Source organism: Panthera tigris, chromosome C2, assembly GCF_018350195.1.
Source record: "Panthera tigris isolate Pti1 chromosome C2, P.tigris_Pti1_mat1.1, whole genome shotgun sequence".
Taxonomy (NCBI): Eukaryota; Metazoa; Chordata; class Mammalia; order Carnivora; family Felidae; genus Panthera; species Panthera tigris.
The window spans coordinates 113,215,044-113,503,401 of NC_056668.1; the positions used below are offsets into that span (position 1 = coordinate 113,215,044).

The 288,358-nt window shown below is 37.7% G+C and overlaps 4 protein-coding genes, 2 long non-coding RNA genes and 2 pseudogenes across 13 annotated transcripts; 4 read left to right on the plus strand and 4 right to left on the minus strand.

Moving 5' to 3' along the window:
* Window positions 1-24,548: 24,548 nt before the first annotated feature.
* On the minus strand, window positions 24,549-25,988 carry LOC122230582. Its single transcript, XR_006207574.1, has 2 exons — window positions 25,499-25,988; window positions 24,549-24,806 (listed from the first exon to the last, which is right to left on the minus strand). It is a non-coding gene; the product is annotated as an uncharacterized LOC122230582 (long non-coding RNA).
* Window positions 25,989-26,367: 379 nt separating this feature from the next.
* On the plus strand, window positions 26,368-44,515 carry PFN2 (profilin 2). 5 transcript variants are annotated; one of them, XR_006222196.1, is made up of 8 exons: window positions 26,373-26,588; window positions 28,766-28,958; window positions 31,061-32,897; window positions 33,971-34,012; window positions 36,255-36,433; window positions 38,267-38,405; window positions 39,847-39,983; window positions 44,404-44,515. XR_006222196.1 is itself a non-coding variant. In XM_042999145.1 (4 exons), exons 1-3 carry the CDS (start codon window positions 26,457-26,459, stop codon window positions 33,997-33,999), a joined length of 354 nt encoding a protein of 117 aa, XP_042855079.1. In that variant the 5' UTR covers window positions 26,369-26,456; the 3' UTR covers window positions 34,000-34,012; window positions 36,255-36,342. The 5 variants fall into 5 exon arrangements, 4 of the variants coding, with proteins under 4 accessions (XP_042855080.1, XP_042855079.1, XP_042855078.1 ...); XM_042999145.1 differs by lacking the exons at window positions 31,061-32,897; window positions 38,267-38,405; window positions 39,847-39,983; window positions 44,404-44,515 and having other exon boundaries at window positions 26,369-26,588; window positions 36,255-36,342; XM_042999144.1 differs by lacking the exons at window positions 31,061-32,897; window positions 36,255-36,433; window positions 38,267-38,405; window positions 39,847-39,983; window positions 44,404-44,515 and adding an exon at window positions 30,738-30,849 and having other exon boundaries at window positions 26,369-26,588; window positions 33,971-33,988.
* On the minus strand, window positions 35,156-198,405 carry RNF13 (ring finger protein 13). Of its 4 annotated transcripts, none has more exons than XM_007086312.3 (10): window positions 198,255-198,405; window positions 171,651-171,780; window positions 158,630-158,710; window positions 130,568-130,693; window positions 102,958-103,045; window positions 96,049-96,139; window positions 85,814-85,919; window positions 76,671-76,764; window positions 36,869-36,949; window positions 35,157-36,578 (listed from the first exon to the last, which is right to left on the minus strand). In XM_007086312.3, the coding sequence occupies exons 2-10, from the start codon at window positions 171,762-171,764 to the stop codon at window positions 36,214-36,216; spliced, it is 1,146 nt and encodes a 381-aa protein (XP_007086374.1). In that variant the 5' UTR covers window positions 171,765-171,780; window positions 198,255-198,405; the 3' UTR covers window positions 35,157-36,213. The 4 variants fall into 4 exon arrangements, with proteins under 4 accessions (XP_042855076.1, XP_007086374.1, XP_007086372.1 ...); XM_007086310.3 differs by lacking the exon at window positions 198,255-198,405 and adding an exon at window positions 197,631-197,786; XM_042999141.1 differs by lacking the exon at window positions 198,255-198,405 and adding an exon at window positions 177,466-177,514.
* Window positions 125,479-128,157, plus strand: LOC122242044 (annotated as a pseudogene).
* On the minus strand, window positions 175,332-177,444 carry LOC102966944 (annotated as a pseudogene).
* Window positions 198,406-218,217: 19,812 nt separating the features above from the next.
* ANKUB1 (ankyrin repeat and ubiquitin domain containing 1) lies at window positions 218,218-245,992 on the plus strand. Its single transcript, XM_015539335.2, has 6 exons — window positions 218,218-218,466; window positions 220,558-220,701; window positions 228,811-229,027; window positions 237,639-237,753; window positions 241,336-242,274; window positions 245,863-245,992. Exons 1-6 carry the CDS (start codon window positions 218,377-218,379, stop codon window positions 245,990-245,992), a joined length of 1,635 nt encoding a protein of 544 aa, XP_015394821.2. The 5' UTR covers window positions 218,218-218,376.
* Window positions 227,816-253,155, minus strand: LOC107180018. Its single transcript, XR_001510773.2, has 3 exons — window positions 252,914-253,155; window positions 252,626-252,748; window positions 227,816-227,968 (listed from the first exon to the last, which is right to left on the minus strand). It is a non-coding gene; the product is annotated as an uncharacterized LOC107180018 (long non-coding RNA).
* Window positions 253,156-253,210: 55 nt separating this feature from the next.
* COMMD2 (COMM domain containing 2) lies at window positions 253,211-260,812 on the plus strand. The gene is made up of 5 exons (XM_007086313.3): window positions 253,211-253,358; window positions 253,455-253,532; window positions 254,215-254,297; window positions 255,088-255,261; window positions 260,385-260,812. Exons 1-5 carry the CDS (start codon window positions 253,292-253,294, stop codon window positions 260,580-260,582), a joined length of 600 nt encoding a protein of 199 aa, XP_007086375.1. The 5' UTR covers window positions 253,211-253,291; the 3' UTR covers window positions 260,583-260,812.
* Window positions 260,813-288,358: the final 27,546 nt, after the last annotated feature.

Sequence of the window (288,358 nt, forward strand, 5' to 3'; positions counted from 1 at the left end):
GATTAACCTCATTGTTGACAGTGCTATGGTACACAAACAGGAAGATGTCCTAAATATGGAACATTTGTATCTAAATATCTTGTCTGACCCCTTATGTTCTTTTCTACCATGTTCATCAAAATATACTATCATATGTCGTAATCAGCCCAGTTTTGGAAAGAAAGCTTTTTAAAATCTATTTATTTTATTTATTTATTTAAGTTTATTTATTTATTTTGAGAGAGAGAGTGAGCAGGGGAGGGGCAGAAGGAGAGAAAGATAGAATTCCAAGTAGACTCTGCTCAGCACGGAGCCCAACAAAACCTCAGTCCCACCACAGGGTTCGATCCCACCGTGAGATCATGACCTGAACCAATATCAAGGTCAGATGCTTGAGGTGCCTGGGTGGCTAAGTCAGGTAAGCCTCTGACTCTTGATTTCGGCTCAGGTCATGATCTCATGGTTGCGAGATCAAGCCTCATGTAGGGCTCTGCCCTCATGTCAGGCTCTGTGCCGAGAACAAGGCACCTGCTTGGGGTTCTCTGTCTCCCTCTTTCTCTGCACTTCCCCCATTCACACACTCTCTCAATATAAATAAGTAAACATTAAGCAACAACTCCTTTTTTTTCCCTAGTTGAAATCTTAATTTTAAAATATTTAATATTTAACATATTTTACACAATCTGTTGATTGCTGAATAGGGCACTTCGAGGGCAAACTCAGTATCCAGACTTTAGTATTGTATAACATAAGCAAAATTTGTTTTTTCCTTAAAAGACAATTTGAATTGAAAAAATAACTTGCTACTTTAATATCAGAAATTGACTCAGAGATATGGTTTCTCTGATTTTTGTTTAATGAAATCCTTTCCAGTATTAATATTGCTAATCCCTCTGTCAACAACTTATTTGAATAATGCCTCATTTATATATTTATTTTTGCATTTTATTTTATTTCATTGTATTATTTTTTTGAGAGAGAGTGTACAAGCAGAGGAGAGGGGCAGAGGGAGAGAGAGAGAATATCTTAAGCATGGGGCTCAATCCTACCACCCTGAGATCATGACCTGAACTGAAATCAACAGTCAGATGCTCGACCGACTGAGCCACCCAGGTGCCCCTGGATAATGTCTTAATAAGCTGCAATTTGGAGTTCTGGTCCTGGTAATGGCAGACAAGCTTATATCAGACTAATCTTCCTAAGGATAACAATGGTAAACTTTAGACAAAATATAAAGAACTATCATGAGGCACCAAGAGTCCAAACTGAAGAAAATAAGGAAGGAGGAGACCCATATTTATACAGCTTTGCCCCTGAAAGCACACCCTAGTACAAACTATGCAAAGTGGCTAGAATTCAAATGGAAATCTGCAATTTTGTTGGTTTGAAATGTCAAAGAATGGAATTCAAAGCTCCTAAAACATGTAGAAATAAAAGGAGGAAATCTCTGAAAGAGAGACAAAGAGGGGGAGCCCTAAATCTGTATATAAGCTCCCCTCACATCCTTTGCTGATTTCTGACCTGTGCATGCATGGGAGAGACTTCAAGGAGCCCAGTGGAAAGTAACAGCTAGATGGCCATAAAGATAAGTAGATATTTCAGTTGCTGCATAGCATGGGGAGGCTAAATTTAAAGTTTGGATCTGCAGAATTAAAAGGGCTTGGTAAATACCTCAAACCTTCAATTGAAATTCCTATGAATTTTACAGGAAAAATTACTATGCCTCAGGACTGGGTATTTGCCCTAGGAGTAAAGGCAAAACTGAAACAAAGCAAAACTGAAACAGACCTGCCCTCACAAAGTATAAAACCAAAGTCTACAGAAATTCAGGGTGATGAGTCCATAATTAATTAAACTGATGACTAGAACAAAAATCAACACTGTTCAGGGGCATCTGAGTAGTTCAGTCAAGTGTCCAACTTGATTTAGGCTCAGGTCACGATCTTAACATTTCATGAGATCAAGCCCCACATCAGGCTGACAGCATGGAGCCTGCTTGGGATTCTCTCTCCATCTCTCTGCCTCTCCCCTACTCATGCACACTCTCTCTGTCTCTCTCTCTGTCTCTCTCTCTGTCTCTCTCTCTCTCTCAAATAAATAAATAAATAAATAAACAATTAAAAAATCAATACTGGGGGCGCCTGGGTGGCTCAGTCGGTTAAGCGGCCGACTTAGGCTCAGGTCATGATCTCACGGTCCGTGAGTTTGAGCCCTGCGTCGGGCTCTGTGCTGACAGCTCAGAGCCTGGAGCCTGTTTCGGATTCTGTGTCTCCCTGTTTCTGACCCTCCCCCATTCATGCTCTGTCTCTCTCTGTCTCAAAAATAAATAAACGTTAAAAAAAAAAATTAAAAAAAAATCAATACTGTTCAGGGGAAGATAATACAATCCAGGGTCTCTACAACATGTAAATTATAATGTCCAATATATAATTTTAAAAAATACTAGATAGGTTGTATCATCCTGAGTCTAATCAGAAAACAGAAACCACACAGAGTAATTTATTTTTTTTATTTATTTTTATTTAAAAAAAATTTTTTTTTAACGTTTATTTATTTTTGAGACAGAGAGAGACAGAGCATGAACAGGGGAGGGGCAGAGAGAGAGGGAGACACAGAACTGGAAGCAGGCTCCAGGCTCTGAGCCATCAGCCCAGAGCCCGACGCGGGGCTCGAACTCACGGTCCGGTCCGTGAGATCATGACCTGAGCTGAAGTCGGACTCTCAACCGACTGAGCCACCCAGGCGCCCCACCACACAGAGTAATTTAAACAAGAGAAGTTTAATATAAAGAATTATTAAATTATGATAAAAGTGATTATTGAAAGATGTAAAGAGAACTCAAAGTTAAAAAAATTAAAAACATCAACATATACAGAGAACTCAAAATGGCACTCTGGGGCTGAGGGAGAGTAGTCAAGGAAGAACAAACTTGGAAGGGGCTTCCTTCTCAAGACTAGGGTTCAGACCTCATTGGAGAAGGTGTGGATATAATGCAGTGGGTGACAGAGAAGTTCACTGGTCACTCAATCTAGAGCTGGTCCACATCAGCAGGCAATAGGAAACAGCCTCCCAGTACCTAGGCAAGCGATACTGGCCAGTGTGTCCAGAGGGAGTCAGGGTGTTAGGAGCCTGCTTGCTGGTGGAGTGGTGCAGCCTGGGGTGGGTAATGTGCATGTCTGGGGGACCCTAGGAAACAATTCTCTGGGGTGCAGGCAAGGCAAGGCAGAGTTAGAGCACCACTGCCACTGCAAGGTCTGAGGCAGGAGGGCAACAGGAACCAGTTCTCTGGGATGTAGGCAAAATGAGGCTGGTAGGCAGTTGCACAAAGGAAATTTGAGTACCCAGTATAAGGCCTGAAATGTGCTATTGTCCACATCAGATGGCCACTGCGTGGTGGTCATTAGGCCTGGGAAAGGACTGCCAGGTCACCAAAAGACTATGTGCTCTGGGCACAGACTCAGAGCAGTGCACCACTGAATGTTCCCGCCCACACACATACTGATGAACTCTGCAACAGAAGCAAGTGAAAATAATGCAGCATGTCAGAACCAGGAAGAGAAGTGTCCTTCCTCCAGCAGTGTTCCTCCAGGCTTCTCCACTAAGCTCCAATAAAGTAATAACAGGCACAATGCAAAGAAATAAGAAAATGTGATCTAAAACTAAAAGGAGAAGTGATCAGTAGAAATCAACTCTGGAATTAAATATTGGAATTAGCAGACAAAGACTCTGCTTCAGCTATTATAAATATGTTCAAGGACTCAAAGGAAAAGGTGTCATAATGATTGAATAGATGGGAAATACCAGCAAAGAAATTGACACAATAAATAAAGAACCAAATGAGAATTCTAGATCTGGAAATGAAATCAGAAATGAAGAAAATACTTAATAGCATTTTGGAAGTAATAGAAAAAAGGGTCAATAAACTTGAAGACAGATTAATAGAAAAAATCAAATCTGAAGAACAGAAAGAAAAAAAAAGATAGAAAAAAACAAAAAGAGTTTCAGTGACCTATAGAGCAATATCAAGGGATCTAATATATGTGGGATTGGAGAATCAGAAGGAGACCAGATAGAAAATGCGACAGAAAAATATGTATATATTTAAAGAAATAATGGTGAAAAATGTCAACTTGGAGATCTAAGAATCTCCGCAAACTTGAAGCAGACAGATACAAGGGAAACTTCATCTAGTAACATCATAATCACACTGCTGAAAACTAAGGATAAAGAGAACATCTTGAAATCAGCAACCGAAAGAAGACATATTACATATAGGAGAAAAACAACACAAATGACAGCTTACTTCTGATCAGGAAAAATAATGGAGGCCAGAAGACAATGGAATAACATCTTTAAAGTGCTAGAAGAAAATAAAAACTGTCAACCCAGACACTTTTAGATTAACAAAAGCTGAGAGAATTTGTCATTAACAGCCTCATTCTATGAGAAATACAAAAGGAAGTTTTTCCGGCTGATGTGAGGCAGCATCAAATAGGAGTTTGAATCTATGGGAAGGAAGGGCAAACGCTGGAAATAGTCAATATTTGGATAGCTGTAAAAGACTACTTATTCTTCCCTTAATTTATTTAAATGACAACTGATTGTGTAAAACAAAAATGTATAACATTGTATTGTGAGGTTATAATCTACGTAAATGTAAAATATGTAATAATATTAGCACAAGGGTTGGAGTGGCATAAATGGAATGTTACTGTTACAAACCCTAATATTTTGAGGGAAGCGTTACAGTATTAACTCTAAATAGATTGTGATAAATTAAGATGCAGATTGTAATCCTTAGAGCAACCAATAAAAAGCTACCAAAGAGATATGTCTTTTTTATTGAAATATAATTAACATACTGTTATATTAGTTTGAGGTATACAACATAACGATTCAACAGTTCTGTGCATTGCTCAGTGTTCCTTGTAAATGTAGTCACCATCTGTCACCAAACAATGTTACAATCTTACAGTTGTGCAATTACAGTCGTACTGACCACATTCCCTATGCTGTGTTTTTCATCTTTGTGACTTATTTATTTTGTAACTGCAAGTTTGTGCCTTTTAATCCCCTTTGTCTATTTCACCCATCCCCCCACAACCTCCCCTCTGGCAAACACCAATTTGTTCTCTGCATTTGTCTTTTTTTGTTTGTTTTCTCTTTGTTTGTTCATTAATTTTGTTTCTTAAATTCCATATATGAATAAAATCATATGGTATTTGTCTTTCTCTGCCTGACTTAATTTCACCTAGCATTATACCCTCTAGCTCCATCCATGTTATTGCAAATGGCCAGATCTCATTCATTTATTTTTATTTTTATTTTTTATTTTAGAGAGGGAGAGAGAGAGAGAGAGAGAGCACACAATTAGGGGAGAGGGGCAGAGGGAAAGAGAGAGAGAATATTAACATGCTGAGTGTGGAGCCTGCTGCAAGGCTCAATCCCACAATCCTGGGATCCTGAGCCAAAATCAAGAATCAACAGACTGAGGGCCACCCAGGAGCCCCAGATCTCATTTTTCATGGCTGAGTAATATTCCATTATATTTATGTGTGTGTGTATGTATGTATATGTATATACATATATATATATACACACATATATACATATACATATATATATAGTACACCTTTATCCATTCATCTATTGACAAAGACATACATCTTAAAAGTAGAGAAATCTAAATGGAATACTCAACTATATTTGATTAACTTGTATGAAGAGGGAAAAGGAGAAACAGATGATGGGACAAATAGAAAACAAATAGCAAAATGTAGACCTAAATCCAACCATATCAATAAGTACATTGATTGTAGATGGGTTATATGCTCCAATCAAAAGGCATGGAACTATTGGGCTAGATTTTTTTTTAAAAGCAAGACCCAACTATATGAGAGAGAAGTTAACATCCAATTAATCACTGAATAGATATTTCCTAATTTGTACATCATAAAATTGGAAATATCCCTGGTTTTAACTAAATATGTTTAAGACACTTGGTAGTTTGATTAAATTATTACAGTTTGCTGTAAGAATCACAATCCACTGAACAGATGGAATTTAGGGATATCATGAGACAATTTTGTTTCTGCTGCTGCCAATGGATTATTTGTTCATGTAACTTTCTGCTCCCTCTATAACTGTATGCATTAGTATGTCATATTTAAACTTCAGATATGATCTAATATCTAGAACCACATTTTAGGCAGGTAAAATCATTCTAACAGTCTTTAAGGAAGACAGAAATGATCCGTTGTTTTATGAGATCATATTGACTCAATGAGAATCAAATGTTCAATAGCAGCACTTCTTGCCAATTTAGAGAGACAATGGAGAGTGGTCAGAGACTGGGGGTCACAGGGAGTCCACAGACTTTGCTTTGACCTCTGTCTCCTCCTCTTATAAGTAGCTAATTTTTGGGTTGGTCACCTGTTTCCTCCTCTGAAACAGGAGGATGAGGAGGAGCTAGACTGCTTAGGTTCTAATCAAACCACCTCCTTCTAACTAATTTGGGACAAGTTACTTAGCTTTTTTTTATGTTCACTTCCTCATCTGTGCAATGAATATAATAATAGCACCAACCTTATACAGTGTATGAGGATTGAGTGAGTGAATATTTGTAGAGCACTTAGAACAAATCCTGACACGTAGCATTGTATAACTGTTCGCTAAAGAAAATATCTTCTTCATTGAGTTCTGATAACAATTAAGATGAGTTAAATAAATCACCACTATGTCTGACAAATAGTAAGTACTCAGTCAACAATAATTGTCATTACTGGAGGTGCTATGGGTGATCATTGCTAAATATTAGGAAATTGTCTTACTAGTACACTTCCTATAAGGCAGTGGAGAGAAGTCCTTGCTAATTAATAATGAGTTGGTGATCTTTAGGCATTTTTTAATAGGCTATACAATCAAGTATCAAAGTGGTGGTAAGAAAAAAATTGCATGCAAAGAGACCCCCTAAGAAATTAAATAAAAATTGGAGGGGTGATAATGCTGATAAAGTTGTAACGGTCAATACTGTTCAATGCTGGTGAAAATGTTAGTGGAAAACTAAAGCTTTAGGAATTGCTGCCTTTGGAGTGGGTATAATTAGGGGAGGAGGAAATCAAGCTTTCAAAGATCCTGTTCTACAGACTGGCAGCATTAGCATCCTCTGAGAGCTTGTTAGAAATGCAGAATCTTGGGCCCTACCAGAATCAGAATTAACAAGATCCCCAGTTGATTCTCATGCAAATTAAAATTTGAGAAGCATTGTTGTAGCATATTTTCACTTTCCATGTTTTTCTCTGGTGTTTAATACACCTTATTAATAATATTGAGATTTGGGTAATATTATGTCTCTTTAGAGTGATACATCTATCTCTGAAGATGCGACTTTAAAATTTGGCTATTTGCATAATTTTATTATATCCTCAGAATAAATTTTTTCTAATCAAAAGCCACTTCTAGTTTTATAATGCAAATCAATGTGAAAGGAGCCACCAAGCAGGTTTTAAGAGTACATGTCACTGGCATTTCTCAATTTTATTGCATGAGGGATGCATATATTTTAAAAATCATCCCTGAATCACTAGAGTTCAGAGTTTCATCACTTTTCACAGTTCACCTTTGCTTGCCTGAAGACGAGAAATGGAAGATAAAACAGATCCCTGATTTGTGCTTTTTCTGTTGTCATAAAGTCACAATTCACTGACTTTTAAAATAGAATGTTTCAAGACCAAATATTTTATTTGGATGTATCTGAACAGCTAAAATATTTCTATTGAAACTCTCTGTGAGAAAACATTCTAGATATGAAACATCTGTTTTTGATCATTTCTGTTAAAGACTGTATTTGCACAGGTCAGAGAGGCCCTTGGTGATATTGTGTTATTCTAAGTACAGTATTTCCATGATGTAGTATTCTTCAAGGGTTGGGTAGCAGTAGTCACCCCATAACATGGTTCAAACATTCCCAACATACTTGGGAATATGTATGTCTGCATCTATATAAAACTAGCTTTCTCATTTCCTCCTTGCTACTTGGGGATAGAGGGTAAGGAGTGTGTGTGTGGAGTTTGAACACAGCTATGGAAACACAATGGAGGCTCAATATCAGGGGCAAAGTGCCTGGGAAGAGTCAATGGCGACAGGAGTATCGGCCTCAGTATTTCTCAGGTTGGGGTCATTACCACCAGTGCCCCTTTCATATGATCCCCTGGCCCAGAGTGAATATGACAGGGGGACCTGCCATTGATTTTAGTGTGGGGCTGGGGACCATCATTCATCACCTTTTGCAGAGTGAGGGATCTGAGAGTTATACCCTCTAGTCTAACTTTCCTTGTGCAGGCTACTGGAGCTTGAGACCTCGTGATCAAACCTTTAGGCTTTCAACCTCGGCTACATGGCTACACTATGAGAATCACCCGGGGTGAGGGGAGCTTTAAAAGTTACTGAAGCCCAAGTCTTACCCTCAGACATTCTGATTTCATTGTTCTAGGGTATGCCCTGGGCATTGAGATGTTTTATTTTATTTTTATTTATTTTTTAATGTCTTTATTTATTTGAGAGAGAGAGAGAGAGAGAGAGAGAGAGAGAGAGAGAGAGAGACTGAGCGACAGCAGGGGAGGGGCAGAGAGAGAGGGAGACACAGAATCCAAAGCAGGCTCCAGGCTCTGAGCTGTCAGCACAGAGCCCAATGCAGGGCTCGAACTAGTGAACCAGGAGATCATGACCTGAGCCAAAGTTGGATGCTTAATGACTGAGCCACCCTGGTGCCCCAGCATTGAGATATTTTAAAGCACCCTGGTGACCAATGTGTAGTGAGCAGGTTTCTGTACCACAACCTTAGGGCTCACTGTTCTCTCACCTTCCTCAAGACCCTCCCACCTGCCCAATTTCAGCTCCTCTATTCAGTTCCTTCTCTCTCTCTCCTTAGAATTGCTACTCAGCAGCTTTCCAAGGCTGGGTCCTTCTGCCTGCAGTGAATGACTCCCCAGATTCTTGGGTCTTAGAAATTGTTATTGACTGAATTATGTTCCTCCTAAATCCATATGTTAAAATACCTCAGATTGTGACTGTATTTGGAGACATGGCCTTTAAAGAGATAATTAACGTAAGATGAGTTCATATGGGTGAACTCTGACCCAGTGTGGTGAGTTTATAAGAGGAGATTAGGCCATAGGCGTATACAGAAAACCACATGAAGACAGAGAGAAGAGTGCCCACTACAAGCCAAGGAGGGAGCCTTCTGAAGAAATCAACACTGTGGACATCGTGATCTCAGACTTCTAGACTCCAGAACTGTAAGGAAGCAAACTTCTGTTGTTTAAGTCACCCAGTCTGTCTACTTATTATGGCAGCCCGAGCTTACGAAGACAGGAATCTTCCTGGAATACAGGATGCTTTGTGAGTCATGGTCCTTCTGTCTCAAGAGGCTGACTCTGCTGGGCATGTGGATTAGTCTTTAATATATGAGAGGGTTTTATGCAAAGACAGGAACACCCACAATGATATGAACTTTACTTAATGTTCAACGGATTGAGCATTTATGCATTAATAGAAAATTTGATTGAATTCCCTTAACTTTAACTGAAATTGCAAATCCAATATGATTGATTCTTTTGACTATTTCAATACCTTAGATAGCAGACAACATACACAAATATAACAAGACTTATTATATCTAACTTTAAACTATTCTATATATCAAATGCCATATGTTGAGTTTATTTCTTCATTAAAGTTGCTTTATACATTCCTAGCATTATGGATGATCTTATTTTGGCATCTTCCTAATGTTCAATAATATTAGTTTGATATGTTCTAGGTCACAATTCTCAGACCCCAAAACTCACTGAGGTTCTGGATTTTTTTTTTTTTTTTACCATTTCTTGGAGCACAAAATTCAGTTTTTCCCCAACTAATTAAAATCCAACCATTAATTACAATACTGAGCCCCTTTTTCTTACTGCAAAATTTAGTTGTTAAGTTACTTAGGCTTTTTTTTTTTTTAATGTTTTATTTTGAGACAGAGAGAGACAGAGTATGAGCAGGGGAGGGGCAGAGAGAGAGGGAGACACAGAATCTGAAGCAGGTTCCAGGCTTTGAGCTATCAGCACAGAGCCTGACGTGGGGCTCAAACCCATGAGCTGTGAGATCATGGCCTGAGCTGAAGTCGGACACTTAACCGACTGAGCCACCCAGGCACCCCAGATTACTTGGACTTTTTAAGTCCACTCTCTTTTCTAGATTTAAGTTTGTCACCAAGACTTGGTGTTTGCCTCTGAAAATAATGTATTTTAAGTCTTGGCCAAGACTATATAATGCAATGCCCTATATTGGGATAGACTGATCTGCTCTATTTAGGGTTATAAACAACATCTGTGTCTTTACTGTTGTTTTTATTATCATTAGTGGAACCAACAGGATTTCATTCCCTAGGAGTTGAGTCTATGTTCTCAGCAACCCTCTGCAGGATATTTAGGAAACTTATTACCTTGGAATATACTGCAAACCCCCTTTATATTTGTCTTTTGTGACTGACCCTGTTTAACTGCTGGGCCCTTTGTCCATCTAATTATTCTACCCATTCTATTAACTCATTAATTAGCAGCTCATACTCCTCCAAGGACCCCACTTGTTTCAATTGACCTTAATAATTGTACTTTGATGCTGAAATCATCACATCAGGACCAATGCCTGAGCTTGGGTCACATGAAAAGTATCTTCTAACTAGTTAACCTTGGAAACTGCCTTGTTCAAAGGCTTTAACCATCTAGGCCTTCCCATCCTCACTTCAATGTGGGGAGCAGGGAGAAGGGCAGTCTCATCACACATGCTTGGGATCTTTTGTGATCAGCAGATAAACAGAAAGAGACAACATGATTCTCTTCCCCCCTTAGCTGATTTAGGATCACTCTGCAGAGTCTAAAAGCAAATACAGGTAGTTAGGACTTTATGAGATCAGACCTGAGCTGAGCTGCTATAGGGGCTCACATAACAAAGCATGGCCCAGAGTTGAGAGAAGCCTCCCCTTGCCTATGGTAATGATGAGGATGATGACAGCAGTATTGATTTATTGTCTATTATTTACTTGTGCCAGACCCTGGGATCTTATGTGTGTGTGTGTGTGTGTGTGTGTGTGTGTGTGTGTGTGTGTATACACCATACTCTATCTTAATAGTCCTCAAAACAATCTTTTGAGCTAGGTGTTATTTATCTGTATAGTATAAATAAGGACACTGCAGCTTAGTGAGATTAGGTAAATATCCATCAATTAGTATGGCAGGAATTTTATCTAATTGCTAAAGTTATTTTTTTTAATTTAAACTTCATCATTAAAGTAAAATATACAGACTGAAAAGTGTTATAAGTGTACAGATTGATGAATTATTGCAAAGTGAATAACCCATTATAAGTAACCACTGTGGATGAAGGAAATACAATGATCCCAGTATCCCAGAATATCCCCTCTGGATCTCCAGCCCTCCTCCCCAAAGCTTGACCACTACATTGAATTCTAATACCATAGATTAATTTTTGTCTATTTTTTCAACTTTATATAATCACATCATATGGTATATATTCTTTTGTGCCTAGCTTCTTTTATTAAACATTATCTTGTGAGATTTTAGCCCTAATGTTGTATGCAGCGATATTTCATTTATTAAGGTTACTGAATAGTATTCCATTGTTTAAATATAACTATTTATTATACTATTGATAAGCATTTAAACTATTATAACAATGCTACTGTGGAGACTCTTATAAAGGTCTTTTGGTGCAAAATATGTGAACATGCTTTTGTTGGATCTATACCTATGGGTGGAATGGATACATTCTAGGGTATGGGCATGTTCAGCTTTAGGACATTTCATATGCATCACATCATATATATGATATAAACATAAGTTATGGATGATATTAACTTTGACCAGCTTTTAAGGTCCTGTCTTGCCAGTTTTCCCTACTGTGAAGTTACTGTTTTTCCCTTTCCACTCTATTCAGTAAAAGCAAGTCACGAAGTTTAGCCTCTACTCAAGGGGAGAGAATTAAGCTCCACCTCCTAGAGGAAGAAATATGAAAGACTTTGCAGTCTTATGTTAAAACCACAAGAATTAATAAGTTAACAAATATTGGAGGAAAAATAAATATTTGGGGGAAGATACTTTGAGGCTAGGCAAATACCTTGTTTCTTCTAAAGTTTCATCCACTATTACTAGTATTCACCAGATCTTGCTTACAGTAGTTATTATTGTGGTTCAATTTTCTATTGCCCTCATTCCTTCTACATTTAGTACTTGAAATTTTTCTATAAGGAAAATCTGTCCCTCCTTACTTATTTATAGCAGTAGGGAGGCAAGAAAGTTTTATTTTAAGGGTTATAATACAACACTGTTATTATTTAATTTTTTGGGCTCAGATTGTTCCATTGGAACCTCTTTCAAAGGGTTCTTGTACTTTTAACATACCCTGTCCTTTTTTTCTTCTTTTTTTTAGCACCTTCTTCTTAAACAGCTTTATTGAGGGTATAATTTATATGCCATCAAATTTACCTGTTTTAAGATTATTTACATGTTTAATTCTAGGAAATTTCATGCCCATCACATCATATCAGAGTATACGTGATATCAATACAATTTTTAGTGTATTTACAGAATTGTGCAACAATTAGGACAATGTAACCTTTGAATATTTCCATCACCCCAAAATGAAAGCTCATGTGCATTTGCAGTCATTCCCCACCACTCTCAGCCTAGGCAATCACTAACCCACTTTTTGTCTCTATAGCCTTGTCTTTCCTGGGTACTTCCTTACTTTTTGGCACTGTAAGATGCTCCAGGCTCATATTGTATTTTCCCTGCTCTACCCCTGGAGCCAACCATTTCAAGGAGCACTGGTTCTTTTGTTGTTGTTTGTTTGTTGGAGAAAGGTACTTAGATGCCAAGATCTGGGTGCTAGGTGTACTTGTAGCTGCCTCAGTGTCACTGCTTCCAGCTTCACTCAGTGGAAAATGGTGGAAATATGTGTGTGAATACTAACTCATGTATACACACATACCTGTATTTACTTATAACTGTATACATGTTAATATAAATATAAGTTAATGTAGTACCTGAACTCTAATCCAGTACCATCGGGTCCATTCTAGCCTTTCCCCCTTGCTTATTTGTAATATCTTTCTTTGACAGTGAGAAACCTGGCTCTCATTATCCACAATACATTTTATTACTTATTCAATTTTTATGTATGTGTGTACTGGGTTGATTGGTGTCCTCATAAAGACATGTCCACTTTCTAACCATTGAAGCTATGAATGTAACCTTATCTGAAAAAAGGGTCTTTGCAGATGTAGTTAAGGATCTCAAGTTTTTTACCCTGGATTGTCTGGGTGGGCCTTACATCCAATGACAAGTGTCCTTATGAGAGACACATAGAGGAAAGGCACAAAGAGGAGAAAGCCATGTGAAGACAGACGCAGAGATTAGAGTGATGTAGCCATAAGCCAAGGAACATCTGTAGTCACCAGAAACTTAAAGAGGCAAGGAAGCATTCTCCTGTAAAGACTTCAGTGAGACCATGGCCCTAAGGATACCTTGATTTTGAACTTCAGGTTTCCAGAACAATGAGAGAATAAATTTCTTTCTTTTCTTTTGTTTTTGGTTTTTTTTTTTTTTTTTTTTTTTTTGGTCTAGCTTCTTCTACTCAGCATAATGATTTTGAGATTCATTGTTGGATATATAAAAAAAATGTGTTCTCTTTTATTGCTGAATACTATTCCATTATATGGATATACCACAATTTGCTAAGCCATATGCCACTGGTGGACATTCAGGGTTTTTTTTTTTTTAGTTTTAGCTATTACAAATAAAGCTGCTAAGAACATTTTAATGCAAATCTTTGTGTAGACATTTTTTAATTCTCTTGGATAAATACCTAGGAGTAGACTAGCTGGGTCATGTGGTAGGTACATGTTTAACTTTTTAAGAAACTGGGGTGCCTGGGTGGCTCAGTCAGTTAAGCATTGGACTTCGGCTCAGGTCATGATCTCTGAGCCCCACCTCAGTCTCTCAGCTGTCAGTACAGAGCCTACTTCAGATCATCTGTCACCATCTCTCTGTGCCCTTCTCCCGTTCATTCTCTCTCTTTCTCAAAAATAAACATTTAATAAACACATACATACATACATACAATTTTAAGAAACTGCCAACTTGTTTTCCAAAGTGGTTATACTACTTTGTATGTTCATTATCAGTGTATGTGAGTTCCATTTATAAAGAACAGAAGCTTAAAACTTTGATCAAGTCCAAATTATTGTTTTTTTTCTTTTATGGCTCATGCCTTTTGTTTTCTGAGAATTCTTTGCCTCATTCAAGGTCACAAAGATTTTTTCTCTTTTTTTTTTTTTTCTGTAAGTTTTATACTTTTAACTCTTACGTTCATATTTAGGATCCATTTCAAGTTCATTTTTGCAGTGAGTGAGATGTAAGGGTAGAGGTTCATTTTTGCATTTAGATGTTTAATTGTTCCAGAAATATTTGTTGAAAAGACTATCTCCCCCACCCTGCTCCCTGCTCACTTAATCACCTTGACAACTATGTTGAAAAATCGATTGACCATATTTGGTTGGAGCCTTTATTCTGTTCTATTGACCTTTATGTATATCCTTGTGCCAATATCACATACACTGTAGTCTTCATCACCAATAGTAAATATCCTCCAGTTTTGTTCTTCAAGATTATCTTGATTATTCTTAGTCTTTTGCATTTCCATATAAATCTTAGAATCGGTTTATCAATTCTCTCCCTATCCTCACATATACACACTTACCCCTACTTATTAGGTTAAAAAAAATTTTTTTTTCTTTTGAAGAATGACAGATATACAGAAGTGTACCAATCATAGGTATACTTTGATGAATTTTCAGAGTTAACATACCAGATCAAGAAACAAGAACAAAACAGCACTCTGGGGCACTCTTCAAATTATCTACCCCAAAAGGAAATACTTTGGTGTCTTTTGCTTAACTTTTTGTTTAAGAGGTTCATCCATATTGTTGAAAATAGCTATAATTTTGTTCATTCTCATTGCTGTGTAATATTCCACTATGTGAACATAGCATAATTTGTTCATCCATTCCACTGGTAGGTATTTGGGTAGTTTCCAGTTGGGAGCTATTATTATTGTGCTGTGAACATTCTTGTAGTCTTTTGAGGGGAGACATGTAAGCATTTTCACCTGGATATATACCTAGGAGTGGAATTGTGGGGTCTCAAGGTTTGTAGTTCAGTTTCAGTAGACACTGCAAATGGCGCCAAGAGGTGATTGTACTATTTTACACTCCTAATTGCAATGTTTGTATGGTTCTTACAATCCTTGGTATTTTCTTTCATTTTTTGGCACTCTGGTGGGCATGCAGTGGTGTTACATTGTGGGTTTTTTTTTTTTTTAATAAAGGTAAAATACACAGAACATAAAATTTGCCATCTTAACCTTGTTTCAGTGTACAGGTCAGTGGTATTAAGTATGTTCACAGTATTGTGCTATCATCACCAACATCCATCCATAAAACTCTTAAAATTTTACAAAACTGAAACTCTGAAACCCATGAAACAGTAACTCCCCATTTCCCCTCCTCCATCCCCAGTCAACCATTATCCTGCTTTTTGTCTCTATGAATCTGACTACTCTAGGCACCTCATCTAAGTGGAATCATACATTATTTGTCCTTTAGTAACTGGCTTCTTTCACTTAGTGTAATATCTTCAAGGTTCTTCATTTTGCAAGATATGTTGGCATTTCCTTCCTTTTTAAGGCTGAGTAATATTCCATTGTATGTATATATCACAGTTTGTTTATACATTCATTCATCAGGGGACACTTGAGTTACTTCCACATTTTGATTATTGGGAATGCTGCTGCTATGCAAATGGGTGTACAAATATCAGTTTCAAGTTCATGGTTGTACAAATATCAGCTTTTAATTTGTTGTGGTATATATCCAGAAGTGAAATTCCTGAATCACATGATGATTATATATATTTTTTTCAGCTTGTTTATTTTGAGAGAGAGAGCCCATTAGCATGAGTGGGGGAGGGGCAGAGAGAGAGAATATGCGCTAACAGCATGGAGCCCAACTCGGGGCTCAGTCTCACAAACCATGAGATCATGACCTGAGTCAAAATCAAGAGTCTGATGTTCCACTGACAGAGGCACCCAGGCACCGCTCTATTTTTAATTTTTTGGGGAACTACCACACTGCTTTCTCTAATGGGTGCACCATTTTACCTTCCCACCAACAGTGCACAGGGGTTCCAATTTCTCCACCTTGTCACCAATGCTTCTTTTCTGTTTTTGTTTTGTTTTGTTTTGTTTTATAATAGTCATCCTAATAGGTGTAAAAAGGTGCATTGTGGTTTTATTTGCCTTTTCCTGGTACTAATGAAGTTAAACACCTTCTTCTGCCATTATTTGGCCTTGGAAACCTCTTTTATAAAATGAATATTCAAGTCTTTGCTCATTTTTCTTACAGGTTGTCACTCTTATTCTTATCGGCTTATAATTCATATATTCTGAATGAATACTTTGATAGATATATGCTTTGCAAATACCTTATTCTCTTGGCTACTATTTCTAGTAGGAGGGGAAATCTATAGCTTATGTTTTGTCCATGTATTTGAAAATCAAACCTCGGTCCTCCCCATTTTTTAAGATTTAATAGTAATTGAACCTATTCTATGAAACACCCTTTTTTTACTTTCTTATAACTCTAACCTCCACTAATTTTTTCCATCTCTGCCCTTGTAGAGTGCTTACTGTCTAATTTTGTGATCTAACGGTATGTAATTCTACTCTTACTTGTCTCTTACATGTTCTCCATCCAGTCCATATTGCTAACTTCTTCCTTGCCTAGACTTTAAAAGAGAGGGCAGGAACCTTCTTTTATACTCTTAGCATGTACTGATATGTACAACTATAGCAAGAGCTCAGTACTTGTTACATGATTTGAAAAAGATTAATATTACAAGGAATATCTAGTAATCATTAAGAAGAATTGCTAGCAAATAAATTGTTGAAATTAAATACAATTGTGTTAAAGAGATCTTAAAAACAGAGCCACAGAAGTGTTCACTAAATGAGTCTGTCTCTACAACATAAAGGAATAAATAGTATTGGGAGTGTTCCTCTTTAACTGCCCTAGATGTTATTTGGAATTCCAATCATTAACAGCTCTGAATACTACCTTCATTATCAGTCTTGTTTATTTTTTCACCTCTAAAATCACTCATTTTTCACCTAGAGTTGGCATAATTATCCTATTCTCCATTTTTTTAATGCTTTTGTTCTGCTGTTGGTCTCTTGATGAAAGTTCACCCATTCATATCATGAGTCTGGGTAAGCCTGAACTGATAATGCAGGTGGTCCCAGAAACAGTTTTCCCTAAAAGTGGAATCTGAGCTTTATTAGAGGAAACAACAACAAAAAAATTTTTAAGCCTCATTTTAATATATTTTTGGAAGACTACTTTAATTAAATTTCATGCTTGCCTTCTGGGACGGAGATCAAGAAAAATTAGATGTGTTATCTCTTTAGGGGTGTTCTGATGGAATGCCTGCATTTCTCTCATATAGGAGATAACAAGACAACCAGTGTTTTTACAGGCTTTGGGCCCTTTCCCTTGGAATTCTACAACAAACCTCTCAAATTCAAGTGTAACTTTCTTGGAATGAAATGCTCCAATATGATGCCAGAATCCTCTTTCTGCATCTGGTAAATCAGAGAAAATGAGTCAAAACTCATAGGGAATTCTCTATCAGCTACTGACACATTTAGGAAGGTATATGAAATTCTTAAAACCCCAAGGCACTATTTAATGTATTACTACAACAAAACCAGTGGGGCAATTTTCTGTGATATGGCCAATTCAGTCATTATTACGATAGGGATGCAATAAATATAAAACATTTCCCCACATGTTTAACTCATTATGGAAAAACAACACTGGATAAGTCAGAATGCTTGGGGACCTGAGATGGAGTACAATAATAGATGGTTCTAGTTAGTACAGGCTTGGGTTGCACTTAACAGAAGCTGATTATAATAGCTTAACCAAATAAGGAGGTTGTTTCTCCACTGTAATAGGAGTCTGGGGTAGGCAGTACAAGGCTGTTGAAGCCACTTGAGAAACCAGGTCCCTTCTCCCCACCTGCTGTACCATCCCTAGCACAGTCACAAATGGCTGTTTGTCTCCACAGTCTGGATGAAGGGGAGGACAGGTTAAGGGCAGAAAGTTGTGTGTATGTGTGTGTGTTATTTTATATGTATGTGTATATATGTATAAAATTATATATATGATAAAATATGGGGAAATATATATATATATATCTCATTGCAATATATATATATATCTCAGAGAAAAAAGTAGCTTTCCATGAAATAACTTCTGTTTTAGCTCATTGGCCAGTGAGTTAGATGATCATCCTAGCTGGAAGGGCATTTTGGAGTTTTTTAAGTTAGATTTGTTACACCCACCCCCAAGCGAATTTATGATTCTATTAGCAAGGAAGAACAGTAAATAGTGGGTAGGCAAACTGGCAGTGTCTAGCACATGGATTAATTGAGCTAAGTGCCATCCTTTATATTTTAAATGTTGCTGTTAGACATTTTTCCAAAATGTATTTATCCATTTCTTTTGAAAGTTCTCCAACACACACAGATCATAACTAAAAATTTTTTAATTGTTTCTCACCTTACTTGATTTTTCCAATAAGAAAGGACAATTCATGATACACCCACTTGATGGACTACTGCAGAGTCAATACAAACAAATGTATGGCAAAAGATTTGCACAAATGCTACACACAAAAAAAAGTGTCCAAATGAGTAACAAACATGAAAAACATGCTCACCTTTGTCATGGGGAATATGCAAATTAAAGCCATAATAAATTACTGTAGTCACAAACCCAGCAAAATGTTTATACTTAGAAAGGCCAAAGGGAGCAACTGAAACCCTCATACACTGCTGGTGCCAGGATAAAATGGTATCTCTTTGGAATGTTATTTGTTAGTATCTACTAAACCCAAACCTATAAACTAGCAATCCCCTTCCTAAGTATATGCTTATCTCTGCTCACTGAAACACATGCACAAACATGTTTATATTCATAATAGCAAAATCCTAGAAACTAACAAAATATGCACCAAGAGTAGAATGGATTAATAAATCATGGTAGAGTCACATGATGGAATACTATACAGCAATGAGAACGAGCAAACTACAATTACAGGCAGGCAACACTATGGATGATTTGGACAAACATGTTCAAGCAAAACAAGCCAGACAAAGCCATGGGAAAGGACCTACTGCGTGAGTCCACTTACATAAAGTTCAAAAATAGCCAAAATTGTCCTATGACTTCTAAGAAGTCAGAAAAGTAGTTAAAATTCTGACAGGAGAGTAGTGACTTAAAACAGGCAAGAAGAGGACCTGTGGGATACTGATCCTATTTCTTGATCTGGATGCTGGTTAACTGGGCAAGTTTACTTTGTGAAAATTCACCAAGGTATATATGATTAGTTAACTTTTCTGTGTGTGTAGTATACTGCAGTAAAAAGAAGAGAAAGTCACAATCGTATACTGCTGTTACAGTGAAAGTACCCCATCTTTTGTCAGAGGGCAATTGTATCTAACCATGCTTTAGATTCCAGGTCATTTTTTAAAAACTGTTTCAAAGCCTTGAGGTATTATTTATCTTCCTTCTCTCATATCTGTAACATCTCCTTCTCTACTAGTGCCATCCCATTAGCATTTTATCATGTTTCAGACTCTCCAATTAAAACAATAACAACCACCACCCTCTCCTCTACCCATATGTTTCCTTTGGCTAATTCTTTATTTTCTTTCACTACCAAAATTCTTGACTGAAGAAGGTCTCAGCTCTCTTGCCTTCCATTTTTTCCTTTACTCATTGCAATTTGGTTCGCTTCCCTATAATTCACCTAAATCTATATTTGTCCATTTCTAAAACAGCCTCTCTGTTGCTAATTCAATGAACACCTTTCAATCCTATTCACCTTTTTAGTATTATTTGCTATTCTGCAACCATTCCTACCATTTGGGAAAGGTCTCTTCCTTGGGCATTTACGACCTAGCTGGCTCCTGATTCCCCACCCAACTTTTCTAGCCACTAATTCTGTTTTCATTATAAAACAGAAAAATGAAAACAGAAAAATGTTTCATTCATTTTTGAAGTGTTACCCTAAATTCAGAACTACAGAGCTGTACATGTAACTGCCATGCAACATTGTCACTTAGATGTCTCACAAGTACTGAAAAGTCAACTAAGCTTAACATTTTTCTCCCGTTGTTCATCTTGCTAATGTTACTTGTCTCAGTAAACAGCACCAACCAGTACCCAAGCCTGATACTCATAGTTATTGAATAAAACACAGAAGATGCAAAATTGTGGTTACGACTTCTGCTTCTGGTATGGTGAATTAGATATCATAGGGGAAATCCTCCTGCAAAACAACTCGATGCTGTATCAAAAACATTTTTTGATGTTTTTGGTAGGCTCTCAGAAATTAGAAATCTCTTCAGAGACCCCTCTTCCCACCAAATAAAGAGAAATAAATCTTGCGCAGAAACTAGAGCAAGGGTCTACATGCACACTAGAGAGATGGGGTTGATCTGAGTGCAAATGCCCACAGCAGCTGTGTGTGAGGTGAATCAGATACTCCTGCATTTAGGGGACACCATAGAAAGGGTTAAAGTGGCCCCAGGTTGCTACAACTCCTGAGCACATGGCAGCAGATGCAAATCCTCTTTGAAAGAAAGTGTCCTCAATTTAAGCCATCAGAATTCCCACATGTTAAGATCAAGGAAATATGAATTCACAACCTCTAAAATCACCAAAGGTACAGGAGGCAAACCACCACAGGTGAGAGAGAAAAAAACATACAACTTATTTAGATATTGGGGTTGTTAGATACAGAGAGTATAAAATAACTAGGTAAGAGATGTTTAAAGAAATAAAGTGTGGAACCACAAAGATAGGCAAGCAATTAGAGACCACCAGGAATGAGAAAGATCTGGGTAACAATAAAATGGAACTTCTAAAAATGGCAAATAGATTTTTAGAAACAAAAACCTCAACGTGTAGGGGTTTAACAACAAATGAAACAGAGCTGAAGTGTGAACTGGAGCATGTGGCTGAAGAAATTACCCAGAATGCAGCACAGAGAGAAGATGGAAGAGATGAAAGAAGCTAAGAGATACAGAGAACAGCAGAGGAACAGGAAACACTCTGAACCCAAAAATGAGAGAGAACTGAGGAAAAGGAATAATTGAAGAGATAATGATTGAGAATTTTCCGGAAGGGATCATGGACATAAGTCTATCTTACCAACCAGAGTAAAAGAAACTCAGATATAGATACATCATAGTGAAACTGAAGAACAGCAAAAAGATTCCAAAAGTAGCCAGAGAAAGAACAGATCATTCATAAAAGTACAACCAGCAATGGTGAAAGCCAGAATGAATGCCAGGTTTTGAAAGTGTCAGTCTTGCATTGTAAATCCAATCTATTTTTTAAGAATGAAAGTGATATAAAGGCATTTGGGGATAAACAAAAAGAATTTACCAAGAAACTTCCATTAAAAGAACTTCTAAAGATTTACTTCAGGAAGAAGGGTAATAGAATGATGGTCTGAGACATAAGAAGGAATGGTAAGTTAGATAGCAAATGTATATGTATATAGTTGACCTTGAACAACACAGGGGTTAGGGGCACATACCCCTCATGCAGTAAAAAATCCATATATAACTTTTGACTCCCCCAAAACTTAACTACTAATAGACTACTGTTGACTGGAATCGTTACTGATTCAAATCATAAGGAAGAGAGTACTGTACTATAAAAAAAACCCATGTATAAGGAGGCCCATGCAGTTCAAACCCACGTGTTCAAGGCTCAACTGTGAATACGTATGAATAAACAAACATCTGTGTAAAATAACAGCCTGAAAAGGAGTGACCAGATTTAAAGCATTCTAAGGCCCTTAGGTTGCCTGGAGGGAGGGTTTAAGATATTATTTAACTTAAAACTTTGTTCTATTAAATATGCATGGTAACACTAGAAGAATTTTGAGGGTAACAGTAGAAGAATAGAAATTGAACATATAAATTGAATGAAAAATTAAAATATTGCCTATTAGACAAAAAGCCAAAATCCATCTATGTAAAGTTTACAATAGACATCTAAAATTTAAGGACAGGGAAGGGGGGTGGTGGGGTGTGGGTTGAATAGGGAATGGGAGGTTGGGGGGGTGAGGAAAAGAAAGGGGAGGGGACAGGGAAGGGGGAGGGAGAGAGAAAAGACCAGATAAACATTAATAAAAAGAGAGCAGGAATAGTTACCTTAATATTTGACAAAATAAAAAATTAAGACAAAAAGCATTATTGGTGATAAAGAGGGCCACTACTTAATGCAATGGTTAAATGTATCAGAATGAAAATATAACAATTTTAAGTTGTATGTATCCAATTAAATAACCTCAAGCTATTAAAAGCAAAAATTCATAGAATTTCAAGATAAAATGAAATCTAGAATTGTAGGTACTCTGTGTTCTTTACTATAAAAATCATAAATAGAACAATGAGTGAATATATTCAAAAGAAAACATGTATTACTTGTGGGATTAAGGGTGGTTTTTCTCCATTTTCTAAGTTTTGTTAATTGTTTTATAATTATTTTTACAACTAAAACACTTTTTTCAAAAACTAAATATGGATGTGAAAATTTTAGCTAATTGAGGGCTTGGGGTAGGCTTATATAATTATGGTTTTACTATATTTGGGGGGAATTATATAGTTTTAGCCTACACCAATGTTTAACAGGTTAAATACCTTTTAACACAACTTAACTCCTTGTTTGTGCTTTTGGGAAAATGTCAAATAATTTACTCATGGACTTAAAAATCTCAGACACTCCTTGACTGATACATCAAGGGATCTGATTTATTACATAGTTCCTGTTTTCCTAAATAAGAATTTAAACATTTTGGAAAGAATGCATAACTCACTCTTAATTTAAATATGCTACCACTGTTTGTTAATTCTGGATATCTGTATCAACAAGAGCTAAGATTTTTCTCTGCTTCTGCCCAGACATTGCTATTATCACTGTTACCATGAAAAAAAAAAAGTAGAGAATGATACAAATTGTTAATTCATTTTTTGTTTTTCAGATTGATACTCCTTTGGACTTAACATATTGCCATTCCTAAAACTCAGTGTTCTTCCTATACTTTTATCTTTTGATATAACGTTGTGGTAAGCAACTTATATGAAATTGTAACAGATCGTGGTGTACAAATAGAAAATAAGGCAACATGCTAGGAAGCTGGTTCTAAAGAAAATAGGTACAAAATTATTTTATTATAGTATAGATCTTCCTCAATTTACAGTGGGATTATATCCGGATAAACTCATGGCAAACTGGAAATATCTTAAATCAGCAATGCATTTAATATACCTAATATACGTATGATCTTACACATGTCATAGCTTAACCTAGCGACCTTAAATGTGCTCAGAACATTTACATTAAGCAACAGTTGGGCAAAATCATCTAACACACAGTCTATTTTATAATGAAGTATTGAATACTTCCTGTAATTTATTGAATACTGAAAGTGAAAAACAGAATGGTTCTAAGTGTATCAGTTGTTTTCTCTTGTGATCACGTGGCTGACTGGGAGCTGACTGTTGACTGACTGTCCCAGCATCACAAGTATCACACTGTATACTGCTAACCTGGGGAAAGACCAAAATTCAAACTCTGAAGTACAGTTTCTGCTAAATGCCTATGGATTACCTGCCACGATACAGTTGAAAACATTAAGTTGAGCCATAATAAGGACTGTCTGTACTCAAAACAGATAGTAATACTCTCTTTGAACATATTATTTAAAAACCTAAACTGTAAAACCTCAGTCTATTACATAAAATAAGTTTTTCATAGATTTTACTGTATGCAGTTCTGGGAAAGTAATAGCACTATGTTGAAAAAGTAAAACAGTAATTTTAAGGTGTAGTAAATTTTTTAAAATATGGAAAAATAATAGAAATTCTAAATTCTTTTTTTAAAGTTTATTCATTTTGAGACAGAGTGTGCGTGCTTGGGTGAGGGATAGAGAGCAGGAGAGAGAATCCCAAGCAGGCCCTGCACTATCAGTGCAGAGCCCGAAGTGGGGCTCAAACCCCCTAACTGTGAGATCATGACCTGAGCTGAAACCAAGAGTTGGATGCTTAATCAACTAAGACCACCCAGGCACCCCAGAAATTCTAAATTCTTATGAATGTTTTACCCAATAGATGTGTTTGAAAATCTTTTTAGAATCTTTTGAGATTTGAATATCCAGAAAATTCAGTTGGTCTAATCCCTTTCCTGTTTAAAGACAAGAATAAAAGAATAAAAATGGAATGTAGTTATTTCTAACCCCTTGCTATAATATTCTAGAAATGATATCTCAGAGAAAAGCTTCAGAGTAGAATAAATAACTCAATTTCAATATACTTCAAGTTATTTTATTTTCTCACCTTTACTGTTTAAATTTATTGAATTATAACATGCATACTAAGAGCACAAATCACAACTGTACAGCTTGATGAATTCTCACAAAGTGACCATATCAGTGCTATCAGCAGACTGTATCATTAACTTCTGAGGTGATAAATGGCTAAGATTGAAGTATTAAAACCATCAATAACCACCACAAAGAGGCAAAGTAGTAGAGCAGGAAGTATAACTAAATCAGGTGGGAGCACACCTGCAAAAATAAAACAATTTGGCACACATTTTAGACCACATAGGTATTCTGTATCATCAGAACATGAGAAGATACAATGGTCTCAAACTGATACGTTCCTGACGTGGGGATTCTCCTACTGTGCTTCTCAACCCCCATCCCCCACCCCTTCCCTTGCGGCCGGGGATTTCAACAGTAAAAATACAAAACTTCAGAATCAATTAGATTGCTTAGCAACACTTTTGTCTTCTTTCATGAGCTACAGCTGTGTCACAAATCGTGCCCTTATGCGTTAACCTTAAATTTGAAAATCAACTTTTCAACGTCTTAAATGAGCTTTCTTCTTTGCCTCGATTGGCAGATCGTTTTTGTTCACCTGAAATTAAAATTATTGTAAGACGTCTCCTAATTCCTCGTTCAGTCAAAGCACCCAGAGGTTACTAAAGAGATGAGGGAATCACTGGGACTCTACCTTGTACACACAACCTATTCTTAGATCTGGGTGCTGCAATTATTTTACCCTTGGATAGCAAAAATATTACCATATTCATCCAGGGAACCCTTTCTTAGAGTTTTTAAATTCTATTTTCAGCGATTTCTTTGACCCACCAATAACTTTCCCAGTTAACCAATAGTTTACATAGGTCGCTACTTGTTCGGAATTTACGAGCAATTTACCCACACGTGATTAGCAGCCTTAAGGGGGTTCTTACTGTCAAAGAATCCACAGGATGTGAGGCACTGGTACCCCCAAAGCGGCGACAATGAAAGACTGGCAAAGCTCAGAAATGTTCGTGAAAGCCACAAACGGCAGCTCAGATTTCAGGTTGCCGGGGCGCGCCCGCGCGGCTGCCAGTATGGCCAAAGGGCAGGGGGCTCCAGGGAAGAGGATCCTATAGAGGACGCCCGAGACGAGCGTGGGCGACCTTGCCACTGCCACCCCCAACACGAAGAGGAGTAAACACTCCACATCCCATCACCAGGGCAACTCCGCAATCCAACACCGAGCTCAAAATTCCGCACCCCCAGCCACCGGACGCAGAAGACAGGCGCATCGTGGCCCAGCAGCGGGAACTGGAGGCGTCCCAGACGCCCCTGTCCCTGAGGTGCCGAACGCGACGGAGGAGCCGCCCTCTCCGCGGGCCTACGGCATCACCGCCAGCGACCCCACAGCATCCCGACCTCACCGCCGCACGTGGCGGCCGTGATTGTCCCGGAGCGGTATCCCTCCGCGCCCCCGCCTCAGCCTCCCCCTCCCTTCCCGGGACCCTTCGAGTCGGGGCGCCGCGGAAGGATCGCACGCACGAGCGCGCGCACGCCCGCCCCGCCGTGGCCGCGGAGGACTGAAAGGTGCCGCGGTGAGGAGCAGCGGCCGCGGACACCGTCGTCGCCTGCACTGCCGCTCCGCAGCCTCCCGCCGCTGGTTAGTCAGCCCCGCGGCTGCGGGCGGGCGGGCAGGCAGGCCGGGCGCGCTCCGCGGCTTGTCCCTCACCGTCGTCCCCGCGTCCTCCCTCCGCAGCTCCTCGGGGAGGGGGGCGGTCGGTGCCTGCGCAGAGCCGCCTCCTCCCCGCCCCCGCCCCGCCTCCCCCCGCGCCGCCGCCGCCGCCCGCTGCCGCCGCCGCTGCGCCTGCTGCTCCTCGCCGTCCCCGCTGCAGTGCGAAGGGCTCGAAGATGGCCGGTTGGCAGAGCTACGTGGATAACCTGATGTGCGATGGCTGCTGCCAGGAGGCCGCCATTGTCGGCTACTGCGACGCCAAATACGTCTGGGCAGCCACGGCCGGGGGCGTCTTCCAGAGCATTACGGTGAGGACCGGTGGCGGTCCGGGTTCCCGTTCCCATTCCCGGACCCGAGCGGGGCCGGCCGGCTGTGGGGCCACGGACGGCCGCGCCGGCAGGTGTGGTGGGCGTCCGGCGCCGAGGATGCGGCTGCCGGGCGGGCCGGGAGGCCGAGGCCCGGGGACGCCCCCTCTCCCGGGGCTGCGCTGACCGGCGGGGGCGGCGGCCTGGCTTCCCGGCTCCCGGGCTCCCTGACTGCTTAGGCGCCCCCTGCGTTCCCAGTGCCTGTCCGTGAAGCTGGGGGAGGGGGCGCGCACCGGTTGGGGCGGGGGGGGGGCGGCTTTTTTCTCCTCGTGCGGCTCTCTTTGGTCCCTTGCAAGCCCTGAGGTTTGCTTTGCACGTTCCGGGGTGGAAGCGGGGGCTGGAGGTGCGGGGCCGGAGCGCGCGGGGCCCGGGCGGGGGTTCTCCGGACAGCGCGCCGCCCGCGCCGCGGGCTGTGGGAGGCGGCGGCTGCCCGGCCCTCGGGATCCTCGCAGCGACTTTGCGTAGGTTTGCCGGTGTCCAGGCCTCTGGGGCTTGAGAGAAATGTACGCCGACAACGTAGGTGGATTCGTGAATCTCGACTTCAGCTCTGGTTCCATAGGATTTTTTTTTTTTTTTTTTTAATTCTCCAAGATGGCGAACTGCCATTGATTTCTCTCCTCCTCCTATGGAGATTCATTGATACACCGTTATCCCCAATTACGCAACATAGCTCTAAAAAAGGGGGGGGGGTGCCTTTATGGGGCTTTCAATAATCTGTGAAGGCCGAGGGCACACTTCACTTCTCCAAGTCCCTCCCTCTTTAGTGAAGGTAGTAAAGGAACTAATGCAGATTATGCTTCACAGTGCCTGGTTTTCTTGTGACTTGATGGCTTTGACTTGGTTGCCACATGTTTGGGAAATGTTACTAAACCTCCAGTGCTGCTTTAGTGTTTTGCCTCTTTCCGCACAAGGGTCTTTTTAAAATTGTGACGGTTGTGACAAATACAGGGGTATTCCCTTAATTTCTTAGCTCCACGCTCCCCTCCCCTCAAACGCCAGAATTCAGGCTCCCTATTATGGGTGCTGCTAATTATTCTGTACTACTTAACATGGTTCAAGATCTGGGTAGAACTCCGTCCTTGATGCTAATACTTTAAGGTCTCCTATAACCGCAGCGGACCACAGTTCTCATGGAGAATTGCCATCTGTCTGGTGATCAACTTTTTTTCTGCAGTCCTCTTGTCTTTGTGTGTGAGTTCCCGCTGCCTGGCTGGGAAGATTGCGGGAGTGTGCTTGGAAATGGCTGGGGCCTGCTATGACTCTGCAGTTCTGATGGGGGCGACGCCTTCCTTCTTATTCATGGAATGTTAGCATGCACGTTTTCTCCTTTCCGGTTCTGGTGGCTACCTCAGTTTCTTTCCCAGTCTCCCTCCATTTTCTCTCTCTTTTTAAAAACCATTACCTACTGCAGTGCTACCAGCAAAATCCTCTTTGCATTTGCCCAGCAAGAAAACTGATTACTGAGGTGGGAGGGGAAGGGAAGTTGCAGAGGAAAAGGAGAGTGGTTAGAAAAATAAAGAGGGAAATATGAATTTGTCAATGCGCTGAGGTCCAAGGTTTGAAGTTCATACTATGGGGGGGGGGGCGGGGAGCGGGGGATATTTCAAGTTATTTAAAGCAGAGTAGGAAGCTCTGTTATGCATGGGCATTTTTTCAAGAGGCTTCCAAGCAACTTTTAAGTTTGATGCAGCATAACTGTAATGTGACTGAATATGATTGACAAGCAGTTGTTAAAAGTTTATAGGTGAATTTTTACCATTACATAAGCATTTTAGGTACCATCTGACTTTGAAACAGTTTGTAAATCTCAAGTTTACAGTTTATCTGGTGTCAGCTGCCAGTTACATAGATTCTCTTTGCATCGACTGGTCTTTAGTTGGTACGCTGTTAACTGTGAAATTTAAGTGTTACAAAACATGTAGTCCTATAGGATTAAGTAATTCTTTAGAAAAAACAAACTTGATTTTACATTAGTGAGATGTGAATGTCTTGTAGTATAGTAGTAGTACAATCTTGGCAAAGTTCTTCCACCAAATGGAGGCCTGAAAGGAATTGATTACAATTTCATGTTTTTTTTCTTTTCTTTTTTTTTTTTTCTTTTTTCCCATTGGCGGGGGCAGCCAGTAGAAATAGATATGATTGTAGGAAAAGACCGGGAAGGTTTCTTTACCAACGGTTTGACTCTTGGCGCAAAGAAGTGCTCAGTGATCAGAGATAGCCTATACGTCGATGGTGACTGCACAATGGACATCCGGACAAAGAGTCAAGGTGGGGAGCCAACATACAACGTTGCTGTCGGCAGAGCTGGTAGAGGTAAGCACAGTACTCTTTTGGTTAAAATTTGCACGCTACAACTTATTAAGCAGTTTCCTTAACATTTTGAATAAAAGTGTTAGTCCATAATGGCTATTAAGGTGGTTTTTGTGAACTGCCCAGCACTGAAGGGAGGCACTCCCTTGCTTTTAGACTTACCTACTCTACAGCAGCTGCATATACAGCTCAGCCTCTGAGATCCTGACTTCACTCTGAAATAGAATATTCACATCAACTCTTCAGTTTCAGCTTTAGTAAACTGAAAATCCAAATTTGCCTTTTAAACTGCTTTACGTGTCAAATGATAATCTTACGGCACATCCAGATTGTTAAACTGTTCATATTGTTTGGTTACTTCAGTGCTTTTTAGTCTTTCACCTTTGCATCTCTTTCTTTTCTTGCATTTTAATTATTCACTGCTCAGCATAAAAAAGGAAAAATGAACATTTGCTCATGTTTCTATTTGAAACATTGCTGGGGAAGAGCAAAATAATTAGAATGAGGTTTTGTAGTAAGCTGCCTATTTACCAGAATATTTTCAGAGACAGAGCGTGTCTGTGATTTAAATTTGAAAAGTAGGAAATTATATTTCATTTATATACTTGGTCCAGAAGTTCTGGTGCTTCCTGACTGTTTTCAGCATTGCAGAAATTCTTGTTTCACTGTGTCTCACTACGTTTTTGGAAAAAACTTCCAAAATTGAGGTTTACTAGGACATGTAATTGATTTACAAATACATTTAAATGTATTAACCTGTGTAAATATTTTGTAAATTAAGAGGGCTGTGTAGCCTCAGATAGAATTGGCACAGCTGATTTTAAAACCAAATCTACCATGTGAATGAACTTGAAGCTACTCTGAGTAGCTATTATTTGCCCCAGTGGTTCTACCAACTCCTTGTGATTATCCTAAAGGTTACTCTTGTTTTCGTGTGAGTTGACACTTAAAGTATCTTTCTGTAGGAAAATTAGATAACTGAAGTAGTAGACAAATCTCTAAACATTAGTTGACTTCAGATAAATATGTTAAAAAGAAGTATTAACCATGTGACATAAAATCAGAATGAGATTTTTATACTCTACAGCACTACTGACCTCTAGTGGTAGCAAGTATAAAATCTGACTTCTGCATGTATTTTGGGGATAGACCTCTGAATTGCATCATAGAAGAACCTGTTGTTGGAAATAGTAAACCTGTTCCAGGATTTTCAACTCAAAAGCAAAGCATAATGAGCATATCAGTAAGCACAAGCCTTAAGTATTTTTTACTTGGTCTTTTCTGAATGGCTTTGAAAATGCTATTTAAAATTTGGTTTTGGTTTTCCTCTGGAAGTAATAGACACATTGAGTCTCAGTGGTAAGACTTAATGGTTTGTATTTAATGAAGCCTGTTAAAGTTGGGGAGAATTTTGTAAATAATCACCTGAGTTTTGTAAGTTTACATTTTGGGGGCTGTTCTGATAATTTGCCATACTAACTAGAAGTTTTTTGCCCTAAAATAGAATATAAATGATCACACATTTTTTTTCTTAGTGTAAAAATATTTTTATAGAGCACTGCAGCTGCACTGATTGGACTTCCAAGATGCAGTTAACAGTGTTTTTAGCGTATTACTAGTTTGAAAGTTCTCCTTTTTGGAGACCTAGATGACTTCAGTGCCTGACAGTTCACGGAAAACTAACTTAATGTTAACTTATTAATCGGGGTTCTGTCTGCTAAAACTTATGTGACTCTCTTGATTAACACTTCTTTTGAAACACTTTTCTTCTTTCTCTTTCAGTCTTGGTCTTTGTAATGGGAAAAGAAGGGGTCCATGGAGGCGGATTGAATAAGAAGGCATACTCAATGGCAAAATACTTGAGAGACTCTGGGTTCTAGCTGCTAGGCAGACTGTTAAGTATTAGGGTAAAATTGCTCTTAAACTTTCCTAGCTGTAAGCTTGAGTCTTAATTCTGGAAATTTTATTAGCAATGCAGGGTGATGGGGTATGAACCTGTGTCTCCTTTGTATCCCTCTGTTGGTGGGGAAAGGTGTCTTTCTTTCTGCCCTCCCCCCCCTTAAATAATTCTGTTCACTTTTGTTTTGTTTCCCTGTGTACTCCAGCATTGGTTATAGTCATGGGAAAGGAAGGTGTCCACGGAGGCACACTTAACAAGAAAGCATATGAACTCGCTTTATACCTGAGGAGGTCTGATGTGTAAGCAGCCTCTCCCCATCTACCTAGCAACTGTCTTCATCACCACCCCAATTATGGTCACAGTGCTACCAGACTGTAGATGGTAGCTAATTTTTCTTTACCTATTTTCTAATGTCGCGATTCCTGTTTACCCAATGGATCATTTGTATGTTAACCACTGTATGTAACCAACCCTTATCTGGCAACATAATTGCAGCACAATAATGATTTGCATGATACCTTGAAATTCGGGGGGAGGGGGCATGCCAAGTTGGGCATCACTTTGTCTTAGCAATTAATGGGATATTGATAACTAAAATAAGTTAATATTAAGCAAGGTGCCGGTTGTACAATCTCTAATTTGATCAATGTCTTTTCAGCACTTTGAGCATTTACTTAGCTCATTTAGTCTTCCTTTTGTAGCGCATGGTTGGGAGGAAAAAGTGCATGCATCTTTCCTTCACTCCTCTTTTCCCACCCTTCTCCCTTTGCACATAGGTATTTGGTTTGCTTCCATCTTTTATGCATTGCCTGGTTTATTTAACCAAGTAATATCCCTTTTGTTGATGAGCTATTGAAAGCTGCAGTAGTTTGCTTTTAGTATTGTTGTTGCACTTGAGTAGAGACAGACCTTTTGTCTACAAGCTATATGAAGAGTGCAACTGCAAAACAAGAGCAAAAGGCACTTCCTCCCACGACCTTACAGTAACCATACAGATCGAATCCCCAGGGACATTCCATCATTGCAATAGCTCAGATTTTTGTTCCTTTTTCTTTGCACACCAGCTCTATTCTTTAGTAAAATTGTAAAAGGCTGCCATTATGGACATTAGGTATCCCAACATAACCATCTGGAGTGTGTCCAGTTTGTTCTTCATAGGACCAATTTTATTTGCAGCTTGAGTTTTTATATGAAGTTGCATTATTGTGGACTTGGCTGTCTTGTGATAAATTTTTTTCATATGTGTTCTGTGCCATACTATTGTTAAAATGAACTGTTGCTATTGTGAGATGGATTTTAACTGACCTATTCAAGGTTTCTTTCGAATGGCACTACTTTAGGGACATTCTAGTATTTGCTTCTATTGTTTGGGCCTTGTGGATAATGTACAGATTTAAAAACAAATCTTGTTGCTGATTTGTCCATTTCTTTCCCTGCACTTTGTTACATCTGGGATACAGTCTAACTCATCTGATTTAATATGCATTTAAAAAAATGCCATAACTATTAAACACCTTGTTTACAGACAGATGAAATAAATTTATTCCAACCAAATATTCTAGACTCCTGTTGTTTATGTAAATTGTTGTCTTATTGTTACAGTTGATTTTTGACACATTGGAATATACAGAATAGGCCAGGCTCTGTTATAAGCATAAAGTCTTAAAATTGAGCTTATGGCCTAAGCATTCCATATCCTGTAGTATTTATTATAGATAAAATGAGTGCCTGGGAATTTCTTTTTAATGGGCTTTGATCTGTTTTTTTGTTTTGTTTTGTTTTTAAAGGCTTTTAGCCATCTTTGGGTTTGTGAGAAGAAAATTGACTTGCCTACTAGAAATTAAATATTTTTTTCTTGTTGCTGGTCTCTAGATGTGAAATCTAGTGAGCAATAAGGAGCCCAGTGCCAAGAAGGGTTTCTGCATTGTGGATTCTTCTGTGTTGAACTGTCATGTGACTTATTTAGCTTTGAAAGCTCTATTGGCATTGCTGAAGTCAAGCAGCTGGGATTCCCATAAGACAAGACCTTCCTTAGGCAGCATGTAAGATAATTGGGATATTCCTGCAGTGTCTGGCTTTGGAGTGACCTGTTAACTATGACTACGTAATGGTCATGTTTAATTTTATAGGTCATAAGGTCCCTGGGATGTATTCAAGTTTAGCAAATGTTTAATACTGGTTATGAACTGTCAAGCTCAGAGCAGGAATGCTCAAAATTTGGGGGGGGGGGTCTAAGGAAAACTGGGGAGCTGGTTGTAATGCAGATTGTGGGCTCTGGAAGTCCCTTTAGAAATAATTGCCAGGTCAGCCTGATTGATTTTAAGTGGCCTGTGTGCTACCCTTTGAGAAATGGGTTAGGTAATGGGAATTTCTGCGTTACTTAAAATACACTGTTCATAATTAAAAATTCTTTTGACAGTGTTGTCGGGCATTAGTTCTGAATTAGTATATACAGGGAAGTAAAAGTATGGAAGATAAGGAGTTTGGGGCTACTTTGGTAGTTGGGCATGTCTTGAAATTGAAAATCAAAAACTTTAATTTCTTCACCTGTTAAGATCCCAGTTATGAACACAAGATGGGTCAAAAGAAAATTGGGTGGTTGGGTTGTGATGACTTGATATTTTACAGTAATAATATACTATAAAAGTAATAACACACAGTGACCAAAACTGTGAAACCCTTAATGAACCTATAAGTAGGTTGAAGGGATGTGTGTGTTGGTGTTGGTAGGGGAGTAGAAAAAGAGAGGGCAACTGTATTGCTAAAATAGTAAATGATGAAACTAGCCATTGGTCCCTACCCACAAAAAACACTTATGAAAATGTATACATGTATCTTTATACTTCTAGGAACTTAGACTAAGAAAATGGGGCTATACAAATTTGTATACCAGAATGCCCATCACACCAAGTTACTTAAAATAACTAAACTTGGAAAACTGCAAGATTTAACTTTCAGAGTGATGGGTTGAGTAAATTATTCTATGTCCAGAGAATAAAACAGTCATTGAATAACATGAGAAAATGCTCACCGATAAATGTTCAATGAGGTAATAAACATGTTGCATACAGTGTAAACACATACAGTGTATAATGTATACATGTATTTTACATAGGTATTTCTGAAGGCAAAATATCAAGATAAATTCATCTCTGGGGTAAGTTTCCATGTAACTATACTTTCATACAATCAGAAAAGTTTTAAATTAGGGAAGTATTTTTTAATAGAAATTAGATTTAATTTTATTTAATGTCTTATTTAAAAAGCTATATAGTTCCACCAAGAAGAAATTATGAGAAATCTCAATGAATATTAAGAAAACTAGTAACAATCCTAGACAGTTGTTAATTGACACTTCATAATTTTTTTTTTTTTTTTTGACCACTAAAAGTAACAGTTGGAGATTTTAAAAAGGAGGGCAATTTTTCCTCAGAAAAACTCCCCAAGACTTAAGTTTAAAGGAACCAAGTCTTGGATCTGTAGTTTAAGGACTGAAGGGATACAACATTTAATAGTACATGTTTTAGTCACTTTTAACTTTCCCTTTTAAAAAATGGTTTTAGGTATATTTTTATTATTTACCTTAAAAATTATAAAATCTATTTTGTATTCATGTGGCAGATACTGAGTGCAGTGTTCTGTCTTCATACCCTGCCTTAGGTTCAGTGAAATTGTACAAATGACCAAACAGGTTTGGAAAGGTCAGGAGTGTGCAAGTACATCAAATTCCAAAGCTCTGCTTCACTAATAAACCGGCGATTGTGTTTCTCAGGCCTGTGTGTAAAAGGAGGTTGGGGGTGAGATGACCTGGTGTCGGTGGATACTGAATTCAGCCTTTTATTTTCCTATGTGGAAATAACTATTTTTTAAATTATTTTTTCAAAAAGAAGTTCAGAAAGTAAAATTTCCCCAGTTGTGTTACATTTCTCTTAAACTTAATTTTTTTTTCACATTAGACTCTTATACATTGTATCCTTCGTATTTTCTGATACGTTTTGTTGACTAAAAATTTTTCATGTCAATATAGCTTGATCCAGACATTTATTATTTCAAGGCTGTATAGAAGTCTACTGTAAGGATGTACCATAATTACAATAATGTACCATAATGTACACTATTATTGGAATGAATTTTGGCAGCAGTTTTAACTTTTGGGGGTGGGGGTCCCCAATTGGTTGTGAGCAGTTACCTTGTATAGAATTCTAAGGTGGTGGTTTTATCTGACCTAAATTACCTTAATTATTATGCCTTTGTAGCACTGTGCATATAAATAAGGCTAATGTGGGTAATATTACAGTAGAACAAATATTTGCCATTTCTTAAAGTGGAAAACGTGTTTATTAACATTCAAACTCCCTTCATACAAGGCCATATAAAAATTCTTAGCATTTTGATTATACATAAGTCTATATTTTCTACATAGTTACAGTGATGTATATAATTTAGCTTTTCATAATACATTATTTAAATACATCATTAGTTAAACATAAGCAATTATTTTCAAATCCAATACTTGAACAATTTCCTCTGTACATAGTTTAGCAGGGCTAATTAGCATAAGATGCTTTTTGTTAAGAGGTATGATCTGTATTAACAGAGTATTAACAGTTGCTGAAGTTTGGTATTTTTATACAGCATTTTCTTTTTTGATCATAACACAAACCCTTAAGGATACTGAAATTCAGTAAGTCAAGTCCAGAGACATGTTACTTTAACTGATGAATCAAATTCATACATAACACTATAGTATTTAAAACCTTGGCGGGGGGGAAAAAACAAACCTATGAAATCTGCACTAGTACAGACCATTCCTGTCAGGATAAGACTACTTGGGAATAGAAAGAAAAAAGACAGCACTGAGTTTCTTTGTGGCGCTGATAGAAGGAAAAATACTAAATTGTTACCCCTATGAGTGATGGTAATTTGGGAAAATACAAAAACAAATATATTCCAACTCAACAACTCTAGGTAAACTTTATGCAAATGGAAGTTGCTTATTAGCTCATGCTAGGTGGCCACAGCATTGACCTTGTGTGTAAAACACGAAACATTTGCATACTGTGATCTAGGTCTTAACCGCAAGCTATACGGAGGAATTTTTTTTTTTTTAATTGTTTTGGCTATAGTTCATTCCAAAAGAAGAGTTGATTTGATGCTTGAGTTACGGCACCAGTCTATTACTAGTTATCAGTGAAATGAAGTATACTCCTGCAGATAAATACCAGATCAAAAAAACCTTCAGTAATCTGATAGAATACTAAAAAATAAGTTATTTCTACAGGAATCTCTGAAGGGAGCAAAAAAATTTTATACCTAAATAAACATTTATTAGGAAATAACCCAATCACCCTCTGAAGGTCAAACAGTATTTGCTATGTTGTAATCTCGTTCACCATTAGGCTGCAGCTGGACTACAACACTATGTGCATTAATTTCGTTTTCTGCATCACTGCTGTCGGTATCTTCGTTGTCATCCTCTTCATAGTCTGAAGATTCTGTCATGTTCTGATGTGAGCGGGATTCCGACAAGGCCCCAAATGACTGGGTGCTGACAGATGCCAAAGGTCTAAGTAAAGGGGTACGTTCTGACACTTCATTTTCTTCTTGACTACTGTCTGTGTCAGAGTCTGAGTCGCCTTGAGAAGGAACAACTTTTTGCTTGCAGACTGGACAGGTTTTTTTGGTTTTAGTTAGCCAGGGGTCTACACACTTGCAGTGATAAGCTGTTAAAGCAAAATACACATCTTTTAGATAGTATATTGTGGTTGAGAACATTACATTTTTAATTTCTTGCCATGTTTATTCACGTTCTTCTGATCTATTAAGTATCATGTATGGACAAGAGAAGAAAAGTTTGTCAATTTTTATAAATCTACCTCCATCCTTTAATGACACCACTAATTACTAAAAGACCTGGCCTATAGTGTACCAATAACTCTTTTGTCTCCTCCTCTAATACTGAGCCTAAATACAAATTACGTGTAAATTCAAAGCAGTATGTAATTATTCATACCATGGGAACAAGGAAGGATTCTGAGCTTGTCGCCATCTTCATATTCATCCAAACAAATGGCACATACATCATATTCATCTCCTATGACAGACAGTAGTAAATAAAATTAATGAAAAGAGGTAGAGAACTTTCAAATTCTTAAAGTGAGGTCTTCCTCAGTTATTTTAAATGTCTTTTGATTGACCTTTTGATCTGTAAATGATACCTTTGTCTTGTTTCCTGTCAGATCAGGGAGCTGCTTTAAGTTCAGGAACCTGAAGTTTTAATTTAAATAATTAACCTTTTACCTAAAATAAGAAATTAAAAATGGATGTCAAGTTTGTTTACCTTAACTTTGCAAAAGATTATTTTTAAAAGAATCATCATTGTAATAGTGTTTCACAGGACTATACAAATGCGAGTTTTGAAATACACAAAGACAACAAAATTTTACTCTTTAGATTTCTTAAAGTCTGGGTAATTTTTAAAGTAAAAATGGAAACAGAACATACTCAAGTGTTTTTTTTAATATGTCAGTGGAAAAACATTTGGAATGAGACACTAAGCTTCAAATCTCCTTTCCAAGATTTACTGGCTTTGTGATGCTTGGTAGGTTAGTCTTTGATATCCAGTTCTTTTATCTGTAAAGAGATTCTGTCTACCTTGCAGGTTTGGGAGTGAGCAAAAGGCCAGGCACATAGGTATTCACTAAATGGTGTTTATTAATACTGCTGCCCTTTTAATTTCTTATTTGAAGTTACTACCTTTAGAAATCACGAAGGTTTATTAATAGCTCTTTTTGGAATTCATGTGTACTTGATTTTAAAGAAATTAGCAGTCTTACATACAGCAGCTTTTAAAGTTGAGTCGGTAGTGGCAGTGACCCGTGACTGTTTTCAATTCGGTGTTTTCCATTAAGTGTATACGATAGGTACAAACTTAAAAATCCCAGGGAACAAAAGATAGATTCATCTGCCTTCACCTTGGAAGGCAGATCAGAAATAAAGCCATTGTCTGGATAGTTTGGATGAACATGACCCATAAAGGGAATGATAGTTCGATCAATCCCTTTAACATCCTTTAGTCATTTAAAATTGTACATTCAGGAGGAGTCCTAAAAAGAAAGCTTTAATAACACTTATTGTTTTTTGTTCAGTGTTTTGAACTTGGTTACCACAGAATCAAGTATCAAATGCATTTTATAACAAATACAAGCTTCTGTGTTAAAACTTTGTGGAATTCGGTGAGACGGATTATATGTATCTCAAACTATTAAAACTATTAAACTCAAAGATCAAACTATTAAAAGAGTAAAGGACTCCACTATATCTGTAATTATACATTTGATCCATTTACATGGAGGATGGTTTTAATCAATTCAGTCATCACTGATTTCTCATATCAAACTTTAAATTTTAGTGCCCATCAAACGGTTCTAGTTACCATTAGAGGAGGTAATCTGGTGGATAAAGGCCTCAGTCTTCTTCAGAGGGACGATTCTGAAGCACATGGCTCCTCAGAGGGACTCTGGGGGATGGAGACCCTGCCGTCCACAGAGGTAACTAGCTCAGTAAGACCCACTTCATTTATCATTCCCTCACTCTTCCCCACTCCCTCACTCTTGCTTCCTGAGGTTATTTCCCCAAGAAATCCCCTGCATCTTACTCCTTGTCTCAGGTTTTGCTCTCAGGAAAATTCACACCATTACAACAGTTTTAAACATTGGATTTTTAGTAACAATTTTATGTATATTCTGTCTTCGTGTATCTAATATCCTATTACTTTTTGCTGAAGATTTAATAAATTCCTGTTGGATCTTCAGCAAAAAGTAATAGGATATTCTACTTGTACTTTATTATATGTGAGTCCTCAGATACTTCTTTTTTAAAAATAAAGACAACAAGGGCAAAAGTTGTGTAACACATGGCCTAAAATCTAAAGGAAACTCTGCTATCTAGAAAAGTATCATTGGAAACATCTATTACAGAAGCTAAACTACAGGGTTAAAAATATCAGAGGTTAAGTTCTAATACTACTAAATTTATTTATAAGGCCATCATTGGAAGAATTATTTGTGCCAAACCTACTGATTTTGTAGAATTGTACTGACATTTAATTGACCATCTCCTTGCTATTATAAACTAAGGAATAACTTCCTATAGCCATTTTCAGCCAATACCTCTTATAAATGACTTTTAAGATGTGATTTGTGTTATTTAATTCACTGTGTTATGGAGATGGAACCAATGATTTAGTATTTATTCTGAAGTGAAACACCTCACAATTTGTTTCCTTATAAAATGCCACACATTTTTCAGAAAATGATACAGTTACTATAACTGAACAGGAATGGACTGGTCCAGAGCTGTGCCCCAAGGCTCTAAGCCTCATTTTCTTAAGATAGGGAGGTTATCCTGCATTAGCCAGGTGGGCCCAGCGTAATTACAGAGGTCCATAAAAGTGCAAGAGGGAGGCAGAAAAGTTCACAGTCAGGAGGATGTGACTGGATGAATGGTCAGGGAGATGCTATGTTACTGGCTTTGGAAGATGGAGGGGGAGATTAAGTCACTAAGTTTATGGTACTTTGTTACCAGAGCAATAGGAAATTCATACAGGCAGTGTTGGAGTTAGCCCTAAATATATGGACTTGATACTTCAGAGTCACTTAGCTTTCCTATCAGTCCTCTGAATCGTTCCAGGAGATGGATTTATAAGAAGATGGTGGGTCAAGACTCAACAGTATAGTTTGTGATGGTGCACCAGACTGGTGCACCCAGTGCTCTGTAGAGAACTAACCCCCCTGGCCTTGGACTTGGGATGAAATGGTAAAGCACACGTGAGAATGCTGGGGGTTTTCATCGTAAAAATTTTATTTATTAGCTCTGTAACCTAGTGCAAGATACATCTCCATGTTTCAGTATTCTCAAAACAAAAATATTAACATACCTGTGTCTTAGGATTGTGGATTAAAAGAACTAACACAAGAATATTTTACATAGTGTTTGGTACAAATCGCCCCCTGATAAAACTGGCTGGATAGGAATACTACTCATGACCTGGTGTACTGGGAGGAGGCTGATCTCTAATAGCACCGTGTGCTTCTGTCACACCAGATGAGCTGTGTGCCTGAAGAGAGGTAAGAGCAGTGGTCATTGAATCTGTTGTATTACATAGGGTAATTATGTAATTTAATGAAATATTCAGCAGTTCTTGAACTGTGAGTATAAAAGACTGGTTTTATTTGACAAGCTAGGGTGACTATTAAGAACCCTTATAATAAAAGCTGTTGCTCCCCCACCCCTCGCCAGCCAAAATGAGATTATATGAAGTATGGGTGAGAAATGTAAGAGATTGGACAAATTTATGTATTGATAAAAAGAATGAAAGCAGAATCCAATTTTGCCCCATTTTAAAATGTCTGAAGCTAAAAATGGTAGGAAATGCATCATGTACCATGACAACCTAGAAATCCAGTCAGTGGACTCCTACTCATGACTGTGGCCCAACAGCAGATAACTGTTCAGTGGCTTTATCTGTAACTTAAAGTTAAATTTGAGGCATTTATTTGTATGGTTTGTAACTTTAGCAGGTTTTTAAAAAAATAACCAATTTGTCCTCGGTACTAGTAGCATAAAAGGGTTTTACAAGTGGTCATAAATGTTTGTTTTGTTACTGTTTGCACCATGCTATAAAATTTTGCTTAGTGTAAACCACTGGTTTTTAACTGGAGAGGATTCTTCCCCCCAGGGACATCTGGTGACATCTGTAGACATTTATGGTTTTCACAACAGGGAGATGGTGCTGCTGGCATCTAGCAGGCCAGGGATGCTGCTTAAACATCCCACAGTGCTCTGGACAGCCCCTCACAGAAAGGCTTATCCCATATAAATGCCAGTAGCACAGAAGTTGAGAAACCCTGATAGAAAGCCTCTCCAGGTTTTGTCAAATGACAGCAACTTTGCTAATTCGTTAGTGGGTAGATGTTAAGTTATAGGAGGGATGAGATTCATGTCTGTTATTTGAAACAGTATGGAAACCTTTCTGTCTAGAATGTTTCTGGCATTATTACTACTTGAATAATGTTTTAGAAAAATTGCATGAATGCTCTTTTAAAGTCCCATCAGTCTGGAAATGTTCTATAAATAGACAGAACTTTGCTTTTTCTCCTGTAAATCTGTTCTTCCTTGTTTCTCTCCAAAACCTTGGATCATCAAATACAGCAAAGGCAATGACCCATCAGAATAGGAATCGCGTAGACTTAAAGCAGCCATTGCAGTGGCATGAACTGCTGATCAGGCCTGGCGTGCCCTGAATGTCTCTTTTCCTTAGAGCCTATATTCAATCTGTCACTAAGTCCTGTAAATTTTTATCTGTAAAACATGTCCTGAATCTGTCCCCTTCTCCATTTCCACAATTACTCTGGGCCAATAGCTTGGATTACTAGAAGAGCCTCTAGTCTACCTCCTGTTCTGCCGCCTGTGGTTTTTCTCCGGCGCAGCCAGCGTGATTTATTTTATTTTTTAACACATCATGTCAGTTTCATTTAGATGGTTCCCCATCTCTCTCTCCCATCTCCTCTCACACCAGCCTTACCACCCCTTCACACATGCTTCAACCACACTGGCCTTTCATTCGTGAACAAACTAACACAAAAGTTAAGTGGTGACCTGCATTTAGCCATGTTGTGACAGAAACACTTGGACATAACATTAGATCTAGAAAGAGGAATCCCCGTTTCTAGAGATGACTAAAAAATGAGCTAGTTTGAGATTAGCTATGGCACATACAGATTGATGCAAAACTTAATTGTTCAGTTTAATAACAAAATAGACCAAGGCTTAAGTCAACTAGAATATGTTTCTTTCCTTAAGTAAACAATACAAGAGTGAACATTTAGGGCTAAACACATAGAGGTTTCATGAGAGATAATAACAACATTTTAAATAACTTGCCCAGGGAAGATGTACCATTGGGTTCATGAGGTTCAAAGCAAAAATTACTGTTGTGGTAGAGAAAATACCTTGCCACTTATTCCTTACTTTACCAGTAAAGAAAAAAATGAACACTCTTTCTAGCAAGTAAACTGAATTTTATCTTCTGTTCTCTTCTCCTCCATACCAGTTCCCAAGAATTCTGAACAAAAGAACAGGACAGAATATTTTTAAACCCAGATTTGCTTGAGAATTCTTCCTGATTATTTTTAAGCCCTGGACAAAGGAACTAATATTTTTAAGGTTACAGTAAAGGCAGTTAAATGTAGTCATAAAAATTAAGCATGTCTCAGTTGATAGGTTAAAGAAACAAAAAACTATAAAACTGAGTATTGCTCCACTTTTACACATTCTGCTTTAAAATGCCGTATTGCTTTTTTCCAGTCCCTGAAATAATATCCTTTGCTTTTTACACCTATCTTGGAAGATCTCAATGATGAAGCTATAAGGCACAAGTGTCTGGTAACTTAAGGTTTATGTCTTGGGGATCAGGCTCCTTCACATACTGACTGCAGGGGAGACAGCTCGCATGGAGACTGCCTCAAATGTTTAGTAGAAGGATTAAGTGAAAACATAAGGATTTTTCATCTGCTCTGAAACATGGTGTGTAGTAACCAGTCTTTTGGTTATAGACTTGGGAGAAATGCATTAACCGAATGGGCCAGGAAACCACAATTTCAATTGAAGAGCTATTTTTGAGGGCAATAATGAGTAGTAAAGAGCCAAAAGGAAGTTGGCTGCTTCAGAAGCAAGAAAACAACTAAAACACTATTATGTGTGTTAGAAATGGCTAACTTGATATTTAAATCACTTAAGTGTTAATCAGCACAAACACTTCTGAAAGAGCTGCCAAGTGAAGGTCAATGAGAAAGCAAGGTGATCACATCCCCAAAGTATGGTCAACTATGAGAGTACTGACTAACCTCACAGATATCGCTCGTGCCACGGCCTCAAGTGTGGTTTCTGTGGGTGGGATTCCAGAATATGCCTATGGAAAACTGGCAAATGCCAAATTTGTTTTGTTTGGCAGATATTTCCAAAATATTATAAATTCCCCTACAGTTAGCATTTCTACTACATTCTAAGCCTACAAGAATTCTCAAGACTTGCATGGTTTGGTGCTGTGACTCACTAGAGTGGTGAGTACCCATAGAAGTGTTCTATGTGTTTTCAGTCATCTATAGTTGTATTTACAACTGTGAGAAAATGGCAACGATTGGGATTTTTTTTTCTTTCTAACATCTATGTGTACTGTGTCAAAACCATTAGCATATGCTAGAACATGCATGACAAATAGTCCTTTTTTTTTTTTTTCCTTTAAATGTCAAGTCTCGTGGTAACCAAAACATTTTAAAGCAAAAATACAACCAGCTCAAACTTAGGGCTACTTTCGGAAAGAAACTTCACGTGTAATATTTACAAAGTTACATATTTTTAAGCTGCTTCATGATTTTGGCAATCTGTTTTTTTTTTTTTTTTCATCATAAAGGAAATGTTTAATCACTGAATTTTTATAACACTAATATTTATGATTTTTATTTAAGGTTTTGTGTTTATAATAATTGCCACCAAGTGCTGTGTGCCAGGCACTATGTTATAAGCATTTAACATACTGATTTCCATATTGATTTAAATCTTCTCCCGCCCCGCCCCCCCCTTATGAAATATAGGTACTGTCAGTCACATTTACACATGAAGGAGTACACGGAGAGGTTAAGAAACTTGCACAAGGTCACACAGCCAATAAATGGTGATCCAGAATGCCAGCACAGGTCTGTGCTAAAGTCTAAAGTCAGACTAAAGTCCATCCATGGTCTTAACCATTAGGCCTGTATTGTCTTCTAGCACACCTGCTTAGAATTTCACATTTAAATAATCCCCTTTGATTCACAATGTAAAAAGAGCAAGCGTTTAAGAAATACTCTTATCCTGTCACTTAATTAGAATTAAAAATGTTTCCAATTCATAAGCCAGAGCACTTTTTTCCTTCATATTGGCCCATATGGAAAAGGAGCAAAGATAGTTTATTTCTGTCTCCATGGCTTCATATTTTTACAAACCTTTCTAGGATGCTACAAAAGAGCAGCTATATTCTAAAAGTTTAATTGAAGAACACACATTCTTTATGTGTTCTGATGATGAAATGTGATTGTGCACAGTAAGAAAACAAATGACTCCACTGAAGGAAAGAGCAGGACACTGGCAACTTCGTTTCTGGAAATGTGTTCATGAATTACTTCACTAATTAAGGATAAGAATAAAAAGTGCCTTAGAGGCCATAAATCCATATAACAAGTTTAAAATTCAAATTTAAGCATTGGGCAAATTCCATTTTGAGAGTGATTTTTTTTTTCTTTTTTAAATGTTTGTTTATTTTGAGGGAGGGGGGAGAGACAGAGGGAGAGGGAGAATCCCAAGCAGGCTCCCCAGTGCAGGGTTTGAGCTCACAAACCTTGAGATAAAACTGACTGAGCTACTCAGGTGCCCCCAAGTGATTTTCTTTTTAAACCTAAGTTTCCCTGTCTTCCCTATCTTACTTGGTTTTAACTTGATTGCATTATGCAGGTAAACTGGAGTTATACCCAAGATCTTTCTGGATACAGGAGCAAGTATATTAAAAGATTTGTCATTATCTTGAAGTTAAAAGGCAAAATTAAAGGGACTTGATAATGATAAATATTGTGCCAGACCTCAAGTACTTACATTAAGTAGTAAAGGTATTGTTATTCTTTTTTCATTACTCCTTTTCAGGCCCCTAGAAGATCAAGATTTGCAACACCCTTCCAGAGCCAACATCAACAAACTCAAATTATGTATATCCCTAAGTAGTTGCGTGTTCTAATCCAGTAGTTATTTTTCTTTTCCCTCATATAAAAGAAATTAAACAAAAAACTTGAGCAGCTTCAGGCACCCTTGGACTTAAAGTGGAGGATGCACTGGGCCTACATTACTTTTACATATAGCAGAATTACTTCTAGATACTTTTTTTTTTTTTTAACGTTTTTTCATTTTTGAGAGATGGAGAGGGACAGAGCATGAATGGGGGAGGTTCAGAAAGAGAGGGAGACAGAATCTTAAGCAGGCTCCAGGCTGTCAGCACAGAGCCTGATGCAGGGCTCGAACCCACAGACCGTGAGATCATGACCTGAGCTGAAGTTGGATGCTTAACCGACTGAGCCACCCAGGCACCCCACCTCTAGATACTTTTGCCTATCAAACTAGATTGGTCTAATATTTAATTACAACCCTCAGTGCAGCAAAAGTGACTTAAAAAAATCATACATTAAATGTCCTTCTAAAAAGTGCATACAGTTATAAGAACAGAAATATAAATAGGTAATTTACCTGGTTATTGTAGAATATGATAAAGTGAGTATTCTCATATACTGCTGGTAGACCTGAAACTTTGGGAAATTAGTTTCACCTCAAAAAAAAAAATTCTTTCTCTTTGACATAGTAAATTAGGAAGGAGGTTAAGTGCAGCTGGGGTGGGGAGAGGATAAGAAAAGAGGAATGGGAAGGATTAAAGTCAGGAGACAACTTATTTTATTTTGAAATGGTAGTAACTGGAGAGTAAAGATAGGGTAGGTAGTCTTTACAAGTACAGTGTCAGAAGTCAAGAATTTGCATTGCAGCCCTGATATATAATGTTTACCTGGCTTTGCACCCTCAGGTATTAAAAGTAATCTGTCTGAGTCTCATTTTCCTTATAAATGGTCATGACAGTACTTTCCTTAGTTGGTTGTTCCGAGAACTAAATGATGCAGAGTACATGATTTGCTTGCTTTTATATAATAGGTGTGATACATGCTCGCAAGATCTAAAATATAAAATTACCAGATTTTTATTGGGTGCAATGCCCATCCCAAGTTAGTTTAATTCCAGTTAACTCACTTGGTATAAAGTACACTGACTTTTTCAGTTAGAGGTTAATGGACTGAAGGTGTAGTTCTAGTAATCAGAGCTACGGGCCAATGATAAAGATCAAGAGTACTATGATACAAACCAACCTACAGGCTCTCAATCCCCTTCAGTCCACCTCAAAGCTACAATGCAGACCTTGAGATCTCTATTCCTGGACATGAAATAATAAAATAGTTCACCTTCAGGTAACTCAAGAATGCACTGATTTCTCAGAAGCCATAGGCATGACAGTAACTCCTACCCAACTTGGAACCTCATTATTTTACTGCTTTGTGGCCATTATGTAAGTAAGTACTCCGTTAGAGGAACAGAGAAATATTTTCTTTTCTGATTTGGTTTTTAAGAGTAAATTCAGAACAGTTTTCCCCTGAAACAGTTCAACACAGAATATTAACTAGCATTAGTTATAGGTTCTTAGCTTTGTGAAGAGATGGACTGTCTTTTACTCACCATTATATCCCCAGTGTTCATATAGTGCTTATTACAGACTGGGCTCCCAATAAATACATGTTAAATAACAAATACCACAAAGCCTTTGTTCATTTCATGATGGCTGGTTAAACGGGCAGCATCTGCCTCTCACCTGGTACATCCCATATGAACTCTCCCTGCTTCACTATCAATCCCTAGTCTGTTCTCCATTCACCAGCATAAAGGATCCTTTGCCACAGTACTTTGAGCAGGTCATTCTAATGCTCAAAGCCCACCCAAGTTACAGCATCACATGATACAAGTCCTTGTCCTGGCACGATCTAGCTCCCCGTCTATCTCTGACTTCCTCTCTAATCACTCTCCCTCCACCCCACTACCATACTGGCCACAAGCTCTTTACTGGTCCCTGAATATGTCACACTGTTGTCTCAAGACCTATGTAGTTCTCTTCCTCTGGCTGCAGTGTTCTCCCTTTCCCTTCACCCCTGTTTATTCTCTGTTCAAAGTGTCCTCAGAGAAGTCTTCCCTGTCTTTTCTAAAATAGTATCCCATCTCCTCTCCCATCACTCATTTGTTTTTCTTTATTGCACTTACTGCTATATGACTTTATTTTTTATTTGTTCATTTGCCCCCACTAAGCTCCACAAAGGCTGGATTTTTTTTTTCTTTTTTATTTATTGCAGCTTCCTTAGCACCTAGAAGAGTGCCTGGCACAGAGTAAAAGTACTCAGTAAATATTTATTGAAGGAATATATGAATAACTACCCAAGTTATTCCCAGGAAATCCTGATTTCTGCCTCTAATTTGCTCATCAGAAGACCTAATCACATAAATCTAAGTACAAAAGGCTAAATATTTTTATATAATGTACATAAATTCTGTAGATCCTGACTGATGGAGTAAAGCTGGCCTCAGATTTTACTATCCAGGTCCAATGTTGAATATGCCAGCCGGCTCTAAAGACAACAAAAGTACTATAAAGATTATAATGTTTTGCACAGTGGCAATATCTGATCTTGTGGCTACTGATCATCAGATGATATACAAGAAGGAAGAGCTCACTGTACTAGGAGATACAGGAGAAGGGTTCTTAGAGAGGGACTAGGGTCAGGCCTTCAAGATAATCTGGATTTAGAAAAACTAAGGAGGAAGATACTAATGGGAGAATAACGGTTGAAAAGTGTTTGCAAAGAAGAAATAAACATAGCAGAATCGGTTATGCAAGGTTAGAGATAAAGAGCAGTGGAAAATAAGGTTGGATGAGTGTGTTGGAGACAAATTATGAAAAGCTGTGAATACTAACAGGACTCTGAAATGACTTCTTAGGCCATAGAGATCAGTTGAAAGCTTTCAAGCAGAGGAATGATTGATGTATGAAATAGCATCTTAACAACTGTTGACCAGTGTGCTGAAGGGACCCAGGCCTGGGATACAGAGCTCAGTGAGCCTAAAGACAGTAAGACTGACTGGATTGGCACTCCCAAGGTTCAATTAACAAACTGATGAAGGGCTTGCATGATACAGTGGTAACAAGAATGGATAGAGATGCTCTGATCCAATAATCATTTTGAAAGAACAACTCATTGAATCTGGGGACTAGGCGTAGGTAATAAAAGAGAGGGGGTAAATCAAAGATGATGTATGTAATTTTAAATGATGGCTGTTTGCTTAACTTTTAAGTGTTTTATTTGGCATTAGGATACAACAGGAGCAGGAGAGGGAATGGAAGCAAATTAACAGGCTGGCAATTTCTTTTTTAAATCAAGAATGGGGCACCTGGGTGGCTCAGTCAGTTAAGCGTCCGACTTCTGCTCAGGTCATGATCTCACAGTCTGTGAGTTCAAGCCCCGCGTTGGGCTCTGTGCTGACAGCTCAGAGCCTGGAGCCTGCTTCGGATTCTGTGTCTCCCTCTCTCTCTGACCCTCCCCCGTTCATGCTCTGTCTCTGTCTCAAAAATAAATGTTTAAAAAAAATTTTTTTTAATAAACCAAGAATGGGTAAGTTAATTCTAAATAATAAAGAGATGGTTAGTGTTTTGTGATTATATTTTATCCTGAAATAATGTGCAACTGTTACTAAAGATTAATTATAGCCTGAACAACATGTGCAGCTTATTTAGACCACAGTGTGTCAGAATGCACTCTCTCTGCAAAGGTAGAGTATCTAGACTTTCTCACTGGATCACACATTTTATTGTAATATAAGAAATGTTGTATTGTGATGGGAAATCTTACTTTCCACGGAAATATATATAAATTACATTTGCCCTACATTAGAAATTCTTTGAAAATGGGAATCACATTTCTGATCCGTAAGTTTTTTAAAATGTCCATTATAATAACAGACATACATGGACATTTACATGGCAAACATAGAATAAGTGCCTGCTTGACACCATGAATTATATTAAAGCAGAGGTTAAAGGAAGAATAGGGACTTAGCGGTAAACAAAGCAGGGATGTATGGGTGGCACAGGAAGTAGCCCATGTGGCTAGAATGTAAGATGCAAAGAGAATGGGATGAGGTGAGGGGTAAAAGCCAGGCTCAGACATAAGACCCTTAGGCTTAAAGTAGAAGTTTGACTTTATTCTTACATATAAATGATTCTCAGAATAAACCATGGAGGTTTTCTTGCTGTATATCATTATGGACAGGGAATTCTGATCTCCCAACACCAAACACAGTAGCTGGTCAAATATATGCTGACTAATGCAGAAGGGAAAACAGTTTGGGACATAATTAAGTGTGAAGATTGTATAGGTTATCTAGGCAGAGATGTCTATTAGCTAACTGGAGACACGGGACTGGCCTGGAGTTTAGAAGAAAGGTCTGGGTAGGACATAAAAGCATGGATGTCATCTGAAACAGCTCACTAGGAAGAGGCAAGAACTAAGGAGAAGATAATCTGATATAAAGCCCACAGATCTGTGCCTAGCACACAAAACTCTCAAATGTTTGCTGTTAAGCAGTGAACCAAAAGATAAATGGCAGCAAAGGAGCCTCCTGTTTTACAGAAGAACGACACTAAAAGTACTGATGACTGACCAGAAGCAGTGCTACCAAATGCCTACTCAACCCACGACATGCCAGGACCGAGAAACAGACATATAAGAGAAGTTACTGATGGCAGTGAATTGCACATGTAAAGTCTATGGCAGCATAAAGCAGACAAAGGTTGAGAATCTCTGGACCACAGCATACATTTTTTACCCCTGGAGGGCAGAAACTGTAACCTAACTTTGTGAAAGTTTCTTCCTGATTGTGGCCAACATGGAACCAGTTAAACGTGTGTTTAATTACTAAAATGAGTCACACAAGATGACCAGCCTGTGAAAGTTTGCTGACATAATACTATTGGATGGAGAAAAACATCTTTAAAAAAAATTCATAAAAATAGGTCATGGATTAAGAGGCCAAATGGAGCAATATACATGCAAACATTTCCCATAACAGAGTACTCAACAAATGTGCTTTGTATGGTTAGAAAACAATTCTGAGTACTTGAGAGGAATAACCATCTAATAAGACCTAAAGCAGACACTGTCACATAACAACTTCACATTTCTTTTTCTTCAGAAGTTAAGACATCCTGAATATAGTTAACAAGAGCCTAGACTTGCTTAGTTCTGGTCTACAATAATCTGTACTTGAAAAGTCATGATTTTGTCATTTGTACTTGAAAAGTCATGATTTTCTTCTATCTTAGAGGTACTTAGTGCAGGTATTATCAGAGGTAGGTTAAGTGGTTAGCTCGAGGTCACACATCTAGTCATAAAACCAAGTCTTTTGATTCCAAATCTTGTATTTCCACCATACCATTTTGCTGACTTCCTAAAAATTAACTGCTGACTTGCACACCGCTATGGGATTCATAAGAACTACTCCCACCCCTCCAGTTATTATGGCTGTGATACAAATTGCCAAAGTTTATCTGTGGTAGAAGAAAACCCAGGAACCAGCTATAGGAAAGGAAATAACTTGTGACTTCAGCGGAACTTGGGGGCCTCTATAATTCCTAAAATGGAACAATTCCTGCAGAAAGAAGAGGTAATATAATGAACATTGTTCACTGATTTCTACTGGATTTCTACTAGACCCAGTAAGAATATGTAATTCCTTTTTTTTTTTTTTAATGAGAGAAGTTTTCAAACATGCACAAGATTAAAAGACGACTACATATTACCATCACTGAGTTTCAGCAATTCTCAATATACTATTTTTGCTAGATCCACCTTCTACTTTTTTCCTTAAGATTTTGTTTTTGCTTTTTTGTTTTTTTTTTTTTTAGAGAAAGAGAAAGCATGAGTGGGATAGAGGGGCAAAAGGAGAGAATCCTAAGCAGGCTCCACGCTCAGCGCAGAGCCTGATGAAGGGCTCAATCCCATGACCCTAGGATCATAACCTGAGCTGAAATCAAGAGTTGGACGCTCAGCCATCTGAGCCACCCAGCCCTTAAGTATGTTAAAGCAAACATTGAGACATAACATTTTAGCAACACATACTTTAGTATGTGTCTCTAAACGATAAGGACATTAAAAAAACCACAGTACTATTATCACATCTAAAAAAATGAACAGTATTTTCTTAATATCATCCAGTACCCAAGGCATATTCAGTTTCCTCAGTTGCCTCAAAACAGATAATTTTTTACAGATATTTACTCAAACTAGGATCCAAGCAGCATCCAAACATTGCACCTGGTTGGTAACTTGTCTCTTTTAATCTAAAAATACCGTGCCCCCATTGTGTATCTTATTTGTTAAATAAACTCGGTCCTTTGTCCCATAAATGTGTCTGCATTCTGGATTTGGGTGACTGCATGGATGGTTGGTTTTCAAGATGGTTCTAGTGCTACATCAATCATTCTATGTTCAGACCAGAAATTCTACTGGCTCAGTTGGCACCTTTATGCACAGTATGCTTTTAAGAAAAAAGCAGTACTACCTTAAGGCACTTTATTACTCTCTGCCAAAAAATAATTGTTAAAAATAATAAAAATCTGATGGCAAAGAATGAACAATAACCTCCTAGAGCTGTGCATTGTACAACCTGTGCAATTTTATGTTGCAGCCTGGATTTAGAATTCTTGGTAAGATAATTTACCACAAGAAAAAGTGGGTGGGATTTCTTTTTGACAAACTGGCTTACTTCAGTAAGTACTTACTGACTTAAACTTGAAAGGCATAGGGGCACCTGGGTGGCTCAGTTGGTTCAGTGTCCAACTCTTGATTTTTGCTCAGGTCATGATCTTGCAGTTCATGAGTTCAAGCCCTGTGCTGGGTTCTGTGCTAACAGCATGGAGCCTGCTTGGGATTCTCTGTCTCCCTCTCTGCCCCTCCACCACTCATGCTCAAAAATAAACATTTACAAAACAAAAAACTCAGTTTTCAACATTATCATTAGCCTTTGAAAGTGCAGAACCTGACGGTCTTTTCACACTCTCGACTGTGTAGCCCCAAGCATCTGAACCAAGAAATAAAAATCAAGTTTAAGGTTTTTGGCAAACTTTAATTTTATGTGGTTTCCAATTCTATGTTGATATGGAAACCATTTTTTTTATCTTAACCTTTTCATTCATAATTATGGCAAAGAAGTATGACTTTTTCACAGACAATAACAACTATTAAAATGTGTTTAGTCTGCTACTTCTAAGAGGAAATTAATCCGTTTACTCATTGGTTCTAAATTTCTCCTAATTTGGCTTAAAACAGGATAATCACAGGTATGTTAAGAACAAAGTTTTACACTCTCCAAATGTGGCTGTGCAAATTAGAAACTATTTAGTGTCTGGATACAATAGAGGACACATTAGCAAAGGTTTGGAACTCTGGCAGCTGCTGGTAACTATTTTTAGGGCTAGTGTAACTGAATTTAAATGGCTTGTGATTTAACTATAATTTGGGGCAAATATTTAGGTTCCTACTAAGTAAGCCTTGCTAGGTATGAATGTTTCATAGAAATTGAAAATAATACAACACACAAATATCTTCAAGGTGTAGGCTAATTTTAAAATGAAAGGCCTGTCTAATTTTATGTATTGGGAAGTTACAAAAAGACAAATTAAATCAAAATGTTTTCTAAACTCTCTATTCGGTAAGGAAAACCAGTGTGAGATATTAATTTTATAAGAAACTTGAAATATGACAGTTCCTTGTTGATTTATGTTTACCATTGCATCCTTAATGTTTAGGTACAACAGTGTGCCTAGATAGAGCACAGCTAGGGCCTAGTATATATTTACTGAATGCATGAATAGATATTTAAATTCAGAATTAACTATAGAAGTTACGTAAGAGGAGTATTTTTTAAAAGCATTTTTCAAAAGTAATCTATAAATCAGTAGTAATATTAACAAATAGGGGCACTGGGGTGGCTCAGTTAGTTGAGTGACTCTTGATTTCAGCTCAGGTCATGATCTCACAGTATGTAGTATCAAGCCCCATGTGAGCGTGGAGCCTAGTTGGGATTCTCTCTCCTCTTTCTCTACCCCTCCCCCTGCTCATGTGATCTCTCTCTCTCAAAATAAATATTAGAAATAACAAATAGCTTTCTTGGTACTAGAGCACAAAATGAAGATTGGTAGATGTGATCAGACCTAAAACTTTATAAGGATACCGGACTGACCTGGAAATGTGTAAAATGACAGCAATTCTCATAGAACTCTTGTAGGATGGTAAACTGGTATAAACCCCTTGGAGTGTGGCACACTCATTAAATTTGATGACATATTTTGTGACTTGGCAGTTTCACTTCTAGGTAAATCAATGATCCAGAGAGACATAGAACCAAGGTGTGAATTTTCCACTCTGTGGGAACCCATATCAGGACAGAAGAACATAAATTGTAATTGATTAATTGCTGGAGGCTCAGTATGGACAAGTTTGAGAGTTGGAAACTCGGTGGGGGGGGGGGTTCTGGTCCAGCATAGAAGGAGCATAGAAGTCATCATTGTTCTAACAAAAAACTGAGCAAACTGAAAAAATCATTCCTTAGATCAGAGAAATGAACTCATAGGGCAAACTACTGCACCCAAAATTGGAGTTATAGACAGGTAGATACAGAGATCACAACTAATCAGAGCAGAAACTTCCTGAGCAGAGGCTTCCATGGGAAATACTACTGGGGTAGGGAAACCTAAACTGTAATTAATGAGTTGCCAGAGGCTCAGCCTGTACAAGCCGAAGAGTTAAGGATCCAGGGGAACTGGAACATTTTTGTTTTACCTTGTGGAGCTCTACCAGGTTCTCAGAGCAAATACTGGAGAATAATCCCCTTGGACTTCTGACAGGGGAGGGGGAAAAGTAGCCATTCGGAAATACGCCAGAGCATGCTGTTCTTAACAAATCTGCACCCAAGAAAAACTATTTAACCAGACCATAAACTACTGTGGTTTTCATCAGAGTCTAACATGTTAGAAGGCAAATACCCAATTCCAACCTCTATAGCCATCAGGTCCCACCAAAGGCTGGGAAAAAACTGAGAAGCATTTGTGAAGTTCATAGCCGAAAGCCACAAGCTTTCTAAAAGACTGAGACAATCAAAGTACTAAAGAACACTTCTCATCCCCCCACACCTTATGACTACACCACCAATGACCTATTTCTGTAGTTCCTTTAACTCAGAACATCATGTTGAGCTTTCAACAAAAAATTACAAGGGACGCTAAATGGCAAAAAACCAGTTTGAAGAGACAGAACCAAACTCAGGTATGACAAGGATGTTGGAACTATCAGACCATGAATTTAAGACAACTAACATGCTAAGGGCTCTAATAAATAAAGCAGGCAACAAGAAAGAACAGATGGATAATGTAAGCAGAAAAATGAGAAGTCTAAGAATTTTTTTAAAATGCTAGTGATCAAAAAACACTAACAGAAGAATAACTCTGATGGGCTCATCAACAGACTGGACAAAGTTGAAGACAGACTCTGTGAACGATGCATCAATAGAAACCTCCAAAATTGAAAAGCAAAGGAAAAAAAAAACCAGAACAAAATACCCAAGAACTGTAGGATAACTAAAAGAAAAAAGAAAAGTGTACCATATACACAATGAGAATATCAGAAGTGAGAAAAGCACAGAAACAGTATTTGAAGCAATGACTGAAAATTCTCCCTTATGTTAACATAAGCTCCAAAAAGGTAAAAGGGGGGGGGGGGGGAGCAGGAAGATCAGAGAACATGGAGCAGAATAAATTCTGAAAATACACTACACCTAGACAGGCATATCATATGCAAATTGCAGAAAAATCAAAGATACAAAAAAAGATTTTGAAAGAAGCCAGAGGGGGAAAAACACTTTACCTATATGGGCACAAAGATAAGAATTACATCTGATTCTCCTTGGAAACCATGTGAACAAAAAGAGTGAAGTGAATGTTTAAAGTCTTTTAGAAAAAAACCCCTACCAACCTAGAACTCTGTACCCTACAAAATTACCCTTCAAAAGCAAAGGAAAAGAATGATGTCAGCAAGATGACAGAAAAGAAAGCCCTAGATCTGCCTTTGGCCATGGAGACACAGACTTAATAACAGACCAAATGTTCCTGTAAGGAATCTAAAAAACAAAAGGTTTCTGTACCCCAGGCATGGGTGAAGCCAACAGCATCAAAAAGCCCAGTAGAAAATGCATGACACTATCCACTCTGTCATACCAAAGCCCCTCTTTCTTGACACATCATGTTTGGGAGGAAACCCCCAATTCCTGTTTTCTACCTGGGGAGGTAGAATGTATGTCCAAAGTCAGGATTTTAGAGGGACTGCCCAAGGAGAGTTTGTCTTGATGGGTCCACGTACTAACAGTCCCCAGGTTGGGGATCTCTGGGAAAAAAAATCCAATAGGCCCTAGAGTCTGCAGTACTACAGGCACACACTAGGTAGAGCTCCTACTATACCACAAGAAGCTGCAATATTGTAGATGTACAACAGGGGGAGAGCCTGAGTAGAAACCGGCAAACCTCTCCAAACAGGAGATAATGTGCACAAGCCCAGAGAGGGTGCATACCCAGAAAGGGCTTGAGAGGCCTCCATATCTCTAGTCAGGGAGAAAGTCCTCTCTGTTAGAAACCAGACTGCAAAATCTGGGAGAGTTGGTTGATTATTCAAATGCCCAAATCCCAATAACAAATAAGATACACAAAGAAGCAAGGAAAGATAACACATTTAAAAGAACAAATTATATCTCCAGAAACCAAACTTAAAGAAAGAAATCTAAAAATTGCCAAAGAATTAAAAAGTATTGTTAAAAGGACCTTAAATGAATTAAAAAGAAGAAAGACAACAAAATAAGGAAATTGATACATGAGAAAAATAATATCCACAAAGCGAAACTATGAAAAACCAAATTCTGGAACTGAAGAATACAAAAACTGATTTGAAAATTTCATAGAGGGTTTCAGCAGGAGACTTGAGCAAGCAGAAGAATCTGTGAACTTGAAGATGGGCCTTTTGAAATTTCCAAGGTAGAGAACAAAAATAAAAAAGCAATGAAGAAAAATGAAGACAGCCTAAGGAACATCTGGGACATCATCAAACTGAGAAACCTATCCATTACTGGTATCCTAGAAGGAAGAAAAGAAAGGAGCAGAGAACCTACCTGAAGAACTGGCCAAAATATCCCAAATTTGGGGAGAGAAATAAACTTACAAATTCAATAATCTCAAATAGTTCCAACAAGGAGAAGTTCAGAGAGATGTACTCCAAAACACATCATAATCAAACTATCAAAAATCACAGATAAAGAATTTTGAAGGTAGCAAGAAATGTGACTTGTCACAAAGGAACTCCTTTTAAATTATCAGATTTCTCAGAAGAAACCTTGCAGGCTAGAAGGGAGTGGGATAATATATTTGAAGTACTGAATGAAAATAAATGCCAACAAAGAATACTATAGCTAGCAAAAAAGAACTTCTTCCAAAAACAATGGAGAAACTAAGACTTTGCCTGATTAAAAAAAAAAAGAAGAAAGAAAAACAAAACAGGAAACTCATCACCACTAGACCTTCCCTATAAGACATTCTGGAAAAAGTCCTATAAAATGAAATGAGAGGACAACACAAAGCAACACAAAACCAAATGAAACTATAAAATTCCCTGGTATAAGTAATGACAGATAAATATAGAATACTATAGTAGTGCAATTGCAGTGAGCAAATCACAAAAATTTAGAGAATACGTTTTTTAAAAGCATAAAAAGTAATTATAAATCAATGTTAATGGATATATGTAATATAAAAATAATCTGTATAATTAACAAAATGGGAGAAGGCAGATTTGGAGTAGTTTTTATACATAACTGAAGTCACCAGTTTACAACAGACTGTATAACTTTTAAGATGTTTTGTGTAATTGCAATGATAATCACAAATGAAATATAATCGATAGAATATACACAAAGGGAAATGAGAAAGAAATCAGAACATGTCATTATACACATAAAAAGCCAACAAAATATAAATGAAGACAGCAAGAGGGAAAGAGACCAAAAAAGCTACAAGACAGACTGGAAATAAATAAAATGGCAATAGTAAGTCCTTCCCCATCAGTAAATACTTTAAATGTAAATTGCTTAAATAACACCAATTAAAGACATAGTTCAACTGAATGGATTTTTTAAAAATCCAAGGGGTGCCTGGGTGTTTTAGTTGGTTGAGCATCCAATTCTTTATTTGGGCTCAGGTCATGATACCAGGGTCACGGGATCAAGCTCCATGTCAGGCTCCATGCTGTGCATGAAGCCTATTTAAGATTCTCTCTCTCCCTCTCCCTCCTCTCCCTCTCCCTCCTCTCCCTCTCCCTCTCCCCTGCTTGCACACACTCAAATAAATAAATAAAAGATCCAACTATTTGCTGTCTACAAGAGAATAATTTTATATCTAAGGACACATGGTAGAAGTGAAAAGGTCGAAAAAGATATTCTATGCCAATGAGAGCCTCAAGAGAGAAGTGGCTACACTTAAATCTAAGAAAACAGAATTTAAGATAAAAACTGTCATAAGAGCCAAAGACATTATATAATAATAGAGGGTCAATTCACTAGGAAAACATAGTAGTTACAAACATATATGCAACCTAACATTAGAGTACCAAATATATGAAGCAAACACTGACTAAAGGAAGAAAGAAAAAGCAAGACAATAGTAGTAAGAAACTTCAATAACCTGACTTTCAGGTATGGACAGAACCATCACACAAGTTCAATAAGGAAACAGAGTATGTGAACAACACTATAGGCCAATTATACCAAACAGTTGTAGTACAGAACACTCCAACCAGTAACAGTGGAATATACATTCTCCTCAAGAGCAACTGGAACATTCTCCAAGGTAGACAACATGTTGGGCCACAAAATAAATGTTAACAAATTTCAGAAGATTGAAATCAATAGAGTATCTTCTCCAACACAAGGGAATGAAACTAGAAATCAAGAGAAAGAAAACAGGAAAATCCACAAATAGGTAGAAACTCAGCAATGTGCCCTTAAATAACTAATGAGTCCAAGAATAAATCACAAAGAAAATTTAGAAAATATCTACAGACAAATGGAAATGAAGACACAGCATACCAAAACTTATGGGATACAGCAAAAGCTGTACTAAGGAAAGTTTATAGCAGTAAACACTTATATTTAAAGAAGGAAGTTCTTAAATCAACAAACTAACATAACATCTCAAGGAACTAGAAAAGGAAGAATAAACTCAAAGTTAGCAGAGGGAAGGAAATAATGAGGATTAGAGCAGAAATAATGAAATAGAGAATAAAAAATGGGGAAAAATCAGCAAAAGAGTTGGTTTACTGAAAAGAGTAACACAATGGACAAACCATCAGTTAGAATAAGAAAGGGAGAAGATTCATGGCTAAAATTATAAATGAAATATGAGACATTACAACTGAAGTCCCCAAAATTAAAAGGATTAAAAGAGACTATTAGGAATAATTATAGGCCAGCAAAGTGGATAACCAAGAAAATATGGATAAACTCCTAGAATTGTACAACCTATCAAGAGTGAATCATGAAGAAATAAAAAAAAAATCTTAACAGACCAATAACTAGTGAAGAAATTAAAGCAGTATTCCAAAATCTCCCAACAAAGAACAGCCCAAAACTATATGCCTGTTAAATTCTACCAGACATTTAAAGAACACCAATCCTCAAACTCTTCCAAAGAATCAAAGAGGAGGAACTATTCCCAAACTCATTGTATGAGGCCAGCATTACCCTAGAACCAAAACCAAAGACATAAAATCACAAACCAAATTCTTGAAGAATATTGATGCAAAATCTCTAAAGAAAATATTCTCAAACCAAATTCAACAGAACATTAAAAGGACCATACACTACAACTGAGTGAAATTAATACATGGAAAGCAAGGATGGTTCAACATATGAAAAATCAATATAATACACCATACTAACAAATGAAGGAGAGAAAACATGATCATCTCAATGCAGACAGGAAATTTGAGAAAGTTCAATACACTTCCATGATTTAAAAACAAAAACACAACAGGGGCGCCTGGGTGGCTAAGTCAGTTAAGCGTCCGACTTTGGCTCAAGTCATGATCTCACAGTCTGTGAGTTCGAGCCCCGCATCAGACTGTGCTGACAGCTCAGATCCTGGAGTCTGGTTCAGATTCTGTGTCTCCTCCTCTCTCTGCCCCTCCCCCACTTTACAAATAAACATTTAAAAAATAAACATAAACATCAAAAGATTAAAAAACAAAACAAAATACAAATGGGAATAGGATGAAATTACCTCAACATAATAAATTAAGCCATATATTAAAGACTCACAGCTAACATCATGTGCAGTGGGGAAAGACTGAAACTTTCCCTCTTAAGATCAAGAATATGTCAGGGATGCCCACTCCTCCCTCCCAAGAGGAATTACACAAGAAAAATGAAGAAAAGGAATACAAATCTGAAAGGAGAAAAAAAAATTGTTGGCAGATGACTTGATCTTACATGTGGAGAGCCGTAAGTATTTCCAAGAAAAATTGTTAGAATAAGTAAATATGTTCAGCAAAGTTACAGGATACAAAATGAAAAGTCAGTTGCATTCCTATACACTAATGATCAATCTAAAATGGAAACTAAGAAAATCCCATTTATTAAAGCATAAAAAATATACTTAGGAATAGGTTTAGCCAACTAGGTTAAAGATTTGTACACTGAAAACTACAAAACACTTCCAAAAGAAATCAAAGAAGTTACAAATGAATGGGAAGATACCTTGTGCTCATGGATTGGAAGACTTAATATTCTTAAAATATTTACACTACCTAAAGTGATCTATAGATTCAATGCAATGTCCTTCAAAATCCCAATGACATTTTTTGCAGATATAAGGCAAAAAAAGTCCTGAAATTCAAATGGAATCCCAAAGGACACCAAAGAGCTAAAACAACTTGAAAAAGAACAACAAAGTCGAAGGCCTCAGATTCTCTGATTTCAAAACTTAGTACAAAGCCACAGTAATTTTAAGTAATTAAGACAGTGTAGTACTGGGACAAAGACAGATACATAAGCCAAAAGAAAAAAGTAGAGCACCCAGAAATAAGCCCTTGCATGTATGGTCACATGATTTTTGGCTAGGGTGCCAAGTCTATACAATGAGGAAAGGATAGTTTCTTCAAAAAAAGGTGATGGGAAAACTAAATTTCCACATCTCAAAAGAGTGAAGTTGGACCTATATACAAAAATGAACACAAAATGGATGAGATACCTAAAAGTAAGACCTAAGCTCTTAGAAGAAAACATAGGGAAAAAGCTTTAGGACACCAGATTTGGCTGTGATTTCTTGGATTTGACCCCAAAAGCACAGGCAATGAAAGAATAGACAAATTGAAAAAAAAAAAAAAATTACATCAAATTAAATAACTTGTGTGTCAAAAGAAACACTCAACAAAGTAAAAAGGCAACATACAGAATGGAAGAAAGTAATTGCAAATCCTATATCTGAAAAATTAGTATCCAAAAATATATATATGGAGCTTCTACAAATAACCCAATGAAAACTTGGGTAAAGGACTTGAATAGACATGTCTCCAAAGATGATATAAAAATGGCTAATCAACACATAAAAAGATACTCAGTATAACTAATCATTAGGGAAATGCAAGTCAAAACCACAAGATAGCCCCTTCACACCAATCAGGATGGCTATTATCAAAAGAACAGAAAATAAATGTTAGCAAGAATGTGGAAAAGTTGGAACCCTTATGTATGTATGGTTGGTGGAAATGTAAAATGGCACAGTAATTATAGAAAACAGTACCTAAATTTTACCTAAAAAAAAAAAAAAAAGAATAGAATTATTACATCATCTGGCAATCCCAACTCTGGATATATACCCAAAAGAATTCAGAATAAGGTCTCAAGTTATTTGCACATCCATGTTCACAACTGCATTATTCACAATCACCAAGAGGTGAAAGCAACCCAAATGTCCATCAACAGACACAAGAATAAAGAAAACTTTAGGTATATGCATACCGTGGAATACTATGCAGGCTTTAAAAAAAAGGGAATTCTGTCATGTGCTATAACATGGATAAACCTAGAGGACACATTAAGCAAAATAGGTAAGTTAACAGAAGGACAAAAAATTACATGATTTTACTCATAATGCAGTACCTACAGTATTCAAAACCATACAAATAGAAGGGAGAAAAGTGATTACCAAAAACTGGGAGGACTGGAAAGGTGAAATAAGTGCTTAATGAATATAGTTTCAGTGTTACAAGATTAAAAAGTTCTAGAAAACTAGGGGTGACTGGGTGACTCAGTCAGTTAAGCATCTGACTCTTGATTTCAGCTCAGATCATGATCTCATGGTTCGTGAGTTTGAGGCCTGTGTCGGGCTCTGTGCTGACAGCATGGATCCTGTTTGGGATTCATTCTCTCTCTCTCTCTCTCTCTCTCTCTCTCTCTCTCTCTCTCTAAAACAAAAAAAGTTCTAGAAATCTACAATACAACAATATAATATGTTTAACACTGCTGAACCGTGTGTTTAAAAATGATTATGAGCATGAATTTAACGTTAGGTGTTTTTTACCAAAATTAAGAAAAAAAAAGATTTAAACACACACACAAAAGTGAAGGTAAAATACTTTCTCAGAAAAACAAAACGAAGGAACATGTTGCAAGAGAAGTTAAAGTAAGTTCTACAGAGAGAAGAAAAAGGATATAGGTCAGAAATGCAAATATACATAAAGAGAGGGGGAGTACTAGAGAAGGAATAAATTAAGGTAAAATACTTTCATTTTTATGATTCTTAATATAACAGATAACAGTTCCTTCAAAATAATAGTAGCGACAATGTATTCAGTTATGTATGCTTATCTAAATGTTTATATATGTTTATGTATATATGAAATGAACAAAAGCAATGATACACAAGCCATGGAAGGCGGGGTGAAGAAATTAGGAATATTTTGTTAGAAAGTATTTCACTACCAGTATATTGTTACTTGAAAGTTAGTTGTAAATGTATAGTGCAACTGTGGGGAAATCACTAGAATAAAGAAATATAATTAATATACTAAGGTAGGAGAAAAAGTAGAATCATATTAAATGCTCAACTGAAACCACTAAAGGCAGAAAAAGAATGGAAGACAAAAATAGGAACAAAGAATGAAGGCAACAATAACAAAAAGTACACTTACAAAATGGTAGATGTTAATACAACTAAATCAACAATCACTTTAAATGTCAATGGTCTAAATACATCAACTAAAATATTTTCAGAGTAGATCAAAACACAGGGGAGAGCCAACTATATGTTATCTATAAGAGACCCATTTTAAATAAAGGCACAGATTAAAAATAAAGGATGGGGAAAGGGATACCACGCCACTTTAGGTGAATGTTTGTGTCCCTCTAAAATTCTTATGTTGAAGCCTAATACCCAATGTGAGGAAATTTGGAACTTTGGGATGTGATTAAGTCATAAGGGTGGAGCCCTCACAAATGGTATTAGTGACCTTATAAAAGAGACCCGAGAGGCTCCCTTGCTATGTGATATAAATGTTTGTTGTTTACCCACTCTGTGGTATTTTTTGTCACAGTAGCCTGAACAGACTAAGATACATGCTAATAACACTAATAAAAGACAGCAGAGTAACTATATTAATTTCAGATACAGCAGGCTTCAGAGCAAGGAAAGTTATCAAAGATAAAAAGGGGCATTATATGATGATAAGGGGCTCAATACTCCAAGAAGACATAACAATTCTTAATGTGTATGTGCCTAAAACCAGAGCACAAAATACCTAAAGGCAAACACCGATATAAATGCAAGAAGAAATAGATAAATCCACTATTATAGTTGGAGACTTCAACACCTCTCTATTAGCAATGGATAGATCCAGCAAGCAGAAAATTGGTAAGGATATAGTTGAACTCTAAAGCATCATCAATCAACTGGATATAACTGACATATAGAATATTTCATCCAATTAGAAACAGACTATACATTCTTTTCAAGCTCACATGGGACATTCACCAAGACAGACCATATTCTGAGCCATGAAATGCACCTAAAGAAATTTAAAAGAAATCAGACAATGTCTGCTCTCAAACCACAATTTAATTAAACTAGAAATCAGTATCAGAAAGAGGGTTGGAAAACCCCAAAATACCTGGAGAATACAACTCACTTCTAAACAACACATGCATCAAAGGAGAAACTTCAAGAGAAATTTTTAAATATTTCTAACTAAATGAAAATGATAAATACAACATCAAAATTTGTGGAATGCAGTGACGGCAATTCTTAGAGTGACTTATAGCACTGTGTGTGTGTGTGTGTGTGTGTGTGTGTGTGTGTGTAGGAAAAGAAAGATCTAAAATCAGTAAGCTAAGCTTTCACCTTAGGAAACTAGAACAAGAAGAGCAAATTAAGTCCAAAGAAAGCACAAGAAAAGGAATAAAAGCCCTATTTTATTTTATTGTAGAAATCAATGAAATTGCAAATAGGAAATCAACGGAGAAAATCAATAAAACAGAAAGCTAGTTCTTTCAAAATATCAGTAAGCCTCTAGCCAAGCTTATTAAAAAAAAAGAGAGAGAGAAAAACACAAATTACTAATATCAGAGATGAAAAAGGTGTCATCACTATGGATTCAATGTATAATAAAAGGCTAATGCAGGAATAATGTGAACATTATCTGTGCCCACAAATTTGATGGCAATAAAATGGACCAATTCCTTGAAAGATAAAACCTAACAAAACTCGCATAAGGAGAAATAGATGGTCTGAATAGGCTTATATCTGTTTAAAAAAAAAATGAACCAATAACTAATAACACACCAAAACAGAAAACATTAGACCCAGATGGTTGCATGGGTGAATTCTACCAAACATTTAAAGAAGAGATACCAATTTTTTACAATCTTACAGAAAACAGAAGCAGAGGGAATACTTCCTAAGTCATTCTATGAAGCCAGCATTGCCCTAATACAAAAACCAAAGACATTACAAGAAAGGAAAACTACTAACATCTCTCATGAACAAAGGCGATAAATTCTCAACAAAATGTTAGTAAATTGAATCCAACAGTGTATTAAAAAAAATATACACCATGACCAAAGTGGGATTCCCAACTGGACCACAGATTCAATGCAATCCCCAATCCCAGCATTTTTTTCCTTCTTGGGTATTGACAAACTGATACAGAAGTTTATATGGAAAGGCATAAGGCGAGAAGAGCCAAACCAATAGTCCAGAAGAAAGTTGAACAACTGATACTACTATAAGGCTACAATAATCAATACAGTATGGAATTGGTGCAAGAATATAGATAAATGGGACAGACTACACAATTCAGAAACAGACAAATATAGTCAACTACTCTGACAACAGTGCAAGGGAGAAAGGACAGTCTTTTTAACAAATGGTGCCAAAACAACTGGACATATCAAAAAAATGAATGCTGATGAAAGAGAACCTTCTCAACATGATAAATGGCATTTTTGAAAATCACACAGCTAACACCATTCTCAATAGTGAAAGGTCAAATCTTCCTTCTCAGAAGAGGAACAGACAAGGATGCATATTTTCACCACTGCTATTCAACATTATCATAGAGCATTACTACAAGAAGGCAAAGGAACCCACACTGAAAACTGTCTATTTACAGAAGACATAGTCCTATATATAGAAAATCCCAAAGAATCCATAAGAAAACTACTAGAGCTATAAATTCAGCAAAGTTGGAGGTTACAAGATTATATAAAAATCAGTTGGGTTTCTATACACCAGCAGTGAACAATCCAAAAAGGAAATTAAGAAATCAATTCCATTTGCAACAGCAGCTGAAAGAATAAAATACCTAGGAAAAAAATTAACAAATAAAGTGGAACACTTGTACACTAAGAATTATAAGATAGTGGTGAAAGAAATTAAAGACAACCTAAATAAAATGGAAAGATGTTCCATGTTCATCAATTGGAAGGCTTAATATTAAGATGGCAATAATACACTAAATAATTTATAAATTCAACACAATCCTTATCAAAATTCCAATATCCTTTTTTGTAGATATGGAAAATGTGGTCCTCCAAATGTAATTGCAAGGGATCCTGAATATCTAAAACACTCTAAAAAAGTTGGAGAAGTCACACTTCCCAGTTCAAAATACACTGCAAATCTAAAGTAATCAAAACAGTGCAGTATGGCTTAAGGACAGACATACAGAACAATGAAAGAGACTTGAGTGTCTAGAAATAAACCCATACATGTATGGCCAAGATTTTTGACAAGGGTGAAAGACCATTCAATGAGGAAAAATGAATCTCCTCAACAAATGGTTCAAACTATTGCCTTTTAATGCTCTATGTATGTGTATGTATATACACATATATATGTAAATAAACTTGGAGCCTCACATTATATATAAAAAGTAACTTAAAACTGATCAAAGACCTAGTGTGAGCTAAAATCATAAAACTCTTAGAACATGCAAGAAAATCTTCATACCATGGATTTGGCTGTGTATTTTTAATTATGACAATAAAAGCATGAACAAAAAAAGAATAGAGACATTGGGACATCATAATTAAAAACTTTGTGTTTCAAAGGACATTGACAAGGACATGGAGAAATAAGAACCTTCTGCACGGATGCTCAGGATGTAAAGTGGTGCAGTGGCTGTAGAAGACAGTATGGGTGGTTCCTCAGAAAGTTAAACAGTGATTACCAAATGACGTGGCAATACCACACTTAAGTATGTACTCAAGAGAACTGAATTCAAGAACTCAAACATATACTTTTACAACAGTTTTTCATTGCAGCATTATTCATAAGAGCCAAAAGGTGGAAGCAACCCATGTATCCACTAGCAGATGACTAGATAAACAAAACATGGTAGAAACACACAATAAAATATTCCTCAGCCACTAAAAGGAATGAGGTTCTGGAACCTGGGAGGAAGATCACAGAACAGGAGGACCCTAAGCTCACCTCATCCCATGGATACAACTAGATAACATGTACATCAGTGTAAATAACCCAGAAAAGGACCCAAAGACTGACAGAACAGACTCTCCACAAGTCAATGTAGAGACAAGGCCACTCTGCAGAGAGCAAGAAGGGTTGAGACAGTGTCAAGAGCTCATTGGGATTGTCTAGGGGAGGGAGGGAAACCACAGGTACAGAAGGGGAGAGGACCAGACCCTCACACCAATCACTTGTGGCATGGGGAAACCTGCATGAAAACCAAAGGGGCATCATTTTATGACTTCTTACAACCAGCTGGGCTTAACATCAGGAACTTTAAAAATCAGCAGGCTCAGCTCTGGGAGACCCAGGTGGGTGAGAGGAAACAGAATCCCCACCCTTAAAGAGACAGCACAACGAAGAGCCCCACGGAGATACAGCATAGAAGCATTAGTTTGGCGGGGGGGTGGGGGGGGGGAAGCTTGGGGTATACAGGAAGGGGATATGGTTAATAATCTCAGAATGTGTGTTGGAGGCAAAACTTCTCCAGGAACAAAGGAGCTGGCAGGCCCCATTTTCTTCCCCCACCCCCCAGCCTAGACACGTGGACACACCTGCAGGAACCAGCAAAGCAGCAACATTTCCTACCTAATTTGCTAACAGTGTGTCCCACACTTGCATTCTCCTACAGACCTGCCTCCTCCAATATGCCCTTGCCTGGAGCCCATCCATAGTAGTGCTGCAAGCCTAGCCCAACAGGGTCCAGCACCCCTCCAAAGTGACTCCTGCCCTAGGGAGAAGGAAAGATAACCATACACACCATTCCAACTGCACCCCAGCAGTGGGCTGAGGGCTGGTATCTGGTCTGACTGCAGGGCCCTCCCACCAATAAAAGCTTCTCAAGGGACAATACAGGGAAAGTGCCCTGCAGTTATATGCTATTACATCTCTAGAAAATGCCTGGTCTGACTCAACTCAAGCCCAAGGTGGCCTCAGACAGTCCCACTAACAACATAGGGACCAAACCATGCCCACAATGGGCAAAGAGAGCCATTGCAGATGTTGGGCCTGAAAGTAAAAGCAACTCAGCCACAATAGTAGGGCAAACACAACACACATAGGAGACACCCCTGAAGCACCAAGTTCTGATGAACAGGGGACACTGCACTGCAGGACATTACAGGACCTCTTCTTCATACAGCCACTACTTTCAAGAGCAGGAGACAGCTGACTTTCCTCACACATAGGAACAGACACAGTTAAACAAAGTGAAGACGCATAGGAATGTGTCTCAAATGAAAGAACAGGACAAAGTCATAGCAAGAGACCTAACCAAAACAGATAACTAATATGCCTGATAAAGAACTTAAAGTAATGGTCATAATGATACTCACTGGACTTGAGAAAAAAGTGAAGGACCTCAGTGAGATGCTTAACAAAGATACAGAAAAAATTTAAAAAGAACCAACCAAAGATGAAGAATTCAATAACTGAAATTAAAAATATACTACAAGGAATAAACAGTAGACTAGAGGAAGCAGAAGAATGGATCGGTGACCTGGAGGACAGAGTAATGGAAAGTGATCAGGCTGAAGAGGAGAGACACAAAATAATAACAAAAACTGAAAACAGACTTAGCAAACTCAGTGACACCATCAAGTGTAATAACATCTGCATTATAGGGATCCTACAGGAAAAAAGAAAAGGGGGAAGAAAACCTATTTGAAGAAATAATAGCTGAAAACTTCCCCAATATGGGGAAGGAAACAGAAATCCAGATCCAAGAATCAAAGAACCCCCCCTATAAAATCAACCTAAGGTGGTCCACACCAAGACACATAGTAATTAAAAAATGGCAGGAGCACCTGAGTGGCTTATATAGTTATATAGTTGGTTAAGTGTCCAACTTTAGCTCAGGTCATGATCTTCTGGTTTGTGAGTTCGAGCCCCGTGTCAGGCTCTGTGCTGACAGCTCGGAGCCTGGAGCCTGCTTCAGATTCTGTGTCTCCCTCTCTTTCTGCCCCTCCCCTGCTCACACACTGTCTCTCTCTCAAAAATAAATAAACATTAAAAAAAAATGGCAAAAAGTAGTGATAAAGAGAATTTTAAAAGCAGCAAGAGAAAACAATTACATATAAGGGAAACTCAATAAGCCTATCAACTGATATTTCAGCAGAAACTTTGTAGGCCAGAAGGGAGTGGCATGATATATTCAGAGTGCTGGGGGGGGGGGGGGGGGAAACAACAAACAAACAAACAAACAAAAAACCCTGCAGCCAAGAATACTCTATACAGCAAAGCTGTATATACTCTATATAGCAAAGCTATTATTCAGAATAGGAGAGATAAAGAGTTTCTCAGATAAACAGAAGTTAAAGGAATTCATCACCACTAAACTAGCCCTACAAGAAAAGTTAAAGGGGACTCTTTGAATGGAAAGGAAAGACCATAAGGAGGAGTAAAAAAAGTAGGAAACATAAAAGCAATAAAATTAAGTATATCTATAAAATTAGTCAAGAGATTCATAAAATAAAAGGATATAAAGTTTGACACACATAACTAAAAGGTGAAAGGAGGAGTAAAGAATGGGCTCAAATTTAAGCAACCATCAACTTAATATAGACTGCTATATGCAAAAGATGTTATATACAAACCTAATGGGAATGACAAATCAAAACCAGGAACAGATATGCAAAAAATAAAGGAATCCAAGTATATAACTAAAGAAGACCAGCAAACCATGAGAGAAGAGAACAAGGAACAGAGAAGAACTATAAAAACAACCACAAAACGGTTAACTAAATGGCAATATGTACATACCTATCAATAATTACTTTGAATGTAAATAGACTAAATGCTCCAATCAAAAGACACAGGGTGACGGAATGGATAAAAAGCAAGACCCTGGGAATGCAAGCTGTTGCGGCCACTCTGGAAAACAGTATGGAGGTTTCTCAAAAAACTAAAACTAGAACTACCCTACGACCCAGCAACTGCACTACTAGGCATTTATCCACAGGATACAGGTGTACTGTTTTGAAGGGACACATGCACCCCCATGTTTATAGCAGCACTATCAACAATAGCCAAAGTATGGAAAGAGCCCAAATGTCCATCAATGGATGAATGGAGAAAGAAGATGTGGTATGTGTGTGTGTGTGTGCGTGTGTGCGTGTGTGTGTGTATATATATATATATTCTATATATATAGAATATATATATATATATATAGAATATATATATATATTCTATATATACGCACACATGCACACACACACACACACAATGGAATATTACTTGGCAATCAAAAAGAATGAAATCTTGCCATTTGCAAGTACGTGGATGGAACTGGAGGGTATTATGCTAACCGAAATTAGAGAAAGACAAAATCGTATGACTTCACTCATATGAGGACTTTAAGAGACAAAACAGATGAACATAAGGGAAGGGAAGCAAAAATAATATAAAAACAGGGAGGGGGACAAAACAGAAGAGACTCATAAATATGGAAAACAAACTGAGGGTTACGGGAGGGGTTGTGGGAGGGGGGATGGGGTAAATGGGTAAAGGGCACTAAGGAATCTACTCCTGAAATCATTGTTGCACTGCATGCTAACTAATTTGGATGTAAATTTTAAAAAATAAAAAATAAAATTAAAAAAATAATAAATCTTAAAAAAAAAACCAAACAAGACCCATCCACATGTTGCACACAAGAGACTTCAGACCTAAAGACACATGCAACTTGAAAGTGAAAGGATGGAAAAGCATTTAAAATGCAAATGGAAGTGAAAAAAAAGCCAAGGTAGACAAAATAAATTTTAAAACAAAGACTGTAATAAGAGACAAAGTCACTGTATATAAAGAGTACAATCCGACAAGAAGATACAACAATTGTAAATAGTTATGCATCCAACATGGAAGCACCCAAATACATAAAGCAGCCAGTAACAAACATGAAGGAACTAATCAATTGTAATACCATAATAGTAGGTGACTTTACACCTCACTTACATGAATGAATAGATCATCCAAACAGAAAATAAATAAGGAAACAGTGGCTCTGAATGATATATTGGACCAGATGTATCTAACAGGTATATTCAGAATATTCCATCCTAAAACATCAGAATACACATTCTTTTCAAGTGCATATGGAAAATTATCCAGAAGAGATCACATATTAGGCCAAAAACCAAATTTCAACAAATTAAAAAAGACAGAAGTCATACCTTGCATCTTTTCTGACCACAGCAGTGTAAAACTATAAAGTAACCACAAGAAAATAATCTGGAAAGAGCACCAATACATGGAAGATAAATAACATTTAACTAAACAATGGATGGGTCAACCAAGAATCAAAGAGGAAATTAAAAAAAAAAAATACAAAGCAACAAATGAAAATGAAAACACAGTGTTCCAAAATCTTTGGGATACAGCAAAGCTTTTATAAGAGTTAAGTTTATAGCAATATAGGCCTAACTCAAGAAGCATGCAAACATCTCAAATAACCTAACCTTACACCTAAAGGAGCTAGAAAAAGAACAAAGGAAAGAAATAATAAAGATTAGAGCAGAAATAAACTAGAAACTAAAAAAACCAATAGAACAGATCAATGAAACCAGGAGCTGGTTCTTCGAAAAGATTAACAAAATTGATACCCGTTTAGCCAGACTCATGAGAGAGAGATAACTGAAACAAAATCAGAAATGATAGAGGAGAAATAACAACTGATACTACAGAAATCCAAAGGATTATGAGAGAATATTATGAAAAACTGCCTGAAAATTGGACAACCTGGAAGAAATGGATAAATTCCTAGACATACAACCTTCCAAAACTGAATTAGGAAGAAATAGAAAATTTGAACAGAGTGATTGCGAGCAATGCAATTGAATCACTCATCAAAAAACTCCCAACAAGCAAAAGTCCAGGACCAGATGGCTTCACAAGTAAATACTATCAAACATTTTACAGGAGAGTTAATACCTATTCTTCTCAAACTATTCTAAAAAATAGAAGAGGAAGAAAGGCTTCCAAATTCATTCTATGAGGCCAGCATTACCCTGATACCAAAACCAGATTAAGACACCACAAAATAGAAAGCTACAGGCCAGTATTTCTGATGCACATAGATGTAAAAATCCTCAACAAAAATATTAGCAAACCAAATCCAACTATACACTTAAAAAAAAATCACCAAGATCAAGTGGGATTTACTCCTGGGATGTGAGGCTGGTTTAATATTCACAAACCAATCAACTTGATATATAACATCAATAAAAGGATAAAAACCATAAAATCATTTCAGTAGGTACAGAAAAAACATTTGGCAAAATACAACATTCATTCATGATAAAAACCCTCAATAAAGTAGGTTTAAAGGGAACATACATCAACATAATAAAGGCCATATATGAAGAACCAACAGCTAACATCATACTCAGTCAAGAACAGAACAAGGATGTCCATTCTCACCACTTTTATATAACATAGTACTAGAAGTCCTAGCCATAGCAATCAGACAACAAAAAGAACTAAAAGGCATCCAAATTGGTAAAGAAGAAGTAAAATTTTCACTATTTGCAGATGACAAGATCCTATTATACAGAAAGCCTTGAGGACGCCACCAAAATCTAGAATTGATAAATGAATTCAGTAAGTTTGCAATGTACAAAATCACTATACAGAAATCTGTTGCATTTCTATACACTAATAATGAAGCAGCAGAAAGAGAAATTAAAAATATAATCCCTTTTACAATTGCACCAAAAATAAAATACCTGGGAATAAACTTAACCAAGGAGGCGAAAGACTATACTCTGAAAACTATAAAAAGCTTATGAAAGAAATAGACGATGGCACAAAGCAATGGAAAGATATTCTATGCTTATGGATTGGAAGAACAAATATCGCTAAAATGTCCATACTACCCAAAGCAATCTACAGATTTAATGCAATCCCTATCAAAATACCAACAGCACTTTTCATAGAACTTGAACAATCCTAAAATTGGTATGGAACCATAAAAGACCCCAAATAGCCAAGCAGTCTTGTAAAAGAAGAACAAACATGGAGATATCACAATCCCAAATTTCAAGATATAATGCAAAGCTGTAGTAATCAAAACAGTGCAGTACTGGCACAGAAATAGACACACAGATCAACAGACTGGAATAGAAAGAAACCCAGAAATAAAACCATGGTTATATGGTCAATTAATCTTTGACAAAGAAAGCAAAACTATGCAATGAGAAAAAGACAGTCTCTTCAACAAATTATGCTGGAAAAACTGGACAGCTATATGCAAAAGAATGAAAGTGGACCACTTTCTTACACCATATACAAAAATAAACTCAAAATGGATTAAGGACCTAAATGTAAGACCTGAAACCATAAAAATCCCAGAAGAGAGCACAGACAGTAATTTCTCTGACATCGGCTATAGAAACGTTTTTCTAGATAGGTCTCCCGAGGCAAGGGAAACAAAAGCAAAAATAAACTGTTGGGACTACATCAAAATAAAAAAGCTTCTGCACAACAGCAAAGGAAACAACAAAACTAAAAGGCAACCTAGTGAATGGAAGAAAATATTTGCAAATTAACCCTGATAAAGGGTTAATACCCAAAATATATAAAGAACTTATAAAACTCAATTCCTGCTAAAACAAACAACAACAACAACAAATCCTCAACGTCCAAAAAAACAAGTACTCCAGTTAAAAATGGGCAGGGGCACCTGAGTGGCTCAGTTAAGCATCCGACTTTGGGTCAGGTCATGATCTCTCAGTCCATGAGTACGAGCCCCACATCAGGGTCTGTGCTGACAGCTCAAAGCCTGGAGCTGCTTTGGATTCTGTTTCCTTTTCCCTCTGCCCCTCCCCAACTCGTGCTTGCTCTCTCTCTTTCTCTCTCTCTCAAAAGTAAACAAACATTTAAAAAAAATGTTTAAAAATGGGCAGGAGACATGAACAGGCATTTTTCTAAAAAAGACACACAGATGGCCAACAGACACATGAACAGATGCTCATCATCACTCAACATTAGAGAAATGCAAATCAAAACAAGGAGATAACACGTCACACCTGTCAGAATAGCTAAAATCAAAAACACAAGAAACAACAGGTGTTGATGAGGATGTGGAGAAAAAGGAACACTCTTACACTGTTGGTGGGAATGTAAACTGGTGCAGTCACTCTGGACAATAGTGCGGACGTTCCTCAAAAAGTTAAAAATAGAACTATGACATGATCCAGCAATGACACTACTGGGTATTTCTCCAAAGAGTACAAAAACACTAATTCAAAGGGATACATGCACCCTGTGTTTACAGCAGCATTATTTACAATAGCCAAGATATGGAAGCAGCTCATGTATCAACTGATGAATGGATAAAGAAGAGGTGGCATGTACATACAATTGAACACTATTCAACCATAAAAGAGAATGAAACCTTGCCATTTGCAATGACATGGATGGAGTATAATGCTAAGCAATATAAGTTAGCCAGAAAGATGAATACCATGTGATCGGCCAGAGAAAAACAAATAACATATAAATACCATATGATTTCACACGTGTGGAATTTATGAAACAAACAGAGAGAGAGAGAGGCAGAGAGAGAGAGAGGCAGAGAGAGAGAGAGAGGCAGAGAGAGAGAGAGAGAGAGAGAGAGAGAGGCAGGGAGAGAGAGAGGCAGAAAGACAAACCAAGCAACAGACTCTTAACCATAGAGAACAGACTGATGGTTACCAGAGGAGGGGATGAGGTGATGGGGATTAAGAAGAAGTGCACTTGTTGTGATGAGCACCAAGTGATTAAAATAAAAACTTAAAAAAAATGCAATTCAAAAACAGGAAAAATTCAATCATAGTGTTTTGGAATGAATACATAGGTGGTAAAACTTAATACAAAGACAACGAAATGATTATCATAATGGATGATCTTCCAATGAGAAGGAAAGGATTATAATCTAGAAGGGTACACAGTCGTTTCTGAGGTGCTAATTATGTTCTATTTCTTGCGTGTTATACTTCACACTAAAAAAAAAAAAAAATACAAAAAACAGGATGGTAAGGATAAACACCACTCCAGGGGTGCCTGGGTGGTTCTGTTGGTTAAGAGTCCGACTCTTGATTTTGGCTCAGGTCATGGTTTCATGAGTTCGAGCCCCATGTGGAGCTCTGTGCTGACAGTGCAGAGCCTGCTTGAGATTCTCCCCATCTCTTGGCCCTTCCACCACTTGCACTCTCTCTCTCAAAATAAATAAATGAGAAAAACACCATTATGTTGACTGGTTCATAAGAATAAACCTTAAAGGGAGGTTCAGGCTGCCAGGCAATCATAGTTCACTGCCCTGGTCCATCTGCCCACTTACTCTCCCAGAATACTTTATACCTTTCTGCTTTAAACCTCCAGTATCTCCTCTCCCATCATCATCTACAGTCGATGACTGAAAATGGAAGAAAACTTCCAGACTTACCACCATACATACCCATGTCCCAGGATTTTGCACCCACATATTTCTACCTTCCCTTAGCTCAACTCTCCATGTTACCATGTAAGGCCAGTCCACCTACTTGTGCACCAGAGCCCATTCCTCCTTGCCTTCTCAAAGACGGTATTACAGCAGTTCTCCCATCTGTCACCTGTTATCATCAGTTTCGTTCAGCAAATGTGCTGTTTCTTAACCCGACTTCTCCACCAGCTAGCTGCTACCCCATTTCCTTGCTTCTGTTTGTAGTTAAATTTCTTGAAAAAATTGTCTGTAGTTACTGTCTCTGATCCTTTTCCTTCCATTCTCTCCTAAACCCATCACAAACGGTTTTTTGGCCTGTCAAAACTGCTCACCAAAGATAATCAATAATTTCTAAAGGTCAGGGGCACCTGGGTGGCTCAGTCGGTTAAGCGTCCGACTTCGGCTCAGGTCATGATCTCGCCGTCCGTGAGTTCGAGCCCCACGTCGGGCTCTGTGCTGACAGCTCAGAGCCTGGAGCCTGTTTCGGATTCTGTGTCTCCCTCTCTCTCTGACCCTCCCCCGTTCACGCTCTGTCTCTCTCTGTCTCAAAAATAAATAAACGTTAAAAAAAAAATTTTTTTTAATAAAAAAAATAATAATAATAATTTCTAAAGGTCAGCTGTCGGCTCTCATCTTACCTATCAGGAGTATTTGGCACAGGGTATCACTCCTTGCTCTTTGATAGACTTCATCTATTCATCTTCAACATGTATTCATCAGATGTATTCATCAGAAACATCTCTTCAGTTTCCAGTAAACCACTCTCTTCTGATGTCCCCCTGACATAACTGTTCACTCCTGTTCTGTCTCTACTGCCTATTCCTCTTCTTTCTTACTTAATGTTGGAATGCCCTAGTATGTCTTTGCTATTCTTCTGTCCACCTATACTTATTCTCTTAGTACTGTCACCCAGACTCATGATTTAAATACATCTTTATACAATACTTACAGTTCAGATCCCTCTCAAACTCCAGACTCATTTATAACATCTACTAGACATCCGAAATGCCAAATATCCAAAACGAATTTCCTCAATTTTCACTCAGAACTTGCTCCACCATTCATTAACCATCCTTATTTCTGTTTAAGGCAATGCCATTCTTCCTGTTGCTGACACCAAAAATCTGGCATCATCCATGGTTTTTCTCCCCACATCTAGTCTACTAATAAATCCAGTGTATTCCATCTTCCAGGTATATCCAGAATTTAAGATTTCTTCACCTCTTCCACTGCTACCACTTAATCCAACCCACATTCATATCTCACTTGGATTACTGTAATGGCCTTTTATCTGGTCTCTCTGCATATAACCCTTATCCCTCTATACCCTGTTCTTAACATAGCAGTAGAAAGACCCTTTTAATATTTAACTGACATATTACCTTTCCTCTGCTTAAAATCCTATACTCCTCTTATTCTGATGAAAAACAAACTATGCATGCCCAGGACAGTATCAACTTTTTAAACTTTTTTTCTGGGTTTAGGAAACACACGAATAAGCACAAAATGGACCTTAAAAAAAGTGATCCCCAAAGCCAGTCCTCAAACTACTTCTGGCCTATGAATAACTTCTACTTTAATCCACACTGAATGATGACAGTGCAGTACATTTTTATAAATGTCTCTATTTATTCCTCTTAACATGTGGTTTTTCCTTTTTTAATTAAATTTTATATTTTTCATAAAATAATGGTTATTATAAATGGAAGGTTTTAAAAACACTTTATTACTTGGAAGATAAAATTTTGGCAGAACTAAATTTTAATGCCTTCACCGTTTCTCCTCTCTATGCATTTTGTCTGCTGAATTAAAAAACAGAACACTCTTACTGGTATATAGAATTGAAGAGTCTGGGGACTACTAGCCAAAAGGATTTAACAAGCATGTACCTGCACTAAAAGCTCACTAAAGCATAAGCAGTAGAAATTACATTGGCTAGATTATTAGACACACACCCCTCCCCAGCTCTGTCAGTACTGGTTGTGTGGCATTAAAGTTTTTTGCCTCTCTGACCCTCTGTTTCCTCAACCATAATGCCCATTAAAGTACCCAGTTCACAGGAATATGAAAATCAAATCAAACAATATATTTAAAATACATTGCATATAATAGCTACATGTGTGTTTAGTTAATGCAAATGTGTTTAGTTAATGCAATGTTAATACAGTGGGTGGTATATGGTAGGAGAGAGAGTGGACCCAGTGTCAAGGAGAGTAGACCATCCTAATGCACAGAAGTATTTTATCCACTTAGGTTCAGAACTGCCAGCACATGATGACAAGAAGAAGCATTCTGGTCAAGTTTCACTACTGTTTATAAATTCTCTGCAGACCGTTTGCCCCCGTCTTGCCTTCACCAGAGTACCCCACAGCAAAAGACCACCTCCCACATCCGCTCACTGTTACCGGAGTATTAGGCACAGGGTATGGCAAAGACACAGAAGGTAGTTCTAGAGTAAGGTCAGAATGTATTCTTAAATAACTAACGGTGATTATTTAGAAAATAAAAATATCCACTTACCTTTCTTGAATTTATGCACGGGGAGTTTCTTAAGTTGATCTTTACGAAGTCTGTTTCTTCTAGCTCTATGTCTATCCTGGACAAATTTTGTGATCTAAAAATAAAAGAAAAAAAAAGAAATCAGATATTAAACATGTAAATAGAAAATGGCTATTAAAATAATAGACATGTTTTAAGTGTCTGGATAGCTCCTGCAAATCAAATTCAGTTTACTTACACCCTAATCGTATTATTATTAATTGAAGCACTAATTAAAGCACTAATTACACAGGTGATTAGTTACCCCAAAAATTATGCTTTGAATTTTTATTCATTGACCCAAATTATCTTTACTTACTTTAACAGAAACATTATAAATAACATAAAACTAGTTTTGTTTTGTTTTGCAAATAGAAATGGTAGACCATAGGTTACAAAGATTCCACTGGACCAAGAAGAAGGCAGAGTTGAAATTCCTGTTAATTATAAACTAATAAAATTTTCAAACATACATTTATTAGTCACCACACTCTCAGTTGTAGCCGCAAACTGAATAGAAGTACTACATAACACCTGTAGTCTGAATATTCAGAAGTATTCAGATAAAATCTATAAGACACTTCAACTGTAAGTTACTACGCTTGCAAAAATGAAAAGTAGTCCACAGGGGCAGAGCCAAATGCCAAAATTACATCCATGAAAAGAAAATTTTGACCAATTTGGCTATATCAATGTGAAGGACTTCTGTCCTCGGAAGACACTATTAAAAAATAAAAGACAAGACACAGACTGAGAGAAAATAGTTGCAAATTGCATATCTGATAAGGAATTGTATCCAGAATTTATAAAGAACTCAAAACACAATAACAACAAAAAAAATAAGCAACCCAATAGACAAAATAAAGGGCAAAATATTTGAATAAACACTTCACCACAGAAGATACAACCATGGTAAATAAGCACTGGAAGAGATACTCAATTCAACATAATTAGTTCAAATCACAAATACCACTATATAGAATAGAATGGCTAAAATTAACAAGACTGACTCTATCGAGTGTTGGCAAGGAGGTGGAGTTACTGGCACTGTGATACACTACTGGTACAACCACTCTGGATGCTGATGATTTCTTATAAATTTAAACACACAATTACCCTATACTCAATCACCCCACTCATACTTACAGAAATAAAAGTACACATCTGTATAACAACTTGTACACAAATGTCCATGTCAGCTTTATTTGTAATATCCAAAACCCAGAAATGACCCAAATGCCTATCGATGGGTAAATGGATTAAAAAAACAAAAACAAAACCTGTGATATATTCATATACAACTGGGTAAAAAAAAAAAAAAAGAAAAGAAAAAATAAATATACTCAAAAACTATATAAACCTCAAAATAATTGTTCTGAGAGAAAGAAGGCAGACACAAAAGAGGACATAATATACAATTCCATGTGTAGAAAACTGAAGAAAATACAAACTAATCTATAGTGACCAAAAGCAGACCTGTAGTTGTCTAGGGATCGGGCGAGGAGGGGGAGGGGAGGAGGATGAGGACATGACCAGTGAGAGGCAGGGATTATCAAGGAGCATGAGGAAGTTTTTTGAGCTGACCGATATTTCAACATCTTGATTGTGGTAGTGGTTTTTCAGGGGTGTGTGTGTGTGTGTGGGGTGTGTGTATGTGTGAAAACTTACCAAACTGTACAATTTAAATATGTGCAGTTTGTCATGTGTTAATTATACCTCAATAAATGCTTTTTAAAAATTGAATAGTAACCACTAGAAGAACACTATAATCTAAGCTTTTAATCCAGTAGGAGAAAGTGGAGTCACCCAAATCTTCAAAGAAGAAGAAAAAAACTAAAAGTAAACAATAAAAATTATTCCAAATGTATGTGTAATTGCAAAAATGTAAGTGGATTAAATTCACCAGGTTTTTTTTTTTTTCTGAAGAGTGTATCATATTGGATAAGGAAAAAATTCCACTATATGCTATTTACAAGACACAAGATTAAAATTAATGACACATTAATAAAAATATAAAGGTAAAAAATAAAGGAATAAAGATATGCCATGAAAATATTAAGCAAAAGAAAAGCTGATGTATCAAGTAAAATTGAATTTAAGACAAAAATCATTAGGAGGTAACATGACAATAAAAAAAAACAAAAAACACTTCATCTAAAAAGGACAAAATTATAGGAAAAATACCCAAATTCCAAGTTCAGTAATTTATAGCTAAAGCAGAGAAAAAAATTTAAAGACTACAGACCTATGCTGCCAGATACAGTAGCCACTAGGTACATGTAGCTACTGAACACTCAATATATGGCTAGTCTCATTTGAGATTTGCTGTAAAATTATAAAATATACACCAGATTGTAAATACTGAGAACAAAAAGAATGTAAAATATATTTCATAATTACTTATATTAATTGAATACTGAAATACATTTTAGATTTAGTATTTAATCTCACCTTTTTCTTTTTATCTTTTTTTTTTTCTCTAAGTTTACTGATTTATTTTGAGAGAGAGAAAGTACACGAGCGGGTGAGGGGCAGAGAGAGAGAAAGGGGGAGAAAGAATCCCAGGCAGGCTCCACACTCAGCACAGAACCCGCCCACACGGGGCTTTATCTCATGACTATGAGATCATGACCTGAGTAGATATCGAGAGTTGGACCCTCAGTCGACTGAGCAACCCACGTGCCCCTCTTTTTATCTTTTCATTTGACTACCAGAAAATTTTAAATTACAATAAATTTGGCTTCACAGTATTGTTCTATTGCTTAGCACTGTTTTAGAAAACAGAAAAGTACCAAACAAACATAGAGAATTGTGATGACTGCACAAATTCTATGAATATACTAAAAACCACTGAATTAGACACTTTAGGTGGGTCAATTTTATGTTATGTGAATTCTATGTCAAAATGGTTTTTAAAATAAATAACTACACAAAACAAATGCGAAAACTCAAACTAATGTACATATATAGAACTTTGAACTCCACAATTCTTTTCACATACATGGGGAGTGTTCACAAAATATGGCCACAAAGCAGGTCTTTGGAAATAACCAAAGAATCTATAACATACAATGTCTTCTGACCACAATAAAATTGAATTAGAAATCAAAGGTAAAAAAAAAAAAAGATACTGAAAAATATATATGCTCTTTGGAAATTTAAAACTTTATTAAAATAGTTTATAAGTCTCAGAAGAAATCATAATGGACATTTGAGTTCTGAGGGGGCCTTAAAATTATCATGCCCCTTTGCCACCTGGATTCTAAATAACTTGAGAAATAAGATCATGAACTGGCAAATAGATGCAGGTGGAGTACCTAATGCAGTGGAGAAAGAATTAGAACTTTTTACTGAACCACAGAATGAGACTGCCTTACCCAGCCAGGTACAGACAAAACTCCTTTGGAATGGAACAGGCCTTCCCTTCACTCACCCCCAGAATTGCAGAACTAGTCCTGGAGAAGCTGGAAATAGGTTAATCCCAAGAGAAAGGTGGAGCTGAGCGACGCATGCGCTAGGTTTATTCTTCCCAAATACACCACACACATAAGATACTTCATCTCCCCTAAGACCAAATGAGTGAGAGGGTAAGGAAGGGCTAGGAGTTAGAGTAACTTGAGTTCTCCCTTCACATGAATGGAAATATCAAGAGTGCTAAAGAAATATTCTATATAACAACAAAAAATATTTTTAAATGTAAGCCAAATTAAAATAATAATATTCCTTATCAAATGCTAGGAATTGAAGCTAACATCATTGTTAAACAGCAATTTATAATCTAAATGCATTTAAATCTAAATCTGGAAAGAAAAAAATTAATAAGCATTCAGCTGAACAAGCTAGAAAAAGAAAAGCAATATATCCAAACAAAACAGAAGAAAAATGATGCCAAGAGCAGAAATTCATGAGAGACATAAAAAAGTGAAGACTTTAGAATATAATTTGCAGTGGAATCGAAGCTGCTTTACATCAGAGATTTTTACCAATTTTAAGTACAGTGATGGATCTTCAGATCATAGAGCAGTGCCTAATTCATCTTAGATGTGAAATGAATATTTGTTTAGTGACAGGAAAAAGAAAATCCTCAAGGTCTACTTCTTTGAAAGACAAAACAGATAAATTAATAACACTGTGAAAAGGCATGGGCAGATATGAATAAAGAGAACTCATTTCAGGGCGCCTGGGTGGCTCAGTCGGTTGAGCGGCTGACTTCGGCTCAGGTCATGATCTCACGGTCCGTGAGTTCAAGCCCCACGTCAGGCTCTGTGCTGACAGCTCAGAGCCTGGAGCCTGTTTCAGATTCTGTGTCTCCCTCTCTCTGACCCTCCCCCGTTCATGCTCTGTCTCTCTCTGTCTCAAAAATAAATAAACGTTAAAAAAAATTAAAAAAAAAAAAAGAGAACTCATTTCACATACAGTAGAAATTCTTTAAAAAGAAAGAAAGAAAGAAGAAAGAAAGAAAGAAAGAAAGAAAGAAAGAAAGAAAGAAAGAAAGAAAGAAAGAAAGAGAGAAAGAAATGCTCTTTAAATTGTTATGTGAAGGGTGCCTGAGTGGCTCAGTCAGCTAAGCGTCTGACTTCAGCTCAGGTCATGATCTCATGGTTCGAGCCCCACATTGGGCTCTGCACTGTCAGTGCTTGGGATTCTCTCTCTCCCTCTTTCTCTCTGCCCATCCCCTCACTTGCTCTCTCTCTCTCTCTCTCTCTCTCTCTCTCAAAATAAATAAACTTAAAAAATAGTTATGTGAATATATAAATATTAATCACCTGATCCCACTATACTTGAAAACAGATAAAATAGACAATTTCTTAGAAATATAATTTCGTATGAAAAAGTAGACAACCATCTGAATGTCCAGGTAACTATGAACACAGTCAGCAGGTCTAGATGATTTTGTAAACAACCTTCACCAAAAAGTAATACATAACCCCAACTTTATCAAAAACTATTTTAGAAAACAGAAAATAAGGGTAATTAGTTTTATGGGGCTAGTTTGATCTAGTCTAGTTATTTATTTGTAACTGATTAGTGGACCCATGCAGTTCAAACCCATGTTACTCAAGGGTCAACTATATGGTAAAATACACGTAACGCTAGATTTACTCTCTGAACCATTTTTAAGTGTGTAGCTGGGTGGCACTAGCTACATTCACATTACTGTGCTACCATCACCACCATCCATCCATAAAACTCTTTTCACCTTGCAAAACTGAAACTCTGTGTCCATTAAACAATAATTCCCCACCTTCCCCCTCTCCACAGGTCCTGGCAACTACCATTCTACTTTGTGTCTCTGAATCTGACTACTCTAGGTATCATATATAAATAGAATCATACACTATTTGTACTTTTGTAACTGTTTCATTTAGCAAGTCTTATTTCATTTAGCATGTCTTTATTTCATTTAGCTTATTTCATTTCATTTATTTCATTTAGCATGTCTTTTTTCAATTTTTTTTTAATGTTTATTTTTGAGAGAGACAGAGAGAGACAGAGACAGAGACAGAGAGTGAGCAGGCGGAGGGGCAGAGAGAGAGGGAGACACAGAATCTGAAGCAGGCTTGAGACTCCGAGCTATCAGCACAGAGCCCGACGCGGGGCTCGAACTCACGGAGCGTGAGATCATGACCTGAGCCGAAGTGGGACGCTTGACTGACTGAGACACCCAGGTACCCCTCATTTAGCATGTCTTTAAGGTTCACCCATACTGTACCTGTGCCAGAACTGCCTTCCTTTCTAAGGCTAACATTCCATTGTATGTCTATACCACATTTTGTTCCTCTATTCATCCATCGATGGACAATTTGGTTGCTTCCACCTTTCAGTATTGCAAATAATGCAGCTATGAACGTAAGTGCACAAATATCTGTACAACTGTTTTCAATTCTTTTGGGTATATACCCAAAGTGGAATTGCTGGATATGATAACTCATTGTTTAATTTTTTGAGGAATTGCCATACTGTTTTCTATAGTGGCTGTTCCATGTGCTTATGGGATTGTCTGGTTTTGATGTTAACATTATTCTAGCTCCATAATTCCAAAGCTTTCCCTTACCTGGACATTCAGAATGCTAATATTTTATTTAGGATTTTTTTGCATCTATGTACAAATGTAGAACTGATCCATATTAGAAATCTGAATAATCCAACATGAAAGACAAAACTTACACATCACAATCAAATAAAGTGTATTCGAAATACAAGATTTTTATAATGTACAAAATAAATTAATGTAATCCACCATAAAAACAGACTAAAAGAGAAAAAAACCCAACGATCATTACAAGAGATAAAAGACATAATTCTGCGCCCATTCATCATTAAATAAGAAAAAAGAAAAGTTTGATTTCTTTATTTCTAAGCCTTATATGGCTTTTTTCACTTGATTTATCAGAAAATTCAGCATAATGTTAAATAAGAGGTGCAACAACAGGCATCCTTTTTTGTTGTTTCTGACTTTCAAGGGATGTCTTTTTTTTAACATTTATTTTTGAGAGAGAAAGAGAGAGACAGAGCACAAGAAGGGAGAGACACCCTTTGAGAGAGAGAGAGGGAGACACAGAATCCAAAGCAGGCTCCAGGCTCCGACACGTCAGCACAGAGCCCGACAGAGGGCTCGAACCCACGAACTGTGAGATCATGACCTGAGCCGAAGTCGGATGCCCAGAAACCCCTCAAGGGAAATCTTCTAATAAATTAACCATTTAATGATGTTCATTTTTCAATTTTTAGTTAGTAATCTTTATCAGCTTAAGAGTATTTACATCTACTGCTACTCTGCCTACATTTTTTGTATGTTGTTCTTTCTATTATTCCTTGCTCTACACTGAAAGCCCAAGAGAAAGAACAAATTCAAATTACCATAGAATTCAGCAAGTTTGTAGATACAAGATTGATATATAAAAACAATGTCCAGTGTCCAACTTCCGGTTTCTAAATACAACTCTTCAATAAAAGAAACCAGGGCTCCTTGGAGAAACATCTAATTCTAGGGCCGGGGCAAAAAAAATGTAAGAAGAGCCTGAAGCTTCTTATAGTACCAGATACAAAAGAAGTGCTTAGAAAAACAAAAAGATGGATCAAATCAAAGGGACACATGACCTAGTCTGACAGAGCTCCTCATGGCCAAAGCTCAAAATTTAAACAACATAAATAATGTGGTATTGGATTCTAACCCAAAGAATAAAATAAATATATAGGAGTATGTAACCAATATAAATAAATGATTGAAAAAATAAATAAATGCCAAGAAGAGACAAATCTTTCTTACAAAAGAATTCCAAGAAATATACGTGGCAGATACTCTCTCCTACTCCTCACTTCAGATCTTAATGCCTGCCCCTCCCCACCTATAGGATGGGTTATACTCAGTGCCTCACTTCCAAAGTAAGAACAGAATAGAAGAAGAGAAAAATATTAACTGTGCAGTGGAGAAATCTGGCTTAATCAAGGGATGAATGTTAATACCATTAGTTACGTTATGCAGATATCATGTACCCCCTGGCAGTTCACCTCTGTTTTTAAAAACCTACTCCCCACTCCTCAAAAAACCCATAACCCAGTCTAATCATAAGAAAAACTGCTATCAGATGAGGGACATTCTACAGGATACCTGGCCAACACTCCCCAAGACTAAGGTTATTAGAAACACGGAGAGACTAACTGAGAGACTGTCACAGAACAGAGGAGGCTGGGAAGACATGCTAACTGTGTGGTGCCCTGTTTTGGATCCTGGAACAGAAAGTGAGCATTAGCGGAAAAAACAGCGAAATCTATACAAAGTCTAGAGTTTAGTTACTAGTAAGGTACCAACGTCACTTTCTTAGTGACAAATGGACCACAGTAACGTAAAATGTTAACAATGGGAGAAACTAGAAGAGGAATGTACAAGAATATTCTTCTTTGCGATTTTTGTGTAAATCTTAACATTCCAAAATTAAAAGTTTATTTTAAAAGAATCAATAATATTCTTATATCCTAATAATAACGATTTAGAAAATGCAATTTCAAAAGTCAAACAAAAGACATGCAAAATGTTTACAGAAAAAAATGATTAAACTGATGGATATAAAAGTTCTAAACAAATGAGAAATACCACAGCATCACAGAAAGACTGAACATTTCAAAGATGGCATTTAATCTCTAAGTTAAACTATAATGTCCATATAAATAATAAACTCATTGGACATTAATATAAATATTATTTATAAAAAAATTAAAAAGTGAGTATACTGGGGTTATTTTATGCCATTGCAATTCTCTTTAGTATCTATCTTAATACAGTGGTTTTATCTGCTTCTGCCTTCAATTTGTTTTGATATCACAAACCACGTAGTTTCTAGAAACTTCCACCTTAAACCGTGAAGGAATGAGAGTGACAAAGGCAAATAATATCTTAATATTATCATGAAAATAATTTTGACCTCACAGCCCCATTAAGAGTCCTGGGAGCATACTTTGGTAACCACTGTTTTGGAGAAGTAATGTGTCACTGCCCTTACCCTCAAGCCCTCATACCATTCTTTATTTACATTTTAATATGAAAAATTTCAAAAATGGAGAAGAGTTGAAAGAATTTTATAATACCCATATATCCATTACCTAGATTCTATAACTAACTTTGAACTGCACTTTTTATCACCTATCTATCCAACCATCTATGTACCCATCAATACACCTCTTTTTCTAGTTTTTTTTTTTACAGTGTACTTCAAAGTAAGTTGCAGACAATCAGTATATGTCCCCCAAAATACTTTAGCATATAAATCATTACTCAGAGTTTAGTATTTTTTTCCCCTTAGGTAAAATTTATATACAATGAAATGCACAAAATTTAAGTGATATGTATGCAACCTAAACCTCTCTCAAGATACAGAACATGACTTACCCTGAAAAGTTCCCTCATACCCTTGTCAGTAAATCCCTCACCCTTCTCTAGCCCCCCAGAAGCAATCACTCCTCTGATTTTCCCTGCCCCCAGATTATCTTCACCTTTTCCAGACCCAATCATATAAATGGATTCATACAATAGGTACTCGTTTATGGAAGGCTCCTCTCACTCAATACAATGTTTTTAGAATCATCCCTACTATGTTTAAAAATATATTTAACATTGATTTACCTACCATGAAAATGACGATCAAGATGAGACAGATCCCCACTATGATAAGGAAGGGGATTAGATAGTATTCCAGAGGAAGACTAAATTCTGGAACTAAGACAATGTGGCCCCTACAAGAAAACAAAAAGTAATAATTGAGAAATATTAAGGAGTGCCAAGTTATAATGTTCATTAAAAACAAAGAAAAACATTTTAAAAGGCAATGAGACATTACGATTCAGTCCACTAGACACATTTTCTAAAATATGATTTCTAATAATTTAAGAGATACTTTCTCCATCTTTCAGTTTATTTTCATATTTGCCAAAATAACTTGCCTGTATAATTAAAGAAGCTTTTAGACTGGGTAGAGGAAATGAGCCAATCAATACTTACTGTGTTCATCCCGGAAACATGTTATTTACTGAATTTAGTAACCTGGACAAAATTCTGCATGTTTTACATGCAACATCAGATTAAAGCAATGGTAGTACCTTGGGTGGTATGTCAACAAAAACCTCCACCCCAACCAAATTACTACTCAGCAGTCCCTCCTATGGTAAAACCCTGAAGCCACTATTAATAAAAATATACTCCCTCTTCCCTCATATATGCTTTCCACGAACTTCTTATACCAAGTACAATGGACACAGCCCCTGTACTCTATGTTCCTCTATGGGATGTGGTATAAAACACTGGCAAAGGAATTTACAGGAGCTGTACCTTCCTCTCTATTCTCCACCTTCTCCATTGCTTGACTGGAAAAAGCTACAAAAATACGTATGTTGTGGGTGGAGGGATGGAGAATGCTACATGCCTTACTCCCTTTTGTCATTAACCATGTTACTACTTTCTGTGGTATTACTATTCCAAAAGTTGACAGGGACTCATAGAATGAAACTATGATCAGAATAGAAATAGTATTTTTGTTGTGTGAGCAAATCTGACACGGCTGCAAAATTTTGCGCTGTAAAATACCTTCAGTCTAGGGAAGGGCCTATATAACGGTCAGTAATAGGACTGACTTCCCCGTTGTATTCCTGTGCTGCCAGTATGGTGCCAGTAACACTACATGGTAATCCGCTGCTGGATGATGTTTCAGGCAGTGAAGCCTGGCACTTCATAACACAAGGGTCCAATGCCACACAAAAAATCTCAATAAAAGGGAAATAAAACCAGGCCAAGTCCTCCCTTCACAGATGTTTAGGACACCATGGCACTTAAGAAAAAAAAACAAAAACATGAGATCAAATTATGTCTATCCCCAAGCAATTTTTAAGTTTTAAGGCTATTGTTATATTCAAGCTTCACCAAATACAAAAACAAAAAGGGTAACACAAGAAATTTGCCCCCAATAATTGAAATATCTTCTGAAAATATTTACAGATTGCTAAGAATACTAGAATAAAAATAGCTTTTTATTTCAACTACTTTCCAGCAGAATCGGGGATGACAAGAGATTCACGTGCATTTTTGTAGCTTTACATAAAATACTAAAATGATCTATCAGTATAAAAAGAGCAAAGCAGCAGACCTGGGCCGCTATATTTGGTACCATCTCTTCCAGCATGGAGCCAGCTCTGCAAATAACGTCTCTATGCTCCCACAAACCTTCTGAAACTGTGTGAGCTAAGGCTGAGATGCAGTAACAGGGGTGCCATAAGATGTTGATCTGCAATCTCCCTACCCTGCCCCTACCAACTTGCTATAAATTAACACTGTTAGGGATTAGAAGCCATACCTAAATTCATACCCATTCATGCTGCATACCTAAATTCAACCCATTATAGCATCTAAATATCTCAGCAATAGCAAACTTTACATCTTGTACATTGTTTTTTCTTCTTCTCCTGTTACGTTAACAACTTCTTATCTCATAGACTTTATTGAAAACTTCCTATATATGTGTAACCATACAAATGGAATCAATCCCAGAATTTTCTAGTAAGCACCGTGTTAGGATTCACAGACCTGGGTTCTAAATCCAGTGTTCTTCTATATGCCCTATTAATGCTTGCCTGCTATACCTCGAACCATTTTAGTTTACTGTCAAGATGTATTAGAATTTTTAAAGGGTCTACAAATGATGGAAGGTTTTAAGCATCTTAAAGCAAGATGCTAAATGAATGTTCAAGACGCTGCTTTTTCTTTTTTTTTTTTTTTTTTAATTTTTTAAATGTTTTATTTATTTTTGAGAAAGAGACAGAGTGCAAGCAAGGGAAGGGCGGAGAGAGGGGTAGACACAGAATCTGAAGCAGGCTCCAGGCTCTGAGCTGTCAGCACAGGGCCCGATGCAGGGCTTGAACCCACGAAAAGTGAGATCACGACCTGAGCTGAAGTTGGATGCTTAACTGACTGAGCCATCCAGGTGCCCCAAGACACTGCTTTTTCTTAACCAAATTGCTGATGGTGGAGGGTGGTAACAGTGATGGTACAGGGCAGGGAACTCCAACAATCAGTCCTCTAGCTCTATTTCTATTTCTTCTGTCTAGGCTCTCACAGCTGAGTCTGCAGACTCATCCCTCACGTTCTAATCCCAGATGAATTTGTATTTGAAGGAGATACTTAAACAGCGTTAATAAGTATTTTTACGCTGCCTCTACATCCACCCCTAAATATAGTACACTCTATGAGCTCTGCAGCTAAGATTTAATCATCAAAGCAGAGTCCTAAGCAACCCAGGAAATCATGTCTTATTCTCTTTTGCATGAATTCCCAGGCTAATTTCAAACCAGGTGTCTAGGCCTAAACTTTGTAACAATAATACTGCAACTTCCCAATCCCTCTGGGAAATTAAAATGTGATGATGGCTGCACAAGTGTAATATACTAAAATCAATGAATTGTATACTTTATTTTTTTTTTTAATTATTTTTTTTTTTTAATGTTTATTTACTTTTGAGACAGAGAGAGACAGAGCATGAACGGGGGAGGGTCACAGAGAGAAGGAGACACAGAATCTGAAACAGGCTCCAGGCTCTGAGCTGTCAGCACAGAGCCCGACGCGGGGCTCGAACCCACGAACCGTGAGATCATGACCTGAGCCGAAGTCGGACGCTTAACCGACTGAGCCACCCAGGCGCCCCATGAATTGTATACTTTAAAATTGGCGAATTTTATAGTGTATAAAATATGACTCAGTAAAGCCATACGGATTTTTGTTTGAAAGAACAAATAAGCAAGAATTGCTATAAAAAACGTGAAAGAGGGGGGTGGGAGTGGGGAAGGGCTAGCCTTTCAGATACCAATTATTATAAACCCTATAACAAAAAACAGAGTGGTACTGGTGGGCCAAAGATAAAGAATAGAAAATTCAGTTATGTATGGAAATACAGCAACATTTCAAATGGGGTGAGGGGACACACATTTTCAGGAGTAGTGCTGGAGTAACTGGTTATTTGACAAAAGATATAATTGGTTCCATTCCTCAAGGTTTATATAGGATAAATTACAAATAAGCCAGAGATTTAATGTTAAAAGAGGAATCATGAAGTATAAATGTGGGTCAATTCTTCTATGACCCAGAAGCAGGGGACATTTTCCTAAGACCAGCAGCCCATTGGAAAAGATTAATATATCTGATTGCATTTAAAAAACAGCATCATAAATGAAATTAAAATTTCAAAGTATTAAAAAACACTTGTAATATATCACAAACAAATGGTTAACATACCTAATAAATAAAGAGCTTCTAAAAACAGAAAAGAAAATTGCCAGCAAGCTACTAGGAAAAATGAGCTAAACAGTTCATAGAAAATGACATGCCAACAGGCCTTATGCCTAAGAAAACATGCTCAGTTTGCTCATGGAAAGAAAATACATACTAAATCTACAACAGGAAACCATTTTTTACCTAACTAGTAAAAATGGAAAAATCTGACAACATTCTTTGTTGGTGAGGCTGTGGGGAAAGAGATATCATATATTGCTGGTACAACCTGGAGCGTGGAGCCTGCTTGGGATATTCATTCATTCCTTCATTCTCTCTCTCTCTCTCTCTCTCTCTCTCTCTCTGCCCCTCTTATGCTCATATTCTCTCTCAAAATAAATAAATAACATTTTAAAAATAAACAAATAAAATTGTTACTTTCAAAGGTAAGGATGGGAACAAGATGGACAGGGTGGATGACACTTTAGAAGCTGACCTTCTCTGAATACACATTGTGTTTTGTTGATTTTGACTTTAAGTTTATACATAATTATAAAAATCACAATGGGAGTAAAAAGCAGTCCCTAAAATCTAAAAGCAACATGAATCAAATAGACCTGTGTTTCCAGTTGATATCATCAAGCACACAGAATTATTTCACAGATTTTAAAACATGGTAATTTGATTTTAGATCCTTATTATGATAGAACTTAAAGAACTTAAACAAAGGCGATAGTGTTGGTATTGTTCTGAGTCTGTGTGTGTGTATTGTGCAATTAAAAAAGAAAATAATTATTTGGTATCTCTGAGCACAGAAAAATAAAATATAGATGTAAGATCAGCAAAATACAGTAAAAACGTACTGTCCTGAACTTAAGTTGGAAACAACAATATGTGCTCATGATTTATTGTATCTTTAAAAACATATTATTCTACCTGAAAGCTGTACCCTGTAAAACAAAAGCCAAAACCAAAAAATAAAAAGCAAAAAGCATATATATTTCTTAGCTGTGTCCACTAAAAAGCCCTAGAAATAATGACAAACCAAGGAGCAATGATCACCCCTCAGTCTCTAAATACCGTATTCAATTAAAAGGAACCAGAGCTTCTTGAAAAAATGACTGGTTCCAAGTCAGGGGGAGGAAAAGAACGAGATGGGCCTGGAACAATTGTTGTGCAGAAAACAGGAAGCAATCCAAAGCCCCAGATTTACATCCAAAGAAATTAGGATTAAACTTCAAGAAGTTTGAAATGGGAAAATGTGAATGAATGTCAATAAAGATCATAACTGCAATGCACTGAAGCATACTAAATGAGTTTTAACTCATGAGTTCATTATGATACTTTGAAGATATATATAAAATCATCTTTGGAAGATGATAGTGAACCAAATCATTTGAAAAATAGTAAATGAAGGGCAAGAACTGTTTATCCTAGATTTCTTTCTCTTTTTTAAAAAAAAATTTATTTTTAAATGTTTATTTATTTTGAGAGACAGAGAGAGCATGCATGTACGCAGGGGAGGGGCACAGAGAGAGGGAGAGGGAGAGAGAGAATCCCAAGCAGGCTCTGCACTGTCAGCGGGGCTGGATCCCACAAACTGTGAGATCACGACCTGAGCAAAAATCAAGAGTCAAGACGCTTAACCGAGTGAGCCAGCCAGGCACCTTTATCCTATAGCTTTCTTAAACAGACTATGTATCAGGGTAATCAAATAATTGATAAGGTGCATGCTCTCTTCATACAAGTATTTTAGCCAATAAATTAAAAGAAAATTAAGACATAAGAGCCACTGCAATGTATGGACATTATTTGGATTCTGCCTCAAACAAATACTGAAGAAGAAGAAAGAAGAAAGAAGAAAGAAGAAAGAAGAAGAAAGAAGAAAGAAGAAAGAAGAAGAAGAAGAAGAAGAAGAAGAAGAAGAAGAAGAAGAAAATAATCTGACAGTTGGGAAAATTTGAAGACTAAAATATGTGTTGATATTAATGTTTACCTTTTTTCAAAAAAACAATAGAATAATGATAATATATTTTTCTTTCTTTCTTTCTTGAGAGGTGGGGGGACAGCATGTGAGTGGGGGAGAGGAACAGAAGGGGGGGAGAGGGGGAGAGGGGGAGAGGGGGAGAGGGGGAGAGGGGGAGAGGGGGAGAGGGGGAGAGGGGGAGAGGGGGAGAGGGGGAGAGGGGGAGAGGGAGAGTGAGAGAGAGAGAGAGAGAGAGAGAATATCTTAATCAGGCTCTATGCCCAGCACAGAGCCAGACGCAGGGGCTCAATCCCACAACCCTGGGATCATGATCTGAGCTAAAATCAAGAGCTGAATGCTCAACTGAGTGAGCCACTCAGGTGCCCTGATATTTTTATATGTAAAAATATCTTCTAGTGATATATTCTGAGATGTTTACAGTTGAGATGACGAGATGTCTGGAACTTGCTTCAAAAGAATCATGGTGTGGGGAAAAAGATTGAAGGGGTGGGGTTGGAGGGTGGATAGTCAAAAAAAATTGACCACAGGTTGACAACTTTGAAACTGAACAATCAGATTCATTATACTCATCTCTCCACTTTTAAATACTCTTGGAAGTTTTCATAATAAAAAACAGAATAAATAACAAGTGTTGGCAAGGATATGGAGAAAGGGGAACTCCCATGCACTGCTGGTGGGAATGTAAATTGGTACAATGACTGTGGAAAACAGTGTGGAGTTTCCTTGAGAAATTAAAACTAGAGGGATGCCTGGGTGGCTCAGTCGGTTAAGCATCCGACTTCAGCTCAGGTCATGATCTCGCAGTCAGTGAGTTCGGGTCCCGCATCAGGCTCTGTGCTGACAGCTCGGAACCTGGAGCCTGCTTCAGATTCTGTGTCTCCCTCTCTCTGCTCTTCCCCCACTCACGCTCTGTCTCTCTCTCTCAAAGATGAATTTATGTTAAAAAAAAAAAATGAAAAATAGAAATGCCATATGATCCAGTGATCCACTACTGGATATTTACCCAAAGAAAACAAAAATACTAATTCAAAAAGAAACATGCACCCCTATGCTTATTGCAGCATTATTTATAATCCCTAAGATATGGAAGCAGCCCAAGTGTCCATCAATAGGTGAATGGATAAAAAATATGTGGTATGTATGTGTGTATGTGTACATACACAGAAACACACAAACATACACACACACACAATGGAATGTTACTCAACTATTAAAAAAGAATAAAATCTTGCCATGTAACAACATGGATGGACCTACAGGGTATTATGCTAAGTGAAGTCAGACAAAGAAAGACAAATACCAAAATGTTTCACTTATATGTGGAATCTAAAAAGCAAAACAAGCAAAAACACAGATTCTTAAATACAGAAACGTGGTTGCCAGAGGGGAGGTACGGAGGGGGATGGGTGAAAGAGGCAAAGGGGATTAAGACGACAAACTCCTGGTTATAAAACAAGTCATAGAGATAAAAAAGTACAGCACAGGGAATATGGTCAATAATACTGTAAGAGCACTGGACAGTCACAAATGGGGACTACACTTATCGTGGTGAGCAGTGAGCAATGAACGGAATTATTGAATCACTATGTTGTACCCCTGAAACTATTATAACGTTATGTATGTTACACAACATACAACAGTATGTCAACTATGCTTCAATAATAATTCTCTTAAAGTAGAATAAATTAATGGGTGGGTGGGTAGGCAGGTAGGCGAGCAGGCAGACTGACAGGCCAGCTCACAGATGGATAAGGGAGATGTGTACGTACTTGTTTACAGTCCCTTCTGCACAATTCTGAAACCTAAAAAGTTTTAAAAAATCATGTTGCCTGGGGGTGTCTGAGTGGCCCAGTTAGTTAAGTGTCCAACTCTCTCTGCCCCTCCCTTGCTCATGTTCTTTCTCTCTCAAGATAAATAAATACTTAAAAAAAATCATGTTGGCAATTCATCTGACAGTCAACATGAGCTGATAAAATACTCATGCATTCATTGCAGATGTATGTATATAATTTGTTTGATTATGGGAGGCTGCCTCAAACTCTATTTGGAACGGTACTTAACTTCTAAAAATCCCCCACAAGACATCTGTCCCACAAGTTAAGTTAAGGGATTCTGTGGGCTTATGATACCATGGAAGGGTCTAAATATTATGTAAATAAAGCATGCTATAAAATACTATGTAGGGGCACCTGGGTGGCTCAGTCGGTTGAGTGTCTGACTTTAGCTCAGGTCATGATCTCACAGCTTGTGGGTTCGAGCCCCACGTCGGGCTCTGTGCTGACAGCTCGGAGCCTGGAGCCTGCTTCAGATTCTGTGCCTCCCTCTCGCTCTGCCCCAACCCACTCGCATTCTGTCTCTGTCTCTCTCAAAAGAAAAAAAAAAAATTTTTTTTTTAAATTTAAAAAACAAAATACTATGTATTGTACATTCTATTTTATAAGCACATCATCATGTAACAATGTGAGTATTCAAATACGGGAAAAGTTTAACATTTTTTAAACAGTAGCTGCTGTTGTTAGAGAATAGCTTCATCGGGACTTTCATTTTGATGCTTTATATTTCTGAATTTTTCCATGCTTTACTAGCATGTATATATTACTTTTTAATTTAAAAAGTCATGATTTTATAACTAAAACTAAAAAAGACTTTATGGTACATATTAAAGTATACAGAATTTTTCTAAAAGAGGGAACAATATTGAGGTAAAAGTATTAGTTCTCCCCTCTACTAACTTAACAAACACAGCTGACAAAATAGCATCTTGCATAATTTGTTTTTAAAAGTTACTTATTTTGGGAGAGAGTGAGTGGGGGAAGGGCAAAGAGAAAGGGAGAAAGAGAGAATCCCAAATAGGCTCTGCACTGACAGTGCAGAACTTGACCTGCAGGACTTGAACTCACGAACCATGAGGTCATGACCTGAAACAAAGTCGGACGCTTGCCAGACCAAGCCATCCAGGCACGCCTTGTATAACTATTTTTAACACAACATCCAAAATTATGTTCCTGACCTTAAAATAGATGTTCTGAGACTGTAATATGTGAACAATATTTTAAATATCAAAACTGCATGGGGAAAATGCCAAAAACAGCAATAGAAAAACTTTCCCTCTTCTTTTTATGTATTTTCTAACTCAAATGTTGGTGGATTTTCCCACCTAAATAATCAGGATTGGATTTTATTTTGCCAGTTTTCTCTTTTGGAAAATGTAGAGAATAAGAGATAATAACAACCTCTAGAGGGTTGCTGTAAAGATTAAATGGATAACAAATGTAAAAGTCTTGCTTTCACGAGTGCTGGCACTTGCTAAGTACTCAATAAACATTACTGCTTTTATTACTAATATTGTTATTATTGTTCTTCGTCAAAAGCCTATTCCTGCCTATTGTATGTTCCACAGAAGCAGCTCTGAAGTGCTAACTGCAATGCTTTCTATATTAGATGAAATACCTGTGCCTTAGTTTCAAAAGGTTGTGTTACTGGGAATGCAAGCTGATGCAGCCACTCTCAGAAACAGTATGGAGGTTCCTCAAAAAATTAAAAATAGAACCACCCTACAACCCAGCAATTGCACTACTAGGCATTTATCCAAGGGATACAGGTGTGTGGTTTCGAAGGGACACGTGCACCCCAGTGTTTATACCAGCACTATCCACAATAGCCAAAGTATGGAAAGAGCCCAATGTCCATCGACAGATGAATGGAGAAAGAAGATGTGGTATATATATATACAAAGGAATATTTCTCAGCGATCAAAAAGAATGAAATCTTGCCATTTGCAATTACGTGGATGGAACTGGAGGGTATTATGCTAAGTGAAATTAGTCAGTCCGAGAAAGACAAAAATCATATGATTTCACTCATATGAGGACTTTAAGAGACAAAACAGATGAACATAAGGGAAGCAAAAATAATATAAAAACAGAGAGGGGGACAAAACAGAAGAGACTCATAAATATGGAGAATAAGCTGAGGGTTACGGGAGGGGCTGTGGGAGGGGGAATGGGCTAAATGGGTAAAGGGCATTAAGGAATCTACTCCTGAAATCATTGTTGCACTGTATGCTAACTAATTTGGATGTAAATTTAAAAAAATAAAAAATTAAATTAAAAAAGAATTTGGGAAGTAAAAAAAAAGGTTGTGTTACCCTCATAATGGGATTTGTGGTAGAAATTCCATACAGAAGGTTTTATTCCAAATGAAACCTTTTAAACTTGAAAACAAACTTTATGCCTTTATAAAAACCAAGTCAATAACACACTGTTTTGGACTGTGTTTATAAAATAACAAATCTCTTTTTAATAAACTACAAATGTCTAATGATAAATATAAATCACATTGTTTCTAAATACCAATGGTTTGATTAAATGATAAAAGGGAAAGTTTTATCTTTTTAGCAACATGAGTACCTTAGGCTCTCTAGAGTGAGCATATTTTCAATATGTAATAATGCACAGAGAAATTATTATACTAAAGTCTTATAATCATTATGACTTAAGAGAGAACTTAATTTAGCACAATAGAGTTCATTTTAAAACACAACCTTGGTTATAACTAACATAGTTCTACCCTAATATAAAGGAGAATTTTAAGCTACATGATTATTTTTCATATCCATTACTTACCCTTTTTCATATGTGAATTCATCTTTCAGGGAATTAGCTGATGACTCCCCAATAAAGACAGATGGAATGTCAATTTTCTTTAGCACATCAACTGTATAAAATAATAATAAAATTATTCTTAAAAGCCCATACTCAGTGTACAATCAACTTTACTGTCTTCATAATAGCAGCAAACATAACTGGAAACAATTACAATAAATTCAAACTGGTCGATATTCCTGATTGCAGATTTATACCATCATCAATCTCAGTGGTTGAGAAATACTATTACATTTGCAATAACAAAAGCTAACATTCTGCATACATACATTACCTACTACCTCAATAGTCCCATGAAGATTGGGATAATCATTTTTAATATTTCCTTTCAATTTATTCCTCTTTAGACACAATTAACTCTTACAAAAGGAAGAAAATATTTTAAGTTTTCTTTCCACAAATAATTCCTAAATGAAAAAGTAAAAAAGCTTTTTTTACATACCCATTCCCAGGAGAGGTATAGGCCAAAAAATGTAAGAAAAGACCACTTTACATAAGTCTCAAAAATGACACCACACATCTATGACTTTCCAGAGTGAAGGGCTGACAGGAGTTGAGAAAGGGCATAAAATAGGAAAGCTGGGTAAATTTCTACTTCCTCCTAAGCCTGGAGTTCACTGGAAAGCTTTGTTTTGTTTGGTGTGTTAACAAACTGGACTCATACCTATATTGCAAAACCAAAATCAAATGCCAACGGAAGAGAAGTTTGAAAAATTACCCATTACTCAGGAAGATCCTCTTAAAGTTACAACAGAAAAAGCAGTCTTATTTTTAGCTGTGAGTTAATTTAACAAATCTGGCTTTAGAGAAAGTCCATTTGTTTCCATTACATTTTCACAATAACTTTGTTCTACATTTCCTTTAAAAAAACACACACACATTTGTTATTTATTTTTAAAAAGGGGGGGGGTGGGGAGGACACCAGAAGAAAACCAAAACCAACTATAATCCTTCCCACCTAAAGACAAAGGTTCTATTTGAAGTGATAAAGTTCTATAAGTTTCAACAAGTACATTTTTCACTCCTAGATTATTGTTTTATGCAAATATAGTCATTCGCTCCACACATTCCCATCATTCCCATTCTCTCTCTCTCTCTCTCTCTCTCTCTCTCACACATACACATACCCATATAAGCCCCAGGAGGGTAGGAACCTAAATGGTTGATAAAGGAATATTTAATCACTATTTTTATATCAGTGGGATCAATAAAAATTTTATTTTTTTGTATCAATGGGATCATATAATAATGGAAAAAAGTATAAGCTTTTTTTCACTCAATGATACACCTCAGATATCCTGTCATGTCAATAATTATTAGAAGTGATATAACTTCTTTGAGTTATCATATCTAAAGAGATGTAAAAAGTTCCTCCTTTTAGTCAGAAGAAGAGGGGAATGTATGCAAATATGAATAGCCATCTTGGAGACTTTGCAACATTATTTATCTACAGAAAACAAAACCGTAACATGTTCTAGTTCACAAAATACTTTTAAAAACACTAAATTTTAATTCTAATCCACAAAACAATACTGAAGTATACATTGCAGATAGTATTATCATGGTATCATAGACAAATGATAATTTAAATGGCCAGCCCCAACCTCTCCAGATTCATATATCCAACTGCCTGTTCAATATCTCCACTTGATTAGCTAATAGGTGTTTCAAACAATGTTTCTCGAACAGAACTCTCAAAGTCTCTTTCCTTTCAATCAGCTCTACTCCTACCTAGTCCTTTTCATCTGGGTAAACAACATTTGGTATTCACCTAGTTTCTCAGGCTGAGCATCTTGGAATCATTCTTGACTCCTCCCTTTCCCTATTCCTTCTATCAAATCCTATCAACTTCAAAATATATCCATAATTCTATCACCTCTTATCAGTCACTTCTAATACTCCAGATCACCATCACCTCTGGCAACATTCTGACTGGTCTCTTCCTAGGCACTCCTGCCCACCTTTCACCTTCAATCTGTTCTCCAAAGAGATCCAAAGTGATCCTTTTAAAATAAAAGATCAGGGGCTGAATGGCTCAGTGTCCGACTTAGGCTTACCTCATGATCTCAGGGCTGGTAGCTGGTGAGCCTGCATCAGGCTCTGTGCGGACAACTCAGTCTGGAGTCTGCTTCAGATTCGTCTGTCTTTCTGTGCCCCTCCCCTGCTCACGCACTGTCTGTCTCTGTCTCTGTCTCTCTCCCCCGTCTCTCTCTCTCTAATACAAGTAAACACACACACACACACACATAAATAATTTTTTAAATGCTTTATAAAGTAAAAGATCACTTCAAACCTCTGTTTACACAGAACAAATTCCGAAGTTCTATAAATACCCCCTTCTCTAACCTCATCCTCTGCCATTCTCTCTGCCTTGTTCACTCTACTCCAGCCAAGGTGGCTTTCTGCCACATCTTGAAAACACCAAAGATGCTTTATCTTTAAGCTTTGCATTTTCTTGCTGTTCCCTTTCCTTGGAACACTACTCCAGAAATCTGCATGGCTCAGCCTCTCACTGTAGACCTAATGCAAATGTCAAAGCCTCATAAAAGCCTTGTCCGACCACCCTATCTAAAACGGCCACTCTCTAGTCCTTGCCGTGCTACATCCCTTCAGCCTGACAGGATTTTCTTTAAAGCACTTATCACTACTTGACATGCAGCATATCTCTGATTTTGTGTTCATTTCCTCTCTCCCACCCTAGAATGTAATAACAGCAGTAATGATAACGGCTGAATAACCACTAAAGGTTTATTATTTTGCTGCTATTATATAATTTATAATGAATATACAATAATATAATTATTAGGTAATAGCTAAGTAACCACTACATGATTGCTAAAAAGCAGGAGTCTTCTAGATGGTTTATACATCTGAATTCATTCAATCTTCAACAACAACCCAATGAGTGAAGTACTGTTATCATTCCCATTTTACAGATCAAAGAAGTGAGGGACAGAGATGTAAAGTAACATACGCAAGATTGCATAGCTAGAAGGTAGTCCAGCTGCAGTTCAAACCCTGGCAGGCAGTACCCAGAAGCCACACTGTTAAATGCTGCATTCTGCTACATCAATGAAACATATGAGAGCAGAGCCTTAAACTGTATTATTCCCTGCTGTAGTCACAGTGCCTAAAACAATACCTGAGGAGTACACTGTCAAAAACTACTTGTTGAAGGAAGACAGCAAGGAAAAGAGGAGAAGAAACAAACTCGGACATATTGATAACTTGCCCTGGTAATATAATTAGGAATTTGCATAGCCAAGACTCAAACTTGAGGCTCTGCCTCCTAACCTAGGCTCTTGCAACTCTGCCATGGCATGGGTTTTCTCATATGCCTGCTTTTATATGATCTTCACTACCTTGTCAGGTCAAATAAGAATTAAAATTATTCACACTTTTACAGAGGAAAGTAAAGGGTTTAAAAGGTTAAGGTAACTTTCCCAAAGGCACAGGCTAGTTCACATATCAACTAACCTAGAAGAATAAATCCCGCTTCTGTGATTGGGTGTTTTCCCCATCACATTCTGTCTCCTCTTAACAGTGACAAACGTATTGGCTCCACTGAGCGAACCCATCCTATGTTCTAGCTGAAATAAAAACAAATTCTTTGTGTGAAATGTCTGTAGCAAGGGGCTTTTAAAACTTCCTTTTGTTTTTAGATACTAGAATGTCTGCTCTTAGGAGAACATGTGCAATATTCTTTGTGGCTACAGACTAAGCCTTTAAAAGGGGGGACAGATACATATCCTCTTTTTTTGGGTAACATTTATTTATTTTTGAGAGACAGAGCACAAGTTGGGGAGGGGCAGAGAGAGAGAGGGAGACACGGAATCCGAAGCAGGCTCCAGGCTCTGAACTGTCAGTCAGCACAGAACCCGATGTGGGGCTCAAACCCATGAACCACAAGATCGTGACCTGAGCCCAAGCTGGATGCTTAACCAACTGAGCCACCCAGGCGCCCTGATACATGTCCCTTTTAATGAAGCCATGCTTTCCTTTCCTCTACTAAGTAATAGCAAAGATGAAAGTGGTAAAGGTCTTTTTTACAACATTTGTTTTTGGATATATGCAATGTCCAAAACACACATTCCCAAGGATGGAGCAAAATAAATTCAAGCAATAAAGTCAAGAACCAAAATTCTGACCAATCTTTGATATATAATAGCTCAGGTGGAACATTTCCATGGCAACAGCAAGATTACTTGGTTATGTGCTACTTTTAACATTTAGCACATTTTTCCTTAGGAACTGGCATGATTACCACAAAAAAGTTTACGGTAGTACAAAGGGAAAAACAGGTGTTATCAGTTAAGCATCCAACTTTGGCTCAGGTCATGATCTCACAGTTCCTGAGTTGGAGCCCCACGACGGCCTCTGTGCTGACAGCTCAGAGCCTAGAGCCTGTTTTGGATTCTGTGTCTCCCTCTCTCTCTTTCTCTGCCCCTCCCTGTCTCACAATGTCTCTTTCTCAAAAATAAATAAATATTTTTACAAAAATTAATAAAAAAAAAAAAAAGAAAACCTGTAAAAAGACTAAATAGTTTACAAATATTAATCTGTTTAACCCAAACAAGACCTTAAGCAGGTCTTCAGGACTCATAAACACTAGGCTCAGGACTTTAGCAAAACACACAAAGAGTAAGTCCCTTGCTCAAAGCTATATAGCTAATACAAATGGAAGCTTCATGATGTGAATTTAAATTCATACCTATTTCTGGAGTATTTATGCTTTACATTTTGCTAGCAAAATATACAGGTAACAAAAGCTACTGACCTGGTTTTTGTTTTTTGTTTTGTTTTGTTTTAAGGAGAAGAACGTTGTGTCAAATCTGCAGTGCCAACAGTTTATTTGGTAAGTAAAATACCTTCATCAATTCCTTTAATTCTCAAGCAGTGACTATCAAATGTTTTGTGAAATGCTAGAATCTCTTAAGAGTTCTTCATGCATCATAATGATTTAATCAGCTAGGATATTAAATAATAATTTTAAATATATATAGAAATTAATGAAGGAAATTATTACCAAGTTTTACTTTTTTTCCTAATGTTTACTTATTTTTGAGACAGAGATTGACAGAGCATTAGTAGTAGAGGCACAGGGAGAGAGGTAGACACAGAATCCGAAGTAGGCTCCAGGCTCTGAGCTATCAGCACAGAGCCCAACACAAGGCTCAAACTCATGAACCATGAGATCATGACCTGAGCCGAAGTTGGGCGCTCAAATGACTGAGCTACCCACATGCCCCACCAAGTTTTACTTTCTAGAAATTGTAGCTTTTGCCTCAGATTACCAGGGGTAAGAAGGAAGAGGGTTCTACTCAAACAATAACAACAAATACTATCTTAAGCTATAAAAATATTTTTTTAGTCAAGGACTCCAAAAATAGATTCCTATTAAGGATCTAATTATTTAAAGTCTTAAAGATATTCCAACGTAGGATATCAGTCCATAGCTTTATGTCTGCTCTTTGCTCCAAGCTCTTTCTTGCATATGAGACTCAATGGCATTTAGTAGCCAGAGGTATTATGGTTATGTGCTAGAAGAAAAACAAAAATAAAATACTTAATCATGAATGTTGGCGGTGTGTTTTGGGTTTTGAACCCAATTTCCAATGTGTATGTGGGGGCTCTTCCCCACACCATCAAACAACTCAACTCAATTCTGACATTATCTACCTGGAGATAGCATCTGATTCCACAGGTTAAAGATTTAGTCTCACAAAAAGCCCCCACCCATTCAGACACCAGTTGTAAGTCCAGATTATCATCTGTGCTTTTGATCTACCGATTAGAGGTTCCAGTGACAACCCCTTCCTTGGGTCTAATGAATTTGTTAGAGTGCCTCATGGAGCCCAGAGAAATTATCTACTTACTAGATAGCAGTTTATTATGAAAGAATGTAATTCAGGAAGAGCCACATGGAAGAAATGCATAGGGCAAGGTATGTGGGAAGGGTACACTCTTCCAGGCATGGAACTCTCCCCAAATCTCCACATGTTTACCAACCTAGATGCTCTCTGAACCCTGTCGTTTTGGGTTTTATGGAGGCTTCATTACACAGACATGACTGATTAAACCATTGGCCACTGGAGATCTATTCAACCTCCAGTCCCTTGCCTCTCCCCAGAGATCAGAGAGATGGGACTGAGAGCTCCAATTCTCTTATCAAATGGTTGGTTTTCCAGCCTACCAGGCACCCTCCTTAGGTGGAGTCCAAAAGTCATATCATTAACATAACAAAAGATACCTTTATCACTCTCACCAAATTAAGTGAAAGCATACAGCTTAAAAATCTCAGATTAAAGCCAGTTATTTGGTTAAAATTGGCTCATTTTCCCTACAAGATAATATTTAGTCGAGAATAAGAGAAAACATTCCTATTTTGAATAAAAAGCTATAGGCATGTCACTGTATATTAAGAAACTAATAACCAACTTATTGTAAGTTGTGTAAGAAAGCCCAGGTATGTAGCTTTGAAATTTTACAAGAATGTAGCAGCTACTTAGTATATCCACTTAATATTGTGAATCTCTAAATAAATCACAAAAATCCTTCTATGGAAGCCTTAACTCAGCATGTTTATCTCTATTTAAAGCTTTGGTTTTCCTTTGGTTTTTGCCAAAATATCAACACATCTTCTACAATGAAACACAAAGGTAAAAGAAAATGAAACAACTATTTGGAAAAGAACAAGTCAAGTTCACTTCAATATGAATAAAACTGTCCCAACAGGGTTAAGATGAGAGTTACTTTTCTGATAGAAAAGAAATTTGCTTTTTGAACAGAAAATGTGAAGAAAAAAATCTTAAGTTTTAGTTTCAAAAGATCTGTCAAACAGGAGAGAAGAAAAGTGATACCTGTACTTACTGTCGTTGGATCCCATGCTAATGAGGTCATCAGAGTCAACATTGTGAACTATGGCTGCTTTGTATCCTGCTCTCTGTGCATTTAAAACCTGCAGGTCAGAAAAACAATCATGATAGGAGGAAGAGAGTGCATTGTCATACAGTCACTCAACTTCAACATAAATTAGCAAGTCTGTACTATGTGTCTAGGACTAGATTATGTATCTATCTATGTAAGAATGGATCTCAAATATGTTCTTGAAATAGAACATGTTTTACAATTGATTATCAATGACTTTAGACATCTTCTTGACTTCGTTAATGGCACTAAATGAATGAGAAACAAATAAAAAACAGAGATACAAGCTCAAATACTAGAAAGATCCAAAGCAATAAACCTGTCTAGTGCTAATACGTAGAGACTTGCTATGCTCAGGCTCCAGAGTCATCAGCCCTTGAGCATTGAAATCGACCTCTGCTGCTTACTAGTGGGATAAACTTGGACAAATTATTTTTCCTCATGTGGATTAATCAGAATAATTTTATCCTACCACTGAAAAAAAAAAAAACAAAACAACCAATCTTCAGGAGATAAGATTGCCTTGAGGAATCAATATTTTATTCATCTTTACAGCCTCTATAGCACCTGCAAAATAGCCTCACAGAATAGGCACTCACTAAACATTACTTGAATGAGTAAATGTATAAAATATACGCTCTAATTAATAGCCCACATTTTAACATTACAAACACAAGAGAGGAAATTAGGCAGAGCTCTTTTTTTTAAGCTTATTTATTTTGAGGGGGGGGGGAGAATGCGCATTCGTGAGCAGACGAAGAGCGGAGAGGCAGAGAGAGAATCCCAAGCAGACACCATGCTGTCAGCACAGAGCCTAAAGCAGGGTTCGATCCCAAGAACTATGAGATCATGACCTGACCTAACTCAAGAGTCTGAGCCATCTTAGTACCCCAAGCAGAGACAGTTTAAGAAACTAATTAAAATAGCATAAACAGTTCACCAACACAGGTAGTACTGCTCTAACGTTAGGAATACAGCAAGAAAATTAACCAGCCGACAAAACTGTTACAAGGAATGTTCTGTAGTCCTGCAAGAAAATGTCAATAATAAGAAAGGTTTTTTTTGTTTGTTTGTGTCCATTTTTAAGCAGATTTTGTTACCCAATTAAAATTGAGAAAATGCTAGCTTTAAAGCTTCTTCCCCATAGATACTGCCGCTGTTTCAAGGGGAAAGAAAAATACTCTTAGGAAAGATTATTAGTTTCTAAATCTTATTTCTTATTTACTACTTATATATTAATCTATTCATTATATTACCATAGCAGGCAAGACTTCATGTAGATTTCACTTAAACAAAAGTAGAGTTGGCTGGGGTTGCTATTAGTTTATTTGATGCTTCAATGGCCATTTTAACTGTTCCCCAAAAGCTAGCCAAGTAACTGAGGAGAAATGTTTCTTGCACACATCCAAGAACAACTGTTCCCAGAGATACAATTTAAGAAATATAAAATTCATATCAAAAGCTGTTCTTTTCTAATAAAAAAACAAGTTTGGCTTTCTTTTTAAAGCCAATTAATGCACACAGTCATTGAAATTGCATGTATTAGCTTGTTTCTCTGCAAAATATATATTTGTGAGCAAAGATACAACATGATAGGACACGCAGAAAAGAGGTCTCAGGAGCCATAATAAAGAGTAAAAAAGGGGGCGCCTGGGTGGCTCAGTCGGTTGAGCATCTGACTTTGGTTCAGGTTATGGTCTTCCTGTTCATGCATGGGTTTGAGCCCTGCATTGGGTTCTGCACTGGCAGCGGGGAGCCTCCTTGGGATTCTCTCTCTCTCCCTCTCTCTCTGCTCCTCCCTCCTCAATAAATAAATAAACATTTAAAAAAAAAAAAAAAGCTTCTCTGTTAAAAAAAAAAAAGAGTAAAAGAAGTTCAACTCAGTAAGTATTTGAGTTCACATAATAAAACTACATAAGGTACTGTGCGACACAATGCAGAACTCAAAAGGTGAATCAGAAACCATCACTATCCTCAAAGAGATCTCAATACTCACGGATATCCAAACAGGTCAAGTATTTTCTTGCCTCTCTATCTGCTCACACTATTATCTCTGCTAGGAATAAGGTTTTGTCTTCTGAATCAGGCCTTAAAATTCCATGATTTCCATGAAGCCTGCCTGTTCAATGCCCTATTCTGCATGTTTTTTTTCAAGCACCCACATAATTCCTCCCCGCTTAGAGTATTTATATAAATTTTTTTACATTTTTCTTAAAGATCTTATATAGTGCCTTACATTATATTTACATATACATGTACTATCCCATTTTGAAAAAAACCCTTCATGGGGTCCTTAAATTTCCGTGTGAACTTTTGCGGTTAGAAGGGACAAAGCAATCATCAATTTTACAAAAGGTTTTCTGACCCTCAAATTGTTAAGAACCACCAAAATAAATTATTGGATTTACAACAATCTGCTATATGTATAACTAAATCTAGTCATTAGGTTCTTAAAATTGCATGGAGCAAATGAGGAGAAATGTTTCTTTCACACATTCAAAATGCAATTGTTTCCATAAATACAGTATTATATCAATATCAAAAGCTGTTCTCTGCTAACAAAATAATAAAATTCCTGAAACAGAAAACTTAGAAAACCACTAAAATGCGGAGGAATTTTGAACGTACAAGTGTGAATTCCAAAAAATAGAAACATGTTTCCCCAAGGCTTTTGTTATTGTTTTTATTTATCTCTAAAATAAAGTATTAAAATTAAATCAAGAAACATATTACATATGGAACCACAGACTTATGAATACAAACAAGGAAAATACATCCATGTTTATGAACCTCAAAACTCATGCGTCAGTCAAATTACATTACATTTTTAACTAAGCAGCAGCTGGTATTTTTAAGAACACAAGGCAAAAATAAAACCTAAATCATTTAGTAAACATGTGCAAAGTTTCACATTCATAAAATGCAACCTCAAACACATGGTGTCAGATGGAGGCAAAGGACTCAAAGATTCATGAATAAAAAGCATGCACGGTGAACAAACCTAAATTCCAAGAGACATCAAAACTGAGAATTTCAGTCAAAAGCCTTCTGAATTGTATTGCCAATCTGCCTTTTTAAGAAGACTGATTGATCAGAGCTGTTAAGCTGAAATTGTGGTGAATACTGTAAATATTTTACATCCAATCAACAAACTAGCTGCAACTAAATTATGATGGCCAGGTGGCACCTACCGAAGAGTTTTGAAGAAATATGGGACTGCTGACTTGTTATTATAAGTAGCCAGTATGTCAGAAGATAGCAGACTGCCAATGGAAGAGCCTTCAATAAGACAGGTTCTAAAAAAGGAACCCTGGAGGGGCACCTGGGTGGCTCGGTTGGTTAAGCGTCCATCTTTTGATTTCAGTTCAGGTTACGGTCTCACAGCTCATGAGAGTGAGCTGCATGTCAGGCTCTGCACTGACAGCGTGGAACCTGCTAGGGATTCTCTCTCTCCCTCCCTCTCTGCCCCCCAACCCCACTCTCAAAATAAATAAATAAGAGGAACCCTGGAAATGACACAATAGTCCATCTTATTTCCAGACTGGACAAATTCGTAATACTGACACTAATAAAATAAGCCTTGTAAGAAGAATTGATTGAGCTGTCAAGATCATAGGTAGAGATCTTTTATGGGACACAAAGGCATGAGAAGTTGGGGGAAACTGTTGATGGAATACACATAACAGGCTGCAGACTAAAAGCTATAATCAATAAAGGAAACCTCTATATGCTAGTGCTTTATATATACTATCTCTAATACCTAACACAACTCTACATAGTATTTTGGAAATGAGGAAAAATAGGTAAATGAAACTGCCCTAAGATCACACTTAGGCAGAGCTGAGATGTGAATATACTTTTTTCTGATTACACAGAGAAGCATGGGATTTCCAATGACTTGGGAGGAGAAACAGAACAATTAATCTCACTTAACATTTTACAAGTGTCTGGGAAGAGGAAGTAAACTAAGAAAGCATCAAAACTCAGACACCATGATTGTAAAATCTTGTGGGCCAAATAAAAAAAGTGCTAAAATATTGTAATAGAGTTTGTGGAAACAGAGGGGGAAAAAGGTGTAGGCTGAAACACCTATGGCAGATTTTATGGGACTGTATGACACTTTAATAAAGAGAGAAGATTTGAGCTAACAGTAGAAAAGAGTTGGGGGAAATTTCTCATATGAAAGAAAAGAAAAATAACAGAAGTCAGGATCTAGCAAAGCCTATTAAAAACAAAACAAAATAAAACAAAGAGTTGACATTACTAAACAAAGAAGAATGTCACTGAAAGGAAGAGCAGCAGAGGAATTAAAATTATAAACTCTTGGAACGAGATTACCAGGCTTCAAATTCTGACTCTGTCATATGCGAGCTGTACAAACTTAGACAACCAAGCACTTAAAATAGTGCTTAAACAGCACCTGGCACATATTAAATAAGTGCTAGCTATGATTATTGTCATTACTATTGATTTTTACTGTTGCTCTAGGAGACTCAGAGGTGAGAAGAGAGAAAAAAAGGGGACAGATTGTGTAGTACCTTAAAGACCATTCAGAAAAACAGATAAGGGGTCTACTCTGTCAAGCGTTTACATAAGGCAAGTGAATAAGGGGTTGACATGGCTAAGGCAGTATTTTAGAACAATTTGGTATACTGAGATTGATCCGGAAAGGAAAAACTGAAGACTCAGGGCTGCTGTGACAAGGCAGAATAATAGAATGATGGAAATGATATGAAAGAAAATAGAATGATGGCAATGATATGAATGAATGCTATCTTTTATTCCTCTTCATAACCTAATTTTTGAACCTAGGAAACTTGGGGGACGCACTTAACCAAAAATAGGAAAGCTGATAAGTGCAGGTTGTTTTCATAAGGACAAAGAAAGGAATGACTCTGAGCACACTAAATCTGAGAGGTAGCAAGGTTTCTATATATAGAATTTTTTCTAGGTAGATAAAACAGATTAAGATGAGATAAAAATTTAAAGATTTTCAACATTAATTCACTCATTCATTCAACAAATATTTGAAATAAATCTACCCACCTGGTGTTAAAAATAAATAATTACCCTATCAAAATAACACCAGCATTCTTCACAAAGCTAGAACAAATAAGCCTAAAATTTGCATGGAACCAGATAAGACCCCGAATAGCCAGAGCAATCTTGAAAAAGAAACCCAAAGCAGGAGGCATCACAATCCCGGACTTCAAGCTGTAATCATCAAGACAGTATGGTATTGACATAATAACAGACACTCAGATCAATGGAACAGATTAGAGAACCCAGAAATGGACCCACAAACCTATGGCCAACTAATCTTTGACAAAGTAGGAAGGACTATCCAATGGAATAAAGACAGTCTCTTCAGCAAGTGGTGATGGGAAAACTGGACAGCGATATGCAGAAGAATGAACCTGGACCACTTTCTTAACCGTACACAAAAATAAACTCAAAATGGACGAAAGACCTAAATGTAAGACAGGAAGCCACCAAAATCCTCAAGGAGAAAGCAGGCAAAAACTTCTTTGATCTTGGCCACAGCAACTTCTTACTCAACACGTCTCCAGAGGCAAGGGAAACAAAAGCAAAAATGAACTACTGGGACCTCATCAAAATAAAAAGCTTCTGCACAGCGAAGGAAACAATCAGCAAAACTAAAAGGCAACCAGCAGAATGGGAGAAGATATTTGCAAATGACATATCAGATAAAGGGTTAGCATACAAAATCTATAAAGAACTTACCAAACTCAACACCCAAAAAACAAATAATCCAGTGAAGAAATGGGCAAAAGACATGAAAAGACACTTCTCCCAAGAAGACATCCAGATGGCCGACACATGAAAAAATGCTCCACATCACTCATCATCAGGGAAATACAAATCAAAACCACAATGAGATACCACCTCACACCTGTCAGAATGGCTAACATTAACAACTCAGGCAACAACAGATGTTGGCAAGGATGCAGAGAAAGAGGATCTCTTCTGCCCTGCTGGTGGGAATGAAAACTGGGGCAGCCACTCTGGAAAACAGTATGGATGTTCCTCAAAAAATTAAAACTAGAACTACCCTACGACCCAGAAATTTCACTACTGGGTATTCATCCAAGGGATACAGGTATGCTGTTTCGAAGGGACACGTGCACCCCAATGTTTATAGCAGCACTATCAACAATAGCCAAAGTATAGGAAGAGCCCAAATGTCCATGGATGGATGAATGGATAAAGAACATGTGGTACATATATACAATGGAGTATTACTTGGCAATCAAAAAGAATGAAATCTTGGCGTTTGGAACTACGCGGATGGAACTGGAGGGTATTATGCTAAGTGAAATTAGTCAGTCAGAGAAAGACAAATATCATATGACTTCATTCATATGAGATAAAACAGATGAACATAAGGGAAGGGAAGCAAAAATAATATAAAAACAGGAAGGGGGAAAAAACATGAGACTCTTAAATATGGAGAAAAAAACAGAGGGTTACTGGAGAGGTTGTGGGAGGGGGGATGGGCTAAATGGGTAGCGGGCATTAGGGAATCTACTCCTGAAATCATTGTTGCACTATATGCTAACTAATTTGGATGTAAATTAAAACAGTAAAATTAAAAAAAAAATAAATAAATAAATAAACTTGTAATAAAACGTAACCCATTCACAGTTTTACATTTCCTACGGTCTTCAAACCCCTTTAACATCTATACGTGAACTAAGTGTACTTTGTTTTTCCTCTTAGAGGAGACACTACAAAGAAGCAGACCTGTGTATATCTCTAAGCTATATACCTGCAAGAATTGTAAAAATTCAACAGAGCTGACTTTCCTTCATGGGAAAGGACCTTGAAAAGAACTCAATTATTGTATCAGACAGCAGTCCAGATGGTCATGTAAAATAAGAGACACTTGTAACAACAGTATTTTTTTTTATCTGAAATGCATTTCAAATAAAAGACTCAAGTCTTTATCTGAATTATAGTATTCTTTTTGCATGAAGAATAATTTGTAACACTTGAACAACAGGGAAAAGGTGAGCTCAAAACCAAGATTACTTCAGAAAGACAGGTAATATTCCATGAATACCATACACTTATTGTAGCTGCCCAGTGTTTCTGAGAACATCTGCCTTCAAGTGATGGACAAAAGATATTTGATTCAAAATGGTAGTCAATTTTAAATATATTCTCTAATTTTTATGATAATACAACCTTAAGTTTAGTTGATTATTTCAACATTTTATTCTAAATGTAAAAAGGTGATTTATTTTAACTAGGAAGCTGAAAGAATGTACTGAAATATGTCAGAGTGAGTAATTCATTCAGAATAAAAATATGATTTAGAGGGAAATTTCCAGGATGTTACAATTTTATTTACTAAAACAAGCAAAGTGATAATAGAAATTTTAAAATATGCAATAAATATAGGGAAAACTCTACTCCCCTGGCTTCGGTATAAATATAAAAAATATATCTATCTCGAGATGCATTGTAAGTGCTTGACTACTAGGAAGAGAACGCCTAAATTTTCTTGAACTCCCATTTAATCATATGATACCTTCAGTGACTTTAAAGCATCTTTTATTTTCCTTTGGCTCTCAATCTACTTTCCTGCCCAAGAATGAACTTGAGTTCACATTTTAAATAGATACTTTAAAACATTTCTACATTAATAGTGTTGTCTACAAAAAACATAATTAACATCATATTTTCTGGTGAAACACTAAATGTCTTCTGAGTAACAGCAACAAGGGAAAGATATTCACTCACACCACATCTATTCAGCATTGTACTGAAAGTCTGGCCAATGAAATAAGGAAGGTGGAGGGCACAGGGCAGTGGGGGTGGGGAAGAGAGAAGACAAGTGATTACAAAGATCACAAAGGAAGGTGCTCTTAATTTGCAAATTGATATAATCAACCTGATGAATTAATAAAAGGCTACAAGAGGAAACAACTGAGTTTAGAATTCTATATCCAGCTTAAACTCTTCCTTCAAAAATAAAGATGAAATTAAGATATTTCCAGATCAACAAAAACTGAGAGAATTTGTGTCAGTAGACCTACAAGAAATATTTTTAAAACTCCTTCAGGCTGAGATGAATGAAGAGTAGTCAATAATTTGAATCTACAGGGGCACCTGGGTGGCTCAGTCGGTTAAGCATCTGACTTTGGCTCAGGTCATGATCTCACAGCTTGTGAGTTTGAGCCCCGCATCAGGCTCTGTGCTGACAGCTCAGAGCCTAGAGCCTGCTTTGGATTCTGTGTCTCCCTCTCTCTCTGTCCCTCCCCTGCTCGCATGCTCTCTCTCTCTCTCTCTCAAAAATAAATAAATATTAAAAAAAAATTTTTTTAATTAAAAAAATAATTTGAATCTACACAAAATAAACAGCATCAGTAAATGTAACTATGTAGGTAATATGAAAGCAGTGTAAAGACATTTTTATTTGTAACTCTTTTCTTCTCCTATTTGTTTTAGAAGACAGCTGCTAAAAAAATAATGTCTTAATGGACTTATATAAAGATACAATTTATATGACAATAATAGTACAATAGCATGATAGAGGAGGTAGGGAATAAAGGTATATTGGACCAAAATTTTTATATACTATTTAAACTGACTTAGTATTAATCTGAACTACATTGTTTTAATTTAAAATGTTAACTGCAATACCAGGACAATCACTATGAAAATAATTTAAACATATATAGAAGAAACAATAAGGAACTTAATAAGGCATGCTAGAAAATCCCATTTAACACAAAAGAAGGCAGGTATTGAAAAAATAAAAAAGACATGAGTGAGAGAAAACAAATTATGTGGCAGAGGTAAAGCCTATTTTATAAGTAGTTACATTAAAGGTAAACAGACTGAATATTCCAATAAAACACCAGAGAATGACAGAATGGATTAAAAAACATGTTCCATCTATGTGCTTTCTATAAGAGAATCAAACTTTAAACAATTCAAGGACACATATAGGTTGAAAATGAAAGGAAAAAAAAAGATGTATCTTGCAAACAGTACAAAACTTAAAGATAAAAATTCTTATTAAGACAAAGACATTTTATAATGTTTTCCATCAGGAAGATACAGGCACTATAAAAGTATATACACTTAAATACAGAGTTCCAAAATATACGAAGCAGAAACAGAGAAAAGTGAAGGGAGAAACACACTATCTTCTAATGGATAGAAGAACTAGTCAGAAGATAACAAAGAAATGGAAGACTTGAACAAAACTATAAACCAGCTACACCTTACAGACCTCTATAAAACATTCTACTCAACAATAAACATTCTTCTCAAGTGCATATTCTCCAGGGTAGACCCGATGTTAGGCCATTAAATAATCTTCAATAACTTTAAAAGTACTAAAATCATACAAAGTTCTCCAAACACAATGAAGTTAGAAATCAATATTAGACGGAAATTTGAGAAATTCACAGATATGTCAAAATTAGACAACACAGACTGAATAACCCATGAGTCAAAAAAGAAATCACCAGGGAAATTGTAAAATACTTTGAGATGATGAAAACAAAACATATCAAAACTTATGCAATGCAGCTAACACTGTGCATTTGACAAAATCAACACACTTTCATGATAAAAACCCTCAATAAATATCAAAACAGTATGGTACTGGCACAAAAATAGACACATAGATCAATGGAAAAAAAATAGAAAGCCCAGAAATAAACCCCACACTTAGACGGCCAATTAATCTACAACAAAGGAGGCAAGAATATACAATGGGAAAAAGATGGTCTCTTTAACAAATGGTGTTGGGAAAATGGTCAACTACATGCAAAAGAATGAATATGGACTACTTCTTATACCATCCACAAAAATAAACTCAAAATGGATTAAAAATCTAAATGTGAGACCTGAAACCACAGAACTCCTAGAAACAAACAGAGGCAGTCATCTCTGACATTGGCCTTAGTGACATTTTCCTAGATATGTCTCCTCAGACAAGGGAAACAAAAAAGCAAAAATAAACTACTGGGACTACACCAAAATAAAAAGCTTTTGCAGAGTAAAACAAATCATTAACAAAACAAAAAGGCAACCTACTGAGTGGGAGAAGATATTTGGAAATGATTTATCTGGTAAGAGGTTAATATCCAAAATATACAAAGTATACAACTCAACACCAAAATATCTGTTGATGAGGATGTGGAGAAAAAGGAACCTCAGGTTACCGCTGGTGGGAATATAAATTAGTGCAGCCACTGTGGAAAGCAGTATAGAGGTTCCTCAAAAATTAAAAATAGAAATACCCCATAACCCAGTAATTCTACTACTGGTATTTACCTAAACAAAACAAAAACACTAATTCAAAAAGATATATGCACCCCCATGTTTACTGCTGCATTATTTACAATACCCAAGACACAGAAGCAACTTAAGCGTCCACTGATAGAAGAATGGATAAAGAAAATGTGGTGGATGTGCGCGCGTGCACACACACACACGCACACACACACACACACACACACAATGTAGGATTACTCAGTCATAAAAAAGAATGAGATCTTGCCATCTGCGGGACAATATGGATGGACCTAGAGGTATTATGCTAAGGGAAATAAGTCAGACAAAGGCAAATACCAAAAGATTTCATTTATGTGTGAAATCTAAAAACCAAAACAAAGCAGAAACGGCGCAAGTACAGACAGGAAACTGGGGTTGCCAGAGGGGAAGAGGATGAGGGCAAAAAGGGGTGAAGGGGAGTGGCAGGTACCAGCTTCCAGTTACGGAAAAAAAAAAGTCACAGGGATGAAAAGTAGAGCATAGGGAATACAGTCGATGGTACTGTAATACCGTTGTATGGTGACAGACGGTAGCTATGCTTGTGGTGAGTATAGTGTAACACATAGAGTTGTTAAATCACCATGTTGTACACCTGAAACTAATGTAACATTATGTGTTAACTACACTTCAATTAAAGAAAATGGAAGAAAAAGGATAATCTTCAACAAATGGTGCTGGAACAATTAAATATCCATACGCAAAAAAATGAAATAAAAAATAATTTTGACGTATCCCTTGTACCAAATTCAAATGACAACTAAAAATGAACCACTTAGACCTAAATTTAAAACATTAAAACTACAAAATTCCTAGAAGACAATATAAGGGGAAACCTTTGTGACCTTAGGAAGGCAATTTTTTTTTATATATATAACACCAAAAGTACATTCACAAAAAGATAATTAGGTTTCATCAATATTAAGAATTGCTTCTCTTCAAAAGGCATGTCAGGAAAAAAACAAGCCATAGGCTAGAAGGAAATGTTTGTACTATGCATATCTGATAAAAACAAAAAACTTGATTAACTTTTTAGAATTCATTTTGATGATTATTCTAGTAATGACAGCAAAAGACTAAAGAGACTCTCTACCAAGAAGGCACACTGGTGGCAAATACACATGTGAAAAGTGCTCAGAAAAAAACTGATGAATGCATGAATGAATGAATGAATGAATGAGTGAATGATAGGGTCTGGCTTTCCTGAAGGCATCTGCTACTTGATTAACTGTTTAGGATTCATTTTGATGATTACTCTAGTGATGAGAGCAAGTGAAAGAATTCTAGTGCAAACATACATACTAAAGCAAGATAAAAATAAGTTGTAAATATCTCTATCTTCGGACCCTTCTAGTAGGACAAATCACTTTTAAAGTGTTGGCTACATTAGGATAAACACAGTAAAGTAGGGCTGCTTCTTATGTTATTTCTTAATAAAAGATGATGGTATCGTGCCAAGTTCATCTGAGTCAAACAATTTGGGGGGGAACCAATTTTATTTGGTCCGTGTCCTCAGCTTTCTAAAGATCTGCCCTGATGCAGGGGTGGATTTTAGACCATTCAGTTAAGACTGCAAAAATGACAAATTCCATAAAAAGCTCTTATCTCAATTAGGCCTTTGATAGGTACTCAGGGAGTTCAAGATAATACTACTAGACAAAGAGAGTGCAGATGGACATCCATCAATGACTAACAAGAACATGTGTCTCCACCTCACCACCTTGGCTATAGTAAGAGTTCCTGCTTTGTTTCAAGGCTAACAATTTATTTCCTCAGCTCTCCTCATTTGCAGAAAGTATCTAAGAATTAAAAGTTGCTATTATCTTCTTTTCATAAAGACTTTATTAGATGATCTTTGGAGGCCTCCGAGATTTTATGCTTCTCCCTTCATCTCTATTATTTCATACGTTAAATTTTGATTTGCAACCCATCTTAGGGCAGAATAAAAATCTTCACTAGTCTCATTCAGACATTTTTTTCCTCTACTTGTTTTTTACTTTCTCCTGAAGTAGAGTAGAGGCTACTGACCTGTTCCTCAGCCAGTTCCAAAGTATATCAGTTTGTTTTAAACTGTTTAGGGAATTTAAACGGTGGTCAGACCCTTTGTATTTACTCATATGCTCTCAGTACTATCATGAGAGCCTACTAAATAAAGTTCCAGGAGATGATCTGGCTACTGAATACAGCTTAGACTACGAGATGATAAAATTACATATACTCAGCGGAAGTTCATTCAGCAAGTGCCACAGCTAGGTAGTACTTGCTAGAGAGTTTGGAGGTGGGGTCCTTACCACTGCTGCTCTTGGGAGAGCAGGTTAAGTCCAAAGTTGCATGGTAAAAGAGGCCACCCTCCAAAGATGGGGTCCTTAATGACTACTAGGTATCGAAGTTCAATAATTTAGTGACTTTGGTTCACTAGGAAGGATATAAGTTGTTGCACCACGAATTCTAGCTATTGGTGCACTGCCTATCAAAGCTGTGGACCTTAAAGTAAAGAGCAGGTGTGCACAAATTCCACTGGAAGCATCACCACACTTCATTCAGTTTCACTACAGGGAGGATGATCAGGTTAGGACATATGAATTAAAGGACATATCTTTTTAAGTACAATAAATGGAGACAAACGTAAAGGAGCTAAATTTGGCTTCTGTTATTGGTAATAAGAAATAAGTTTCTTGGCCACACACATGCTAGCTAACCTTATCTCATGCTCTCACATATAGAAGTTTCCTGGAAGTGAAATCCTAGTTCCCTGATTTGCAGCGAGTAGAATTCAGCAGGCCCCACGGGCACTAGTTCAGGTAGGATTTCTTCACTGCTGGTACGATGTTCAGCTCCCCTATCAGAAATGTGGAGATAATGCTAGAATCTATGAAACACCAATTCCTACTGTAGCCATTATGCTTAATATATGATAGCTGGAATTAAGTCTCCTGATTTTTTTGTAAACACTTCAGTGCCGGCATGGGGGCAGGCCTTGAAAAAGTAATGATCTCATCTTTTCATGATATTGTTCATATAAATGATACCACTGAATTTTTAAAAAATTGACATAGAAGAACTTCCCCATCCTGATAAAGAACTTCTTGGTAAAAACTTTAATTATCAGAAAACTAAACCTGGTATCATCTAGAAAAACAGAGATCTGATAAAATAAACTGACATTTAGGGTATTTTGAATGTAAGATTGTATGTTCCTTAAGGAAAGGAACTACCTTATTTGTATATATTTCAAGCCTAGAAGAAGCCCTCTCACATAAACATTTGTTTAATCAAACTAAATCACAACCAAGGTAAAGGTCTATCCAGCCCTACCCAGCAAGACATACGCCACAAAAATAAAAGTTCCTTATCTCTGTGCTTAAACTTAGTTCCCCTGGAAATATATGCCAAAAATTTTACTTCAGTCATCATGGATAAAAATGTTCCTAAAATATTTTGCATTTTCCCAACTTTCTCAGTAAAAGGTACCCGATATGATTTGACCTTTTCCAGTGACCTGGGGATCATTATGAAATATGCTTTCTCAAACCCCAGCTGGTTTTTCTCCTTAATGTTAAGTGTCATATGTCACTTCCTCTCTCTCTCTAGTCATTAGTAGTAGGCTACTAGTAGTCATTCCAGCCTTTCCCCACCCTTAATTCTTTTCGGTGGTACAGAAACAAAAAGGTAACCCTGATAAGTATTCAATTCTTTAAAAAAAAAAAAAAAATCAAGTACATACAAGTTCCAAGAAAAATTGTCAAGAAAAGCATGTGGTTTTAATGCTGAAACGTTGTGACATTTATTATGGTGATGCAAAGACATGCTTCCTCTCTTATTTCAGGTTATATTTTAAGAGTGTTGACCTTTTGACAAATGGTAAATGTTTAGGCTTGGAGATAAGTTGAATTTATTTGTTTCGTTAGAAAATATTTTTGGTAGGGCTGGTAAAATCTGTGTCCGCATGCAAAGCCATACTTGTTTCAAGAATAGCAGAAAACAGAAGCTAGAATCCTTGGGAACTTTAAAAATTAAAGATTTTATGTTACATTCCAGTAGCAGCATTTTATTTTAAACAAAATTTTTAATGTTTTTTTAAATTTTTTAACATAATTTACTTTATTTTTTAATTTTTTTTTTTAACATTTACCTATTTTTGAGAGACAGAGAGACACAGAGCATGAACAGGGGAGGCGCAGAGAGAGAGGGAGACACAGAAACTGAAGCAGGCTCCAGGCTCTGCTGATAGCACAGAGCCCAACGCGGGGCTTGAACCCCTTGAACTGTGAGATCATGACCTGAGCTGAAGTCGGACACTTAACTGACTGAGCCACGCCGGTGCCTCTTTAACATAATTTATTGTCAAGTTAGCTAACTACAGTGTATACAGTGGGCTCTTTGATTCAGGAGTAGATTCCGGTAATTCATCACTTACATACAACACCCAGTGCTGATCCCAATAAGCGCCCTCCTCAATGCCCATCTCCCATTTTCCCTTGCCTTCCACTCCCCATCAACCTTCCGGTTGTTTTCTGTATTTAAGAGTCTCTTATGTTTTTGCCTCCCTCTCTGTAACTATTTTTTTCTCCTTCCCTTCCCCCATGGTCTTCTGTTAAGTTTCTCAAATTCCATATGTGAGTGAAAACATGTATCAGTCTTTCTCTGACTGACTTATTTCACTTAGCGTAATACCCTCAAGTTCTATCCATGTTGCTGCAAATGGTAGGCTTTCATTCTTTTTTCATTGCTTAATAGTATTCCAGCGTGTGTGTGTGTGTACACACCACATCTTCTTTATCCATTCATCATTCGATGGACATTTGGTCTCTTTCCATAATTTGGCTGTTATTAGCACTGCTATAAACATTGGGGTACCTGTGCCCCTATGAATCAGCACTCCTGTAACCTCTGGATAAATTCCTAACAGTGCTATTGTTGGGTCGTAGGGTAATTCTATTTTTTTTCTTAAATGTTTATTTATTTTTGAGAGAGAGAGAGAGAGGGAGAAGGAGAGAGAGAGAGAGAGAGAGAGAGAGAGAGAGAGAGAGGCAGGCAGGCAGTGCGAGCGGGGAAGGGACAGAAAGAGAGGGAAACACAGAATCCGAAGCAGGCTCCAGACTCTGAGCTGTCAGCACAGAGCCTGATGTGGGGCTTGAACCCATGAACCGTGAGATCATGACCTGAGCTGAAATTGGACACTTAACCGACAGCCACCCAGGCACCCCTAGGGTAATTCTATTTTTATTTTTATTTTTATTTATTTTTTTTTTTAATTTTTTTTTTCAACGTTTTTTACTTATTTTTGGGACAGAGAGAGACAGAGCATGAACGGGGGAGGGGCAGAGAGAGAGGGAGACACAGAATCGGAAACAGGCTCCAGGCTCCGAGCCATCAGCCCAGAGCCTGACGCGGGGCTCGAACTCACAGACCGCGAGATTGTGACCTGGCTGAAGTCGGACGCTTAACCGACTGCGCCACCCAGGCGCCCCTGGGTAATTCTATTTTTAATTTTGAGGAACCTCCACACTGTTTTCCAGAGTGGCTGTACCAGTTTGCATTCCCACCAACAGTACAAGAGGGTTCCTCTTTGTCCACATCCTTGCCAACATCTGTTGCTTCCTGAGTTGTTAATTTTAGCCCCACTGGCAGCATTTTAAAGTCAATCTTTGTTTTGGTACATGCAAAAGCAATTTTTCAATATTGAGGGGAGTAAAAATTGTGGGTAGTAAAATAATTTAGCAGACTTAGGTGAACTTTTTTTTTTAATAAAAAGAAATTTCATATACCAGAGTATTATAGGCAGTATAGGTGAATACTATTTCATCAAACTTTACTATAGAATATGTGTTGTTTACATATCAGGGCATAAGCAAAAATAAATTTCTTATTGTGGATTTGGCTGTAATTTCTTACAGTCAAAAAAGTTTGAAACTGGGGTGCCTGGGTGGCCCAGTTGGTTAAATGATAAGACTCCTGATTTCAGCTCAGGTCATGATCTCATGGTCCTGAGATCCAGGCCCCACCTGCATAGGGGCTCTGTGCTGAGTGTGATACATGCTTAAGATTCTCTCACCCTCTCCCTCTGCCCCTCCCCAACTCCCTTCATATGCATGTACTCCCTCTCTCAAAAAAAAAGTTTGAAACCTACTTATTATAATGAGTTCTTCATGTTCTGTACAATATCTGCAACAGAAAAGAAATGTGTGCTTTTCATTACAATATTATTCTGCAACACACCATCACCAAATGAAAGTCATTAGCTCATAGGTCTCTAAATTGTACTGCTTCCAATGAAGTTTTAATATTGTATCTGGGAAATGATTAGTACAATAAATTAAAACTAAAAAGAATCCTTTTTTTCTTAGAGACATTAAGAAAACCCAAAATAAACCATTATGTGCAGCTATTTCTAATGTTGCTACTAATTTAAAGATGTTTTTTCAAAAAAAAACTTCTAGGGAGGTGCCTGGGTGGCTCAGTCAGTTAAGCATCCAACTCTTGATTTGGGCTCAGGTCATGATCTCACAATCGGTGAGATCGAGCCCTGCACTGGGCTCTGCACTGTCAGTGGAAGCCTACTTGGGATCCTCTCTCCTTCCCTCTCTCTCTGCCCCTCCCCTGCTCTCTCTCACTCTCTCAAAATAAATAAATAAAATTAAAAAAAAAACTTCTGGGGTGCCTGGGTGGCTTAGTTGGTTGAGTGTCCAACTCTTGATTTCAGCTCAAGTTGTGATCTCGAGGTCCATGGGTTTGAGCCCCACATGGGGCTCTGCAGTGGCAGTGTGGAGCCTGCTTGGGAGTCTCTCTCTCTGCCTCTACCCCACTCATGGGCATGTGCTCTCTCTCAAAATAAGTGAATATTTTAAAAATATAATAAAAATAAAATTAAAAATTAAAGATGTTACTTTGTAACAAACTTTACCAGTTAAAATTAACTACATCATTTAAAAGTTGCCTAATAAGTTTGTAGAAGTGCAATTTAATAGAGGTATCCCATAAGTTTATGGATAACTATTCTCTAGTTACATATGCATATTAAAATGCATGTTAAAATGAAAAATCTGATCATAATTCATATTTTTTGGATACTGCTGGGATTCATATTCTAATCAAATCTTAATTATTTCTCATCCTAACGAGAAGCTCCCATTCAACCCACCCACCACTGTAAATAAAGCTTGTTGAAAGAACTTTTTGTTTTATAAAAAAAACAACTCTCTGAACTTGCTATCAGCCAACTAGGAATTCCCAAGTAGTGACAGACTTGTACTACAATTGAAATGGAACTGAGGGAACAGTTTTACAGTGAGCATTTTGGTGCTTAGCGCCACCCAGTGGCAGACCTCTGAGTATATGCCCTCCTTTACTGCTTGCTCATTTTGGTGTTCCAGGTATTGTAACAAAAAGCTCAGTACACAGAACTGCATAAAACACAGGCTCTCCTCCCAAGAAGCTGAAGTGAGAAAGTATCCAGGGTTTCTTTAGGCTAGAATCAAGCTAGGGAGAAATAATAATATATAGAAGAAAAAAAAAAAAAAGAATCTACAGTAAAGAAAAAAGAAACACACAGTACTTTGGGGGTTTGGTCTGGCCTTAGCAAAGAACTGTTTTCATCACAAGCTTTTTCAAATACAAGACAGAAAATGAGCAGCTTTAACAAGCAATCACTTTGTGGTACACTTAACATCACTTTATTAAAACATTTGAAATTACTATAAAAAATATTCCAAACAGGAAGCTCCCTCATGAAGATCAGATATCAATATGAGTTTAATATGATCGGGAGATGAAATAAAACCTAAAAAACAAAAAATTTACCATGGAGCCTTTAATGAAGTTTGATTAATTAGCACCAGTAAGTAACATTTCTCTCTCAAACTTGAGTAGGGAGTACTCAGATATTCATTATCATAGCACACTATGTATGCATACATACGTTATGAATTCTTTTTCTATGTATGCTAGTTTCAGAACACAAGAAGGTAAAAAGTCAAAACAAAAAAAGAAAACAATTTCTAACACACATCCTCGGTGGTTCTGGAACCTGGCCTCTTCTGACCATGCTGGCTAGACCCAGGGTGTTGGCAATTCTAGCGTAATCTGAAACAATTCGAGCTTCACTTTATGATCCAACCTCCATTTTCCTCTAAGGAAAATGTAGAAAATGCAGAAAATGTAGTCTAACTCTGCTTCCAAGTGCCAACTGAAAAAATTCTCTGGAAAACTCGTTTTCTTTTCTTTTAGAATTGCCAACACAAAGCAACAATAACTCAACCATCAGCCTGGTACAAACTACTCTTTCTCTCAACTTAGATGTCTAACACAGGAGAAAAAATTCTTTTCTCTAAAAGGAAAAGAGATGAGGTAAAGAAATTAATGGGAGACATAGAGAATAGAGATAGTTCTCAAAACTCGACCATGACCTTCCTTTTTCATCTAAAGAAGTAAGAAGAAATTAAGAAGCAGAATCTCCTTCTCAAATGATCAAAGCAGTGCAGATGAGAATGGAGCAGCGCAAGTGGCTCCAGATGAGAATGTAAAAACTTAATTCTACCTATAGAATAAAAATGCCTAGAGATGTTACAACAGGGAACGATCAACAGTTGAAATAAGATCCAGAACCGTAGCAAGCAATCCCGCCAAGATCAAATCCCATTCCAACCCCATTTTTTCCCACACGTTATTTTAGGATCACTACACCGTCATGTTGGGAAAAGCTACTCCACAGAAGGCGGTACTAGGGCTCTGATGATGTTTCACTCTCATTAAGAGTTCATGGATATAATCCATCTTGCTCTCTTCCTCTAGATACCAGCTTTCCTCCCTATCTAGACAGACTTGTGTGTCTGAATAATCTGATTATCTTGACTTTGAAGCAAAAGAATGTGTGGGGAAGAGATTTGTAAATAAAGTAATGGGCATTACATGTTTCATTAGGTTAGGGTAAAGTAAATATAATTTGCTATTTTTCAGTTTTCTTTCACTGAATATTACTTCCCTGGTAAAAGAAGAATATTTTATTGTTTTAATATTGTGTAAATGTTATAAAGGAAATATAAATGTATATAAAGGAAACTATTAAAATGCAGATATTTTTTATCAATTAAAGGGTAGAGGAAACAAATGAATAATTTAATGAACACACAAAGCTGTTTGAACCATATATAGGTAAAAATGTTTCCATACCCCAAATATCCTTGAAAACATTCCTTTTGTAGAGTATGTTAAACATGATTCTGAAGTACATTAATAACAAATGCTATAAGTGACTTTGTAGGAAAATAGAAAAGAGTAGGAAAAAATTAAATAATAATATGAAGCAACATTGAGATAATTTTGTTTAATTTCCACTCAAGGTCATATCTACTTGCTTGGTACTACAGAAATAAAAGTGAAATTGTGGGGATGCCTGGGTGGCTCAGCCGGTTAAGCATCCGACTTTGGCTCAGGACATGATCTGCCGGTTTGTGAGTTGGAGCCCCGTGTCAGGCTCTGTGCTGACAGCTCGGAGCCTGGAGCCTGCTTCTGATTCTGTCTCCCTCTCTCACTGCCCCTCCCTCACCTGCGCTCTGTCTCTGTCTCTCAGAAATGAATAAACGTTAAAATATTTTTTTTCTTTTAAGTGAAATTGTGGGAATCCCATGTAATATATCAGCCTGGAGTCCTGAAAAAGGTAACGAAAGGTAAACCTAGAAAGGAAGACTAGGGGATTATTTTATAACAAAATTTCATCCAAAAAATGGTATGTCTGTTATTATAAGATCATCCAAGTAACCTAAAAATGTTAGTGGTAATTTTTTTTTTAATTTTTCAGAAAACATGGGGATCTCGAGAAAAATGTTTATGGGATAAATGAGTATCTAGATTTAGAAATACTTCCAAGAACATTAAGTGAAGTGAACATGGACCCAATAGAAGGTTCCAATAATACTGTTTATTCTTTAATCCATTTAAAGTATAAGCCCTTAAAGTGTTCTAAATTAGTTCATTCAGCAAATACTTACTGAGCATCCACCAAGTGCCATGCAATGTATTAGACACTAAAACTACAGAACCTAAAACATTATCTTTTCCCTCACAAAGATTAAATCTATAAAAGAAACAGTGATTAAATGGGATTAAGTAATATATTGAAGAAGAAGTGATCTATTCAACCTTAGAGAAAATTGGGAAAGGTTTCAGATTACTTCATATCTTAGAGCTAAAATAAAGTCAGGCTGTCCAGACAGACAAGCAGAGACAAGGACACGGTCAAAACCAGACAGAAAGGGAGAGACTGCTCAACACATATACGGACTTGTGAACTATTGAAGAGTAAGGTAATAGAGCAGGCAAAGTACAGATGTGACTTGAGAGATAGGCAGGAGTCAGGTGAAGGGGGTTTGCATGACACCTAAGTTTTATACAAGTCACATTCCAACAGAAGATGAGTACCAACGTATTCCTTATCATCTACAACCCTAACGCAACTTGATCCATGTCAGGAAAAAAAAACAAAAAAACAAAACATAGAGGGAGTAACAAAGTTCTTTCAGTTTCATGAAAACTGGCCTATATGGCTTTGTAGCTACATTGTTCAAAAATAATCATTAGAGCATAAAATGGTAATAAAATTCAGAAGTACATGCATTGCACCATATCTGTTTACCAAGCTTGTCTAGAGTTCAATTAAAATAACTATTTGATAGACCTACCCTATGACCCAGCAATAGCACTGCTAGGAATTTACCCAAGGGATACAGGAGTACTGATGCATAGGGGCACTTGTACCCCAATGTTTATAGCAGCACTCTCAACAATAGCCAAATTATGAAAGAGCCTAAATGCCCATCAACTGATGAATGGATAAAGAAATTGTGGTTTATATACACAATGGAATACTACGTGGAAATGAGAAAGAATGAAATATGGCCCTTTGTAGCAATGTGGATGGAACTGGAGAGTGTGATGCTAAGTGAAATAAGCCATACAGAGAAAGACAGATACCATATGGTTTCACTCTTATGTGGATCCTGAGAAACTTAACAGAAACCCATGGGGGAGGGGTAGGAAAAAAAAAAAAAGAGGTTAGAGTGGGAGAGAGCCAAAGCATAAGAGACTCTTAAAAACTGAGGACAAACTGAGGGTTGATGAGGGGTGGGAGGGAGGAGAGGGTAGGTGATGGGCATTGAAGGGAGCATCTTTTGGGATGAGCACTGGGTGTTGTATGGAAACTAATTGACAATAAATTTCATATAATAAAAAAAATTAAATAAAATAACTATTTGAAGAAATTGCTGACTTAGTATTAACACCATATGATGAAAATATCTAGGACCTCCAGGACAATGAACAGACTTCTGATAACTAATCTTTATTTGGCTATAAACACAGAAATTTGTGTCATTCTGAAAATTTCTGTTTTATGTGATTATTTTAATGTTCTTGAAATAACCAGATATTTTTACAAATTAAAAAAAAAGTCATATTTTCTTTTTTTTTTTTTTAAGTCATATTTTCCACTGGGATGCCAATTCAAGTCTTCTGAGAACTCTCTGCCTCAGGACGTTACAAAGTCATTTTTCTAATTAAACGATTTAATAACACCTTAATTTATTTACCAGAGCCATCAATGTTTTTTAACTTCAAATACTCACCAAAAAACTAGCATTTCCAAACAATTACATTTTGTCACAGTAAAGAACAGCATTGTACAAAGATAAACAAAATAACATTGTTTTGCTTTTCCTCTAAAGAGCTGTATCTTTCAGAGCATACAGTTTTTGTCAGTGTGAGTAAAAGTGATTGTTTTCAGAATAAGCAGCTGGCGGGTAATCAACCGTTCTTACTAGCACTCTGGATATTTCACATATCCAAATACTAATTCTGAGTACAGGTTTTGCTGCATTTCTTTAGAGCAAGACAAATTTAAAGGCTCAGATGTGCTTCTCTCAACAGAAGACAAAAAATTAAAACAGTGCTCTCTTTAATTTAGAATGTGGCAAACAATGTAATTTGCTACCTTCCAAAAATTGTTAACTACATTTCTGCATTCTTATCGGCTATCTCTGAGTCACAAAGCACTTGGGATCGTTTGTATAGAAAAAAACCTGCCTTTTTTTTTTTTAATTGTAGTTTTGTTTTTTTAATTGTAATTTTTTTTAATGTTTAATTCACTTTATCATTGACTTCTAAGGAAGAAGTAAATCTAGGTTTCTTATAGTACAATACTCATCTTCAAAAAAAAATCTAAAGAATTCCAAAACGTAAACCCTAGTGTACCCACACTACCAAGATTACCACCACCACAATTACTAAAAGATCTTGATGAAATTTTACTTCTTCTTTCACTTCTGCTATCTACAATAGAAAGGGTTCCTCCGAGGAACCCTTTGTAAGATATAGCTCATTCTCATTTGTCTGTGATAATTTGGGTATCGTTTCTGATAAGTGGCGTGACAAAAAATATAACCTTGTAGCTACTATCAATTCCAGCATTCTGTATGGGGCTGAATTAAGCACTTCCAGTACTTGGTTCCAGAATGCTACATCAGGAATAAGGAGGTGAGTTATTTTTCTATTTTCTTAAGTCAATGTATTCATACAAAATTGTGGATATATATGAATGAACCCTGATTTTATACAAAGAGCTATTTATTTTCAATTCAGAAAAGTACTAGAACATACATTCTAAGTGATTAGGCTCTATAACATACGTAATAAAAAACTATATATAACCATCAATTGGGAAGCCTAGAAAATACAGGCAAAGATTTTTGATCAGAAGATTATAGCTAATAGAGCTAATAGCCTATCAACCAATGACCACCCTTAGAAAGGAAATGCTCTTTGGGATGACATTCCAGTTATTTTTCCAGTACGTGTGATGGCTTTATCCTTATCTATCTAACACTACCTTGACAGGTGATACATATTTCTTATGAAACTTATATTTTATACATTAGTCATATGGCATGACTAAACTGTCCTTTATAAACCATATTAGAAGTTTCACAATCAACTGTCACTGAGTTACTGCATCACAGTGTAACTTATCAGCTAATAATTTAGTTTCTGAAAGGTCAGTGTGATGTTTAGTTTTATGTGTCAACTAGATGGGGCTAAGACTTGCCAGAGAGCTGGTAAAACAGTATTTTGGAGTATGTCTGTGCAGGGGTTTCTGAAAGAGATTAGCGTTTGATTCAGCAGACTAAGTAAACAAAGATCCACCACTCTTATCAACGTGTGTGGGCATTATCCAATTTGTTGAGTGCCCAAACAGATGAAAAGGTAAAGGGAAGGCAAATCCTCTCTCTTCCTGATATCCACCTTCTCCAGCCCTCAGACATCAGAGCTCTTGGTTCTTGGACCTTTTGATTCCAGGACTTTACACCATTGGCTCCCTTGGTTCTGAGGCCTTGGGACTCACACTGAATTATACCACTGGTTGTCCTAGTTCTCCAGCTTGCAAACAGCAAGCTGTGAAAAACTTCGAGGCCTAATACAGTTAGCATCTTTGACATCTTTATCCTTATTCTGTTTTACACCAATGGTAAAAAGTGTAAAACATCAACAGCTAATTCCTGTCGCTTATTTACTCTGTGCAAGGCACTAACTGATAAGCATTTCACATTGATTATTCATTTGATCTTCATAACAATCCTAGGATGTAGGGAACATTATAATTCCTATTTTACAGATAAAGGAATTGAGGCACACAGAAGTAAAACAGCTTGCCCAAGATCACACCACTAATGAGCAATAAAAAATAGCATCCAGGTCAGATGGGCTGGAGACGCTTCTGGAAGTAATAGCACAATGGCTGCCCAAGAAGAATTCCAAGTCCAGTCCAAACTTGAATTGGCTGGCGATGGTGGCAAAGGAAAAATGATGTTCGTGAAACATCATCTGATGGGCGAATGTCAGCAGTACATAGCCACCTTGGGTGTTGAGGTCCATCCCCTCGCGTTCCATACCAACAGAGGACCTATTAAGTTCAAGGTATGGGATATGGCTAGTCAGGAGAAATTTGGTAGGCTGAGAGATGGCTATTACATCCAACCTCGGTGTGCCATCACAATGTCTGATGTAACATCAAGGGTTACTTACAAGAATGTGCCTAACTGGCATAGAGGTCTGGTATGAGTATGTGAAAACATCCCCATTGTGCTATGTGGCAACAAAGTGGACATTATGGACAGGAAAGTTAAGGCAAAATCTATTGTCTTCCACTGAAAGAAGAACCTTCAGCACTGTGACATTTCTGCCAAAAGGTAACTACAACTTTGAAAAGCCCTTCCTCTGGGTTTCTAGAAAACTAATCAGAGACCCTAACTTGGAGTTTGTCAAGCTTCTCTCCCAGGTGAGGATGATGACATATGAGAAAGTGCAGCTGGACCCCAGCATCGGAAGTCTGGTTTCATAGGCACCTGCCCTGTGACGTCAGTGGTGCAGGGTGTTGCCACTTTATTGTACAGCTGAGCAGAACATACGCTTCATCTCTGGGATGCTGAAGGAAATGAATGGGCTTCGGAGTGAATGTGGCAGTTTAAAAAACACCTTCATATTTTGAACCTGCATATTTATCTGTTTTGGAATGCAGTTGTTTCCTGAATTTCAAATAAAAGACTGCTGTAGTCACATCACAGTATCCAGTGGTGAAATCTCATTTGTCACTGTCATTCCCATTCGTTTTTGTTTAAAATCAGAATAAAGTTATTTCAAATGAGAAAAAAAAAAGGGGGGGGGTGTATTCAAATGTATGCAGTCTGTTTCCAGACTTTAATTAAAATCAATGTGTCTATCCTGTAAACTGAGGTCTCATATTTTTGTTGTTGTTGTTAAGTTTATTTATTTATTTGGGGAGGGAGAGAGAGACAGAAAAAGAGAGGGAGAGAGAGAATCCCAAGCTGGTTCCACACTGTGAGCACAGAGCCCAATGTGGGGCTCGGATTCACGAATCTTGAGATCACAACCTGAGCCAAAGTCAGACACACTTAACTGACTGAGTCACCCGGGCACCCCCGAGGCCTCATATTTTTCATAACTAAGACAAGACAGAAACCATTAGGAACAACATGAATAAGGAGTCATTAGCTTTAAATGGCTATAATAAATACTCTGTTGTTTATTTGTGAAGAAAAGATAACAGAGTTAAAAAAAAAAAAACTTGTACAATAAACTAGGACCTTATTCATTAAAACTATGTCTACATGGTGAGGTATAATGAAAAAAATTTTAACATTTTTCTAAGATGAGAATCAATTTAAACATTTTTACATGTATGTGTTTTTAAAAAATGCATTATACACCTAAGCAGAAGTCTTACCACTACACTACACAGTTTAGCAAAACTTTATTGCTCATCTACTATGCACTCCGATACAAATTAGGTAACTATACGTGAACTCTAAACACGGTAAGCTCATATAAATGAAATATATATAATAAAAAATAGTAATGTGAATAAAGAGTAAGGGAGCTATTTACAAAGTGGAAGAGTGGCACATTGGGCTGGAATGATTCATTCTGCCAGAGAGGGCACAAAGAAAAGTAAGCCTTCCAGAAAAGATAACATCCTCAGCTAGCACTTAAACGTCATCTTGGCCAGAGATCTTGAACAGAGAAAATAGTATGTATAAATAGGCACAAAGGTGTAGTTAGCATTGTATGACAAGTCAAGAGACTTCAAGGAGGTGGTATGGTTGCAGAATAAAATTCAAGGCAGGAACCAGGAAGAGAGGAGCTGAAATCCAGCTAATCCTAAAACTCCATTAGAAGCATTCAGACTCATGATGAGGATCCGCTAAAGGGGCAAGAGGACTAATAACTCTACCACATATGCATCCCTGAGTTGTGTTTGTACCATCAAAAATAAACATTCAATGACAGTATTTTCCTAAATTTTGCAGTGAACCACTTCCCATCCCGAACTAAAAAAGTTCTTAAAAAAAAAAAAAAAAGTATTATAGTTTCTAGTTAATAAAGATTGGACTGAACCAAAAATTACATAGCATAATAATGCAATAAACCTTAGAATCAGCAAATTTTGGTTTACTTTTAATTTACTGGCAAGAAATTAATGAAATATTACAATAATATTTCCTTTTTGTTGGAACAATCTGCAATTATTACGATTTAGTTCTGGGTCAAATCTTAAAATGGCTTAAATTCAAACTACTATTAAAAAAAAGATATAACTCTGAAGAGCAAGAAATCATTTGACTTCAACTCTGATTTATTTCCCATCTAAAGGCAATTAAGAGTTTCGGTTTGGAACCGATATACAATAGTAACAACACCTATCATTTCCAATGTGCTCTACATTTCCAAACCCTTCTGGAGTTATTATTTTATTCCTTTAAGAAGTTTACTATAGAGGTGTCATTTCTTTCATGAAATGCAAGAAGCAGAGACAAAATTCAGGCACATCAGGAGTCTGTTCCCGCTGAATAAATCATCTAACATCAAGCTATGTCAAATTCATGAAGTAATATCCCATGTCTATTCTCTAAGATACACGCAAGAAACTACATGACACTCAGGTCTGAGGTAGATCAGTAAAAGTAACATCAAGGCTTATTTTATACAGGCCTCAGTGTGGCTCTTTTGCCAAGGCCATCCCAAACCAGATTTGTAAAGACGGTATTAAAAGCATTAAAAAACCACACCTTTAGAGCAGCACTGACGATAGTGAGGGATGTCCTATGGCAAACTTTGTTTTACTTATCTGACTTAACCCGCTCCAGGGAGACAAACTGCGTACAGGTGACGGAACCAGCTTGTTACAGAAGAGAAATCCCGATGTCAACATAAATATAAATATACATGTAATATTGATAATGGAAGAGTAAAGGCATAAAACTGAAGGTTAACGTTTCCATTCCTAGATTAGATCAAGCAAGATTCCACTATTAAACCACAGTTCAAGATTCCCAACTTCTACCTGCAAACTCTTAGAACCAATAACAATCACTTTTATCCTAGTCAATTTTGTTTACAACCTTATTAAAACTGTGAATCGTGAAACCGACGCTGTCTCCCTCTCTGTACTGAATGTTAAAAGCTTAAAGGTCAATTCTGTAGCAGATGAATGAGACTTAACCTGCTCCTCTCTTGCTTGCCTTCACCAACTTCACCTTCATTTTGCTTTTGTCCTCACTTTTTTTAAGCTGGATGACTTGTGTCAACTCTCTTAAAGCCTTTCTGAAACAAGGGAGAATTTAAGGTAGATAAACTAAAAAAACAGTAACAAAAAAATGAAAAAAGCAAACATTACCTTTACATCAAAATTACAATCAAGTCTTCTAATTAACACGATGAAAGTGCCAGATGAATTATCTTTTAATGGTGGAGGCACTATGGGTTCACAGGCATTCTCTGGTTTTGAATTAATCAAAAAACCCTGTAAAAGAATTGGCAAGAAATTTTTTCTTTGTTAAACTCAAGAATTCAATACAACTTACTTCTACAAATATCTTTTAAATATGTTTCATGTATTTTGCATTATGCTAGATGAGTTATCTGGGAGCTGTGACAATTCCTACCCTCCAAATATTCACAATCCAAGCACTTCTAAAGTAGTATTTGATTTCATAAGCATTTAGTTTTTTAAAGTAAGTTCCATTTCTACTACTAAAGTTCTCTTTTTGATCACACATAAGCCCATCACCCCAAAGACAACCACTGTTATCATGTTGGTGTATTTTCCAATGATGACTGACATTTCTAAACCAAGTAAATACTTTTTTAAAATTAACTTTTACACTTCTTTCATGTTATCAAGCAATGAAAATGCACAGCATTTCTGGCAATTTTGTTCTATAGAAATACTAGCCTGAGTATATAAAGGTGTATGTAGAAAGATGCTCCATGCTATGCCGTGTTTAATAGTAAAAGCTGGAAATCATGCACGTCAATAAGGTAGCCATTTAAAAACATATATACAATAGAAAAATAATGCAGCCATTAAAAAGAATGAGGTAAATCTATGCACACTAAATTGAGAAGGTATCCACAAGATAACTATTAATTTAAAAAGAAAACAGCAAGTTGCTTTCCCAGAAATACAGGATGGTTTGACATCAGAAAATAACATGAAATGTTACATTAACAGATTAGAACATAAACATCAAATGGCTATCTCAACGGAGGTAATAACTGAATAAACACATAAACAGATAACAGAATTCAATGAATTTATAAAAAAGTAAGCAATTAAAGCTATGACACAGTTTCTTTAACAATAGTCCATATGGTATGTGAAGGGCTCACACCAACCACCTATTCCACAGGACATGGCAATTTCTCCGGCCGAAAGTTGCGTGGACTGGCTTGTAAAGGGGAATGTTTTTGCAAATGTTTCAGGAATAAAATGCAGCATACCTTCATTTATTCATAAAATAGTTTGCCTTCTGGATTCCATAGAGCACTTGGTTTTTACTTTGCAGGGAAATAGAACTGCAGTTATCCTTCTAGCAATGAGTATTTGCTTCAATCATGTTAAATTTACACCCTGCTGCTTTTCTGTGCCTGTCTGCACAAACAGTAACTTCTTGCTTTAATGAAAAATCACATAATGCAATTCTTTTCAAGACACTTAGAATAGCAATTAAACTCAACCCATGTAGTACGAGCAAGGCATATAACTCAACTAAAGTGAAGACAGTATGAACAGTTAAGGCCAAATTTCCTGTGTCTGGTGATGTCAATTCCATCATGATTGCCACCTAGTGGACAGCAATTGAAAGACACATTCCAATTTCAGAGATGTTGAAACATGGGGTTAATAAAATAAATGCATCTTAGAATCAATGGATTTATGGTATGTACAGATACACAAAAAAAAGATCTACAAGTGAAACTAGAAAAGGGTTTTTGTTTTTTATAACTTCTATATTGTTATATCTGTTATGGCAAATGTATTATTTTTAAACATAAGAAAATTTATAAAAATCAAATAAACATAAGCCAAAAGCCCAAAAAACAATCTAGTTGCATTAACAGAAAATTGAGTAAAGCCTTAAAAAATAGGTTTTTTCTTAAATTATTAAACATTATCTTTCCTGTGGACTATGCTAAAAGAATAACTTGCTATTAATTCCTATTCTTCCCTGAGATATGAGTCACTTAAAACTAAGCGCAAACTTAGTTTGTATCATCCACAAAGTATACAAGGTAGTATAATGGGCTTTGTCAATTGATTTGGCACAACTCTCTAGGCTCTTGAATAAGAATATCAAACAAGGTGCTGCTTTAAGCCAGGTCCACATGCCTAGTGTCACCTCCCTGGGCCAATCTTTTCTTATTAAAAAGATGCTTGCGGGGTACCTAGGTGGTTCAGACCATTAAGCATCCAAGTTCAGCTCAGGTCATGATCTCACAGTTCATGGGTTCAAGCCCTGCATCAGGCTCTGTGCTGACAGCTCATAGCCTGGAGCCTTCTTCGGATTCTGTGTCTTCTCTCTGCCCCTCCCCTGCTTGTGCTCACTCTTTCTCTCTCTGTCTCAAATATAAATAAACGTTAAAATAAAAGGGGAGGGGGCGCCTGGGTGGCTCAGTCAGTTAAGCCTCCAAGTTTGGCTCAGGTCATGATCTCGCGGTCTGTGAGTTCAAGCCCTGCATCAGGCTCTGTGCTGACAGCTCAGAGCCTGAAGCCTACTTCAGAGTCTCTCTGCCCCTCCCCCACTCATGCTCTGTCACTCTCTGTCAAAAATAAACATTAAAAAAAAAAAAAATGCTTGCTCTGTAATTAAAGATCCTCCTCATTTCTACCTTCTGACAGTGGCACTTTATGCCAATATGTAGGATATTCAAGAAAACTACCAGTGCCTACAAGACTTAGGAACTAGATGTCCATCTATTCTCTCTTTGTTGTAATTGCCTGATGTTTAAACAATGCTGGACAAAAATTGTGCATGCAGACTGGCACCTCAGTATCATCAAATGTATAATGCAGTAGGCTCACTACATATAAATATGCTGATTTCTTTTGAAATCTTTTATGACTATACATAAAGCAAAGTGCACCAAATATAATTTTCCAGTTTGATGAATTTTCACTAACTGAACACACATGTATCAGGAAATAGAACTCCGAAAGTTCCCTTCATCCTCCCTGCCAGTCACTAGTCCTCAAACCCCATTCCTAATGTCACCACATAGTCTTCTAACAGCTTGATGTTTTGCCTAATTTTATACTGGAGATAAACAGAACCATACAGTATAGTAAGTGGTCCTTTAGACTTCTTTCTCTCAATGCTGTACTTGTGAGATTCATCCCTACTGCTGAGCAACCACACTGTTGAGACACTTGGCAGATCTTTCGCTGCCATTTCTATACAATGTTACATTGTGTGACGATGCCAACATCTATTCTACTGCTGATGAGCATTCGGGGAATTTCCAGTCAGGAGCTGTTACAAACATTCCACGGACACTAACACAGGTGCACATCTGTTAAGTATGTACATAAAAGTAGAACCATAGGCTATCAAGCTGGATCAGAGCGTATCAAGCTTTGGTAAATCCTGCCAAGCAGTTTTCCAAAGTAGTTTGGGTTACCACTTTTTAACTAGAATATTCAAAATCATCTAAACATAAAAATTATACCGAATGTAATTTTGCTTGAATGCTTCAGGAGGTATTTAGAACTACAGTATTTCAGGATAAAAATTATGAAAACATCACTTTTGTTGATAAATTATACTGATTAATAAAATCATAGAGAATTTGATAAAGTGGTTTTGTTTAAAAGATTGTGTCAGGCTGAAAAGAGCCTTAACTTTCCTTCCCTTCAGCTTTCACTGATGTTAAGCTACATAAATAGTAAAAATAAGAAGAGCATATGTAGTTATAATGTCAACAGAAATGTTGAAAGCAAGGCAGCAGTACATCCTTCTCTTTGCAAGAGTAAAAAATAAAAGAAGGAGAAAGTCAGAGAAGGGTGAGTTGTTTTGTTAGTATCTGAAGTTGTAAATTAATTAATTGCAGTAACAGCAAGCAGTTAACATTTGTTGAGCCTTAGCACTCAACACTGTGTCAGGCACTATGCCCTTTCAGTATTCTAAATCAGTTAATCTATGCAATGACCCAAGGAGGTAGCTACTATTATTATTATTATCCTTATTTTAAAGATGAGGAAACTAAGTCTCAAAAAGGTTAGGTAACTTGCTCAAGGTTACATAGCAGGCATGCAGTCCCAGAAAGTTCTCAACCACTAAGCTATACTCCTCCCATAAAAGGTCAAAACAAACCAGAACAAAACAGCCTCGACTAGGTGAAAAACAAAATGGGCAACAAAGAGAAGAATGAACATTTACAAAAATGAACAAGCCAAAATGTTAGTATAAAAGGCAATTAAGGCTTATTCCAAAATCTGATGTAAATACTTTAAACAGCGAAGATGTCAGGGGTGCCTAGGTGGCTCCGTTAGTTGAGCATCCGACATCGGCTCAGGTCATGATCTCACGGCTCATGGGTTCAAGCCCCACATCAGGTTCTGTGCTGACAGCCCAGAGCCTGAAACCTGCTTCAGATTCTGTGTCTCCCCCTCTCTCTGCCCTTTCCCTACTCAAGCTCTGTCTCTCTCTGTCTCTCAAAGATAAGTAAACACTGAAAAAAAATTTTTTTAAACAACGCAGATGTCAAAGGAAACTGCCATAATTTTGACATTCAAACATAGACCAGAGTTACACCAATCAGACTTTATTAGCTAATGTTTTCCTAATGTGAGTGCGAGAGATGGATTTATTCCTATCAACAACTTTCAACAATGTTAAAAATATCCACTGTTCTTTTCTCTAATTCTATATTAGATCATTCTTCCAAAATTTATCCATAATTTTCACATACAGGATACATTTAATGTTTTTGTCACAAATGGTTAGAGATTATGCTCTTCTTATACAGTAAAATATCCTTTAACCACTACTCTTATCATATTACTTTAAATTCCTTTAACACTACTCTGAATACAGTGGTCACATTTCATTGTAAATAAGAGGATGGATAAGACTGAGTCCCTACCCAAGTAATTAATATCTGGAAAGAACTAACAGATCCAATAAGAGAAAACAGAATATAAACAACATACAGTATAACTGCATAGAACAGAGAAAGCCATTCTAACTATGGGAGGAGGTAGCAGAAAAAGTGGCATTTGACTTGGTTCTTAAACTTTAAGTTGAGGTCAAACACTGAATATACCACTATATGCAGAAGGTATATAGTAGGGTCTTAGTGGAAAAACCAGTGAAATCTTAAAGAAGTCGGTACTTTATTTAATATATTGTAAAAATATTAATTTCTTAGATTTGATAAATGTACCTCAGTTATATAAAACGTTAACATTAGGGGCGCCTGGGTGGCTCAGTCGGTTGAGCGTCCGACTTCAGCTCAGGTCACGATCTCACGGTCCGTCTCCCTCTCTCTCTGCCCCTCCCCCATTCATGCTCTGTCTCTTTCTGTCTCAAAAATAAATAAACGTTAAAAAAAAATTAAAAAAAAAATAAAACGTTAACATTAAAAGAAACTGAGTAAACAGTATATGAGAACTCTCTGTACTATTTTTCTGTAATAGTTTTTCTATATAGCCTTTCTATAAGCCTAAATGTATTTTAAAAATTTGTTTTGAATAAACCAAACACATCAACAACAGTAACAACAAGAAAGTAACAATAGGAACTACCACTCTTCAGCCTGTTCTAGACAGTACACTTCCAGTGATGCACTGTAATTGACGTATTGATGTTTCTGGCAAACAAATCAGTTTTGTCAACAAATTTTTGACATATGTTGCTACTAAGCTATTTTTCTCCTCTTTTCAGCATGTTTCTTTTAAGACTCCAGGGCGAAACATTAGTATTTTAACCATTCCAAGCTTCATGCCATTTGCAAATTTGATAGCCATACCTTCCATGTCTTTCTGCACATCATTGAGGAAAGCACTGAATAAGACAGAAATTTGAGGGTTATATACTAATTAAAAGTTAATCCCTTAACTGAATTATAAGAAAAGGTTGTTTAAAAGCCTCACAAATTAAGTATTACATTTGTAGCATTTTTCAAATCAGTACCTGAATATCTTTCATCTCAAAGTTACATCTCATATACTGTTAGAATCCTCCCCAATAGCTTTTTTCGGTTATATATTTTATCAGTGAGTTAGATTTTAGAGCTTAATATCTGACTAAAAGATGTCACAAAAATAAAGTAAGCCCATAAATAACTGAAAACATGAAAAAATACTTAAAAATGCTATCAGCAAATACTATTTAGACCAACTATATAATTTTTAACACATTATTTCCGAAAAAGTTCAAAAGCATTGGTAACAAAATTTGGCTCATGTTAATATACTAGGACTGTCAAAGCTTAAAAAATAAAAAAAGTCCCAGACTACTATATATGTTTATTAATTGCACTGAGATTAAGAATAAGGAAAAAAGGCATACAGATTTATACAATGTCAATATGCAATTATAAAATCACCCATCTTGATAATGTACTCCAATAAGAATTTTTGAGTGATTTGTTTAGATTTGATAATTAGCATTCACTAACTACCTAGTAGATGCTAAGATGAACTTCCACTTCCCAGCCATGACAGAATAACAGGGGCTAGTTTTATCCTCTTGCTTTAAATAGCTAGCAAATTAAACAAAAGGTGTGAAATATCAACTTTCAAAGAATGGACCACAGCACAAGACAGCAACTGCTGAGAAGAAAGAAATAAATGCAATGAGCCCTACAAACAGCTCAACTCAGTATCTAGAGATTCTAGGCCTCAGGATAGGGCAGGGGAACCCAACAGTTGAGTAGTCTCAATGAGCTGAGGAAACAGAGCTCAGGGTTTGGAGTGGCAAAGGCAGCTAAAGTTTTGTGAAGCACCATACCGGGAATAAGGGAGCTGCAAAGACAGAGGGCTCCAGATACATGCAGAGATGTCCACTCAAGTCTGATCAGTAATCTGCATTTGTGTGGGAGGAAGCTACCAAAACTGAGAAAGAAAGGAGTAAACAGAACAATCCCTGGAGCCTACACAGAGCTGGGAAGAACTGTATTCTTATCAGCTGCAGAGGAAAATCTTCCTAATACAGATCACCAAATAGAGTCCTCAGAAGACTGTTGCCTCAGAAGTGGGCCAAATTGGCCCTAAACGTTTGAAATGAATGAAAATAAAAACACAATTTACGAAAATTTGTTGGACACAACTAACATAGTACTTAGAGGGAACTTCAAATATTTGTATTAAAAAAGAGTAAAGGTCTCAAATCAATGGCCTTAACATTCATCTAAAGAAACGAGGAGAAAGAAAAAAAAAAAAAAAAAGCAAATGAAACCCAATATAAGAGAAAGAAACAATAAATAGCCCCTTTCCTTACAATGATCCTTTGGATATGTATTACTATAGACAAGTGGACAAACTCAAAGAAGCTGAATAACTTGCCCAGTGATAGAACCATAATTTGAAGCCCAGTAATGCTGACCCCAAAGCCAATGTCCTTCCCATCTTACCACAGTATTCATCTTCACAGACAGGAGGATTAAACCAGGACTACATTCCAGTTTTCCCTATTCTCAGCCTAGCACTCTAATAATTTTGCCATTGTGCTAATATAATCATCACTTGTACAGCAAAAGTTCACAAGTGCTTATTAAAAGGATTAGCATTCTAAATCACCTTTTTTTCTTCTTCTTGTACCTTTCTATTTTCCCACCTATCCCCAAATCTTTCATTGTATTATGTAAAAATTTGATAAGTGGCTTACCAGACAACTGGTTTTTCAAGTTATTTGCTGCTGTTGAAGCTAACTATCATAACTGATGTGAAGTCCTAGAGAATAGCTTTATGCTCACAAAGGAGGATCACAAATCATAGGCATTATCATCCCTGTTTTAGAGAAGAAAAAACTTAAGCTTCAAAGAAGACAACACACCTGAGAATCAGCTGCTAACTGATGGTGCTATGAGTCAAACTGATTCAAATAATGTATCCTTTCTTCAAGAACACATTGTCTTTCAAATTTAATATAAACACAAAATGATGTCAGTAAGATTGGTGAGACTAAAGATTATTCTTTAATGCTATTTCTGGTTTTTTGTTTGGTTTTGTTTTTTAAGTAGGCTCCACACACAGCACTTGAACTAGGCTTGAACTCACAACCTTCAGATCAAGACCTGAGCTGAGAACAAGAGTCAGATACTTAATAGGCTAAGCCACCCAGGCGCCCCATTTCCATTTTTTAAATGAATTTTTTTTACTTTAATTCCTGTAAAGTTAATATACAGTGTTAGTTTCAGGTGTACGATATAGTGATTCAACAATTCTACACATTACTCAATGCTCAACGTGTTAAGTTAGTCTTCAAAACCCATCATCTATTCCACCCATCCCCCCACCCACCTCCCCTCTGGTAACCATCAGTTCGTTCTCTATAGTTAAGAGTCTGTTCCTTGGTTTGACTCTCTCTTTTTTTTTCCTTGATTGTTTTATTTCTTAAATTCCACATGAGGGAAATCAGATGGTATTTGTCTTTCTCTGACTTATTTTGCTTAGCATTATACTGTAGTGTCATCCATGTTGTTGCAAATGGCAAGATTTCAATCTTTTTATGGCTGAATAATATTCCATTGTATATACATACGACACCTTCTTTATCCATTCATCTATGGATGGACACTTCGGTTGCTGCCATAGTTTGGCTACTGTAAATAATGCTACAATAAACATAGGGGGTACATGTATCCTTTTGAATTACTATTTTTGTATTTGGGAAGTAAATTACTAGAAGTAATGTGATTACTGGATCATAGTTCTATTTTTATTACTTCTGTTATTATTATGATAATATTTGTACTAAACAAATATACTTGGAAAGAGAAAAGCTCACAACTTAGAATGAATTACAAGGTGTCAAGAAGGAAATTGGAAGCATCCAATACCAAAGATAGTTCTATTTGTATAGAATCAGTCAGTAAAATGTTTACCTTATTTCAATACATTTATCCTAACATATAATAATTATTTATTTTAAGAAAACATTTCTTGCTTTATACAAGGATTCATTTTCAGATTCCATTACAAAGCAAATTCTCTTAGCATGTGCAGTATTATTATATCATTATGCCAAAAGTTACAAGCAAAATATGCTCGGTTTGGGAGAGGAAAGATTAGGGAATAGCGGTCAGGCCAAACCTATATACTGAATAAAAAGAAAGGAAGAATCATGAGCAGTTGTGAGTTCCAGTTATGCTCCCTGTGATGCCAGGTCACTGGTGACAGTTTTACATCTCTGATCCATACAAAGTACTAAATATGAACAATACTCCTAAATGAGACATATAAAATAAGATGAGCTAGTCATCAAGGTGTGAGGGTGAGCACAAGAGGTTGGTTTATCTCCTATATACTTCCTACTGTCAGATAGCAAAGTAAATCCTGAAGTTGGGAGTTTTTAATCCTCAAGTTTTTTTTTTCCACAGAGCTCCTGAGGGCAAGTAGAAAACAGATGGCAAAAATTACCCTAAAAACAGCAAACATCAGGCTACCAGATTCATAAATATGGCTTTTCATGCTCACTGAAGAACACTGTTGAACCCCTGAGATGGCAAACTGCTCAATATATTTACAGACATTTTGGTCATTTCCTACTTCATAATCTATTCCCAACAGGTCAACCCCGAAGCATTAATTGTCGTTTTAATTCTTTATTCTACTGATACACCGGTTCACTAAACAAATTTGCTGAATCCCTACTGTAATTCAGGAACTGTCAGAGAGAAAGATTCTGCCTTCAAGAAATTTACATTGTATGCCAGACACCGTATTACAACAGAAATGCACATGATAAAGTACTTGTTGTGAATACCTCTATGGTAACATTCTCCTTCCTGGTTTTACATCGATCAGCTTTTCAATTTTTAAATGCTGAATACAGCTTTTATACCTACTCATATTGGTAAAATTGCATAAGATAAATCATATAAGTAAGTCTCAAAATAGAAAATCCTCTTAATAATCTGGGGCATCTGGGTGGCTCAGTCAGTTAAGTGACCAACTCTTGATTTTGGTTCAGGTCATGATCTCACAAATCCTGAGACTGAGTCCCACGTCAGGCTCTGTGCTGATAGCATGAAGCCTATTTGGGATTCTCTCTTCCTCTCTCTCTGCCCCTCCCCTTGTGTGTGTGTGTGTGTGTGTGCGCGCGGCCACACACACGCACACGTATGCACTTTCTCAAAATAAATAAACTAATAAATAAATAAATAAATAAATCCTCGTAATATTACCTTTCCAAAAGCAGAGGATATAGAAGAATGTTTTTACTATCAAAGAGATTATCTATTTCAAAAGACTAGGAGAATCTGTTCCTTCAAAATAGCTAGGTTAAGCCAAGAATGGTAGTTAGTAGGTTGATGAGAAATTTATGCTGAAGGAGAGCTGAGGTAAAAAAATCCAAAGTTTGTGGCATTTGAGGGGCCCCTGAGTGGCTCAGTCAGTTGAGTGTCCAACTTCAGCTCAGGTCATGATCTCACAGTTCATGGGTTCAAGCTCCACTTCAGGCGTGCTGCTGTCAGCACAGAGCCCACTTGAGATCCTCGACCTCCTCTCTCTCTGCCCTGCCCCACTCGTGCTCTCTCAAAAGTAAATAAAAACATTATCAAAAAAGAAACAGTTTGTGGCTTCTGAGCCACAGCTCACTCCCCTGCCACTAGCTCAGTGAGATGGAAGCTCCACTCTGTGGCAAAGGCCACAAGGCTCCTTCTCCCCTCAGCATCCAGTTAAGGACTATGGTACCTCAGAAGGAGGGGAAGATCACCACCATTTCTCACCTCTCCAGCTCCAAACTGCAAAGGTTAAATTCCTGGTGAATGTGGCAAAGTACACAGGGCCAAGAACACTGGGGCCCTGGTCACCTTCCTCCTAACTCACCTGCAGGACAAAGGATCCATGCTGGGAGAGGCAAATAGAGTAGACCAGAGATAACTACCCACAACCAGCACACTGCACATAAAGCAGAGTGTCAATGAAAAATGAAAACATTAGTTTTATGCTAGGCAATCATCCGGGAGATAATAAAGGAATAAGCATAGGAATAAAGCATTCGTAATAAAGGAATAAGCATAGGAAACCACAAGCATTTCCTAGAGTAGAGAAAAAACCAGTGAGACTGATGCATTTTGAATGGAGCCAATTCCCTATCAGTGGCTCAGAAAGTTTGCCCACTAAAGAGAGGCAGTCTGTAAGAAAAAAGACCTCCAAAGCTCTTCCTAAGGAAACTCACTTTATTTGAAACAGAATGTGGCAAAGTTCATTTAAAAAATAATGAAGAGGTCAAAGAAGAACTAGCAGGGGAAATTAGAAAATGTCTGGAGACAAATGTAAATGAAAACACAACATACCAAAACTTAGGTGACGTAGCAAAAGCAGTGTCAGGAAAGAAATTTATAGCTGTAATTACTTACATTGAAAAATAAGAAATATTGCAAATCAACAACCTAACTTTATACCTGAAGAAACAAGAATAAGAAGAACTAAACCCAAGGGCACCTGGGTGGCTCAGTCAGTTGAGCTCCGACTTCGGCTCAGGTCATGATCCTGCGGTTCATGAGTTCAATCCCCACATCAGGCTTACTGCTGTCAGTGCAGAGCCCACTTCAGATCCTCTCCTCCTCTCTCTGCCCCTCCCCCACATGCATGCCCTCTTTTTCTCAAAAATAAACATTAAAAAAAAAAAAAAAAGAACTAAACCCAGAGCTATCAGGAAAAGGGAAATCGTTACTAAAGCAGAATTAAAGTCAGAATTATTTAAAAAAAAAAAATAGAGAAAATCAGTGACAGCTAGAGTTGATTCTTCAAAAAGTTCAACAAAAATGACAGCTCAAGAGGACTCAAATAATGAAAATCACAAAACAAAGAACATTACTACCAGGGCACCTGGTGGGTCAATTGGTTAAAATCCCAATGATGTTTTTTGCAGAAATACAAAACTCCATCCTATAATGTATATGGAATCTCAAGAGACCTCTAATAGTCAAAACAATATTGAAAAAGAACAAACTCAGAACTCCCATACTTCCTGATTTTAAAACTTACTACAGAGCTACAGTAATCAAAACAGTCTGGGGCTGGCATAAACACAGACACATAAACACCAATGAAATAGCATAGATATCTCAGAAATAAGCCCTCACATATAAGTCAAATCACTTTGACACGAGTACCAAGACCACTGAATTGAGAAAAGATGGTTCTTTCAACAAATGGTATTAGGAAAACTGGATAGCCACATGCAAAAGAATAAAATTGTACCCTTATCTTATGCTAAGTAAAAAATTAATTCAAAATGGATCAACAACCTAAATGTAAGAGCTAATATATAAAACTCTTATATGAAAACATAAGGGAAAAACATCATGACATTGAATTTGACAATGATGTCTTGGGCATTAAAAGCACAGGCAACAAAAAATAGATGATTTGGATTTCATCAAAATGAAAAATTTTTGCATTAAAGGGCAAAAGACATGAAAGACAACCCATGGAATGAGGGACAACATTTTTCAATCATACATGTAGTAATGTATTGACATCGAGAATATATAAAGAGCTCCTAGAACTCAATAAAAACAAGTTAACCTGAATTAAAAATACAGGACTTGGACAATCATTTCTCTAAAGAAGATAAACAATGGCCAAAAAGCTCATGAAAAGATCCTCAGCATCTCTACTCATTAGGGAAATGAAAATCAAAACCATACTTCCTATCTGTTAGGATGACTGTAATCAAATAAAATAACAAATATGGACACAGATGTGAAGAAATTGGAACTTTGTGCACTGCTGTGGGAACTTAAAATGAAGGAGCATGAATTTCCCTCCTCGCATGCACGTACAGAATATATAGCTACACATGGAGCAACCCCCCCTGCAAGAAATCTAGAAATTAGCTACGTGATGCCTACACATCAAGCAACTAAGAAAATACTAACATAGGTAACAGGAAAGGCTGAGACATACTCTTGCTACAAACCCCACCCTCAGTACAGTGCCATACAATCAAGAGGGAACATCTAATTCCCAGCTTCTCTCTGAAAAGCAAAGGGTTGGGACCACACATCTAGCACTCCGGTTTTTAAGGCTGCCATCCAGGGGACTGGCCCCCAAATCACCTAGCTCTGAAAGCCAAGAGAGCTTGTGTCCATGAGTCCCACAGGCTGTAGCAAAGAAACAGTTCGTAGCGAATGCAGGTGCACCCAGCATGGCTATCATCTAGGGCTCAATACAGAGGGAGCAGGCAAAAACACCCATCTCCCAGTCTTTTCCTGGAAAAGGTTTGACTACGTAATGCACAAGCTGCTCCCTGAGGATCTAACTTCTAATCAGCACACATCTAGTTACTGACTTCAATCATCCCCAAGGCCTAAAAAGCTGGTGGGCACTTCCATTCTCCTTCTGGCTCACTCCAACATTAAAATCAAGTCTCCAGCTTCTCTCTAGAAGTGTGTCCACATGTCTAGCATCCCACCTCTTATGGCTGCCACATGAGGGACAGGCCATCAAATTGCCTAGCTTTGATAGCCAATAGGGCTTGGCATACTCAAGTCCCATAGGACCATATTAAACAAAAAAAGCAGTTTTTAACAGGTGTGGAAGCCCTCACTATCTACTACTCTCCCCAGGGCTCAGTACAAAGGATACAAGCAAAAATACCCATCCCTGTCTTTACCCAGAAGGGCTATGACTACAGACTCCACCAGCTGCTGCCTGAGGTACTGGCTTATAATCAGCCTGCATGTGGGAACTGACTGAGATCCTCCCAGAAGCCTGACTGATCTGGTGAGCACATCCCCTGCTGTCTACAGGCAGCTCACTCAAAAAAAAAAAAAAAACAAAAAAAAACAAAAAAAACAAGCTTCCAGCTTCTCCCTGAAAGGAGCTGGTCCACACATCTAGCACTCCAACTGCTACAGTTGCCACCCAAGTTGACTTCCAAATCACCTAACTCTGGGATCTGATGTGGCTTGGTATTTCATGAGTACCCCAAAACACATAAAACTATGAAATGATTCCACTTGGGAACACAAGCATTTCCAGTGACTACTCCCTCTAGCTCACCACAGAGAAAGTAACCAAAAACCCCTACCTTCTAGTTTCTCCCTGAGAGGAGCTAGACTGCATATATAATATCCTGACTTTCTAGCTGTTGCCTCAAAGTTGAGCTTCCAATTAGTATGCATTGGAGAGCCATATTAAAGTAAGGAGATGGTAGGGGCACCTGGGTGGCTCAGTTGGCTAAGTGTCTAACTCTTGATATTGGCTCAGATCATGATCTCACAGTTCATGGGATCAAGCGCTGTGTCGGCCTCTGCTCTGACAGCACAGGGCCTGCTTGGGATTCTCTCTCTCTCTCTCTCTCTCTCTCTCTGCCCCTCCCCTGCTCACACTCACACTTTCTTTCTCTCAAAATAAATAAACCTAAAAAAAATAAAAGAGATGGCACTAGGTGGTAATTCAAATCCACAAGCATAAAGAGAACCAGAATAATAAATGAGGTTAATATAACTACATTATGAATATATACTTATTCTCCTCTCTTCTCTCAGGGTTCATTAGTAAATACAAAATTATTTAAATTAATAATTAAAACAAAGTACCAGCCAACTACAAATAGAAGGATAGAGGGGAATTTTCCGACTTAATAAAGGACATCTATAAAACTACACAGCTAACATCATATTTAATGATGAAAAACTATATTCTTTGCCCCTACTGAACAAGATAAGAATGTCTGCTCTTGACACTTCTATGCAAAAAGGTACTAAATAGGATTATTTAGGAATTTCAAGGATTATTTGCCTTGTCCTATTTTAGACATTCATTGCTTTCCTGTCAAAGAAACATTTCAAATTTCAAAATAATGAAAAATGTTCTCCAATTTAAAAAATGTACTGGCAGGTCTAGCCAGGGCAATTAGGGAAAAAAAAAAAAAAAAGGAATGAAGGAAAGGAAGGAAGGAAGGAAGGAAGGAAGGAAGGAAGGAAAAGCACTCAGATTGGAAAGGAATCTGCAGAGGGCATGAGTTTATACAGTTGAACAACATGGGATTGAACTGCACAGGCCACTTACAGATGGATTTTTTTTTTTTAATATACTATGGCACTATAAATGTATTTTCCCTTCCTTCTGATTTTCCTAATAATATTTTCTTTTCTCTAACTTTGCTGTATATTTTATATATTATTTTATGTATATAAATGTAATACATATACAAAATATGTGTTGACTGTTTATATCATCAGTAAGACTTCTGGTCAACAGTATTAGTAATTAAGTTTTTGGGGAGTCAAAAGTTATACACAGTTTTTTTGACCACGTAGGGGTCAGCGCCTCTAAATCCACATTGTTTATAGACTATATATAGAAACACAATAGTCAATTGTATATAGAAAATCCTAAGGAATCCACTGAAACACAATTAGCAATAAACAAGTTCAGCAAGGCTGCAGAATACAAAATCAATGTAAAAAATCAACCATTTCTACACACTTGCAATGAGCCATCTGAAAAGCAAACTAGGAAAACAATACAATTTTTTGATACAACAGTATCAAAAACAAAATATGCAAGAATAAATTTAATGATAGTGGTATAAGACTTGTACACTAAAAGCCATAAACCTTTGTTAAAAGAAATTTAAAAAGACCTAAATAAATGGAAAGACAGTCTAATTTTATAGATAAGAAGACGTAATAGTGTTAAGATGGCAATACTCCCTAAATTAATCTACAATTTTGACTGAACCTATGTCAATATCCTAGATGGATTTTTTTTTCCCCAGACACTGACAAGGTGATCCTAAAGTTCAAATGGAAATTCGAGGTATCCAAAATAGCCAAAATAATCTTGCAGACAAAAACAAAGTTGGAAGACCCACACTTCCCAAATTTAAAACTTACTACATAGCTGTAATAATCCAGACAGTATGGTACTGGCATACAGATACACAGATCAATGGAGTAGGACATAAATTCTAGAAATAAACTTCCACATTTATGGTTGACTTTTTTTTTTTTTTTTTAAAAAACAAGGGTGCGGGGCGCCTGGATGGCTCAGTCGGTTGAGCATCCGACTTCCGCTCAGGTCATGATCTCGTGGTCCGTGAGTTTGAGCCCCGCATCGGGCTCCATGATGACAGCTAGGAGCCTGGAGCCCACTTCAAATTCTGTGTCTCCCTCTCTCTCTGCCCCTCCCCCACTCATGCTCTGTCTCTCTCTCTCTCTCTGTGTCAAAAATAAATAAAAACATTTAAAAAAATAAAAATAAAAAAATAAAAAAACAAGGGTGCCATGACAATGTAATCTAGAAAGAATAGCTTTTTCAACAACTGGTGGTGAGAAAACTGGATTATCCACATGCAAAAGAATTATGTTGAACCTCTACCTCACATTAAATAGAAAAATAAACTCAAAATAAAGACCGAAATCTAAAAACTAAGACAAAATAGTCCAGGAAGAAAACATACATAAATCTTCATGACCTTGGACTAGGTATCGATTTATTATATAAGATACCAAAAACATAAATAACAGGAGAAACCATAGATAGACTGGACTTAATCAAAATTAAAGAGGAGGCATCATCAAAAAAATGAAAAGACAAGCCAGAGAATAGGAAGAAGTACTTACAAATCATACATCTAACAAGGGACTTTTACCCAGAATACATAAAGAAATCTTACAACTCAAAAATAAAAAGGCATAGAACCCAATTTAATTTTTTTTTTTAACATTTATTCATTTTTGAGAGACAGAGTGTGATTGAGGGAGGGGCAGAGAGAGAGGGAGACACAGAATCCGAAGCAGGCTCCCAGAGCCCGATGCAGGGCTCGAACTCACACCCCGCGAGATCATGACCTGAGCCGAAGTTGGACACTTAACCGAACGAGCCAGAACCCGATTTTAAAATAAGCAAAGGATTTGAATAGACATTTCTTCAAAGGACATATATGACTGGCTAATAAGCCCATGAAAAGATGCTCAACATCACTAATGATTAGGGAAATGCAAATCACAACCACAATGATAAAGCGCTTCACACCCACTAGAAAGTCTATAAAATACAGATAGATAGATAGATAGATAGATATTAAAAACAAGTCTTGACAAGGAAATGGCGAACTTGGAAACCACACACACTACTGGGGAAGCTGAAAATGGTGAACCCACTTTGGAGCAGTCTGGCTGTTCCCTACAAGACTAAACAGAGTTACCATATGACCCAAAAATTCTACTCTTAAGTATATACTCAAGAGAAATGAAAACATAGGTAGACATTAAAACATACACTGATGTTCACAGCAGCATTATCCATAATAACCAAAAAGCAAAAATGCCCAAATGTCCACTAACTGATGAAGAGATAAACAAAATGTGGTATAACCATACATTGGAATATTAGCTGCCATCAAAAGGAACTAAGTAATGATACATGCTATGATACAGATGAACTTTGAAGACATGCTAAGTGAAAGAAGCCAGAAACAAAAGGCTACATATTATAGATCCCATTTATAAATGAAATGTCAAGAATGGGCAACTCTTTAGAGAGTTTGGAGAAAATAAATTAACAATTGCCTAGGGCTGCAACTGGAGGGGTTGAAGAGAAATAGAGAATGACTGCTAAATGGGTATGGAGTTTCTCTTGGGGGTGATGAGAATGTTCTAAAATTCATTGTAGTAATAACTGCATAACTCTGAATATACTAAAAGCCACTGAAAGATACACTTCAAATGGGTGAATTGTATGGTATGTGAATTGTATCTCAATAAACTTGTTATTAAAAAAATATGGGGCAGTGGGCTGGCTCAGTCTGAAGAGCATGACTCTTGATTGCAGGGCCATGAGTTTGAGCACCATGATGGGTGTAGGAATTACTTAAAAATAAATTAAGTAAACAAAAATGAACTATTGGGACCTCATCAAGATAAAAAGCTTCTCTACAGTGAAGGAAACAATCAGCAAAACTAAAAGGCAACCAATGGAATGTGAGAAGATACTTGCAAATGACATATCAGATAAAGGGTTAGTATCCAAAATCTACAAAGAACTTATCAAACTCAACACCCAAAAAACAAATAATCCAGTGAAGAAATGGGCAAAAGACAGGAATAGACACTTCTCAAAGGAGACATCCAGACGGCCAACCGACAGATGAAAAAATGCTCCACATCACTCATCATCAGGAAAATACAAATCAAAACCACAATGAGATACCACCTCACACCTGTCAGAATGGCTAACATTAACAACTCAGGCAACCACAGATGTTGATGAGGATTGGGAGAAAGAGGATCTCTTTTGCCTTGCTGATAGGAAGGCAAACTGGTGCATCCACTCTGGAAAACAGTATGGAGCTTCCTCAAAAAATTAAAACTAGAACTACCCTATGACCCGGCAATTGCACTACTAGGAATTTATCCAAGGGATACAAGTACACTGTTTCAAAGGGGCACATGCACCCCAATGTTTATAGCAGCACTATCAACAATAGCCAAAGTATAGGAAGAGCCCAAATGTCCATCGACGAATAAATGGATAAAGAAGATGTGGTGTATATACACATATACACACATGTGTAAACCTGTTTACACATATATGTGGTGTATATACAAGGGAGTATTACTCAGCAATCAAAAAGCATGAAATCTTGTCATTTGCAATTACGTGGATGGAACTCGAGGGTATTATGCTAACCAAAATTAGAGAAAGACAAATATCATATGACTTCACTCATATGAGTAATTTAAGATACAAAACAGATGAACATAAGGGAAAGGAAGCAAAAATAATATGAAAACAGGGAGGGGGACAAAACATAAGAGACTTTTAAATATACAGAACAGAGGGTTGCTGGAGGGGTTGTGGTTGACGGGTTGGGCTACATGAGTAAGGGGCATTAAGGAATCTACTCCTGAAATCATTGTTGCACTACATGCTAACTAACTTGAATGTAAATTTAAAAATACATTAATTAATTAAAAAAACTTTTAAAAACTGAGGACATAAAGCTAGTCAATGAACTAGATGGTTTTTAGTAGGACTTAAGGTTGTATCTTAAATATTCCTGTTTTTACTATTAGTGTTGTTTATTAAATTCTTACCAAAAAAAAATAGTATCTGTATTGCCTAATACAAGGTCATCTAGAAACACATGTTTCATGAATGCTCTTGAAGGGGATCACCTCTTTGCACAGGCTCCAGCCCACTGTGACTAGTAAGTACTATTTTTACAGACAACAAGAAAACATGTTTTTATCTTATGGAGATGCTTTTTTGTTTTTCTTTTTCTCTTTTGTTTCCTAGATCACATTGGGTAAGTGGAAATATATTCCAAATGCCTATATGATCACCTCTTGATTTTAGAATATGGACTGTTCCAACTAAATATAATTTATCTTGTTAAACATCTGTACCTTTCTTTACATGATCAAAATAAGATTTGATTGCAGACAGAATTTCACTTTTGTAGGTAAATTAACAAGTACCTTCTCCCTAAATTCACTACTTCAAACTAATCTGCAGGCATAATAGCTTACTAATGACCTTGTCATTAAAAGGGGGGGCGGGGGGGGCCTGGGGAAGGGCAATAAATCATGGTGTCTAGGACAAAGCTAGGAAATGAGATCAACAATTCCCTTTTCACTCAAATTGATGTTGAAAGAGTTAAATAAAGAGATATTGTAACAGATCTATTTATAATCCTTTGGTTTTTCTATATCAAATCTAATTCCTAAAAATAACATAACTGATAAAAATTTAAAGATTGTTGCCTTGAGTTTTACTTAACACAGAAGTAGTTGTTTGTCAGGATTTTTATTTTCTGATATCCAAGCTCTATGAAGAAAGGCCATCTGTTATGTGTTTCCCATTCAGCACACTTATAATGCTTCACTCCATAGACCATATCTTGACATTTTATTTAAAAAACAAAATGACTGTGCCCTCTGGTGGACAAGGCCTTTTAGTAAATATGTTATACACCACACCACCATTATAATCACATCATTGTCATGCTTAAGAAAAAAATCCAGTCACACATTATCACTCCACTCTAAACACCAAACCAACAGAGTAGAAAATCAAAAGCTCAGTCTGTGGTATACTTGTAGGATTTGTTACATCCAACAAGATTGTTGCTCTAAAAACAAAAGGAATTCTAAGTGGACTGAGCTTACGTTGGGAACACATATCCTCTAAAATCACCTCCTAAACTGACAAATGGTCAACACAAGCCAGTAAGGAATATTTATTCACATTTTATACTCTGTAGTACTTGACAGATCCTCTAAAAACATAAGGGCTTTAAACATGTTAATCACTTACATAACTCTTAACAAAATCTTTAACAGCAAAAGAGTTCAGAAACAAATACAGAAAGTAAATCTGTGAAAACTTAAGAGGCAGCAGAGAAATTCTTTAGTTTTGTGAACAAAAGTGAATCCTGACTAAAAAGAATTCTTTGGTAATGAAGCAAAAAACATATTGTTTTCTGTTTTTGTTTTTTGAAACAAACAGACCTTCAAGCATTCATTACTCATCACATCATTTGCCATTTGCAATTTGTCATAACTCAGTCACAGTTGAGCATAATCTGGTTAACTGAAGTTGAATACAAACTAGTTATCAATCTAATTAAGAGGGCCAGAACTCAAAATTGCTGATGGAAATGGTCAGATCCCAGCTACAGAAATTATTTCAGTATTAAGTATTCAAAGAGAATGACTGGCAAAAAGGGATAATGCAGGTAAACATAAAATAGAACAGTACAAAGTAATAAGGGTATTAGTACTAGTAATTAGTTTTTCTGTTAATTTCAAAGACAATGATTACAGATTCATTTATAAAAGAAATGAGAAATATATTGAATGTGGAAAAAATTAATTATTTCACTATGGCAAATTATCATTGAGATAAGAAGTGGAATATTACCAAATTCCCCAGAGTGGTCAGACATTCTTGTATACCAGCAGTATATAAGACTACCTGTTTCTCAAATCCTTGCTGGCCATTGATATTGTTACACTCTTTATTTTCACTAATCTCATGAGTGTGAAATGGCATCTAGTTGTAATATACACAAGGAGGGATTTTTAGAGATATAATAGCAAAAAAAAAATTGACATTTTATGTATCTACCAATAAAATAATGAAAAAATTATGGCATATTCATAAAATGAAGTATTATGCAACAGTTAAAATGAATGCAGACAGTATAATACAGATAAACTGCAAATATAGTGTTGGGTGAAAAAAAAGCAAGTTTAAAAGCCACAGCAAACAAACTTTAAAACCAGGTGCAACAATGTTTATAGATTCATATAGAAGGTGAAAAATGTTTTATAACATAAATGGGAAAGATATAAATTTCAGGATAATGATTATCTGTGAGGAGGAAGATGAGGGAATGAAATTTGGAAGGATAAAAAATGCTTTGGGCGCCTAGATGGCTCAGTCAGTTAAGCATCCGACTCAATTTTGGCTCAGGTCATATCTCATGGTTCATGAGTTTGAGCCCCACATAGGGGCTCTGTGCTGACAGTGAGGAGCCTGCTTGGGATCCTATCTCTCCCTCTCTCTCTGCCCCTCCCCCACTCGTATTCTCTCTCTCTCTCTCTCTCTCTCTCTCTCTCTCTAAGTAAATAAACATTTTTTAAAAATGTTTCAATGGCACTGGTAACATTTTATTTCTTCTTAAAAACCCAAATTACTAACATCTAGGTGGTAGGTATATAGGATGTTCTATTATTCCCCTACTCTATCCTCTGTTTGAAATATTTCATAATTTTGGGCAGCCTGGGTGGCTCAGTTGGTTAAGTACCGACTTCGGCTCAGGCGATGATCTTCCGGTTCGTGGGTTTGAGCCCCACGTCGGGCTCTGTGCTGACAGCTCAGAGCCTGGAGCCTGCTTCCCATTCTGTGTCTCCCTCTCTCTGTGTCCCTTCCCCGTTTGTGCTCTCTCTCTTCTCTCTCTCTCTCAAAAATAAATACGTTTAAAAAAATTTTTAAATAAAAGAAATATTTTATAATTTTTAATAAGTGAAAGCAACCTAAACACAATGACAGCCAATGATAGAGGATCGGTTACATTATGGTATAATTCAAGTATTGTAAAAAAAAAAAAAAAAAAAAACAAACTATGATGACATGAATGCATATATATTTACATGAAAAGATATCCATGATACTGGATATGCCATGATATTGCCAAATTTTAAGAAGACACAAAATAGCATATACAAACATATTTTTAAAATGGAGGAATAAGAGTGTCTATAGGAAATTCACACAGTTATACCCAAGTCTACCACTGCAATCTCTTTGTTGTAGAATTATATGATTTTCATATTCTTCTTTATACATGTCCTATAGTCTCTCAATTTTTATGGTGAGCATATATTGCTTATAATCAGAAAACTATTTTTTCATGGGAAGAAGAATAAAAATTTACTTTTACCATTTCAAATTGAGAACACTAGCAAGGAAATCTAGTGAAAACTACTAAGTGAACAAACAACACAGAAATCCAGTAATGAAAACAGGGAAGTTTGGGGAAATGTGCTGAGTTAGGAGACCAGACATCTTAGCCTTCTTTGACTTATAAAGTGGTAGGAAACTAAACAGGTCAGTGTGGATGGGCCCAAGGATGACAGAAGAGACTAGGGCCCAAACTGCAGAAGAAAAAGAGCCATGGTCTGATTTGGAGTATTCTACACAAGATGGGAGGAATATGTGTAAACTTTCCATGCTTTCCTTCAGGCTCGCCTCCCCTTCACTCTCTCCACGCTTCTTTTCCAAGTGATTAACTGTCATGATGAAATAATTCTTCACTATTTTCCACATCTTAATGAGATGCTCTGTTCCCTGATAAAGTTAATAAATGAATGAGCAATCATTACCTTAGAAATTAATAGGAAAAGTTTTATTTTAAAAGCTCAAAATTCACTGAAGAAGTGCTCTTTTTGTACATTTGTGCATTTGAGAAATGTCTTTAGATTTTACAATTCCTATTTTGTGTATAAACTGGTATGGTTTTACTTCTTATTTTGATGTGTCATTTCCTTATTTATCCTTTGAAAAGAGAACTCTGACCTTTGTTTCAGTCTACAAATTGAAGGTGATATTGTGACAGTTACCAAGTTCCTGGGAGCTAGGAAGCCACGTATATCCAGCCTTAGCAAGACTTCTTCATATCACAAAACTAGCCAGTGTTCTGGGAGGGAAAATAGAGTAAGTAGCTATTAAGCATCTTCCCTACAAAGAAAGCAAAGGAGGCATCACAAATAAGGCATCCGAGCAACCACATTTCCTTGCAATGTTTGCATTTTCCTTCACTAGAGAAAAAACAAAATCTCTCTTCTAATCTCAAGCCTTTGTATTAAACAAAATCATTTCTTACAAAAGAATCTCGAAGTTAACCAGTAAATTTTCAAACAGTCTAGTTTGTGGGAAATTAACTAGTGATAACATAGGGTGCCAATTTAAGAATAATTATCAGGAGAAATAAATCATATGTCATATAAGGAAAACCCTTTATTTTGTACCTTTGTTCCCAATACCGGGAATGATACAGTCAAGGACAAATTTGCATTCCAAGACCTTCATCGTCTAGGTCTTCTCCTCATAACACGAAGAACATACACTAAGTACTAGATTACAATACCGTATACAATGATCATAGTATATGTAGCCCAAAAGGTAATATGCTGAAATTAAGATTTGCCATTGATAGCTATACTCAAAAAATCAGATGCTAGGCTTACTGATTAAGGCTTCCTTAAAGATAAATCTTGTTTTGAATTTTTTAGTAATCGTCATTATCTCCTCTACTTATGAAGTCACTTCTTAAAAGTATAGCAGTAAGAAACCTAGAAAAGTTTGATCCTTCTGAGACTGGCCTTCAATATGTAACTAAATTACTCCAACTGTATTGATAATAAACTGGAGTCTAGCAAGACAGCTTGCTAGCATGACAAATCAATACATAAAACCTTGACTATTCAACAATGCTCTAATAGTTGGTTATTCATATTCAAAAGATAAAAATAGAGGCCTATCTTACAGTACACCACCAAATAATTCTGGGTAAAGACCTCATGAGCATGGAGTGGAGAGCATGGGGAAACTATAAATTTTTGGAGTAACAGAAGAAATCTAATGGGAACTATCAGTAATGAATTCTTAGTGAATGTCTAACTCTGGACAATGACCACGCCATACAGTATTCCATTGCCAGATCTCCTACAAGATATTTAGATTTAAGGGAACATATTGATGCCATATATCTTCTCCTCAGATCTGAGGCACAGCCACAGGGTCTTTAAACATTAAAAAAAAAAGTTAAAAAAATTTAAAAAGTACCTGCCAAAACAGCCAATCAAACTCTGTAACTGAAAACACAGAGCTTCCCCCAGGGAAAAATACCAAACCCTTTTTTAAAACTACAATACTAACACGCCATATTTTAATCCAAGATTCTCATTTTTACATTAAAACTCAAATTTCTTTGGATTTCTGATTTTTATATACTTGAATATTTTTTTGAATGTCAGAGGGGGATAGAAAAGCCTCTAAACACCATTTGCTTACTATTGGCATATACAGCAATGGAATGTAAACATACAATTTCAACTGACATGTGTTACATTATAAATATCTGATCTCTTATAAATAATAGAATCCAAGAATATCATAAAACCTACAGAATATAGAATATATGCCCACCAAAACTATCCCACCTAAACTCTCTGAGCAAAGTTTAAAAGTAAAATATTTCTCAGCCACATCTCTTAATAACTATATTGTGCTTTTAAATTAACTTGCTTATACTTTTAACACATTTGATTGGTTTTACAGACATTTCACTACAGCGAGCTATCCCCATTTCATCACCATCAAGTCCTCCTTGTAAACAATAATAGCCTATCATTTGTTAATTCTGATTCTGAGCAATGTCAAGCCAGCCATGCAAATATAAAAGATGTCCATAATGATCCAACAATTTGTTAGAACATTCTCTTTATTGCCACTTCCTGGGCTTGCCCTATATTGTCACAATGCAAAAAGTAGGCAGATATTTAACACTACTCTTTCTTTGACAGTGAATATACAATTTTGTCAAAGTATCTTTTAAATGTAAACTGAATTTACAATAGCAGAGTAATAGAGGAGCACCAAAAAGACTATGGTTATCAGGAGTTAATGGAACTCTTTAAACAAGCTTACTAAGAAGAAAGACTCTTCAGTGAAAGGATCGCCCGACTCCTTAGGCTGAATGAAAGAAAGGATGCCAGCTCAAAATCATTGGTAAGCAGAGAAATGCAAATTACAACAAAATAATACTTTTTGCCCATCAGATTGGAAAGGTTAAAAAGACTGGTAATATCCAGTGTGCAAAAGGGTTTAGAAAAATGGATATTCTCTGGGGCACTTGGGTGGCTCAGTTGGTTACGCATCCAACTCTTGGTTTTGGCTCAGGTCATGATCTCACGGTTTGTGAGATCAAGGCCCTTAGTCAGGCTCTGAAGCGACAGCGCAAAGCCCTGCTTGGGATTCTCTCTCTCCTCTCTCTCTGCCCCTCCTCCCCGCCTGGCCACCACCACAGGCACATTCTCTCTCTCTCTCTCAAAATAAATAAATAAACTTTTAAAAAATTGAGTATTCTCATGCAGTGTTAATAAGAATAAATTAGTACAGCCTTTTGGAAACGAAATTTATTTTATCTATGAAAATTTCAGATGAACACACCCAGGGACTCCTCAATTATACTTCTAAACCTCTATCCTAGAGAAATAATTTAATTTTGGATAAGAAACCAAAATATCTGTCCATGGGAAATGGCTAATAAATTATGGTCCTTCATATTACAGAATACCATGCAGTGCTTACTAGGAACATGCTAGATCTATAGGTAAAGCTGTGAAAAAATCTCTTAGACATCAAATGCTAAGTGTGGGGAGGTGGGGAAATCAAATTTCAGAGTTAACACTGTAGTGGAGATCTGTCATTCATAGTGCCCCAAATTTTCTGAAACCACTTTCTCCATACGATGAATTCTACCTTCCCAAAGTAGACTAAAACAACAAAAATAAAAACAATAACAAAAACTATAAACCGTATTACCCAGCATCCATCATAGCTAGTATTTCACTTAAAGTACATGGCTAGTAACTATGTGGCCTACAGGCAAATAGAACAATCAAGGTGTAAGATTTGAGAAAGAGCCTGGCAAAGGATATTTCTTTAGCTTGGGTGGCATGGCAGTGGAGGCAGGATGTTTTGAAGTAAGACCACAGAGGCATACTGATGGGAGAAAAGGTGATGTGCTTTGGGGGTCAGTGGCTGCATCAATCCTTTATCAAGCCATTTTTACAAGGAGGTTCTGTGTTTTGTTCCTGACAATTTGGAAACTGCTTCTCCAGGATATGATACTCTGGACGTCTTTAGCTAGAGTTGATTCCATTATAAAAATTAAGAAACCTTTCATATACACAAATGGTCATCACTTAAGAACTTCTTGAGTTCATAAATTTTGAACTAAAAAGCACCACATATTCAGAAAAAGATCTGAAGGTCTGTAAGATCACATAACACCCTGATGTTAACACTGAAGAGGGAAATGGGATTGATATGTATAGATGAGGAAGGGGTGATGGCAGGCTTTTCCTTTTTCCTCAATATACTTCTTTTCTGTTTAAATATTTTTACAGTAAGAAATAGTCCTACAATGCTGGGAGTTTGTTTTAATAACTTAAAATCTTCAAAAAACTAAAAACTAATATGCCCCTCCTAAAGGTGTCTGTCATCCTAAATGACAATAATAGTTTTATGGTACTTAAAAGTGGAATTTTAAGAGAGAACAACCTGAAAACATTCTGTGGTACATATATACACAATTTCATGTATTCTAACTTATATAACATAAAAGCCTCATATTATCTTGTAATGGGGAAGGACTTTCTAACCATAACCCCAAAGGTAGAAGGAAAGCATAGCAATTTTTAACTACATAAACAAAACTACTGAAACCTTAAAGTTAAAAGATGAAAGACAAACCAGAAAAAATGACCTAAAACACATATAGCAAATAATAGATTAATATTTCCAGTATATAAAGAATTCTTAGAAATCAGTAAGAATAGACATTTTGTTTGTTTGTTTTGAGAGAGAAAGAGAGAAAGGGGGAAGGGGCAGAGAGAGAAAGAGAATCCCAAGCAGGCTCCATAGTGCTGTCAGCGCCGTCTGATGCAGGGCTCAGTCTCACAACTATGAGATCATGATCTGATCCGAAATCAAGAGTCAGATGCTTAACCAGCTGAGCCATCCAGGCGCCCCAGTAAGGATAGACATTTTAGTTTAAAAATGGGCAAAGAGCATTAACAGGGAATTCACTCTCTTATTCACATGCACGCATTCACACACACACACGCGTACATACACCACACACACACACACACACACACACACACACACACACACAGGGCAAAAGACATTAATATGTTCAATCTCATTAGATTTTTTTGTCAATTAACTAAAATTTGGTAATATTTAGTATTGAAGAGGGTATGGGGATAAAACACAGTATCAAACACTATTGGTGGGATTCTAAACTGTCCCAAACTTTCAAAAGGCAATCTGGAATATACAATAAAATTTTAAATGTGTTCCATAACAAAGCAATTCTACATTTGGAAATGTATCTTATGCAAATAAATAGACAAATACAAAAAAATGAAGGCATTCACTATAGCACTGTTTATAATAGCAAAAACTGGACAACTTAAAAATCCACATGAAAAATTAAACAAATAAATGTTCAAAAATTCATAGTATTTCCTGATAATGCAAAACCTTCTAGCCACTGCAAATAAAAACATAGATCCTTCTCTAATACCATGAAATGATGTTCTAGATAGCAAATTAAGTCAAAAAGCCTGGAAACCAAGTAGCATGTTTCTATCAATGTTAAATACAGATTCATTATATAAGCAAACACTTACACAAATATATACACACACTTATATCTATAAACACACACACCCACCCACACTGGGCATATATCTTAGAAAACAGTTTAGAAATACATACCAAAATGTTAACAGTGGCTAGTTCAGAATGATTAAATTATCCAAAAAAGTGAATACTCTGAAACTTTACAATGAATATGTATGGGTTTTATGATAATAGTAAGAATATTTTCATTCTGTAAACAAATAATGAGCAACAAAAATCACCTTACTAAATACCTTGTGCTTTTACCATATATTACTATTTTCTTACCTTTAAACCTTCAGCTGGAAGTCTATAACCAAATCTTGCTGGAAGGTCATCAAATGTCTGAGATGCATTTTCAAAATTATACTAAATATAAAATTAAAAACAATCAAGTTACAACCAAGTTACACATAACACTAAAAACAAAAAGGTTATTTAAGTTGTCATTTCCACAATTTGATCCACTAACGCAGCTTAACACAATTAAATCAATTTTGTAAACATACATTCACTAAAATAGCAAGGAATATATACAATTTACTACATATACAACTGCATAAATTAGATTCTAATTTCACATAATTATTAAACAGCAGCAATTCTATAACATTAAACCACTCACTACCTCCTGAGTTTTTCCCACAATTTCCTAGCAAGGAATTTTCTTTATTTCTTTTTTTAATGTTTATTTATTTTTGACAGAGAGAGCAGGAGTGAAGGAGATGCAGAGACAGAGGAGGACAGAGGATCTGAAGCTGTCTTTCCCCTGACAGCAGAGCCCGATGTGGGGTTTGAACTCACAAACCATGAGATCATGACCTGAGCCAAAGTCAGACACTCAACTGACTGAGCTACCCAGGAGCCCCCACTCCCAGCAAGGAATTTTCTAAACAGATTATTTTCCTGCAAGAGTTCCATCTGACTTTCTCTAAAGGGTCTCATTTAATAGAAGAGATATACAGGATATCTGGCTCTAGCTTACGAAAGATGCCTTTTCCCCAGAGAAAAAAGAAGCATCAAATCATTTTTAAGAAATTATCATTTCGGAGGAGTTAGAATGGCAGAGAAGTATAGGGACCTGGATTTCCCTCATCCCTCAAACACTGCTGTTTTGAAGTCAGAACACTTGGAGCACCCACGAAATCAGCTTGCAAAGGGACACAAAAACCTCCACAGGTGGAGGGACACAGCTTAGCAGAACTGAGATGCATGTATGTGAATTGGGGGAGATAAAACGGTGGCATAGACACAGAGTGGGGGAAACCCTTCTGTGGAGAGACAAAAGGAAAGAAAAAGAGGCTGTGGAAGTCCGGTATTGGAAGTCCCTCTCCAGACCACAGATCAGGGAACAAGAAATAGGGAGAGTGCCAGTTTGCACTTCATAAACAGTCTTAGGAGCTGAAGACTGGAATTTTCAAAAGTGTGGGGCTTTCTCTGGACTGGAGCCACTGCCATATGTGGGCACCGGGGGAGGAGGGGAGCCAGCCCCAGGCATGGTAGGATCTCAGGGGGCACTGGGAGAGAACAGTCCCCTTCCTCGAGTACTGTGGGAGGAGGATATGTTGCCCCTCCAAGGACAACAACCCTGCAGGTGCCAGCCAGAGGCCCTTTGTTGACTGGGCAGAGTGGCACTACCCCAGAACCAGGTTTGCACAGAGTGGGATCCTTTAAAACATCCGGTTTTGAATCCTGGCAGAGTGCCTAGGAGACATGGGGGGACTGTGGTGCAGGGCAAGCTGACTGCTGACACTGCTCTGTGGGCACTGCCTGAACAGCGTGGTTTGAGATACCCAGTGCAGGGATGAGAGACTGGGGTGTCGCCATTTTTCTCCCCATCACCAACACAGTGGGGCCTCAGAGAACAGGACAGCCACCCCCTGTGAAGGTGGGACCGCTTACACCAAACCCCGCCCCTCCATGCCAGGCAACAGCTTATCTACTTGAGCAGGACTGACACCGAGTGAACCAGACTGCCTCTCCTCCAGATCAGCACAGCCACCAGTCCCAGGCACCAACAGACAACTGTCCTGCTGTTTTATGTGTTCTGGTCTTCTTTTTCCTCTTTTCTTTCCTTCTCTTCTTTTTTCCCTTCTTTTTCTTTCTACCCTCTTTTTTTTTCCCCCTTTGGAATCAGGCTCATAGTTTCTGATTTGATTTTTGGTCAATTCTTATTATACATATTTCTTTCTTTCATTCTTTCTTCTTTCTCTGTTCTGGTTTGTTGTTGTTGTTGTTGTTTAATCAAGCAGTTTTACTCTACTCTCTTTACACCTTTTCTGTATCTCCTTCTTTATTTTCCTCTCTCTCTGGATTAAGCCTTATAGTTAGTTTCTTTGATTCTCTGCCTGGTCTTTTTTTTTTTTTTTTTTTTTTTAACCCACCCCTTTCATTTTCCTCTTTGTTTGGGATAAGGTTCACCAACCCCCCCCCCCAACCTTTCCTTTTTTTCAAGGTTACTTCAATGAACAAATCAAAGCACACCTGGTAGAAGGTCCAAATGATCCACTACTAAGAGCAGTGGGATAGAGCAGCCAAATACACAACAACAGAGGGCTACCCGAAGTGCCAGGCCCTGGACAGGGTATGACTTCTTTTTAATATAGTAGTATTCGCAGGTGCAGGTCATACAACAAGCTATCAAAATGTAAACGACAAAATGATGAACCAGAAGAATTCTCCTCAAAAGAAATTTCAGGAAGAAATGACAGCCAGAGAATTGCTCAAAACAGATATAAACAATATATCTGAACAAGAATTTAGAATAACAGTCATAAGACTAATAGTTAGCTGGGCTTGAAAAAAGCATACAGGACAGCTTAGAATCTATTGCTGCAGAGATCAAAGACCTAATAGTCATGATGAATTAAGAAATGCTGTAAATGAGATGCAAATAAACTAGATGCAGTAACAACAAGGATGGAAGAAGCAGAGGAGAGAATAGGTGAAATAGAAGATAAAATTCTAGAAAATGATGAAGCTGAAAAAAAGAGGGAAAGGAAATTACTAGACCATGAAGGGAGAATTAGAGCTCTAAGTGATTCAATGAAACAAAGTAATATCCTCATCATAGGAGTTCCAGAAAAAGAGAGAGACAAAGGGGCAGAAGGTTTATCTGAACAAATTACAACTGAGAAATTCCCTAATCTGGGAAAGGAAACAGGCATCTAAGTCCAAGAGGCACAGAGAACTTCCTTCAAAATCAACAAAAACATGTCAAACCATGACATAGCAGAGTGAAACTGACAAAATACAAAGAGAATTCTGAAAGCAGCTAGGGACAGACAGGCCTTAACCTACAAGGTAGACACATAAGGGTAGTAGCAGAGATGTCCACTGAAACTTGGCAAGCCAGAAGGGAGTGGCAGGAAATATTCAAAGTGCTGAAGAGGAGAAATATGCAGCCAAGAATCCTTTATCCAGCAAAGCTGTCATTCAGAATAGGAGAGATAAAGCCTTTCCCAGACAAACAAAAACTGAAGGAGTTCATGACCACTGAACCAGCCCTGCAGGAAATCCTAAGGGGGACTCTGTGAGTGTAAAGCAGCAAAAACTAAAAAAGGGCCAGAGACATCACCATATGCACAAAACCTATAGATAACACAATGACACTAAATTCATATCTTTCAATAATCACTTGAATGTAGATGGAATAAATAAATGACCCAGTCAAAAGACACAGGGTTTCAGAATGGATTAAAAAAACAAAAACAAAAACAAAAAATAAGATTCATCTATATGCTGCCTACAAGACTACAAGAGACGTATTTTACACCTGAGGACACCTGCAGATTGAAAGTGAGGGGATGGAGAACCATCTATCATGCTATTGGATGGTGAAAGAAAGCCAGAGTAGCCATACTTATGTCAAACAAACTACATTTTATGACAAAGACTGTAAAAAGAGATGAAGAAGGGCATTATATCATAATTAAGGGATCTATCCATCAAGAAGAGCTAACGATTGTAAATGTTCATACCCACAATGCGAGAGCAACCAAATATATAAATCAGTTAATCACAAACATAAATAAGTATATAGATAATAATATCATTATTATAGGGGACTTTAATATTTCACTTACAATAATGGACAGATCATTTAGGCAGAAAATCAATAAGGAAACAACAGCTCTGAATGATACTTTGGACCAGATGGACTTAACAGATACATTCAGAATTCTTTATACAAAACAGAACACACATTCTTCTTGAATGCACATGGAACATTCTCCAAAAGAGACCACATACTGGGTCACAAAACAGCCCTCAACAAATAAAAAAGGACTGAGATCATACCATGCGTATTTTCAGATCACAACGCTATGAAACTTGAAATAAACCACAAGAAAAAATTTGGAAAGCTCCCATATATAGGGAGGTTAAAGAACATCCTACTAAAGAATAAATGGGTCAACCAGGAAATTAAAGAAGAAATTTAAAAATATATGGAAGCAAATGAAAATGAAAACACGACAGTCCAAATCCTTTGGGATGCAGCAAAGGCAGTCCTAAGAGGAAAATATATTGCAATTCAGGCCTATCTCAAGAAGCAAGAAAGGTCCCAAATACATAACCTAACCTCAAATCTAAAGAAACTAGAAAGCCAACAGCAAAGAAAGCCCAAAGCCAGCAGAAGAAGAGAAATAATAAAGATTAGAGCAGAAATAAACAATATAGAATCAAAAACAAACAAAAAAAAAAAAACAAAAAACAACAACAACAACCCAGGAGAACAGATCAATGAATCTAAGAGCTGGTTTTCTGAAAGAATAAACAAAATTGATAACCCCCTCGCCAGACTTCTCAAAAAGGAGACAGAGGACCAAAACAGATAAAATCATGAATGAAAAAGAAGAGATCACAACCAACACCACAGAAATACAATTATTACAGAATACTACGAAAAATTATATGCCAACAAACTGGACAATCTGGAAGAAATGGACAAATTCCTAGACACCCATACCCTACCAAAACTCAAAAGGGAATAAATAGTAAATTTGAACAAATGCATAACCAGTGAAGAAATTGAATTGCTTATCAAAAATCTCCCAACAAATAAGAGTCCTGGGCCAGATGGCTTCCCAGGGGAATTCTACCAGAAATTTAAAGCAGAGTTAATACATATTCTTCTCAAGCTTTTGCAAAAAATAGAAATGGAAGGAAAGCTTCCAGACACATTCTATGAAGCCAGCATTACCTTGATTCCCAAACCAGACAAAGACCCCACTAAAAAACAGAATTACAGGCCAATATCCCTGACAAACATAGATGCAAAAATTCTCAACAAGATACTAGCAAATCAAATTCAACAGTGTATTAAAAGAATTATTCATCACAATCAAGTGGGATTCATTCCTGGGCTGTGGGGCTGGTTCAGTACTCACATATCAATCAACATGATACATCACATTAATACAAGAAAGGACAAGAACCACATGATCCCGTCAATATATGTAGAAAAAGCATTTGACAAAATACAGCATCCTTTCTTAACAAAAACCCTCAAGAAAGTCAGGATAGAAGGAACATACCTTAACATCATAAAAGCCATATATGAAAGGCCCATAGCTAATATCATCCTCAACGGGGAAAAACTGAGAGCTACCCCCTTAGATCAAGAACACGACAGGGATGTCCACTCTCACCACTGCTGTTTAATAGTGTTGGAAGTCCCACCTCAGCAATCAGACAGTAAAATGAAATAAAAGGCATCCAAATTGGCAAAGAAGTCAAACTTTTACTCTTCGCAGATGACATGATACTCTACATGGAAAACCCAAGACTCCACCAAAAAAACTGTTAGAACTGATACATGAATTCAGCAAAGTCATAGGATATAAAATCAATATACAGAAATCGGTTGTATTTCTTTACACCAAGAATGAAACAACAGAAAAAGATATCAAGGAATCGACCCCTTTTACAGTTGTACCAAGAACCATAAAATACTTAGGAATAAACCTAATCAAAGAGGTAAAAGATCTGTAAAAGATCCACGTTTTCACTCATATGTGGAATTTGAGAAACTTAACAGAAGACCATAGGGGAAGGGAAGAAAAAGTAAGACACAAACAGAGAGGGAGGCAAACTATAAGAGACTTTTAAATACAGAGAACTAAGGATTGATGGGGGTGGGGGGTTGGGGGACTAGAAAAATGGGTTTTGGGCATTGAGGAGGGCACTTGTCGGGATGAGCACTGGGTGCTGTACGTAAGTGATGAATCATGGGAATCTACTCCTGAAGCCAAGACTACACTATATGTTAGCTAATTTGACAATAAAAAAAAATATTTGCCTACCCTTACAGGTATAGGTTCCTACACTACAATATTTATTAGTTCTCTACCACAACAGAGAAAAACAAAGCAAGGTTTCTCTATAATTGTAGAAGATAATAGTAATGATGATTGTTAAATGAGTTTGTTGTGTTATTTAAGAATGTTTAATCTGCTATAGAGAAAACCAGAGAAACAAGGAAGATAGATGAAACTAGGCAAAGATAGTAAACAAGTAACTTTTGAAACACAGGCAATGCTTACCTGATGTATTAGAAGTTAAGACAGCTTTCTGTAAACAGTAGGCCAAAAATAGAAAAAAAAAAAAAAACAGAACACATTGTTTTGAATATAGGTAAAAAAGATGGAACAAAGTGAGATTGTTATGTATAGACAGCAAAGGACAGTGCGAAAGGATCAAGCAAAACTTTATTGTGAATTTATTTATTTATTTATTTATTGAGAGAGCGTGCACACACTCGCAAGCAGGCGAGGAGGCAGAGGAGGGGGGGGAGAGGGAGAGGGAGGGAGAGAAGGAGAGGGAGGGAGGGAGAGAGAGGGAGAGAGAGGGGGAGAGAGAGAGGGAGAGAGAGGGAGAGAGAGGGGGAGAGAGGGGGAGAGAGAGGGGGAGAGAGAGAGAGAGAGAGAGAGAGAGAGAGAGAGAGAAGCAGGATCCATGCTCAGAGTGCCGAGGCCAATGCAGGGTTCGATCACACAACTCTGGGATCATAATCTGAGACGAAATCCAGAGTCAGATGCTAAACTGACTGAGCCACCTAGGCGCCCCAGATCAAGCCAACTTTAAATGTTCACAAAGCATGGATTAGGTCACAAATGCAGACTGAGAGCTTTGCTCAATCAGTCATTGGTGATCCCCATTCTAGCCTAATGTGTCGTCTGCCAGAGACATGCAGAAAAACAGTTCTGTGGGTAAGAACAAGTTATAGCTACGTTCAGATGTAAATATCTCAAGTCTCTTCAATAAAGCAAACAAATTTTGGATCTGAACACCTTCCATCTGTCAATTCCCGTTGCTCACCCTCAACTCAGGTCCTGGTGACCACACCGTCACCAGAGAAAGTTGACGTAGCATAAAGACAGACTGGGTATGCTAATAACGGTTAATACAGGATTTGAGCTGTGTGGTTCTCGCATTTCGCTTGAATCTTATCCTGAGGGTCTTAACGTACCCATCTTCTACCTGTACTTCTCGTTGTATGTTTGTAGTTAATTCAATAAAATGTGTGATTCAAACAACTGTATTTGGTCACTGAACCTATCCATTACCGCTGGGATAGTCAGCCTGGCAGTATACTTGGAAGCCAACACTGTTTCAGGGTAATTTCCTACTGTAACAAGAATTCGTATTTGCAGAGTGCTCTATGGTTCACAAAGCGCTTTACAGTCACAAAGGGCTTTTATATCCATTACCACCATGTATCTTTTAATCTCTTAAGTAAGAAACCTCTCTTCAATTGATTTAAGTGTTGAACTTGAGAAAGTCACTTAACTCTTCCAAGACCAAAGACACTACTGTAAAATAAAGAAATTGATCTACATCAATATAGATAGACCAAAGAAAAAACACAAATGTGTGCAAGTAGTACTGTTTTGAAAAATGTACTTTTAAATTCAGGAAAGGAAAATCTACAACTGCAGTAAGCTTTTTATCTTATCACTTCCTATTATTAAGGAGTTTCACTCTTTCGGCTAAAATTTCAGAAATAAAATGTCTAGCTTGAGCAACAATACTTGTAACAATGGGACTTGGAATAAGTTTGGTCACTGAGTGAGATCCGTTTTGAAATTCATTTGACTTTCCTTAACAGCAAAATAAGGATTGTCCCACACTGCCTCTTATACTCACATTGTTTAAAAAGAAAACAATATTTCTATCATGAACAAAACAAAAACATCTTTAGCACAAAAGTGCTTTACTTTAGTATTGGAGGGTGGACTGCTGCTCATGAAATTAAAAAATGCTCACTGTGGGGGTGCCTGGGTGTGGCTCAGTCAGTTAAGTGTCTGACACTTCATTTCGGCTCAGGTCATGATCTTGTGGTTCATGAGATCAAGGCCCGAGTCAGGCTCTGAGCTAACACTGCAGAGCCTGCTTCAGATTCTCTCTCTCCCTCTTTCTCTGCCCCTCCCCTCCTTGTGTGCATGCATGCACACTTGCATACTCTCTTTCTCTCTCTCTCTCCCTCTCTCTCACAATATAAATGAATAAACATTAAAAAAAAAAAAAAAAGAACGCTCACTGTTAAAATTTCTGAAGTAGAAAATAAAGTTACTCCTCTCTGGAATTCCATCTCCAGTTACTGCCATATATTAGTTTTAATCCACTTCTTTCAAAAAAATCTTTTCCTTAACCAATTCTTTCCTTCAACAGCAGGCTTAACAGATCTAATTCAATTTAAAAAGTTACAAATGTTAACAATTATTGAGCATTTAGGAGATCATGTTAAACACCTAACAGGTGTTCATTTATTTAATCCTTAAAAAATCTTTATAGGGGCGCCTGGGTGGCTTAGTCGGTTAAGCGGCCAACTTCGGCTCAGGTCATGATCTCACAGTCCGTGAGTTCAAGCCCCGCGTCGGGCTCTGTGCTGACAGCTCAGAGCCTGGGGCCCGCTTCGGATTCTGTGTCTCCCTCTCTCTCTCTGACCCTCCCTCATTCATGCTTTGTCTCTCTCTGTCTCAAAAATAAATAAACATTAAAAAAAAAAAAAAGAAAAAAAAACCTTATAAAGTAGGCCACTATTTTACCATCCTCATTTTACAGATTGGCCACAAAATGTTAACAAAAATTTGTTCTAGGGACACCTGGGTGGCTTAGTTGGTTGAGTGTCTGACTCTTGATTTGAGCTGGGGCATGATCCCAGGGTCATGGGATCAAGCATGTCACTGAGCGTGGAGCCTACTTTAGATTCTTTCTCTCTCTCCCTCTGATTCTCTCCACCGCTCATGCTTTCATTCTCTCTAAAAAAATAAAATAAAATTTAATTTAAACAAAAGAAAAGAACTTGCTCTAGTAAATCAGAAGAACCAGGATTCTCACCCAGGCAATCAGGTCCCAGAGTGCTGGCTCTTAACTCAGTGCCCCACACTGTGTCTCATACAGTCTCATTTCATAAGTAAATGGAGACTTAAGAGATATGAAGCTATTTGTCCAAGGTCATGCGACTACAGAGCGGCAGAACTGGATTTCAATTCAGTTTTCAAATCTGTTGCAGGAGCTCTTAACAACCATGCTATATAATCTGATACATTCAGACCACTAACCACTGGATGCTTCTCTCTTACTCTGCCCACTGACCCTCACAACTACCTACCAAGAAGTAAATTCTCTCTGACAAATAAATCCCTACAACAGAATCAAAAGGCAGACTGGGAGTAAACCAAAATCGGCTTGTTTGACTCTCTGAAACCACATTAAGATAGGTACTACTTTTCAGTAAGATCATGGCACAGCTCAAAGCTAACAAGTCACTTGTAGCCTATATACCTGAGAATAGTCCACATCGATCTGGTTATCTCTAAAGTGTAATGCCTCTGCCAAATCTAAAGCTCCATGTTTCTAGACACAAACCTACATAATTCATAACATCACATTTCATTTTGGGTCAAAGAAGAGAGATATGATAAAAGATGATGAAGATGAATTGCTAGCAGAAATAATAATCATTTAAAGTATCAGGGTGCCTAGGTGGCTCAGTCGATTACGTGTCTGACTCCTGATTTTGGCTCAGGTCATGATCTCACGGTTCATGAGATGGGAGTCCCACATCAGGCTCTGCCCTGTTAGTGCAGAGCCTGCTTGGGATTCTCTCTCTCTCTCTCTCTCTCTCTCTCTCTCTCCCCCTTCCCCACCCACAAGCGCACACCCACTCTCTCTCAAATAAACTTTAAAAAATCAAGTCCCAAGGAATAAATGTTATTAAAAGAAAATATGAAAAAATTAAATCTCCAAGGAAAGTTAGTAATCAGTTCAAACATTTATTGAATTCCTACTACATATTACTCTCACTCGGCACCAGAAACAAAGTATAGTAAGACACAGTTCTGCCTTCCAGGTACTCACAATCTAGGGGACTTACTGAGTAGTCAGCAACACACTATAGTAGCATCTCCATATTCTCTTAGAACTCTAACCAGCTGGAAAAATACTGTTGTCAGGGAAGTAACAAATGGTAGAATTCAACCGCCAAAAATAAAATCATCTGAATTTTATCTTTTCAAAAGGAGCATACTAATACCAGCCCAAAATGGACCAATCTGATGTCCAACTTCTTTAAATCTCCACTCAGATTTCACGATGCTCTTATTCACGTAAAAGGAAAAGCTAACATTTTCTTGCTCTTGACTCATTTCCTTTCGATGCTTGTGTTACTGATCTAGTTCCTCTGCCTTGATATTTAGTTCCTTTTTTTACTAGTTACTGCCTTCACAATCTACTCCCCTCCAGCTATTTCTGCATGGTCAGCCTTCTATCCTTTGGTGTCAGCATAATGACCAGATTTAAGTCCCATTCTGATGGTTCCTTCCCTAGATGATATCAACATACATTTCACATTTACCTGCCTGAAACACACGGAATACTGCTGGCAAGCACTAATTGTTCTTCTATACCTAATATTTTATTTTGTCTCTCCATTAACAAAAAAGCAAACACCTTGGGCCGTCTCATATACTGCTCGAGGAAGTGAGTGAAGGATGAGGAGAATGATTATATAATGAAGATAAAAAAGATAAAGCATTTACTGTGTGTCTGATACTGTTCTAAGTAGTTTACCTTATCTAATCATCATTACAACATACCAGTTTACAAATAAAGAAACAGAAGCACTTACAGTGGCTAAATAATTTGATTAAGATCACACAACTGGTTAAGTTCCCAGAGCAGTCCACTGAAGCTCCTTTAACCCATCACATAGCTAAACCATAAAATAACAATCCACTTCAGGTAAAAAGGAAAGAAGGAAGTTAAAGGAGTGGCAGATATTACAAAAAACAGAGGAAGGGGAGGGGAGAATATAAAAGAAATCAAAGGAGAAAAGCCAGACATGGAGAACTTCATTCCCTATCAGTCCATAAATCTTCTACTTCACTTCAAAAGTCATCCCAAGACTATTCCAAGGACTCTGGGGACCAAGTTAGAGGGAAATTTGCATATCAATGGACTCCTAGTCCTTCAAGGTTCCACTTCTACTCCATCTAGACTATTCCAGAAAAATCTAATCAACCAATTCCTTACTAAAGAGGGTAACAGTGAGAAATCTCATAGGGATTTGAGTTGCTATGCTTCAAAAGTTGGGATACAGAAACCAGTCTGGCTCTCCCAAATTCCACAATGATCCTCAACACTTCCACAAGTACCACAGTATACAGAAACATGGCTGAGCACCACATCAAGCTTCGGTCAGCAACAATTCTGGCCCTTCTGTTTCTAGAGTGACCTAATGTCATTAAGCAAATCACCTGCACCTAGAAATTTAAAATAATAAATCTTTAGCATAGCACCTAGAGTATAGATGTGTAGACACACATATATACATACACACACAGTTAGTTCTTTTTCTGGCTTCAAAGAAATGAGAAACAGGAAATATATACACTTCCCAGTGCAGAGGACAGTAAAACAACCTAGAAAGAAACACTAAGGTTTTGAAGAGCAATCTTCTTTTCTAAAAACTTTTCTATCTACCATCAAAGATCAGATCATTCTGCTTCCCTTCTCATTAATATTAATCTGAGGTTGAAATTTCCTATAAGCATCTTATATAATTTTTAAAAATATCAAGGGGTGCCTGGGTGGCTCAGTCAGTTAAGTGTCCGACTTTGGCTCAGGTCATGAACTCACGGTTCGTAAGTTCGAGCCCTGTGTCGGGCTCTGTGCTGACAGCTCAAAGCCTGGAGCCTGCTTCAGATTGTGTGTCCATCTCTCTCTGCCCTCCCTCGCTCACATTCTGTCTGTCTGTCTCTCTCTCTCAAAAATAAACAAAATTTAAAAAAATGCTTTTTAATATTGGGGCACCGGGGTGGCTCGGTTGGTTAAGCATCTAACTTTGGCTAAGGTCATGATTTCATGGTCCTTGAGTTCAAGCCCCGCATCAGGCTCAGTGCTGACAGCTCGGGGCCTGGAGCCTGCTTCAGATACCGTGTCTCTGTCTCTCTCTGCCCCTCCCTGACTCAGGCTCTGTCTCTCAAAAATAAATAAACATTAAAAAAAGTGATGTTATCAGGGGTGCCTGGGTGGCTCTGTCGGCTAAGCATCGGACTCTTGATTTTGGCTCAGGTCATGATCTCACAGTTTGTGAGTTTCAGCCCCATGCTGGGCTCTGCACTCACACTGTAGAGCCTGCTTGGGATTCTCTCACCCTATCTCAAAAATAAATAAATAAACATTTAATTTTTAAAAACTAAAAAATAATTTAAAAATTAAAAAAATATTGTTATCAAAGTCATTAGAGCTATACTAATTACCAAGAAAAACAGTAAGATTCTATACAAATACACAACATGTAGATTCATGTGTGCAAGAGCACTCTTGAAAATGCACATACTCTATGGGGCACCTGGGTGGCTCAGTCGGTTAAGCGTCCGACTTCAGCTCAGGTCACGATCTCGCGGTCCGTGAGTTCGAGCCCCGCCTCAGGCTCTGGGCTGATGGCTCAGAGCCTGGAGCCTGCTTCCGATTCTGTGTCTCCCTCTCTCTCTGCCCCTCCCCCATTCATGCTCTGTCTCTCTCTGTCCCAAAAATAAATAAACGTTAAAAAAAAAAAATTAAAAAAAAAAAAAAGAAAATGCACACACTCTCAAGAGCAACATTTATCAAGTACTTACTGTATGTGAGATTTTATGTTAGATACTAAGCAATAAAAACATGAGTAAAGCCCTCCACTTCCAAGTAAAAACCATGTGTACGTGCCTGTATGTTCATAGGTAAACGTCTTACCATTTAGGACTTCTTAAAAGCTCTTCTTTAAGGGATGTTTTTAAACATGAATAAATCTTACTGTACTTACTGCTAAAATGTCTGCTTCTACAGGTAGTAGGTTTAAGAATGCAAAGAGCTGGACAGTCAAAATGGTATAGACTTGTGTGGCTGACAGCATGAGCATCCCGATGGAGAGCAGCATCTTGCTGTAAAATCACCTGGAAGATAAGCAAATAAGTAACGATGAGCTCTGGTACTTGGTCCCTGAAAACAAATCACTTAATATGTTAATTCCTGATGTCCAAAAAAATCTTACAAATGTGTTAACATTAAAATTAAACATATTTCAAAAGCATAAGAATTTAGACAGATTTGGACATTTAAGTACACACCCAAAGTTAGTCAATAACCACATAACTCATGGTAACTAAGTTCTGTGTTTTAACCACTAAACAAATATCCTTCCATGGTTCTCAGTATGTAGTACGGCTTGTCTACTAATTCAGTTAGGAAGGGAACTAGATTTCAATGAATATAATGACTAAAAAACACAAAAAAATCCCTTTGCTTTACAATTTTTACAATTTTATTTTTTTAATGTCTATTAAAAAAAAATGTGCAGGAGAGGGACAGAGAAAGAAGGAGAGAGAGAGAATCCCAAGCAGGCTCCACCCTGTAAGCACAGAGCCCAACATGGGACCCAAACCCAGGAACCATGAGACTATGACTGGAGCCAAAATCAAGAGTCAGACACTCAACTGACCGAGCCACCCAGGCACACCAACAATTTTAAAAAATTTTTATAATTCTTTAAATATAACTAATAATTTCACGTGCAAATTAACTTTTTATTTATTCTTGCATATTGCACCCACTTTAGAGAATATAAGAGAAAAACCAGCCATATATTATAAATACGCTTTGCTCTGTCCCTCCTAACGATGTATGTACCTTTTTCCCTCTACATCCTAATGGCAATAGTGCAGCTACCTTTTCCAACTTCACCCAATTTTCTATGAGTCCTTAGCTATCTTGCAGCAAAAAGATACCATTAAAGGACTAAACAATAACCAAGTAATAAGAATAAAATTCTCTTGGTAGGCCTCAACGATCAGTATAACATATTTTTTTAAAGGTGAGAACAAAGTTTGCAAAGGCAAGGGCCTTTATTTTTATTTTATTTTTATTTGAGACAGAGAGAGAGAAAGAGAGAGGCAGAGAGACAGAATCTTAAGCAGGCTCCGCGCTCAGCACGGAGCCTCATGAGGGACTCAATCCCATGACCCTGAGATCATGACCTGAGCCGAAACCAAGAATCAGATGCTCAACTGACTGAGCACCCCAGAGACAAGGGCCTTAATAATGAATTATTTCAGTAAATGCCACTAACTCAAGTAATACTAATTTTGATGATGATTACTGTTGATAAGGCTCTGTATCAACAATGTGACTCTTTGACACACACTGAAAGAGAAATGCCTCTGAACAATTTTTGAACTACCTTCTTACAAAACCATTAAGATCAAAGAAGAAATGAAGTTGGAAACATGTCAAATGTATAGATCTGTTCCACAGAGACAAAGAGTGGATTAGGGATTGCCTGGGGGGCTGCAGGTAGGAGCCAAGGGAACTTGGTGGGCAGCTAGGAATGGGGAATGACTGCCCATGGGTATGGGGTTTCTTTTAGGGGTGAAGAAAATTTTCTAAAATTAGATTATGGTGATTGTTACACAACTCCATAAATATACTAAAAATCACTGTGCTGTTCACTTTATTTTGTGTGTGTGTGCTGTTCACTTTAAATGGGTAAATCTTATGGTATGTTAATTATATGTCAATAAAGCTTTTTTAAAAATGTATAGATTTGGGGGTGCTGGGGTGGCTCAGTCGGCTGAGCATCTGACTCTTGATTTTGACTCAGTTCATGATCCCAGGCTCATGGGATCGGGCCCCAAGTTGGGCTTTGTCCCTATGCTCCTCTCCCCTGCTTGTGTGTTCTCTCTCTCCCTCTCTCTCTCTGTCTCTGTCTCTGTCTCTCTCTCTCAAAAAAAAAAAAAAAAAAAGTATAGATTTGTTGCTATTAGTTTCTTAGGAAATACATGTTATAATATACCTTTGTGCAGAAAAGAGTTAACATAGCAGGCCTGAGGCTGCTATCATTAGAAAGACCTGCTTGCAGAATTGGCCCTTCTTATTTCAGGAAGGTTCCCATTATTCCCTGATAAGAACGTCTCATTGTGTCTGAACTCTGCAAATAATGTGGTTATGTTGAAAACACATTTTCTTTCCGATAATCTGAAATTTTGAATGCTAGGTAGAGGGTACTTACAAGCACAGTCCCCAACAGAAACCCTGAGCACTGAATCACTGAACAGTGCCCAATATAAACCCTGGGTACTGAGCATTTCACATGTGTTGTCATAACTTAGTGCTGAGGAATTAAGTATATCCTGCATGACTCCATTGATAAAGGACTCTTAAAAGCTTATATCTAGTTTTCTCTGGACTTTACCCCACGAAAAATATCTTTGAACATTTGGAAACTAAACAACACAATTCTAAATAATCCATGGACTAAAGAAAAAGCCTCAAGAAAAATGTAAAAAAATGCATTGAATTGAATGAAAATACAACATATTAAAGTTTGTGGGACACAGCTGAAGCAGCGCTAAGAGAAAATTTATAGCATTGAATGCATACATTCGTAAAAGAGGAAAGGATTCATTTTGATAATCTAAGCTTCCATCTCAAGAACTTCAGAGAAGAACAAAATATACTCAAAAGAAGCAAAAAGAAATAAATAATAAAGATAAATCCACACTGTAAAGGCCAACTGAAAGTAACACCGATATTCAAGTTGATGTTCAAAAGGTTAACCCTATGCTTAACACAGGTACTCAAGGACTTCAAACCAATGCTCAAGGCACAATAGCCACTGGACTGTTTCCTTCTTTTACTCTGGATATGAGACAGCAGAGACAGAGGGGAGGGGGAACATGTACGTGTGTATTTAACAATAGGCAGTGGGTTTGGTTACACTTCTTTTTGCTTTTATTACGTTTTGAAAAATAACACGTTCTGGAGTTTTTATTGTCTCTCTTTACAAAACTAGCCCTTATTGATTGTTGAAAATGTGCAAAAAATTTAAATCACTCATAATCACCAAATTAAGGAATAACTAGCATCCATATTTTGGTGTGTAACCTTCCATTCTTTTAGTGATATGTACATTCAAATATATATTTAGCAAAACTGGGAATATACTATATGTGCACATTGTTTTGTTAACTGTAATCTTTTCACTTCATATATTGTGAATATTTTCCTAATTCATTAACTGTACTTGAAAAAATTAAAAATTTCAAACCCTGTACCATAGCATCCCCTGGAGAACCAAGCAGCTAGCAGTCCAGGAAACCCTCTGGGGCTTCCACACTTTTCAAACATTTTTTCCAAGATCAAATGACTATTTAAAAAGCAGCCACACTGTATACAAATCAACATTCTCTCCCATTACTCCGTGCATCTGGGACTATAGAAATGTCACTGTTGGGGCGCCTGGGTGGCTCAGTTGGTTAAGCATCCAACTTCGGCTCCGGTCATGATCTCACGGCTCGTGAGTTCAAGCCCGGCATCAGGCTCTGTGCTGACAGCTCAGAGCCTGGAGCCTGCTTCATGTTCTGTGTCTCCCTCTCTCTTTGCCCCTCTCCCACTCATGCTGTCTCTCTCTGTCTCTCAAAAATAAAAAATAAACATTAAAAAAAAAAAAGTCCCTTTAAAAAAAAAAAAAAGAAAGAAATGTCACTGTCCCTGCCCCACATCTTCAAATTGACATTCTCAGGTCACAACAATAAGTCTTCCTACAGGGGACCATCCGGAAAAAACAAGCTATTTCCTCAGCTCATATTTCTGTCTTTTTGTAGCATTACCAGCACTCTATCCAAGAAGTATATATTGGGGAGTAGGAAGGAGACCCACCAGCTAGTACATAGTTGTTGACAGCCACAAGATTAAAGACAAGCACAGAGGGATAGGTCAATATACTGGCAAAAAAATCCTGTGACAGCTTCGGAATAACTCTTCATTTCACTCCTGGTGGAAACTCCACTGTCCAGTGCATAGCTATTGATGAGGTAGGCCAGTGAGTTACAGAGCCACAAATAAGTGATATCACCTAGGAGACAAGGAATAAGACCTGCAAAAGTCCTAGGATGCCGTCTTTGCAATAGATGGTTACTATGGAGTCACGAAGTCCATAGTACTTGGATTTTCTGCCAATGAATTGTTCCATAAATCCCAGACTAATCGTGTGGAAGGTGTGATGAGGGTAGCAGCAGAATGAGCCACCATCTTTCAAGTTGTCTCCTTGATAAATTGGTTGAAGGAGGGTGTGACTTCTTTCTGTACATTTACAGGGCCTAAATAGTCAACCTTGTCACATTCCTGGTAACGCTGCAAAATTTTACCATGGACCACACACAGTTCCAAGGACTCCTGAACAGTCTTGGAGTTAAGCCTGTGAAAAACCTACACTTCCCATGGATGTTTGCAATGTGCTGAGCATAACAAAACAGACCAGGAAGCCGACTTACTTGCCAACCAAAAATATTTCATCCTACTATTGGAGGAAGAGGCTCATATCCTACATGAGCAACTGGGACAAGATGGTGAGGCCAGAGCCCAGGAGCACCTGACTGGCCCCATCCACCATCATGGTACCTGAGGACATTTTTTTAAAATTATATTTCATACACTGGGTTTCCTGAGGACATTTCATACACTGGGTTTCCTGAGGGTACCTGAGGACATTTTTTTTTAATTGTATTTCATACACTGGGTTTCCACACATGACTTTGTTTATACAAAATGAGAACTACTGGTTTAAAACAATATATAATGACCACATGACATTCCATGTGAATGCACTATAATGGATTTAATGGAATGCACTCTAATGGATCAAACAGAATCTCTATTGTTAGAAAATTTTTTGACTACTATAAACTCTACAATAAATACTCTTGTAGTTAAACTCCATAGGCACACTCTTATTTTTTTTAGATTAAAGTCACAGAAGTGAGTAGTAGTATTCTAATTGTGGTAAGAAATAGGAGATCCAGTATTTGATAGACGTAGGTTTATGTTGAGGCACTGACACATACGAACAGTGTGATTTTGAGACAAAATGACTAAGTTGCTTCATCTGTAAAAGGAGAATTGTTTAGGACTTAAAAGGACAACTCTGTGGAATAAATACAAAAACGCACATAAGGACTTAACAGCAGTGGAATACAGGAGGAAGAGAGTTTTGGGGTGGTGCTGCCAATAGACAAAACAGGAAATACCAAAGGAGAACTACAGTTAGTGGAGGTGAGCACAACTGGGGCTGTTTTTTTTCCATTAATGTTTGTGAAATATTCTGGTGGGCATGTAAACAGAATGCTATAAATAGAAGTCAGGAGCTCTACCCAAGGCACAGAGAGATGTAGTATCATCAACAAATATGTGATAACTAAAGTGATTTTAACGCAAAAGTGAAAATCAAGAAGAGGGCTAAAGAAAACTCTAAACAGTATATAAATTTAAGGGTCAAGAGAAAGGGAAAACAAAGAAAGAGACTGATTTCACAAAAGTTAAGAAAGAAAAGAATGTTGAAATGAATGTGGGGGGAAGGAAGGCAATCAACAGAAGTAAATGTTGAAGAAGTGGCAAACAGTCTAAAATTTTCAGAGTCTGTCCAACTAAACATTTTTATTTCCCTGTAGTCCCACAAGTACCCTTGCTCTGATCAACTCACAATTTCAAAAAATGCACTCTGCTGTCACCAGCTCTATATCTTGTGATATATATATATCATCTATAACAATCATGTGTTAGCCAGAAATTAAAATATAATCATCTACCTTCAAAGGAAAATTCAGGAGAAAATGATGAATCCTATATTATATGCAAATTTTTGTTTAAATATATGCAGTTTCTGTAAAAAAAGATCCATAGTTATTAACACATTTTCAAAAAAAAAAAAAATCACACACACAAAAAAATAATCACAAAAATCTCCAAGAAATCTTCTGGAGAGAAAGGTTAATAAGTTTAAATCCTTCAATACTATCTTGTAGCACCTAAACTACTGGGTTAAGTCAAATTGTATTACTAGACAACATTACTTACTGTAAAAATGACTTCCTAACTGATGAAAAGAATGACAAGTGGAAAGACTGTTAATTATAAAAGCTTGTCACAAAAACAAAAACGTTCCCCAAGGGGTAATCTCTCTTGAAATCAAGTATGACCCTTAAAGAAACCTGGAAGCTACTCACGGACTGTTACAAAAAGGGGTTCCTTTCCTATAGGAGACTCTCCTATGCTGCTCTGATACCCACCCACATACGCTTACAATTCAGTACACTCTTGGTTGAGTATAAAAGCTGTACCTGAATGAACATAAGGCTTCTCAGTTAAGATATATCTTATGCTGATAAGCCATGTTCCCAGCCTGTATCCTTCCACAAAGCTAGTGAAACCTGGTGTCAGGTTACACCCATTTAGAGTGTTATTATCAACCAGAACCCCTGACTCATCATGCAGAGTGGGTGTTATACCTTTCTTCCCCATTACAATTCTCATCAGTCTCTGATAAATTCGAATTTATTCAATTACTGCAGCCTCTATAACAGAATTCAATAAAGTATTATTTGTTGTGACTCTTATCACTCCCAAATAGAATGTATTCTATTGAGGACATTCTTTTTTCATGATTTTATTTAAGTTCTAGTCCGTTAACATACAGGATAATATTAGTTTCAGGAGTAGAATTCAGTGATTCATCACTTACATATAACACCCAGTGCTCATCATAACAAATGCCCTCCTTAATACCCATCATCCATCTAAGCCCATCGCCCACCCACCTCCCTCCATCAACCCTCAGTTGTTCTCTATATTTAAGGATCTCTTATGGTTTGTTTCCCTCTCTCTTCCCCACTCCCATATGTTCATCTGTTTTGTTTCTTAAATTCTATATATGAGTGAAATCATATGGTATTTGTTTTTCTCAGACTTTTTTCGCTTAGCATAATATACTGTAGCTCCATCTACATTGCTGCCAATGGCAAGACTTCATTTCTTTTTGATGGCTGAGTGATATTCCATTGTATATATATATATACACCACATCTTCTTTATCCATTCATCAGTCGATGGACATTTGGGTTCTCTCCATAGTTTGGCTCTTGTTGATAATGCTGCTATAAACATTAGGGTGCATGTACCCTCTTTGAATCTTGGGTAAATGCCTAGTTCTATTTTTAACTTTTTGAGGAACCTCCATACTGTTCTCCAGAGTGTCTGCACCAGTTTGCATTCGCACGAACAGTTGCAAGAGGTTCCCCTTTCTCCAAAGAGGACGTTTCTTTAGAACGTTTTTGAAAAAGCACACAGAAAAGCCTTCTAATAAAATTGAAGCCACCAATTCAGCCCCTCTGGCCAACCTAATGGTCTAAGTTTTAGCAAGCACCTTTAACCTGACTGATTAACTAAACCTTTCTTTGTGGTTTTACAGCTCATGCATTGTTTGCTAGTAAGACTCAGAACCAAACCCTGTTGTACAACCTCCCCCCCCCCCCACCAGCCACACCTCAGTACACAACCTCTGAGCACTGCAGTGATAACATCTGAAAGCTGACACCACTGAGTCTGCACATAATTAAGAATTGCTACAGACCACTATGCTCCCCTTTTACTGATTAACTGCCCTAATGTTCCTTTAAAACTCTTTGGGCCTGGCACAAACCTTGGAGTTTGTTTTTGGACAAGAATCTACCCTCTCCCCAGGTGGCGTTCCTCCTAAATAAAGCTCATATTCCTTTCCTTTTTTTTCTTTTTCTTTTTTTTGGGCCAAGTTTTAACTTAAATTCCAGCTAATTAATATACACATTACTAATTAACATAAACATTAGTTTCAGGTGTAGAATTTAATGATTCGTCACTTATATACGATACTTGGTGTTCATCACAATCATACTACTTTCCAAACAAAAACAATCTCTTGAGTATTGGCCTTCCAAGCAATGAGCAGCTGAACTCGGGTTTTTCGGTAACAAAATCTTGCTAGTTACAAATATCTACCTCTTTTCCTCCATTCCACCTTCTCTCTCTCTCTTTACTCTCTTTCTTTCTTTCTCCATAATTAACAAAAATAGGAGTATTCACTCTAAGTATTCACTCTAAGTATTCCTAAAATCAGAAGTCTACATTTCTTCAAAGTAAGTATTTAGTAGAGAAAATGCAAAAAAATCCTTGAAAACTACCAAGCAGGTTTCTTAGAGGTATAGCCATCATCACAATCTCTGATCATATCCAACTGTGCCTACTACTTGACAGAACTTCACCCATTATTAACAGACATTTTATCTGAAATTAGCTTCCTGACTGTCTAAAGTTTTCCAACTGGCAAATTCTCATTCTACTTTCTGTTCAGTTTATGTCACCTAAAATGTATTCTTGTCAAAACTATTTTAACCCAATTCTAACAAGACTTCAGAGCTAACTTCAAGCTTACAGGAAATACATAGAACAGAAAAAAAAAAAAAAAAAAAAAAAGCTCTAAGACAAGGTGGGTGTTACTTGAGAGCACTGCACCAATTCCTGTAAAATTAAATGGAATAAACAAAATAGTGTAATGAGATGAAATGGGAAAACAGCATGAAATATGAAACATTAAATGCAAAAGCAAAAGTTTCAAGCAAACCAATGATAAAAATACAGTTAAGGAACAAGAGGGACAATGTGAATGTGCTCTAGATATTAGATACATTTTTTTTTTTAAGTAACTGTTCATTTTCTTGGGTATGACGGGAGTATTGTGGTCAAATGAGAAAGTCCTTATTTTTGGAGATGCATAGTGAAATACTTAGGAATGAAATGTCATGATACCTGCAATTTACTTTAAAATACACAAGTCAAAAAATTTAAACCAGAAGACTAATGAATGTTAAATCTAGGTGAAGATTATATTGAGATTCATTATACTATTTCTCTGTTTATTATACAAATTGTCAAACACAGAAAAGTTTTTTTAATGTACCGAATAAATCATTTTAACTCTTCAAGGATCTTCTTAGAAGGCCTTCAGCCTTATTTTTAAATGTTGATATAGTATACATAAAATTGTTTAAAATGGTAAATTTTGTTCAGTGTTAAGTTCAGTAACAGTAACTACATTTACACTGTTGTATAACCAACATCACCATTCATCTCCAGAACTTTTCATCTCCCCAAACTGAAACTCTGTAACCATTAAACATGAATTTCCCATTCCCCACTCCCAGCAACAATTTTACATTCTGCCTCTATAAATTTGACTATCCTACATACCTGATATAAGCAAAATCACTTTTTGTCCATTTTTGTCTGGCTTATTTCACTTAGCATAATGTCGTCAAGATTTATCCATGTTGTAGCATATGTCAGAATTTCCTTTTTAAAGGCTAAATAATATCCCATTATATGTATATGCCACATTTTGTGTATCCATTCATTTACTGATGACACTTTGGTTGTTTCCATCTTTTGGCTATTGTGAATAAAGCTGCTACGAACTGGGTATACAAATAACTGAGTCCCTGCTTTCACTCCTTTGGGGTATATGCCCAGAAGTGGAATTGCTGAGTCATTATGGTAATTCTGTTTAATTTTTTGAGGAACTGCTGTATCGTTTTCCACATCAGCTGCACCATTTTACATTCCTACCAGCAATGCACAGGGTTCCAATTTCTTTGCATCCTCACCAACACTTACTATTTTGTCTGTCTGACAATAGTCATCCTACTGGGTGTAAAGTGATATCTCATTTGGTTTTGATTTTTATTTCCCTAATTATTAGTCATGTTGAGCATCTTTTCATATGCTTATTAGCTATTTGTGTGTCTCCTGGAAGGAATAATTATTTAAGTCCTTTGCCCATTTTTAATCTGGGTGTGGATGTTGTTGTTGAGTTATAAAAGTTCTTTATATAGTCTGTATTTATTTCCCTTATCAGATATATGGTTGAAAACTGTTTTCTCCCATTCCATGGGTTTTCTTTTCACTCTGTACAGTGTCCTTCAGTGCACAAGTCCAACTCACCTATTTTTTCTTTTGTTGCCTGTGCTTTTAATGTTATATCCAAGATATCACTGCCAAATCCAATGTTATGAAGTTTCTCCCCTATGCTTTCATCTAAGAGTTTTACGTATTAGTTCTACATATGTTTTTGATCATTTTGAGTTGTTTTTGTATATAAGATGGGTCCAACTGCATTCTTTTGCAGGAGGATATCCAGTTTTCCCAATACTATTTGTTGAAAGGACTGTCCCCCTCCTCCACTCAAAGGTCTTGACACCCTTGTCAAAATTCACTTAACTATATATGTAAGGATTTATTTCTAGGCTATCATATTCCAGTGGTCTGTATGTTTGTCCTTATGCCAGAACCATACTGCTTTAATCACTGTAGCTTTGTAGTAGATTTTGAAATCAGAAAGTATGAGACTTCCAACTTTGTGTTTTGTCAATATTGACTAGTTGAGCTCCCTTGAGATTCCATAGGAATTTTAGGACATATTTTTTTCTACTTCAATAAAAAAAAAAAAAAAAAAAATTCATTGGTATTCTAATAGGGATTGCACTAAATCCACAGATCACTTTGAATAGTACTGACATCTTAATAATACTAAGTCTGTCAATCCATGAACATGGGATGTCTATCCATCTATTTATGTCTAATTTCTCTCAGCAATGTTTTGTAGTTTTCAACATATAAGTCTTTTGCAATCTTGGTAAGTTTATTCCTCAGTATTTTATTCTTTCTGACGCTATTGTAAATGGAATTGTTTCATTAATTTCCTTTTGTGATAGTTCACTGATTTTTGCATATTGATTATATATCCTTCAACTTTGCTGAATTTGTCAGTTCTAATAAGGTTTTTTTGTGGAACCTTTATGGTTTTATACATGTAAAATCATGTTATCTGTAAACAGAGATAATTTCACTTCTTCCTTTCTAATTTGGTTGCCTTTTATTTCTCTTTCTTGCCTGATTGCTCGGGCTAGGACTTCCAGCACTCTAATAAGGACTAGAAGTGGTAAAAGCAGGCATCCTGGTCTTATTCCTGATCTTAAAGGAAGAACTTTCATTTTCAGTCTTTTACCACTGCTTATGATATTAAGTGTGGGATCTTCATATACAACCTTTACTATGTTGAAGTAACTCCCTTCTTACTTATTCAATGCTTTTTATCATGATTTTTATCAAATGCTTTTTTCTCCATTAATTAAGACGGCCATGTGTTTTTTCTTTACACTATTAGTATGATGTATTACTGATTATTTTTCATATGCTGAACCATCCCTGAATTCTAGGAATGCACTTGATCATGGTGTTGTTGAATTTGGTTTGCTAGTACTTTATTGAGGATTTTGCATTAATACTCATAAGAAATACTGGTCTGTAGTTTTCTTATAGTATCTATCAGTGTCTGGCTTTCATATCAGAATAATGCTGGTCTTACATAATAAGCTAGGAAGTATTCCCTCCTCTTCAACTTTTTGGAAGAGCTTAAGGACTGGTATAATTCTTTTTTAAGATATTTGGTAGACTTCACCAGGGAAGCTATCTTGTCCTGAGCTTTTCTTGCTAGGGAGGTTTTTGATTATTGATTCAACCTCCTTACTAGTCATAAAATCTATACAGATATTCTATTTCTTCATGACCTAGTCTTGGTAAGTTGTCTGTTCCATTTCAACTAGGTAATCCAATTTCTTGTTCTACAATTATTCACAGTACTCTTTCATAATTCTTTTTATTTCTGTAAAATTGGCAGTAATATGTCCCTCTTTCAGGTTTGATTTTAGTGGAGCCTCCCTTTTTTTTTCTTAAAGCTATCGAAAGGTTTATTAATTCTGTTGATCTTTTCAAAGAACCAACTCTTGATTTTGTTAATTTTCCCTTGGCCTTGTTTTGGAGAACATGAGCACCCTGGCTGGCACACATAATTATCTGTATAGCTGAAGAGCACAGATGCCAGTTACTCATCTAATGCTGGTCTGGTATTTGCAAAATTTTAAACCTTCCCCAAGCATCACAGTAAATCCTAAGCTCACTTTAAATCTATGACAATACCATACAACTCATCTACACAAAAATACAGACTAAAACTTCATTTTACAAATGGGGCTGCATTTAATGAATGTTTAGGACCAATATTACTTTCAGGAAATTCCTTTCCAAACAACGTTTAATTCTGAAGATAACTCACATCCTGACATCAACTAGTTTAGTGCCAAATAACACTCATGAAACAGCTAATCAGCTCCATAGGAAAGCCTCTGAGTAAGCTCTTATTCTACTGATTCCCAAGCGACATTCCTGAGCATCACTAGCGTTCCAAAAATGGACCAAAATACTCCACTGCTAAAATAATGGTAATCTCTTCCTAGTTTGCCAAAAGATTTAAAGGATAGTAATTTCAATTTGGTTTTCTCCATAAATGTATCTTATACTACAATAAGCATCAAAAGCAAGCATTAACAGAAAATACATGTGAACAGCTAGTTAATGACTTTAGTGTAAAATTTATAATAGCCAAATCACATTTCATAAAATAGGTTTTTTAATAAATGTGCTAATGGTCATGTATGTATATTGGATACATGTGGTACTATGTTTCCTCCAAAATAGTGTTCTCAATTCATACAAAAATTGATTATATCAATAACTACATAGTGTTCCTTAAAAAGCATCATGACTTCCAAGAGTTTTAACAACTGGGAACTACTAATATACTGTAGTTAAAAAAAAACCCAAAAAACTATGCTGTATGGGAATTTAAGAAATGGTTTAGAGGTTGTCATGAGCAAAAGTGTTAGAACAAAAAACAACAAGGCTTAACTTTTTAAGCAAAAATAAGATACCTAATAGTTCTTTGCAAAAAAACCGAAGGTTGATCCAAACTGAAAGCAAGCCTCACCTAAGATTTTTAACTATTGCCATCAACCAAAGCAAAATTTTTTTAGATTCCATGAAAATGCTTTACAATTTTATTTTTCCAACAAATGAAACAAAATTAACACATTTTTAATTTCAAAAGGTTAGCAAATAAAAAAAAACATCAATTCTTTCCAAACTCAGGGCTTCATACAAACTATTCCCAATGTTTTGTATGTAATCATATCAACTTTTCTCCCCATAGAAACAATACTGTTTTTATTTTCTTTACATATTACCTGCATGTTTTAAAACTTTTGTAAAGCCTATTTATATATTGTATACCAAACAAAAATCTAGAAGAAAATGCACAGAAATCTTAACAGAAATCCATTACACTTCAAGTTTTCTAAGTGTGCGTTACTTTTACGCAAAAAAAAAAAAATTTATGAGCAAGCAATAAGGTCTTATAATTCACAAGTCTATTCACAATTTAAAGATCTGAAGTGTGCAATCAAAAGAAGTGTAAAAAAAAAAAAAAAAGGCGGATCTTGAGCTGAGAGTTAAGAAATCCAGCTGTCGTTTTCTCTCTGTAAGCACTGCATAATACTCAAAAGGTTCCATCCCACACTACAGTTCTTATAGTTAGTTGCCATAAAGGTCAAATGTAGCAGCTATTTGGGCTCTGAGGAATGTGCATCAGTTGGCAATAAGTCACGATGAACCACAGATGATATCAACTGTGATGCCATAGATTACCAGCACCCCACTTCCACTGGCAAAGAGCTCAGCACTGTGCTCACCAATACCAAAACTTCAAATTTTTAGGTCTGTCTCCTGCAACCACTCCAGGGATTAATTCTGTATTAGCAGAAATTCAATTAGGAGACAGAAACTATAAAGTAAATTAAATACAGAATGTTTAACAGAAGTAATTAGTAAACTAAGATGTAGGAAGGGATGGCAAGGAGCGAGAGAGAAGGATTCTATACTTTATATACAGTTTATAGTATGCAATTATAAGTCAATAAAGCAGTTTTTAATTTTTTTAAGAAAATTATTAAACTATGATTTTAGTTTTTCCTGATTTTGTCTTCTGTATTTGGGGCCCATGGCTGAGGCAGACCATCACCAGATGTCCTCAACCATATGTACTGCCGACAGACCACGCAGCAAGAACAGGAAAAGGAAAACACAAGTCACAGGAACTAGGAAGGAAAAAACCCTTTCTCTAGTAAATTCCCTCTAGCACCCTGTCTCCTCCAGCATCCTGTCCCCTGTAGGACCCAATAAAGCTTAATATCATGCTCTTTGTAAAGAACTGCTTAGAGTCCAGTCCTTTATCGTGGAGCAGGTGAGTTTGGAGTAGAAAGATAACAAATTGATAATTGACATGGTTATCTTTCTGTTCATGACAGTATTTAAATAAGGCAGTGCTTCTCTCATTTAACAATAGGAAAAAGAGGAAAATGAATATATGGCCATTAGCCTGTATTAAGGCACAGACTCTCTTTCCAGTTCTGAAAGAGCACCCATAGTCTCATTGAAGTAGCATTTATTTTTAAAAGCCACACAAATTTCATATTCTATTCTAGGCTATTATCCATGTATGTTTAAAATAATAAGTGTTCACAATTACACAACAATTGATTATTATGTTTATAAGTTTCTAGAAGCTGCCCATATTCCTTGGCTGGTAGGCCCCTTTATCCACCTCCAAAACCAACATTGGCAGATGATACCTTTCGCATCCCATTATTCCAAACTCCTCTTCTGCTTCCTTCTTCTAAAGACCCTGCCTGGAGAATATAGGATAATCTTCCTACCCCAAAGTTCTTACCATATCTGCAAAGTTCGTTTTATCACATGAGGTAACATATTCACAGGTCCAGGTGTTAGGATGTGGACATCTTTGGGGTCATCGTTCTACCACAGTAATTATCCCATTTCTCATCAAATTTTCAACTTATTCATGTAGATCAGTATGGGATTATACTGATTTCATTCAATGGGTTATAATCTGCCATAGTAATTATTTTTTGATGCTTAATTGTTCCCGACTTGGCTCAAACAGCTTGTGTCTTTTTTTAAATGTTTATTCATTTTTGAGAGAGAGAGACAGAGAGAGAATGAGCGAGGGAGGGGAAGGAGGGACAGAGGATCCGAAGCAAGCTCAGAGCTGACAGCAGGAAGCCTAATGTGGGGCTCGAACTCACGACTATGAGATCGTGACATAAGCTGAAGTGAGGTGCTCAACCGACTGAGCCACCCAGGCTCCCCAGGCTTGTGTCTTTTTTATATGTCTCCATCATTCTTGAGCCCCTCTTTGTTGTCTGACAAGATTTTCAAGTCTCATCTTGTAGTTTTCCTGCCTCAGCCCTAAAACTGAGCCATTTCTCCAAGGAGAATATCCTTGTTTGCAGGAATTTTACATTAAAGTATTTAGAGCATCAGGTCAACAACTTACTCCCAAATGACTGAGGAGGAAAAAAAAAAAAGGTCGCTATACTGTTCTTACAACTTTTCTGGAACTTTGTGATTACTTCAAAATAAAAAAATCATACATTATTTTATATTAATCATGCCTTCCGAAGTTCAAAATAAATTATTTGAGGTTTGTGTAAATATTAGTGCAGATGACTGAAAATTTACCAACTATAAAAAATCTGGAATTCACTAGCATAATCAGAAGATCACTTAACATTATGTTGGAAGGACACCCCAAACTTCATATTTAGGATAATCTCACATCATAAAAATTAAAATTATTTAGTATTCCACTTTCCAACTTCATATTTATCTATATGATCCTATTCATTTGGGAAAAAAGTAAAGGACTATTAAAACCAATAAATGTTACAAAAATCAGTCATGTCTCCACACAGCAGCAATGAATAATTGCAAAATGAAATTAAGAAATAATTCCATCTATAACAGGTATCCAGAAGAATAAAATACCCAGGAGTAAATTTAATCAAGGAGGTAAAAGACTTGTACACTAAAAACCATAAAACATTGCTGAACAAAATCAAAGGCCTAAATAATGGAAAGATACCCCATGTATTAGAAGACTTAATGTTGTTAAGATGGCCATACTACCAAAAGAAATCCGCAGATTCAGGGGCGCCTGGGTGGCTCAGTCAGTTAAGCATCTGACTCTTGGTTTCAGCTCAGGTCAAGATCTCAGTGTGTAGGGTTGAGTCCCGCGTCGGGCTCTGCACTGACAGTGTGCAGCCAGTTTGGGATTCTCTCTCTCCCTCTCATTCTGCCCCTCCTCCCCCTGCGCTCTCTCCCTTTCAAAATAACTAAACTTTAAAAAAAAAAAATCCACAGACTCAATACATTCCGTGTCAAAATTCCAATATCCTTTTATTCAGGAATGGAAGTCATTCCTCCAATTCTAACGGAATTACAAGTCCCCAGTAGTCAATATAATTCTGGGAAAAAGAGAACAACGCTAAAGGACTCATACTTCCTGATTTCAAAATCTTACTGTAAAGCTACAGTAACCAAAACGGTGTGGAATGGGCCTGAGGATAGACATGTCAACCAATGGAATTAAGACCCCAAAACAAACCCATACATCTATGCCCAAGTGGTTTTTGACAGAGGTGCCATGACCATTCAAAGGGAAAACAACAGTCCCTTCAACTGTACACCAAACTCAAGATATAATAGGTGAAAATTAACTCAAAATGGTTTGGTGACCCATGAAATACGAACTAAAATGATAAAGCTCTTATAAGAAAACATAGGAGCAAGTCTTCATGACCTCAGATTCAGCAATGGAATCTTTGCTAGCACATCAAAAGCCAACAGCAAGAAAAAAAATTGGGCTTCATCAAAAGTAAAAACTTTTATGCATCAAAGGACATTATCAGGAAGTGAAAAGACCACCCACAGAATGGGAGAATACTTTTAAATCATATCTTCTAGGGGTCTAGAATCCCGGATATATAAAAACATTTACAACTCAATAATAAAAAGACAAACATCCCAGTTAAAATATGGGTAAAGAACTTGAATAGACATTTCCCCAAAGATATAGAAAGGGCCAACAAGCACACGAAAAGATGTTCAACGTTATTCGCCATTAGGGAAATGCAAATCAAAACCATAGTGAGGGGCGCCTAGGTGGCTATCAGTTAAGCGTCTGACTTGGGCTCAGGTCATGATCTCACGGTTTTTGAGTTTGAGCCCCACGTCGGGCTCTATACTGACGGTTCAGAGACTGGAGCCTGCTTCAGATTCTGTGTCTCCCTCTCTCTCTGCCCCTCCCCTGCTCACAGTCTGTCTCTCAAAAATAAATAAATGTTAAAAAAAATTTTTTTTAAGCTATAGCAAGATACCACTTCATACCCACAAGGATGGCAACAATATTAATTTTTAAATGGAAAAGAACAAATGTTGTGGCAATGTAAAAACTAGAACCCTCATACATTACCAGTGAGTTGTAAAATAGTTCAGCCACTGTGACAGTTTGGTGAGTCCTCAAAAAGCTAAACATAGGACTACCATATGACCCAACAATTCCACTCCTGGCATATACCCAAAAGAAATGAAAACTGGTACTCAAAACAAATCCTTATATATGAATGTTGCCAGCAACAATACTCACAATAGCCAAAGGGTAGAAAGAACTCAAGTGTCCATCAATAGATGAATGGATAAAGTGTGGTATCTACAGGGGCACCTGGGTGATTCAGTCGGTTAAGCATCCGACTTCAGCTCAGGTCATGATCTCAGGGCTTGTGAGTTCCAGCCCCACATCAGGCCTTGTGCTCACAGCTCAGAGCCTGGGGCCTGCTTTGAATTCTGTGTCTCCGTCTGTCTCTGCCCCTTCCCTGCTCACGGTCTGTGTCTGTCTCTCTCCCTCAGAAGTAAATGATTTAAAAAAAAAATTTTTTTTTAAAAGTGTGGTATATACATACAATTACTTAGCTGTAAAAAGGAAAGAAGTAGCGACACCCACACCAGTGTTGCTGTAACAAGGCAGAACCTTGAAAACAGTATGCTAAGTGAAAGGCCCAGACACAAAGGTCACACGTTATATGATTCCATTTCTAGGAGACTTCCATAATAAATAGGAGGTATCTATTAAACCTAGTGAAACAGAAAGCATATTTGTGGCTGCCAGGGGTTTGGGGCAGCAGTAAATGGGGAGTAACTGCTTAATGGGTATAGGGTTTCATTTTGGAGTGATAAAAATGTTTTGGAACTAGACAGAAGTGGTAGTTGCACAACAATGTAACTGTATGAAATGTCACTCAATCGTGCACTTTAAAATGGTTAGTTTTAGGTTATATGAATTTCACCTCAAAAAAAATTTTAATTAATGTTTATAATAAATGTTGGACAAATGTGTAAATTACAAGCACAGTTCTTTTTTGAAAGTCGAACATGTAAATTCAAGCACAGTAACTAGGCAGATAAAGTACTCTTCAACATTTAATGAGGTATTTTACATCTAAACAAAGTAAGAGTTCAATTCCCACTCTCTCTCTCATGACTTGATTTAGAAATATTCATCCATCTCGTGGTGTTTCTCCCTAGAAATTCATTTCCTCTATAAAAGTTTACCTGAATATCTCAATTATTAGAAACTGAGCCTGAACTAGAGTCATATTCATTCAAACTTCAACAAGTTTCTAGCCCTTTAGAACGGATTCTAAATCAAATTCTTATAACTGACCAGTTCTCTTACTTCAATAAGTAGACGATCCCAAAATTTCAGTTGTTTCTTCAACTTAATGTGGTTATGAACATTTAAATGTCTTAATGTTCAAATATTTCATAGTTCTGATATCCTAAAACCACAAAATTAACATTTGTCCTCAGAGTTAAGACTGATTTCCTCAAGCAGGGCTATATCATTGAAATAACATCTTTCTTGTGTACAATTCTCTTAAGAGGAATGTAAAGGTAGATATACAAATGCCTAATCATATTACTTCCTGCATAAAATTTGTTAACAGGTTAAACAACTTTCAGAATAAAGTTCAAAACTAAACTGTAGCTTAGCAGAGAAAGTTTTCCATAACGTCTCCAGCTTTGTCCCTTGCCATTCACTCTTCCTCAGTCTTTCTTTCTTCTCTGACCAGATGAACTTTCTCTTCTCACAGCCTCTCATTATGTAATGTGCCTTCTCTATGCCACCGCAATGTAGCAAAACTAAATTGTTCATCACTCCCATTATTCTTTAAACTCCTTGAAGTTAGAGATTATAGCCTTTTCTCATTTGTATACTCAGCACCTGGCACAAAATCAAAGGCTGTTAGAAAATTAAAGTACGGAAATACGGATAACTATTAAGATCCATTATTAGAGTCTAAAATACTATGGTTTGTGACCATTCCAGAGGAGTTGGGGAGTGTAGTTCTAAAATACTATGGCTTCTGGGGCATCTGAGTGGCTCAGTTAGTTAAGCGTCTGACTTCAGCTCAGGTCATGATCTCAAGGTTTGTGAGTTTAGCCCCACGTCGCACTCTGTGCTGATAGCTCAGAGCCTGGAGTCTGCTTCAGATTCTGGGTCTCCGTCTCTCTCTGCCCCTCCCCCACTCATGCTCTGTCTCCCTCTCTCTCTCAAAAATAAATAAACATTAAAAAAAATTTTTTTTAATACTATGGCTTCTTTTTCCTACATAATGGCAAAAAGTAAAACTATACATTAGGTTTTGTTTGGCTTCATTTTTTAAAATTATAATGCAGTCTTATTAGTAACTAACATCAAATAGATAACATTAATTTTGTAGACATATTTTTTAAATATCTACCTCATTAATTAAGAGTATAAATTTAGTCTGACTACCATCCAATGGAAGCTCTTTTATCTGCATTAGTAAAATGAAACATTACTACAATCGACATTTTTTAAGTCTTAAAAGTAGAAATTCTTTGACTAAAAAAGTTCCAACATCATTTTATAAATGAGGAAATGAACTGAGAGGTGCAGTAATATAGTCACCCAACTAATTAGTGGGCAAGTTGGGTCCACCCAGATTCCCTTAATGTTGATGCTTTCAGCTCCAATATAACTTTATTTCCATTTCAGCCTCATAGACAAGTAGGCAATGCAATTTACAACATCCTTCATTTTTTTCCCAATCCTCAATCTAATGAGTACTTGGATCCTTAATACTTACTACATTTAACTGATTACTTTATCTTTAAGATTTGTTCCCTTTAACATATTTCCTTCTCCCTATCATGGATGTTTAATGAATACCTACATTTGCTGAGTATAAATACATCAAAGTCATTCCACTGGGAAGACGAGGAAATGGGTAGACACACATGAGTAAGAATAACATAGTCCCTTATTTCAAAGTGCTCTACAATATTAGTTACAATCTGGTATCGTACTCTTATTATCTTTTTAAAATTATGACCTTATACATACATAGTATAAGAAAGATCTAATTGGGGTGCCTGGGTGGCTCAGTTGGTTAAGCGTCCGACTTCGGCTCAGGTCATTACGTCACAGTTTGTGAGTTCGAGCCCCACGTCGGGCTCTGTGCTGACAGCTCAGAGCTGGAGCCTGCTTTGGATTCTGTGTTTCCCTCTCTCTCTCTGCTCTTCCCCTGCTGATGTTCTGTCTCTCTCCTTCAAAAATAAATAAACATTAAAAAAAAAGATCTAATTACTTTTCATTATTAAAATATACATTATTTCTCCCTCTAGAAGATAAGGTCCATGAGAGCCAAAGATTTGTCTCTTTGGTTCACTGATACACTCTGAGTGCCTAGAACAGGGCCTTCCATCAAAGGTACTTAAATATTTGTTGACTGCATGAATGCTATAAGTATTAGGATCCAAATAGTAGGATGGAAGTACTATTTCCAGTAATGATGTGACAAAACATGTAAACCTTTCCTTACCCTAATGTGTGTGCCTAACCTCCAATTTTTTATTTGATTGGCCAATTACTCAGACCTTATATTAAACAGAACTAAAATTAGTTCACAGATGGATAAACTATACTGTTTAACATCATGCCCTACCCAACTGCATCAAACCCTAGTAAATCTGCCAAGAAACCTATAAGCCCTTCTACTACTTAGACCTGAGCCCTTTTTCAAGTATAAAAGGTCTCCAGATGTTTTCCTTCTTTCCTGTAGCAGCTCAGAATTGGGATTATCATTCTCATCATTTTACCGAATGAAAAATTGAAGCCAGAGAATGGTTAGCAGAAAGTTAGATTCGTTCACAGAATCTCTATTCTTCCTACCACATCATGCAGCCTTCTCCTGTTATCCTTTGAGACTCTTCTCCCACATTCCTGGCTATAAATACAATCTCTCTGGGTCCCCTCTTCTTTGCTGTCCCCATAATAAGCACACAGGCTCTCTGATTGTAAAGGTTTTGCTATTAATAATTCAGGGTAACAAAGACAAGAGGGCAAAAATAACAAATCTGGAGACGTTACAACAATTCAATGCTCAACATGTGTGTGTATAAATGCCTGGTACTATATAAAAATCATAGCATCTTTCCAAGTTCTTGCTGTGAGAATCCCAAGCCTCCAAATTTACTGGTTCTCTTCTGAAATAATAAATATGAGCACTGCTAGGTTTCCAAAATTTTCCCTCTCTACTACTTTCCCTCCCTTCCTCCCAGGACACAAAATATATTACAGGGAGAAATAGTGGGTACATCTCTATCAAGTGAGAAATCTGCATTTCTAAGGACCTTCAGGAGTCACATCACTCCTATAAAATTCTGACCCACAGGAGGATGACTGCCTTAGACCATCTCCTCACAGTGTGAAAAATTGGCATTTTCTCTTTTTATGGAATACACAGAGCTCCCAGCTCCCACTTTACATTTCCAAACATTTGAACAACTCCTCAGTATCAAAATTAAAATCCCTATCATAAATTCTCCTCCTAGGGGCACCTGTGTGGCTCAGTTAAGCATCTGACTCTTGATTTCCACTCAGGTCATGATCTACAGTTTATGAGATTAAGCCCTGCATCAGTAGGGCTCACAATGACAGTGTGCAGCTTGCTTGTGATTCTCTCTCCGCCCTTCCCCTGAATGCACGCATGCTCTCTCTGTCAATTAATTGATTAATTAATTAATTCTCCTCCAACATTTGCTTCTACCAGGACTTGTTCTTCATCATAATATCTTTTTTTTTTTTTAATAACATCACTATCTTAGGCCCATACTCAGGTCAGTTCCCAATGTTGATGTCAACATTTCTCAAATCTATACCCTTCATTATAATCCCACCATCACCTTTTCTTGTCTCAACTACTCTAATTAAACTCCAGGTATTCCTACCTCCAGGCTTAAGCTCCTTCACTGTATTTCTGCTCCATTTTCATATCCATAAAGAGGGCTTCTTCTCAACTAAGAATAGTGTACAAAATCTTTATCTGGCATTTAAAGATCTCCATACTTTGCATCGATCTACCTTTACCAGCCTGTACCTTAAACATACAACCTCAGCAAATGTTCTCGGCTTTCCTACCTCTATTTATTTGCTTGGGTAGCATCCTTATGAAGAACTCTTTCCTCTCCCATCCTCCTCCAACTGCTAATAACCTTTCAAATGATCACATCCTCAACATAAAAGGAAAAAGGCTGAGGCACGTATCATTCATTGAACACATTCTGTTCAGTATTTTACAAATGACCTTAATCCCCACAAACACATAATGGCTTAAGAGTATATTTTTGAGGAAGGAATTGAGGAAATGGAGAGCCAAAGGAGCTTACCCAATCTAAACAAGCAAGAATCCAAAATAACCTCAGAGTATTTTGTATTTTTCAATAAAACATGGCACAAGGTGGACAAGCCTGACAGTCAGGATGCCTAGGTTCAAATCCCAGTTACTCCACTAGCAATCTGTATGAACTCAGGAAGTTATGTACTTGTAAGGTCTTTATTTCCCCATCTATAAAAAGGGAATAATTGTACTACTTACCACATCAGTAACAGAATTACATGACATAATGTAAAGTGCTTAGAATTGTATTTGGCCCATAGTAAAAAAATCAATGTTAACTGTTATTAGTGTTGTTATTTTATTTATAGGCTATAATATGTGAACTGACAATACCAATTATATGTTCTTATTGTTCCCAAATCAACTTTTGGGCAAAAGCTGTATAAAGCTTGGGCGCCTGGGTGGCTCAGTCGGTTAAGGGTCCGACTTCGGCTCAGGTCATGATATCGCAGTTTGTGAGTTTGAGCCCTGCGTCAGGCTCTGTGCTGACAGCTCAGAGCCTGGAGCCTGTTTCAGATTCTGAGTCCCTCCATCTCTTGGTCCCTCCCCTGCTCATGCTCTGTGTCTCTCAATAGTAAATAAATGTTAAAAAAAAAAAAATTAAAGCTGTATAAGCTTAACAATTTATTTTTTTTAATTTTTTTTAATGTTTATTTATTTTTGAGAGAGAGACAGAGAATGAGTGGGGGAGGAGGAAAGAGAGAGGGAGACACAGAATCTGATGCAGGCTCCAGGCTCCGGGCTGTCAGCACAGAGCCCGATGCGAGGCTCGAACTCACGAACAGTGAGATCATGACCTGAGCTGAAGTCAGACTATTACCGACTGAGCCACCCACGTGCCCCAACAATATATTTTATTATTGCTCAATAAATATTTGCACAACACAGGAATCTTTAAACAATGATTAAACTGCCATGCTTTATTAAAAGAGATTCATTTGTCTATTAGTTCTGTTTCCTCTTTTGGGGAAACTAACAATGCTTCCTAACCTTCTTCCCTTTTTTAGGCCACATGAAACTACCATATGCAATGCCACATGGTAGTAATATGTCAAATGGCACAAAACCATTATTGAGACTCAAACTTATTTGTCTTCTGCTATATGTTACTAACTCCCAGGTTTTAAAATGTCCAAAATGACACTTTTTATTTACACACCAATTATTTCTAGGTCATAGTAACATGAAGCAAGTATACCATGATATCTGACCAGGCCATTTCATTTTATACATCTTTATGGCAAGAACTGTAAGGCATAAAATATTTTAATTCAAAGATATAAACTTATCATACCCTTAGTCCTACCTTAACTTTGCTAAAATGAGTGCCTGAAAAGCTTCTGATAAGTATGTTACCCTGGAATGCAGAAAAATATCAAGGAAGGGTGTTGAATGCTATTAACAGTGTAAGCCCCTCCAAAATGCTTGAGAGAAAGAACTTTGAACAAGGATAGATGAGAACTTATTCCAAACCCTTCAGTATTAAACCTCACAAACCAAGATTATGTCCATACGATTTACTATTACATATGGTGATACCACGCTGGCTGGCTTCAGATAAAGACAAAGTTAAAAATACACATATTAATAAAACACTTGTCATTCCTGACATGGAAATAACTGAGCTCCTACCCAATCATTTCAAAGACAAAACAAGCAAACAAAAACAGACCCCCAAAAACTTTGAAGCTTAACTGTGTAACAGACATTTTATTTCAACAAATTCCTACAATTCTTCCCTTACTCACAGGTAAAGTCACAGAATCAGCAAGAAGCAGAGCTGAAAGCTGGACCCAACCATATTTGGGATCCAGTGTTTTCCATAATCCACAATGACATGGTATACATTTGCATCACTCTCTTCATATACACACATTTTATTAAAAAACTGAAACAAAAGCTTCAAAAGAATAGTCTCACTCCATAGAATGTCCTCTGATATTTTTTCTCTTTCTAATGTTAATGTCAATGTGCTAAATTGATTCCCATTAATTGAAACCCATTAATAAGTCTCCATGGGCCCCAAACTACAACACTGCACTACAATTAAAAAAAAAAAAATTTTTTTTTAATGTTTACTGAGGGGGGTGTGGTGAATAGGGGAGAGGCAGAATGAGAGGGAGACAGAGAATCCGAAGCAGGAGGCTCTTGGATGTCAGCGCAAAAGCCCTATGTGGGGCACGGAACCTACCAACCATGAGATCATGACCTGGGCAGAAGTCAGATGCTCAAGGACTGAGTCACCCAGGCGCCCCTGCACTACACTTTTTACCTCCCGTTTAAAATTCCTTTTAACTGCTACAACAAGTCTAGTTTTGTTTCTCTGAAATGGAACTAATCTTCCCAACCCATTAAAAGCTGTCCTTAAAAAGATAAAACCCTTGAAAGCCCTTTAAATCTTGAATTGATCTATTTCTCTACTACAACCCTTTGGAGGCACACCCATCTTAGTTTTTCATATTGTATCAAAAACTGCAGATGTTCTCCTTGGAGAACAACAGATCATTGTTGAAAGGAATGCGTTAGTTTTCACTGTTCCTGCTGCATCACTGAGGAACATTTCACACTCAGGGCAAGTTTGGGGCAACAGAAACGAACCTGAGCAGCTGCCCACGGTGCTGAAACGGGGGATGAAACAATAATTTTGGAAATTTACTCCTGCCAGATTAGGACAAAATAAAAGAATTCACCAAAAACTAGCAGAGAACACTCAGTGGCTGCCACTTAAGTTGCTTGAATGCTTCTGGGATAGCTTGGCTTTTGTGTCTGCCCACTCCCTCACTGGGACAGAGTTCTTACATCAGTGCAGGTCAACTCCGTAAGTACCCTGGTAGAGCTGCTGGCTTTAAGAGGACTGGGACATGGAATCTGTCCCTAGTAGAGTCGCGTTCCACCTTCAATCTGAGCTTCCAGTCGGGGGTGGAGGAAGGTTACAAAGAAGGGAGGTGACTGCCCTCCTTTTTTCAAAGACTACATAGTCCCCGCAACTGTAGTCAAGCGATATCTCCCGGGGACTTTGCGGCAGGTGACTGACCAAGAGAAGCCTTCCAAACATCTTCCCAGGCTCCTGCCACCGCAGGATGGGAATGTGAGAAGCCAAACAGATAATACAACAACTTTATACACAAATTCAAAGGGTGGGGGTGGGGGAGAGCGGGAATCTGCCGTCAGAGGGCAGAGGGTTTTTGTTTTTGTTTTTGTTTTACCTTTTGCAAAAAGCCTATTTCCTCCGCACCCAGCCTGGGGAGGAGCAGCAAAGACCTCAGCAGCCGGGCCGCCACCGAGGGCCGGTGAGGGGGTGTGTTCCCCCCGCCAGGCCCCAAAGGAATCAATCCCCTGCCCGGCCGCCGAGAGGCCAGAGAGGCTCTTACCTGGAAGCCTGGCCCCGCAACACAAATAGGCTCGCCCACCGCGTCGCTGCGGGAGAAGTCCCTACCCTGACTTCATGACTGAATATCCGCACCGACCCCCACAGCCGGAATCGAAGTGGGGACGACAACACCAAGGCTAGACGGAAGTCCCGCCTCGCGGGCCTCATTGGCCGGCACGCGAAGACGAAGAAAAACCATTGGGCCACAGAGCTGTTTGCTAAGGCCCTTCCCACTCTCACACAGCGTCTCGCTGCTTGCTCCAGCTGGCAGGGAGAAAAGCCCAGTTCGTGGAGTGGCGTCTTGGCCGCGTGATCGGTCTACCCGGGAAAGGAAGGGAAGGGGGGGGGGGGGGAGCGGGCTTCTGCAGCGCAGCTGAAGGATCCGCTTTTTGGCAGGGGAAGGGGCAGGCTGGCGGAGGGGATTGGCTGTGAAAGCCTACCACCCACTGTTCGTCCCCAGGCGTGGAGGCTGTGGGGTCAGCAGGGGACCATACGGAGCGGCCAGGGCCAGCCGGCTTGGTCCGCTCTGGCTTTGGGACGAAGCAGCCCGAGACCCAGCTGGCGGGCTGCCCCTGGGCGGGGCTGGCTCTGGCACTGTTAAGTCTCTTCCCTGCACCACACTCACCCGACTGGCTGAAGGGGCGAGGACGAAATCTCATCCCCACTGCATGGAGTCCAGGCTGAGATCCGATGGATGGGATCAAGTCCCACCAACGCCTTAGATAAGAGTCCGGGTCGCGTTGTTAGAGATGCGAGCAGACTGAAGGCTGAAAGCGAGTACCCGGACGCCTGGCTCGGAGCCGTGCTGACGTCAGCACTCCGGGCCTGACACGCGCCATCCCCGGGACTCAGCAAAAGTCAAACCGTGTGATTAAGCCCTAGGTCAGCCTTTTAAAACCCGAGCCTCCTTTTGGCGAGCCAAAAACAAAACAAAACAAAAAAACTCTTCCTACCGCCCTTCTGATTAACCTTCGGACCCGAGTATCCCAATCTTAAACCAAGCTACTTTGAAATTTAAATTACCTGGATTGGAACATCCTCACTGATTAACCAGTCACCAACTAGCAACTTTAAAGAGGCACTGTGCTTACGGCAAAGAATGCCAGGAAACCTAAATTCTGGTCCTGCTTCTGCTTCAAAATAATGTCCCTTTAAAAATCCATTACAGGCTTCACATTCTTCAACCTCATCTTTTCAACAAAGGAGGGACTAAAGGGGGTTATCACCAAAAGAACCACCTGTAGAACACCACTGTTGTAACTTGTAACCTTGATTGCCCTCGGGATACCTGCGTGGCTGGCACAAAAGAATGGGAGGAAAACTTTCCCTACTGTGTATGCCTTTTGAATTTTGAACCTTGTGAATATTATGTACTCAAAATTTAAACACAAAAAATTTTAAAAATAGAATTCAACAACGGCCATCAAAGGTACTTTGCTCTCTTATGTATTATGGCTACATATTCTATACATTCTTTGATTTTCATTAGTTATGAAGACATTCAATACTTAATACACAGATCTACCTCTAAGAAAGTCATAAATAAAGGGGCACGTGGGTGGCTCAGTTGGTTGAATGTCTGACTTAGGCTCAGGTCACGATCTCACTGGTTTGTGGGTTCAGACCACCGGCTGCCAGCACAGAGCCTGGAGCCTGCTTCTGATTCTGTATCTCTCTCTCTGTCCCTCCCCTTCCTGTGCTCTGTCCCTCAGGAATGAATAAACATTAAAAAATATATATTTTATTTTAAAGAAAGTCATAAATAAAAATCAGAATTGGGAAGGAAAGGGAGGGGGGAACAAACAGAAAATCAGAATTGGAAATATTACATAAAGGCTAGTGTAATAAATGCAAACATAGCCACAATATCTATAAGCATTTTATTAAATTATCTCAAATTGGTTTTATGTTAAATCAGAGTTCTTGAACGACATCAAAAAAAGCAAAAAATAATATTGTCCACATTTTACATGTTAAAAAAATAGCTTTGTTTATTTCTTAAATAAAAGCACCTTTAGTATAGAACATTTTAATCTGACTTTATTCTCCTCTTCAGATCACAACAGGTATAGTTCTTCTAGTTATGAACAAGGTAATGTGCGAGCCGTACTGCATTTATGCAGAATTATGCAGTTATTGTCTGCAGAAGCAATTATTCTCCCCATTGTGCTGACTGAAGATAAATTGGAAGAAAATAGATTGGGAAAACTTACCAATTTGTTTAAAAGTAGGTTAGACAGCAAGATGGATAGATATCTTAGTTACATAGTTTTCAAGAACATGAAGTGTTAATATGGCACATGATACTAATAGTTACTAATTATCTCTGTATATTAAAAAACAAATAAAGGAAAATTAGCTTTTAGGACTTCGTATCTCACAGTTTGTTTGGTTTTTTTTACATCCTCCTAAAAGTAGAAACAGATAGCATGTGAAATTGTAGTATTTCCTACCTCCAAAATATTATAAGACTGCAACAACAACTAAAAAGACAAGATACCCAAATGCCTAATTGTCTAAAATGGCTTAGAAGTAGTTCTCTCTAGTGCAAAGAATGCAGGCAGTGTCTTTAAGCGCTGATATCAACTAGAAACATTAAGATGATTCTCAACCTTATTATATTTACAGTCAGAAAATAAATGGTAATTTTACAATCAGAATAAAACCTATTTTCATTTTGAAAAGAAAATAAAATTATTACTGTGATAAGGAATGGAATCCATAAAAAATCCATAGGAGTTCATATATGTAGGAGTAGGCACATTTGAAAAAGTACAAAATGTAACTAAAACTGTTCTAGGGAGTTTTGGGCCAACATTTAGAAAAGACTCCCAATTCTTCTTTTTTTTTTTTTTTTTTTAAGATTCCCAAATCTTTACCAGATTCCAAACTAATGAATAAGTTCATCTTGTAAGATATATAGTGAAAAGTTCAGAACACGAAAAGACAAGTATCAGGTTTTTCAACAATGCTTATTTTATTTATTTTCAAGGGAATTGAAAAAGGTCAGACCAAAAAAAAAAAAAAAAGTCTGTTTCAAGTTAAATGCCTTATTGGGGTGTCTGGGTGGCTCGGTAGGTTGGGCGTCCGACTTCGGCTCAGGTCATGATCTCACGGTTCGTGAGTCCGAGCCCCGCGTCAGGCTTTGTGCTGACAGCTCAGAGCCTGGAGCCTGCTTCGGATTCTGTGTCTCCCTCTCTCTCTCTCTGCCCTTCTCCCACTCATGCTTTGTCTCTCTCAAAAATAAATAAACATCAAGTTAAATGCCTTATAAATGATCTGGTGGTTGTTTCCCTTGGGGTGAGTTGCCTGCCTCTCTCCCTCCCTCTCTCTCTCTCTCTCTCTCTCTTTACCTAAGATGAATGACATACAATTTCAACTTTTCCTTTCTTATTAGGAACACTGAGAAGCAGTCTTCCTCTATTTGCTAACAAAGTTATTACAAAATAAGCAAGCAAAAATTTATGTGATATAAAGTTAATAAAGATGGAAGAACTCAGGAGTGTGCTTTGAGACAGTCATTTTGGGAAACAATTTGGCATTATCTGGAAAGGCTGAAAAAGAACATTTTCTATGACACAGCAATTCCAACCCAGGGACTATACCCTAAAGAAACACACACACACACACACACACACACACACACACACACACACAAAAGAAACAAAATAAATTCACATGCAGGTACGTTGTAGTGAAATTTAAAGAAGATAAAAGAAAAACAGCAGTTCTGAAATAACAACAGAACAACAACAACAACAAAAGATGGCAGCTGACTTTCTCAATAGCAACAACAACAACAACAACAACAACAACAACAACAAAAACCCTGGAAGTCAATCAAATAATATCTTCAAATACTTAAATAAAATAATTACAATTGTCAACCTAGAATTGTATGCTGATTGCATCATTTAAATGTGAGGGCAAAGTAAAGGCATTTTCAGAGGAAAAACAGCATTTACTTCTAAGAGACTTTTATTGATAGAACTTCTAAAGGATGTCTTCAAGAAGTCAAAAACTGAACCCAAAAGAAAAGGGTAAGATGCAAGAACATATGGAAAGCCAAGAAATTGAGTATAATTTTCAAACCAGTAGATGTCAAAAGGGAATAAAGCATACGTAATTACTCCACTGGCAGGAAAGGTGAGGTGGGAAAGGAGTATATTGTAGGTATTATAAATGGGCAATACAACACAAGGCACAAGAAATACATTAATCACCCTCTAAAAGAGGTAAATGGGGAGGCAGGGGAGGCAGCACCTGGGTGACTCAGTTGGCTAAGTGTCTGACTCTCGTTTTCCACTCAGGTCACAGTCTCAAGATCCGTGGGTTCAAGCCCCTTATCGGGCTCCGCTCTGATGGTGTGGAACCTGCTTGGGAATTCTCTCTCTTTCCCTCTCTCTTTGCCCTTCCCCCTATCACTCTCTCTGTCTCTCAAAATAAATAATAAACTTCAAGAAAAAAATTTTTAAAGAGGTAAATGGGGCACACTTCTCAGTTAAAAGACAGATTGTCAGCTATATTCTTTTTTAACAAGATATAGTAACTAAAACTTAAAGGACACCAAAGGGTTGATAATAAAAGGAAGGGGAAGATATGCAAAGCCATTAACAAGCAAAAGAAAGTTGATATAGCTGTATTACTGTCAAGAGGCAAAAAAACAGGCCTAAAGTCAAATGCATTATTATCAGGATAAATAGAACTATTTAATAATAAGGACAAAAAGAAAAATTTGCAAAGAAGTTATTACCATTATAAACCAATATGCATCCAGAAACATCTCAAAATGTTTAAAGCAAGAATTGACAAACTTAGAAGGACAGGTTGGCAAATCCATAATCAGAATAGAATTTTATACAGCATTTTAAGTAAATGATGAATATTTAGACAACATGTGAAACATACAGAGAGCCCTATAAATATTCTTTTCAAGTACACATGGGATCTTTTCCCAAATAGCAACATACTTATTGTAATGCAAATATCAACAAATATCAAAGAATCAGTGGCCTATAACCCATGTTTTATGACTAGAATATAATATTAGGTTCCAACTATAGACAAAGTTGGTAATTTTTCAAACTTTAAGAGAATACTATAAAGAACTTTAGAATTGGGGCGCCTGGGTGGCTTGGTCGGTTAAGCGTCCGACTTCGGCTCAGGTCATGATCTCACGGTCCGTGAGTTCGAGCCCGCGTCAGGCTCTGTGCTGACGGCTCAGAGCCTGGAGCCTGTTTCAGATTCTGTGTCTCCCTCTCTCTCTGCTCCTCACCTGTTCATGCTCTGTCTCTCTCTGTCTCAAAAATAAATAAACGTTAAAAAAAATTTTTTTTTAAATAAAGAACTTTAGAATAATAAATATGAAAAAATAATGGACAATTTCTAGAAAAAAGCTTTAACTTCTGAAACACATGAGATGTAGAAAACCAAAGAAGACTAAGAAAATTGAAACTGTTAAAAAAATCTACAGCCCTCTCCCATAAAAATCAACTCCAGAAAGTTTTAAAGATGAGTTTACCATACCTTCAAAAAATAGGTAATAAAATTTTCACGCAGTTTCATAGAATCAAAAGGGAAAGCTATTCAATTAATTCCATGAGGATAATATAACCTTGATATCAAAACTGAACAAAGACAGTACAAGAAAAATAATAGGCCAATCTCACTTTGAATTCATACGAAAAAATCCCAAATAAAACAGTGGTAAACTAAAACTAGCAAAGCTTTAAAACAAACAAACAAACAAACAAACAAACAAAAAACGATGACAAAATAGTATTTATTCCTGAAGATAACATTATAAAATTTATTAACAAGATTCACCACATTAATATATTAAAAGTAAAAAGCTATAAGATTACCTTGATATATGCAGAAAAAACATTTGAGAATTAAAGGAGGGACCCATACTGTACAAGACTGTCAGAGAAACCTCTCTGAAAAGACAACATGAGATGAGATTTAAAGAATGAGGATTCCTACATTGAAAACCACAGGAGCCAACTCTGGTCAATTTAAGTTTAAAAAGGCAATTTATTTAAAGGCTATGGGGATACTCACAGGATTAAAAGGATGCCTGAAGTACGCTCTTGTAAAGATCAATAACCAGTAGCTCTAATTGTCCCGTAGAATTAACATTCTCATCCTGGCAGTACTACTCCAGCCATTTTTTATCACTCTGCTTTCAGTTCAAATCCCAGGAAAGGAGCTTTCCACTGGCTTACCTTGTGACACAGATTCATCCCTGATCAGGGTGCCTTAATTAACTGTCCCATCAGATCATACATCAAAAGAGAAAAGTAAGTAATTGAGGTGATATTATCAAAAGAAAATCGAATAAAGGCAGAGTAAGAGCACTCAGAAAGAATTGAACAGCATGTTCAAAGTTCCTGAGGCTAGAACAAGTGGAGCACATTTGTGGCTAAGGAAGCCAGTGGGGCTGGGATGTAGTGAGGGAGGGGAAGAGTGGTAGACTAGGTTGCAGTTGGGCATTACTATTCAAGGTATGGCTCTTGACTGGCCAAATCAGACCTATCTGGGAGTTTGTTGGAAATTCATATTCTCGGGCCCAGGCTGAGAATCAGGCCAAGAATTCTCCAAGTGATTCTTAAATTTGAAAGTCACTGATACAAAGGTTTGTAGACCATAGTAAAAGTTCCAATTCCATCCTAAAGTTAATTAGGAATTTCAAGCAGAGAACCACCCCTGCAATTACATAAGAAATAGACTGAAGAAAGACATGAGTGAAAACAAGGAAACCAGTTAGGAGATTGTTGCAATAATCCAAGAAGAAAATAATGGCCAGAATCAAAGTGATAGCAGAAGAGACAAAAAGAAATGGTCGGAATGAAGATATATTTTGGAGTTCAAATTATGAAGATTCACTGATGGATGTGACAGATGAAGGTTTTTAGTTTGAGCAACTGGGTGGATGGCGGTACCATTTATGACCTAGAGAAACCTGGGTTGATGAAGGAAAACAAAATTTGGGGAGCAAAAAAGCACAAGCTCGCTTTTGTACATGTTAAGATTATGATATCCAAGTGGAGATGTCCAGTACGCATCTGAATAAAAGTAAGAGTGGTACAACAGGAGGTATAAATTTAGAAAACACGGTTGTAAAAGTAGCATTAAATACACGAGAATGTTTGAGATCATTTATAATGAGCAGCCTCCTCTGCAGCATTTTAATAAAACTACTAAACTAAATAAAACACATTTAGAGCTAGCCTGTAGCATAGGTCGAGCAGTTGGTCACCTACATATCATGTTTTGAGTAATGCTTGGTTTCGGCCCCCAATTTTTCCCACATGGAAACCTTACAATGGTATCTTAAATTCCTAAATTAATTATTTTCTTTGGAATCAAAAAGATTTAACTGTCAGCCAATGATACCTCACATTTGATAAGTCCTCTCCCTCAATACTTTCTTGCAGATTGCAAAATCAAATACATTTTTCAGGAAGAGAAGGAAAGTCCACAGAATGGGAAGCACTGAGCAGAAAAGATGAGGATACAGGAGATCTGAGATGGCACTGTCCCAGCATGCAGGGCTTTGATGCAAATGTAAGTGTTCTCCACAATTTAGCCACTACAGGGGACAAGACAGCAGCATGTGCTAGCAGAAGGGAAGGGACGAGGACGATGTGTTTGATTTTACTAAAGAGGGCAGTGGTTAAAGTTCGAATTTAACTTAAAAGTGCTGTATTGATATAAAACATTCCAACAAACAAATGATACGTAATTAGCCTACTGTTTCTTCTGTTTCAGTTATGTTGACAATAAACTGTGTTTTAGAACTGCTATTTCTCCCAGTACTGCTTATTTTCCTCATAATAGTTTTCTTTTCTGTTCACTGATTATTTCCTGTATCAAGCATGAATTTATGCTGGCTAGTAAGTCCACAATTTTACTTCCTTGAAAGAGACTTTGCATCTGGTGACTAGCCCCATAGTCTGGAAATTCTCCTGGATTCTATCCTGATTGTAGTTAAATCTTATCAATCTTGGCAATTTCATGAAATGCATCTGCTCCTAGCATGTTCATTTCCCAAACTAAAGAGTGGGAGAACTGCTTACTTACTCTTGCCATGTGTTCAGATGATCCAATTAAAGCACTAGGTATGTTAGATAGTCATAATAACCAGACACAGTAAAATCTTGGATTGCGAGTAACTTGTTCTGTGAGTGTTCTGCAAGACAAACAAACATTTCTAATAAATTTTAACTTTAGATAAACAAGTGATGTCTTTCAATACGCGTAGTACGTGATGCTGAACGTCACCGGGTCACAAATGAGCCAATGGTTCTTCTCTCTCTCTCTCATTGTGGGATTGTGGGTGATCATCACCCATATTCGGATGCTCAGTCTCAGGCCACAGTGTTTGGCAGAAATCAGTGATTTTTCAGAACATTGGAAGGTGCCCACAACTGGCACTAGTGTGTTTTTTGTCATTTCAAAGCACATACGGACAGTTCTTTGCTTTTCCATACAAGAGTAAGCTTAGTAAGCTTTGCTTCATTCTAGGTCAGGCTGCCTGAAGATATAGACCATTTCCTCTGCTGCCTTATTGCCAGTTACATTAAATACAATATATGATAAGAGTTTATTAATACTGCGTATACGATGGCCCCCATGCAGAAAAAGATTCCATTGAGCTAATAGAGAGCAGTGATTCCATTAGTGATAGTGAAAGTCATCCTAGAGTGCCTGGGTGGCTCAGTCGGTTAAGCTTCTGACTTTGGCTCAGGTTTGACCTCATAGTTCATGGGTTCGAGCCCTGTGTCAGGCTCTGTGCTGAGCGCTCAGAGCCTGGAGCCTGCTTCAGATTCTGTGTCTCCCTCTCTCTCTCTGCCCCTCTCCTGCTCATGCTCTCTCTCTCAAAAATAAATAAATGTTAAAAAAAATTTTTTAATAAATAAAAAGAAAGTCGTCTTACACAGTAACCCTCCTCTCTCTTGCCTCCCTCGCTCCAGACACTTTTCAAAGGTAAGTGTAGGTTAATTTGTTTATTTTTCTTTATATTTTTTACGTTCTTCATTTTTTTGTATTATAGCATTATAATCATTTTTATATGAATATTTGTAGGTTGTGGAATGAATCATCTGAGTTTCCATTATTTCTTATGGGGAAATTCGCTTTGATATACAAGTGCTTTGGATTAAAGCATGTTTCCAGAACGAATTATGTTCGCAAACCAAGGTTTTATTGTAATGTAAAAAAGATATATATCATATGAGAATTGCTAGAATTGATTGCCATTTTTAGCCTTTCCTTCTTTTACTTAGTCTTCCTTCTCTGTTACTTTGTAATGATTTTATTGATTATTCATTGGTCTCTTCATGTTCAGGACCAAGTAAAATGTCTAATTAGGCAACTTTAGTCTCAAGACTTCCAAATCATTCCTTTCAATATTGCTATTTCCCATGTCTAGCTCTTGATTCCCAGGTGATTGGTGCTCTCAAAATATTCCCAGACTTTTCCTTGTTCCCCTGCACCCCTAAATAATAATAATAACAATGGTAGCAGCAACACTGTACTAAGTTTTTTATACATTATTTGATTAATCCTCATGACAACTGTAGGTTCTACTAATGTGTTTATTTTTACAGATCAGGAAACTGTGGTTCAAAGAAATTAAATAACTCATCCAAACTCATGCAGCTAGTGAGAAATGGAATAGACCTCTCAGGCTCTGGAACTGGGATTTGAATGAAGTCTATCCATATCAGAGCCTGAGTTCTGAACTGAAATGATGAAGCATAAGTAGCCAGCATAACATGAGAAAGAGGGCTCCAGGCTGGACGCAGATAACTCTCCTGGGGGATCTTGGGCAAGTAATGCAGTCTCTTGTTCCTCGACTTTATCATATTCTATCTCTGCATAAAGTACTCCTTATCTGAGCCTGTCCTTCACTCTCCAACACCTGAAATTTACCTGTCTTTGATCTCCAAAGCTGTTTCCAGCTGTCGCTGAAAAAATGTTTAAATAAATGATGCAAGAGTATTAGCTTTCTTAAAGGTATATATTTTATGTTAGCTTCCAAAACTACCATACCTTAAGTGAAACTGAAATTTAAATACTATAATGAATGAGAGGAAAAACTTGGCAGGAGAAATCTTCCTAGTATCCCTCCACTATGATGTCACGTAAGCCAATGCTTCTCAAACATTATTATACATAAGAACACCTGGGAGTTTGTGGAACTGCAGATTCTGATTCAGTAGGTCTGTGGTGGGGCCCAAGATTCTAAAGTTCCAGCAAGTAGCCAGGCGATGCTGGAAATCCCCAGACCAAACTTCTAAAGCATCTGTTCCTTTTACAGGTTGAGTCCATTCTCTTTAATCTATCGTTTCTTTTCATGTTTTTCTTTGCTAAATAGCAAATTCAAGAAACTGTAAAGTCTGATTTTTAGTTCCCTCTTTGGTTGACCCAGGAGGGTGTCCCTTACTTTCTTGCAAACTCTGTCGTGCACTTACAAAGATGCACTATATTTAACTCAATGCATCTAGGTGTTTTAGGATTGCTTAAACCTGCATGATTGCTTTTTCAGTTAAAATTAAAATAATAATATATTACTTTTTTTAAAAAAACCTGGGGCACCCAGGTGGATCAGTCAGTTGAGCGTCAGACTCTTAATCTCAGCTCAGGTCTTGATCTTAAATAAAAACAGAAACAAACTGAGTAAAACTATACCTTAAATGAATCAGGAATAATATGAGGATAGGAAGAATACTGAGAATTAAGAATTCTACTTCCTTTTTTCGAACTTGATTTTATTCTCAAAAAACTGGTCTATTGCAGCACAAGATCCAACCTAGAACTACAACAAATCCTTTCTATGAAAAGCTTTTCCGATTATAAAGAACTACTTAGAAGAGGGAGTCAACACAGTAAATCATCACGCCTAATTCATATTCAAAGTACAGACTACTAGTTCTTAAACTTTTGGTAGGTTGACAAGGGTGAAGCAAGCTTTGTGGTGAAAATAAGCTTGCATATTTTCACTTGCAAAAAAAAATAAGTATTTTCTAATAAATATAATTTCTAAAATTTCATGAATTTTAGGGGCGCCTGGGTGGCTCATGGTTAAGCGTCTGATTTCGGTTCAGGTCATAATCTCAAGATTGGTGGGTTTGAGCCCCACTTTGGGCTCTGTGCTGACAGCTCAGAGCCTGGAGCCTGCTTCAGATTCTGTGTCTCCCTCTCTCTCTGCCCCTCCCCTGCTCATGCTCTGTCTCTCTCTGTCTCTCAATAATAAATAAACGTTAAAAAAAAAAAAAAGAGGCTCATCAGGTGATTCAATTGCATATTTATGCTTTCTTAGATGAAAACAACAGAACTTAGTGACAAAAATTTAAAGTTACAAAAATAAAAGCATAATTATATATTAAAAATAGATGCTGCAATGAGACACCACTCCGCACCAGTCAGAATGGCTAGCATCAAAAAGACAAGCAATCACAAGTGTTGGCAAGGATGTGGAGAAAAGGGAACCCTTAGGCGCTGTTGGTTATTACTAAATTGGTGCAGCCACTGTGGAAAACACTATGGAGGGGCCTCAAAAAAATAAAAATAGAATTATCATATGATCCAGCGATTCCACTACTGGGTATTTACCCAAAGAAAATGAAATCACTAATTCAAAAAGATATACACATTTACTGCAGCATTATTTACAATAACCAAGTATGGAAACAGCCCAAGTGTCCGTCGACAGATGAATGGATAAAGAAGATGTGGTATACGTATATGGTGTGGTGTGTGGGTATGCGTGGGTGTGTGGGGGTGTGTATGTGTGTGGGGGGATATGCATGGGTATACACACATACACACCCATGCATACACACACACACACACACACACACACACACACATACATACAATGAAATATTACTCAGCCACAGAAAAGAATGAAATCTTGACATTTGTGACAACATGGAAGGAACTAGAGGGTATTATAATAAGTCAAATCAGACAAAGAAAAACAAATAGCATGTGATTTCATTTATATATGGAATCCAAAAAAACAAAACAAAATAAAAGAACAAACGAATAAACCCAACAGACTCAAATACAAAAAACAAACTGATGGTTGCCAGAAGGTGGGTGGGGGATGGGCAAAATAGGTAAAAGGGGATTAAGTGGTACAAACTTCCAATTACCAAATAAGTAAGCCCCAGAGATGAATATTGTAGCATAAGAAATATACTCAATAATATTGTAATAACATTGTATGGTAACAGATGGTGTCTACACATCGCAGTGAGCGCTGAGTAATGTATAGAATTGTCAAATCACTATGTCGTACACCTGAAACCAATATAATATTGTATGTCAACTAACCTTCAATAGAAAGAAAAAAGATGCCATGAGTTCTCTCAACACACCAGCATTCAGCATTTTTCATGCCAAATCATATATTCCCAAGGTAATTACTATTTTAAAGGACCACCAATCATTCAGTATTTCTTTATAATATCATTTACCACATGACATAAAGTTCTATTTCTTGTTGTTTTGTATATATCATATAACATGTATGACATGTATCAATATATCATAAATCAGAAAATATTTTAAAATCAATTTAAACATGTATTTATTTCAGGTGCACCTGGGAGGCTCAGTCAGTTAAGTGTCTGACTCTTGGTTTTGGCTCAGGTCATGATTTCATGGTTTGTGGGCTAGCAGCATGGAGCCTGCTTGGGATTCTATCTCTCCCTCTCTCTGCCCCTTCCCCATGCTCTTTCTCTCTCTCACTAAACAAACAAACAAACAAACAAACAAACAAAAACATGTAATTATTTCCAGAGTTTTAAAAAGGAAACTGAAGTAAGGGGTTAAACTGTAATAGGGAGAATGCCCTGACTCTAAGTGCAGAAATAAGAATCAAGTAATGATTCTTGATAGAATTCCATTCTTGATAGATACTCTTCATAGATATCCATCTATGAAATATATGAGAGATCAGAGAACTAAAATATTAGTCACTGATTATGACACAGTTGTTTCTTTTTTTAGCTCAGTACAGATCTTGTAACATTACTTTTTTTCTTACTCTTTCTCCCTGGGTATGTGTCATTTTCCTATTTGCTTGTGTCTCCTGTATTTAACCTAATTCTTTCCTACCATTATTCCTACTAAGTACTTGCTTTCCTATTTCCCTAGATTTGTGTTACTTTTTCCATGCTTATCACTATTATCTGACCATTCTCTTTAAACAAAGCTTACTTATTGCCCATTATTTATTGTCTTTGTCCCTCCCCACAATTCCTTACCTACCCTTTAACCTTTCCTCCATTCCAAACACACATACTCATTCACATTAAACTAGAAACTCTGGGGGTGCCTGAGTGGCTCAGTTGGTTAAGCGTCTGGCTCTGATTTGGGCTCAGGTCATGATCTCACAGTTTGTGGGTTCGAGCCCTGTATCGGGCTTTGCACTGATAGTGTGGAGCCTGCTTAGGGTCCTCTTCCTTTCTCTCTGCTCCTTCCCCTACCCTCAAAATAAATAAATAACCTTAAAAAAAAACCAACAACAACAACAAAAAAAAAAACCACACTGTTTTATTCACTGCAACGATCCCTCACAGAATAATGCCAGATACATATCAAAGGCTCAGTGTACATGCACTGAATGACTAAAATGAATGAACAGTATATCTTCATGTCAAACCAAATGTCTCTACACTTCTGTACCATCTGTTTTGTTTGTATATTTCTGATCATACTTCATCCTTTAATACAGTTCCTGGTCCAGGCGTGTTGGACAACCACCATTTTCCGTACTCATGGAAAATCCCTTAAGGTCACATTCATCACCAAATCTTCCAAGGACCTAGCATATTCTATTGCATGTAGAAAGCACCCAGTAGGCTAACTAAATTAATTAAAAACTCCTAGGGAAAAAAAAAAATAAAAAAAAAACGCCTCTAGATGCTAAAGCAAGCTATTCCTAGATTACAAGTAAGAAAATTTTCATCATTGCAAGCTGTCCCTAGATTGCTAAGAGACTTTCAAGTCTACTTATCATTTAATTATTACAAGGTAACTTTTAATGATATCAATCTACAATAACTAGCTTGTTTATTCACACTGCAAGGCACTGGTCACTGGGCATACAAAGGTGATTAAGACACTGCCCCTCCATGGAGGAGCTCACAGTCTAATGGACAGGCTGACACTGACATAATAAATGGAATGCAGTATAAAACATCCCACAATTTAGACATGTATGATGCAGGAGTGTCTGGGTGGCTCAGCTGGTTAAGCATCCGACTCTTGATTTCAACTCAGGTCACGATCTCATGGTTCATTAGTTTGAGCCTTGTGTTGGGCTCTGTGCTGTCAGTGTGGAGTTCCTTGGGATTCTCTCTTTCTTCCTCTCTCTCTACCTCTCCCTTGTGCTCTCACGGGCACTCTCTCTCTATATATATACAAATAAATAAACTTCAAAAAATTTTTAAAAATTTATGATGTAGTGAGGGAATAGAGAGAGGGAGGCCAACTTTTCTGGGGAGATCAAGAAGTACTCTTGAAAGGACTGAGTTGGGTTTTGTTTTAGTTTTTGTTTCATATAACTGTATTTTACCTAATTTAATTTTTTGACTAGTCAATGAGTTCACATGGTTCAAAACTTGAAAGATATAAAGAGAGAATACAAACACAACGACAAATGCTGGTGAGGATATGGAGCAATAGGAACTCTCATGCTTTGCTGGTACAAATGCAAAATGGTACAGCTACTCCAAAAGACAGTTTGGTGGTTTCTTATAAAACTAAACATACTCTTACCATACCATCCAGCAATCATGCTCCAGGATATTTACCCAAATGAATTGCAAACTTACATCCACACAAAAACCCTCACACAGATGTTTATAGCAACTTTATTCATAATTGCCAAAACTTGGAAGTAGCCAAGATGTCCTTCAGTAAGTGAATGAAGAAATAAAGTGTGGTACATCCAACAATAGAATATTATCCCACACTAAAAAATGAGCTATCGAGTCAGGAAAAAGACACAGAAGAACCTTAAATGCATATTACGAACTGAACAAGGTGTATCTGAAAAGGATGCATATTGTATGATTCCAACCATATGACATTCTGGAAAAGGCAAACCCATGGAGACAGCAAAAAGATAAGTGGGTACCAGCGGTTAAGGGAGAAAAAGGGGTAAATAGGCAGAGAACGGAAGATTTTAGGGAAACAAAACTATTCTGGATGATACTATACTGATGGATACATGTCATTATACATTTGTCAAAACCCATGAAATGTACAAGACCAAGAGCATACCATAATGTAAAGTATGGATTTGGGGTAATGATGATGGGTCAGTGTAGATTCATCAGTTGTAACAAACGTACTATTCAGTTTGGGATTTTGATGTGGGAGGCTGTAATGTGTAGGGGCAGGAGGTATAAGGGTATAGGAGAACTCTATGTACTTTCTGCTTAATTTTGCTATAAACCTAAAAGTTCTTTAAAAAACAATGTCGGGGCACCTGGGTGGCTCAGTCGGTTGAGCATCCGACTTCGGCTCAAGTCATGATCTCGCAGTCCGTGAGTTTGAGCCCCACGTTAGGCTGTACACTGACAGCTTGGAGCCTGTTTCAGATTCTGGGTCTTCCCCTCTGTCTGCCCCTCCCCTACTCATGCCTCTGTCCCTCTCTCTCTCTCAAAAGTAAATAAATACTTTAAAAAATTTTTTTAAAAGCCCACTGTCTATTAAAAAAGAGAGAGAGAATACAGTGAAAAGTATTGTTCTCACCCTTGACCCTTGGCTGCTCAAGTCTCCTCTCTACAGGCACCAATGGTTCTAGTTTCCTAAATATAATCCCAAGAACTTTGAGGTATATGCAAACCTTCCATTTTGTATATCATATCTATAGACATGATTTCCCTCTTTCTTCCTCAAATGGTAGTATACAACATATTCTGTTTTGCACCTTACTTTTTTCACCTAATGATATACCTTGGAGATTTCTCCATATTGGTACAGAAAGAACATCCTTATTCTTTTTTATTGCTGTGTATCATTGTATGAATGAAAAATAATTTATTTAATCAGTCCCCTATTGATGGACATGGAAGATGTTTCTAATCTTTTGCTATTACATACAATTCTGCAACAAATAATGTTGTACCTATGTCATTTTGCAAATAGGCATATATATTTGCAAGGATAAAGTTCTATAAATAACACTGGTATGTCAAAAACATGTGCATTTATACTTTAAAATATATTTCCAAATTTTCCTTTATATGGAATTATACCAAAATATACTCCCTATAGCAAAATATGACTACAGACTTAGCAAGAGTATGTAATCAACCTTTTGGATCTTTTCCAATTTCCTGGTAAATTGTTATAGTTTAATTTACACTTCCTCCTATTATGAGTTAAGCATATATAATATTTGAAAGCCATTTGTATTTCCTTTTCTGTAAACTGTTTATATCATCTATTCATTTTTCTACTGATTTTTTTTGTCATTTCCTTATTGATGTGTAGGTATTCTTTTTTTTAATGTTTTATTTATTCTTGAGAGAGCGCAAGCAGGGTAGCAGTAGAGAGAGGGGGACAGAGGATCTGAAGGGGGCTCTGCACAGACAGCTGTGAGCCCAATGTAGGGCCTGAACTCACAAACCACAAGGTCATGACCTGAGCCAAAGTTGGGCACCAACCAACTGAGCCACCCAGGTGCCCCAGGTACTCTTTATACATTAAGGAAATTAACCTTTATCTGTAATAGTTACAAATATTTCCTCACTTTGTCCTTGGCTTTATATCAAGTGGGTTTTTCCATGCAGATTTTTTAAACTATAGTTGAATTTATCAGTGTTTTCTTTAATGGATTCAGTATTTCTTGTCATAGAAAGATCTTATCACTGAAGGTGATTTCCAAAACTTCTTATAGGGGCGCCTGGGTAGCTCACCTGGTTGAACATCCGACTTCGGCTCAGGTCATGATCTAGCGGTTCATGAGTTTGAGCCCCTTGTCAGGCTCTGTGCTGACAGCCTGGAGCCTGCTTAGGATTCTGTCTCCCTCTCTCTGTGCCCCTCCCTGCTCATAATCTGTCTCTCTCTCAAATAATGATAATAATGATAATAAAAAATATAATTCTTATAAACATATAAGACTAATGTTTTCATAGTTCTATTTTTACATTTAAATTTTTGATTAATTTTTAATTTCTCATGATGCAAGGTAAAAAGTTTAGTTCCTTTTTTTTCAGGTTAATCAAATACTATCTTATTTCCCCACACCATCCCCACTGGTGCAAGATGCCACTTTAATCATATACTAAACTCTTATGAGTCAATTTTTATGCTTTCCATTCTTCCACCAATTTTACTGACTGTTCATGTGCCAGTGCTACACTGTTTTAATTATTATACCTTGTAATATGTTTTAAATCTGGTAGGTTAGTGTCTTTCATTACTCTTCCTTTCCAGAGTTCTTCTAGCTATACTGACAGCTTATTTTTCTATATTAATTTTAAAACCATCTTGCACAGTTCAGAAAAAATCCTGTTCGTTCACAATACTGTATTGTATACTTGAAAGTTGCTAAAAGTAGATATTAAATGTTCTCACCACTCACACACACACAAAATGGTAACTGTGTGAGGTGATAGATGTATTAATTAACACTGCTATGGTAACCACTTTACAATATATACATATATCAAATCATCACATTGTATATCTTAAACTTACACAATATCATATATCAATTATAGATCAATAAAGCTGGAAAAATCCTGTTGGTATTTTTATTGGGATAATATTGGTTTATAAATTAATTTAGGAAGAATTGATGACTTTAATGGTTTTGAACCTTCCTTCCAACGTAATGGTATGTTGGTTTACTTGTTCAAGTATTTTATGTTTGTTGATTATGTTTTTACATTTATGTTATATATCTCTTATGTGTTTCTTGCTCAGTTTACTCCTAAGATATTTTTTCTTTTATAAATGGAGTATTTTCTTCCATTATGTCTTTTATATCTGTCATTTGTTTCTTGAGAGCTACTAATTTTTATATATTAATTTCAAACACAGCCACCTAGCTGAATTATCTCATTATTTGTCATAGTGTCAAAAATTGATTGTCATGATTTTTTTGGTTTACAAAAAAAAATGTCTTGGAAATGCCTTCTATGATAGGGATAATTTTACTTTTTTCCAATTATTATTTCTCTTACTGAAACATTTTGGCTAATGTTTTGGCAATAACACTAAGCAACAATTGTGGTGATCGTGAATATTCTTACCTTGTTCCAAATGAAACTGAATCTTAAAGGATGACTATAAATTCGAACTCTTTTAATTTGGGGGCACCTGGGTGGCTCAGTTGGTTGAGTATCTGACTTCAGCTCAGGTCATGATCTCATGGTCCATGAGTTCGAGCCCCACATCAGGCTCTGTGCTGACAACTCAGAGTCTGGAGCCTGCTTTGGATTCTGTGTGTGTGTGTGTGTGTGTGTGTGTGTGTGTCTGTGCCCCTCCCCTACTCATGCTCTGTCTCTCTCTCAAAAATAAATAAACATTAAAAAAAGAAGAAGAAGAAGAACTCATATAATTTTAAGTGACAGAAACCAATTAGAGCATGCTTAAGCAAAATAGGCGGAATGTATTATATAAATACAGAGTGTCTCACAATTTAAGGGCAGCAGAAACCATGGGAGTGCTCTCTATTTCCTGTGTTCGTCTTCATATGTCTGTTTCATTCTTTCTTCTTAGATTTCTCTGCCACTCAGTCACATTGGAGGAAGAAGATGATTTACCCACAGTGACTAAGTTGCATGTTACAGATCAAACCACAAGTTCTTATTTTCCTTCAGCCAAAAAGAAAGGATCCTAACAGTTCCATTCTGGTCCAAATAACTGATGATGAGAAAAGGGTCACATTACAAACATCACTGCTGGCGACAGAGGTAAGGAGTAAGTACTTAATGACGTAATTTTGAGCGGGGCATTTACTCCAAAGGCAAGACTACTATAACATACAAAAATACACATGTATTTCAGGAAGCTACAAAGCACTTGGTTGTGATTTCTTAAAGTACATGTGCTTCTTTAGGATCCTATGTCTTAGGTTGGTTTCTCTGGAAGCAGAGCCTGAGACAGGGATTGGGATGCGTATCAATTACTGAGGGAGTGCACAAGAAAAACTAGCAAGGGAGAGAATTCAGCAGAGTTGGGAAGAAGAAAAAGTGAGAAAGAATGTAGTCTCAGGTAAAGTCCAGCCATAGTCTGATCTACAAGAATCTTTTGCAGAGTTTTCACTCCCTAAGATGAGAAGGCTGGACTTTTGTAGTCCCTTAGCCATCTGTTATTAAGGCAGGGTGCCTAGTTGTTTGGCAAGGCAGCTCCCATCAACTTAGGGCAATTCTTCAGAGAGGGGGATGTAGCTATGAGCCTTCACCAGTCAACAGACACAGCAGCTTGGGGGGAGACACTGAAACAGCATGAACTACACCCTATGTTGATAAACTTCTTATCAAAATGTTGACAACATAAGAAAATATCATGATGTTGCAACACTTGAAAAATATGAGGCAAAAAGAGTTAGTTTTGCAATTAAATCCTTTGCCCTTTTTATGTTTTCCATTTTCTCAAATTTCTTATGGTTGGAATTCAGGTTGGAAATCACAATGGAATCAACTAACAGGTTAATATTTATGGAGCATCTATCATGTGACTCACATTGTGCTAAATGCTGTTAAGAATACAAAGCAATGCAAGATGAGGATTCTGCTGTGGATGAGGAGGAAATGGAGGAAGAACACAAGATTTATACACACAAATAATCAGACATAACAGCAGTAAACCAAGTTTATCATACTGGGAGAGCCTTAGAATTAAGTTCCATCCAGTACAAGGCTTACTCTATAAACTTGAGAAATGGTGCTTAATATCTTTTCTCATTTATTGAATAGAGTTTGAAATATTTTCCACCAATGCTAAGGGAAGTTGAAGAAAATAACAATGGTAAATTGTTCTAAATAACATGAAGGCAAGGACTAACAGACATACAACTATATCGTGTTGCTATTGGAAAGATTCCATTACAGAGATGCAAAGGGAAAACCACAGTCATTTGCCTCTGCATTCATCTCCCTGGTGCAAGTGGGCATTGTTCTGTACCCCATGGCGGGATTAGAAATACTGCCAGGGAACAAGTACACAAAGTTGTTAAGGAAACCAGAATGCATCAGCTCAGAGTTATTTACAGAGAACTTTCAGGATTATCACATTCAATAAAATCAACTCTGTTTAAACATGCTTTACTGCTTGCCAGTACATCCCAATCACGTATCTATTTTGAAGGGTCTTTCAATCAGCTGCACTTGAGTAAAAATTCAAGAGTCAGTGAATGATGGTCACATCACAAAAGTGTAATTTATGTGTGGCATTTCTGTATTACATGTTTGATCTTGTTCACACTTGCCCCAACCATTGTCAAGTTTGTTGGCTTCTGTAATATCGGAACAAGGTGGTTGTTGACTGCCATTTGTAGAGAAACATTTCCTCCAATGCAGCTGTTGTCTGTGTTACCCAATACTGATACAGCAGGACTTGTCTCTTCACATTCTCTCCACTCAACTTTCAAGCTAGATAGTAATAGCTGCCTCTGGCCATCGTTTTTGTCCTTAATTGTGAATTGGAATTTTTCCAGCTATCCAATTCTTTGAAAAAAGTTGCAGGGTTGTTTGTTTGTTGAGAGAATGAGGATTTTCATAGCCTTTGAGGGATCTTTTGAACCATTTGATGTTTCAGCAGATGAAACTGTGGAGGCTGTCAAGCTGATGATAAAGGTATGTGCTTTGTCCCTAAGCCACTAAGATGTATACTAATTTTAACTATGCAATAAATTTAAACTGTACATGGGGCAGAGATACTATTAGGTATGTTTCCAGCAAACAGGGAACTAAAACTATTTGAAAATATCATTATTTGCTTACATAACAGTTTGATAAGAATATAGTAACCATGGAGGCGTTAGACAGGAAGCAAACTGAGTCAGTAAATTCTCAGGAAAAAAAAAAAGTTTGACTTCTCTTTATGAAATGTGTGGGTTGTGCACTGGCCAGGTAGTATTATTGCAATTCTTCATAAAAGGACAAAAACAGGGCATTAACTCTAAACTATATAAGTAGAGCATGCCAATTGTCAGACAGATGGCCCATTTGGTGAACAAGTAACTAGAAAGATCCAAAAGATTTTTGAGGTGGAGAGGACTATAGACAACTTCTGAGCAATAGCCTCATTTTGCAACCAGGGAAACTGAAGCTCAGAGAGGCTGACCATTTTACTTATGATTACAGAACCAGGATAAGAAATAATTTGGATTCAGTATCTCATAAATTTTTAGAAATATCCCCTCTAAAATGGGAACTTAAGACAAATGTTTAGGTCCTGACCATCAGATAGTAGTTAACTTCGAGATGATCATTTCTATTTGCTGAGGAGCATTTATTGAATCGCAGTCACATGATATTTAGTAGATTACTATGATTACTGAAATCTAGATCTTCTAACACAGAGGGTCTTAATCTTCCTATGTCATGAATCCTTTGGCAGTCTGATGAAGCCTATGGATTCCTCAGAATGTCTTTATTTTTTTTTTTTAATTTTTTGATGTTTATTTTTGAGACAGAGAGAGGCAGAGCATGAACGGGGGAGGGGCAGAGAGAAAGGGAGACACAGAATCCGAAGCAGGCTCCAGGCTCTGAGCTGTCAGCACAGAGCCCGATGCGGGGCTCGAACTCAGGGACCGTGAGATCATGACCTGAGCTGAAGTCGGACACTCAGCCGACTGAGCCACCCAGGCGCCCCCCTCAGAATGTCTTTAAATGCATACAATAAAATACATACAAAGAAAAGGAAACAAGCTATATTGAAATATGATTTGCAAACATTACAAAACAAATTTGTGGGGTGCCTGGGTGGCTCAGTTGGTTCAGCGTCCAACTCTTGATTTCAGCTCAAGTCATGATCTCAGGGTTGTGGGATCGAGCCCTGTGTCGGGCTTCATGCTGGGCATGCAGTCTGCTTAAGATTCTCTCTCTCTCCCTCTGTCCCTTCCCTGTTCACAGGCATGCATGCTCTCTCTCTCAAAATAAATGAATAAATAAATAAATAAATAAATAATTTTTTTTCAACGTTTTTTATTTATTTTTGGGACAGAGAGAGACAGAGCATGAATGGGGGAGGGGCAGAGAGAGAGGGAGACACAGAATCGGAAACAGGCTCCAGGCTCCGAGCCATCAGCCCAGAGCCTGACGCGGGGCTCGAACTCACGGACCGCGAGATCGTGACCTGGCTGAAGTCGGACGCTTAACCGACTGCGCCACCCAGGCGCCCCTTTAAAATTTTTTTTTCAACGTTTTTTATTTATTTTTGGGACAGAGAGAATAAATATTTTTTTAAAAACCAAATTTGTGATATGGTGGACTTAACATATTGACAAATTTTAGCAATTCATCTAATAACTTGTAATTTCAAAGTAGTGATCAGTATAATATTTTGAGATTTCTGCAACAACTATAGCGTGATATGAAAATAGCTATGACTTCTACTGGTGACAAAGTCACAGATATAGCCAACCACTGTTTCTTTAGTTTGTTGCCTATATACACAGTAGTTTGTTGCCTATATATATAATCTCAGGTTAATTTAGAGTTAATAAAAATAAAATACAGTTTTTCCCAACTAAATTCTATCCGTAAACTTTTGTGGAGATCTCTAGACTCCAAGTTAAGAGCTCCTGTCTAATACCTCTTCCTCTGTCCAAAATAATTTTATAATTCTCAGTGGGGGAAAAAAACATAAAAGAAAAGAGATTATATTGCGGGTCTAGTAACGTGGAGATACACTGCTTTGATAAAGTGCTATTGATTTTTAAGGATTATTTCCACATTCCTCTCTCTGAAGATGAACAAGGCAGGCGGTATCTGGAGCTGATGTATGCTGGAGCAGCCCTAAAGGACAGCTGGAGTCTTGCGGATGTTGGAATATCTTTTTGTTCAACTCTCAAATGCTTTGTTAAGGTATGGTGATCAGAATAACATTTTTTTTTTAACGTTTACTTATTTTTGAGAGATAGAGAGAAACAGAGCATCAGCAGGGAAGGGGCAGAGAGAGAGGGAGACACAGAATCTGAAGCAGGCTCCAGGTTCTGAGCTGTTAGCACAGAGCCCGAGGCGGGACTCGAACTCATGGACCGCGAGATCATGACCTGAGCTACAGTCAGAAGCTTAACCGACTGAGCCACCCAGGTGCCCCCAGAATAGCATTTCTCCAAGATACCTACTTCATTTTGAGTAAAGTGTGGATAATTCAACAAAAGTAATTTCATAACTTAGGAAGAACTTTTCTTGCCTTCTCCTTTCATTTGTCTAACTGGTCTTATTTCTGCTGTAAGGGGAAATAAGGTGTGGAGTCTGGATAGAGTTCCCCTTGTTTACTCCTTCTCTCCCTTCCCTCCTCTATCCCCTTTGTTGCTGCTCCAAACAGTTATCCCAGAACAACCCACTTACAAATATCAGAATAAGGCCAAGGCGTAGATCTGGAATATTGATGTGGAAGGAAAATTCAATCACTTCCATGGGTCCACAATGGATTAGGGGCAGTGGAGTGAGGAAAGGAAGAAATTCTCAGTAACTGTAAGAATGAAGCGGGGGGATGGGCACCTGGGTGGCTCAGTCAAGTGTCCAACTTCAGCTCAGTTCATGATCTCACAGTTCGTGGGTTCAAGCCCCACGTCAGGCTCTGTGCTGACAGCTCAGAGCCTGGCACCTGCTTGAGGTTCTGTGTCTCCCTCTCTCTCTCTGCCTCTCCTCCACTTGCACTGTCTCTCTCTCTCTCTCTCTCAGAAATAAACATTAAAAATTAAAAAAAATTTTTTTTAAATGAAGGGGCAGTTTCTACATCCAAATCCAGTGAGAGTAGCCCTTCATTAATTATGTGTACATACCCCAGAGACAGCCTTTTCCATTTATAGTGTCCTTAATTAGTGGTGCTTAACTGGGGGTCCTTAAGCACTTTACAAAACCCTAAAATTGCAAAATAAGCAAAATTATGTGCCTGGAGATTTTCTGGGTGGAGGATCCTTAACTTCTGACAATTTCTTAGAGACAGGTGCCTAAAGAGTTTAAGAGCTGATCTCTAGGGAAGAAATATGATTCAATAATAGTTCTTTACCCCAAATGAAAACATGATCCTCAAGAAACTAAGCAACTAAGTACACATTCTCTGCTAGATGGGGCACTAATTTTCTCATATTTAGCACTTTAAAAATGTTTATGATAGCCAAAGCTAATTCTTTTCGTTTTTTAATATGTTTTATTGATTGACTAAGTGGAGAGTCTATGTTTAAAAAAAATACTCTAGAATATTTACTACTGGGGCGCCTGGGTGGCTCAGTTGGTTAAGTGTCCAACTTCGGCTCAGGTCATGATCTCACTGTTCCACGTCAGGCTCTGTGCTGACAGCTCAAGGCCCGGAGCCTGCTTCAGATTCTGTGTCTCCTCTCTCTCTGCTCCTCCCCTGCTTGCACTCTGTCTCTCTCTCTTTCTCAAAAATAAATTAACATTAAAAACTTAAAAAAAAAATAAATAAAATAAAAAATAAAATAAGATATTTACTACTAAGTAGTAAAAACAGGTCACAGAAAAATAAGCATTGTATGATCTCATTTATGTAAATAAAAATAACATATTTGTATATGTGTTTTTAATGTTTTATGAGCACTTATTCATGTGTTATTGTTATATTCTTGAAGACTGCTTAATGACCAAAAAGATAAATAAAAATAACTCTGACTTCTTTTCTCCCTCTGCACTAAAATAATTATAGTATAATACTCTTTTGGGTAGACTAAATTCCATCTCATTTCTTTTTTTTCCCCAATCTCATTTCTTAAATGTCTTTCCTCATGTCTTTAAATATACTCATATACTATGTTTTTGGTAATGTACAGGATAAACTCTTTAAAATGTGCTGGAATTTTCCAGTGCCAAGAATGATGTTTGAGATATGTTTTTTGTTTACCTGGAGATAGTGGTATAAGTTTATTACTAATATTTGAGCTGGCTGGAAGAGATGGATTGAGCCACAGCTGTTTAGGGACGTAGATAATGTGTGTTAAGAGTATGAATAAAATACTATTACTTAACTCGGCACTGGCTTTATTTTCCTTATTTAAAAAATTCTTCCTTTTATGTACTTTTGACCAGGTAGTACACTCACATAGATAAAAGATACAAAAAGTATATATACAGTAAAAATTCTTCCTCCTACCTTTGGCCCCTCAGTTTCCCTCCCTCGATGCAATCCATTTCATAGTTTTACTTACAAAAATATTTTATAAATTCTGGCAATAAAGCATCATCTATCACAGTGATGCAAGCTGTCTTCACACTGAACTCAAGCCTTTCTCTGGAGTTTAAACTCCTAATGGAAAAAAAAAAAAAAAAAAGAGTAGAGAGGTAAAATGGGTTTACCCAAGAGAGGCAGAAGCTAATTATGCATCACAGGACTGGCCAGCACATAGGGTTTAATTAAAAACTCTCAAGTTCAATGGAAATCTTACTGATCTTAATCTTCACTTTCTCCAGTAGAATCACATTTAGAGAAGTTCGTATCACTGGTTTTAGGAGAAAAACAGTATCTTGAATCTGAAAGAAGAGATTTACCTGCAAAAGCCATAAATATTGGTTTTTATCCTGCCTTAGTTCCTGTTTAGATTAGATGATAAAACAGGCCTATTTCAAAAGTCCACACCATTTACTGTGTATGAATAATAACAGTCCAAATGGGTTTACAACAACAAAAATACATGATGAAAATATCCCATGCCTCAGAGAATGCAGTCAGACCAGTTCTGCGCTGTTTAATCTATCTTAAGTAACTAACACAAGGCTGCATTCTAAGTCATGTTGTTGCTTTATTGCATAATTAGATGTATACAAATTTAAGCAGTACCTTTCCTATTTAACTATGGTACTTCACGCAATTAGTTTTACCTTCTGAGAATCTTGAAAAGCTAGAGGCTCTTCATTTATTTTGGTACAACTTAGACATACCAAGATGAGAAACAAATGTTTTTGCAAAGTTTAAAAACTTGCCAAGTAAACAACTTTCTTTTTTAAAAAACTACAAGTAGATATTATGAAACAAATCCAAAATATTTGGTTTCTTTATCGTGCTTATATTTTTGTGTGAATTACAAGGCTTGCTTGTGTGAAAAGAGGAAAAGACTTCTGATAAATTAAGAGGTGATCTGCTCTTAAATACATTTTTTAAATAGTCAATATATTTCCCAGCTTCCTTGTGTATTACACCTTCTCCTTTAATGGTAATGTAGACCCATTTGGAAAAGTGAATGAGGAGGTGATATGAGAATAGTGGGGAAGGAACATTGTATTAGTTTTTTCTTCTTTGGGAAAAAACTACAGCAACCATAGATGTTATCTTCTATAACACATATATCCAAGTTCTATTAACACAGGAGTCAGTCCTGCCCATTCATTGCTGCCCATTCATCTGGTAAACCGTGGCATGATGCAGTGGAAAGGCCTAGGTTGTCAGACATGCAGAAATGCTATCGCACTTGCCCCCTTCACTCCAACCAGTGTTATTGTGGAAACTATTGCTTGAGTTTTGTTGGCACCCACTGCCTGGAATAGCACCTGGCATATGAGGCTTTCTGTAAATAGGTGTTGAATAAATAAGTTGACAAAGGCCTTGAGAGGTAGAGTGTGAAAATTAACAAGAAGGTATATGAGTGTTATCAGAAATGGTATAGCAAGGTATTGAGATGCATTTCAGGGTTTGGATTCCCTCCCTTACTCTGGCATCTCTCTCCCACTCTACCCTCACGGCAAGGTGCTCCTGCATCCTTGCCCTAAATTTTCTTATCTAGCATCAGGGTTCTTAGCTGCAAGCAGCAGAAACAAACCCTGGACAATTGAAGCAGAAAATAAACATATTGAAAGGCTACTGGGAAGTTCACAGTCTTGACAGGAAGACTGAAGAATCAGGCTCAGAGATTATGGAGCCAAAAACAATGTCTTAATCAGGCCCTAGGACTAGTCCAGGAAAGCTACCACTTCGGCTACCTCTAAGCCCTTGAAGCAGGTCCTGGACACAGCAGCAATGCCTCAGATCTGCCACTGCCACAGAGGATTCCCTGTATCTGTTCCTGCTCTGCCTTACTGGCCCCTAATTCAAAGTAGGGCTGGATGGGTAGGCCTGATTAGGAGCATCCTGGTCACATGTCCAGGACCTACTGCAAAGGGGGCTAACAAGCAAATCTTTGACAGGTCACACCTTCTACCATGTGAGGTGGGCTCAGCCTCCCTGACACTCCTTCTGGGTTCCCTGCCTCCTTCTCTCACCATATTTCTACCAACCAAGGGATGGCGTTAAAGCTTAGTTATTCCTTTCGGGCATCCTTGGAATGTTATTTTACGGTAAGAGATCAGATTAATTGTGGTAGTATTGAGTAAATGTCTATTAGACAAGTTGGAGAAGCTTAAAATATATTACAAGTCCTAAAATTGATTCAAGTTACTATACCTTTAGCTTTTGAAAGGCACTCAACATATAAACACCAAAATCCAGGAGACACATAATATGTGACTTTAGATTTTAAATATACTTGACACACACAAAAAATGTATCAATATGCTTCTTAAAAATGTAGAATTTACAAATGAGGGGTGGCTGGCTGGCTCAGTTGGAGGAGCAAGTGACTCTTGATCTTGGGGTCATGAGTTCAAGCTCCATGTGGGGTGTAGAGATCACTTAAATTTAAAAAAATTTAACTTAAAAAAAGTATAATTTACAAACAAAACATTGTTCTAAAAAATGTCTATTTTTTTAAAGATAAGCCATAAAGAATAATATGTAAAGAATTTGGTGAAGAAAGGTATTTGAATTCAGTGTCCTAGAATTCAAGTATAACGTCTGCAGGATGATTTTCATACAAAAGAAGTTTATGAGGTTAAGATGTTTATGAAGACATCTCGAATTCATTCAGTTCAACAAAAGCAAACATTATTATTTTTTTTTTTTTTTTGTGGTTGGTTAGGAGGTTTTATTTTATTTATTTATTTTTTTCAATATATGAAGTTTATTGTCAAATTGGTTTCCATAAAACACCCAGTGCTCATCCCAAAAGGTGCCCTCCTCAATACCCATCACCCACCCTCCCCTCCCTCCCACCCCCCATCAACCCTCAGTTTGTTCTCAGTTTTTAAGAGTCTCTTATGAAAAGCAAACATTATTTATTTCCTCTTTTCATCTACTCAGGAATCACTGGGGCAAGTTTCTGCTTTTTTAGTGCTGCAACTCCAGAAGAACAAAATCTAAAAAAGCAGAACTTGTAGAAAATGTATAGCAGTGTTCAAAACTTGCATTAACTTTTGTTTTATTTCCATCTGTTTCTCTTTAACTTTTCCTATTTTATTGGTAATGCACATGTTTTTACAGTGAGTTTGCACTTGGTTTCTTAAGACAAAAGTGGAATTATTACCATGAAGTAGATCTATGTATTTGTTTTTATTGAAAAATAAGACATTTTGTCTGTACCTCCTACCTACCATGGTGTCTTGGTTTATTTATAAAGGGAAAAATCTAATTTTATGTATGTTCAACAATTATTTGCAGTAGTATTGTTTATTTAATAACATCTGACTTCCTTGAGTATAACTACCAGTGTTCCCTTTAGAAAATTTGAGGAGTGGCATCATAGAGCTAGAGAGATGGCTTTTCTTATGTAGATAGAATGAGTTGGCAAGTTGCTATTAATCAGCACCTACCTGCTCCCCCTCCAAATAACCAACATGAAGAAGTGTCTCCAATATTGGTCTGCCTCATTAGAACTTAAAATGAGCTTTTTTACAAAAATAAGGTTTATAAAATGATAGATAAATAGAGTTAAAATATTACAAAGAGAACTATATTCCAGATACATTATGAATTAAATGGGCCTGGGAAGTTCCTGGGTGCTAAAAAAAAAAAAAAAAAAAAAAAAAAAAAAAAAAAAAAAAGAAAAGAAAGAACAAACTCAAAATAAATAAATAAATAAAATAACAAATTCTGTAGGTGTTAATTTTCTTGCAACTTAAGAACCTGGCTTCATTAATAATAATATTTTCTTATTTACACTTTTGATTTTCATCTAAACATTGCCGTATATTTTGCAATTCTAACTTATTACTTGTTTCAGAGCTTTATGTATACCTAGGTTATAGATGCTTGTGTTTATTCATATTATTAGAAGCTCCTTTTTAACTTAACTCTGTAACATTATGTAATTGCTAGTTAGCCATTAAGAGTGACTTGGGCCTTTGCTATTTTGTTTCCACATTACACATTTAATTTTAACTATAAATTAGTATCGGTACCAAGGGCTAACAAGAAATCAGAGTAATCATAAAAGAAATAAGGAACAGCTATTATCTAAAATATAATTTTTCTCCCCCCCCCCACTCTTTTTATTCAGTTTTCATAGAATTTCTTCCTACCTATATGTATCACATGGATTAGGTTGGTCTTTAATGCAGCCATAGGAAAACATAAACATGGCGAAAGGGAAAGGGTGAATCCTACCTATGTCCTTTCAATTTTTACTGAGCAGATTTATGAGAAGCTATTGAGTAAAACTGTTCTAAGCACTTCAGACTCAGGAAACAGAGGGCCGGAACCTGTTTCTGGTGATTTGAGTCACTGAAATGGGCCCCAGATCAAAGCTTTGAAGCCTAAATGTTCATCAATAACATTCATTACTCTTTTAAAGCCTCTTTCAAAGAGATCTGCATGTTGATTATATCATGGCAATGTGTGACCTGGGAGGAGGGGAATGAATATAACGTATTATGAGCCTGAAACAGGGAGGGGCTCCTGGGGAATCCAGAAATAAATTTTGATAGGAGAAAGGGAGAGAAGAACAGAGGCTGAACAAGAGAGCAATGACTGGCTGGAGCCCCCTTCTCAGTTTTACTTAAGACCCAAGAGTCCCATGTTACAGTGGCAGCACTGTGCATCCAAATCTGCCAAGCCAACAAGAAGCCTTCGAGGAAAAAAATGATTGTCCTGAATCCGATAAAGAGGAAGTAAAGTCAATTTCACTTTTTTTGTTAGAAGAGTGAAAATGTTAATAGTCTTCTCTTCGCCCCCTTCACATTTCCCGTTTCCTGTGTTTTTAGTTTTAGTTTGGCTTGATTCACCTGTTGTTAACAGGAGAATGAACATTTTCCCCAAAGTTTCCATTTTAACTCTGCTTCAGATCCATCAGTGCCACTTGCTTTCCTATTTGGATTGCAAAAGAAAAAGAAAAAAGGAAAATTTTCACTTATATTTAGAACTTCCCTTTTTAAAGAGTAAAAATAAATACACGTTTGTTTTTTTTTTAAGTCAAACCATACAGACAATGAAAAGCATAAAATGATAAGCCAACTATCCCCCCAATCTTGAACTTGGTTCCATTCCTTAGAGACAACCTCTTAGAAAGGATTTTAAAAACTGACCAAAGGTTTAGAATCCATTGTATTTCTTTTTTTTAAATGTTTATTTATTTTGAGAAAAAAAAAGAGAGAAAGAGAAAACACGAATGTGAGGGGCAGAGAGAGTGGGAGAGAGAGAATCTCAAGCAGGCTCCATGCTGTCAGTGCAGAGCCTGATGCAGGGCTTGATCCCACAACCGTGAGATCATGACCTGAACCAAAATCAAGAGTCAGACGCTTAACCAACTGGGCCATGCAAGTGCCCCGAAGAATCCACAGTATTTCCAAATCAATGCACAACGTAACAGTGGAGTTGTTTCTCAACCAACACTTCCATAAGTGCAGCTTGGATATAAATTATCAACATGCCTCTTGTGTATCTGGGTTTGTCGACTAAAAAAAGGGGTCTCAAAGCCCTGCCAAGTCTTCTTTATGCTACTCAAAGCAGGAGGACTCCTTAATATCCTTGGGACAGAAGAACAAGAGTTAGACCAGAAGCCAGGGAACCTAACTGGCCTTTGCCCTCATCCTTAGCACCCACATCATGGAAGTTACAGGCACTTAGGGCCACCCTCCGAAACGTTTTTCCCTTGCTCCAACCCCAAGACAGTGCTTATTCTTAAGTTCCCTCCTTCTCTTTCCCCTTAGGAAGAAGATAAGCCAACTCTCTATGTGTTCAATGCTGTGACCCAAGAGACAATGCCAATGATGGAGAACATCTCCCTTCTTAGTAAAAAAGTGTCTGATCTGAGAACACTGGTAGCTCTGAGATGTGGCTTTCCCGTGAGTGTCTTCTGTCTCCGGACCCCAAATGGAATGGAGATGTATGACTGCAACACCCTCAGGGACTACCAAACAGACATCGGTACTGCCCACTATATTTGATACTAACTACTGCTCAGCGCTAGGGTTCTTCGATACCAGATTTGCAACAAATGGAGGAATTGTTTCCAAACTAAAACTTCTGTAACCTCAGTGGGGATGTAAATTATCAATACACCTCTCTGGTAGCTGGGTCTGTAGACTAAGAAATAAGAAAGGTCTCATAGCCCTGCCAAGTCTTGTTCTCTTTTCTCAAAGTAGGATAACTTGTTAATATCCTCGGGATAGAAGAGCAAAACTCAGACCAATTTATATGTCTCTCTTTCAAAATATATTTCAAGAATACATAGAAGGAAGTTCAAATACACATTCTTTTTCTCCTTTTTAACACGAATGGTAGCATGTGAGACTTGCAATCTTATTTTAAGATATTATCAGTTACGTTAATCTTTTAAACAGCACGAAGCAGATACTGTGCAGGCATTCATCCTGATGTACAGATTAGTGAGCTGGCATTCATCCCTGATGGACACATTACAACATTTATTTAAATATTGTACTTCCAGGTTGTGACTGCTGTAGCCATATACCATGAAGACAAAATCAAAGGACCATCAGATTGTTTTAACTCTATTGGAAAATGGTTCAAACCTTACAGAGATTCTTGCTTGAGGTGAATGAATCTTTGTGATAATTAGCAGAAGTTTAGGTAACGTTGTGTTGTCATATTTGTTGCAATGGAATTGGACTTCTCCCAATTTATAGTAGGGCTTTGTAAACATCATTGAATTAGGCAGTTTTGCTTTTTATAACTGCTAAATTTTCATTTATTGTTATTTCTCTTGACTCTTATATTTGCTAATTCTTTCATGGTACTTTAATTGAGGCTCTCAAAACTTTTGACATCATTTATCATCCTGTTTTTGACCAAAGGAAGTGATGTTCTGGGATTTGTCCTGAGAGTACCTCACAGTAAAGCACATGCCAGTCTGCATGCTTGCTAAGAGATCAGCCCTGCCCAGAAGATGGTGGAGGCTTATGTGAGTAAGGACACACAAGAGGCATTTGTCCCCAAGCAACTTATGATCTAGTTATTTAATGAAACATAAAAGGATACATGAGAAAATTAGGGTGACTGCTCTTCAGGCCTATGGTACTCAGATTATGATATGACAGTTTACAGCTAGAAGAGAATTTAGAAATGGCTTGGTCTAACCTCCAATTTTTATAGATTTAAAGAAAGCAAAAATATTCCAAATGGTTAAATGATTTGCTCAGGATGTGTCAAGGATAACCCAGGCCTCCCAAAATGACCCCATAGGAATGATGGTTTTCAAATGTCAGGTTCTAGGGGCTCAAGTATGACCAGAGTAGACTGCTTTGGCCACCATTAGAACACAGGCCATAGGAGGAGAGGCAAGGAAAGAAGAGCCTCAAAGAGAAGGGAGGAAAAGTCTTTGGGCTGCTTCATATCTTTGTGCAAAGCATCCCTAGTGTTCCTCAATAGCTAGTCCACCTTTTTTAACTAGAGGGTAAAGGAGTTATGATCAGTCTGTCTTCCAGGTTCTCCCCTTCCCAGTCAATGAGTCATCCCTGATGCTATCAAGAGTTGAAAATTGACCCCTTTCTAAAGACAGTGGAAAATCAGAAGGCTTCTGAGAAACAGTCAAGCTCATATTGAAAATCAAGGACTTCGGGGCGCCTGGGTGGCGCAGTCGGTTAAGCGTCCGACTTCAGCCAGGTCACGATCTCGCGGTCCGTGAGTTCGAGCCCCGCGTCAGGCTCTGGGCTGATGGCTCGGAGCCTGGAGCCTGTTTCCGATTCTGTGTCTCCCTCTCTCTCTGCCCCTCCCCTGTTCATGCTCTGTCTCACTGTGTCCCAAAAATAAATAAAAAACGTTGAAAAAAAAAATTAAAAAAAAAAAAAGAAAATCAAGGACTTCAGGGGTGCCTGGGGGGCTCAGCTCGTTAAGCATCCAACTCTTGATCTTGGGTCAGGTCATGATTTCGCCATTTGTGAGTTCAAGCCCTGCGTCGGGCTCTGTGCTGACAGCGCAAAGCCTGCTTGGAATTCTCTCTCCCTCTATATCTGTCCCTACCCCACTTGTGTTCTCTCTCTCTCTCAAAATAAAGAAATAAACTTAAAAAAAAATCAAGGGCTTCAATACTTCATTTAGTCTGGAAATACTTACTAGCTCATATAGAGAGATGCAGAACTGCTTCTGCACTCCAAGCATTTATAATAAAGTGGTAGAAAGAAGGCATGCACATATATTTAGTTATAATCCAATAAGTCAGCTCAGTGTAGGCTGAAGGGCTCAAGGGAAGGCATTCTGGAGAATGCTGGGTGTGAGCACACAAAGATAATCATCTGAAATGAAGAAGGGAAGACATTCCAGGCTTCTGAGCCAAAAGAAAAACACAAGCCACAGGTTCACAAACATGGGTTTAATCCAGGGAAGACAAATATCAGGAGACTGTTCCAAAGAGTGGAGGAGCCTCACTGAGACCAATAGGAAACACAACTGGGGTCAGATTGAGAAGGGTCTTAGGGGTGAGGCAACAGAGCTTAATATGTAAGCTTAATAGGCTTGCCACCATAGCCACGTACATTCTGGAACAGAAATGTTTTAGCAGAAGTTTAATCTGGTAGCAAGCAGCATGAAATACAGATAGGAGTGAAGAGAGAAGCAAGGTGATATGCCAACAGGCTTTCTGAGAATCCCAGTATTAACCAATTCCACTAGCAACAGAAGAGATGAATCTGAGAAACCCAGGAAGTAGAGACAGGATGTCAGGCTGAATCACATTTAAGAAGAGGGAAGCACCAAGGCTCTGACACTAGGACGGTGGTGGTGAAATTTGGGAAAAGGAGCTTATGCTTTGGGTCCTGAACTTTAGATATAAAGAAACTCAGAGAGTATGGTTTATTTCCTAAAAGTTACTCTGCTAGTTGGTAGCAAAGTTGTAAGTACATGTGACATCGTCTCATTCTCCTCCATGACAAATATGGTGTGAGGGCTTAATGATGGGTTGGGTTAGCAGATACTGCTGTAGGCATCCTGCCCATGGGTCAGGGGCCAAGCCCTAGGAGACGTGCTTTCCTGAGAGAGTAAGTACAGAAAGGAACATGTCAAGGGCCAAAGGCCAATGGTCAGGACATGCTGAAGTCAGGGCAAGTAGACAGAAGAGGAGTCAGAAAAGGAGACATGCAAAGTTGTCAGAAGTGGGAGGGAACTGGGACTTTGCATTGTCACAGATGACAAGGAAGAGACTGTTTTCAGGATGCTGGTAAAAGGCCAAAGACAATGTCTGAGAAAAACTTTTTGATTTGGCTTAAAGGTCACTGGTGAGCTCAGAGCAGTTTTAATAAAGAGGATGGAGACAGAAAGATTTCAGGGATTAAAAAAAAAGATAAGTAATTAGAGGATAAAGGATGTTTTTGGTGATAGAATATTTAATGATTAACTTATCAAGAATTTGCCAAAGCTAAACATTCTCTAATATTTGTGATTTTGTGACTTGAGGCTTATTGGTACATCATATAGGTACAACACACACCCACACACCCACACCCACACCCACCTTTTCTTGTATCAATGTGTATGGGACATTTATACGTTCATTTTAACCTCATTTCTGGTTTTTTTTTTTTAATTTTTAAATATTTATTTTTTATTGAGAGAGAGAGAGAGTGCAAGCAGGAGAGGGGCAGAGAGAGGGAGACACAGAATCTGAAGCAGGATCCAGGCTCTGAGCTGTCAGCACAGAGCCCAATGCAGGGCTTGAATGCAGTTGAATGCAGGGCTGGAAGGATTATCCAATAAATGGTTAACTTGCTTAGAAGTTCTCTGGATTTTCAAAAGTTGTGCATTAAGAGAAAAACCATCCATTGTTACCTTTGTTCCTTCAGAAATGAGGACTGCTTCACTGCAAGGAACTAAAATTAATAGTTAAAACACGTGTAACAATTGTTCCCAGATAGGGAGTTAAAGGAGAATAAAATACAGGGCTCGACGGAGGTGCCCTACTGCTGACGAGGATTTAAATCATATAGCCTTCTCTGTAGTTTTCAGAATCGGGGTTCATCAACAGTGGACAGGATGATCAAGGAAGAGCTGAGATCCTAATGCTAGGCAACCACTTAGGAAAGGGCAGGTGGGCCAGGAAAAGGGGAGTTAGTCTCAAATGAGTCTTGCTGGTGGGATCCCTGAGATAGGTAGACAGATCAGTCTGCAACTACATTTAGGAAGGCAGAAGTTGACCCCAGGGTGACCCAGCAGGGGCCTGGTGGGCGAGCCATAGCATAGCATCAAAGTAGTGAGTGAATGAATAAATAAATAAATTACATAAGAGGTGACAAACCAGACAAGCTAGTTGTTGACATCAGAGGCTCTGACAACACATAACAGAAATCTAACCCCAGGGATTGGGGTTCAGAGTAGGAACTTCAGCTCCAGGCTCAAAGAATGGATGAACCTCAGTCCTAAAACCCAAAAGGTAGAGTAGGATACTGACATTCATGTTCTGGGGCACAAGGTGGGGGCTTGGTCAGGAGGGATAAAAAGGCAACTTGCTAGAACTGAGACAATATCTGAGCCAGATGAACAGAAATGCCAACTTCCCACCTTAGCTACTGGCTTAACATATTCCCTTTTACTAGAATTAAGGTTATTTCCTGGGCCTAGAGCTTGGCTGGCTCTTCAGATGGAAGCTGTGCAGCCTCAGCTGTAGAGGATCAAGGAGGCTGCGGTACAGTGTCAATCAGGCTTTTCAATGCTCATCTGTGGATAACAATTTTTTTAAGAGAGAGGGAGAGCAGGAGCTGGGGACAGGGGCAGAGAGGCAAAGGGAGAGAGAGAGAATCTCAAGCAGGCTCCAAACTCAGCACACAGTCTGATGCGGTTCTCGGTCCCATGACCCTGGAATCGTGACCTGAGCCAAAATCAAGAGTTGGACACTCAACTGACTGAGCCACCCAGGGGCCCCTATGGGTAATTTTTATAGTAAACTACAAACACAGCAAATCACTTAAGTCAGGAGATGAAATAAATGTACTTGGAACAGTGTTTAAAGTCCCTTGTTTTCAGTGCTACCCATAGGAGTCAAACCTTTAAATAAGAAAGTTTAAGTACAGCAAGAAGCTTCAGAGCAACTAAATCTATTGCATCAAGGGTAATAAACACCTGCAAGTATTTATTATAAACTTACTATGTGTCTGGGCCTGAGGGTATGTATGGATAAGCCAAGTCACACATATTCCCAGTTCCTACTGCCAAGGCCATCATATTGATTCAAAGGCAGTCAGCCAATCTACAGATTGTCCAATGACATCAGCTCTCACAGCTGAGTCAATTAAATTCTTGTTTGGAGACAAAGATAACACAGAGGACAGGAATGTAGGCACAGAAGCCAGATTGCCTAGGTACAACTCCTGATTCCCCTACTTACTGGGTATGTAAAACCTGGGCAGTTTACTGAATCTCATAGTGCCTCAGTTTCCTTAGATGTCAAATGGAGAGAATTATACAACCCATACTTAGGATTGTTGTAAATGTTACATTCTCTTATTCACGTAAAGTACTTAGAATAATGGAGAGCATATAATAAGCATTCAATGAGTATTAGCTGTTCATATTCAATATATTATTATCATTAATTATTACTAGCCTTGTGAATTCCAATTGGGAAATATAGAGAGACAAAACCAGTTATCAGTGTGGGCAGAAAATTCACGGTGTCATGACGTAAGGTTGGGTCATGGCAAAGCAATGTTGCACGCATACCTCAGCTACGGCAGGACAAACTGTAAGAAGGCAGGGCAGCCTGTTAGCAGAGAAAGGGAGGAGACACAAAGAGCTAGAGGGCTTGAGAAAGAGAGAGAGAGATCCTGGAGCTCCTGGGAGTTGGGGAGTGGCCCATCTTGAGTACTTTTGTTCGCAACGTACAGCAGATCTGGCCCTTGACTCAGTACAATAAACCCCATTTTCCTGAGGGCCTCCTTGCAGCCCAAAAGCATAACTAGAACAGAACCCACAGACTGGATGAGACAATGCTTGGGCTCAGAGAGTTCTCTGTCAGGGTTTATAAAGTGTGAATTCCAAAGCAGAAATGTATTTTTAACAATAAAGACTTTCAACATACATTATGGTAACCAGTTGAACAGTCCTTTTATCTATTTAGAGCGGTGAGCTAATGACATAATTAAGAAGGGCTTCCTGGAGGAGGTGATTCCAGGGTTGCATCATAAACTATTGGCAGGAGGGCGTGGGTAAGAAGTCACAAGAATTCAGACAGCAAAAGGAGAGACCCCAAGGCCAGAAACAGCCTATTGTGCACAGTGAAGTGCAGGACAGCCTCCTGGGCTACAAAGGGCTAGGAGGGCAGCAGGTGGCCAAAATGGATTCGGGAAATAGGGTAGAATTTCCTTCAACAAATATTTACTGATCATCCACCATGAGCCAGGCACCACCAAGGAAAGTGAACATAGAGCTGCGAGCAACAGTGGCAAGATTCCTAGCGTCTTGAAGCTTGCAGTTCAGTGGGAAAGGCAAGCAGCACTAAGTAAACAGAAAAAGAGCAAATTTTAAATAGAAATGAGAACTTCTTAGTAAAAGGAAAACAGGATATGGGAACAGGGAGTCATGTGGTAGCATGGGGGGGCGGGGGGAGGCTATTAGATGGTTAGCTAGAAGAGGAGATGACAGTTGAGCAGAGACCTGAATAAAGGGATGAGGAGGCTGGTGGGAGCTTCCGGAGGTAGATTTAGGTGAAAGATCATCTAGGCCTGAAATAGGGTGGAGCCGGGGAGACGGAGGCAAGGAAATGGTTCTTAAACTTTTATGAGATAAACTTTTCAGGCCTTAGCTATTGTGCATGAGAAAAAGGGAAGGACAAAGAGTAACTCCTCAATGTCTAGCTGAGGGAGGTAACAAGGAAGACAGTGGTGCCACAAACTGAGACACAACGCAGGAGGAAGAGTAGGTTGAGGAAAGATGAGTGGTCTTTCAGAACGATGGATTTATAGTGCACTCTCTTAGATGCCTGTGTCCCCAGCAGGGGGACTCTGGAGCTGAAGCAGAGGCCTGGTGTGGAGATTTGGACTTTGGAATGAACGCCATGTGGGTGGTCAGTGAAGCCAATAGCATCACTGAGATTGCCTTAGTCAGCCAATATTCAGTGAGCACTTATTAAGTGCCAGGCTATGCGGCAAGTCTTGAAGGAACTTTCTTTTTAGTGAGGACATGAAAAGCAAAAAAGTCCAAACAAGAAAAATGATTTAAAGTACTGATGATAGGAGCTATGAAGAAGTTAAAATAAAGTCATACGATAAAGACTAAAGGAGTTGGGGGGGGGGAGGGGGCAGTGGTGGCCAAGAGGGTCCTTTGTGAGGACATGATGCTTGAACTGAAAACTGAATAAGGACACTATCCTGTGAAAAGCTGGATGAAGACCCTTTGAAGCAAAAGAAATTACAAGTCTTCAGGTCTTGAGATGGGAGTAGACGTAGTGTGTCTGAAGGACAGGTGAAAGGTCAGAGTGGCTGGGACAGAGTGAGTGAGTGAGCCAGACAGGAAGGAGATTGGGTTTTATCCCGGGGGAATGTGTAGAGAAAGAAAAGAAGGCTGAGGAAAGAAGATTCCTAAAAAACACCAGCCTGAAGGACAAAGGGTATGTGGTGCTACCTAGCGTAGACCAGGAGAGAGTAGACTTTTGAGGAGCAAGTGACAAATTCTCCAGCAGCAGGATGCCTGGGTGGCTCAGTCAGTTGAGTGTGAGACTCTTGATTTCAGCTCAGGTCATGATCCCAGGGTCTTGGGATCAGGCTGCATGCTGAATGCGGAGCCTGCTTGGGATTCTCTCTCTCTCTCTTCCTCTGCCCTTCTGCCCTACTTGCACTTCCTCTCTTTCCCCATTAAAAAAAAAAAAAAAATTCTCCAGTGGCAATGAACACATTACTTTCATGTTCATAATACAGAATATCTATTTTGTGAAGGATAAAACGAAAGGATCATTCAACTCCACCCATAGCCCGCTTGTAAGCTAACGGCCCCAAAAGCCCATTAGTCCTGTCACAGTTTCTTCAGTTTCCTTTTCCAACATACTGGCTTCAGTTGACATGGTGATGTATAAATTTTTTTAATGTTTATTTGTTTTTGAGGGAGAGAGAAAGAGTATAAGCAGGGGAGGGGCAGAGAGAAAGGGGGACACAGTATCCGAAGCAGGCTCCAGACTCTGAGCTGTCAGCACAGAGTCCAGTGTAGGACTAGAACTCACAAACCGTGAGATCATGACCTGAGCCAAAGATAGATGCTTAACCGATTGAGCCGTCCAGGCGCCCCTACATGGTGATGTATATGTCAGCACGGAATCAATGTCCACAGGACTATTTTAAGATAGGTGCAAAGAAGTATTGCAGCATTATATGCAATTGCTGTGCAGCTGGGAAAATGGAAGTGCACAGAAGTTAAATGGCTTTTCCAAGTGACTGCAGGCCTAAGCTAAAAATAGCATCCCTGTCTACTTAGTCCAAGGTTACTTTTCGATTTGCATCTAGCTTGTGCCTCTGTTGAAGGAAGCTATCCTTAGAAGTTTTATGGATTTCCAAACCACAGTGATAGACTGGGATGATTAACTGCCTCTCTTGATCCACAGGCACAACACTTCGTTTGGACGTCTGGGATGGATGGAAGGAATTTCTGATGGGTTGTCTTCTGGGACAAAAACTTAAAGTCCAACGCTATTTATCAAATGAAGGACCAGTACTCAAGTATGGAGATAAGACAAATGCTAAATTAAGTAATTTTTACTGAACTTCCATAGGAACCTTGAGCCATCAATTCACTCTACAGCTGGAGTGCCGCACCATGCCAATTCCACTTAGCATGAATTAACCTGAAATTATTATTGAGATATTTACTGGAAAAAGATAGCAGGGATGTCACCAAGGCTGACTGCCTTTGGTGATGGATTGCAATTCAGGTAGACTTTCCTCAGGAAACACTAACTATTTAAATAAGTGATGTCAGTTTGGTTTGGAAATCAGACTATTAACAGCACTTTGAAAGCCCATCAGAATAAGTACCTTGCCACCCTCATATTCAATTATCCTAAAAAGCACTGATTGCTAACTGATTGGCTGAAACATTGGCTGCCTCTCCCTAAGCTCCCAAAGAATTTTTCAAACTGCTTTTAATACAAGCCTTCATACTTCTGCCATACATGAACATGTGTGACTGGGGCAGTGGATGGTAGGCTCAGAGAAGCAGGTGGTCATTTTAATGTATCTCTGCAGTCAGCAGCTTCTCATACATGTAAGTTGCATTACTCTTTAGGTTTTAATTCAATGGTATTTTAGGACAGGGACCCCTCCTGGTGATTCAATCATGCTTTACAGAAGCCCACACACCCAGCAAGAGCTCTAAGGGCTCTAAGAAGTGACAGAATAGAAAACAGCTTCTGCGATTGTATATAATATTCAATATTCTGAATTAATTTCTATCTAGAGATAGTGATACTTCCCTTTTTTCATGTTCTAAATCCAAAGAAATGGCTTGTATTGCATTGTTACTTTAATAGTGCATATTTATTGAGTACTTTGTAACAAGACACTGTGTTACATGTATTACCTAATTTTATACTTAGAACAATTTTATGAGGTAGATACTCTTTTATCACCAATGTCACACAGCTAGCCAGGGCACAACTAGATACCGAATCCTAACAATTTCATTCTAATGCTCAGATGCTTAACCATTCCACTTGACTTAATCCTTAAGTAAAATCTGAGGACGGTGAGCAATGGGGGGTGTGGCTGTGTGCCTGCTTTAGACCCTGCCCCCAATGTACACCCATGCGCATGGCTCAGCTGACCCAGCTGGGCCCACAGGCTCACTCAGTTCCAGGCCTTATCGGCTCTGGTGATGGGTTCCCAGACTGCAATCTCCCTGCCCACACTATTTGTATTCTCATCATGCTGAAACACACACACACACATAGGAACCGGATGGACAGAGGCACACAGGGGAGGAGGGGAAAAAGAGAAAAAAAGACCTATCAGCTCAGAGAATATACATGATCAGGCTAAAAAGCTCCTTTTATTCTGTCACCCAATCAGCAATGATCTATTGAGCATATACCACACATGATCCTAGGAATATACCAATAAACAAGATATGGTCCCTGCCTTCAACCTTACAATCCAGTAAAGGAAACAAAAAAAACAAGTAACAGTGTGCATTGGTGGTATAGTGGTGAGCATAGCTGCCTTCCAAGAAACAAGTCACCAATTCCTGGAGAAGCAGAATTGCAAAATGATTAGGGACACAAACTCCAGGGCCCTTCTGCCTAGGTTCATAGCCCTACTCTCCAAGTGTTTAGTGTGTAAACTTGGGCAAGTTATACAGTCATCCTGTACTTGTTGCCTCCTTGAGGAAAAGGGAGTAATAATTGCATCTGTCTCACAGAACTGTTTCAGAGATTGTGTGACTAAATCATCGGAATTTAGAGGGCTGGTTGGCACATGGAAAGCGGGACATAATTGCTACGTGCTGTTGCTGTCACCATTCAGTATGAAAGTGTCATGGCATGGATACAGTCATGATCCATGATATTGGACTGGGAATGTATACAGTGGGCAACTAACTAGACTTAGGGGATCAGGTAAAGCATCCTGAGAAAGGCAACTGACGTCTGAAGGGCTGATACTTAGGCAAAAGGAAGGGAGGGAAAAAAAAAAAAAAGATATTCCAAAATTGATGGAACCACATGAACAAAGTCCCAGGGGGCAAGAGAATAGCTTCAAAGAACTGAAACAAGTTCCACATGGTAGGTCATGAAGTGAGAGGGAGCTAGTGGCCGGAGGCTAGAAGGATAAGGAGAGGCCAGCTCTTGCAGGCACCTGTAGGAATGTGAAGGAACTTGGGCTTTATCTTTTAAGTTCTGGGAAGACATTGAAGGTAGAGAAAAGCCATGATGAGACCTGCATTTTAGAACATTGCTCTGGTTGCAGTGTGAGGAATAGAGGCAGGCAGGGGACAGGGAGATAGTCAAGACGTAACAGTGGCCTGAACGAAGCTTATGACAGCAGAGGTGTGGCTAAGAAAACTCAACTGTGAAAAGATACGTTTAGAAGATAGAATCAGTTAGTCTAGGTAACAATATGAAAGCAAAGGCCAGTTAGTCCTTCCAAGAGGGACTCTTCTCCCCAAAATAAGAAAATTGATCACATTCAGAGATGCTGATTTGCACTAATGAATTTTGGGGAAAAAAAAATGATGTGTGAACCAAAATGCCACTGTATTAAGGCATAATTCTAATTAGTTATAATCTAACTGTGGGTCCTGGAGACCCACATGTTCTGAGAAGGTCATCTCCTTGTACAGGAAAATTACACAGGAAGCCGCATACACATCAAAAGATGGTGTGGTGAGCATGTAATCAGAGACAGGAGGGTCAGTTGGTTTTGGATGTAGGTGGTTTTGGATGATGCCAGGCAAGCTTGCCTCCATCTCTATAATGGGGTCCGATAGCCCTGCCCAAGTATATCCTGAACAATACTTAGTGAACTCTGTCTAGGTTTGCCTCCCTAATTCTTATTTCTCTGAACAGCCCCCACCAGTCATTCAACTTATGCTTTATGGGGAGGGATAGTAGGAAGGCCAGTGTGGCTCTAGGACAGTGACAGGGAAGGGGGTTGTGGAAAGTGGGGCAGGAGAGCGGGGCAGGGGCCTGATTGTAAGAGGCCTTGTAGGTCAAGGTGAGGAGTTAGGATTTCAATTGCAATGGGAAGCTATTGGAAGGTTCGGAACAGAGGATAAACTATCTCCCGTTTCGGGAATAAAAAGGTCACTGAGTGCTGTGTGAGGAAAAGCCCGTAGGGAAATACAAGGAGGTGGGAGACAGTTAGGAGACTATGGCACTGGTGCTGGTGGGAGTGCAACGTAGTGGTTTAGATCTGAATAGCAGTAGAGACTTTGAGAAGCCAGAAAATAAGGGCTGATGGTAGAAAAGACAAAACAAACATAGAAATCCATAGTTCTAAAATGTGCTGGATTTCTTCCAGTACTTTCCCAATTAATATAAAGGTTACTGTTTTCACTGGGACTTTGAGTTTCATAAAAAAGAAAACCACTCCAAGGAGCCCACTTTGAATTATTTGCCTGTGCATAATGGGATAATCTATACAAGCAGGATCTGTGCAGTTTAAGCTGTATATTACCATACACCTTTCCTGAGAACATTCTATGTAAAAGTTAAGAAGAAATAAATATCTTAACTAGTATGTTTTGTAACTACATTATCGGTTTGCTGACTTACTAAACACCCACTCCCACTTGTTTCGTTCATTCAGGTATCAGAAAAAGGTAGCCCTGTTCATCGCCGCCTTCTATGGGTACATCGAGCTCACTGAATGGGCCCTGAAGCAGGGCGTGCGGCCCGATGAGGCTGTCGGTGTTCACCCCTATCGAGCATGGTGCCATGAAGCCCTTCATGCAGATGTCTCTAAATGCCCCATTCATGCAGCTGCAGAAGCGGGCCAACTGTTGATTCTGAAGGCCTTTGTCAACTGCAGCGTGCTGTGCCTGGAATGTAAAAACGCAGCGGGGCAAATCCCCCTGACCATCGCATTTAAACACAAGCATAAAGACTGTGTATTGTATTTATTGAGCAAAATGTGGTCCACGGTTTCTTTTCCGAAAATATCAGTTCCCATGAGGATTTATATTAAAATAAAACAATGGGTCCTCAAAGCTCAGAGTCACAACCTTAATAAAAGCCAGCTTTGCAGCGCAAGGGTCCTTGGGGCAAAAGTTGGAGACACCGTGATGGTGGATGGTTTCACCACACCACAAATGACCTCCAAGGGCTGGCATAAGGCTCAGAACAAGGACTCACAAAGCACTGTGGGTAAGCTACCACCTCTCAAGGAAGAAACTGCAAGCAAGAAACCTATCAATCCTTTGGCAATTTCACAGCAGATCACAAGACGACAAACCTTGAAATTACCTCCACCGGTAGATGCAAATACGTCCTTTAAATTACAAAGACAGCAACAACAAAATCAGAAAAAAATTACTGCTGCAGCTAAGAAAAAAGAAAAGTTCATAAAAAATACATATCTCCCCCAAATCCCCCTCCCTCCAGTTTCAAGAGTGGGCTATTCACACCCATCTTTTTACTATGCAACACCCAGTGCTGATTTTTTACTCAAATCGTCCTTTGCGTGCTTCTCAGAGCACAGTGGTAAGACTCCAAGGGAGAACGCCATCTACTGCTTAGCCGTGGCCAGGTAACGTTTTCTCTTTAAATACATAAGGACAAACCTTTAATAGGGCCGCTCTAGGGCAGGAAGTGGTCCATGAAGTCCTACCATGCCATATAATGTAATACAGGTTGTACGAATGCATCAGTATCCAGCTTCAAGGACCTCATCTTAGCCTTGTGTCTAGGACAAAATGAATTGATTTTACTGGCCAATCCAATCTGTGTAGTATCTGTGTAGTAAAAATCATTTTACTCCTCAGGCTTTCGGAAAGAAAAGAGACAGTAGAAAGAGTTGTATCAAATAACAAGGTCTGGGGCACCTGGGTGGCTCCGTTGGTTGAGTGTCCAACTCTTAATTTTGTCTCAGGTCATGATCCCAGGGAGTGAGCCCTGCATTGGGCTCCGTCCTAAGCATGGAGCCTGCTTGAGGTTCTCTCTCTGTCTCTCTCTCTCTCTCTCTCTCTCTCTCATTCTCTCTCTCTCCTTCCCTCTATCCCATCCCCCACTCACATGTTCTTTCTCTCTAAAAATAAAATAAAAATAACAAGGTCCCTTGACTCTTTTTTTAACTAATAAGAAATTGTTAATAATTAAAGGGAGAAGGGAGAGACTTGAAATGGGGGAGAGACACATTAAAAGTGTCATGGAAGACTGGATGGTAATGAAAGTGGAAGGAAAGAAAGGAACAAGTGAATAACAGACTGAACCATAAAGACTTCAGCTGACTTACTGGGCAAGATATATTGGTTGGGAAAGATCTATATTGGACAGGGTGATAGAGTTGACATTAATATTTAAGGTCAGCTTAAAAAGTAATCCATTGTCACATTTAAAGACAAAAACCAGTGTATCAGGAGTGGACTTTTCAGGCACATTCATTTCATAAGATAAAATTTGACATTGGTCATCAGATTTCACTGAAAACACAACTCTGATCAGATCTCAGGTACCATCCATTACTTATGTGGTTTTTTTGCATTCTAATATTACAGTAGAATATAGATTTATGAGTGGTTTTCCCCCTTACTCAATATAATGAAAAGGAAAGAAAAAAAACAAGGCTAGATTGTTTCAGTTGTCTTTCAGTATTTGTCTTTATTTCCACTCTACTTTATTTCAGCTAAGCTGCTGCCACCTAGTGGTCAGAGTAATCGGGCTATAAAACTGGCAAAATTTGGAACAGCACAATGAAACTAACTGCTTAACAATTTTAATTTTCATAATTCGTGAGCTATCTCTGACTAGAATGTATAAGAGATAACCTAAAATTCTAGAAAAATACCCAAGAAAATTATTAATTGAAAACATTGGGGTGCCTGGGTGGCTCAGTTGGGTAAGCATCAGACTCTTGATTTCGGCTTGGGTCATGAACTCGTGGTTGGTGAGCTCAAGCCCCACATTGGGCTCTTTGCTGACAGTGAGGAGTCTGCTTGGGATTCTCTCTCCTTCTCTCTCTGCTCCTCCCCTGTGCATGCATGTGCGCAAGAGCGCTCTCTCTCTCAAAATAAATAAACATTAAAAAATTATATAGTTATCTTAAAATCATGCTGTAAACATAAGAAAGGAAGCACTGATTAGTTTTATCAATAGATGTACATTAGAAATCAAAAGATGTACATTAGAAATCAAAAGATGCACTTTTAAAACATTCTTAACTGCTTATTATGTCCCAGTGAAGTGCTAGGCAGAATGCAAACACGCAAAGGTAAAGCAAGGAGTTAATCCAGAACATTAACGATGAATGAGGCAAAGTTGGATGGAGTTCAAATATTTGAAATACTAAGGTAATTTTACGCAAGATTGCTTCTGATAGAATTGGTGGAAGCCCTTTAAATTTCAAGAACTTTGCCAGACAAAAGGGGTGGTGGTAAAGAAAAGGAGCCAGGTACAGGTGCCAACATGGTCAAGGGCACTGTTTTATGAAAGGGTAAGAGAGAAATTTAGTTTTCAAAGAAGTCAGCAGATCTGCAAAAGGCATTTTAGGGGACAGGGAGAAACCGGCTAAAGATGAAACTAGCAAGATAGGCTGCACCTGCATGGAGAAGCGTCTTGGGTGCCCAAGTGGAGAGTGTGCTTCTTGTTAGGAAGTAGATAGGAAGATCACGGAAGTTCTTTTTTTTTTTTTTTTTTATCAGACAAGTCACATAATCAGTTTGTGTTTATTCTGGAAGATGTATCTGGTGGAGATGTGTGTTAGAGTCACCGGGAAGAAGTCTTACTGAAGCTGTGGAAGGCCTACAGTAGAGTTAGGAGGCTTCAATAAAGGAAGCAAAGAATGATAAAGACCTGGACTAGAGCAGAAATAGTAGGGAAGAGGAGAAAAGCCAAATATGACAGATATTTCTGAGGAACAATCTGCAAACTGTGATTGCTAATTAGATGTAGAAGTAGAGAGAGAAGGAGGAATTGAGTTTTATTTCTGGAGTTAGAGATGGTGAGGAGATAGCAAAGCCACTGTGTTATTAGAGCAAGGATACTGAAGGGGGCAGGTTTAGAAAGAAGATAAAAGACATGGAAATTGGAAGTGTCAGTCAGGATTTAGGAGTCATGGATATGTGAGTTGAAGCAATTAGTAAATAAGGCCTCCCAGGATGAGGGTGCAGAGAGAGAGGAAGACAAAAAGGACAGAACCTCAGAGGACCCCTCTAAAGTAAATCACATTTGGGATGCCTGGGTGGCTCAGTTGGTTAAGCATCTGACTCTTGGTTTCGGCTCAGGTCACGATCTCATGTTTTTGTGGGTTCAAGCCCCGTGTCCAGCTCCATGCTGAGGTGCGGAGCCTGCTTAGGATTTTCTGTCTCCCTCTCTTGCTGCCCCTCCCCCACTTGCACTATGTCTGTCTTTCTCAAAATAGATAAGTAAACTTAAAAAAAATAAAGTAAATCACATTTATATCCTACAAAGTAGGAGTAATGATATTCAAATCCACAAGTCCTTATTAGCATATAGTCAGGGAATAGCTACTATAAAACATTAAATTTCACTGCATTTCAGTTAAAGCCTATTTAATATCATTTTTTTAATTAAAAACATTTTTTTTAATTTTAGAGAGAGTGTACAAGCAGGGGAGAGAGGCAGAGGGAGAGAGAGAGAATCTTAAGCAGACTCCACACTCAGTGCGGAGCCTGATACAGGACTGAACCCTTGACACTGAGATCATGACCTGAGCCAAAATCAAGAGTCTGACACTTAACTGACTGAGCCCACCCAGGCTCCCCAAGGCTATTTAATTCTTATCAATGAAAAATAACATGTTTCTGTTGGGGAGGAAAAGGAAGAGAAGGGAGACACCAGAGAATATATCATCTATATAAGCATGCCTGGGAATATAGAAAAAGGTTCAAGCTAGAGAATTCTGTATGACATTGACTGGTTTTCTGATTCTAGGTGTGAGTGCTAAATTTCTAGTATTGCTTGGGAAAATAACACTTCCACTGCTTCACAAGGAACCAGTTTCAGAAAGATTCCAACTTTCTATTTTATAACCTATCTGTGTGAGAAGATAAACTAGCCACAGTTACAAAATGAACCTTAAGATTTCTATCATTTCAGCAACAAACAGGGACAAGATTGGACTTCCTTACAATTTTTTTTTTGTCTTGTTTTCTTGCAGTGCCTTTAAAGAGAAACGATGGCTTCAGCAGTTAGGAATAGCAAGAGTTCTAGCCAAAAAGAGCATTTCTAACCTGACCACACAAGGAGGCCTGACAGCATGTGAAAATCCTCCAGAAATCGTGCTTTGAAGAGTCATGACAACCTCAGTTTGGGCAAAGACCTGATCAAACAGAACCTTCAGTTCTAATGTTAACATTTCAAGTAATTAATGCTATAAGTTCTAATAATAGTTCTAATGCTACACAACTATCAACAGGATATTTAATATCTAACATCAGGTTTTCTTGAATTCCATCACTGGCAGTGAACATTCCAGGCATGTGTTTTGCATAGTTTGAGAAAGAATCTATAAGAAATGGAAGGTAGTAGTCGCCTTACAGAGTAGGAAAACTGGAAGGATGGGAACCAAGAATGGGGGTGAGAACTTTTACAGTTTCTCTTTTTTTGTTTTCCTGGGTTTATTTTTAATGCTTTCTCTTTTTTTAAACCATATTAATGTAGAACATAATAAAAATAAATTCATTTTAAAAGTAGGACGGTTACAAACATCCTCCTACAAAAGTCAAGTTCTGGTCTTAGATATCTTTTGAACTTCTGCTAAAACATCGCTTTCCATTAATTTTTTAAAATTGGTACACACAGTGAATTGCACAAATCTTAAACGTAAGATTCTATGGCTCTGACAAATATATACATCAATATAACCAATACCCCAGTCAAGATGCAAATACTTCCATTTCCCCAGAAAGTCTCTCCAAGCTCCTATAACTAAGTCCATCCTAATCCCCTATAGGCATCCACTTCTCTGATTTCTGTATCCATGCATAAAGTTTTCTAGTCAAAGAAATCACACGATTGGTCACTTCTGTTTGCTTTTGTTGCTCCGTGTAATATTTATGCTGTTGCATGTATCAATAGTATATTCTTTTCTCTCTCTCTGTAGTGATATTCTTTTTCATTCCTGGTATTGGTAACTTTTGCTTTCTCTACTTTTCTTTTTGTCATAAATAGTCTTGCTGATGACTTATTGTTATGAAACATAAGTGGTTTTTATCAATTTTAATAGTTTAGCTTTTTACAGTGAACTATTACTTTTAATTCTTTCTATTGTATATTTGTGTTCTAATTTGTTTCTTTCTTTTTTTTTTTTTTACAGTTTTTACTTCTCTGATTAAAATTTTCATCTGTCATCCAATGTTTTGGACATATTATTCATAGTTATTTTGGAGTCCAGGTCTAATAACTCCAATATCTATACTTCCTTCATTCAGATCTTTCTTTGACTTTTCTTTATTACCTAGTATATTCCATTGTATGGATACACCATAATTTATCTGTTCAGCTGTATGTGTATTTGGGTTGCCTATAGTTCTGTGTTATTGTGAATAAAACTACTATGAATATTATCGTAAAGGTCTTTTTCTGGACATAAGCTTTCATTTTTCTTGGGCAAATACCTAGGAGTGGAATTATTGGATAATACATTGGATAAATGTACATTTAACATTATAAGAAATTGCATAACAGTTCTCCAAAGTGGTTTTATGATTTTATACTGCCATTAACAATGTACAAATGTTCTGGTTGTTTCACATACTTGTCAAAATTTGGTGTCATCAGTGTTTTGGATTTTGTTATTCTAGTGGGTTTGAAATGACATTTCATTATGGTATTAATTTACATTTCCTTGATGACTAATGATACTGCAGGCTTTTTCATGTGCTTATTGGTCATTTGTATATCTTTTGTGAAGTATCAACTCAAGAGTTTTGCCCATCCGAAATATTGGGTTGTCTTTTAATTATTAGTTTATTGGAGATTTTTACATACTCATGATACAAATTCTCTGTATGATACAAATACATACAGATATGTGTATTGCAAATATTTTTTCACAGGCTGTGGCTCACTTTTTCATTTTATTAATGGTGCCTTTTGACGAATGAAAGTTTTTAACTTTGATGAAATACAATTTATCATTTTTTTTCTTTTATGGCTAACGTCTTCCATTTTCTCTTTAAGAATCCTCTGCCTATCTCAAAGTTGTGAAGATATTCTCGTATGTTTTCTTCTAGAGGTTTCATAGTTTTAGTTTTTACGTTAGGTCTATAGTCCATCTTGAATTATGTTTGTGTGTGTAATACGACGTGAGCGTCAGGATTCATTTTTTCCCCCTGTTTATCAAATTGCTGTAGCACCAGTTGTTGAAAAAACCATCTTTTCTCTCATTGAATTACCTTGGTATCTTTGTCAAATATCAGTTTACAATATTTATGGATCTATTTCCAGACTCTCTATTTTGTTCCATTGATCTACTTACTTATAATTATACTATACCACACTGTCTTAATTACTATAGTTTCATAGTGGGCTTTGAAATCAGGTAGTATGACTATTCCAGCTTTGTTCTTCTTTTTCCAAGTTTATTTTGGCTTTTCTTAGTCCTTTCATTTCCATATAGATATTTTTTTTTAACATTTATTTATTAAAATAAATGCCTCTAAAGAGAGACAGAGCGAGACAGAGCATGAGTGGGGAAGGGGTGGGGGGGGGCACAGAATTGGAAGCAGGCTCCAGGCTCCCAGCTATCAGCACAGAGCCCAACATGGGGCTCAAACCCACAGACTGCAAGATCATGACCTGAGCCAAAGTTGGACGCTCAACTGACTGAGCCACCCATGTGCCCCTTTCCATATAGATTTTTATTTTTTATTTTTTTTAAGTTTATTTATTTTTGAGACAGAGAGAGACAGAGCATGAACGGGGGAGGGTCAGAGAGAGAGGGAGACACAGAATCGGAAGCAGGCTCCAGGCTCTGAGCCATCAGCCCAGAGCCCGACGCGGGGCTCGAACTCACGGACGGCGAGATCGTGACCTGAGCTGAAGTCGGAGGCTTAACCGACTGAGCCACCCAGGCGCCCCTCCATATAGATTTTTAAATAAACTTGTCATTCTCTATTAAAAAAAAAAACCCGTTGGGATTTTGATAGGGCACACGTGATATCTTAATAATATCGAATCTTGCAACCCATGATGCATTTCTCTATCCATGGTATATGTCACCATTTATTTATATCTTCCTCTATTTCTTTCATCATTTTTTTTTAGTTTTTGGTGTAAAACTTTTGTTAAAATTTTCTTTTTAAATTTTTAATGTTTTTATTTATTTTTGAGACAGAGAGAGACAGATCATGAGCAGGGGAGGGGCAGAGAGCAAGGGAGACACAGAATCTGAAGCAGGCTCCAGGCTCTGAGCTGTCAGCACAGAGCCTGATGCGGGGCTTGAACTCACGGACTATGAGATCATGACTTGAGCTGAAGTCGGACGCTTAACTGACTGAGCCACCCAGGCGCCCCCCTAAAGTTCATTTTTTAAAAATACCTTTAAGTTTCAAGTTAGATATTTGGAGTTGGGCCACATAGAAGATTAATGTAAAAGAAAATACAAAGATGATGCCGAAGAGATATAAGGCAGCATGTGTATAGGTGCTAGTTCATTGTAGAGACAAGAAAGGATAGATAGTAACTGGAAGAGGACCCAGGTTCTGGGGCACTGGTAACATTATATTTCTTGACCTGGGTAACTAGGTGTGTTCAATATGAGAAAATTCAACAGAAAGTATTTTTTATCTTTTCCATTTTATATACCTATTTTATAATCCAATTGAAAAGGTGAACTAAAATAATTTTTAAAAAATCAAAGGAATTAATTCATGCATTTTGTGCCAGATTCAGACCCATGAGAGGGCAATCCATGTGAGTGATGGGTATGACCAGGCTCTTATCCTCGTGACAGTATGCATGCTGAACCAAACAGCAATTCCTTGCAAAGGATGATATTTTACATAACATCGAAACACAGCCAAGGAAATTCTGGTGCAAAGATTCTGGGGCTGGGATGTCTGAGAAAGAAAAAGGAATGTGGGGATATCTCAAGGAAAAGGAAAAGGATGAGGTGGAGGGAAATAGAAAAATAAGGAAAGCATGCGAGAGGACAATTGATATGAAGCCTTTTTCCCTGCCAAAATCAAATGAAAAAATACTGAGTATACTTTCTTCACTTTAGCCCCAGAAGTAAAATGGCACGAAGTGACTTTAAGACCTTACGTACTTATAATGTAATACAATTGTAAAGCATTAGTATTAGCATGTATAGCCATACCCTGGGACACTTAGCCTGAATCTTATTGGAATCAGAGTTAATCAGTTAATCAGTAGAAGTTGCTACCTTCTCTGTGGGGTTCCAAATCATTTTGTTCAAACCTCAAGTATTAGCTCATCATACTCATATTGACTTCACCTAATTGTCCCCCTCAATTTATTGTCATCGTGTAGAGGGAAAGACATTGTTTTGTTCACCTCCAAACTGCCAAGGCATAGCATATGCTTGCACCTTTGAATAATTGCTCAACAAACATTTGTTGCACCAAATGAATGGATTTTAGGATGATTATGCACACAGAATTCTCAATGATTTGGGCACATAAAATCAGCTATAAAATAGAAATGCTCCAGTTTGCAAATCTTTCAGTTGTTTAACATTAATTTATTGTTTAATTTGATCATTAAAATAAATTTCTTGGGGTTCCTGGGTAGCTCAGTTGGTTAAGTGTCCAACTCTTGATTTTGGCTCAGGTCACAGTCTCACTGTTCGTGAGTTTGTGCCCTGCACTGGGCTCTGTGCTGATGGTGCAGAGCCTGCGTGGGATTCTGTCTCCCTCTCTCTCTGCCCCTCCCCAGCTTGCTTTCCATCGCTCTCTCTCAAAATAAATAAATATTTAAAAATCAATTCCTTAACGTGAACTTATTAATTCATTTAAGCATGATAACAGCCCTGTATGGCACAGAAGGGCAATCATCATTAAAACACCCGTGGAGATGACACTAAAGTAAAGGAGACAATCAAGTGAAGTCAATACAGTATAATGGGGCACCTGGGTGGCTCAGTCGGTTGAGCGTCTGGCCCTTGATTTTGGTTCAAGTCAGGATTCCGGAGTTGTGGGATTGAGCCCCAGCTTGTGGAATCACGCCTTATGTTGGGCTTCGTGCTGAGCATGGAGCCTGCCTAAACTCCTCTCTCTCCCTCTTCCTCTGCCCCTCCACTGCTTGCATGCACACTCTCTTGCTCTCTTTCTCTCTCAAAAAAAAAAAAAAATCAAGAGGCTAAGTTTATAACATTTAAAAACAACTTGTTGGAGGCCTTATAGGAAGTATGAAAACCAGATCTGGAATCTAGACTTCAGATTTTTCATTCAGGTAATTTCCTCTAAACTATGATATGATATTTAGTAATAAAACATTGCTCTGGGGGTGCCTGGGTGGCTCAGTTGGTTGAGCGTCCAACTTCAGCTCAAGTCATGATCTCACAGCTTGTGAGTTCCAGCCCCACATCAGGCTCTGTACTAACAGCACAGGACCTGGAGCCTGCTTCTGATTCTGTGTCTCCCTCTCTCTCTGCCCCTCCCCTGCTCATGTTCTGTTGCTCCTGTCTCAAAAATAAACATTTACAAAAAATTTTTTTAAAAACAAACAAAAAAAACGTTGCTCTGTAAATTGTCCCAGAGAGTTCTAACTCCCAGGCTGTTTCCCCCCAGCTATAACTTGGCTTCTTGATCACTTTCTTTGGCCACTCCATTCTGTTACTTCTATTCGCCACCTTCACCCCCGCCACCCGCATTTTTAGTCCCTGAGATCACAGGGAAGAAAGGCTATATCATATTGGCATAGTATTATATCTACTTGTAGATTCATTTAGGCATTTCTTATTCCCCATGAATGTATGATTCTTGAAGTATCTCCTTTGTGCCAGCTGAAACTGGTTCTTACTGCAATGATCCCCTCATTAACCCATGGATTCACTACAATCTTTGACATGTGTCCATTATATATTTGTCAAAAAATCATGATTTTACTTTTTTCCGAAAACTATTCTTAAATAATAGACATTTTCTCAATTAGGAATAAAAGCTGCTTCAGGAAACGATGCTATTTTTGCTGATCTCCAACTTACAGTCTAAGAAAATATTGTGCTCTCTCTGCAAATGCTGCTTCAAGACCTAACTGACAAATTTAAAGACATTCCTTTCTGTGCCCCTCCTTTCTGTGGAGGAAACAAACAATTTCAATGTGAAGGACAAGGTACACACAGCAAACAGAGCTAAAACAACTTCCAATTTTCATTTCTGCCCAGGAGACAGTATAGAGAGAATTATCTCAATCCCTACATATAACAATAGATATGAAATCTCTCTCTACTCCCTCTTCTCTTTCCCCCCACCAACTTCCCCACCAAGGGGGGTGAGATTTGGAAAGTCCTGTTCCTATCAATTGGCAATTCCATAGTCTCCGATATTTGAACCACAGCAGGTGAGAAGAAAAAGCTGGGAAAAGACCCAAAATTTCACACTGTCTCAACACATAAAGATAAAAATACTGTTCTGAACTCTGCAAGCATCAGTCATTGTTGTCATCATCACCTTTTTTTTTTTTTAATGTTTATTTATTTATTTTTGAGAGACAAAGAGAAAGAGAGAGCGCACAAGCAGGGGAGGGGCAGAGAGAGATGGAAACAGAATCCCTAAAGCAGGCTCCTCGCGCTGTCAGCACAGAGCCCAATGCTGGGGTCAAACCCACACACCGTGAGATCCTGACCCGAACCAAAAACGAGAGTCAGAGGCTTCAACCAACTGACCCACCCAGGCACCCCTTGTCATCATCATCTTTATCCTAATTCATAATCACTCATAGAAATTGTTACAAACCTTCAGGTTGCAGCCTGCTGTGTAGAATGATGGGCTTTGGAGCAGGTCGTCAAGGGATCTGACCCTCTCCTTCCAGCCGTGTCTCTGGCTTATTATGTGATCTTTGGAGCTTTGATTCGTCATCTGTAAAAACGAGGTCATAGCTCTTGAGCGAATTAAATAAGATCAATCAAATAAGATAACATATACAAAAACTCTGTGCAAACTAATAGCTCTATAAAAGTTAGTTTCAGTCGCTTGACCTTTCTCTGTTTCCTTATCCCTCATGGGAACAATAATGGTACCTACCTCATAGAATTCTTCTCAACTCTAAATAAGTAAATACATGTAAGAACATTTCCTGATACAGTGCTTAATACATGTTAGCTACTGATATTATTCATGTAGGCTCCACATGGGGGCGTGCAGGATTTTAAACGTCGTTTCATCTTCCACCGAGCATGGCACCGCGCATCCACCAGGCTACGTCTTTTCAATACGATTTGCTAGCGGAAGAATCTTCCAACGCCAGAATACACCATCAGCGGGCGTTCGAGTGTAGGACTCAGGCCGGAACCCAAAGCTGGGGATGTGGAGAAGCCGGAGCTTCTTTGCGTTTGGACGCTGGCCCCGGAAGTGGCGAGGGCGGGGTCAACACTGCCGAGTAAAGTCCTCTGAGTTGGGAAGATGCTGCTGGACCTTTCGGAGGAGCATAAAGAGCACCTGGCCTTTCTGCCGCAAGTGGACAGCACGGGTCAGGGGACGCGGCCGCGGAGGGTGGTGTTCTGTGGTCTGGGGAGGGGAACAAGGGGTGTGCCCGGCACTCACGGTCTCCTGGTTTCCCTTGCAGTGGTCGCCGAGTTTGGGCGGATTGCGGTGGAATTCCTGAGGCGAGGCTCGAACCCCAAGATCTACGAAGGCGCCGCCAGTAAGCCTGGGAGAGGCACTTCGCGGGGAAGTGCGGGCCATTCTTGGGCACCCTGGAGAGATAGGGGTTTTTGCAGCTCCAATGGTCTAGTTCTCATTGTGGTAGAATAAAAGCAGAAAGGCTCTTCAGGGCGCAAATCCTGCCCATCCCCTAAGTAGCTTTGAGATTTTTAAAACTTCTATTAAGTCGGTGTTGTCATCCGTAAAATGGACAAATGCCAAAGATACTATGATGCTTAAATGCACCAAAGCGTGTGAAATAGTTGGGTGAGCCATTAATATCATACAAGTGTTTGGTTATAATTAGTTCAAATATCCGCTTTTGCTGCAGTATTGTTTTTTCCCTGCTGGACAGGGTAGTTTCTGAGATTGTCAGCCCTTGAATTCCACTTATGCCAGACTTGAAGTAGCTGGACATTCAAGAGAAGGACTAAGGACTGTTATGTCTGATGCTAGTCTGTCTCCACGGGTCTGCATTTTGAAAAGAAGGTTACACGGCGGCAGATACCCAAAGCATTTGTCCAGCAGTGGAGAATGAACAGGAGTCTATTACTAAGTCATTATTTTTCATCGTAGTGTTTGCAAATATGGAATAATGGATAATATTTATTCCTAAATAAGAATTTGAATACAAGGATAAATATCACACAATAATTTATTTGCTTTTTTTTCTTTTTTCCCAGGAAAACTAAATGTGAGCAGTGACACTGTCCAGCATGGTGTGGAAGGATTAACATACCTCCTCACTGAAAGCTCAAAGCTTATGGTAAGGGCTTCTGTGGAGTGTTTGTATTTCTTCAACCTTAAAAAGCTCCAGTATACTCTGCATCATAGCCTTGGCAGGCACCTGCTTATTTTAGTAATGTTGTTAATGGTTTATAATTGATTTAGTGAAGCCATGCCTAAACAATATGGCTGTAATGTGATCTGCTGGTATGAAAGCCTCTTGCTAGTATAAATTGGAATTCCCTCTAATTCTGCATGTTGTTAAGCCATATACAATAGTGGGTATCCTAGGAAGGGGGAGGAATAAATGATTTTTTTTTATTTTTATTTTTTATTTTTTTGCATATTAGCAGTATCTGACTTGACGGAGAATAGGAGAGAAACTGGGCATTTAAAAAAATTTTTTTTAACATTTATTTATTTTTGAGAGACAGAGACAGAGCACGAGTGGGGGAGGGGCAGAGAGGGAGACACAGAATCGAAAGCAGGCTCCAGGCTCTGAGCTGTCAGCACAGAGCCCAACATGGGGCTCAAACCCACGAGCTGTGAGATCATGACCTGAGCTGAAGTCAGAGGCCCAACCGACTGAGCCCCCAGGCACCCTGAGAAACTGGGCATTTTAATAATTCTTTTTATGCTTTAATACAAGTATTTTTATGTATCAAACTCAGACTTCAAAATAGTGGGTAAGAGTTATCTCTATAAAGGATGTTGTTTCTTTTACCAGGCAGAAAAGAATTAGATATCATATTCTTTTGTGTATATTAAATATTTTAGCATTTCTAGACAAACATAAATTTGATGTTCTGTTAAACTTGATTCACTTCCAGATTTCTGAACTGGATTTCCAAGATTCTGTTTTTGTTCTGGGATTCTCTGAAGAATTGAACAAATTATTGCTTCAGCTTTATCTAGACAACAGAAAAGAGATCAGAACTATTCTGAGTGAATTGGCACCAGACCTTCCCACTTACCACAGCCTTGAATGGAGACTAGATGTACAGGTATGGTTCCCCCCCCCCCGCCACCTGACAAACTATAAGATTAATTTTGGTTCTATGTCCTCAGGCTTATTGTATTCTTTACCACCTTAACTGAACTTTGGTTTGAAACTTTATTTTTTTAATGTTTATTCTGAGACCATTTTACAAATAGTTCATTTTCTGATATGCTTAATGTGTTTACATCAGTTTCACATGCAAAGTTTGTAACAAATAGGTTCTTTTGGTAAGGAGATGGTCATGCAAATTTTTAAAGCAGTATTTGATTTTTAAAAACTTTTATGCCTAAGCAAAACATACATGGATTAAAGTGCATACGTCATTGTATAGCTCAGTGAATTATCACATGGTAAAAACACCCATAAAACCAAGACTTGCCCATGACAGACACCCCAAAAGCATCCTCTTTGCTTCTTACCAATTCTCCTTCTTTCCTTTCCAAAGGTTAACGAGCACCCTGACTTCAAATACATACTTTTACTTGTTCTTTAACTTTCTATATATGAAATGATTCAGTAAATATTCTTTTGTGTCTGGCTGCTTTTACACATTACGTTTGTAAGATTCAGTCATTTGCAAAGCCACATTGATAACCAAAAGGGAGTTCTCAGACTCTTGTATGTAGCCCTTTATCAAGCAGTGACAGCTAATAGATGTTTATTGAATGTCATCATTTGCTGATTAGAGCTGTGCCAAATGCATTGGTACACAAAAGAAGTATGAGACATTTTCTCAATTGGAAAAGATGTTATATACTCAGGGATATTAGGTGTTCTCAAAATAACTAGTAATTACAGATAGTTATAAGTTACTGGAGGGGGGGAATATAGTTGTATACATAAAGTTACAGCTATGTACTGTACTTCACAAACATGGCTTAGGTCGTTCAGTGGATGCTTGCAGAATCCAGGAAAGCTTAAACAAAAGGAGGTAAAATTTCAGAAGGGTCAATAAATAGAGAAAACCAGGGTTAATGTTCTTGGAAGAGGAGGCAGCATAAGCATAAGGGAATGAGCTTTGAATAGGTTGCACACTAGTTCCCAAACTTGACTGCATATTGGAAAGGCCTGGATAGTCTTAAAATATTTTCGTGGGGCGCCTGGGTGGCTTGGTCGGTTGGGCGTCCGACTTCGGCTCAGGTCATGATCTCACAGTCCATGAGTTCGAGCCCCGCGTCGGGCTCTGTGCTGACAGCTCAGAGCCTGGAGCCTGTTTCAGATTCTGTGTCTCCCTCTGTCTCTGACCCTCCCCCGTTCATGCTCTGTCTCTCTCTGTCTCAAAAATAAATAAATGTTAAAAAAAAAAAAAATTATAAAAAAAAAAAAAAATTCGTATCTATGTTCCGCCCCAGAGATTCTGCTTTATTGTTATGGGGTTTGGTCCGAGCATCAGAATTTTTTAGAGTTCCACTTGTTACCCAGGTAATTCTAATTTGCAGTAAAGTTTGTAAATTACTGTTATAGTGGATTCTTCCTGATTTGAATGGTGGTAAGATGGTCCAAACAGGATACAGAAATTCAGTTAGAGGGTTTAGCAGTTATAATCCAGTGTAATGAGTGCTTGAATAGGTATAAACACAGGGTATGGTATAAACCAGATTGTAGGCTCTATGAGGGCAGGTACTGTGTCTTGTTCAGTACTGTGTCCCCAGCACAATGCCTGGTACATAATAGGCATTCAGTGCTGAATATAAAAAAAGGTGGGGGAGGGTAAGTAGCTTCTTAAATTATTTATCAAATATTTCTTGTACAGTTATCATGTGTTAGGTATTGTGGATTTAAAGAATCAGACACAGTTCGTGCTCTTGGGAGACATCATAAGCAGCAAATCCTGTGGGGCTATGGGAAGGAGGAGATCACTGTGGCCAAGCTTCTATGTTTAGGTCCTTTCATAATAACCAGGTGGAGGAGATGTGAGATGGTCATGTTTATGAGATTCAGTAGTAATTTATCTTGTAAATCTTTAGCTCTCTCTTGGGTGTGGGTAATTTCTGACTTTTGGGTTCTGGTAGCCCATAGAAGTTATTTTTTTGGCTTTATTGATTTGCATTGAGTTTTTCCATTATGAAGACATTTTTAGAAATTAGAAACAAGCAATTGAATTTTCTAAAACTTGGGAGAGCTCATTTACCCAGTGCAATGGGTTTGAATAGTGTGTTACTGCAAGAACTAATATAGTTTAAAGTTGAGTGTATACTGAATGAATATTGCTTCATGTGGTAAAATGCGTTTAAGGGGTAAAAAAGCTACTTAGAGAACTAATTGATTTTCTGAGCTCATTAGTCAAAATTATTACAAGGGATTTTAATTGGAGTAGATTCTTCTTTATAGGAGGAAGACTTGTCAGATGAAGATCAGCTGAATTGCTAGGAAACTAGTGACAAGTTACAGGATGTTTCATTTTTGAGTAACTGATTTGTCTCATGGACACTGGTAGTGAATGGACAATTACCATCTAATTGTGCAGTTGCTTATGAGAAATACATTAATCATCATAGTTCAGTTTCTAGTAGAAACATTTCCCTTCATAAATTGCCAGCACAATTAATGCACTTAATAACATAAGTAAATTGAATGCATCTGAGATTGGTGAGGGACGATTTACCTTTAGGACTGATCCATTTAAATTGCTTTTGTTATTTTTACAAAGAGAAGGACAGAACATAAGTCCTAATCAGGAACCTTGTGGGCTACTGTTCTTTATCCTGTAGTACTGTCCTTGAAATTCATTTCTGAGAAAAAAATTAGGTCTAAATATGTCTTACTAGGTGTTTGTTAGGGATGTTGTATAACCTTCACCTGGAAATTTTAAAGAATGATATAGATGCTTATTTGTAAAGGATATTAATTTAGATATTATGTTGTGTAAAAGTTTGAGGATAGATTGAGTCTTTGGATGAAAAATTTATGGTTTATACACCTAGATACATTTGGTCCCTGTCTATCAATGCAGATATAGAGGAAAAAGAAGTATAAACAATGTGTAAGTGAATCAATAAGTAGTATTTTCAGTCATCATATTTATAGTTTACCTATCTTTCATATCTATAATTTTCTGTACTGGAGAAATGATCTTAAAGAGACACTTTAACTTATAAGTATCTGTATTATTTTGGGGACTGGCTCACTCAAGGGGATTGACCTGTTGTTTCCAAATTATTTTTAGACATTAAATTTCGGTATCGTGGGTTCTTTTGGAAGCCAGATCACCTAGAATTAATTGGAAGAAGTTATTAGTCAGAATATTCTGTGTTGTGGTATAAATTAATCCTGAAATCTCAGGGTTAGATTTTTGCTCACTCAAAAGTCTCTTCAGTTGGGCTTCTTGTCCTTTTGACGTGACTCCAATAATTTTAGGTAACAATCTTGCTTTCCTGTATAGCAAGATGTTTCAGGCTCAGTCTTGCACAGTTGTTATCCCAGACCTCTAATCAGTTACTCGTTTAAGGAGCTCCTGGCTCCTTTTAAGGAAGAATGGTCTTTAGAGAACAGTTGGTGCTAGAGCTAAATGCCTTCGCTTTCAAGTTAGCCATTGTTTCTAGTAGTTTTCTTTTTTTTCTTTTAAAAATATGTCAATAGTACATTTTAAAAAAAATTCAGAATATATCATACAAATAAAGATTACAGATACTCAGTTTAAAGAATAATAGTAAAACAAGTACCCATTGCCAAGCTTAAGAAATACACTGAGGGGTACCTGAGTGGCTCAGTTGGTTAAACATCTGACTTAAGCTCAGGTCATGATCTCGATGTTCATGAGTTCAAGCCCTGCGTCAGGCTCTTTGCTGACAGCCCAGAGCCTGGAGCCTGCTTCAGATTCTGTCTCCCTCTCTCACTGCCCCTTCCCCACTCGCACTCTGTGTCTCTCTTTCTCAAAAATAAAGAATTTAAATTTTTTTTTTTAAAGAAATACAATGAAACCATCTGTGACCTACCACAGTTACAACCCCTCACACTTCCCTGAGGTAACCATTTTCCTGAATTTGATGTTAATCCTTTCTTTATAGTTTTTGGGTTTTTTTCCCCATTTGGCCAGTGAGTACTTTATCTTTTTTTAATTTTTTTAAATTTACATCCAAATTAGTTAGCATATGGTGCAACAATTAGTTTAACACATTTTTTCATTAAACTTTAGTTTTTATGTATTCTTCTGCAACTTGCTTTTCTGATTGAACATTTTCTTTTTAGAATTATCCATGACAATTTATATTGCTGTAGTTTGTTCTTTTTATTGACATTTAGTAAGCATTTTATTTTTAGGAATATTCTCAATACACCCATTCTGTTGTTAAAGAGTATTTGAAATGTTCCTAATTTTTGACTCTTGGAAACAAATACTATTGTGAATATACGTATGTATGTAAGAACTCAAGGTATATACCTAGGAGTGTAATTGATGGTACTATTATATTGTTTTCCAAAGTTATTCTCTTACCACTCTGACCAGCAGTGGATGAGAGTTCCCATTCCTATCACTTGCAGTGCCCCACATGGGCAGGTTTTTAATTCTCGCCAGTCTGATATGTGTAAAATAGTATGTTATGTTTTTATTGCCATTTTCCTAATTACTAATAAAAAGTTGAACATGTTTTCCTATGTTTATCTATTTGTGTTACTTCTTTTGTGAATTGCTTACTTAGGTCTTCTGCACATTTTTCTTGGTCTTATGGGGTTTGTTGTTGTTTTTAATCAGAACATTCTGATTAAATTTCATGCATTCTGAATACTGATCTTTTGTTGGGGGAGGGGGTTCTATGCGTCATAAAATATCTTATCAGTTTGTGCATTGTTTTTCCACCATCTTTAGGTATTCTTGAAAGAAAGTGTTAATAATTTAAATGTATTTCAGCTTATCGGTTTTTTTCTTTGTGGTTTGTGCCTTTTATATCATGTTTAAGAAATTTTATATAATTTAAATTTATATCATGTTTAAGAAATCCTTCTGCCGGGCAAGGTTGCATATACATTGTCATGCCTTTTTTCTTTCCAAAGGTTTTAAAGTTCATTTTTCATTTTGAAGTCTATGATTTATATGAAATTTGACTTTTGTATATGATATAAGGTAATTATAAATATTATATGTTCAGCATGGTAATTAGTTATTCTCTTACTCCATTTAAAATGAAGCTTGCAAGCAGAAGCCTCAGGCAACAGATAAAACCATCAGTGACTATAAAGCTACACCTTAATCAGAATGGAGATCACAACACCAAAGTTCTGCAGACAGACCCAGCCACTCTGCTCCATTTGGTTCAGCAATTGGAACAAGCATTGGAGGAGATGAAAACAAACCACTGTAGGAGAGTTGTGCGCAATATCAAGTAGTTCCAGTTTTCAGGACTGGAATCACTGAATCACTCACATATTGATAATGCGACAGTTACTTTTTTAATTTTTTATTAATTACAGTGATAAATACATATAGTTCCCATGAAATTTCTTTTTCTATGACAAGATATTGAGGTCATGATCAAAAGCTAAAGTTAAGGGGTGCCTGGGTGGCTCAGTTGGTTAAGCGTCTGACTCTTGATTTGGGCTCAGGTCATGATCTCACAGTTCATGTGATCAAGCCCTGCATTGGGCTCTGCGCTATTAGCGTGGAGATTTTCTCTCCCTTTCTCTCTGGCCTTCCCCTGCTCGCACTCTGTCTCTCTCTCAAAATAAATAAATAAACATTAAAAAAAAAAACAACGCTAAAGTAAAGTTCCTTTCCTGGTGCTAAATGTGGTCTGTTTCTTGACTAATTAAGATGTATTTTATATGTTAAAAGTGTATGTATAATTGAATCAACTGGAAGTGAATCTGTCCTATTCATATCTTTGGTGTATATGAATGTCTTTTATTCGTACTTCTTTTGATTGCTTAACCTTACTGTTCTTTATTGACCAAAATTTGAAAATAAAATTCACAATGTGATATTACTGCTATTCAGAATATTTTTAGACAGTTCATTGTTTTTGACTTTTAAAAGCACCCACAATGTTAGTAGCTATGGAATAGTTGGAAGTAGATATGAATTTTTTTAAATGCTACATTGTTTAGGGGGTTCATGCATTTTTCCTGATTAGTAAAGGTAATAAATACTATGTTGCTTAAGTTTGAGTTGTCATGGCTAACTTGCTTAAATAGTACTCAAATTTGTGTGATCATATATTACATTTTATCAAGGACCACTTTTTTTCCTTAGTACGCAAAGCATCTAAGAGACACGCTGTCATTTACGTTTATACACAGTGAATGTAAGAGTAATATAATCACTTATTAATTATCTAAATATAAATTACAGTGACTTTTGTCATTTTTTTTTGGATGCAGTATATAAAAAGGGCAGGAGTCCATGTTTACTACATGTAAATATCCCTTCTTCTTTACAAACTTGATTTGTTTGTTTTTTAGTAACTATAAACTGTCAGCTTGAAAAACTCAGATACTGATGTGTCGGATTAGCCTGATAGAGTACAGGGACACAGGGAGACTTAAGGAGTAGCAGACTTAAGGAGAAAAAAAAAACACAAGGGTGGAAATGGGGGTTCAGTCTTAAATGTATATATATCTTATTCTGAGAGCCTCATCCCCATGGAGCAATCCAGGAACACCTTTAGAGCCATCAGACTCAAAGCTGCAATCTGGGTTCTATCAATGCCTTGCATCCTAAGAATTAGAGATTTTCGGGTCAGAGTGACATTGTGTTTCTTCTCTTAAGAGAGAGTCGGTAAAAATGAACTATTGGGACCTCATCAAAATAAAAAGCTTCTACACAGTGAAGGAAACAGCAAAACAGCAAAACTAAAAGGCAACCGACAGAATGGGAGAAGATACTTGCAAACGACGTATCAGATAAAGGGTTAGCATACAAAATCTATAAAGAACTTATCAAACTCAACACCCAAAAAACAAATAATACAGTGAAGAAACTGGCAGAAGAGATGAATAGACACTTCTCCAAAGAAGACATCCAGATGGCCAACCGACACATGAAAAAATGCTCCACATCACTCATCATCAGGAAAATACAAATCAAAAGCACAATGAGATACCACCTCACACCTGTCAGAATGGCTAACATTAACAACTCAGGCAACCATGTATGTTAGCAAGGATGTGGAGACAGAGGATCTCTTTTGCCCTGCTGGTGGGAATGAAAACTGGGGCAGCCACTCTGGAAAACAGTATGGAGCTTCCTCAAAAAATTAAAACTAGAACTACCCTACGACCCAGCAATTGCACTACTGGGTATTTATCCGCAGGATACAAGTGTGCTGTTTCGAAGGGACACATGCACCCCCATGTTTAGAGCAGCACTATCAACAATAGCCAAAGTATAAGAAGAGCCCAAATGTCCATCAATGGATGAATGGATAAAGAAGATGTGGGGGGTATATATATATATACACCGCGTATATATACAACAGGGTATTACTTGGCAATCAAAAAAAATTAAATCTTGCCATTTGCAATAACGTGGATGGAACTAGAGGGTGTTATGCTAAGCGAAATTAGAGAAAGCTATCATATGACTTCATTCATATGAGGACTTTAACATACAAAACAGATGAACATAAGGGAAGGGAAGCAAAAATAATAAAAGGGAGGGGGACAAAAATATAAGAGACTCTTAAATACGGAGAACAAACAGAGTTACGGAAGGGGCTGTGGGAGGGGGTATGGACTAAATGGGTAAGGGGCATTTAGGAATCTACTCCTAAAATCATTGTTGCACTATATGCTAACTAACTTGCATGTAAATTTAAAAAAATAAATAAAAATTAAAAAAAAAAAAAGAGTCTGGGGGTGCCTGGGTGGCTTGGTTGTTAAGCATCTGACCTCGGCTCAGGTCATGATCTCATGGTTCAGGAGTTCGAGTCCCACATCGAGTGAGCTTGAACACCCCCTTCGGGTGAGCCCTGCTTCTCTTTCTCTCTCTCTCTCTTTCTCTGCCCCTTGCTCACTTGCACCCTCTCTCTCTCTCCCTCTAAAAAAAGAGAGAGAGAGAGAATCTAGTAGGGAACAGAGACCAGTGGAAGAAAAGCACAATTTTAATTGCTACCCATTTAATTGTCACAAGTATATGTTCTGCAGTGGCAAAATAACTAATATTAGATATTAATAAACTATAATCAAATAATTTTTAATAATCATGATAACTTGGTTAATGAAGCTTTCATGTTAACAACCTCACAAACTAAAAAAACACTTTATATATTACATGAAGTGATAGTAGGATGTCATCAGGTTTAAAAGCAACATGCCTGCCAACATTCTGTGAGGCTTCTTACTTATCTACATTTGGTAGAAGATAAGCAGGTCTGACCCCAGCCAAGATTGAAATAATAGCACTGTGTCCCTTCAAGGCAACCTTTCTTCTATATACACTGATCTAACCCCAGTCAAAACAAGAAAGCAGGTACTAGTCTTTTGTTATTTGTGTCAAGCTCCCCTGGCCTCCTTTCTCCGAACCTTATTCTTTCTGATGTTCTGCCTTCTTTACCCTTTTGGGCCAGAATGAATTGGGAGCAGTCTCCTAACTCTTTGAACGTGAGGCTCACTTTTAGTACAGGGCACTGAATAAGCCTATTTCTTTTCTTGTTTAAACATTCCACATCCTTAGGAACTCCCTTGCCCTGTTTTATGGCACATTGGATTTTTTTTTTTTTGTAGCTAATATATGAACATATTTTCTGCTGATGTAATCACTGTTCTGTGCTCCTGTATGAGCAGGTATCATGACTCTGGGTAATGTGCCTTTCTGTCTTTATCTCAATTTTTAGTAAGTCATTTTGGATTATAAGTATGTTGATTTTTCAGGATTGCTGTATCGCTCATGTCTCAAAACCAGAATAGTAACATATGTCAGAACAGAGATGTTGAGTAGGGAATGACCAATATATATATATATATATATATATATATAGATATATATATATATAGATATATAGATATATATATATATCCATATATATATATAGATATATATCTATCCATATATATATATATATATCCATATAGATATATATCTATCCATATATATATATCTATCTATATATATATATATATATCACAAATTCTATATATACTTCACCCATTGGAAGTCTTTTTTGTGTTTCACAAGATTTCAGTGAGCTTTTTTTGTTATTGATGTTACCAAGCTTAAGCAAATTTAAAGCAGCAAATTGGAAAGGTGGTGGGGATGCCATAAAAACAAAATATACCTTTGAAAACAGAATCTGTTGCTAAGGAAAGTATGAAAAATCATTAACAGTGTGTGAAGGATGTATGTGTGGAAGGATGTATGAGTCCTTAAAATTATAACACTGTGAGGCCTTTTAGGGTATAATCTTTGGAGAAAGTTAAGAGGTTAGTCTTTGGAACTGGACAAAAAGGGTATAAATTTAGCATAATAAGATACAGCATAGTAACAGGGTTTAGAAAATAGTCGTGTAGACTGAGGATCTCATTATTTTATAGCCTTGAATTATGTTCTGTACGCTTCCTAGTGGTTTCTAGGTGGTAAGATTATAGCTGTTTCTTTTCCTTCTTAATTTCTGTAAGTTTGAATGACTCATTCAAAAAAAACAACTTTGGAATCTGAAGGGAGGAATAAAGATCATGGAATTTAAATACAATTTTAGCAATATTTTCATTCAAAATTTTAATTCTTGGAATGTTATACACATAGCTCTCCAGAAAACTGAGCTATTCAAAACTACTCAGCCCCCAAAGGACTCAGGCTGAGAGTTGTACATATAGGGTTGGTCCTGACTCCCTTTTTTCTTTTTTTCCTTCATACTAGCGGGAAAAAAAATGAGACTCTCAAAACATTATTTAAGCCAATTCTTTTTCTACATAATATTACATCTAAATGAAGAATTACCTGTGTTCCTCTTTTTCTGCATAATATTACATCTAAATGGAAAATTATCTGTATAGTTTTTAATCTCCAAAGGAAAACAAATAATACTTTGTAGTGTTTCACAGCCCTTATGGTCAAGAAGTTCTGCCAACTGCTATATTAAAGTGTTCCTGCTCTACTATATCACTCTTCTCTGTATTTATTTTAATTTTATTTTTTAACATTTATTTTTGAAGAACAGAGAGTGCGGGGGAGAGGGGGGAGGGTAGAAAGGGAGACACAGAATCCAAAGCAGATTCCAGGCTCTGAGCTGTCAGCATAGATCCAGACGTGGGGCTCAAACCCACGAACTGTGAGATCATGGCCTGAGCTGAAGTCAGACGCTTAACCAACTGAGCCACCCAGGCTATTTTTTAAATACATATATATTTAAATGTATGTATTAAGTCCCTCCTTAACTTATCCTTCCACAGTTTACATAATCATAGGCTACTGTCCTCTCTTTACCTTTCTTTTATAAATGATAGAAAATATTTTCATGAAAAGAGTATCATACTACATTGCTTCTAATTTAAATATATTTACTTAAAAAAATTTTTTTTTTTAACGTTTATTTATTTTTGAGACAGAGACAGAGCATGAACGGAGGAGGGTCAGAGAGAGGGAGACACAGAATCTGAAACAGGCTCCAGGCTCTGAGCTGTCAGCACAGAGCCCGACGCAGGGCTTGAACTCACGGACCGCGAGATCATGACCTGAGCCAAAGTCGGCCGCTTAACCGACTGAGCCACCCAGACGCCCCTATATTTACTTTTTTTTTTTTTAATTTTTTTTTCAACGTTTTTTATTTATTTTTGGGACAGAGAGAGACAGAGCATGAACGGGGGAGGGGCAGAGAGAGAGGGAGACACAGAATCGGAAACAGGCTCCAGGCTCCGAGCCATCAGCCCAGAGCCTGACGCGGGGCTCGAACCCACGGACCGTGAGATCATGACCTGAGCCGAAGTCGGCCGCTCAACCGACTGAGCCACCCAGGCGCCCCGAGTTTTACAAACTTTGAAAGTGATGTTTTAATTATAAAAGCAGAATAAGCCCATTATTTCTCTACTTTGCAAAAAATGTATACGATGGATGTAAGAAAACAATGATCTACCTTATGGCATTAAAATACATATTTAATGGTTCGATCAATGAATAGCAATGGCTCTTTTTCCCATGTTTGCATAGCTCCACCCCTCTCTGCCCAGGAACTCAAATGACTTAATTATGGTTGATAGGCACGAATCTGTAAGATTCTACTTACCATATGGGGAAATATAGGGAAAGTAATTTTATCTTCTTAGTAGGCTTTAAGTAAAAGGGAGCATCAGGAATACAAATAGCTACATCAGAGCCCTCTGAAATTTGGCTACTACTTAAGTCATTGTCATTTTAAACTGAAGCCACTTTTTGTAAGATAAATTTTTTTTTATAATTATAGCGTAAACTATGTTTGTTATCATAGGAAATATTACTAATTATGTAGCTGTCAGAGTGGGAGGCCATGCTCTTTTCTTGTTCTTGAGACTAAATTGACACTTTTTATTTGGAAAGACCATGATTTTCATTTTCCTGTCTTACAGTTACCATATTTTCTCTCTTTTTTTAAAATTTTTTCTTTTTAATGTTCATTTGTTATTGAGAGACAGAGCATGAGCATGGGAGGAGCAGAGAGAGGGGACACAGAATCTGAAACAGGCTCTAGGCTCTGAACTGTCAGCACAGAGCCTTATGCAGGGCTTGAACTCACAAACCATGAGATCATTACCTGAGCCAAAGCTGGACACTTAACCGACTGAGCCACCTAGGCGCGCCAAAGTTACCACATTTTCTCTTGCAGAACAATCTGCCCAACAACCAGCTAAAAAGAGGCAACACAAAAGGGATGTTTGCCCTTTCTCACAAACCATCTGAGGCATTTTACCTGTTTTATTCTTAATTTTTCTTACTCTTTATTCTTATATTCAGCTATAATCCAGTCATTTATATTTGTCATTGTGTTGATAGAGAAAACAAAGCAAATTTTAAAACCTTTTCTAGCTCATTCTTACAATGTTACCGATTCAGTTTTGTTAAATATTTATTAAGTGCTTTGAGTGACCCATGTTGTGTGTCAAACAAAGGATAAAGTCCTAATCTCCGTTTAGAATGCTCTCAGGCCATTCTGTCCTTGAAGTAGTTTAATCCATAAACTTATAGATTCAGAAAGGAATTTCCTAAAGAGGCTGTTCTGAAGAAGGGAAGTTCCTATGGGCTTCTGTCTGTTAGAATTCCTTTTCCTTGAAATTCCACCATTTTCTGAAAGGTAAAACTCTAATGTGATTCAATAGCTAGAGCTGTAGAAGTGTGCAGAGGAAAGGATAGATCACTATGGAATATTGTGGAATACTTGGACCTGGTTAAGATGGCAGAAATTATCCTTACTTCCTTCCCATTAAATTGGGGTTCCTTGAGGTAACCAGAGGTGCGATGGGAAAAGCAAATTTAATTCTTGTTTTACCTGCATGCCAATGTTGTGATTGTCATAAATCCAATGAGAAGTGGATGCCTGTGGTTTGGAAGGAATGTGCTTAGTTCACAGTACGAAAAGGCTTCTTAGTTAACTCAAAGACTAAAAACACACGGATTAAAATTCAAAGAATGAGGAAAAGAAAATCCAGGGAGGTCTTTTGAGTTTCACTGGGGCAAGTATAGATGGGTGGGATATGATTTCCTGGCATGGTCTACAAACCATATGCTTTTATTGCAAATAAATAGGAAGGTCTTACAAAGCTCAAGTGAGTTTAAATGCTACAACATCATAAAGTTGCTTGATTTGCAGCTAAGACTGTTGCACAATTCATAGAGCAAAAGAACGAAGAAAGACTGCTGGCAATATTTTTAGTACCCACCCTCCCAAAAAAGAGCAAGTCACCATATACTTTCCTAAAAGGGGGAAATGATATGAGCAGTGTAATTAAAATCTTTAATATTTAGACTCTTAAGGATGTAATTACTGGGTATTCTTTTCTATGCTTTTTTTCTTCTACTCTTTGTCTTTTCCCAGATACAAATACCAAGTTACATGCCTTTCTTAGGCTCTTACAAACAATTTCTTTTCACGCTAAATCTCATGAAGCCTCCTCTGTTCCTTAAAAAGAAAAAATTTTTTTGTAGAAATAATTCACATAAAGTTCACCCTTTCAAAGTGTACAATCTGGTGGTTTTTAGTATGTCCACAGAGTTGAACAACCATCCCTACTATCTGATTACAGCACTTTTTTATCACTCCAAAAAGATACACATATCCATCAGCTGTCACTTTCCATTCCTCCTCTGTCCAGCCCCTGGCAACCGCTAATTTATGTTCTATGGATTTGCCTCTTCTGGACTTTTTATATAAGTAGAATTATATCGTATGTGGTTTTCTATGCCTGGCTTCCTAGCATTATGTTTTCAAGGTTCATGTCATAGCATGCATCAGGACTTCATCCTTTTAATGGGTGGATAATATTCCACTGTGTAGATATTTTCTTGTTTTTTACAGTATTTGAGTCTTATTCTTGGTCTTACTATGGAATTAATCTGTTGCATTTTATTTTATAGTGTTTGTAGGAGAAACTCTGATAGATTTAGTCATGTATTTTCTACCATGATGGTTTCCTATCGTTTTCTTCCCAGATACAAGTTAGAAAAGTCAGGGAACAGTTTCTTCCCAGCCAGTTACTAGTAGAGTTATTCTCCAGTGATCAGAGGTTTTAGTTTTAGTCTTATTCAAAATTATACCATTTGGAGAATTCATTAACCTGTTAAAGAGACTTTTAGCAGAAATCAGCTCCAGAAGCAATTAGATTAACATTGTATCTTTATTTTTATTTCAAAGATTTCCAGAGCTCCTGGGTGACTCATTTGAGCATCCCAACTCTTGATTTTGGCTCAGGTCATGATCCCAGGGTTATAGGATCAAGTCCTGTTTTGGGCTCTGCACTGAGCATGGAGCCTGAATAAGATTCTTTCTCTCTCTCTCTTGTTCTGTCTGCCTCTGCCCCTCTCCCCCGCTCTCTCTTTCTCTCTCTGTCTCCAAAATAACAACAACAATAACAATAATAAAATAAAATATTTCCAACTAAAATGAGGAGTGTTCTGTGAGCATTTTACATATTTAGAGAAGATAGGAAAGCAACTAAGGAGGATTTATGTCCTCCCATATTCATTTTGTGTATTTTCATATTAGGTAAAACTATTAAAAATTAATAAAAATTGACTGTAATAGAACAGAGAAAAAGGCATTTACTTTTGCTTAAGTTTACTCCTCAGAATATTTGTAAACTAATTATGGGGATCTTTAGGACACCATTCTCTGGATAATGCAGCTGCTGAAGCCACTTGCCTTCTGGGGCTGATAAGCTAGTGGATGGAATGGAAAGGTACGTAAACATTAACTCAGAGTGTGACTAGGCAGAGGAAGAGATACAACAAATAAGGAGCTCTGCATACGTAAGAGAGGGAGTGAGTAGTTCTCACTAGGGGCATCAGGTAGGTACTCTTTTGCCCTTGATCATTTTCACACTTTTGGTCATTGCACCCCAAGTTACATTTGGGGAATAATCTCTTCCTAATTGAATATTGTTTGGTGGGACTGTCAGAAAAGAGACGACACCTTTTGCTATTCATGCAGAACCTGTAAGTCTCTCTCCTGGGACTCTGAAACCTGAGGAATTAGAGAGAGTGGTTGACACAAATTCATTTTAGTGGCAGCCTTGCAAGATGCTTGAGACCTATTCCATGGCCTCACAAAAATGTTCCTGTCGTTTAAGGGCCTGGTCTCAGAGCTACCCTTTTATTCAGTAGCGTACCTAATGTGTACAATACATTTGTTCTCTGTTTAGGTTAGGGTCTGAAGAACCCTAAGTGCTACAGAAGACAATGATACAATTAGATGAATTTTGTAAAATTGGCTACTTTATTTCATAAAGTGGAAGTTTTGTAAAATAGCTTTACAAATTGTCATGCATCTAAAAGTTAGACAGTATTTTAGGATATAGGTTGACTAACAAACTCATAGTTAGGATCTCACAGTCTGATTAGTGAGACCAGATTCAAAACAGTCTTTACTAGCATTTTCCTTTTAATGTTCTGCTATTCCTTTTATTTGCTTTCTGTATCTTCTTTATTGTGTCTATAACCTGTTTCCTTAGAATTTAGAAAATCTGGTGGTTTCACTGTAATCTTTTAGTTAGTATATCACAGTTTGCTTGTATAAATAAGATGAAAACATAAAATAGTAATTATCAAATGGAACAATGCCTAGACTAGCTCCTGGCACATAATAAAGAAATTAATGAGCAAATCAATGAGTAAATAAGAGTGATGAGTGAACAGTATGTACAGTATACCCTGTGGAACTTCAGCGTAGAGAAAAAGCACTTCAGCTTGGAGTGGTCAGAAAAGTGTTTCTGAGTTGTTGAGAGAAGGGCAGAAGTTGAGCAGATAGACGAGCAAGGTGAGCCTTCTATGCCGATGAACAAGAACAAAGGCACGCAAGTGGAAAACCAGCAGCTGCACTTTTGTAAGCTGGAGCTGTGGTGTGCGTGGTGGCTGCTGCTTTTGTGGGCCCCTGTGCAGGATGAACTGTCACTGCAACCTTAGATCAGGTCCTCCCCTCGCGATCCCATTTCCCTTTCAGCGTGTTTTTGTTTTGTTTTGAGAAAGAGAGAGGGCGCAAGTGAGTGAGGGGTAGGGAGAGAGAGAGAGAATCCCACGAGGGACAGAGAGAGAGGGTGAGAGAGAAAGAGAAACCCATGAGGAGGGGCACCTGGGTGGCTCAGTCAGTTAAGTGTCTGACTTTGGCTCAGGTCATGATCAAACGGTTTGTGAGTTCGAGCCCTGCGTCAGGCTCCTTGCTGACAGAGCCTGGAGACTGCTTCAGATTCTGTGTCTCCCTCTCTCTCTCTCTCTGCCCCTCCCCCGCTCATGCTCTGTCTCTCTCTCAAAAATAAACAAACACTAAAAAAGAGTCTTTTTTTAAAAAAAGAGAAACGAAGGGCAGAGAGGGAGAGAGAGAAGTGGGGCTCGTGTTTACCCGAAGTGGGGCTCAAGCACACCCAAAGTAGAACTTGAACTCACAAACAGTGAGATCATGACCTGAGCTGAAATCAGATGCTTACCTGACTGGCCACCCAAACGTAATGTCTTTTGCTTTTTCTAGTGGAGGTTGGTATTCTCTGGAGCCTTGGATATTTTAGGAAGTGGGAGGAGTGTCTGTCATTTATTCACTGTGTCTTTATTATTTTGTTTTAATTTTTTTAATGTTTATTTATTATTGAGAGAGAGAGAGACAGAGCATGAGCATGGGAGGGGCCGAGAGACGGGGAGACACAGAACCTAAAGCAGGCTCCAGGCTCTGCGCTGTCAGCACAGAGCCTGACACAGGGCTTGAACTCACAAACCAAGAGATTATGACCTGAGCCAAAGTCAGACACCCACCCAACTGAGCCACCCAGGTGCCCCAATTCACTGTGTCTTTAAAACCTTCCCCATTCCTCCTTGTTTCAAAGCCCTAGCTCATTAGCATTTATACTGTTCAGCTCTGTTCCCTTTACCATTAATAGCTGCCTTTCATGCATTTCCTGGATTCTTCCTCTTTTCTACCCATTCATCCATCTGTCCATCCATCTAACAGGTATTTATTGAGCACCTAGTATGTTCCTGGTCTGTTTTAGGTGCTTGGAATACAGTGGGGACAAGGGAGTATGACTGTTCTCATTGAGCTTACATCCTAGTAGGAAGATTGATTGAAAAAAAAAAAATGTGAACCATAATTTCAGGTTGTGCTAATTGCTCTAAAAAAAATAAAAATAGGAGCACCTGAGTGGCTCAGTCGGTTAAGTGTCTGACTCTTGGTTTTGCCCAGGTCATAATCTCACAGCTTCATGGGTTGGAGCTCCATATTGGGCTCTGTGCTGGCAGTGCAGAGCCTGCTTGGGATTCTCTCTCTCCCTCTCTCTCTCTCTGCCCCTCTCCCATTTGTACTGCCTCTCTCAAAATAAATAAGCCTTAAAAAAATAAAAATAAAAAAGCAGATTAAGGGTCAGAGCGAGGAGTTGAGAACTGCTATTTTAGGTAGACTGGTCGGAAAAAGCTCTGAAGAGGTCACATTGGAGCAGAAACCTGAATGAAGTGAAGAAGCGAGCAATGGAAGGTTTGGAAGAAGAGCATTCAAGGCAGCAGGTAAAGTATATGTAAACACCCCAGGGTGAGTATGATGTTAGTATGCTTAAGGGAGTGCACAGAGGTTGTCATGGCTGGAGGTAAGTGAGGACAGAAGTGACCAGAGGAGTGGGCAGCAGCAGCAGCAGCAACACATGGGGCCTTTAGCTTCCAAGTTTTCTTCTCCCCCAAGTCCTTCCATCAAACTGGGTGTGTGGATCATCCATCCAATATCTCGGCTTCTCCTTTCTTTGATCTCATTTCCCAAGGCCTCCCCTGTTTCTTTCAGCCACTTGGCTTCCCCTGCTCCACTCATCCTCTACACTCCAGACCTTTTCCCTACCTGAACTGTTCTGTTTCTGAAATCACAGTTTCGGACAGTTTCTGTCCTCTGAAATTGATCCCACTCATTGGGCAATAACTTCCAGCATCCAAGTTCTTCAGTTCTCTTGCCCTACCTTCTCACTGGTTAAACCCCTCTGCTTGGGCCACCTCGGTGGTTCAGTCGGTTGAGCGTCTGACTTTGGCTCAGGTCATGATCTCACAGTTCGTGAGTTCAAGCCCCACATCGGGTTCGCTCCTGTCAGCCTATCCACGCGGAGCCTGCTTCAGATCCGCTGTCCCCCTCTCTCTGCCCCTCCCCTGCTGCGCTCTCCCAAAAAATAAATATTTTTTTAAAAAGCCTCTGCCTTTCTATATTTCCCTCCTTATCCAGGTCAGATTCACAACCCATCACTTCACACAACCCATCACTGCCAATATTCTAAATCCTCTCTGTTGTACTTTGCACTGCACCTGTCTTGTCTACCATATATGAATCCAACTGTCCCTCTTTTTTCTTGCCAGTTCAAGGGCTGCTGAGACCTACAGGAGAAAATATGCAGAAACCACTCAGATGATCGAGCTTTTATATTAATGGTCATGACTCTCAAGTCTTTAACACTGCCTAACTAGCCCACAGTTTCCCTAGTCAGCTCTCTCTCATTTTCAACAACCATTTCAAACTTTCTCTGCTCCCCTTAAGCCTCTGATCCACTCACCACTGCTTCTCATTCTCCATCAATAACTGCCTCCTTCTTCACAGAACAAATAGAAATGATCAGATAGGAATTTTCTCCACTTCTGACCAACAAACTTTTAAAACCCTCACTGTTTTCTGCACTGATACTCCTCCTTCTCTCCTATTCTGGTAGAAGAGGCATCCCTTATGTTTCTTGATCCTGTTCTTCTCAGCGTCTTGACACTTTTGTATTTTCTACTTATCCATCTTCCTGATTTCTTCACATAAAAAAAAAAATCCCTATCTTAATATCCCTTGACCCACATCCCTCTCCAGTTACCACACACTCTCTTCTCCATTTCAGTAACTTCTGAAAAAGTTCACCTTCCCTTCCCGAGCCACCCTTGGTAACATTTCCAGGACCCTCCATGTTGCTAAACCCAATGGACATTTTCCAGTCCTCATCTTACTAGATGTTACAGCAGCATTTGACATGGTCAGTTACTCTCTCTTTCCAAAAAATATACTTTTTGGGGGGTGCCTGAGTGGCTCAGTGGTTGAGTGTCCAACTTCAGCTCCAGTCATGATCTCACAGTTCATGGGTTCGATCCCCACATCGGGCTCTGTGCTGGCAGCTCAGAGCCTGGAGCCTGCTTCAGATTCTGTGTCTCCCTCTTTCTCTGCCGCGCCCCTGCTTGCACTTTGTCTGTCTCTCTCAAAAATAAACATTAAGAAAAAAATTTTTTAAATATCCTTTTTTTGAGAGGAGGGGTATCAAACACTCTTCTATTTGGCCCTCTACATCTCTAACAATGTGTTCTCAATCTTTGCAAAACTGTTCTCTTAGTTGTACATTTTCCCCAGAGCTTTGTCCTTAGCCATTCCTCTCTACAGACATATGCCAGGTAATTTGGCTCATTTCTTTGGCTTTAATTACCATCAGTTTGCTGATGGCTGTCCATTTTGGATCTCCAGCTCTTATTGCCCTCCTGAATTTGAGACACATGTAACTACTACCATCTGTGTGTGCTTAGATGTCTAACAGGTACTTCAAACTCAAGATGAACAAAATTGAACTTTCACAAACTTGCTCTTCTTCCAGTGTTCTTTCTTCAAGAAATAACATTGCTCTCCACCCAGTTGCTCAAATTGGAGACATGTGTGTCACTCTTGGCTTTTTTTTCCTCTCCCTTTCACTCACCACAAATGGTCCCTTACCAAATACTACCAATTCCACCTTTGTAATATCACTCAGATTAGCCTACTTCTCTCCATCCCCATGGCCTCCCTGCTCTTGCCTAGGCTGTGACATCTACCTCCCGTTAACTCCCTGACTCCCTCTTATTAAGCTCCCCATTCTCATTCCCACGCATTCCCTACACAGCAGGTAGAATTATCTTCCAAAATGGAAATCACAACCTTTGATTGTTTAAACCCCCTCAGTTGGTTTGCATTGCCTTTGGGATAAAGCCTTGGCTCCTGCCTTTATTCCAGTCTCCTTTCTCTCACATTCTTCTCTTCCCATGCTATGTTCTTTCATTTCCTTCACGTTCACTGTCTGGATCCTCTTCTGTCATCTACCAAGGTAACTCATATGCATTCCTCTGGTTTTAGCTTAACATCATTTCCTCCGAGAGGTTAGGAGAGCTGTTCTGTTTACACACTACCCTGTGCTGCCCTTATCACAGATTTAACAAATTTTAGTGTAATTACTAGGTAATTACCCCTTTTTTTTCTGGATTGTAAGAACCGTGTTTTTCTTGTTTTCCTCTATATCCCTGGTGTCTGCCACTATGACTCATACATGGTAAGCTCCTATTAAATGTTGAAGGGAGAGAGGGAGGGAGGGAGAGAGAGAGAGAGAGAGAGAGAAGGAAGGAAAGAAATGTAAAAGGGAGTACAGAGCAAAATCTGCATACATTTTAAAGGTACAACAGGCTCCAAACAAATTTTGCTTTTCTGTCACACAAATATGGTTTGCATTAACCTCACAATACAAGTTATATATCAGCCTTTCTTTTTTTCCTTTAGTGGGAAGACATATTTAGAACATTTAGTCGGCAGATTCTATTGAATGGACAAAACCAGGTTTTTACTTAGACCAGTGGTTTTCAGCCTAGGCTGCCCTTTGGAATCACTTGGGGAGTTTAAAAATTCTGCTCCCTGAGTTCCAGCCTCATAGATTATCATTTAATTAGTCTGAAATTTGTAAAAACTCTCCACATGATTCTGATCTACAACAGGAATTAAGATCATGACATGACAGGTACTAGACTTTTTTCTTTGTGACATGCTTCACTGACTGACATTGGAGCTCGCTGGAAAAAAGAAATTCAAACTATCCAGATTCAGCAGTGCCCTGATCCACCCACTAGTGCCCTCAACTGCAATTAAAAATGGCTGAAACAGTCAAAAGAATTTGTTGGGACGAGTAACTGTCAAGTGCAGAGAAAGTGTTGGTTTCAGGCAAAGTTGATCCAGTGGCCCAGTGATGGCCCCAGGGACCCCCATGTCTTTCTGTTTTTCTTACCCTGTCTTGCTGTTGGCTTTCTCCTAACTTAGTCCTTCCTCATGGCTAAAGATGGCTGCTAAAGGCACCTGGAAAGTAAGCCCATCTTTGACCCAGCATCATTATTGGAAAAAGGTTTTAGGTTCACTCTGATTGGATTAGGTTACAAACCAATTGCTGTGTTCACTGGGTTGGCATGTGCTAGAACAAGAGTGGAGTTTTCTTCCCAGGAATCATAACAATCCCCCAAATGAATACAAGGTCTTTTGGGAAGGAGGACAGAGAAAAATAAATGCTGAGACCACCAAATAAATGCCTAACTACACAGTGGTTTGGCCTAGCAGCAGAATTTGGTCACAAAACTGTAGTTGTATTTAATAGTATTATACTGTATACTATAAAGTATATAGTATAAGTAACATAGATACATTTCCACAGCTAGTGACTATTAATAAACCAAATATGATTATATTCAATACAAAACCATTTAGTGAGAAAGAACTTAAGGACAGAAAATTTGATTTGGATCCAGCAAATATAAGTTGCCTCATGTATGGTTTGTGCTTAATGCCTCAGTGAACAATGTCTTTTCGTCTCATTTTAAAAAACAAAAAAAAATCTTAGACCCTCCAGAGTGTCTGATTTGTGGATTCCCACCCTCTAAGCTGAGTGTTACCAGCCAAAAAGGTTCTGTTGGGCTTTGCTTTTTATAATTTTCACTATGAAAGCATTAGGGTTTAAATTTCTCCCCAAAATATATTATTGAATTATAATATTGGGCTTGCCATTCCTAATGACATATGTGAAAAAGGAAAATAACGCCACACACACACAAACTCCCCTAAAAGCCCCCCTCCCTCTGCCTATCCCCCAGGGCATGCTGACTCTCCCTAGTTGGAAACTCACTGTTCTAAAGTACTCTCACCAAATATCCTTCTAATTATAATGTGGCTTTGCATAAAAAGTTTCCCATAGACAGAAAATGTGCTAACCAGCAAACGTGGATTTGGGGTCTGCTTATAGTTATGTTTCCCATCGCAAGTTAATTCACTGGTGCTCAGCAAGCTTTAGAGTCCCACTGTGTCTACGTGTGCTAACATTTCAGTTTCTGAGTTTATAAAACTGAGGACCACAATTCCAGAACAAAGCCCGTGCCAAAAACGTTACCAGGAGCAGAGATGTTATCCTGTCCTGGTAGCCAGACAGTCATTGTTCAAGCCACCCTCACCAGACACCTTTCTATCCGAATTGTACCAGTAAAATCCTTTTAAAAGAGAGGCATAAAACAGCACAAGTAGAGTTTCTTTTACCGTTTAGAAATGCAGTGCCTGCATTCTGTCCATATACCTAGCAAGATAATGCACATTCCTAGATACAGTGAAAGAACAAGACCCTCAGGATCATCATGAGTCTAGAAATTCCCTTGAAGAGAGCTTATGGGGAAGAAGTCGGTAGCTAGAATGTGAGTATTGAGTAAATATTGGCCATAAAATCTTTGGAATCATCACCTTTGCAGGGAGTGAAGAAGCTTATTTGCAAGAGATGGAGACCAAATTCATCTGCAGGGCTTCAAGTTGTGCTATTCTTTAAAACCCAAAGAGGGTCTTCCAGTGATGAAGCATCATGGGCAAACCCTCTGCAGAGATGCAGTTACTGTTTTTAACTATAGAAGATTTCATACATACACAAAAGTAGATGGAATAGTATAATGAACCTGCATATACCTGTCACTTAGTGGCAATGAACTCCTGGCCAATTTTGTTTCATCAAAACCCCACCCACTTTACTCTGTGTCACCCACTCCCACTCCCATGTGATTTTGAATCAAATCTCAGACTGAGATTGAGGTTTTTAGTTGAAGAGCTAACTTGTTTTGGGTGACAGTGTGAACATGGTCACCACAGCTGGAAGACTTTCATTTCTTCAGATTATGATTCCCTTATGGTAACATATCCTTGCTAAGTATGAGATTAGGCTGCATTATCCCAGTGAGATTTCACTTGTACCAGATGTGCTGTAATTTAAGGGGTCGTCCACAGGAAATCAGGAGCAAGTCTGAGGACTGTAGGAAAGGTGTGGAGGCCAGATCCTCACCTTGAGTCTTAGAGAACTGGTCTGGGTTTGGCTCAGCATGACCAGAGTGGGCCACGGGAGACTCCTGCTGCCACACATGGTATTGTTCTAACACTGAAGATTCCAGACTCTGGAGAAAATGTCTTGAGTTCTGACTACCTTTTGGGTCAAAATCACACTTTCCTGAGTGAAAAGCTAAACGCATTCTCTGAAGGAGTATACATTCCCATCGTCACTTGGAGGTGGACAGCCACAGTGGGCTTTGAAGTTAATGCACATGCCTGTCTCTCATGGGCTGAGGGAATTTGAGGGCTTGGATTCCAGTTAGAGAAACAGGCTAGAGGGCCACCTATAAGGGGCCGCAGACTTGGCTTTTGCCTTTTTAGGTAGAGAAAGTCTAGGACCTGGCGCTAAACATTCTGATTGAGGCCACATCTGGTAAAAAGTATAGGTTGTCTTCCTGTGTTGTATTTTCCTTCTATTATCTCTGAACCTTCAACAGAGTCATATTAAAAGTTGTGTTCTGGTTTCACCAATCTGGTGTGAACTTAAGTAAAGAGGTTGGGTACACACAAGACAAATCAGTACAAGAGACAACAGTAGAAGCAAGCTGCCATGAGAGACCAGTCCTGACTTTGCAGGAGGGCATTTGCACAGAGGTCCACCCCCCTCTACCCCTCAAAGCCAAATGCAATGACCATGATGGTCCTATGGGACAGCAGAATATTCCTAAGGACTCTTAGGGTTATTTGGAAGGGGAACCTGGTGAAGACTGGGCTTCCTATTACCCCATGGGTAGGATGGAGGTACAGAAAACATGACCTGTGAGTCCTGAGCCTACCAGAGATAAAGAAATATTCTATAGTCATGATCTCACGGATCATGGGTTCGAGCCCCACATCAGGCTCTGCACTGACAGTGCAGGGCCTGCTTAAGATTCTCTCCTCTTTCTGCCCCTCCCCTGCTCTTGCTTTCTCTCAAAATAAATAAACTTTAAAAATATACATATATAGGGACGCCTGGGCGGCTCAGTGAGTTGGGTGTCCGACTTCGGCTCAGGTCAGGATCTCACGGTTTCAGGCTCTGTGGGGCTCTGTGCTGACAGCTCAGAGCCTGGAGCCTGCTTCGGATTCTGTGTCTCCCCCTCTCTCTGCCCCTCCCCTGCTCGCACTCTGTTTCTCTCTCTCTCTCTCTCAAAATAAATAAACATTAAAAAAAATGTTTTTTAAATACACATCTATGTAACCTAAAAACATTCCCCAGCTGAGCCAAGAAATGTATGCTACATTAGGAATTAAATAATGGAGGAAAATAGCATATTTTAAATATTACCCCAGAATAGTTTACATTTGCCAGGTTCCTTCTAAATTTTCCTTCTGAGATTTTGTCCCTTTTTTTTAAGGAAGAAGCAAAATATGTCTCTTATTGAACTACAAGCTGTGGAACAATTATAGCATCCCTTCAGGCTTACATTAGAAATGATGTTAATCCCTTGCCATAGCCTTAGATCAGGGTTCTCATCTCTGAATACACACATACAGCCTGGCCCCAAGTTGAGTAAACCTGGAGTAAGCTCATGTGAGCCCACCTCTTTTCTTAATTTTCAAAATTCTACAGGTGATTCTGATGTACGGCTACGGTTGAAGTCCTGCATTAGAACTGGGGAGAATGTTACAGGGAATACACCCAGGGGACTCAACCCAAACTTCTAGGCAATGTGACTAGGCAGTAGTTGACTGGTCCATCCTGAAGATTCCCCACAGATGAGAAAATAGCAGAGCCAAACATAAATTGAACCTTAACAAAGAAGCATGGACACCCTTGTAATTAAAATATATTTGTTAAAAAGTTATTTTGAATTAATTTTTCAATTAATCTGTTCTGGCTTTTGAATCTGTTAGTAGTTTTTTTCCTTGTATTTCATGAAAACGCAATATAGGTGAATAAAGAGAAAGGAGAAGAGAGAATAACTCTGTGCTAAAGAAGATAGTTTTAGAGTGGACTTTAGGACTATTTTGGAGTTGTTATTCACTTCAAAGGGGCAGAAAAATATTCAAACAGAGGTAGCATAAGGTTAGTGTGAAAAATGTTGGTGGAGCCTCTAGTTTGGTTGCTCACTCTCCAGGATTTGGAGCCAATATATTAGTTCCGTATATCCAGTTGCCTCAATAGCACATTCAAAAAGAGGTGGAACTGAATGTTTCCCAGCCTTACAGTTCTGTGTGTCTGTGAAAGAGAACCGTGAAAGAAGGGGCAGGTAAGGCCTAGGAAGGGGGATATACCTTAGAGAGTAAACTAAGCTGGGATTCTTAACCTGCGATCTTTGGAGAGCTTCAAGGTATCCATGAACCTCCTGAAATTACATACAAAATTATGTATGTGCCCTTTGTTTCTGGAGTAATGGCCCATGACTTTTATCAGATTCTCAAACAATTGGAAAGGATTAAATACTGCTTTCTTTTTCCAATTTATTGATTTGTTTATTTTAATTTTTTTAACGTTTACTTATTTTTGAGACAGAGAGAGACAGAGCATGAATGGGGGAGGGTCAAGAGAGGGAGACACAGAATCCGAAACAGGTTCCAGGCTCTGAGCTGTCAGCACAGAGCCCGACGCGGGGCGCGAACTCACGGACTGCGAGATCATGACCTGAGCCAAAGTCGGCCGCTAAACCGACTGAGCCACCCAGGCGCCCCTGTTTGTTTATTTTAAAAAGAGTCTGGGGTGCAGGAACGGAAGGTATAAATACTATTCAAGTTAGGATAGAAAAGAGGACTTATTGATTTAGTCAGCTATCTGGAGGGATCCCATTGGTTCTTGAAGCTGGAGCAGAATGCTGGTAATCACATTGTTTGAAGCCTGGCATGGGGAGAAAGAGCCGTGGATAGGAAACCATAGATGGAAATTCAAGGTCAGAGAACAGGTAGATAGCAATGGTTAAAACTGCATGAGGGTATGTACATAGGGATTCATGTATCATTCTCTTTAGATTAGGTTTGACATTTCCACAATAAAACATTAAAAAAAAAAAAAAAAAAAGCTCCCCAGAGAGTATTCTGGGAAGATGCCAGAGTAGGAAGCACCAGAAATCTATCTTCCTATCTAGACAACAACTGCGCTAACAGAATCTGTCTGAGGTAAGTACTTTACAACTCTCAAGTCTATGGAAGGCTTGCAAATTCCAGGAGAAGGGTTGGATGGTAATTTGAGGTTAATTTTGGTCAATTTCAGCTTTAAGGAGAGTAGCAGCTACTCACCTTCTACCCCTCAGGCCTTTGGCAGGCTGCCCAGCTTGTGTTTCTGGAGCATCTGCACACAGTCTCTAGAAGCTGGGGTGAGAATAAAGGACCCTGTCCTCCCACTATCAGGATCTGTGCTCTGACTGTAGAGTGCTGTTTCTGATCACAGAGGTGTAGACAAAGAAGCTAGAATTTACTAGCTATTGTTGTACCAACCCCCATTGTCACAAGCCCCTACCCCTCTGGCTGAAGGGACTTTCAGGGGATATAGAGGGCTAGCACCTTCCCCCTACCCTTCAGTTTTTTCTTTCCTTCCTTTTGGGAGCCAGACATTGAAAGCTAGGACATTCAAAAGCAACTGCACATAAGGGAAATTCGAAAGTCATGGCACATGCTCAGGGGAAGGCACAGGCTCATAAAAGACCTGAGAAGTCCTTAAGCTTATACCTCAGGTGACCCTTGGCAGAGACAGCCTACAACAAAAACAAAGCAAAACAAAACAAAACAAAAAAAAAAACAACACAAAATAGCAAATCTTGGAGATAGAGGAGAATCTGATTTTCAGAGGTAGCATATTATCAGATTCAAATGTCCAGTTTTCAACAACCACAACCACAAGGCATATAAAGAAGCAAGAAAGTATGGCCCAAAGGAAAAGAAAAGAAAAGAAAAGAAAGCAGTAACTGTCCCCGAAGGTGAATTTACTAGACAAAGACTTTGAAACAACTGTCTAAAGATGCTCAAACTAAAAGAAGATGTGGAGAAAATCAAGAAAATGATACACGAACAAAATGGAAATACAAATAAAGAGACACTTTATTTTTTTTTTTAATTTTTTTTTAATGTTTATTTATTTTTGAGACAGAGAGAGACAGAGCATGAATGGGGGAGGGGCAGAGAGAGAGGGAGACACAGAATCTGAAGCAGGCTCCAGGCCCTGAGCTGTCAGCACAGAGCCCAATGTGGGGCTCAAACTCACAGACTCTGAGATCATGACCTGAGCCGAAGTCGGACGCTTAACCGACTGAGCCACCCAGGCACCCCAAGAGATAGACACTTTAAAAGAAAAAAAAAAAAATGTGTAGCTGAAAAGTACAGTACCTGAAATTGAAAATTCACTAGATGGATTCAAAGGCAGATTTGCACAGGTAGAAGAGTCCGTGAACTTGAAGTGAAGACAATTGAAATTATAGCTTCTGAAGAACAAAAAGAAAAAATATAGAAACAAAACCCGTGGGACACCATCAGTGGAGCAAAGTACACGTTGTAGAAGTCCCAGAAACAGAAGAGAGAAAGGGGCAGAGAGAGTATTTGAAGAAATAATGGCTGAAACTCTGTAAGAATTTTGGAAAATTCACACATTTGTGGAAACTAAAGAAGTCACACAAGAAATTAGAAAACACCAGGGGATGAATGAAAACAAAAGCACAACATACCAAAACTTAGGGGACACAGTGAAAACAGTGCTGAGGGGGGAAATTTTAGAGCTGTAAGTGCTTACATTAAAAAACAAGAAATATCTCAGGGCGCCTGGGTGGCCCAGTCAGTTAAGCATCCGACTTCAGCTCAGGTCAAGGTCTTGCGGGTTCGTGAATTTGAGCCCCGCGTTGGGCTCTGTGCTGACAGCTCAGAGCCTGGAGCCTGCTTCAGATCCTGTATCTCCCTCTCTCCTCTGAACTCCCCTGCTCACACTCTGTCTCTCTCTCCTTCAAAAAAAAAGACATACACACACAGGAAATGTCTCAAATCAACAACCTAACTTTACAACTTAAGGAACTAGAAAAAGAAGAACAAACTAAACCCAAAGCTGGGAGAAGGAAGGAAATAATAAAGATTAGAGCAGAAATAAAACAGAATAAAAAAACAATGGAAAGTAGAATGGTGGTTGCCATGGGATAGGGGCAGGAAAGAATGGGGAGCTGATTTTTAAGGGGTACAGAATTTTGGTTTTACAACATGAAAAGAGTTCAGGAGGGGGCGCCTGGGTGATTCAGTCAGTTAAGCTTCCAACTCTTGATTTCGGCTCAGGTCATGATCTCATGGTTTCAGGAGTTTGAGCCCCACATGGTCTCTGTGCTGATAATATAGAGCCTGCTTGAGATTCTCCCTCTTTCTCTGCCCGGCACCCTCTCAAAATAAATAAATAAATAAAGAGTTCAGGAGAATGGGCGGTGATGATGGTTGCACAACAATATGAATGCACTTAATACCACTCAAAAATGGTTAAGATAGGGGCTCCTGGGTGGGTCAGTCGGTTAAGTGTCTGATTCCGCTCAGGTCATGAACTCACAGTTGATGGGTTCAAGCCCCACATTGGGCTCTGTGCCGACAGCTCAGAGCCTGGAGCCTGCTTCAGATTCTGTGTCTCCCTCTCTCTGCTCCTCCGTAGCTTGCACTCTGTCTCTGTCTCTCAAAAATAAATAAAAATGTTAAAAAATATTTAAAGAAATGGTTAAGATAATACGTTTTGTTATATTTATTTTATCACAATAAAATAAATCAGAAGAAAAATTTAAAGAGTCCCAGATGAGATAGCAAGAAGACCCTGAGAAAAAGTCCTTGAGAGGCATTGAACTTGTCGTGAGAGCAGAGGTTAGTGGCCCATGTCACCCTCTTTCCCTAAAGGGAAAGCCCTTTAATTTTCTGATAATCACATAGACTTAAAAAAAAATCTCTGGGGTCTGGTAACTTAGTCACATTGATACAGGGGTATTGAGTAAAAGAGTAAACAATTTTGTGGTATTTTTTCTGAATAAGCATTTTAGGGATAGAATTTTGTGTAATTATCCCTGTTGTTCACTTATTTTTTAGTATAAATCCAGCCTTCATGATATAACAATTTCTGTTCTTTCCAAAATGAGGGTAAAAATGTTACTTGTTTTATTAACAGTGATATAAAATTTTTGACAGGAACATAAATGCTTAGAAGATATCTGAATACTCATAAGTTACTGTAGTCTTTTTCTAAACCTCTACTTAAATCAGACCCTCCAAATGTATGAATTTTTATGTCTTTATTTTCAGTTGTGAATATTTTCTTCCACCACCTCTTCCCCACACCTAATCAGGGAATTAAAGTCTTTTAACAAGTTTCCCCTTTACATATTGGTTATGTGAAAACTGTCACTCTGTCCTTCACCTCTTGGGCACCAGGGGGCAGACATCTTAACTTTCACTTACCTGGGACACATCCTTTTTCCCTCCACAGCAGTTTTCTCTGGATTTGCTCCAGCGCCTTGAAGAAGCTTAAAGGAACCATTCAGTTTCAGGCTCTTCCGGATAATTAACGTCTTTCCCATGGCTCCTTGGTTCAACACACCCAGCAGAGACCGAAAGTAAGGATTACTCAGGAGGCAGCCCCACCACCCTTTGTCAATCTGCACAATCAAAAGAATTGTCCTTGTAAATAGTCTTTGTGAACAATCAGTTCATAATCTTTTTCGTTGTTGTTATTCCTGTTAACTTTTAATTGTTTCTAGGCTAAAGACAATCTAAAATTCTATTCATTACTCTAGACTTCAAAGATTATGAAGTAAGATAATGGAAGTGAAACCGCTTTTGAAGGGGAAAAAGGCACCATAAAATTGCAAAGCCCAGTTACCTTTAGGAGATATGTTAACTAGACGAGGACACTTGCCTAATAAGTAATCAATAAATGGGCAACAATGATTGCCAGGGATACATTTTCAAAACAGTAAAGTTAACTTTTGGTCCTCGTAAGCACAGATCTTATAGTTTGTTTTTTCTTATGATTGTGTTGTTGCGCTTCCTTTTTTAAAAATTTTCATTTTCCAAACCTGTTAACTCTTGTGGACGTATCTAAACTTCACATTCAGAACCACGCAAATAGCCATTTGCTCACCTACAGAATATTGTGGATATTAAGAAATCTAGAAATTGAATTTTAAAAATAAAGTAGGACTTTCTGTTTGTTTACTGTGAGAAACCAGGTCTCAGCCATCAATAAGCAAATAGTTCCAAGACAAAATGTAAAAGTACAAAATGTAAAATATCTTTTTTTTTTCCCCTAATGCCAAATAAGAATATTTGTATTTTCCTTTGGGCCATCCCTCAATCGCAGTACATTTAGAGTAGTTTCAAATTTTTTTTTTTTTTAAATTTTTTTAATGTTTACTTATATTTGGGAGAGAGACAGTGTGCACAAGCAGGGGAGGGACAGAGAGAGAGAGACGAAGACAGAATCTAAAGCAGGCTCCAGGCTCTGAGCTGTAAGCACAGAGCCCGACGTGGGGCTCAAACCCAAGAGCCGTGAGTTCAGGAACTGAGCCGAAGCTGGATGCTTAACGGACTGAGCCATCCAGGCACCCAGAGAGTAGTTTCAAATTTCTTAGGGTTGTTTTTAATCTGTCTTTTTGTTCCTTTAACAACTATGATCAGATTTATCTGAAGGGATCAAAGACTTCAGAGCACCACAATAGCAGTATCTGAATTCAACACAAATAACCCTCTCTGGATAAAAAGATTTTTTGCTCAAAGTTTTTTCAGCCATTTTCTTGGTAAGCAACCTTGGGACCATTATTCGTAGGAAGACAATGTTATAAATGTTGGTGAAGCTCCCTGCCTCACCTCCACCCAAAACAAAATAGAACATTTCTGGTTAAATATGTTGCAGTCCCCTCTGGGATCCCCACTCTTTGTTATTGTTACTTTAACTGTTTTTGTGATTACTGTAAGTAGTGGGAAGAGAAATTTGTATTTGTACAGCCCTTTATTCATACATATTCGCGTTTACCCGTCTCCCAACTCTCATGTGAAAGACGTCTCCACCTTATGGAGTGGACAACTGCCTTAGAGAACTTAAATAGGTTGATAGATTTAAAAATTTAAAGTACAGGGGCGCTTGGGCGGCTCAGTTGCTTAAGCCTCTGACTCTTGATTTTAGCTCAGGTCATGATTTCATACATAGTTCATGAGCTGGAGCCCCCCTGTTGGGCTCTGTGCTGATACGTGGAGCCTGCTTGGGATTCTCTGTCTCCCTCTTTCTCTGCCTTGCCCCCCACCTACCCACACACACACAGTGCTCTCTCTTGCTCTCTCTCAAAATATACAAATAAACATTTAAAAAATGTTCAAGATACACAGGTGCCTGGCTGTTTCAGTCAGTAGCGAATGTAACTCTTGATCTTGGAGTTCTCCCATGTTGGGTGAGAAGACTACTTAAAAAAAAAAAAATTAAAAATTCAAGATATAACATCGTTACAGGAAAATTAGTTTTTTTTCTATTTTTTTTAGAATAGACCATAATCCTGTATTTCTAATGGGTTAAGTGTGATAAACTTTTTTTTTAAGTCAAATATTTGAACTTGAAATACTGAGCACCTGGGAAAATATATTCTGAACTTCAATTCTCTCAACCCTAACCTGACCCCAGATTGTGAGCTTCAGACCCCTTCTCATGCTGCAGGACAATAGCGGTGCCACCCCTCACCCCCACCAGTTTTGTTTTCTGTGGTTTCAGTTACCTGCAGTCAGCCACCATCCAGAACCAGAGGATCCTCCTTCAGAGGAATCGTCAGAATGTCAATAGCAACCTAACTCATTCACCTCTCCTCAGCTTATCCTAGGCATTTGGTCCTCTCACACCATCACAAGAAGGGTGAGTACTACAACACAATAAGATGTTTTGAGAGAGAAGAGATACCATGTTTATATAACTTTTATTACAGTATATTGTCATAAGTGTTCCATTTTATTACTAGTTGTTGTCCTTAATCTCTTACTGTGCCTACTTTATAAGTTACACTTTATCATAGGTATGTGTGTGGAGGAAAAGGCATAGTATAGGTAGGGTCCGGCACAGTCTGTGGTTTCAGGCATCCATTACGGTTATTGGAACAGATCCCCTGCGAATAAAGGGGGGACTATTGTATTACCTTTCCTCTCCACCCACATACCCTGCTCACCGGGTAGTCATTCACATTCACAGGATATGTCAAATCTGGATGTTTACTTGGGAGGCAGTGTGGGTGGAGGGAAAAATGTAGCCCTGGGCATCAGGCACCTCCCCTCCCTACTTATTTATAGCGTGACCTTGAGCAAATGTTGTGATTTGATTAGCCTCAGTTTCCACCTCAGCAATAGCACGGTAATAATACATACCTCTTAGTTAATGAAACATCATTTGTGTCGTCCTGGAGTGTAATTGGTTCTAAAATACTTCCCATCCTCTTTACTAGTAAATTCTAGTTATTGCTAGTTGTTACTATCAGAAAATTATTTTGCCATTTTAGTTATGGTTTAGAGTAGTGAGTACAGTCAGGAAACCTACGGCTGGGCTGTTACTATGTCATAGGAATTAGCTTTGGATTGACCTCACACTAATGTTTAATTTTTAAAAATTTATTTTTCATGTTTCAAGAATATAAAGGTGGGGTACACAATCCTAATTGTGTAAGGGACAGTTACTTTCCTTTTTTTATTTTTAAAGATTTAAAAAATTTTAAGTAATCTCTACACTCAATATGGGGCTCAAACTCACAACCCTGAGATCAAGGGTCACATACTCTACCAAATGAGCCAGCCAGGCGCCCTTGCTTTTCCTCCTGATACAAGCTTTTATCAGCAACTAAAACACCCTGAATAGTCAAGAAGTGGGGTCTTATCATACCATAACAGGAATTGTTGTGAATCCAGGAACAAGGGAATGTTGATTAAATGGCAGTTTGAGGATTGAACATGAAGAAAGTCATGGCTAGGAAAAAACTCTGACTTGGGGAATTGATAATTATTTGTGGTTTTGCTCACTTCTTCTCTTTCCCCTATCAAGGTTCCCAATAATTTAAAATTTAAAAGTATAAAATAAAATTCTGCCTTCCTCCCCTTCCCTTTTTTTGCCTTGCCTTGCCTTCCCTTACCTTTCTTTCCATTACTTCAACCTCGCTGAGCATTTATTCATATTGAGACATATAAACTGAGCACCTAGTAACAGACACTGTGCCAAGCACTGAGAATATAATGAGGAACAAAACAGCCATAGTCTCTGATCTTAAGAAACTCATATTGGTTAGAAAGGCAGACAATAAGTAAATAACAATAAATAAATAAACAAACAAACAAACAAACATAAATAATATGATGATTTGAAAGAGTGCTAAATATTATGTGGAAAATAAAACAAACAAATGTAACAGAGTAACTGGGGAGCCTCTTTAGATTGGGTGGTCAGAGAAGGCCTCTCTGTGG

What these genes read in the sequence shown, in the direction of transcription:
- COMMD2 (XM_007086313.3), top strand. Translation starts at nt 253,292, where the DNA reads ATGCTGCTGGACCTTTCGGAGGAGCATAAAGAGCACCTGGCCTTTCTG. An exon ending in GCCGCAAGTGGACAGCACGG is followed by an intron (nt 253,359 to 253,454) that starts GTCAGGGGACGC and finishes TTTCCCTTGCAG; the next exon opens with TGGTCGCCGAGTTTGGGCGG. An exon ending in CTGAAAGCTCAAAGCTTATG is followed by an intron (nt 254,298 to 255,087) that starts GTAAGGGCTTCT and finishes ATTCACTTCCAG; the next exon opens with ATTTCTGAACTGGATTTCCA.
- ANKUB1 (XM_015539335.2), top strand. Translation starts at nt 218,377, where the DNA reads ATGAGGATTTTCATAGCCTTTGAGGGATCTTTTGAACCATTTGATGTT. An exon ending in GGACTACCAAACAGACATCG is followed by an intron (nt 229,028 to 237,638) that starts GTACTGCCCACT and finishes CTTGATCCACAG; the next exon opens with GCACAACACTTCGTTTGGAC. An exon ending in AATGAAGGACCAGTACTCAA is followed by an intron (nt 237,754 to 241,335) that starts GTATGGAGATAA and finishes TCGTTCATTCAG; the next exon opens with GTATCAGAAAAAGGTAGCCC.
- RNF13 (XM_007086312.3), bottom strand. Translation starts at nt 171,764, where the DNA reads ATGCTGCTCTCCATCGGGATGCTCATGCTGTCAGCCACACAAGTCTAT. An exon ending in ATTGTAATTTTGATGTAAAG is followed by an intron (nt 103,046 to 130,567) that starts GTAATGTTTGCT and finishes TCTGACCTGCAG; the next exon opens with GTTTTAAATGCACAGAGAGC. An exon ending in GAATTCACATATGAAAAAGG is followed by an intron (nt 85,920 to 96,048) that starts GTAAGTAATGGA and finishes GTTTTCTTGTAG; the next exon opens with GGGCCACATTGTCTTAGTTC.
- PFN2 (XM_042999146.1), top strand. Translation starts at nt 26,457, where the DNA reads ATGGCCGGTTGGCAGAGCTACGTGGATAACCTGATGTGCGATGGCTGC. An exon ending in GCGTCTTCCAGAGCATTACG is followed by an intron (nt 26,589 to 28,765) that starts GTGAGGACCGGT and finishes TGGCGGGGGCAG; the next exon opens with CCAGTAGAAATAGATATGAT. An exon ending in TGTCGGCAGAGCTGGTAGAG is followed by an intron (nt 28,959 to 31,060) that starts GTAAGCACAGTA and finishes TGTGTACTCCAG; the next exon opens with CATTGGTTATAGTCATGGGA.